This window comes from Engystomops pustulosus, chromosome 5 (assembly GCF_040894005.1).
Source record: "Engystomops pustulosus chromosome 5, aEngPut4.maternal, whole genome shotgun sequence".
Classification (NCBI taxonomy): Eukaryota; Metazoa; Chordata; class Amphibia; order Anura; family Leptodactylidae; genus Engystomops; species Engystomops pustulosus.
In genome coordinates this window covers 40,105,470-40,393,827 of record NC_092415.1, presented here as the reverse complement: position 1 = coordinate 40,393,827, position 288,358 = coordinate 40,105,470, and the positions used below count along the sequence as shown (strand labels likewise).

The 288,358-nt window shown below is 41.0% G+C and overlaps 2 protein-coding genes across 6 annotated transcripts; both read right to left on the bottom strand.

The window, feature by feature from the left end:
* Positions 1–62,762: 62,762 nt before the first annotated feature.
* Positions 62,763–229,049, bottom strand: STAU2 (staufen double-stranded RNA binding protein 2). 4 transcript variants are annotated; one of them, XM_072151706.1, is made up of 16 exons: positions 228,900–229,049; positions 210,825–211,062; positions 208,390–208,520; positions 206,716–206,875; positions 206,490–206,543; positions 200,545–200,680; positions 171,825–171,984; positions 170,453–170,557; positions 159,022–159,234; positions 147,391–147,528; positions 140,935–141,066; positions 140,268–140,328; positions 125,997–126,304; positions 109,820–109,933; positions 64,951–65,036; positions 62,763–63,892 (listed from the first exon to the last, which is right to left on the bottom strand). In XM_072151706.1, exons 2-16 carry the CDS (start codon positions 211,051–211,053, stop codon positions 63,799–63,801), a joined length of 2,121 nt encoding a protein of 706 aa, XP_072007807.1. In that variant the 5' UTR covers positions 211,054–211,062; positions 228,900–229,049; the 3' UTR covers positions 62,763–63,798. The 4 variants fall into 4 exon arrangements, with proteins under 4 accessions (XP_072007807.1, XP_072007809.1, XP_072007808.1 ...); XM_072151708.1 differs by lacking the exon at positions 109,820–109,933; XM_072151707.1 differs by lacking the exon at positions 206,490–206,543.
* A 16,894-nt stretch (positions 229,050–245,943) lies between these two features.
* UBE2W (ubiquitin conjugating enzyme E2 W) lies at positions 245,944–273,843 on the bottom strand. Of its 2 annotated transcripts, none has more exons than XM_072151704.1 (6): positions 273,690–273,843; positions 263,080–263,171; positions 256,938–257,040; positions 254,274–254,429; positions 252,229–252,304; positions 245,944–246,994 (listed from the first exon to the last, which is right to left on the bottom strand). In XM_072151704.1, exons 1-6 carry the CDS (start codon positions 273,702–273,704, stop codon positions 246,981–246,983), a joined length of 456 nt encoding a protein of 151 aa, XP_072007805.1. In that variant the 5' UTR covers positions 273,705–273,843; the 3' UTR covers positions 245,944–246,980. The 2 variants fall into 2 exon arrangements, with proteins under 2 accessions (XP_072007805.1, XP_072007804.1); XM_072151703.1 differs by lacking the exon at positions 273,690–273,843 and adding an exon at positions 273,608–273,652.
* Positions 273,844–288,358: the final 14,515 nt, after the last annotated feature.

Sequence of the window (288,358 nt, the reverse complement as noted above, 5' to 3'; positions counted from 1 at the left end):
AAGTGTCCTTTATGTTGGTCTGTGAGCACAATCTGTGGAACTTCATACCATCCTCATGGAGTCGGTTTTTAACCATTTGTGTAGACACATGCACATTTATGGGCCTCCTGGAGGTCAGTTTTCAGGGCTCGGTAGGCTCGGTGGCCTGTCTCATGGTAGCACCTCCAGCCTTTGGACACTACCAAACAGACAAAGCAAACCTTCTTGCCACAACTTGCGTTGATGTGCCATCCTGGATGAGATGCACTACCTGAGCCACTTTTGTGGGTTATAGAGTCCATCTCTTGCTACCTTGAGTATGAAATCACCGCCAACATTCAAAATTGTTTTTGGAATTTAATGGCGCTATATAAATGAAGATTATTATTCTTAAAACATTTTCTGCTCCATGGTGACCTATTTACACTTCAGCAGGGTTTGGGCGTTTATTAACATAAACTTGATTGAAAATTACTAAAATTTTTGTTGTAACCAATTTAAGTCGCTGGTACAACAGCTTTAAGATCTGGAGAATGGGTTTAACAATTACAATGAAGGGCAACATGATGACTAAGTCGGCATCAGAGTTGCCTTGCTGTACTAGGATCCTGGAGTTGAATCTGATAGTGGGTAACATCTGCGAGATTTCCAGAACACATCATAAACATACTGATAGGTCACATGGCTTCATATGAAATGAAATGATTTACAGAACACGTCTTACTGCACAGAATGCATCATTATGTTTAATCTATCACAAAAATGATTAGATTTTGGAGAAAGAAGCCACATAATCACAATTACCTTAACATCTCTAATGTTTGACATTTATAAAGAACTTGTCACATTGATTGTAAACTTGTCCTTCAAGTTAGAGGACTGGAAACTGTATAATATAAATGGTCCCTGAGAGGCTACAAGCCAGACTGATGGCAGGGCAAAAATCAATGGAGAAATCTTAGATGGTCACGTAGAGGATGAAACCGAAGCATCAGGATTGACTTCAATCACTGTAATGAATATTAGGGAAATACATATTACGTTATATTCCGATCAATACTCTCTTACTATTATATTTAACAGTGTAATAACTGCAACAAATTTTGCAGAACGTAAAGATGTGCCCTGAATCGTGGTTATTCCCTTGCAACCGCAGTGCTCAACTATTCTTAGGCCTAGTCCAGAAATACGATAACCTTTAGAAGGATAAAAGAAGGTAAATGAGCAATTCATAAATAAAGGGGTAAACAGGAAACAGTACAAATTAAAATAGGTTGGTTTAATAAATTTATGAGCATTTTTCCTATTCACTAGTGTAAAGAACCACCTAAAATCTCGCTGTTAGGGGCCATTGATAACTTTGGAATTTAACGGCAACCCTCGGATTTCAATGGAAATGTTATCAATCTTTAGACATCCCTTTAAGTTAGCAGTAAATTTAACACTGGCCCAGCAGGTCTGCAGCGAATAGTTGAGATCTACAAGTCAAAACCAGAGAAACCAAATTGACTCTGTTCTGATTTTTTTGTCATCGTATGGTAAATTAAATCAATCCTAAATCTTATCTCAAATTGGTGTGTGGTCCAGTTGGTGATTGTTTTGGAATATTTTGCCTCTGAGCCTCCAATATTCCAAATATCTTTTTCATTTGATCATTTTTAACTTTCAAAATAAAATAACAAACATCTGTAGAAAAATCCACTTTTTGGAGCCAGATTAGACATTTTTGAGTACATCAGGTGTTCAGCTTTGTAAAATGTAACCGCAGACATAGGATAACCCTTGGGGAAGGTGGTGGCTTTTTACAAGTCGGGGTAAAATCATTATTCCACCCGCCCATCCAGGAACATAAATATAAACAAAGGGCGTTTGTTGTTGTACATTACTTAGTGGCGGTAAGAACATTGTACTTCTTGCAGCGGGGGAAATTTTAGATTACTGTTTAGATGGTTTGTTTTTCCCTCTGATGTGACAAATGAAGTATTGGCTCAGTTTGAAAGGAAGCCCTGATCTGTTTTCACAGCAGTATGACTAAACTTTTTGCAGTTTAAGCAATCTGGGAAATATGTGCTAATGCTTTAATAAACATAAGATGAAAAAATATACTTTTGTATATTTTATCACCGGCCTTAGCAAGCCATTACTACAAAGCCAAAAAGAATCCCTTTTGAGATCCAACAAGGTCCCTGAGCATATGGGAAGGGAAATGTAGCTTCTGTGTCTATCAAAACCGGTAAAGGATCTACTCTGAGAACATTATCTCCGTCTCTTTATGTCTACAAATTGTGTTTCTGATTTTGATATATCCCATTACACTGGTTTAAGAGGCTTTTGTTTCTGGGGAACATCATTTGTGCATTTTTTCACCGGATAAAAAGGCATGTGGATTGTTTGAGAAATCCCTACCTGTAATTGGAAAGATCAAAAGGGAATATCAGAATATCTGTCTGTGTGCATCCCTTCTTCATCTTTCAGGAGAAGACAAAAGCCGGTGTGTGTGATGATGACATGGCAGCCGCTTTCTGCTGTGATCATAATGCTGTAAAGTATTGGTAACAATTGATGGCTTCTTCTAAAGCAGCAGCCCATGATACGCCCTATGTGCCAACGCTCAGCGTCTTCTTACAGGACTATGTGATTTATTCTGCTTCTACAAGGCATTCAGATATTGTTCTATGCTAAGATTGAAATATAGCCTTGGGATTCATCACCATCTCAATGTATAGATGAAAGTTTGTTTTTTCTGGTCAGGGGTTTTGATCCTGTATATAGAAGCACGGTGGCTTAGTGGTTAGCATTACAGCCTTGCAGAGCTGGGGACCTGTGTTCAAGTTCCAGGGTCAAAATCTTCAAAGAGTTTGTATGTTCTCTCCGTGTTTACGTGGGGGTTTCCTCCGGTCTCCTCTCACACTCCAAAACATACTGGTAGGTTGATTAGATAGTGAGCCCCATAGGGACAGGGACTCATTTAGAGGCTCTGTGCAATTTTCTCCTAAAAGATTAGTGCTTCTCGATTAGAACCTTGGCCAGTATACAGTATTTTAATAATGTATACATGATAGCTACTCTACTTACATAAAGCCACATGCATTAACCTCAAATTCGGCATTTACAGCACTATATTTATTCATAGATGTGTGTATGATGTGTAAATCCAATCTTCAGCTGGACCAAATGCATGTACACACATAATGGCTTAACATTACCCAGGTCCACACTGGTTTCAACTCTTGGACCCCTCTCACCAATAAGAAAAGGCCCGCTTAGCCAATCACTCTGCAGTAGGGACCCACAACTCACTTTGATTGACTTAGGGATGAAAATAGCATTTCCTTATGTCTAGGTGAAGCATGAAGTACAGAAGGATGCGGAAAACATCAGAATGGTAAAGGTGGGGTGATTGGTAACTCTAAGGCGAGAGACACACTACAGTGCTCAGTTTGTGATTTGAGGACCATGTACTAGCCATATTTCACAAACTGACCATAGGGTGTGCTGCTGAGCATAATAATGATATATGACGCACCCAGGCATGAAACTAAACGTTCTGCTGCCTGAGGCAAACTATAGAATAATTCCCCTCCAGCCCGTCCAGAAGTTATATATCAGATTTGTTTGGACCTGACACTGGGTGCCTGCTTTATAAAAAAAAAGTCACTGCATCTCTGATGCTGCCCTCCATCTTGCTAAAGACCATCCTACCTGAGGCCAGAGGCTCAACTCGCTTCATGTTTGGTGCACCCCTTCCTCCATCTCTATTGAACAACCCTGCTACACTGTAATCATAAATAGAGTTTGGCCCTGTTTGGATCATTTACAACTATGATGTTCGGAGTCCTGTCCTCAGCGTTGTTTGGCCTTTGAGATCAGGCTTCACAGGATTCGCAGACCAAGCACATTCAAAAACTGGTATGGATCATAAAGGGAAATAAAGTTTGGTACCACTCCTCTTTTTTCAACTCCCTCCTGGTTTTGTCTTCAAAAATAACAACAAACATCATGCATAATGTATAACCATATGTATTTTGGCTGGATCAAGCCCTTAGTTCGGGTACACGATTCAGGTTAGACTGGACTCCACAGTCTAATATGAACACAGAAACCAAATCCAGGAAGGCGGCTCTCCTGACGAATGTAATGGGGGAATAAAATTGTCACATTCTTCAGGAGGAACGCTTCTCAAGATTTTGTTACTCCATTGCAGGAGTAATACCATGGATATCTGTATTGGATTTTCAGATTACACAAGTATCCGGGCAGAAGTCTTCTCCATTTCTATCAGAATTAATGTGCTAACTACAAAACAAGAGGATTGCTGATGTTAATTGTTCAACCTAAGTACTAGCATGTGTATGGTCAGCAGACAAGAGAAGAAAGATAGCAAATGTAAAAATCCTACTTATAACATTCCTAAAATACACGGAGAACAGTGAAAGACCAGGAAATGCATCACTTTATACGTTACACGTGTTTCTCCAAATTCCAGTGCCGCGGTGGAAAGCTATTCTGGCTTTAGTCACTACTACCAAGAAACTTTGTAGAGGTAAATACCCGAAGCTTAGGGGTTTATTTGTCTATACTCGTAGCGTTTGCCTCAGAAGTGCCAGGTTTTTATGTTTTCTGTCCTTGAGTCATTACGTGTCCTGTGGAGGTGTCCTGTTCACTTCCTTCATTATATCTCCATTCTCTCTGCCATCAATGAGTGTAGTTATCTATGAGCTAGAATTAATACAGGAATCTATGCAGGACAGTACCGTGTCTGATTATAAATGCAGGTTTCAGTTCCACATGAATCTCCCCACAGTCTTGGCTTTCACATCAAAGGAAGCACGGCAAAATAAAGACACCACTTTTCCCAGAAGTTAATAAATGACAGTGCACTTGCCATGTGTATAGTTCACAATCATACGTTATTCTGATTACATTGCTGAATATCTCCATAAATGTGTAAATATGTATAAATGTGTCATGTACGCCTATGGCAAGGTAATGCTCATCCTAAACTGGACCTCTGACCTGTAACCTTTAGTAAGAACATACAGGGGTACTCACTTTCTCAAAACCTCCAAACACTTCTGTAGTGAATTACATTCAGAGGCCACAACGTGTGTTTCTTATCCTGATCTCACCTGGTAGGATGATTAGATTGTGAGCCCCATTGGGGACAGGGACTGATCTGACAGCTTTGTGCAGCGCTGCGTAATCTGTATGCGCTATATAAATAAAGGAATTATTATTATTATATTAAAGGGAATGGCTTACGGATGAGAGCTACAAAGATGGTAGCATAAATCAGGGGGCTACAGATAGGAAGACATTATAAGGAAGGGGCTGCACAAGGTGTAGTGCTCACAGGCATGTGTGAGGTTTGCAGACCTCCGGGTGACGTCATCGGCTGTCTGCAGCACTTGCGGCCGGCCTTCCTGGGGGGAATAGCAACGTGCTTAAATTATCTTCCGACGGATCCAGGAGGCGCTCAGCTAACGGAGAGATGAGCGCCTCCTGCTCATTTGCATAAAGTTATAGGGGGATATTTATCATACGCTGGCGCCCCGCCGCTGCAAATTCGCAGCCCAATACATTAAGAGGCTTCTGCCTCTTGATGTATCGGGCTGCCAGTAGCGCAGCGTTTATCCTACGCCAGGCCCTGCAGCCGGCGACTTTTCACGTATGAAAAGCCGGCAGCAGCGAGTGCGCGGGCGCGGGGACAGTAACGCCCCGCAATGGCCCACTCCCGTCCGGCCGCGTCCCCCATTCGGCTGGCCTCGCCCCCCCCCCCCTTCACGCCCCTTCACGCGGATTGGGGAAAATAATCACAAAAGCTAGCAATAAGCTAGCATTTGCGATTATTTCAGGGCCTCTGCGCCACTGGCGGTGCGCAGAGGTCCTGATAAATATGCCTCATAAACTCTATATTTAGTATTAGCAGCTGTGCCTGAACATGGCAGGAGGACTCCCCCATCACCCCTAAAATAACGAGCATGCATTTGGTGATAGTCTACCACCCCTAAATGTGGTGTTAGATGTCCTTTAAGAGGTGAGAAAAGTTTTAAGAGCCTCTTATCCAGCCATGTCTTGAGAAGTGCTCCAGCAAGCAGCAAACACTACGCTACAAGTGATTTAAATTGTGAATGAGAACAATTTCCTTTCATGCTTCCTTCTATGCCGGTCACGTCTTTTGAAGTAAATTTATGGTGCTCAGTTGATGAGTGCGCTGGATATTATAAATGACTGTGTAATTATGAATAATAACTCACAGGAAAACATGGTGAAAGTGAGGAAATTAAATCCACAAGCAATATGTAATTCTCGGGATACTAAATCATCTGGTAACATCTACAGAAGGAAAGTGACTTCAAGGTTCTTTGTGTGAACACTTGTCCGTCCCCTGTTCAACCTATTACACTTGAGTATTCTTTTTTATTAACAATTCATGTAGTTAACCTACAAAAGACTCCCATTATTGTGAGTAACGTGTATATTATTCCGAGACAATACATGCAGAGCACAAGCCATTCCGATTCAACAAATAGGAACAGAACAACCTCTGATCTATTCAGGACGTCTTGATCTATCCAACATCTTCTTAGAAATACGTTTCATAGCATGTTAAAAAATACACAAGTTTAACTTCCTTACATGTGAAATGTAGGAGAGACCCTTTTCATTCTGTAAGGGCCTTACACTGTTGTATTTGTAGATCCCCTAATTTAGGTGGCAATATAATAATGATTTATAATAATTCTGTTATTTATATAGCGCACACGGATTACGCAGCGCTGCACAGAGATTACCAAATCAGTCCCTGTCCTCAATGGGGCTCACAATCTAATCAGCCTACCAGTATGTTTTGGAATGTGGGAGGAAACTGGAGGACCCGGTGGAAATCCGTGCAAAAATGGAGAGAGCATACAAACTCTTTGCGGATGTTGACCCTGGGACTTGAACCCAAGTGCCAGGGCTTCAAGGGTGTAATGGTAACCACTAAGCCACCATGCCGTCCCTAATTTGGTGGACTACACTCATCATCCATTCACAAGCAGAATATGCTCAGACCAGTTAAAAACACATGGGAAATTGATGCAGGCACTGAATGGTAGTGGTACTGATGGATACACAGTCATATAGACATGATTGGGTAACTATGTACAGACTCAACACATGGTCAGAATAACAAGTGAAAAGGTTTTTAATTATATGAGAATATCATTGTGTTTTGTTCTTGAAATGAGCTCTTTATCAGCATAGATATAAACGTTTCACATGCAACAGTGGAAATATTATTATCCTTGGGTCTCCAGCATCTGCGTCTTGGCCTACAAGAAAAAATTAGTAGATCTATAATCAGTCTAGGATCAGTCTAGAGTTGAAGGCCCAAGGTGAAAAAGACACTTGGCCCCAAGATAATCTTGGGACAAAAAACTTATGCAATTTACCATAAATGTTTAAATCATTGGTGATCTTCTCAAAGATGGCCAGTAGGTATAATTTATGGTGGAACTGACAATGTGTTACTGGAAATCATCATTAGGATAATTGTGACTTCTCATTATGTGTTTAACGTCTGATATAAATCTTCCTCCCTATCAGTAAATCTCCTTCCCTATAAGTATGTCCACACTATGGGGCACATTTACTAAGGGTCCGTTGGACGCATTTCCATCGGGTTTCCCGACTTTTTCCGTTTTTCGCTGAATTGCCCCAGGTTTTTGGCGCACGCGATCAGATTGAGGTGCATTGGCGCCGGCTTGCATGCAACACAAATCGGGGGGCTTGGACGTCAGACAACCCGAATGATTCGGACAAACCGCAGAATTAAAAATCTAATTGTGTCTCAAGATCAGCACTTACATGCATCGGGAAGAAGAAGGTGAACTCAGCGGGGAAGCGACACATGTAGGAAATTGGACGCACGATGTTAGTGAATTGCGGCAGCTCCGAATCCTCATCGGATATTCCAGATCGGCGGCGTCAACGGGATGGGTAAGTAAATGTGCCCCAATATGTTCTGCTGTGAGTCTTGCTACAAAAAAATGCTGAGAATCTTCCATCCATTCATATCAAGTCCGTTGTTAACAGCAGTTTAGACCTATCGGGTGGCAGTAATCACTGGGGGAGATTTATAATAAGTGTCTGAGAGAGTTCAGAGCTCAGATTTATAAACAGCTGTTGCAAAATAAAAGGTAAACCCTGATTGGTTGCCATGGGCTACTACGACACTTCTGCTCTTAGACAATTAGGATAAATCTCCCCCATAATGCCTAAACACATAACACCACACGACCATGGTTGGTCCATGAATCCTTGACCGGGTGCTGGGCGTATTTCACATAATGAAATAGGTGCTATAGACTGGACTCTGACCTCCTTACAAGTTGTGTTAACCCAACCCCAAAGAGATTATTCAGATTGTAAAATTACTTAGAAAAACATATATTTTTTAAAAAATATATTCACCTCGGTGATCATCTCCCACTTTGGTTCCAGCACTTCCTGTGCCCTTTGTGGTTCCTCTTGAGGTACAGACAATCTCAGCCAGTCATTGGCTAGGGCAGGTCTCCGCAGCAGCCAGTTATAGACATTTCTTATGTGTTAAGAGGGATTAAGGAAAAAGCAGGTGAAGGACACAGGAAGTGTCGTAACAGGAGCAGTGAGGGATCTTTAAGATGAGTGTGACTTCTTTTTTTCTTTCTTTGTCTTTCCTAAATAAATTTACTGGGCTGACAATCCAGTAACAGCTGGAAGCCTTACGTTTCCAACAGTACAAGCCAGTAAAAATTTGCAATAGTAAAAAATAATAATAATTAAAAAGTCCAACAACATTAGAAGATGTAGATTCTTTTCCTAGAACAAAGCATAAAATATTGATTAGTTGAAAATTTGTAATGTAATTTCCAGAACATAAAAGTGCAGATCTATGATTAATGCTTCATGAATATTACCGTCACCAGATCTCTTGTGATTCATCCACAAAACTTATCTCTGCTCTAACATTCCAAGGAAGCATTAAGTCACTTTACCAAGGAAACCTACACCAGCACATTAAATGGGAAATCTAAGGGTCAGAGATCAGAAGATAGCTATATGAGTAAATACTTACCAGCTTTCCGTCAAATCTGTGGTGGGCCTCACACGTAGAAGGATATGTTCTGTCAAAATCACTATTATATCATAACCAGTCAAAATTATATTGTCCAGAGTATTGTGATTAACTATAAAACAATATTTTTTGAACATTGATATTAAAAAAGGGTTTTCCAGGAATTCTGGGAAGAATGGTAAAAAGAACAAAAGTGCGTACCCAACTCTAACTCCTGATTTCCATGTCTTCCTCTCGTTGGCCGAGGCGGGTCCAGTGACCCCTAGAACTTCTGGTTGGATGGACGCAGGGCTGAAAACCAGAAGTACTGGTGCAATGTGCATACCTAGGTCCGAAAGCAGGTTAAATACATTTCATTCTTTTTTTTACACCACTGTCCCCACCCTGGAATTCCTTTAGGACACCTACCATCAGTGAAACTGATGATTGATGTCCAGCACCCTTACAAAGAAAAATACTTTAAAAATATATGTAAATTAGCTGGAGGCTCTCAGGCTGACATCACCTAAACGCCCCTCTGCATCGGTAATGCCCGAGGAGCTAGGAGAGAGCTCCCGTCCCCCTCTGTCCAATCCCTGGCTCTCTGACCTCACAGGCCGGCTCCTAGCTCCTTGGGCGGGAGCAGGAGGTACAATTACAGTACCCGTCCCGTGACGACGCCGATTCAGAATGTCCGACAAGGATTCGGAGCTACCGCGATTCACTAAGATTGTGCGTCCAATTTCCTGCATAGGTCGCTTCCCCCGCTGAGGTCCGCCGGAGTTTACCTTCTTCTTCCTGGTGCGTGTGAGTGCTGATCTTGCGACACAATTTGGTTCTTAAATTCCGCGGTTTGTCTGAATCAATCAGGTTGTCCGACGTCCACACCCCCTGATTTGTGTCGCATGCAAGCCGGCGCCGATGCGCCACAATCCGATTATGTGCGCCAAAAACCTGTGGCAATTTAGGGCAAATCTGAAAAAAATTGCAAAACCCGATGGAAATGCGTCCGACAGACCCTTAGTAAATGTACCCTTGGTACAAAATTGCTCATTTTTAGCCAGAGGAACTTTTACTTAATCTATGTCCCGTTGACCAGCTAGCCAGCAAAATGGTCTATTATGAGATGTAGCCTGGCTTGTTAATTACAGGAATTTTATCAGGACAGGGTTTTTATCTTTCATAAGAAAGCCAAAAAAAGATTAAATTCAGATTAAACAATGCATATCTTTATTTCTAGAAACCTTAAAATGTACTAACAATAAATATACTGTGGGCAAACTCAAATTATATGTTTCAGGCCTTTTAAGACATAATAAATTAGTAAATCCATTTCTGGATTATGGTGTAACATTGTTGTATTCTTAAGGAACAAAGCTCTACTTTCCAAGGCACTTGTGTTTTCTCATTAGCGGTGTGTGTATATGGCAGCCAAACTTTTGCACATGATGAAAGATTACAGATTAAACCCAATCTCTTTACTCGTTTCACAAAGGATCTTGTGTAAGTGAAAATCCTAATGAGAAGTTCTAGGACGTTCTCTGATAACAAGCTCATTACAGGTGATTCACATAATAGTGTTAGCGTAGAATCCAAGAAAAATATCACTGATTGATCTGTTTTCTGGGAGGATATTCTTCTTGTTATTACTGATATTTTATTTTATGAAACAATTCTATAGTTACATGAGATATAATATCCCATAATAGCGCAATAAACCCTAATGGCAAGTTTTTGATTTATGAGTTGGGGAGAAAAATCTGGATAATCGGAGACCATACAGACTCCAGGCTCACGGTGCCCTGGCTAGACCTGAGTCCATGATTTCAGCTCTGTAAGGCAAGCATTCATCTCTCACAACCAGATCAACGTGCTTGGAGGACACTGAGCCGAACATATAGGGGTTTAGCTATGATGCCCTATGGCTACATTTTGCACAATGGTATGTGCATTATTTCTCTTGCATAACAAAGAGCTACCCTATAAGAAATTCAGCATGAAATTTAGGTTTTGGAGCTAATGAAGAAGATGATGAAATGACTTAAATTATCGCAATCTGCATACATTGTTGTGCATGGAAATAGACATGGAAAGACATTTTTGATGCAATTCAGTTTGGCTGGTTTTTCCAATGTCTGTGGTGACATCACTACAGAATATTAATAATCAAACTTTTTTGTTTAACACCAATTTGGCAAGCTTTGTGCAGCACTGCGTAATCTGTGTGCGTTGTATAAATAAAGGAATTATTATTAAAGGAATTAACACTAAATGTAAATTTTTGTTCATCTAAAAATAAGACCTAACGCATCTTTAGGAGCAACAAATAATACAAGACACTGGGGCTCATTTACTTAGGGTCGCGCTGCTCACATGTGTTAGTCTTTGCACCTCTTTCAGGGATTGGACAGGTATTTAACAGGTGTCTGCGCTGGGGCATGCCGTTGGACGCTCTGACTGATTCGGACTGAGCGCAGGATTTCACTTTTAAATTGTGTCGCAAGACAATACACTTACATGCACCTCGAAAAAGATGGTGAACGCTGTCGGACCTGATCAGGGAAGCGACACATGCAGGATATCTGGCGCACGATCTTAGTGAATCGCTGCACAGTGCATTATTGTCGGACAATGAAATTTCTGTGAACTCCAGCAGACCGGTAAGTAAATGTGCCGCTGTGTCTTATTTTAGGGGAAACAGGTATAACTTAATGTGTGACATCACTATTGCTGTGTCGGTTATACATTCACATTTCATTTATAACTGCCTTAGAACTATACATCGGGAGCATTCGCAACGTAAATTTTCAGGTTGTCTTCCGCATGATGCCTCGAAAAACAAGTGTGGGCCAGCAACCAAAAAAAGCATTTTCAATGCCTGCTTACATTTTTGCAGGTGCACTGAGCTGATGATCCAAGTTGCCAGGATCCAGGTTTATGCAGAATACAAGAAACAGCAGCAGCATTCCTTAAGTGTTCAGTGAATTGGACACTTCCTTTATTCACCAAACATGTGCAATGTTCCGACAATAGTCTTTATCATGCTCGATGCTTGATAATGGGCATTGTCAAGATGTAGCACGTTTGTTCTAGTCTTCCTTCTGAAATCTATGTACAGTTATATCGTTGGGGGACTGTTTAGTGGAAGCTAGGAGTAGATGCCATACAATGGCATTCATCTCCCATTTATGGCTATTATGGCTTATGCTATATGGATATTCCAAAAGGAATGGATTGTCTTGGCCTCCATCTAACAGTAGAAGTCTGTGGCCACGTACATATGTTATTCCGCTATGTAAAATCACTAATTCTACAATTTCTCATTTGTATTCTACATTCACAGATGCCAGACGGGCATACATCTGGGGGCGCTGGAGAGGAGAAGGGGTGACCCCTCCCCTCTACAGATGCAGAGTACAGAGCAGAAGGGTGCCTTACAAGTGCTGCACCTATTGCCATCTATGGGGACGTCCCCTGTCGTGTGAATGTAGCCTAAAGGGTTATTCATATGGGAATACATAATTGAATGTTCCGCCTTTATGGACTGGAGTCCCAGAAACAGACAAGCAGGCCAGACTATATTTTGATAACAGTAGTACACAAACAGTGTAGATTACTGCCCTTTACATATCTCTTAGTTTTCCCTTGTATCTTTTATATGCTGAGATAAAAATATCCCTTTAACTTTAGCAAGTTCATTATCCCTTTACCATGAAATCATTTTGTGCATTAGACATAGATAGATTCTCTCCAAAACCAGGTTAGGATGTCCTTGGCAGGAAGGATGAACATAGAAAAATATTTCTATCTATAATAAAGATCAAAAAAACTCTTATCTTTTTATAACTCCAAATATAATATATAATCATATATATAGGCCTTATCTTAGTAAATTATGCTCTGGAGAATAATGCATTGACGTGAAGATACAGTTTCAGCAATCTGGTACCAGTTCCTGAAAATAAAGAGAAATGCCAAATTCTCTATCATCTTTCAACTAGATGACTATGACTGCTAGATAGGAAAATAGAATAAGATTGTTCAAACCTACCTTTGGAAGCCAAGTTTGTGTTACTTAATATATCAAACATTCTTGAATGTGACCCAAAAATTATTCTTTCACGTGGGACTAACAATTTTCCGCCCAGGAAATTCTTACACTAAGCAGACTAGAGGATTAGCAGAGCTGAGAAGGGAGAGGGCCTAATAGTATAGTATGAGCCAGAGGGAGTCACATCGAGTAGGAGTTACCTCCCAGTGGAGAATCACACTTGCCCCAGATATTACAGCTGCAATTACAACAGGCTAATTCATTCCTGGATCTTTGCTTCATCATTGTCTTATAAATGTCCTCCAGCATTTCCTGAATCCTGTGTATACAATGGTCATTTACATTAGATGTGTAATTGTTTTCTTTGCTGTTTCTACAGACGAAATACAGATGGAAGATTTAAAGAAATGCTGAGACTCGCAACAGTATATTCATTGTGAAGAATCGAACTTTCTCCACCCAAAACCCCAAAAAATAACTTAGTGATTAGTTGTTCAATTATAATAACTACTCACTTCTGTTCTTCTAATTCTTCCAACCGTGGTCCCCCAGACACATCAGAGCAAGGTCAGCCGAACCTGGCAATGTCATTGAAGCCTTCCGATTATACCCAAGAGGTTGTATTGCCAAAAAAGAAATATAGGGAATAATGAATATCAACTCGCAAATACAAGCCTTCATGTCTCAAAGAGGCTTCAAATATGACAAGACCAAGACAATACTCCCTTAGGCTGGATTCACACGACCGGTGCCCACCGTACTGTAGCACGGCGGGCACACGGCAGCGCGTGGGGAGAGGACGAGGGGGAGAGCGCTGCTCACCCCCACCCCTCTCCATAGGGATACATGGCGCACGGCGCCGTATGGCGTGAAAAGATAGGACATGTCCTATTTTTTCACGGGGTACGGAGCGGTATGGTGCCACGCGTGTGCTGCACTGTACCGCTCCCGTAGGGCGCCGCACGCCCATTGCCGTCTATGGGGGACGTATATATGGGCCGTATATATGTCGGCCGTATATATGCCCCCCTTGCGGTAGTGTGAATGCAGCCTTAGACAGATATATATATTCAGTATATACAGTATAGATAGATGTATCCTCCAATGTATCCTCTCACATGATATTTTAGTGAACCCACTGTAACATCCAACTGACTTCTGTACAACTGATGGTCCCAACCTCATTTATAAGGCAAGAAATCCCACTAGACCTGACAGGACACCTGTGATGTGAAAACCATTTCAGGTGACTACCTCTTGAAGCTCATCAGGAGAAAGCCAATAGCCACTTTCTGACCAATAACGCACAATAATGCATAGCACTGTACAACTATGCTCTAACATAAGTGGCGCACCATACTGCACCTGTCACAGGAAATCATCGGTCAAGAGGTAAGTCCGATAGCTATTGGGGAGCAGGCATTGTTACATGGTTACTGAAGAGCAAGTGCTGTGATGTGACCACTGGGGAACAGGAGATGTAATATGGTTACTGAAGAGCAAGTGCTGTGATGTGACCACTGGGGAACAGGAGATGTAATATGGTTACTAATGACTAGGCACTGTGACTTGGCTAATGGGGAACAGGCACTGTGACTACTGGGGAGCAGGCACTGTGATGTGAGTACTAAGGACTATGCACTGTGATGTGGCAACTGGGGAGGAGGCGCTGTGGCAGGGCTATTAGGGAGGAGGCACTGTGACGTGGCTATTGGGGAGGAGGTGCTATGACATGGCTACTGGGGAACAGGAGCAGTGATGTGACTTCTGGGGAATAGGAGATGTGATGTGGGTACTAAGGATTATGCACTGTGATGTGGCTACTGGGGAACAGGCGCTGTGACATGGCTACTGGAGAATAGGCGCTGTGACGTGGCTACTGGGGAACAGGTGCTGTGATGTGGCTACTGGGGAACAGGCACTGCAATGTGGCTACTGGGGAGGAGGTGCTGTGAGGTGGCTACTGGGGAGGAGGCACTGTGATGTGACCTCTGGGGAACAGGCACTGTGACATGGCTACTGGGGAACAGGCGCTATGATGTGGCTACTGGGGAGGAGGCACTGTGACGTGGCTACTGGGGAACTGGTGCTGTGACGTGGCTACTGGGGAGTAGGCGCTGTGACGTGGCTACTGAGGAACAGTCGCTGTGATGTGGCTACTGGGGAGGAGGCACTGTGACGTGGCTACTGGGAAACTGGCGCTGTGACGTGGCTACTGGGGAGGAGGAGGCACTGTGACTTGACTACTGGGAAGGAGGCGCTTCGACGCGGCTACTGGGGAGGAGGCGCTGTGACTTTACTACTCGGGAGGAGCTGCTGTAATGTGGCTACTGTGGAGCATTCGATGTGACTTAAGCTTTCTGGTCACCCTACAAGGGATGATTGTAATGGTAATACTGTAGAAATGTAACTACTAAACATCTTTCTGGACTGTTAAGGGGTAGATACATTTAGAAAGTAATAAAAGGAAATTTCCCCTTTTTAAGGCAACCGCGAGGCTGATGTGACCACCAGTGAAAATGAGTTTGACATCCCTATTCTAAAGTGACACCCTTTTTTCCAATTTTCTACAAAGTAAGCGTGATCTTGTGATCCAGCTAGGTAACTCATTTAGGTGATATGTAAATTGAGATCAACTGTAGGGTTTTGGTTTTACCAATTTAGCAAGTTTTTACGGTATTTATTTCCTTTGCAAAACAATTGGACGGTGCATTTCAGGAACAGTCAACAGGGTTAATGATGGAGCAGATGCAGATGGATCCATTCAGAATCAGTGCTGGTGGCTGTTCCTCCGCAGCATTGTCCCTTCTTACCGTCACTGGTCTATTCTGAGAAGAACTAAACTTATTTCCTTGTTGCAACATAGTCTTTATGGGGTAGTCCTGTATGGGGTTTAGAGGGTGAATAACGTAGGGGACATTGGTCCAGTTAAACTCAGATCTAAAAATTACTTTGGCCCCAAAGAGAAGACATTAGGTGAACTTACAAGCTATACATAACATTTTTGGTAAATACTTTCTAAATCTAAGTAAATCCCATTAGAGCCGGGAGAACATAGAACCACAAATAGAGCATACATATGGAACTGCTACAAATATGTGAGAAATAGTATTATGTATCCTGTACAAATAAAAGGCAGCAAGTATTATTGGTTGTGGCATACAATGTAATCATGCCACGCAAATTGCCCTTATGTTTTAATGTGTATTTACTTATATCTAATTGTTGTATAAAGCTCATTTAAAGGATATTTGTCATCTTCTCTTCTTTATTAAACACTTTTTATTACTTTCTAGCATAGCCGTAATCTTGAAATATAGCATTATACTAGCTGTAGCTCCAGGCGATGGCCAGGATAGTAAAAAAAACTGCTCTTAGCTATAACAAAATAGACTGGGTTAACAAAAATATTTTGTATGTATCTATCTGTCTCTGTGTCTCTGACTGACTCTCTCTGAGTCTCTGTCTGTCTCTAACTGTCTCTGTCTGTCTCTGTGCCTATAGGTCTCTGACTGTCTCTGTCTCCAACCATCTCTGTCTCCAACCGTCTTTGTCTCTGACCAACTCTGTCAGTGATGGTCTCTGACCATTTCTGTCTTTGACCGTCTCTGTCTCTGCTTTTCTCTTTCTCTGAGTGTCTCTGAGTGTTTCTATCTGTCTCTATTACTAACTATCTGTGACATTTCTTTTCTGTTTCTGAGTGTCTCTGTCTGTCTCCGACCATTTCTGTCTCCAACTGTCACTCAGTCTCTGACTTTCTCTGTCTCTGTCTGTCTCTGACTGTCCCTGACTGTCTGTCTGTTCCTGACTATCTCTGTGTGTCGCTGACTATCTCTGTCTCTGTATGCCTCTATCTCCGACTGTCTCTGGCCATTTCTGTCTCTGAGTGTCTATGTCTCCGCCTATCTCTGTCTCTGACTCTCACTGACTCCAGTTTTCTCTGCCCGTCTCGGTTCACATATAAGATACAGTGTGAATTGGCATATCACTTTGTTGATTACATGACTCGGATAGGGACTAGACCACAGCCTAATAAAGCATATATATGAGTGTTTTAACGCCACATGCTGCATTCACACATGATTATCAGTTAGAGGGGGGTATTACAAAAATCCTTAGAAGTGCCCCTTTAATCAAGGTTGTGGTCCTGCAATCATTTAGAGCTTTCTCTGTAGGTACACTTTCTAAGAAATTCTTCTCATCTCTCTTCTAATAATCACATTTGATGTGTCCAGGCAATCCATTTGTTCTCAGTTTATGAGTCTGGGTTAAAAGCATTTGGAGTCCAGATTTCTGGAGTCTTCTTAGACACTACTATCATTCTTAACAGAATTGCAAGGTATAGTCGAAGACTTGGAAAATAGATTTATAGAGGATATGTACCTGTAGTTCTAAGAATTGAAACTAATCGAAGTATGTAATGGATTTCTGAAAACTTCTGAAGCTTTGATACATAAAAGATAATTTCAGGATTTTACCATGAGTGACTGAGAACACATGTTTATTACAGCAGAGGAATAAGTTCTGCATTGGTAAACGTCATCAATGTATTACCTTTCATATAAACCAGCAGTAAAGTTCAAGTGTAACTGTAAGTTAATGATTTTACCCCTTTACCCCTTTAAAAGCAAACAGAATGATGCCCACATTGTGTTGTTCGCCCTTTTCTTTCCAAAGTTATGGCATTTTCTGTTCTGAAAGTGTTTGACAAAGTGGGCAGAGACTTACGTCATCCTATACTTGCTCTCAAACTGAGTCCAATTCAAGTTGCCCACTGATCACATGATGCCTTGTGTTCTCTCTCAAAGTTATTTAGCATTAAATCAATTTAGTTTCCCACAAGTGAATCCACTGAACACTGCACAGTGCACATACAGGATGTATATAGTGACAGCCTGGCAGCTTCCATCACATGGAGGAACAGGGAACATGTATTAAGTGGAAGAATTCATAAGTAAACCAGTAACATGCAGTGTATAGTCTGTGCTGTCGGAGCACTAAGGGTCAATAGCTTATCTGCATAGAGCTAATAGTGCGGAGTACAATGTGGGGGAGGGGCTGCAGCATGAGGTGCAGAGAGAGACAGAGAAAGTTCTTTTGAATCACAGAATGGGATGGAGGAACTGACAGGGGAAATCTTTTACCTCACTATTCTCTATAGGAGATATCTGTATTCACAGTCCTTTGAATCACCTACTAAAATAAGTTTGTATTTGCATCACATTTAGTAAATGCAGGAGGAGTCTGTGTGTTTTGAAATGCAACGCAATCACCACATGTGAATGCAGCCTCAGGTTATTGTTATTTAACAATACGTTCAGCTTTGTGAGATGATTGTAATGGTAATTCTGTGTAAATTACAACTATACAGTAATAAAATCACGAACTCCCCATTAACATAATGAACTACACATGTGGAGAATTAAGTTAAAGAAAATCCAGTTTTCTCCATGTGTTGTCTATGGGAGACTTCATAGCATCTAGTCTCCACCAATCAGCACCAGGAGAACCAAGAACTAGACATAGAGCATACATAGGGAAAAGCTGCTACAAATACGCAAGGGTCATAGGATTGTGAGAAATAGTGTTATGTATCCTGTACAAATATATGGAAGCGAGTATTATTGGTTGTGGCATACAACATGATTATGCCAAACGCAAATTGCTTTTACTTTGTAATGTAAATTTACTTGTATATACGGTAATTATTTTATAAAACTCATGTAAAGGACATCTGCCATCAGATATACTGATTGTAGACTCCTATAACTTACCCATTTGTTGTCTTCTCTTCCTTATTAAACACTTTTCACTTTCTAGCACATCCGCATTCTTGAAATATTTTCTATGTACCTATCTATTTCTCTGACTGTTTCTCGCTGTCTTTGTGTCTCTGTTAACGTTTCTGTCTCCCAGTGTCTCTGTCTGTGTCTATCTCTGCCTTTCTCTGCCTCCTCTCCATCTCTATCTCTGATCATCTCAGTTTCTTTCTGTCTCTGTCTCTGCTGTCTCTGTCTATCTTTCACTGTCTCTCTGACTGTTTCCGTCTCTATCTCTGAGTGTCTCTGCCTGTCTCCGATTGTCTGTCTCCAACTGTCTCTCTATCTGCCTATATGTCTTTGATTTTATCTCTAACCGTCCCTGACTGTTTCTGTCTGTCTCTAACTATCTCTGTCCATCACTGACGGTCTCTGTCTCCAATTGCCTCTTTCTCTGACTGTTTCTGACCATTTCTGTCTCTGAGTGTCTCTAACTGTCACTGTCTCTGACTCCGGTATTCTCTGTCTGTCTCTGACTGTGACTGTCTCTGTATTTGTCTCTGGCTGTCTCTGAATGTCTTTGTCTCTGACTGTCACTTTGTCTGTGGGGAGATTTATCAGAAGTGTCTGAGAGCAGAACTAAGTTTTATTTTCCCACAGCTGTTTATAAAATTACAGCTGACCTCTGATTGGTTTCCATGCACAACTGGAACAGTTTTACATCAGACATTTCTAATAAACCCCCTCTATATCTGTATCCCTATCCACATTAGCTCACACATAAGCATCTTATACTCATTGCCTATATTAACCAATCACAGCTCAGAGCTCATATTAATGACCAGTGGCAGAATAGCAACCAATCACGGCTCAGCTTCCAACTGCTACAGCTCCTGTATTTGGTGGTTAATAAGCGCGGGGTGAAAATTTCAGCTCAATCAGAGTCTATGACGTTCCCTTAGTCACAGAGAGCGGTTGTGCAAAGGTACAGATTTCTTTAGCAGACATACATACACACACATACATATACACACACATACACTCAGCATTGTACATTAGATTAACTATGCTAATGAGTCGCTCAGGCTTATGGAATCTCATGGCTCCGGGGGCTGAGAATTTGTAGCTGGGTCCTGGCCGGATCAGACTCCCAGTGACATCACTGTGATGTCAGGGCTCAATAGGGAAGTTATATCACAGAGAGTAATTAAAACTGTGTGATATAACGAGTCCTGGAACTTTGTGACATCGCGTGACCAGGGAACGTTTTCTATCCACAGGAAGTAAGCAATGAAGCTTGCTATAGACTGACAGCAAGCAGAGATCTAGAAAATTGTAAGGAAATTATACAGAAAGCATACTGCAAAATTGTATAACTTTTCATTACCTAATCAAAATCAATTATTTGCTGGAAGTTGACAAACCCTTTAGGTGCTGAGTTAAGGTTTGCTGCATTATATAGATAAAAGATGTTATAAACACATAAGAACATAAGAAATCTCAGGATTAACACGGCTACACAGGTAAATTGAGGATAAACTTACAAAAATAAGGGAATTACGTCTTTTAGGTGGAGATAATTCTCTGGTGCTGATGGTGTAATCCTCTTGTGTAACTGATTTGTAGACCTTACATAAAAAGCTACAGAAGTAGAGCAAATTTTTTCCACTTTTTTTTTCTAACTGCAATTATATTTAATCCTCTAATCTTACACAACATGTAGCAAATATTAGTTATGAAAGTGTTATGATAACTGTCCAACCTCAATACCTAGGAAGTAGACACAGAGGGAAGCGGGACACAGAGGGAAGAGGGACACAGAGGTAAGCGGGTTGCCTCTGTCACCCCCCCCCCCCCCCTCCATGTATACATGACTTCTATGTATGGAAACTTATTAGGCCCAGCCCAAGGCTGCATGTAAACTGTCAGGGTATTACTGACAGATACAATACATTGCTGAACAGAAGTACTGCAGTGTATTGTAACAGAGATAATGGTATCTCAAATTAAAATAAGGTTTTAAAAATAAATAAATAATAAAAACACCACTAAAATCCCCCTTTTTCTCATAGGTAACTTATTGTGGCTTAAAAAATAGAATAAATTTTAATCCCTTTCCGACATGTGACGTAACCGTATGTCACGTATTGATTAACGATGTATGGGGCGGGCTCACAGGGTCAACCCACTCCCTACACAGCGGGCTATTTCACAAATCCAGTGAATTTACAATATACTGCAATGCTCTAGTGTTCTAGTATATTGTATAAGTGATCAGACTCCCTAGGGTTAAAGTACCCTAGGGAGTTTAGAAATACAGTAAAAAAATGTAAAAAAATTAAGAAAAAAACCCTTTCCCTGGAACTGATCTAAAAATAAACAATAAAAATCATAAACATTTTAGGCACCACCGCTTCCCAAAAAGTCAGATCAATTAATATGCAAAAACAGTTATTACCAAAGGTGAATCCTGTAACAGAAAAAGTGCCCAAATTGCCAAAATGCCACTTTTTTGTCATTTTGATACACATAAAAAATGTGATCAAAATTTCAAGCAATCCCCAAAGTGATAGCAATTAAAACATCATGATGCCCCATAAAAATGACATGTTACAAAGCTCCATACGCCAAAGTAAAAAAGTTATTAGTGTCAAAATATGGAAAAATGAAGACTTTCAATCATATAAAAGGTTTTATATTTTAAAAAACCTATTAAAACCAACTGATACCTATATAAATGTAGTATCCCCTTAATCGCACCGAATAAAGAGGAGAATTGGAGTGCACAGTGAAAGCTGTAAAAACAGATACCACAAGAAAGTACCCCTGTCTATACAATGGTAGAACCGCCTCTCCTTTAGGCATAGAGGATAGCCCGTTTCTATGGTGATGATAGAACCATCTCTCCTCTAGGCGTAGATGTTGCCCCTTGTATATGGTGATCGTAGAACTGGTGTAGAGGATGCCCCCTGTCTATAGTGATGGTAGACCCACTTCTACTCTAGGTGTAGAGGATGCCCCCTGTTTATGGCAATGCTTGTACCTCCTCTCCTCTAGGTGTCTATGGGGATGTTAGAACAGCCTCTTCTCTAGGTGTAATTGCCCCCTGTCTATGGTGATGGTAGAATCTCATCTCCTCTAGGTGTAGAGGATGTCCTCTGTCTATGGTGATGGTAGAATCGGCTCTCCTCTAGGTGTAGAGGATGCCCCATGTCTATGGTGATGGTAGCACCACCTCTCATCTAGGTGTAGAGGATGCCTCCTGTCTATGGTGATGGTAGAATCTCATCTCCTCTAGGTGTAGAGGATGTCCTCTGTCTATGGTGATGGTAGAATCGGCTCTCCTCTAGGTGTAGAGGATGCCCCATGTCTATAGTGATGGCAGAACCACCTCTCCTCTAGGTGTAGCGGAAGCCCCCTGTCTATGGTGATGGTAGAATCTCATCTCCTCTAGGTGTAGAGGATTTCCTCTGTCTATGGTGATGGTAGAATCGGCTCTCCTCTAGGTGTAGAGGATACCCCCTGTCTATGGTGATGGGAGAATCGCCTCTTCTCTAGGTGTAATTGCTGCCCCCTGTCTATGGTGATGGTAGAACCACCTCTCCTTTAGGGTAGATGATACCCTTTGTATATGGTGATCATAGAACCGCTTCTTCTTTAGGTGTAGTTGATGCTCCCCATCTATGGTGATGGTAGAACTGCCTCTCCTCTAGGTGAAGAGGGTGCCTGCTGTCTATGGTGATGCTAGAACGGCCTCTTCTCTAGGCGTAGTCGATGCCCCCTGTCTATGGTAATGGTAGAACTGCCTCTCCTCTAGCTGGAGAGGGTGCCCTACGTCTATGGTTATGGTAAATCTGCCTGTCCTCTAGGTGTAGAGGATGCCCCTTGTTTTTGGTGATTGTAGAACCGCCTCTTCTCTAGGTGGGGAGGGTGCCCTACGTCTTTGGTGATGTTAGATCTGCCTTTCTCTAGGTGTAGAGGATGCCCAGTGACTATGGCAACGGTAGAACCGCCTTTCTTCTAGGTGTAGAGGATGCCCCCTTGTCTTGTCCACAGGCCTAGGTATAAAAAGATCTTTGGAAAGATCCCTGTAGTGCCCCTTCAGATATTTGTACTTTCTAAAAGCCGCAATCTGTGCCAGATCTCTCTTCTGTTATGACAATAAGATTGATGTGTGTCCTTGGCACCAGGACATGGGTGTTGTTGTGTCCTTGCTGTGGCTCTGCTTTTCCTCCAATATTGTGAGAGGAAAGAAAGGCGAACAAGGTCAGCCACCGGGACAGAACTGTGCTTCTCCCGTGCTACAGAACTAACCACTTTTTATCTCTAAGTTTCATTTCACTTGAGAAAGGAGTCCCTGATACTCCGAAACGCGCTGTGTTCCGAGATTACCAATAAATGCTATACCTAACCATATATGACGTATCCATCTGAACCTGTGTGTGTGCCACATTAGACAGTGTCCAACCCACTGCTTCTTACTTCTTTCCTCCAATATTATAATGGACATGCATGAGACTTCCTTTCCACAAGGGCACACGAGTCAGCCAGCTCGGATATGGAATCCCAACATGAAACACCGGAAGAGGGGGGAGCAGCACAATTGTTCTCCACCTCTAGGCCAAAGCTCCATCGTAGGCTTTAAGACTATGATATTAACACTACATTAGGATTTACAGAGTTAAGTGGCTTTGAAATAGGACATTAGTTGGAGCATCAATTTCACAGAAACAAAAGTTGCAGTTTTACTACTGCATGTCATCACAGGCAGTTCAAGACAGGTTCAGGTTTAGGTTTGTTCTTTAAGAACATCTACCACCAGGATGAAGGACTGTATGCAAATCAGCCTGTGGGGATCCAGGCTCCATTAACAACTATGGAGCCTAGAGCCCCTCAGGCTCATTTGCATACAACCCTTTATCCTGGTGGTAGATGCCCTTTAAGTTGAATTTGTATGCCGGAACAGGTATATTTTATAATTGTAGCTCCAGGCATTGACAATTTTGTCCCAATGACAATTGCATTTCCAAAATGTTTTGCTCTGACAAGGGTTAACAATAACACTTTATTACAGACACCTTACAGATGATCATTGCAGCCTTGGACTAAAGTAACATCCAGAGAGCTTCACCAGAGGTCACAGTGGGCTGAGATTCTGTAACTAGGGGTCGTCTGTAAGTCGGGTGTCCTAATGTCGGGGACTGTCTGTATAGTACATATGTGGCATGTTTGCATCTGCAGAACAACATGACTGATGGGTTTGTATGTGGTCAGAGATATTCACTGCTGATTGTAGATCCCGGGACTCAGTGGCATCTAATCATGTGATTCTGCTATAATGGCTGATCACATTTTATAATGACTTATTTATCTCTTAAAATACTTTCGACAAACTGTGTAGTATATGAATAATCCGGAAAAGTGGTTCCCCACAGCAGACAGTGAGCAGAAAAGACTTAAAAGAGACTTTAATTTAGATAATAATGAATCATCTGTCTCCGGATTAGTCTTCCAGTCTGATTCCTTTATTCATTTCTTTTGTATCCGCTCAGCTTTTGTGCCGCGCATGACTCCATATATTTTTCTATCCTTATTGTTCCGTTATTAATCGCCTTTGGCCCGTTAACAAAATGTTGCTTTCATAAACTTATTAACAAGCCAGTCATTGTAGTATATATTTATGTGGTAAGATCTGGAGCATACTTCATGTAATATGTAATGCCGCGTTGGCTCCTTAACGCATTACAGACATTTTATGTGTCTAAACGTTGAGATTCCTGACACTTAATCATAAACAGAAATATTTGTGTATAATGTTGCCGCAGAGTTCGTTGCCCAATTTAAACTATATTTCTTGGACAAGTACATAATAACACCTATTTATTATTCCACATTGTTACAATTTAATGATGTAATCACCTTGTAAAAGGCCAATGAGTCCTGGCCTGCCGACTGTAATATCTTTCTAATTGTGTCTTTCCATTTACTGCTTTCACCTTTTACTAATTCTCCGTTTAAGTTATCATTGCAGATATTTACTTCTAAATATAGAAATTCGTGACGGTGCTTGACTCGTATGTCTGAGGGATTAGATACTTTACATGGTCCTAATTCCAATTTTTTCACAGCTCTACACAAAGCTTCAACTTATTACATATCTCCTCTTATTTCTTCTCTCGAAATCTTCAATTTTCCAATCATTTATTAATATCAGCTCCTGATTCCAAGATTCTCGTGGTGAAGCTCTGGACCTAAAAACATAGTTTCCGGTAATACTAGTTGTCTATTATAATCTGTTCATACAGACAGTGATACAATGAGGTTTATTTACGAAGGGTCCACGGACGCACCTTTCCGAGGTTTTCGGATTTTGTGGCTGTGACAGGTATTTAACAGGTGATTGTTTTGCATACGATCGGATTGTGGCGCAGCTGCACCGTATTTCATGCAGCAGAAATCGGAGGGCGGGCCGTCAGGCGATCCAATGGTGTCGGAGTGAGAACAGGATTTAACTTTCAAATTGTGTCGCAAGATAAAGCACTTACATGCACCGGGAAGAAGAAGGTGAACTCTGTCGGACCTGATCTTAATGAATCACGTCAGAGTGCATGATCATCGGATAATTCACTTTCTGTGAACTTCTCCGCATGGGTAAATAAATGTCCCCCAACGTTATCTTTCTAGCATGTCTTTTTCTGAAATTATACCACTATTGTACCATGTTTTCATGTTATCCTTATCCACAAGTTCGTGAGAACAGGACCCCCAGCAATCCAGTGAACGGGACCCCCAGCAATCCAGTTAATGGACCCCCAGCAATCCAGTGAATGGGACCCCCAGCAATCCAGTGAACGGGACCCCCAGCAATCCAGTTAATGGACCCCCAGCAATCCAGTGAACGGGACCCCCAGCAATCCAGTTAATGGACCCCCAGCAATCCAGTGAATGGGACCCCCAGCAATCCAGTGAATGGGTCCCCCAGCAATCCAGTTAATGGACCCCCAGCAATCTGGTGAATGGGATGTTCTGACATTCGCATTCTATTGAATAGAGCGGAAGGTGTTCTTGCCACTCCACTCATTTATGTGATCCAATGGGTCCCTTACAGTTGGACCCTCATTGATCAGGTTATTATCCCCTATCCTGTTGATGGGCCATAGCATGAAAATCTATTACAACCCATTTAAAGGGTTTGTCCACATTTAGATGATCTATCCTCAAGATATGCCTCCGATTCGTTGGACCCGGAAGCAGATGGCTCTATGCTCCGTGTAATATCTATGTGCCGTAACTACATACTTTCCACTTCAGAGGGAACCCCACCTGTAGTTACTGTACTCGGCCACTTTAATGATCAGAGCCCTCACTTCTGATGTTCCATATGACTGTTTGTACTCTGTAATGTTCTATGATATCCATCATATTTCCCTATGAAGGTCAAATTTAGTAATGTTGCCTAAAATGTAGCCAGTTTAGACAGGGAAATCAAAAGTTTTGCTGATTATATCGTATGTATGATACATTTGGTCTAACTAGGCAAGTTTTGTTACCTTTCCCACACTTTGGTTGTACAATTTTATTGCCGGTTAGTGCATTGTAATCCATGCCCCATTTTTGGTAAGACACAACTTTTTTCATGCCACATCTTTTTCTAGACATTTGTCTAATGAAGTGCTTAAATTGCAATCCCTGGTAGACATAGCAGACAAAGGCATGGGCTTTGAAATCTGTGTACACTTGTGTGTGTTGTCAGTAGCAGCAGGACTGTGAAAATGGATTTATATTCCAAGATTGTAGCTGGACTTGGTGCAGTTGGAGAGTCTTTTCAAACTTCTGTGTTCTTTGATCGCCACATTCAAACTTTCCCTCCTTTTCTTCTTCTGTAATTTGTAACCAGAGACCTGCTACAGATTTTAGAGTAATAGGAAAGGGCTCACAGAGGAGTGTTCCCAAAGTTCAGCTACAATCCTGGAATAAAAATGCTATTTTTTTTTCACAACCTTGCTGCTGCTATTTACAGCGCACAAAGTTAAGGTTACACAGGTTTTTCGAGGGACAATACCTAATACTATCTGCAGCTTTTCATGGTTAAGACTGCTGATAGATCTGCATGTAGGACAGTTTTTTTTTAACTAACGGAGCCAGAATTCAGGTGAATATAACTTCATGAATCCCTCACTCAGTACAACTAATACAAGTTTTTATATTAAGGTCCATTCTACTTCAGGCTGATGAAATATTTTGATCTAATAAAATTTCTTAACTATCTGTATTTTACTGCTTAGCTAATTGGAGACATTTCTGCTGGGGCCCCCCATTCCCTAGACAGACAGTTATTAAAAGGCACAGCTGGAAAAATTTCAACTTCTTTTTTTTTTCTTTTTAGTGTTGGTGGGGGTGATGGGGTAAATGGTTGGTAGATCTCACTTTTCCATATTCCTATCCGGTCTGCGGGATTAACTCTGCCACATAAATCTGTGTCAGTAACAACATAACCTCTGCCATCTCGTACATTAATTATGATTAATAGGAGTTTGCGTTTCATAAAACACCAATTCACACAAGGTATTTCTAGATATTTCTGATAACAAAGGGATTAAGGGTTTGCAAATAAAAACAAAATGTGATATATCAAGGCTTGCTGGTATGTTTTATAAGTTTAGGAGAAACATCTGCACTGGCTCAGACTATACATTACTCCGCTTGCTGTGGGTAACTCCCGGCAATAGATCGCAAGCAGATTTATTTGTTCTGTTCTTCATGTATCAAACATTGAGAGCCCGATAACCAGAAGTTATAATTTACTGGGCAGTAATGTGTTTTTCATGAACATTCAAGCTGTGCGCACAATGAATACATGGCTTTCAAGGTTTATTAGATATTAAAAGCTGTAGTTTCAAAGACCGCAGAACATAAAACGTACAATATGGCGGATCAGCCACGATTGTAAAATTCCAGTGGAAAATATAAAACAGGGTGTAGATACATTTACAAATGTTGGGGACCAAATGCTAAAAATAATATAAAAGTTACCATTTTATTGTACATTGTATGATCACGTGATTTTTTTTTTCAGAAATAATGTAATCTCCATTGATCCCCATTTCAAGGATTTTTTTGGTAAGGGGTATAACATGCCACCAGGACAGTGCATTACAACATAACCAAAGTATATCAACATAAAAAAAAAACTGATCATAATTACAGTGTCGGACTGGCATGTGTTGGGCCTACCAAAGGTGGTGATCTTGAGGGCCCACCCTCCAACCATAAAATACCATTAAAAAAATCATATTATCTAGGATGTATCATCAAAAAGATCTAATGATCTATAATGTCGGAATTGTTCTATATGAAATAGTTCATAATATCCAGTGATTACTCCATTCATTTCTAAATGAAGATCTTTGGGGCCTATTACAAAGTGTTAGAACCTGGGGCCCACCGAAGGATTCTCTGATGCTCTGGTGGGCCAGTCCGACACTGGCAATGACTGTAGCACAGAGAAGGAATATTATTACATTTTCAGACGTGGCAGAGGCCTTTGTTGTGAATACCTTCAGCACATCTGCGGCCACAGGACATCATTAGTCTCTCTTCTCTGCTGTGATTTTAGTTCACTCTTCTTCCAGTCTCCTTCATAGGTCTGTGACTGTTATGGGTTTCTTGGCCATAACTTTGTCACCAAGGATTTTCCAGCAACATTCTCCTTAGCAAAGGTGAGTCTAGCCTTTTGTCTATTAGGCTACTTTCACACACAAGTATGCTGAGCCAGCCATAGCCAGGCAAGCATATGGCAATGTTTACCCCTCCCCTCTCTATAGCAATGCATGCTCCATCTTTTTCCCATGCCCGGTACAGTACAGTGCCACAAGTACAATAGCTGTCTATGCGGACATATACTGGCACTGTATAATGAGACAGTGCTGAATTGGTTAGCAATTTCAGCTGCAATGTTGAAATTATTACTCATGGACATTCTCCACATTATCCTGTCCTCTCTTGCATTTGTCTCTCGAGGGTGACCAGCCTTCTTGGGGGACTTGAAGGAATTTGTGATGTTGTAAAGATGCATTATTTCAGAAATTACAGACTTAGAACGGACAACTTCTCTTGCTATGGCTGATGGGGTCACACTTTTGGGGATTTTACACATCATCTATTACAATGTGCAAATCGCCTAAAACTAGACAGCCGCGGGTCTTTGTATGACACGATGCTCTCATAATAACCAATCACTGTTCCCCGATGACTTCACACGGGGCAGCCCAAGAGTCCTCTCCTTACAGAGTAACGGGTTAAAAAATTCTAAACAAAAAAAGTACAGTTTATAGCATTAAATAATATTTTATTAAGAAGCCGACAACATTGCATGCGTATAGATGTGTGTATGTGACATGTTAATTATTGTTTAAAACGATCTGCTACAATGCAGAGGCGAAAATATGACCAAAGTAAGATAAACTAATCCCAGCCAAGCGTAGTACCTAGAAGGTCTACTCCCCCTTCAGCTAAAATAAATACTCTGCAGTTGAATAATATATTTGTGAATTTCCTTGAAATTTGTGTGATTCTTTCTTTGCATGTAGACATTATAATTATCTGATATGGATCATGGATACACTTAGTGTGGCACACAGGTTTTAGTATCCAATCCAAAACAATAGTAGTACTTGTATCTACAAATGTTAAAGGTAGAATATGTTTCAAAAGTAGAACTGTGTTGAACATGTCAAACGTCCAGCCAATGTCAATAAGAACTATCTAATGATGATATGACCCCAACCTAGTCCTGATATTAACATGAGTGAGTCGGAATGGGATTAATTCAAGAGACAAAAGCATCTGAGCAAAGCTACATCCACAGAAGATCTGTGCTTACTTCTGCAGGATTGTAAGTTTGGAACAACCTCCCTCCCGAGTTCCTTCAAATACTTTGTGCAAGTGTACCTGACGCCTCCTAATAATTCTATCACAACTAGTACGAAAACTGATGAAGACTGGTGCCAGTCTTGAAGGGGTTGGTAAAGAATTATCCTCATGAGCCATCATTAGGTCATTGAGGAGAGCAAACACAGTCAGGCCTATCATGAACAGAGCCAGAAGCATAAAAGTGATGGCCCAAAATGGGTGATAGGTAACAAGCCTTGACCATAAATTATCATTTCTGGCCAAAGCATCTTTAGTACCCAAATGGATTCTATAAAGGCAAAAATAATCCAGAGAAAGTAGTGGAGACTCACAGGATGAAATATAGGTTTCTTCAGCACCAAACTGAAATAAAGGGAGGGGGAATCTGGAGCAGCTAAATACAGAAAGCTAAGCCACAGCAGGGTGAAGACTCCAGTTCGTTTGGAAAAACTATAGTCATGCAAATACATTTTTCACAGTCCTGCTGCTACTAACAACAATGATAAGAGTTTCTGATTATAGAAGACTTTTCTCCAACCCCTATGCTTTTTATAAACTAATGGGTGCTGATTCTAGCAGCGTAGTTTTGATTTTCTCTCTAGAAGATACCAACCCCTAATAATCTTCAGTCTGCTCCAGCCCTAGACCACCCATCTGAAAGTAGAGAGAGTAGAATTAGCTGAAACTATGCTAATTAGGCCCTCTACAGACTGATGGGTGTGCCAGGGCTGGAGCGATTTCTTCTTGGTTCCGCCCATCTGATGGAAGAGCTCTGAATATAATCAGACTTATTGCTCAGGAACGGTGGAGGCTATGCAGAAAATTCCATGGAAAAAAGCTAAATAACCAGTTTGGGTTGATTTAGATGGTTAAAGGTTGTCTTTAAGCTCTCCGAGGCTTCTACCTAACACTGTATAAGTAAAATTGCAGTTGATTTATCCTTTAATTGCAATATTACTACGAAAAAATGTAATCATTTTACACCCTGATAGGATCAAGCATGTGTTAATCATGTTTAGAACCCAAGTGAAGTAATGTTTAAAGCAGAGAGGGATACAATAGCATATTTGTATGAAGGGATCAAACCCAGCATTCCCTGAGTGCTCCGACTTAAGTAGGATGATATTTTGTCAAATACATTCTTGGCAGGGATACAATGTTGCAATATCTTTGTGAAGGGGAAAAACTCAGCTCTTGAGGATTACAGTAAGCGGAGTGATAACCTTTACTGGGCAGTTACTGATTAGCATGACTTCAGCCTGGGAGAAAATAGTTTCTAGGACCTTGAACCTCGGGTAAGTGCTAATGGATTTGTTAGTAATGTTTTTCACAAAGAAGGTAGCGAAGACCAAAAGTTTCCCTTTTTGAGCAACTACTAATAATGAGAATGAAGCTGAATGTGAGCAGACGGAGGAATGGTGGTGAGGGCCTAGTCACTGCTCTTATCTCTGCACCCTGGAGCTCATTTTAGATTAGAAAAATAGTTTTTCGAAATGCAGTTCTGATATTTCATTAATGTTCCATGAGGTCAGGAAAAGAATTGATATTAATCATCAGGGTTGGAGGGTGTGTTCATCCTTACAAAACTCCATGCTTTCATCATGTTCACTGGAAAAGTCATTCAGAGAAGTAGATATAAAAAATAGTCACAATGGCCAAAATGTCATTTTTTTGTTACATTGTATCAGCATAATATAACATAGTAGTGACCCTGAATAAAGTAATTTAAGGTCCTCTATCATGGAGCATGTTACCATTATACTCTAATATACCAGGGTCAACATCTGCAAAGAGTTTGTATGTTCTCTTTGTGTTTGTGTGGGTTTCCTCCGGGTCCTCCGGTTTCCTCCCACACTCCAAAACATACTGGTAGGTTGATTAGATTGTGAGCCCCATTGGGGACAGGGACAGATTTGGCAAACGCTGTGTAGCGCTGCGTAATCTGTGTGCGCTATGTAAATAAAGGAATTATTATTATTAGAAATAGGACTATTTCTGTACAGGTTGACTGATAGGGTGGGGGTGCTTGGTGTCACATCCCACCAATATCTATGGGTAGGTCATAAATGTGTTTGCTCTGGAAAGCTACTTTACTACTAAAGTTACGGAGCTATTGCTACACTGCTCTTGTCCACCACACTTAGATTTGGGGAGCTGTACTACGTATAGTACTATGCATTATTAAACTTTGTGTATCTGGAAATCCTCATAAGATAATGGTCACTGCAGAGGGGCAGATCAATTCTCATACAGGGACTCATGCCGCTTAGCGATGAATGTGAAGGTAAGACGGGCTGTGTAAATACTCAAATACAATAGAAAATAAGGTTCATTAATACGTTATCATAAGTTTATGATGACCTGGTACCAATCTACATTGTCCCAACATTCGGGCCATAAACAGAGGACCCCTGTTCTCGAGATCCATGCAGATCCCATCACTGAGACCCCACCGATCAGCAAGTTAGCCCCTATCCACTGGGGCTATGACTGGAGAACTTCTATAAGGTCCAAGCCCAGCATGAATCCCTCTTATAAACCTTTATATAACTATACCCAACTTCTTTACTGATTCTCTCTCCTTCTGGTGTTAGAAAACACAGAGCCAAATGATTTCTCCATGTAATGGCAGCCGCCAAGACCCTTATTTCCTTGTTTTGGAAATCTACTGCCCCCTTTTCCGCCTGGATCTATATACTCAGTGATATGCGGTACATGGAGCTTCTTACTGCAGCCCTCCAGGGTAAATTGAAACAATTCACTTTAGTGTGGACCACTTGGGATATATTTAGTGATAGACTGACTTGTATAAATTAATGACCTCAGTGTTTGATTGATAGGTGATGAACGTAAGGTTTGGCATCCGCCATTCGACAGTTCCACCTAACCCAGACAACTTGCTTGATGGGATGCAGAGCAGACAATTGGGCAGGTTTATGCACCAAGCAACTAGGCATCGCTGTGATTGGTCAGGTTTGTCCACCAGGTGTTCAACCGGCCAATCACAGCCATGCCCAGTTGCAAGGACGTAAAGCTCTGCAGTCCATCAAGCAACATATTAGGTGGAGCTGGCAAAAGGAGGATGAAAACCTAAAGTTTGGGTCCGCTCATTTCTTCTCACGAGACATTTAAGTTATACTTTTTTTTTTTATGTTATTGCCACTCCACAGCTGTCAGCAGTACTTCTATTACAATCTTTTTGCTATTCTTCGGTACTTTAGTAATATACAATACTGTGCTAATGACATTGTATGCTGTATTTGTTCTCTTTTTGTATTACATTGTCCTTTTGGGCCCTGTGTGGCCCCTATTTGCACACTTTATTGCTTTGTTTTTTTCTTCTTCTGTTTTTGTATCACTTACCGTATATACTCATGTATAAGCCGAGTTTTTCAGCACAAAAAATATGCAGAAAAAACTCACCTCGGCTTATACACGAGTCAATTAAAAAAATAAAAAACGTAATACTCAACCTCCAGTGTCCAGATCCTCGGCACGGGTCCCGATCTTCAGTGCGAGGCTTCCAATCTTCGGCGCGGTTCCCGGCGACTCCTCTTCTCTCTTCTTTCTTCTCTCTTCTTTCTTCTCTAGCCGGCAGAGTCGCGTCCATACGATCTGCAGGCGGGCGCACACTATGATGCGGCTGTGTCGCCGCTGATGACATAGTGTACGCTTGGCAGGGGGCTGGCTGTATACTACATGGGGCTGGCTGTATACTACAGGGGGATGGCTGGCTGTATACTAGTGGGGGCTGGCTGTATACTACATGGGGGCTGGCAGGCTGTATACTACACCCATGGCTTATACTCGAGTCAATAGGTTTTCCCAGTAAAATTAGGGGTCTCGGCTTATACTCGGGTCGGCTTATGCTCGAGTATATACAGTAAATAAAATAAATTCAAAAATACAACGTTGGAAATACGGTAAATAAATTTAGCACAAATGAAAAATTAAGAAATGTAAGCCCCATTAACACACTGTGACCTAAACATAAAGTAATTTGTCCAATTACAGATGTGGGTTGTCTAGAAGTAGGATGTGGTAGGTGTGTGACATTATCATATGTGAACTGTAGATATACTGAACTACACATTTACATATTGGAAATTTGGAGGACTTTTAGAAGTATGTGAAATAAAGCAGATTCCATTGGGGCAGCAAAAAGGTCTAGACTGTTAGTATTTCCAATAAAAAGTGTGGCAGTCTGTATTGGGTCATTTACAGGACTTTATGTGAATAATGTCTACTTTATATAAATAAAAGACACTAAAATTTGTCTCAAAGTACAGAGAAAGTTGTGACTCAATAGTTACATCGCTCCGGAGTGAATTGGATGTATTACTCAACAGTGAGAAAGTCTCAGTCCTGAGGAATTCTCAGGAAAAACATTTCAGGGATTTTTGCCTAGTGAAGAGGAGGAGGAAAAAGTGCTCTCATTTGTGAATATTTTCTGAATGAGCTAGTATAAATTGCTGGTTCACACATTATTCCTGGAACAGGCAACACAAGGGATTTTAGGTGATCCCCGCTGCAGAATTGCAAATATTAGTCATAGATAAAATAGAGACCAGCGTCAGCGCATACGGTAGGTTCCCCCTGCACAAGCACCTGAGATGGAAATTATCTTCATTTCCTTTTTGACTCATTTCTGGTAAATGAATCTGTACAATGTGATATCTTGTAACCAGATAGTGAAAGTAATAGCACACGCTCACCACAGCTGATAACACTAATTCTCAACTTCCAGTTTCAGTATTTTTGTCACAGATTAATGGTCTCTGATACTTAAAAGGGTTGTCCAAACTTTGGAAGGAATACTTAAACAACACAACAGGATACATGGGTTGTGAGGCGCTTCTGGCCTAAGGCCCCATTCACACCAATGTTGTGGGGGCGTACACACGCGTGGCACCGTACCGCACATGGGGAAAAGATTGAGCATACTCTATCTTTGCTCGTGTGGGTGACTATGCGGCGCGGTTTACTATAAGGAGGGGGAGGTGAGCAGCTCTCATCCCTCCTCCTCTCCAGTGTGCCGCCATATACCCTTACATATGTTCGTGTGAATGTAGCTTTATGTTGGAGCCTGCAAACTCCCTCTTCTTCTGGCACTGCACACCAGGGCTGCCACAATTATAGATAGATATCTTTTTCTATACAATTACCCCTGATGAAGACTATTTTACACAATATATTTGTGTAAATGTTATGGTCTCACAATTTGCCACCAGTCTGTTTTCGACAGAACAGTCAGTCATTTATACCCCTTATTTAAATGTTTTTATATTGTCTATTACTTGTTCCATGAATTTTAAATAGTATCTCTACATTCGCAACCTTCTATCTTTTTTTCTGTGGTTTGTTTAATCAACAAGACAGAGGATAACTTCCTTATCGGAAGAATGGAACCCCAGCAATTGCTCGGCAATCTTCAGCCGCTCTTATGAAATGAATGGAGCAGCAGGACAGATGCTTAGCCTGTAGTTCCACCCAATTCTCCTAATAGCTGGGGTCTCGTTCTCATGATTGTGGAGGTCCCAGCTGTTGGACCCTCATCTGATAAGGAAGTGATAACCTATCCTATGGATTGGGTATAACTTCCAAAATTGGGACAACTTTTTTACCATGCCAAAGCAATAGCTTCACACATTGACACACCTGATTTCCAACCAGTAATTCAGGCACAGCACTTATGCCTCGAAATTTTATCTTCACGGGGCCCAACCTGGCCTAGATTCCAGCTATAACCTGCACCAGTATTCTGGCAGAGGATATAGTAAAATTTGCAGGCCAGCGTGTCTCGGCTTGTGGCCCATGTGTGGATTTCTACTTTTTTGCAAGCCAGAACAAGGCATACAAGGCAGGGTACACCCCAACCCCCACCCCGCTTACCACAAAGCCCCCAACCCCCCCCCCCCACACACGTGATCTGGAAAGACAATAATCCAGATAAATGAAAAAAAGAAAATCCAATAGAGCTAAAACATTCATACAGTATCTAGCTGAAAAAACTCACATCTCTTGTCTATGCAACAGGAAATGCACCTTGGACTTGGACTCCAGCCTAGTAAAACTTGAAAAATCTGTGGATACTGGCACTGGGGTTAAAAGTCCAAATACAAACCGCCCTTAGTCTAAGCACTAAGACTAAGGACAGCTTGTGTGCTCGAAACGCGTCAGCTGAGGCCTCTGTTTGTTGAAATTATATTGTAATGAAATTCAATAAAATATTTGGACTTTTAACTCAAGTTCTGGGAACCACTTCTTTTTCATGTAAAAAACACTGTATGAACTTGCCTAAGAGTTATAAAAGAAGGATAATATTTTCACTTTATAAAGCCTTATCCATCATAAAAAATCATGTGAAAAGAAAAAAATATTTTATGTAACTAGTTTTGAGAGAGCACATAGTAAATTTGTGTATAAGAGCAGGGACCCGCAGACTCATGTATTGACTGTAAGAAATCCTACAACGGGACATTTATCAAGTCTGTGAATTTGCATATGTAAACGTGAGATCTCCGACTGCAGATGGAGTTGTCACAATTTCAATGACCTCATTCAAGTGAAGATAAACAGTTTCAGACCTATGTAACTCCAGTCATTAATCTTCATTATTAGCATTATTATCATTAACTTATTATGCATGATTATGTTATCTTCATTGCTGCCTGTAACCCTTTGTGCCGCCAGAGATAGAGGCTGATAACTGGCAGAAAGTCCGTAAACTTCTGCTGCTCAGAAGATAGACGGCTGATAACTTGATGTTTTGTTTTCTTTGCGAGTCATTTACATGACATTTAGTGACCAAATAAAAGGAAGGTTTGGTTGTTGCTTTATGATTAGTAAGTGATTCTACAATGATGTTCACATAAAAGGGGTGCAACTAGTTTGAGGTTTCTTGGCCAACACTGGAGTAGCAGCTTATAAATCATACAACGTATCTGGGAAAGTAGGAGGAAGCCATTGCCAGACACCTCTGATGACGACTTATCTTCTTTGAGAACAAAGGATGAGGCCTGTTGAAATGTATCATTCCCATACATCTCTGACAATGTAGGCCAAATATTTGTCAAATAGTTCCACCGATGTGTTTGGCCACCTTAAGGCTGGATAATGAAAGTATGTTGGTATAATGAGAAAACGACTCCTAGATAATTTCAGCCACATGAAAAAGTTTTTGTCCATCAGCCTTTACATTTATAATTTTTATAACTTTTCACGATCGCGGTCGCAGGGTGTGAATGGATGGCTACGTGCTTGTGCTCTGTTGATGTGTTCTGTCTCAAGCCCCGCCAGTGAAGGGACTACCGGGGAGCTCCAAACCCCTTTGCCCTGGTGTTGTAGTAGAGCAAGGAGTCATTGGCAAGCTCTGTACAGCACTGCGTAATCTGTAGGTGCTATATAAATAAAGAATTCTTATTATTATTGCGTCACGGGCGTTGGGTGCTTTACTGCACGTCAGGAAGAGAGAAGGGAAGTCGCCGGGACAGCTTCACAGTAGCAGTGAAAAACAGGTGCATCGGTGTCACTCCATGTGACGCCATAAGGGAGCAACGATCCCTTATCGATCCCGAACGATTGTCATGACAGCCTGGAGTCTGTATAAGACTCCAGGATCTGTTGTTGCTGCAGATCTGTAACAGTGTGCCAGTGGCACCAAAGTCAAAATCTAGGAAATATAAAAACAGTTATCACCGGCGTTTAACCCTGTGATGGAAAATAGCGCCCAAATGTCTGAAACTCCACTTTTTTGCTACTTTCAACACATACAAAAGGTAATAAACATTAATCAAATGGTCGTTTATTCCTCAAACAATGAAAACTTCAGCTCATCTCGCAAAAATGACACCGTACACAGGTTTGTACACCAAAGTATGAAAAAGTTATTAGCGTCAGAAGATGGCGAAATGCTGAATTACTTTTGTACAGAAGGTTTTTAATTTTTTAAAATTTATTTAAACACGTTAAGATCTGTATAAATTTGTTATCCCCGTGATCGTACAGACCCAAAGAATAAAGCAGATGTGGCATTTGGAGTGTACAGTGAAAACCATAAAAACCGAGCCCAAAAAAGATGCAAAATGCAGGTTTTTTTTTACTAATTTCACCACATTTTTTTCCCGCTTCCCAGTAAGAGACATGGAATATTAAACACAGTCTCTACAAAGTAGTTTACACAGAAAACAAGCCACACAGCTGTGTTTATAAATGTATAAATTGAAAAGTTATACAATTTTCTAATATAATTTCTCTATCAATTCCTTACAGTTTTCTAGATCTCTGCTTGCTGTCATTCTACAGTAAGCTTCATTGTTACTTCCAGTGGATAAATACTGGTCCCTGGTCATGTGATGTCACACAGGTGCATGGCTCATTATAACACACAGCTCTGATTACACTCTGTGATACTAACGAGTCGTTCACCTGTGTGACATCACATGACCATGGACCAATGTTTATCCACAGGAAGTAAAGAATGAAGCTTTCTATAGAATGACAGCAAGCAGAGATCTAGAAAACCATGAGGAATTGATACACAAAGTATACTGGAAAACAATATAACTACTCATTACACAAACAATATTAATTATTTGCTGGAAGTGGACAATCGCTTCAGCCTCTTATCGCTACTTGACGTACTATTACTGCATGGTTCAAAAAAGTAAAAAAAAAGACAAATAAATTGATAAAAATGCTTCCAAAGCCCCATTACATATAAAATCTACACATAACATCAAAAGTCAAATTGAGCTTACAAATCCCACATATATAGTATCGCTAATTCTGTAAAGACCTGTAGAATAAAACTAAATTTTTATTAAATCCACACAATGATTAAAAGAGTTACTTTATCGCTGTAATCGTACTAACTCATAGAATAAAGATAAAATGTTACTTGGTTTATATGGTGAACACCATAAGAAAAGGCAAAAATCTATGATAGAATAGCCTGAATGAAATCAGACTGTTCTTAATTTCACCTACATTTTTTTTAAATTACTATAAAGATCTTTAAGGGTTAACAAAAGCGGTTTCTGATAGTTTGAGGGATACAGATTTTAAAATGGGTTGATAATTTTGTGCATGGGTGTTTATTCTGTCTATGGCACCAGTTTAATCGTCTTATATTAATTATTTGTCCATGCAAAACACATCTTTTGTTTTAGAGACATTTGAAGTTGAGTTTGCAATGTTTTCTCCTATTTATACTCTCATTTATCCCCATTCCACTAGTCCGCATGGTAATCACATACGTAAGAAATCATCAACTTCTGACGTAAGTCCCCACATTGTTCTGTTACATTTTAAAGCATCCCAATGTTTTCAGTATCTTGATGAACCGCACCCAAAACACAAATTTATTAAATTAAACAAAAACCGGAGAGATTGTCATTTGCTGTAACATCCACGGAAATGAAGTTATGGAAACATCCAGGGCCTCTCGCGAAGCCTTGTATAAGGAGGTAACATGATATCCTGTTAACGTAAACGTATCTGCTTAATGAATTTGGCGAGATTGTTGCTGTGAGCGAAATGAAACAAATGTGATAGAGGAAAAGAGAAGCAGAAGTTTGGAGATCATACAAACAGTCGGATCTGCCTCAAGAACATGTTTACCAAACTTTACTACGTCTGGAGAAATGTCCGTGACTCATTTGGTTTAATGACTTAATCCTGACGGTTCCAAGTGTTCCGGTTGTATCTGTGTTGTTATTGTATGGTGGTGTCTTACAGTCTCTTCACAGACACAAGAGATTCCAACTACTGATTAATTCCATGTCATTTTGTATGACACAGTTGTGGCTACATTATCATCCCCATCTTAGAAGAAACACAGAGAACGTTACATAACTTCAGATGTAAGATGACCACAGGTAGCTACAGAGAGGCTAAAATGATTTTGGTAGTTTAAGGAGGCCAAATACTTATGGGGACCGTTGCTAAAGCCGCACAATTTGCAGCCGCATCACAGGCCCCATACACAACTATGGCGCCCGGACACTGTGCGGTGAGCACACGCTGTCTCACCACGCCATGACACGCCGTGCACAGGAAAATGTAGGACATATTAGGACGCTAGCCGATAGAAAATGGAGGGGTGAGGAGCACTCACCCCTCCTCTCTCCTGCGTGCAGATGTATGCACGCCCAGGCCGGATGTTTGGGTGCAAGGGGCCTTACAGTTGTGTATACTGCCTATCAACTAATGTTTAGGGCTAGCTTAAGTCTCTTCAACACATCTTTAAAGCAACCTATAAAAAATAGAGGTGCCAGAGGTCACAGGATCACTGTGGTTTAAGTGGTCCAAGAAGAAGGAATAGACCTCAAGGATTTCAGTAATGGCAAGTCTACAGATTTTTTATTGATTTCAGGGAACACAAGAATCTACCATTTATAGAAAATCAAAATGCCCAAATATGCATCAGATAACTAACCTGTCCCACCTAGCCTGTCCTACCAACAAAATTAGGCATGATCAACCAGAGGCCCTTACTCATAGATCCAGGCACCATGACTGTGATAATCTGTTTATATTTGTTACATAAAAAATTTTATAAAAAGTAATCAAAATGTCACAAAGTCGCAAAAAATGAAACCTTTTTTTCTGTACACATTTGTTTAATTTTTTAAAATGTATTAAAACACAATAAAAGTTATATAAATTATATCACGGTATCACCGTGATCGTAGCAAACCAAAAAATAAAACTGAGGTGTTATTTGGAGCGCACAGCGAAAGTCGTAAAAACTGTGCCCACAAGAAAGTGACACAGATGCAGGGTTTTTTTTGCCAATTTCACCACATTTGGAATTTTTTCCTGCTTCCCTGTACATGGAATAATAAATTATGTCACTGAGATGTAACATTTGTTACGCAGAAAATAAGCCCTCACACAGCTCTGTACATGGAAAAATGAAAAAGTTTTTCAGGATTTTTGAAGGTGGAGAGTGAAAAAAAACCCTGCGTCCTTAAGGAGTTAACTAACACCCCCCCCCAGCCCCCAGATTGCTGTTATGGTGATACATTGCTCCTATTCCAAAAAGTTGACGTTTGAATATATTAATGTAAATATGGAAACAACAGCCAAAAAGCAATGAAGCACCTATCAAGAAGGTGCTGGATACATATGATCGTGAGCGCAGCTCTGCATGACACCGCTCACATTCCTGATGGTGGTGTGCTGAGGTTAGACTTACATTTCTCATTTATAATTCATTTATCACAAATATTGCGGCTGCTATGAATGTTATGAAATTCATGAGTTTTCTTTCTGTGGAGTCATCATTTTAATGGACCTGGCTGATGAATGGCTTCAGGACACCGCGGCTGATAAAATACAGTTGCTGTCTGTGTATATGTATGGGAGGACCAGCTGATGTCAGAAACTTTATAGAAATATATCTATACTTACACTAGTTCAGTGACATTAATAAATTAGTTGGAAACACTTCCATTCCGCATCTTTACACTACTGCTCAAAAAGTTTGGGGTCACCCGGACAATTTTGTGTTTTCTCCTTCAAACTTGGCTTCCATCATTGAATGTTCCATTTTCTGCAATTCCAGCATTGCAGACCTTTGGCTTCTATCTGGTAATTTGCTGAGGTAACCTGGAGTAATTTCACCCCATGTTTCCAGAAGCCCCTCCCACAAGTTGGATCGGCTTGATGGGTACTTTTTGCGTACCATATGGTCAAGCTGCTCCCACAACAGCTCAAATGTCATATGTTCTTATGTAACATTATATATATATATCATCTGCTCAGAAGATGTCTAAATAAATTAAGTACTTCCCCATCCTCTCTTATTTTGGAAATCTTGTAAAAAATTGTTAGGAAGTAAAAAAGTCAACAGACAAGTATTAGATCATGTGAACGTTGCATCCATCGTGTACCCTGCCCATGTAACAAAGACGATTTTGTAAGTTTTTTCTCCTACAAAGAATGGAGAGCATTGAAGATGGGTTGTGGCTGGGTCTTCCTCCATGACAATGACCTAGAAAACAAAACCAGGGCAAATATGGAGTGACACTGTAAGACAGGGCTGATTCTAGCCTTTTTTTCTGCCTGACAAAAAACTTGAAAATGCTGCCCCCCGCGCGCCTGGTGATGCTACATCACACACTAGTATCAGTCAGTGACACAGATATCAGTGACATCTAATACTTTACAGGTGATGATCTGCTCCATCAGGAAGAGGATATCATTCCCACTTTAATTCACAGTCAAATTCACAGCTCCACAATGCACCCCTAAAAATACCACAGTCACTTAAAGTATAATGGAGTGTGTTCCTAATACATATTATCCTCACAACATGGCTGAACACACTATTCCTCACATAAAACATCCTTTATATAGTCACCGAATAAATTATAGTATATACAGCACCCACAATTTATTAGGTTCCCTAATTTAGCCTCCCCTATATAGACACAGCCTCTAGCCTCCCTGTATACACAGCCTCCCCAGCAGTACACAGCCTCCAGCCCCCCTGTACATACACAGCCTTCCAAGCAGTAAACGGCCATGACACCCCAAGAAAAAGAAACCTTGTACTCACCTTTGGGCTCCAGCCCCGGCATTTCCCCACAGCTTCCTCCTCTTCTACCGCTGGCAGCCACGTCTAGTGTATAGTGACACAGGCCGCCACGCGTGATGATATTATCACGCACGCCGCCCTGTATCCAGCAGAGTGGTGCACACTGGTGCGCTGAGCTGCACCTCTCTGCCTATCAAATAAGTTTGTGCCTTAAAGGCACCAATGTAATGTATTTTTTAGGTACTATTGGCAGCAATCTGCCTCCTGAGGCGGGGACTTCATACTGCCATAAGAAGCATTTCAAGGGCATGGAGTAGCCCAGCCAGTCTCCAGAACCCAATTGAAAATCTTCAGGAGGAGCTGAAACTCAATGCTGCCCAGCAATAACCTGAATGATCTGCTCCTTTTACTTTCGAAATATACAAATGTAGCTGAAGTGCTTTGGGAGTGACGTAACAGTTCCCAAAGCACTTCAGCCTAATTTACATATTTCTTAAGCCTCTTTCACACGGATGTATGGTCACTTGTGCGTGGCATAAGTAGCATACAGCCGCACACTGGAGACAGAAGGGGACAGTGCTTCTCACCTCTCCACAGGGCGGAGTGCAGCATGGCCGTGCATACGGGAAATGACCATGCTCTATTTTTTTCCAGTGGATGGTACAGTACAGTGACACACACAGGAAAATTAAAAAGAAGGAATGGGTGGGATGTGTTGATATACGTAGGAGATTATCCTTACGTAGCATAGCAGACGGATTCCTTCAAAATATTTTTGTCTGATATTAGAAAAATGGTGGTCTTGGATTCAGAAATGTCATAGTTTGCTTCCACGTTGGTCACAGACATGTAATGCGTTGGACTCTGTACTGGCTGGTGCACTGTTGTCTCTATCAATAGACACAATCCCTGATCACAGGCAATAACAATCATTGGGGGTTTGTTCCTCATCATAAGGCCTGCTTATTATACACCTGTTGGATTCGGCTGATTTATCCCTTGGATTAGTATACTGATGTTATCCTCCGCTAATGACTTCTATATATCTGGTTGTTAATTACATTCACACTGACTTCTGTCCCGTCACATGACCCTATTTTGTATGACCTTCCTTTGTTTTATAGAAGATTCAAAGCCATTAAAATAACTATCTCTTTTCATTCCATCTAATCCCTTTCATCCTCCGATTAGTCACGGCTCAGTCGAATTTGCTGAACTAGAGACCAGGCTTTAGTGATGTGTTGAAGAGTAATCTCCGCGACTTAAGACCACTGAGTAAAAGTGACATATCTGTCAGTATCATGATTGAACAAAGCCCTTCTTTGTGGTGAACCATCGTCCGCGCCAATATTATCAAATCTGTTCTGCTGTTTTACAATTGAAAAGTGGTTTAGTCACGGATGATGGTGAAATACTTTGCTACATTTGGCCTTTGATTTATCCTACAATCTATCCCCAGTGTCTGTGTATGGAATTATTTAGGCAGCCACCTGAATAGCAATGAAAAGTCTTGAAACTTATTTAGAAAGCCGCATTAATTTCATGGTACTGTACATTTAATAACAGGATCACATACATTGCCGAAGAACAAGCACAAATTAGCGAAAAGACACAAAACTGCCTCACAATCTATATGCACGGACAGATGTAGACACGAGGTGAGTGCACATAACAGTGGGGTTATTTGCATGTTGTAGGCAATTTGAAATTGAAGGTTTGTTTTCAGGTTACATTGAGTGGTGGGGGTCAGTCTTACCTTTTTTTTGGTAGTTCCAGAGTAAGTGGGATATATGGGAGAAACTATGATTGTGAGAAGAGGAGATAGTTGGGGAAAACCAAGCAGAAGGTCTTGTGAGGATCGGAGATTATGGGGGACATTTTCTTACCCGTCCGGAGAAGTTCACAGAAACTGCATTGTCTGATGATCATGCACTCTGCCGCAATTTACAAAGATTGTGCGCCCGATATCACGTGTCGCTTCCCCGCTCAGGTCTGTCGGAGTTCACCTTCTTCTTCCCGGTGTATGTAAGTTCTCTTTCCTGCGACACAATCTGAAAGTTAAATCCTGAGCTCAGTCCGAATCAGTTGGATCGTCCGACAGCCGTCCTCAAATTTCTGTCGCATGAAAGCCGGCCCAGCTGCCCCAAAATCTGATTGCGTGCGACACAATCCCCTATTAAATACCTGTTACAGCCGAGCAAAACCCAAATACATCGGAAAGTCAAACGAAAGTGCGTCCGCAGACCCTTAGTAAATAAGCCTCTATGTGTGGGACAGCATTCGGTGAGGAGGGGACAGGCTGTGAATGGCTTCGCAAGTCATGGCTGGTATTTTAAATTCAATTTGTTGTGCAATGGATAACCAGTCGAGAGGAGAGGCAGATGAAAATCTAGAATGATGGCTTAGCCAGCCAGCAATGTGTAGGATGAACTGGGGGGGGGGGGGGGGGGCTTTGGAGAGTTAGCTGGGAGACCACAGAGAAGAATGTTACGATAGACCAAATTGGAGATGAAGAGGGCATGGACTAGTAATTTTGTAAAATAAGTTATTGAGGTGGATAAGGCAGATTGAAATGAGGATCTGAGTGTGGGGTTTAAACACAGGGCAGAGTCGTAGGTTACTTTAAGCCAGCAGAAATTTTCGGTAAGGTTGTGGGGAGAGATGCAATATGTTGCATCCGCTCATCATAGCTGTCCATTGCCTCCGCTAAGCACATATGTCGCTCAGACGTTGGCTGCAGAATGAAAAGACGTAGCTTCCAAGGCTTCGATGCTGTTTTTTTTTATCTGCTCCATTGACGACCCTGCTTGAACCGACGTTCTATTTGTACCTTGGACTCTGTCTGCTTGGTGCCTGCAGGCCCATCTTCAATTCTCTGCCTGTTCTGTCTGATTCCATTTACCTGACCCATGGTGCTTTACAATGGAAACTCCTGACCCACTTGGACCACCACCAGAGGTAGCAGCCTTGCAATCTTTTCACACCAAAGTCCAGATCACTGTATCGGGGTGAAAGGGTGTCTACCGGAGAGGTCCAGGCATAACGCCCTTAGTGGTGGCCCAAAGTGAAACTGTTGGGTTGGACAGTGGTCCACAACCTGGTGTTTGTTAAATGCTGTATGAAATAAATATTTTTGTATTGTAATAGAAAGGCCATTTTTAGACAAAGGGATATCAAGTGTTTTTTTTTTTGCTCTAAGGAAATGATTTGACAGATGTCTTCCAAAGTGAGTGAATGTATGTGCGAGCGCCCCTGTGTCATGTGTGCGAGTAGGTAACCTGTTCTGTTTCACATGCTCTGTGCTGTCCACAATAACCCCATTCATGAGCTCTTGTTAGGCACCTGTCTTCTCAATCCCCCATAGGATACAATACAAATTAAGGGGAAAAAAACTGTACAGAAAACAGGTGTGCAAACATTACAGAAGAACATCTGCTCCGTGCATTATTTATATATTTATTTACTTTATTGTAAAACTAACAAACATTAAATACATATGGGTTTAAAAATAGCGAGTTTGGTTAAGTTACCCCCTGGGAGGAAGGAGCAATATATTTCAGCTTCTGCTAAGTTATGTTTGGAATTTGAGGAAGAAGGTTTACATCACGGAGACTGATCCTTCCCCGTTAGAGAATACAGGTGTCTGCTCTTTCCCAATTACCCAAATCATTGCAGTTATATGCAAACATCTTCACTTTAATATGCACTGTGCATATCAGATAAGTGTCTGGCTGCTGGGACTGTCATCGATTACATAGTTACGCAAGTATGGCTTATACAGTTGTAAAAAGACACATGTCCATCTAGTTCAACCAAGGAAGGGAAGGGATTGCATGAAGAAGGGATTTATTGTATATAACATAACCATCAATGTTATTTAGGTGTAAAAAGGCATCTAGACCCTTCTTGAAGCTCTCTGCTGTCCCTGCTGTGACCAGCGCCTGAGGCAGGCTATTCCACTGTTTGACAGTTCTCATAGTAAAAAAATCCTGTTGCCTCTGGTGATTAAACCTTGTTTTCTCTTTTTAAATAATATTGGTTGGACCCCAGTGATGGGGTAATCCCAGGGGTGAACCTAGATTCTCTGCTGCCTGAGGCGAACTATAAAACGTTGCGCCCCCTCCTGCCAATCCAATAGTATTTTTTTAGTATACAAGTTTCCTATGCAGTGTATCACAAACTTGCTGTCATTATTTTCATTTGTCTGGTCTTTCTTTGTTGCAAATGACTGTGTCCCTGATGCTGCCCCCCCACCTTCCTGCAGTTGCAGTTGCTGCCTGAGGCGAAAGGCTCAACTCACCTGATGGCTGGTGCACCCTTGGGTAATCCATGTATCCTAAATGTACATTTGAGACCAGGTGCACCTCAACGGAAACCCTATTAAGACTCCAGATGAATGTAAAAGCTCATATCATCACACAACAATTCCACATGGGAATAAAACCTCCATTAATCCATCTTGCATCAGTACAATGCTCAGAGCTGTCAAGATTACACTGACTGCTATCATTCCCTTCTATAAAGGAATCTGTGACCTTGACGTGAGATAAATATGAGAAATGAACCATAAATGCTGTGATTAGGTCTCGTATTGATACATTACATTAGTATGACATTCATATCACTTCAGTAGTCAGATGGATTTTCCGTGACATTCGGCACACACCATTCATCCCGTCTTATTTGCACACCTGTATGTTGTACTTTGTGTGGAATAATGGAGTCAATATGAAGACAACCCATTTATTGTATTCATGTGACTGGTGGCATTGTCCCTGCTGCGGCCATGTGATCGGAGGAGGAAGAAAACCTATTGTAGCTCACACTGGAAGTGACCCAGCAGATAATAATAGCACCTCCAACCACCAGGAGGGAAACTTTAGGCAGGTCTCCTAACTATTTCATACGATAATAAAAAGTGAGTTGTAACTCAGTATTTTGTGGAAGGGGATTATTAATAACATAAAGGACTTCATGGGAATTCGGCAATACACACGGCAGAATGGAGTCTGTTAACATGTACTCAGGGAGCTCACAGGCAATGTGATATTCCCATGACATGTGTGCTGTAGTCTGAGATTACACTAGTAATTCCGCTAGAGGGGTTTTCCTGCAAAAATAAAATCCTTAAACCAAAGTACAAAAAATTGGGCTAAGAATAAGCTAAACAAAAAATAATAACAGTTGTGGATTATAATATACAAACCACCCACCACATTATATACTAAGAAGGACCATCACCCATTAAATCCTCATGTATTCATGCTCTCAATACACATGTACACAAGAGACAATTCAGGACCTTTGAAGGTCCTCCAAGGTTCCTGAAAAAGCAGATTGAAAGCAGTAGAAGGGACACGTCCTCCATCCCCCAAGAAGCTGATTCTAGTACCAGATGTAGGAAGTGCCTTCCAGTCTTGTAGGGGCTAAAAGATTCATATAACCCAGTCTTAAGCCGCCCCTGATCAGTAAACCTCTCACATTAGAAGAGCAAACAAATTACACACCAAAAATAATCACATTTTATTAAAAAAAAAAAAACATTTTATTTAATTTTTACAACACAATTGGCAGACAAATAAAAGACAAAGGTAAAAAACAGTGTACGCCTTAAAATGAATGGGTCATAAAATAGCCTAATATATTATATATACCGGTATATATACATAAGCCAAAGGTCATCTCCCTAGAGGAAGCAGCATCAGTGCGACGTGTGGGGCCAGTGTGTCACCTACTTTAGTCTGTATATCCTTTTTATTGAGCCAGTATATTACTTATCGTTTATATACCTGTATCTGAATTCTCTCCATTCTGACCCATAGGGATGTTACTCACCAGTTATATGACCTTTATGTCGGGGTCTCTGGCTTTATCCATATATTGTGGTATTTTATGACCTATATATTTTGTTATGTAGGCTGACAAACTTTGTTTTTACTTTTGTCTTTTCCTTGACTGTCAATTGTTAATATTGTCTTGTAAAAATTAAATAAAATATTCGTGTTTTGATTATTTTATGTGTGTAATTTGTTCTCTAATGTGAAAGGTTTGGTGGTATAGTAAAAAATACAAAAATATTTTAAAAGAACCAGTCAGGTGTATTTAAATAAAACAAAAGATATGATTACCTCTCATTGTACATAGTGGCCTTTTTGTAGACAGCATGTTATAGAGCTGGAGAAGCTGAGCAGATTATACATAGTGTCCTATCTGCAGGCAGCATGTTATAGAGCAGGAGGAGCTGAGCAGATTGTACATAGTGTCCTATCTGCAGGCAGCATGTTATAGAGCAGGAGAAACTGAGCAGATAGTACATAGTGTCCTTTCTGTAGGCAGCATGTTATAGAGCAAGAGGAGCTGAGTAGATTGTACATAGTGTCCTATCTGCAGGCAGCATGTTATAAAGCAGAGGAGCTAAGCAGATTGTACATAGTGTCCTATCTGCAGGCAGCATGTTATAGAGCAGGAGAAACTGAGCAGATTGTACATAGTGTCCTATTTGTAGGCAGCATGTTATAGAGCAGGAGGAGCTGAGCAGATTGTACATAGTGTCCTTTCTGTAGGCAGCATGTTATAGAGCAAGAGGAGCTGAGTAGATTGTACATAGTGTCCTATCTGCAGGCAGCATGTTATAAGGCAGAGGAGCTAAGCAGATTGTACATAGTGTCCTATCTGCAGGCAGCATGTTATAGAGCAGGAGAAACTGAGCAGATTGTACATAGTGTCCTTTCTGTAGGCAGCATGTTATAGAGTAGGAGAAGCTGAGCAGATTGTACATAGTGTCCTTTCTGTAGGCAGCATGTTATAGAGCAAGAGGAGCTGAGCAGATTGTACATAGTGTCCCATCTGCAGGCAGCATGTTATAAAGCAGAGGAGCTGAGCAGATTGTACACAGTGTCCTATCTGCAGGCAGCATGTTATAGAGCAGGAGGAGCTGAGCAGATTGTACATAGTGTCCTATCTCCATGCTGCATGTTATAGAACAGATCAGAAGTATGATCTGTTATAACATGTAGATAAACTTGAGATTTCTTGCAGCCTATTCCCATGCAAGAGGTTGCGGTGATGAAACTAATCGTGAACCCTCTTGTGATGAGTTTGATATTGTGAACAATCCTTGCAGTTATTTTTGCTATGGTGACTTCTGCACCCTTTACACCCCTTACGCTAATTGGACATTATCTGTAAAATCAAATGGGTTAGTGCTAAGTGTCCTGTACATGTAATATACATTACTAACACCAAAGTTTATGATAGGGTATGGAGGGTGGAATAATACATCCCTCCAACCCCCTAACCCTCCCCTAATAAAAAAAAGCAAAATCCATATTATTTTAGGAAATTAGTTCTAAATCTTTTCCAAATATAATGTGATTAATGTGAATTGCTTAAATTCAGTTGTGTACCCGGTATCCTCCATGTAGAGATTGGTTTCTGTATGAATGAGCTATGGATCAACATCTTATTGCAGACAGATTATATATATAAATAGAGAAATAAAAAATCATGTACAAGCTGAAGAGCGTCCCCCCGAGGGCTGAGCAGCTGTGCTTAGGTGGTCAGCAACAATAAATAACATCTCCTGACCACCGCTCGGAGGTCCCTTGTTGTCACTGGGAGCCCACCCACACATATATTGTGATACACACTGACTGCAGCTGAAGAATATGTGGGACTAGTGGTAAAGATACATTTACAGATTCATCACTTATCTTCTATTTCACTATTTTATCATCCTCATTAGTAGCCTTCAAAATAAGACACAATCTGATGCCATATTTTATAAGTTACAAATTCTGACGTTCATTGTGTTTAATCTCCATTCATCAAAAATGTTAAATGCAGAATTCTGCTCATAAATAATAATATATAGGAATATATAGTTGTAGATCAGGTAAGTGACCATACATATTACACTAAATGCTAGATACTGTTTAATGGATTCTTCTCACATTCAACTTCAATAGCAGATTGTTGGGGGAAAGATTAGGCCATGGCGGGGTTGAAAATGTTTTTGTTTTCACTGGCAAAAGGCTCTTCCCAAAAGGGAATTATATAACAGTAAAAATTATAGCAATAATAAAAAAAGAGATAGTTTGCCTAAAAATTTTAAGAGCACATGTGAAGTTTTGGACATTAGGTATTAGTCTGATAGTCCGGGGAAGGGCATTTCAGAGAATTGGTGCAGCTCTAGAGAAGTCCTGGAGATGTGAGTGAGAGGTTTGAATTAAGGGAGAGAATAATCTAAGTTCACTGGCAGATTGAAGAGCATGGGTTGGGTGACTGAGAGGACATCGGAGAGGCAGCGAGGTGCAGAGCTTTGTGGATATGGGTGATTATTTAAAATTGTATTTGTAAGGAAATGGGCAAGCAGTGCAGTGACTGGCACAGAGTGGAGGCATCCGTGTAGTGTTCTGGAGTGTAGGTCTGGAAAACAAGCATGGCTGCTGCATTAAGAAGAGATTGTAGAGGAGCGAGATTAGTAAGTGGACGACCGATTAGTAGGGAGTTACAGAAGTCGAGACAAGGGTTTTAGAGGTTTCGATGGTCATGAAGAGATGATAGAAAATATTTTGAGGCTCAATCGGCAGGAGCATACAATTTTATGTAAGGTGTAATTGGTTCATTGTGGGAAAACTTATGAAAAATGGACTCTAGTGGTAAGCAGTAAGTTTCAATTGGACCTTTTACATGGCCACACATTGTTCTCTGGAGCCTAGACTCTCGTGAAATATCCCTGGTTCTGTGCTGGGCCAAGGTGGACTCTGGTCTGTTGGTCCCAGGAAAATATTGTTTGGATTCTTTGTAAAAGAACAGTAACAGATCAACCCGATAGTCTTTTGAGTTTGCAGTTCCCTCAAAGCAGCCTAACATAGTGGAAACCTTCATATAACATTAGATATATGATCACAGTTCACCAAAAATAAAAATCCATCTCCCAAAGCTATCAATACATAAGAGCAGCTAACGTGATTGGTAAGACTGTTTTACATCTAGTACTATATGGATACTCTGGGGATACATTTCACCTTATACCATGTGAAATAAATTCTCCCTTTCTACAAATATTGTCCATCCAACCCAATCCATCTCAGTGGCCAATCACACCCTGAAACATACATTTTCCATTATGATTTCTCCAGCCGCCATAACCTTGTCTACTAGATCCTTTATCACTCCTGAATCATATTCCCTGTTCTCTATCTGCTCATGGGGCAAGGTTATGATCACTTTGTCTGTCAAGAGTAATCACAGCAATAATACAAGGTAGAGACTATTATCCGTAATATATTATGGGAATAAGTAATATACCAGATGTTCCTGGAAGCCATACTGCCTAGATGTCAGCCACTCCATCACCGGCATTCACCCATACGAGGCATTTCATTTAAATGAGAACTTTTGGCATGACATGACTTCATTCATTCTACCACTTAGGGATGTCTGTTGCGGCAGCAATAAAGTTTAATAAAAAACACTTAGTGTTCTCCTTTCTAATTGTTTCATCATTTAAAGCAACAGCCCTAAAGAAAGCTCAGAGGTTCTTCTTCCAAGCCTGGTAATCTAAAACATATAACAGACACTGCGTATGGCTCCTCAGAACATGGAGGATCTTGCTTAGATCACCAGAAATGGATATTTATATATTTAGACAGGTTCCACTCAATAAGGACAGTATACAAAAATATATACAGCCAAGTCATTGGGGCACAATTACCACAGTAGTCCTCTTTGGTGGTGTAACATTGTGAATCTATGGGGGCATGATCCAATGTGCTCATGATGGATGCCGTCCACCAGAGACCTTACTAGCCTTGAACATGCTTCTTCTATATTAGGTTTCTGTCAAGGAGTAAATGTTTTCCGGAGCATTCTAGACCATGGGGATTATAAACTAAATTTGAGGCATTAGGGAAGTATTGAGGTAAGCCTCCTAGTTTTGTGTTTCCACCATTGAAAGTAGTACATTTTGTATGTGAGCTTCAAAAGTAGACCAGGCGCGATGGAGGAAGGTGGGCGAGTTTGAGATGTTTTTTATTGTTTCTGTTTGTGTATCTCATACATTTAGAGAACGGATGGCCCCAGGATGCACTATGGGAAGTAAGCCCGTAGGTCTTGGCATGTGCATAACACATCAGAGTAAGGACTCATTTAGATGACCATGTTTTGTCCATGTATTCTGGCCCGTGCGCTCCTTAGCAAGGGTGTTCAGTCTATGAAATATGGCCAGAGCCTGGTACTTAATGTCCAAATATTACTACGGACCAAGTAAAACCTTCATGGAAATGGTACTGACTAAGTGCTGTACATGTATGTTATCTCGTTCAGGAGGATATTGAACCTGCCACGCTGGAACACTTGGTCAGGAATCAATTAACCTGGTCCATTGTCTTTTGAAAGCAGCGATGTATGTCTGATGCTGGAACAAAATCTTTGGGCATCACTGCAGTTCCTCTTCTGCTTCAGCAAAGATTACAGGTGGCAGGAAAGTTTATTATCAATTCTTTCCTTTTCTGTACTCACTGTATAGCGCTACGTAATGAATGGAGACAGCAGCAGGTGGCAGAGAGTTAAAGGAAATCTACCATCAAAATGAAGCAGGATAAACCAGGGGCACTTACTCATAGATCCAGGCACAGTGACAGTGTAATATAAGAAGATTACCACAGTCACGGTCCCTGATTTATTTTACTTTATTTTGCGTCATGCTTCGGCTGTGGGTGATTGGAGAGATATCTTTGGCTGAGCCCCCTCCATAGCCAGTGAGTGTTTGCTACATATTGCATTTGCGAACAAAAAAAAAAAAATTCATATCCTTTCCCTAGAACTGATATACTGTGTAATCTCATCTTCTAGACGGGATTACACAGCCTCTACCTCGTCGAAGTGGTTTATTGGATCCGCTCGAGATGTGGAGACAGGTTGGACGAGCTGCCATTGTTTCTTTCTAGGGTTATACTCATCTGGAACCAGGTGAGAGTTTTATCGTGAATATTAATGATCTTCATTTTTAACTAACGGTATTACACTAGGGTTGCGCCCTTCTTTGTGCTTGTCCCCCGGTGGTTGAACACGAGGAGAAATCCGTGTGTCACCGCTCTCCAGGATCTCTCTCTAGAACTGATATAAATAAACAGTAAAAATCTTAAACATGTTAAGTATCACTGGGTCCCAAAATGCCCGATCTATCAAAATATAATAAAGTTTTCCCGGTGTTTAACCTCCGTAATGGAAAATTGTGCCCAAAGAGCTCAGCACCAGAGCGTCAGGCAAGATGTCTGCCAACCCTAAAGTCAGAAGATTCAGGGTCGGAAACCAAGGGCAACTGAAATTGAATACAGGACTGATAAAAACAGGTTAGAATTATATTTGTGAAATGCTACATTTTTCATTGTTATTGGTTAACGACCCATCTTCAATGTTTTTACTCCAATGTTTTTATACCAAACTGTTTTCCTATTGTCCTGTAGCCCTTCCAAGCCCTGTGCAGGACTATAATTTTGTCCCTGGTGTCCTTAGACAACTCCTTGGTCTTGCCCATGGTGGAGAGGTTGGAGAGTGATTGATTCTGTGGACAGGAGTTTCTTCTACAAGTTCAATCAGATGCAATTAATACAGGTAATGAGGCGCTTCTTACATAAAACAGGTCGGAGAGAGACAGAATTCTTGCTGGTTGGCAGCTGTTCAAAAACTTATTTGTTGAAATAAAATATAATAATGAATTATTAAAAACTTATGCAATGTGATTTGTTTGATTTTATTTGATAGATTTTACCATACACGTTATAGATCTCTCCATTCATCAAATATTGATTTCCCCCACTCTATATTAGGGAGACTGCCAGGATTTGTACTGGAATGCTTTGTCCTTACTAGTTGGTTCCCTACCACTGTACTATGCAGCCTGATTGTTTTATACCAGTCTATTTGTTGCAAGTGTTTCTACCTTACCCGCTGCAGTTTTTTGGTCTCAGCTGCTCCTATCAGGAGTAGTCAGGCTCCATTTAAGGCTGGTTTTGTCATCCAGTATTGTTGTATCTGCAGCTTATCCCTGGCTCTGTTCTGTTGGAACATCAACACTCACCGGCCACTTTATTAGGTACACCTGTCGAACTGCTTGTTAACACTTAATTTCTAATCAGCCAATCACATGGCGGCAACTCAGTGCATTTAGGCATGTAGACATGGTCAAGACAATCTCCTGCAGTTCAAACCGAGCATCAGTATGGGGAAGAAAGGTGATTTGAGTGCCTTTGAACGTGGCATGGTTGTTGGTGCCAGAAGGGCTGGTCTGAGTATTTCAGAAACTGCTGATCTACTGGGATTTTCACGTACAACCATCTCTAGGGTTTACAGAGAATGGTCCGAAAAAGAAAAAACATCCAGTGAAATGCATTGTTGATGCCAGAGGTCAGAGGAGAATGGGCAGACTGGCTCGAGCTGATAGAAAGGCAACAGTGACTCAAATCGCCACCCGTTACAACCAAGGTAGGCAGAAGAGCATCTCTGAACGCACAGTACGTTGAACTTTGAGGCAGATGGGCTACAGCAGCAGAAGACCACACCAGGTGCCACTCCTTTCAGCTAAGAACAGGAAACTGAGGCTACAATTTGCACAAGCTCATCAAAATTGGACAGTAGAAGATTGGAAAAACGTTGCCTGGTCTGATGAGTCTCGATTTCTGCTGCGACATTCAGATGGTAGGGTCAGAATTTGGCATCAACAACATGAAAGCATGGATCCATCCTGCCTTGTATCAACGGTTCAGGCTGGTGGTGGTGTTGTCATGGTGTGGGGAATATTTTCTTGGCACTCTTTGGGCCAATTGAGCATCGTTGCAATGCCACAGCCTACCTGAGTATTGTTGCTGACCATGTCCATCCCTTTATGACCACAATGTACCCAACATCTGATGGCTACTTTCAGCAGGATAATGTCATAAAGCTGGAATCATCTCAGACTGGTTTCTTGAACATGACAATGAGTTCACTGTACTCAAATGACCTCCACAGTCACCAGATCTCAATCCAATAGAGCATCTTTGGGATGTGGTGGAACGGGAGATTCGCATCATGGATGTGCAGCCGACAAATCTGCGGCAACTGTGTGATGCCATCATGTCAATATAGACCAAAATCTCTGAGGAATGCTTCCAGCACCTTGTTGAATCTATGCCACGAAGAATTCAGTTCTGAAGGCAAAAGGGGTCCAACCCGTTACTAGCATGGTGTACCTAATAAAGTGGCCAGTGAGTGTATACTTTCTTGTAGCTTGTTTCTTTGACTGTGGTCAGAGATTCTGTAAAGTTTGCCTTTTTCTCTTGTATTCTCTCACCACTTTCCCGCCTGTTCCCCCTTGTCTGTGTTTATTTAATAGTGAGTGGTTTTTGGACCTGCTCTGGTTGTTGCCCTTTAGTCCTGTACTCCCTATTACCCTACTTCCTGTATTCAGTCTTGGTTGTGTGTTTGTGTGCATGCTGGGATTGCTAGTTCACCAAGTTTTTCTTGCAACAATAATTTCAGGAGCCCAAATTTTGTAGACCAGACCCTAGTATTCTTTAGTCCTTTCCTCTACTTTCTGGAAAGGTCTTCATGTTCAGAGAGAGAGAAGGTGTTGGGTGCAGCAGTAGCCTGGGTAAACTGACCATCATTCGCAGACAGGGACTAGCTTAGCCTTAGAGTAAGGGGCAGTTTTCCCTTCCCCGTTACCCTAGTTCCTGCTGCTCTTTTTATCGTTTTTTTTGCTTCCTTACAAACCGTGACAGATACACAACTGCACACTGGGCAGGGGAGATGCCAAGACAATTGTTAGATACCAGGCAAGTATGTCGTAAATACTCTTATAACAGTAAGATCCATGTACAACAGAGGGGGTTTTGCGCAGAATAGAGTTATATTTTTCAGATTGGAAACATCTTTGTTAAAAATTTCAAAAATAGACTGGAATGACACGACGACGTTGTGTCCCTCATCACTGGATGAATGGGAGGATTCTCTGATCTCCTACCTCACTGATGACACCCCCAAAATATTGAAATGTTTAATTCTCTACAAGTACATTATGACATTTTGCATATCACCCAAATGGACACTTTATTCTAAAATTCTTTTATAGCCCAATGACACAGAAATGTTTCCGATTGATTATATCATTTGCCTTTAATTGAAGCCTATGTATTCTAATGCATCACTCCGTTCTACCATTAATTGATTTCTTCAATGGCTTACAGTATTCAGCCCCTGATAGATTGTGCAGATAGTAACTATCAGCCATTAATTTATTTGTTAACTATTGATTTCTTATTACTTGATGAATTGCGTCATTGATTATACAATTTTTCCTCAGGCACCTTTAATTGAAGTCTGTACATTCTCTAATGCATCAATCCCATACATCCCATTAATTGGCCGGCCTGACATGCAGGGGGATTGGACATCACACATTTAGGACTTAGCATGTGCCTTAATGTTGTAATAATTCCTGCAACTGATCTGTGGAGTAAGCAAACCTCAAGACATATTACAAGGGATTTTTCTTCTCTAACAATCATCTTTTGCCTTTATTGTCAGACTTGTTACACCCCATGTATTAGCTGCTTCAGGAGACATATATAAAAATATGAATAGAAATTAGTTTAGTTGATTTTCTTGTTAAGGATTCAAACTTCTAAAAAAAATTTAGAATAATTTACATATGGGTATGTGAATTAACCCTAATTCTCTAATGTATCTCAAAATTTTATTCTCCTAGTAAAAGAAAATATGATAAACCTTATAACATGTAACAAGAAAACCATCTCCACCATTTATTAACCTCCTTTCCCTGTTAACCTTTTCAGCTCCATCTTCAGGAACCAGTCATCAGAAATTGGCCTTATAGTTTGTTTCATTCATGTCCCTGTGTGGTGACATCATCCAAAAAAATCAACTTTGAAGTGAGATGTAAATTGGTTGTATAAAGTCAAGGAGGCGGAGAGTTTTAAACTTAAGTCAAGGTGGGGAGCTCTCAACGCCTCCTCCTCTGTGACAGACACCATGCATCAGACTTCAGGAGATCTGGTTAGTGAGGTCTCTGGCTGCAGGACCATCAATTACAGTGAAGAGGGCTTTCTGAGAAAGAGAGCTTGACTTCAGTGATAAAATCTCCACCTCCTTGACTTTATACAACCAATTTACATCTCACTTCAAAGTTGATTTTCTGGATGATGCCACCACACTGCGGCATGAAAAAAACATTATCTGGAAGGTGTTCAGCTGCTTTGCAACATACTGGTAGGGGTTTATTAGGTCAATTTCTGCTGACAGGTTCCCTTTAATGTTTTTAAGTATTATATTTAACATCTTTAGTAAGTTGCCTTGCAGCCTCCATTACACGAGGCCAATAAAATATAAGTGATCTATTGGCATTTCAAGCAAAAAATGCATTTAATGGCAGTTTTGATCTTCTATACACTGGAACATCATTAAGAGCTGTGTCATAATGAACTAGGCGCATCTCCTGCCCTGCATGTGTTGTAAAATAATATTCAAGATTTAAGTTATTTGTAACAGTTTCTGGAGCAAATCAAGAACAATGTGCAGAACTTTACCCTAAAGATAAGGATATTAGATTGTTTAGCCTTTTAGATACACATCTACATTTCTTAGATACTCTACCATCCAGGACACCTCCTACCAGTCAGTGGCTGCCTTGCCCCTATGCCCTACAAATCTCAAATGGTAACGTGTTCTGTTATGAGTTGGCTCGTGTGAATATGGATATCAACTTCTGAATCCTGATGTGATCCCGAGTCTGTTAGAAGAGCCAAGGCCATCTGCTTCTCTCTACAAGTTTGTCTGGCTGTAAGGAGGGGAGGTTCTCCCTCCTACTAAGTCTTAGACAATTAATAAAAATATAAAAAAAGGCAATGACCAAAACTAAAATTTGGCTGCCAATGGTGGCGATTGGAATATCGTTAGTGGGGAAGTCCATATGAGACTATGGATTTGAAGACCACATTGTTCCAGCAAAAAGTAAGACTATATGAAGGGTAACCTCAATCATGCTAATCTGCAGTCGTTAAAGGGTAAAAGGATAGTTTTAAAAGATGTCCATGGCAACCTCTGACCTTGCCCCTTATTCAAACTGTGTCATCCACAGTAACGTCATTCACCTTGGAGAGGACAGCAGAACTTGACTATATACAATGCCTCATATATTATCTTATCAAGAGCTTTCTTGATTTTGGAGATGAGAGTTTTAGTTTAAGACGAAACACCCCAATTGTATTTTAAAGATGCCCTTCTGGAATAAGTATAGGGCTGGCCAACTCCATCCCCAGGTTACATACAAGATAGGGTCTGGAGGTTTGTTCTTAAGTTGAATTTGTATGTAATTGGAGTTTCAAAATTTTTGCTGTAATGGGAACAAGGATTATACATAAAGCTTCATTACAGACACTTTACAGCTGATCATTGCAGTCTGGGACTATAGTAATATCCAGAGAGATTCACCAGAGGTCACAGTGGGCAGAGGGGTCCGTCTTTAACTATGGGTTATCTGTAAATCTGGTGTCCTTAAGTAGGGGACCGCCTGTATATGAAGCATTTTTCCGATTTCCCCCAAGAAAGATGGGAAACCCCTGGATAGTATTTTTGTAGCATCTCTGGGCATAGCATGATACCGGCATCCTTTGTGGCCTTGGGAAACACTATTGATACAAAACACATCTCTTGTGTCTGGCTGAAAAAAGAATTATAACAGTAAAAAAAAGTCTAATTCTACATGGGGCCCAATTACACGTCCATGTCCATGTTTAATAAACAGAAGGAACAAGGATTATGAATACGGCCAAATAAACAATGGCTTATGCCAGCGCACAGAGGACCAGGTGCGTTCAGGGGAAATGTGCACTGATAAATAGGCGTTCAGCTTTCTCCCTGCCCCCGAAACTCCCACGTGCGCTCAGGATATAGATTTTTATCACTTCTATAAACTTAAATTACAACCACCGAGGGAGGCAACACCTTCCAGTTTATTTTTATTACATTTCTCTCTGGTGTAGAAACTCTCAGTCTATTCTTCCAGGTGAAGAAGTAAATCTGAAATTTCATGAAGTCTAACAGGTCTGTTGTAGATTTAATTCCAGAGACAGGCAAAAAAGGTCAGACCACATTGAGCTTCCTGAAATTCTGTCAGCACAGACGGTGGGAGAAAATAAACTGTTTGACACTACGCAGCTAGGGAAATCCTGCAGATTATTACACTGCACTACTGCTAGGACAATGGTATGGTCCAGCTTTCCTTTTATCATTTGTCTACCCACTGTTTTTTAAAAAAAATTTTTAATTGGGGTGCCTAGGCCAGACTTAAATACAACTTTGGGTTAAAATAATGATAGTCTACTTACCTGCAGCTCTTCTACCGAATGCCCAAGTGTGGATGACGACCTGCTCTTTAGGGCAAATAGTGGCCTGGATGTTGATCTCTACACCCAAAGCAATCACTAACTGATATGAGCAATGACAAGCTGTTTGTGTAGGGGTCAAGGTTAAGGCCACCGATTGGAAGCAGCAGTGACCATCCCCAAACACATCAGAGTACTGAAGCCTATTGGGAGCTTCAGGACCCAACAATAGATACTGATGATCTATCAATAATATAGGTTACCAATCATTTTAGGCAAGAAAACCTCTCTAAGACTAGATTTGACAAGCTATACCCTCGCCGAAGCTTCATCATTATAAGGACATCGGACATGTTACGTGAGAAACTTTCCTTCCTATGTTGACTGCTCAAAAATCTTATATTACATAAACAATATAGATGCAGGGAAGGAATGTGCTGTAGCAATAATTGAGAGGATACATGAGACCAGGATCTAAGAATGCTGGAAGAGGTCTTTTTGTGGATCTGAATATCCAAAAGCAGTGGATCGATGTGCTGAGGTGAAATGGCAGATCACACACCATTATGAGGGTGGTGTTATCTGTGGATTGCAGACTTGTAGGGCGCGGGATTGTGGTATGGGTCTGTGGATGGCACCGGTTATTAATTCTGGCAAGCAGCCCCTACTACACTTGAATCCTCATCAATTTTGGAGCAACGCCTCTCAGAAGACTTATTACTGCTGGTGATGCATGGCACATGAATTGCAGTTAGTTGCTATGCGGTACTTCCTCTCCCAATCCTGGTCATCCAGAAACTAATGTCATAACCTGTGATTTAGGAAGCTGTGGTGGTGGATGTCAGAGGAGTCCAAAAGACCAAAAAACTGTAAACAAATATTGGCAAATTTTGCTTTACGACAGTTTCCTGGTATACTGAGTTTAAAGGGGTGACATACAAGTTAGCCCCTATCAGGAGCATAAGGGCTAATTTGCTGATTGGTAGGGGTTTCAGTCATGGGACCCTCAAGGATCACAAAAGTGGGGCTCCGAAGCACTGCTCTGTAGAAATGAAGAGAGCATTCGGCTGTTCATGTTCCAGGTGCTCTATTCAGCTCTTTGCCACTGACAGAGATTGGTACGGCACTCGGCTATCTCCGTCTTGTGGATTGTGGCTAACTTCTTGGTCTCTCTAATAAACTTCATAAGGATGTACGGGTAACTACATAAAAAAAAATGTTAAATTGAAAAAAAAAATTAAAAATGTAAAAATTAAAGCTTGATTTAAACATTTTGACAATCTATTTCTTTAAAGACCACAGTGCATTTGTAGAATCTCAGCCCACACATTTTCATGGAAAGGTCTCATTATTTCAGAGCTCAGGACGATCATCTAGTTTTCATCTGGTTTCCTTCAAAGCAAATTTTTAAACAACTTTTTTCTGGATCACCTCATTTAGATCTGACTATTCCTGAGAGAACGTCCTGTTCAGCCGCTTCCCCTCATATTGTTCTTGTGTGTTACCAGCGAACTTCACATTTAACATTTTACGACTTCCTGTTACTTACAAAGTGACAACATATTCTGCAGCCCGGCACATCACATCAGTACCTGTCCACATTTTGGGTTTTGCTTTTGCATATTTATTGGATGTGCATTTTATTGAAAGTCAGTGAAATTGTCAGTATGTTTTTGGGAGGAGATGGATGCAGGTCATAGATCATAACAGAACATACACACTTGGAGCAGATGGTCCTCAAGTGGTGCCCAGTCTTACATTTTAAAAATTAGGGTTGAGAAATACTGCAGACATCGTACACATGGCAGAGCCACATGGATAGCATTTACTGATGCTTTATGCTCTGCAGGATGCCATGTGTTGCCAGGAGTTATTGTTTCTTAGAATTAATGAATTTAGGGGAGAATAACATGACAATGCCACCCCCCCCCCTCAGGTAAAGGTTATTAGCAGTTTAACTATTATCAAAGTATAAAATATTCCATGTGATTAAATTGGTGTAACCTTCATTAAAAAAAAAAAAATATTCAGAATCTTGCAATATAAATTATACCACAGTCTGATGACAGCCGGCCGTCTTACATTATGTGATCCTACAACCTTTTACCCAGATGGCATAGGAGATCAGGATTGGATACCAATTGTGTGGCACTTTTCTCATTAAATGGGTCGTAAGGAGTTTGAATCTGATCGTGATGTTCTGACTGCAGGGAAACCCCACCGATCACGAGAACAGGGGGGCCCATTGTTACTAAATGAATGATGTGACTGGTCCATATTTTGGGAGAACTCCTGTTCACGGTCCATGAGAATGCTGAAGATCGCTCAGCGATGTTCTTGAGAACGGCCAGCACGCACATATTACTGAATGGAAGGGAGGACACGTGATCCACCTGCTGCCTTATTCAATTAGTGAGAAGGGGACCTGTTCTCTTGTCCAGTGGGTTACCCAGGAGTCAGACCTCCACTGATTAGATTGCTATCCCTTTTGGATAGGGGATATCAATCAAACTTGGTAAAGTCCCTTAAAGTAGACGACCTTACCCAGGAGTGTGTCTCCTCATTCGGTACATATGCACCTGTATGTGTGCACAGAGGAAGCGCAACATAGCAGCAGTTTGACACTTATCTTAAGTTTATTCATTGTTCTGTGTTGGCGATGAAAAATTGCTCGACGATTCCCTGTCAGGACTATAGTCAGGACTATAAGCTGTTAGATCCGCGAATACACTCAATCGAAACTTGCATGGGAGGCTTTATACAATGATGACCTCAATTATTAAAACCATGACCTGCCACCATTATGGATTGTTATATTTCCTTCCATTTTGCTATCGTATGGTCCTTTGCATCAGACTTCAGAACTGGACACCGACGATGACATCACAAACAGTCTGATTAATATACAGAATATGCATATTCATAGATATGAATATTGTGTAACACTTAGAGACATGTCAGAGGATAACATTTGTTTGCTGAAAATGTCCCTTGTAGCCCAACCCTGATTTTGTGAGTAAGTCACGCATGATAAAAGAACCAGTCAGAGCCATTTTACACATGAACTGATGTGGTTTTACTGCATTTGGCCATAATACACTGTCCAGAAACAAGATGGTACAATAACAAAACCGTGTGTGACATATGACAATGTCTATCCAGCCACCTCCCCTCTCCCAGATCAGTAATACATGCTCATCTCCATCGGGCTAGCTGACGTCTCAGCGCAGAATGCAGGAATTAAAAACACTCAGTTGATGTAATTGTGAGTCATTACAACACAATGGGTGTAAATGTTTTTCACACGACAGCGTGAAGGGCAGGCTAAAGGACAAATAAAAGATTTAACTTTGAAAAGAAACTTTTTTTTCTAGTTACAGGGGGTGGGTAGCACCTAAACTGCGGACTCTGGAGTACACTGTGATTTAATGCTACAAACATCAGCTCATGTTTTTTAAGCAAATGTCCGTCATGGTTTGAATTTCATTTTTTTTTTTCTCACTGTTAGTTCGGATCTCGTCGCTAAATGCTTTAAATGTATTTCAGACTGCGCTTTGCTTTCGAAAAAAGATAAGCGGTGAATATATATGAAGACAACAACTACGACTCTCACAAGCACTAAGCACTGTCATTGGTTAAGTCTTAAAATATCAAAGCCGTTACTAAAACAAAAACAAAAAAGAATGAGTATATCGGTAAAACAGAACACTAAAACGCTAACCAATGTGGTTCTCTTAACCTTTTTTTTTTTTTCCTATATATTTTTTTTTTTACGTTTAACTGGTTAAAGTTAAGTTCACTTCTCTTAACACTTCTGCTAATAAACTCTAAGTTGAAGCACTAGATCAGATTTCGGTTGTCTCAAAGCAATTAAATTAAAGAGGTGGTCTCAAATTGCAGGGGAAGTGCTTTACGCTAATAGATCCCCTCTCTTAATATAAACAGTACTGTGTATTATCTCTTGCTTTAGGATAGTGTTGTCTTCACATAAGACTTGTTTAATGGTATTAGTGATTCGTTTCCTTGTACACGTACACCCTATTGCGTGTTGACAGGTTTATAAGGATGCAGCGGCCGCCGCGAAGCTCCTAGACGACGGCCTTTGAATCCTTGCAGTCCTGAGCGCTGGTGCCTGAGTTAGCCTGCGTATTGTCTGCTTTCTCTCCACGGTGCTTGGCTTGTCTGAAAGATTAATACATTAACAAGAGGCTTTAGGGTCCGTGGCTGTACATATCAAGACATGTTTATTAACCGATGGCACAGAAGATTCAGAGGTCAACCTAAGGGGTGACATTTTGAAAGGAAACAACAATATTTATGTTCAGATAGCATGATGATGAGATCATGTGGAGACCTCTCTGATGGAATTACCCTAGATATCCCGAGAAAACCTGTCTATCACAGACCACTAATACTTGCCTAATATAATTATTCTCAAAATTTTGGAAACAAAATAAAAATCATCATCCCTTTAGCCATCCTTTCCTATCAATTTTAACAGTCAATTCTTTGTTAAATCTATTTCTAGCAAAAGTGAGCAACAATGTGTTGACATGATGCGTAACTTAAAAACGGAAGGGACAATCTATCCGGTTTTAATTAAACGGTCTGGGAAAAATTGCAGTAATATTTCTTTGTTGAATTCAAAAACACTTTGGGGGGCAAAAATAAGGTTATAACTAGTTGTGCAACACAGTTCCCAAAGTGAAAATTGAAAATTAAAGGGTCATGTCAGTTTAGAAATAAGTTGTTAGGTTTGGGCAACCCAAGGCGGAAGTAGATAACTATTCTAGAATGGAGGAGCAAAGACTTCCAATGTAGGATGCTATTCTTGGAAAATACACACGTTCTTCTAATCTTGTGAACCCGCCTTTAAGTTTGGGAAGACTGACTTGTACATATACAGTATAGTTGTGTCTAGAGATCTTATCTAAAGTATGTTGGGTTTTTATGCTCAATTTTATAATGGCTTTTTATTCTGTCATTAAATAGAGAAGGTAACCACATCCCAGTGCCTCAAAAAACATGTCATACTGTGGAAGATCCCTACAAGTGCCAAAAGTTGTCCAAACTGAAATTAATTTTCTTAGACTTAAGAGAGTTGGAATCTAAATGACTGTTCCAGACATCTTCTAGACCTTTCATTTATACTAATTTGGGTAAATCCCATGAATTCTCCAATAAATAGTTTATATATTGTTTAGCCATTTCAATGTATTTAAAAGTACAAAAATACTCACTCAAATGGTCCGTTTTCTTTCATGAGGGAGCCTTCTACAGAATCTACTCCTTGTTCTGAGAATTGTTTCAAGGCACTTAAAGCTGCCTGGAGAGGAGACAAAAATGAGTGGAATTAGGCTTTATATGTAAGTTGGTGCAAACCAAAATGTGTGAAAACAAGAAAAATACAAATTGAAGTTAAAAAAATTGTATGTATGTAATGTTAAAATACATAGATATTATTTCCAGTGATTTCAGAGCAATAAATATTTATTATATTCACCCAAATTGTTATCCAAGTTACAAACAATTTCAGGATCGTGTATTTATGACATATTTTCAACACCCAAATCAATCCACATCCATTTACGTCATTCTCCGCCTCAATTAAGTCACCAGACAACCAGCCCTTTGCATCTTTAGTCCCTAACGGAACTGAGAAAAGTTTGAAACAAATAAAAAGTGTATTAAGATGTATGAACATCCTTGGGACAGGAAAACTGGTTATACCATCAAAATAAAGTTGGCCAGGAATGCGCAACATCGACAACATAGCCATTGGTGATATTTTTTTGCCTTTCTTCAGTATTTGATATTAAACTCTACCTACTGTAGAGCCGCATTCTTGCAATTGGAAATTGATAAATTGAGCATATTTTATACAAAAACCCAGTGGGTCATAAGTTCTACCAAGTACAACTCATGACCATATAATGCCCAATATACGTAAGCGTCAGTTACAGCCTAGTAGATGACATCAGGTGGTCTCCAAGAAGGTACCACAGAAAGGAAGCTTCGGGACAACCGTTAAAATAAGACCGACCACTTTAGTGCATAAAGTTTATGCATGTCTATAGTTAAAATTAAGTTTAAACTTATGAGAGTACAGTACAGTTTGGTTTGTACTGCAAATCCTCCATGATCAGGAAACATAGGTTGATGCATAGATCATAAAAATAAAATAAAAAACCTTGTGACTCTTCAAAAGGTGAAACATTTTATTGGAAACGGTATTCAACACTAATAAGACCTCTTCTTCAGACATGGTAAAACATTACATTTAAAAAATCTATTGATGCAAAAAAGCCATGGAAAAAGTGAGGGTAAATAGGACAGCTGAAGAACCATCATGGGTCATACATGTGAAATCAGAAGATTTGGCCACCAAGGCAACAAATACACAAACAGGCATTTGTGAAGCTGGTGTAATGTATATAAAGCTATAGCTCTAAAGCTTTGTTATGTTCTTTGTTAAATTTTATTTTATTTTTTTTAATTTTTTATGTTACGTTGCTTCAACTCTTAGGGATATGTGAGGGGCAAATAAGGTAACAACAGTCGGCAATACACAAACCCAGGGGAGTCATTAGCACAATGCTGGAGGAGTCAAAGCAATGATTACGGCCTGAAACTAAATGGAGCAAGGTGCCAAAGGCACAACGGTGTCGAAAAACACTGCAAGGGTAAGGCTTTATAATTATACTTGATACCACTTGAATGGTGTTTGAAAAGCTGTCTCCTGCTGATGAGAAATGTTCAGCCTTGAAACCTTGAAGAGCAACAGAATTCATCTGGCATTTTCCGGAGCAGAGGAAAGGTTAATAACAGATTGGCAAATGGTGGGGAACGCTAGCGCACTCCAGTTAATTAAGACACATAACTTCTCCGCCATTATTTACACAAATACATAAAGAGATTTTTTTTTCACTCTACAAACATTTTACAATTGTGAGCTAATTCCCATAGGTTCTCCAACAGATGTTGTTAAAAAAATCTTATGTATTACTTGTTTTAGACATTTGAGCGGTGCCAAAATGCAGATGCCAGCAGGACACCGTTTGTTTTGGCATCAACTTTTCTTATAAATATACAGACGTATCAGATAAAGTCCAATTTTTCCTTCAGGGAATTTTATTGCTATCTCCCCTTTTGTCAATCATGCAGTCGCTGTGTGAGTGTATATGTATGTTTGGACACAATAAACATGTCCACTTGAATTTACGTTTTTATAGGGCACGCTCCATATATTTCACAGTGTCACGCAGGGCCCCTAAATCATGTTCAAAGGAGGTTTAAAAGGACTAAATCCACACATTTCCTTAAGCAATGGAGGAATCTGGAGAAGATCTGCGGCAGTTTTTTTTCAACTGGATTTTTACTTGTCTATAGAGGAATCGGCATGGTAAGACATACACAACGCCAACTCATCACTAGAAAAATGTAGGTTAACCACATAACATTTCTGTTCAATGTTAAGGGTCCCCCCAATAAGACTTTAAATATTGGGGGAGGTTCTGGGAGACCAGGCTCAATAAAATCTGCCCCAATCGACCCAGGTGTTTTTAAATTGGCAGGAGACTGCACATAGTGGTCACCTACTTCCTCTCAGCCAGTGTCTGAGACTACTTGGAACAGTGAGCATTTAAGTCCTGTTCACATGTGCGGTATTACATGGAGTCTGCTGCTTCTGTGGTGTGGTGCTGGTAGGGACTCGGAGCCCTGGAGGCTATGGCTGCCAGTATGGGTTCTGGGGGGTATCTGGGTTTGGTCCCTGCTGGTGCAGCGTTGCAGCGGTGGTGGATGCCATGTGACACTGCACCTAATAGCATAGGGACCCACTAGAACAAGGTCACCGTAAAGTGGTTAGTGGGCTTATGCATTTTGATCAAAACATAACTAAGAGCCTTGAGTTTGTTTTGTAAATGTAGCCTAGTGACAATAGATCATAGTATGACGCGTGGATGTATGATCGAGTTCTCTTTTCTCTCCCAATGTTTGTTTCATTCAAATCAGTGCTTCATCGGATTTTAGGGTGTTAGCGCCCCATGTACAACTGTGGGTGTGACTGAATAATTAAAGTCTCTTCCAAAAAATGGCAGAAACTGCTCCTAATCTTTAGATCAAGTTTGAACAGGTCAGACCTGGCAGTGGACTGCCCTTTGGGATTTACTAGGAGGTTGAAGCCTCTCAGTAAAATGCCAGTCTTCGTAAACCCCCTCCCCCATTATTCCCATTGAATGTTTGGGGTGCTTATGGAAAGAGCCAAGCACTGCCACCATCACTCAGTCTGCGAATTGGTATGCCAAGTTGGTATTGGGTACACGTGGCCTTCGTGATCAGAAATGCTACCATCCTGTGAATAAATCATATATGTAAAACTTGAATTGAAAACACTAGTTCCCCCTCTCGCCCCATTTAAAACTATCATTTGATTGTCGCAATTTGATCAATGGTTTTAAAAATTGCCTTACAAAAACTGCCTCTTTTATTGTGCAAATATTGCTCAAGTTTAACCAAGCGGTAACTGGCCATGTGTATTTACAGGTCACTATTATTATTATTATTTTTGTTTAAAGGGGACATACATATAGTGGTTCTCTGGATGGGGTCTTGTAAGTTGGTGGGAAATATTTAATCACTTTAATGAGAACTCCTATCCGCGCAAACACAACTTTAATCTTATTTGTATAAATCTTCTGTTCCCAGCTTGGTGGTCCTTTAAGTGTGTTATCATACCGGACTTAGGGGTGAGCGTATTAATCCGGTTTTATACAAACTTGGAAATACCCAAAAATATTTCTGAAGAGGGTCAATAGTAAACAGCTTTCATTTATGAAAAAAAACAAATTCTTCTAAACAGCGGTTGCACATGATTATTTTAGAATAGTATTATCTATCGCTTATGGTTTTAGTAGACTTTGTACTAATCCAAGTAAGTCCTATTTAGACATTTATAAGAACAACTGGTACACAAAGTAAAATGACATGAAATAATTACTCTCCGCAGAGCTTCCATGTGTTTAATCAGATACGCATGGCCATGTTTATCTGTAGTACGTTAACTACATTACGTTGTACAGCCAAAAAAATAAAAAATTACTGGTTTCCATCTCATCCGAATGACAATTTATTTGTGTTATAGCCCTACAAAAAAAAGTTGTTTTACTGATAAAGGAAAGTAGGAAGTCCAAGAGTAAACCAACCATAGAGGAAAATATCAAGTGGGTGTTGTGGAACATCAGGCACGACGAATGTGCATCTCCATCGTGTGGACAGCCGTTGTTCATACAGATAAGATATGGTCCCATGTATTTCAATGGCCTATACAGTGGGGTTTTTTTACATCCATGTGTGCAAGTCGAATGCCTGATCTGCAAATCATCGTGTAGGTCCCAGTCCTGTCCGTGTTTGCGGTTTTACAATCTTTTTTTTAAATCAATTGTATTTTTTAAAAAAAATATTTTTCAAAGTTATACAAAAACACAAGAAGAGATCCAAAGTCACCATTGTACAAGTGTAGTTAATTTAAGAAGGTAGACTACCCCAAGGGTACATAAGATCATCAAATACCGGAATTATTCGGAATAAAGCATCGGTAACGGTAGATACAAAAATGGATAATAACATTACTGAGGCATAAGGTAAACACACAGACTACAAAGGGAAGATAAGAAATGGGGGGGGGGGGGCATTGTAAGGAGGGGAACGGTTTCAGCCATGCCGATTCCGCTCCTGAGCCCAGTTTATGTGCCAGAGCTCCCAAAACCTTGTTGGAGGCGGCAACTGTATTATTTAGAGTCGCATCATTTGTTCCATGTTACGGACCTCCTGCATCCTGGCCTGGAGCTCTAGCAGTGTCCGTGTGGAGCTTCCAATGGCATTAGGCATCTTGCCGCTGTGATTATTTGCAAGCCAAGTCTGCTAATGGCTTTGGCTATCTGAAGGGGAGGGATATTCAACAAGTAGAATAGCAGATGCAGCGGTATCTGCAGAGAGGAGACACATGAGATAAGATCTTGCACTTCTGTCCAAGGTTGTACTGAGTAACAGGACCAGAAAATGTGTTCTAGGGTGCCTCCCGTAGCCTGACAGTGCCAGCACACAGCAAGGGTATCTGGGAAGAGCGGCTTTACAATCTAGTCAACCTAGCAGTATGTTTTGGAGTGTGGGAGGAAACACAGAGAGAACAAACAAACTCTTTGCAAATGTTGACCTGGATGGGACTTGAACCCTAAACCCCCGGTGCTACAAGGCTGTAATGCTAACCACTGAGCCACCGTGCTGCCCTCCTTGTCAGTAGAAACCATTAAACTCAGAGAGGTCTGCTATGATTTTACATGGCTAGCTTAAGATTATCAGTCACTATATATGGTAACCTAATTTGGTTAGTGTATCAAAGGGCACACATTCAGTGTTTTTGGTGGTTTGAGACACATACTATGCCTCTGCTTTTGTTTATCCACTCTAGGTTTTAGCTTCAAAAACTGGATTAAAAAAGACATTAAATATGTGCCCATCCTTCTCTGATCAACAAGCCATTAAAAACAGTACTGACCCCAATTATAAATAATAAGTGGCCACTATTTCCAGAAGCAAATACAGGAATATGCCATCAAATTTAATCACATTTAATTAAAATGTCACCCAAATACAAGGTGTCCACTCTGGGCTTATTAACAGATGAACCTGAGGCTATGTGTTAAACCTGTACAGTGTTTCAGATCATACTGTTAAAGCCAGGATGGAAAACAAGCAATTACCATTGCGCCACAGCCAAAAGCTCCAGACACTTGAGAACTTTCACACTTTAATTAAAATTAACTTGTCATAGGACTGATTATTTCAAGGAAATAACTTTATGAAATATCAATTTACATTTACTGTTCATACACTTACAGAAGAATTTCACCATAGATTATTGTACTGCTCTTTCTTGAATGTTTTGCCATAAGTACATGTATGTAAATAGAATCTTTCCAAAAATTGCTCAGCAGTGACTTGACAATGTTCAACTTATCACAATGTGCCTTTACTGCCTTGTGGGTAATCCATGAATGTTCATCAAGTGATTCAGAAGTCTTGAGTACTTTGTACTGTGTGCAGACTCTGCATGATTCTTTGTTTACATGATATAAAAGTACTGAGCTAAAATCGGGGGAACTGGCCACCGGATCAAAAAGGAGTGTCAACGTCAGAAAAAAACAATGACTCGACTCCCAGAAATATATATTTTTTCAAATAAGTAAAATAATTAATATCATATATATATATTTTTTTTAAAGTTAAAATTACTTTCTAAGCATTGCGTTACGCCTGAAGAGCCAATACTTGTCATAAAGCAACACGTGATACCTGGAATGTTGATACTTCGTGCAGAGCAACAGGTTATACCTGGAAAGTTAACATATCTCACAGAGCAACAGGTCAGACCATGAACGTCAATACTTCTCACAGAGCACCACAAGTTACCCAGGATGTCAATACTTCTCAAAAAGTACAATGTCATAATTCATAAATGATCCAATAATAATGAAAAGCTTGTCCAAAAAAAGTTTACGGCCAACGAACAAAATTGTAATAACGTTAAACAGAATATTTGTTTTGACTCCACTGATTATCACGTGTGACCATGCCGAGAGCTGATAATCACACCCAGAGGTTTTATAACAGGCTGGAAAATCTTTCTACCATGTCAGAACAGTGTTCATGAGCTTTTATTCGCACACACAACACTGCTATTTGATTTTTGGCAACCAGATCATAAGTCATCTATTGCCCACGGTGATGTGCGTCACTAAATATTTATTAAGCATCCCTAAAACTGCACTTGCAAATGATTGAACACAAACACATACAAATATTTCTATATACAGAAGTCCCTTAGAGCCCAAAAAGGTTCTTCACAATGTAGGGGAGGAATTTTAAACTTTTAATTTCCCATAATAAAAACAATTATAACAACTTTCAACGGGTTTCTGTAAAGAAAAAAAGATGGAGATCCGTACTTGAAAAATCCAAAAACAGTCCATCCAACAGGTGGCCAACTAAATAAAAAGATGTCTAAACACTGACTTGTTCAGTGTGACAACTTTGCTTCCTATTTGTGCAAAGAGGGGAGAAAAGGTCTTGCCAAACCCTTCTCTTCTTTGAGAGCAAAATTAGATTTTAACATGATAGAACTCTTGTTTACCCACTTGGCATTCTCCTCAAAGAGGGACTGGAGCTGATCTCCACATTAATGTACAACTTTTTGTAACTTTCATACTAGAGAAATCTGGAGAAAAGTGTCAAAAATTGGCCTAGCTCAAGAAAGAAAAAGTTTCAGATGTGGCAATTTTGAGACATTTTAAAAACATAACAAAAAATTTACATAACTGCAGTTATGTACCCCCAACTGTCATGTCAACCACATATTATATTGTTGGAACAGGTGAAATATTTTCTCTGATGAAAATATCTAGCTATGGGCAGCATTCCATAAGGAAATGGATCATGATGACGGGGAACCAGAATTTTTGAGGAGCAACAGCTGGATTTGAAATGTCAATGCCCTGAGGTTGATGGCCAAAGTTTAATACTGCTCTCAGCCTACACCAATCTGTTGGCATGTTGGATGACTGTCCGTCACCAAGTTGCGACCAGATGTTCATACTAGATTAATGATCACCTGGTGAAAGGTCTGTGCAATACTGGACCTGGAAAGTAAATCGGGACTAAATTTCTAGGGTATCCTAGGGCTCCTTACCATTAGGAATACCATGGGACTGTTCATGTCAGGGCAGGAGTCAAATCTGTAGGGAGTTAGGTACACAGTAAATATAGGGATGATTAGGGGAAGTGCCGGCATCCTTTTCCTGACCTGGTGCGTTCCCACATGATCCGTCCCTCTCCTCTTGCATAGCCCTCTATGTGATTCCCGCTCTATGAAGATTGATAAGACCTAACCATTTATTTACCCTTGACATGCAATGGTGGTTAGTATCTTAGTCATATTTTCCAGTAGTTGGCGTGTTTTTACAATGTCTATAGACCTGGTATGGTTATGCAACTATATTTTATATATATAGGTTCATTAAAGTTATGTTTTAAAAGTTATGTTTTAAAAAGCTACTGTTCACCTTTTCCTATCTGTGTGCCAAAGCCTAATTTCCCTAATAGCGCACAAAAAACCAATGCAACTCCTAAATGTCTTCCATGGTGGGAAGGGGGATTTAATTGTATAAACATTAGCTTGTTTCCGAAAGATAATTACCCATATCAAATATTTCACATAAATAAGATAGCCATTTTTTTTCTTTCTGGATACCCAAGTGTTCTACCCAATTCCTTATGAAGAGTCTGCCACCTTTAAGATTTAATTGCCATCAAGCTGTTGATCTATTGTATTAAAATTCTCTTACGATTTTCCTACTATTTACTTGCCGAAATCTAAAATCCAACAACTGGTAATACGTGTAACTTGGCAAAAAGCAAGGTTTGATGCACTAAAAAAAAACAAAAAAAAAAAACAATGATTGGAATTTAACATGTCTTCTGTCGGTTTCCTGGTGGACAAGGCATGTTGGTTGTTGCCTTTCCGCCCCTTACAACCCACTATGGGTGTAAATGGAACAGAGTGGGGTGATGGACCTGAATGCCCACCGTATTTACTATAGCAGCTCTGCCGCATTAGATTTCATTCTGGTGGCGTACCACCTGCTAGATATATTAAGGGGCTGGTGCCTCTTAGTAAATCTGGCATGTAGCACGCTGTTGGGGGGATAATTAAGACCTCATAAATTTCCATCAATATGTACCGGATTCTATAGGACCCAGAGCACATTGGGAGTGCGGTTCTTTACTTTCTCTTGGATATATGGTGAGATGCCATATGTTAAACATATAACGAAGATCATATTCATAATAGAAATTCCTCACAACTGAAAAATCGAAATTCCTTTGGGGGACTAAAGAGCAAAAAACCATATCATTGGTCTATTCTAGTGTGAAATTTTCTAATGGGAGACCCCTGTATAAGACAGATATACTGCTTTCATCTACTTTGTGATAAGGATACATATTTTGACTTGCAGCACGGTTCATCAAATTCTCATTCTTTGCCCTCACAATCCTCGAGTTGTTGCGATGATTATCGATGCGTTAAGTCGATCTAATAAAGTGGGATCACGCAGCACCTGGCCGCATGAAAGCCACTCTCAACAAACATTAACAAGATATATGGAGGAGAGGTTTGCCGGACACCTAGCAACAGTTGACTATTCAGAAATGTTTTTGATCTTGCGGGGTCTGCAGAAGAGACCCTCTCGGATACAAAAAGAAAAAAAAAAAAAGACAATTTTATCACCAACCTTCATGCGAAACAATCTATTTCTTTCAAATAATCATCTATAAAGATCTTTAGCAAAATGTGCTTTTTAGTACACTTAATGTCCTCCAAATGAGGTCCAGATGTATGAGGCTGGAGGAACAGTTCTCAGGACTGAAAAAGATGACATAAATCTCGCAGCTGACTGAGATCCTGTTGAGCTCAGTTGGGGAAACTCACAAAGGACTTGTTTTGGGCCAGAAAAGCTGCTGGGTATGAAGACAGATGTGTACACTCCTATTAAAAAAAGAATGATTAAAAAGGGAACGAAAAAAAAAAAAAAAAAAAAGTCCATACCAATATTCCCAAAGTCCAGGCTGGATGAAGATTTATTCCCTTTAACTAGAGAAAAAAGCATTTCACCTCAAAATCAAATATTTATTTTAATTAAAGAGCAAATGAATCAAAGGAAATTTTACTCAACCGCGTCTCAATCTGAAGACACCAAGACAACTGTTGTCTATTGATGACTTCACTTTATGTACGGAAAATACAGAACACTCATATCCGTGTTTATCCAGATGCCAGAGGAACAGGGAGAATCTTTGTTAAAAAGATTAAACTGTGACTTAATGTGAACAGAATCACTTGGCAAAGATGGCACGGGTGCAGGCACACAACAATAATAATGCAATATTGCCAAGGCTAATATAATATACTCTAAGCATTACATTTATATCTTTAGGAGCAGTGATCACAGTCTACATCACTAGTACTATAACTCAACAGGTTTCTTTGAAAGTTTTCTTTCAGAAATGGTCCATGGGTTACTTATGGATCTGCATCTATATTCGGTCAAATGTTCTGCTAAGGTCTCCTTGATCCCGGATTTCTTGGTTGTAATATTGCTCCTCTTGTCAGCTTGTCTGTTACTTCTGGCGATCCACCACAGTGCCTGTTCTCGGCGTCTCACTTACCATTAATAATCACCACTTGCCGACTTATTCCTATCCAATGTTGATTTTTGTCTGGTGCTCTGGAGTATGGAGTCAACGTTTATAGTTCCTTACTGATTCAAGCATTACAAACAAAGATTACGCACTCCTAGAATAGCGGCCGAGGGATTCTCTATAGGAGGATTCATGCATTCTTACTCCGTTCTAGAGTATAGAATTAGAATTACTAGATACATGCTTTAACCTAAATAATAATAATATATATATTAGCGCACACTGATTACACAGCGCTGCACAGAGCTTGCCAAACCAGTCCCTGTTTCACAATCTAAACAACCTACCAGTATGTTTTAGAGTGTGGGAGGAAACCGGAGGACCTTGAGGAAACGCACGCAAACATGGAGAGAACATGTTTTCAGATGTTGACCTGGGTGGGACTAGAACCCAGAACGCCACCGCTGCAAGGCAGAAGTGCTACTCACTCAGCCACCGTGCTGCCCTAAATAATTGGACACACATCCTCACACATTTCCCATATTTTAATGTGCCCAAAAAATAAAAAGTTTCTGCTTCTAGTCCCCAAGCTGAACACAAGAAAAGCAGTGGTCTACCTTTGTATAAGAACATTGCAATGCAAAAGTCGGTGTTCCTCAGGTAGCTAATGATGCACCTCCATAGACTACTAAACCGTTTACCTTTGGCCAACAAGGCAGAATTGGATAAGGGTAAAAGTTTTTCCAAACACACTTACACCCTACTTACTGAGCTATAGGCTTTGCGTGTAATGGGCCCATTGTATGGCGGCTTGAGTGACAACAACAACTCAGTGTGCTCTGCTAGCTTTGCCTTCAAAGGGATGGAAACCACAACAGAAGTGCTAAAGGCTGAAGTACTTGCTCAAAGTGGATTTGGGCAACCAATGTCCATCTTGGAACTTACACTGCGTCCTCTGAGCTGTAGTGGAAGAACAGCTGGAAACCCACTAGTTGTTTGAGCGTGCCATAACATGCTGCAGGGAGGACAATCAGATGGAACTTGTCTATAACACTGGACGCTAATGGGGGGGGGGGGGGGGGGTGCGGACACGTTTCGCTTGCATGTGCACAGAAAATCAGATAGCCATCTTTTTACTGTAGTAGTAGAACAGCTGGGCTGTAATGTAAGCATGCTGTGAAAACACTCAACATGACTGGTCTGTGTCAAATTAAAGCTGCTTCCCCACATAGTAAACATATGAAGTCTCGCAAGTAGAACTACACTGCATTGATTTAGGAGAATGATCAAACACCATGGAGGATGGAGAAGGACGTGGATATGACATAGGAGGTCACTATACATTTCCATAAATGCAGCCATTTACTAGTTTATATAAAATGGAAAGCTGTAATACTAAAAAAAAGAAAAAAAACTAAAAGAAACATGCATTGTAGAATTAATTGGAATTTGTGTCCCTTCCAAATTCATACTGTGCCAGATGTTGGGAGTAAAACCAGACAGCGGCCTGACATTATATTTCTGGGTAGGACGCTAATGATCTTTTTGTTATTCCACCTCCAAATTTCATTCCAGATGTGGGGTACTTACCTTTTTAGAGAGAACATTTTAGTCATTTGTGTAATTTATGAATACTGATAACATGGAGCGATTGTGTGCCAACCGACTAGATTCTACTACAATTAGTTTTTGACATAAAACTTACAATAATTAAAAATCTGATATCACATTTGTATTTACAATGTATCCTGTATTGATTGTGACAGGATGGTTACAACATTCTAGACACTTAATAACTAACCCACACTAAACAAACATATCTTTGAAAACTGCTGTTTTACAGCAGTACAACTATCCCTATATTGTTATTCCCCATTAGTGAAAAAAAAAATTCCAGTAAGTTTAAAAACCATCTATGCATATTCACATTCTTACAGCTCAGCCGCACCTCCAGCATCCTGCCTGCTTTCTCTTCAGCTCACTGAACATGCTGGCTGTGTAACTCTCTGTAGAGAATTTCTGAGAAAGGGGTGAACAATTGGGTTGAGAGAAAAACTGGCTGTATGTGACTGGATGAAGAGAAAACAGCTCACCATCACTCCGGAATTCTCTTCAGTGAGAGGAATGAGCTGGAGGCGTGGTTAAGCAGGAAGAACGTTAATATGCCGGTCACACCTCAGATGGAAGACTATGATCAGACTCATTTGCATAGATGGAGTCAACTTTACAAACAGACTGTGGAATTTTTAAGGCATATGGAAGGGATAGTTGTACTGCTCTATAGTAGCAGTTTCCAAAGATATGTTAAGTTAGTATGGGTTAGTTTAAGTGACAGATTCTTTTTAAACAGGCAATGGAGTGTTTTTCTTCTTTTGTGGTAAAAACAGCATTTGTCATTTCTCCTAGAAAGGTTTTAAATTGACAATGTAACAGTGTTCTCATACTCTGTGTGATACTGTGTAACTGAGCAATGCCTGGTGATGGCACCAGACTATGAGCTGATTACCATTTGTCCATCAACCTTCAAACTCTGGAAAACTGCTTTGGACAGAGTGTCCCGAATGACAGGATATAGGAATTAATTGCCAAAACTCTGGAGGACAATACATGACAATATGCTACCACTGCTACTATTTCCAGCTGTCCTCCACTTAGGGCTTATGAACACACCTATTTGGTGTGTTAAATATGTACTCGGTGGTGGCCATATTTAATGGACCATGTTCTGTCCAAAGAGCAGGACTCTAGGGGTTTGAAAATTATCTGTTCAACACAAATGTCCTGTACTGTAATCCAGTTTCCAGTATTGGAGAGCAGCCCTGTAGAATAACAGGGATCTTTGAGTTCTGCACCTTGAGCCATGTTTGGTCCATGAAATACGTTCATAAGATCCATATTATTAACCCTCTGATAACTATAACATAAAAGGCTAAGGTAATTCTTTCATCCAAACTATATATACCGTATATACTCGAGTATAAGCCGACCAGAGTATAACCCCTAATTTTACCACCAAAAACTGGGAAAAACTATTGACTGGAGTATAAGCCGAGGGTGGGAAATGCATTGGTCACAGACCCCCCCCCCCCAGTATATAGCTAGCAAGCCCCCAGTAGTATATAGTCAGCCAGCCCCTAGTAGTATACAGCCTGCCCCTACAGCACTTAAAAAAATATAAACTTATATACTCACCCTCCGATGTCAGCGTGTCCCGCCTTATTTCTTCTCCGCGGCTCTTCTTTCTTCTCTCACGGCCATGTTTTCTTCTAGCAGGCGCGGGGAGCCGCGCTGACATCGGAGGGTGAGTATATAAGTTTATTTTTTTTTGAAGTGGGTAAATTTTTTTGTAATAGACTCGTGTATAAGCAGAGGGGACGTTTTTCAGCACATTTTTTGTGCTGCAAAAACTCGGCTTATACACGAGTATATACGGTATATGGTGTTCACGTTTGCTTCCTTCCTAAAGACGCGGTCATCTATTGTTCTTATTCCACCTTGCTCAAGGATGATCTCGAGACTCCAAGGTTTTTCTCTATTTTGTTCCTGCCCTTTCTCTTGACTTCTCCGCCCCTTTCTTTGTTGGTGCTGCATCTTACTGTTACAATTACTGCTTCGGCACAAAGGGACAACTGTGTAATCCCTCACAAATGCTTGTCATTGGCCAAGATCATCCTTGACCTTGGACTGTACTATGACGACTTCAATTGAGTACGGCTTCCTATAATTAAGCTTTACAGACGCTCTGCTGCATGCCTCCTCACTGGGGTTATATTTTTATGCATCTCTGTGACCACACACACTGTATATTTTTTGATGTTGTTTGGGTCTGTCATAATTCAACCCTAGAATCTTAGGAATATTTAAAATAATGCACTTCATAAGTATTTACTAACAGTAACGAGACAAAACTTTGTAGGGTTGACTATATAACCACCAGGTGGATCCAAGTTGGAGTTTAAGAAACTTGGCGTGGCAAAGTCATTCCCTGCTTCACCATGACAGATAGTTATTTGTAGCATATGTAATTTACTAGATTACATGATTTGGCAGTCATACAAAAATTTACATATGCGTGTATATACTTCCACTGTGAAACAAATGTGTTTTATAAGTGAAGTGGTCTGCGTAGGTTTCACCAATACACAAGGGAGGCTTCAACTCCTGATTGTCAATGCTGGAAGAACCATTTCAGCAAATTAATGCCATTGTTTTTATGATATAAAGTTATACAATCCAATATACTTTTTGTATCAATTCCTCACAGTGTTCTAGATCTCTGCTTGCTGTCATTCTATATAAAGCTTCTAATTTTTACTTCCAGTGGACAGAAATCTGACCATGGTCACACAGGTGCACAGATCGTTACGTCAGAGTAATCAGAGCTGTGTGTTATAACGAACCACGCATCTGTGCAACCACAGTCCGATTTCTGTCCACTTGAAGTAAACAAAAAATCTTTCTATAGAAGGACAGCAAGCAGAGATCTAGAAAACCACAAGGAATTGATACAGAAAGTATTGTATTACTTTTTATAGCACAAACAATAACATTGATTTTTTTGTAACAGGAAAACCCCTTTAAGGACACAGCCATAGTGGATCACTACGATTATAGGGATACCTCATATCATTTTTTTAAAATATATTTTTACAATTTTACTGAAGAAAAGCCAATATAGAAAAACTCTCGTTACAATCACCATCTTTTTAGAGAGTGTAGGGTTTATTTCTTACATGATGAGTTGTTCTTTTCAATGGTACCATTTTGGCACACAACTTATTTTTCTTTTTTTTTAAACTCTGGAACATTAAAGATTTACAGCAATACCACACACACATATATATTTATTTTTTACTTTATTGTATATGTGTGTAGGGAACTTGATCAAATCGTGTAAGGGGTTAACATATACTATCGAGATTGGAGGAATCTCCAATCGTGGAAGTTACAGGCAGGTATCAGCTATATATAGGCATTCGGCAGCCGATGCCAAAAGCAGGACGTCATAGTATTGCACATGGTGGCAAGTAACTGCCGCCCAAGCGGTTCTATTATGTCAAGTGTCGGGAAGGTGGTAAAAACAACCTGGTCAAGTATAACTTTTTGCTCCCATCACTAATTGGGATGCGATGCTGCCGGCTTCTCCTACAATGTGACCGCTGGCAGGGGCGTGCTGGGGGTGTGTCGGCCGCCCCCCTTATGAATACTGCCGACTGCCAGCACACCAGATACAGGATTCGACCTCTTATTTGGTAAGAGGTTGGATAGATTTAAATCAATTTACTGCACATAAAAAAAAAATGGCTAGGGAGAAAGTGTGGGGGGGGGGGGGAGTTTTATGGGGGGCACATTTGGTGGGTGGGTTTTCCATGGTGACAGATCCTCTTTAAATAAGGTTTAAACTAGTTACACCACATCAGTTAAAGATTCCCATGATAGGTTACTCTATAACTATAATCCAACACAGCCAATATACATCTCAAAATACTGTACAGCAGAAGACAAAATAACTATATGGCCAAAGATAAGTAGATAAATCTGTCATGAATGTTTTTAAAGACGCAAAAAGTTTGATGGTTAAAAATTGACCCAACTAAAACATCACCCCCAGAGAAAACTTCACCTCGCCTCAGCGGAGTCCTACTATTCAAAGGGTCCACTGGACAAGCATTCACTTTATCCCCTAATCCGACCCGTATCATCTCATAGCTGAAAACAAAATGATTTAGACATTCACAACTGAGTCACAAGATGTCTTCATCTTCAAACCAGATTGAAGAGATAAGCGTAAGACACTTCCATAAAAACAAATGTAAGATTTCATCCTTTTATAATCAAAGGACGTAAAATAAAATCAGAAAGTAATGCCAAAATAAAGTGGAAACTTTATGAAATCACAGCCTTGGGCTTAGAGCAGTTTCCAGACCTACAGTTTCCTAATTACTGTATCTAGTACGTATCTCATTTTCTAAGGGAAAACTGCAGTTCATAGTGAACCAAACTGGCCAGTATATGGTCATAATGGCAGGTATGACAGTGTTTGCGGGACATCTATTCCGCAGTCAGAAAATAAGCTTCAGATCCTTCTGAAAATATTCTGCAAACTCCTCAAAAGTTCCACTGGATTACTGGTGGATTTGTCAGCTGTCTAGTTTTTGCTTGTAGCATGAAGGTAAGATGCATGCAACACTTAGATGCTATTGTAATTGATGCAGGTTTCCTTCCTCAACAACTGAGGATATTACTTTTATAAGAAATATCTTGCCAATCTTTAGCTATCCTCCTCAGTTTATCCAGTAACAGCAGCAGTCTGATTTTATCCCCCGACTTTGTTTTGATTATCTCTAGGAAACCTCACAGTGTCAGGACAAGATGTACACAGAAACCAACTGCTAGGGCTGACGGGGAGCTGCACTCTACTGCTCACTACAGAGGAAGGTCTGTCTCAATTCTAGGGTAAAATAGAAAGAGGTTTTACTACCTACTCTGCTGCGGAGAAAGATTTTTCACAAGATGCTTCATAACAGAAAAAAGATGGGGAAAAAATGAATGACACAATATGGGCACCATTCTGTATTTTTTTGAAAGAGTAAATTAGATATGACAACTTGTTAAAAATGATCAAGAACCCGGAAAAATAATTTAATGTAACAGACCAGAAGCTTACATTAAAGCAGTGGTTCTCTACCTTTCTAATGCTGTAACCACACAAGACAGTTTCTCATGTGGCGGTGACCCCAAACTATGTACAAGAATATAACTACTGCACTTTAAAACTGCCCCCTATGTACAAGAATATAATTACCATACCACTGCCCCCTATGTACAAGAATATAACTACTATAATACTGCCCCCTATGTACAAGAATATAACTACTATAATACTGCCCCCTATGTACAACAATATATCTACTATAATACTGCCCCCTATGTACAACAATATAACTACTATAATACTACCCCCTATGTAAAAGAATATAACTACTATAATACTGCCCACTATGCAAAAGAATATAACTACTATACCACTGCCCCCTATGTACAACAATATATCTACTATAATACTGCCCACTATGTACAAGAATATAACTACTATAATACTGCCCCCTATGTACAGGAATATAACTACTATAATACTGCCCCCTATGTACAAGAATATAACTACTATAACACTGCCCCTATGTACAAGAATAAAACTACTATAATACTACCCCCTATGTAAAAGAATATAACTACTATAATACTGCCCTCTATGTACAAGAATACAACTACTATAATACTACCCACTATGCACAAGAATATAACTACTATAATACTGCCCACTATGCACAAGAATATAACTACTATAACACTGCCCACTATGTACAGGAATATAACTACTATAACACTGCCCACTATGCACAAGAATATAACTACTATAATACTGCACACTATATACAGGAATATAACTACTATTATACTGCCCCCTATGTACAAGAATATAACTACTATAATAATGCCACCTATGTACAAGAATATAACTACTATTACACTGCCCCCTATGTACAACAATATATCTACTATAATACTGACCCCTATGTACAGGAATATAACTACTATAATACTGCCCCCTATGTACAAGAATATAACTACTATAATACTGCCACCTATGTACAAGAATATAACTACTATAATACTGCCCCCTATGTACAAGAATATAACTACTATAATACTGCCCCCTATGTACAAGAATATAACTACTATAATACTGCCCCTATGTACAAGAATATAACTACTATAATACTACCCCCTATGTAAAAGAATATAACTACTATAATACTGCCCCACTATGTACAGGAATATAACTACTATAACACTGCCCCCTATGTACAGGAATATAACTACTATAACACTGCCCCACTATGCACAAGAATATAACTACTATAATACTGCCCCACTATGCACAAGAATATAACTACTATTATACTGCCCCACTATGCAAAAGAATATAACTACTATTATACTGCCCCCTATGTACAAGAATATAACTACTATAATAATGCCACCTATGTACAAGAATATAACTACTATTACACTGCCCCCTATGTACAAGAATATAACTACTATAATACTGCCCCTTATGTACAGGAATATAACTACTATAATACTGCCCCCTATGTACAAGAATATAACTACCATACCACTGCCCCCTATGTACAACATTACTATAACACTGCGCCCCCCCCCCCAGGCCTTATCTTCCTCCTCACCCCACTCAGGTATCCCCTCATGTCTGCCACACCCTCCTAACGCAGAACTCCCAAAAACATGGACTGCTGCTGAGAAAGATTTTTCACAAGATGCTTCATAACAGAAAAAAGATGGGGAAAAAATGAATGACAAATGACACAATATGGGCACTATTCTGTATTTTTTTGAAAGAGTAAATTAGATATGAAAACTTGTTAAAGATGATCAAGAACCCGGAAAAATAATTTAATGTAACAGACCAGAAGGTTACATTAAAGCAGTGGTTCTTTACCTTTCTAATGCTGTGACCACACAAGACAGTTCCTCATGTGGCGGTGACCCCAAACTATGTACAAGAATATAACTACTGCACTTTAAAACTGCCCCCTATGTACAAGAATATAACTACTATAATACTGCCCCCTATGTACAACAATATATCTACTATAATACTGCCCCCTATGTACAAGAATATAATTACCATACCACTGCCCCCTATGTACAAGAATATAACTACTATAATACTGCCCCCTATGTACAAGAATATAACTACTATAATACTGCCCCCTATGTACAACAATATATCTACTATAATACTGCCCCCTATGTACAAGAATATAATTACCATACCACTGCCCCCTATGTACAAGAATATAACTACTATAATACTGCCCCCTATGTACAAGAATATAACTACTATAATACTGCCCCCTATGTACAACAATATATCTACTATAATACTGCACCCTATGTACAAGAATATAATTACCATACCACTGCCCCTATGTACAAGAATTAAACTACTATAATAATGCCCACTATGCACAAGAATATAACTACCATACCACTGCCCCCTATGTACAACAATATATCTACTATAATACTGCCCCCTATGTACAAGAATATAACTACTATAATACTGCCCCCTATGTACAGGAATATAACTACTATAATACTGCCCCCTATGTACAAGAATATAACTACTATAATACTGCCCCTATGTACAAGAATATAACTACTATAATACTGCCCACTATGCACAAGACTATAACTACCATACCACTGCCCCCTATGTACAACAATTTATCTACTATAATACTGCCTCCTATGTACAAGAATATAACTACTATAATACTGCCCCCTATGTACAGGAATATAATTACTATAATACTGCCCCTATGTACAAGAATATAACTACTATAATACTACCCCCTATGTAAAAGAATATAACTACTATAATACTGCCCCACTATGTACAAGAATATAACTACCGTATATACTCGAGTATAAGCCGAGTTTTTCAGCACAAAAAATGTGCTGAAAAACACTAACTCGGCTTATACTGGAGTCAAAAAGCTAAAAAAAAAAAAAAAAAGACAAAAAAAAAAAAATCTAAACTCACCTTTTCAGCGGCCGCGCAAGTCTTCTATGCGATCCCTCTGGCTGCGGCACCAGGTCCTAGTCACTGACTTCAGCCGCCGCCGCGATCGTATTGTGTGTGCCAGCAGCCGGCACACACTGTGATGTCAGCGCTGCGGCTGACGTCAGAGCTGCGCGCCGCACGGACCTGGCGCCGCAGCCAGAGGGATCGCATAGAAGAGTCGCGCGGCCGCCGAAAAGGTGAGTTTAGATTTTTTATTTTTTTAAATTAACTGTCTGGCTCCATAACGGGCCGGGGACCCGGCTCCATAACGGGCCGGGGACCCGGCTCCATAACGGGCCGGGGACCCGGCTCCATAACGGGCCGGGGACCCGGCTCTTTAAGAGGGCACAGGGGCTGGTGGCTACATATTGGGGGCAGGGGCTGACAGGCTACATATTGGGGGCAGGGGCTGACAGGCTACATATTGGGGGCAGGGGCTGACAGGCTACATATTGGGGGCAGGGGCTGACAGGTTACATATAGGGGGCAGGGGCTGACAGGCTATATATTGGGGCAGGGGCTGGCAGGCTATATATTGGGGCAGGGGCTGGCAGGCTATGTACTACTGGGGGCTGGCTGGCAGCTATATACTACAAGGGGCTGCTGTCTATATACTACTGGGGGCTTGGTGGCTATATACTTGGGGGGGCTGTGACCAATGCATTTCCCACCCTCGGCTTATACTCGAGTCAATAGGTTTTCCCAGTTTTTTGTGGTAAAATTAGGGGCCTTGGCTTATACTCGGGTCGGCTTATACTCGAGTATATACGGTACTATAATACTGCCCCACTATGTACAAGAATATAACTACTATAACACTGCCCCCTATGTACAGGAATATAACTACTATAACACTGCCCCCTATGTACAGGAATATAACTACTATAATACTGCCCCCTATGTACAACAATATTACTATAACACTGCCCCCTATGTACAACAATATTACTATAACACTGCGCCCCCCCCCCCCAGGTCTTATCTTCCTCCTCACCCCACTCAGGTATCCCCTCATCTCTGCCACACCCTCCTAACGCAGAACTCCCAAAAACATGGACTGAACATTGGCAGAGTGGGCATCTCCAAACGTGCCCTGAGAGTGTGAAGACTCCATGCCGTGGAATGGAGTGGGGATATGGGAAGTTTGTAATTTGACCCCACATTCAGACACATAGAAATATTTTCCCACTAGAAATCTCTCTCTCCTATTTGATTACCACAAATATATAAAAAAAGGAATGATCTTCTAGGATTTTGTCCCTGTCAATGTCAGGACAGTTTCATGACATTACCACACAGGATGATCAAAACACAAGCGCTTACTGTTGATTCAACAGACGGAAACAACAATCTAAAAGAAAACCGGTCATTGTTTGAATCTGGTTAAAAGCAATTGACCATTTTCTTGACAACTTGGGAAATAAAAACCCCATCAGATATCAAAGGGACAGAAAATGTACTTTGTGAGTCATGTAATGAAGCGGCTAAGCAAAAGTGACAGCAACATTTATGGAAGAAAAATAACACAGGGATTGTTCCTGTCGTGTTACTAGTAGTCGCTGCATAAGAAATGATGTGCTTAAGTGATTCAGAAGTTCATTACAGACGTGATGCTGACATGGCCTTCACTTCTCATTCACGAGCTTCTGTCTGACAATCCCGCTTCTTTGTTATGAGTGGTGCTTTCTGGAGAGGGCTTCATTGTCTGGTTACAACATACAAAGACGAGCAACTGTAGACTGTACTATGTCCACGTACAAAGACGTGCCAGCCTTCAGCGAGTCACTCCCGAATTTAACCTAAATATTTCCAATATTTTAGTCAGTCAGTGCAGCTGGAACATGGAGAGGACACAAGTCCAAACAAATGGAAATGGAGTACCGATACTGGATCAGGGAAGAGCCAAGTGAATACTACATTTTTACATATTGACAGCCAGTTTGTGAAGCTTCACTTCCAATATGTGACAGTCAAAAACCTACCAGTAAAAATATAATCAGTCTTCCTTTGCCTTTGATGACCCTTTCTAAAACACTTGATGATTGACTATGTTTCCGTAATCGGGAAGCTTAGCAGTCACTACAAGGAGGGACATTTACATAATCTACATAAAAATAGCAGATATTCCCTTTAACATTTTCTATACGACACGTGACATGCCAGTCTAACTAGAAAGCTACCTTGGTATGTAGTAATAAAGTTCTTGGCTCTCATAGTTCAGCATGGCAGGTTTTAGATCTGGAAAATTATGAAGGTTGTGTGTCTTATTAGGAATTGGAATGGTAAATACATTGGCTGACAAACAGTTTTTCGAGAAAAGCTTCAAAGGAACTTGCTTCCAATTTTACATTTTGAGATAAAAACAAAAAATATAGATCTGTTTTGTGCATTAGGAATGACATTTTTGATCGATTTAGAACAATGTGGATACATATCGGCACAAACGACTGACGGCTATTACATAGGCAAAGGACACTGAAATATACAAGGTCCCCACCTTAGGTCTCCATGTGACCTGCAAGCAAAGGTTAAGAATGTTGTCCAATAAAGTCTCCCTAAAGATGTGACCAGGGCAAGACAAACCTATTGAAGATTATTATTCACCGGATCCAATTTAGCGAGTGACAAGCGGATAGAAGGCATTATCTGCCAGCGAGCGAGGTCCCTTGTGGGTTTCTGGAAATATATTCTCATACTGTGGTAGCTAAGCGTTTGTCACATTCATCCTTTACCCTGATGAGCTCACAATGATAGATGTTTTTAGGTTATGCAACTTTTTTTGCCTGTCCTACAATACCATACCCTCTCCTTTATTGAAGGGACCTATGATACTCCCTAAACTTCCTTACACCACGATTAAAATGTTATACTAAAGTATTACAAAATGGTACATATAAAACATAGGACTTATTACAAAGAGAGGTGTCCACTATGGTTTTTTTTTTCTGTTGCCAAGAAAATTTTCCATCATCAAACGAACAGGTTTGATGAAAAGCATTGCTTGTGAGGTTTTGTCCGACTCCCTTAAATACATACATGCTCCACATTGAGGTGCATATGGGAGAGAAGAGAAATCTTACAAAATGATAGCCCGATCCTAATCTTCAAACAACTATCATCAACAGAGAGTCAAGTGGTCTCCTTACCACCCATTGGATTGTTGGCCGGTCCCATTCATTTAATGTGGTTCAGATGATACATCTCTAATTTTGTGCTTCCTACATAACTTTGTATTATAATTACATTGGTGATTTGCCTTTTGACAATCAACCAACATACAACTAACTCAGGATCTATTTGAGAACAATACCTACTTATTAAATACCGTAATTCGTAAAGCCATGTATGAGAACTCCGATGATAGAAAACATCACACGTTTGTGCATTTAATTTGTGAACATTTGGATGCCTCTCCCCAGCCTAAATCTGGAACACTCTATTTCTATACAGGCAGTCCCCGGGTTACATACAAGATAGGTTCAGCAGGTTTGTTCTTAAGTTGAATTTGTATGTAAGTCGGAACTGTATATTTTATAATTGTAACCACAGACAGAAATTTTTTTGGACTCTGACAATTGGATTTTTAAAAATGTTGGATTGTCATAAGAACCAAGAATAACAATAAAGCTTCATTGAAGAAACCTTTTATAATAACTACAGCTGATTATTATATCCTAGGGCTAAAGTACAGTAAATTGCCAACATCCAAAGGTCCGTTTGTAACTAGGGGTCGTCTGTACGTCGGGTGTTCTTAAGTAGGGGACCGTCTGTATTTAAAAAAAAATTCCCTACATCTGCTTTCTTCCTTCCTACTGACAGCAACATAGGTGGAAGACTGACTCCTCCAAGTCTGTACTGAAATTAAACTTGAAAAGAGGATAAACTATTAGCTCATGTGGATGTCTGGCTACACATGAATGCCTATCACTTTAGACAACTCACACATTCCTGTTGGATGAACACAACAAAAGCCTTATTAAGCAACCACAAATATCCCTGGGGAAAGAAAGGAAAAAAAAAAAACCCTTAATTTAGAAAAGGCTGGTAATGCCACAATCAGGACTCCATGGGAAATATATTTACAACTTGTGGAGTGAAACCAAAGCTACGAATTAGAACAGAAAAGGCTGAATGCAATCTCTAGTAGGTTGATGGTGGCTGTGGCAGGTGTCTACTCAAGAATTGTAAGGTTTTAAGTAGTATTAAGTTCTTCATATAAAAGGTTCCTGGAAAGAGGTTTCTAGGTGGTACACATGCACTTTGTACAGGACATGGAGCTGAATTTTGGAAGAGGTTTATGATACTGTCAACGAGAACACAGATTTCCAAGATTTCAGCTAAAGGGAGCACCTATTCACATTTTACCATAACATTTGGCAGAATGGTGTCAGAAGTCTACAGGTCTTTCTCGTATATACAATGGTGGCCGGTTCTATTAAAAAATGACTTGAGAGTATCTCACCTAAACAATCAAAATCTATATGACGTAGAGGGTTGTGCCACCGCAGACACTTATCTCCTACCCACCGGATAGGAAATACACCTCAAGTCAATGGAAGTTTAACTGCTGGAATCATTAGCGTCCCCATAAAGCAATTCATTCCACATCTTTGCAGACCATCTTTACAGGTGCATAGAATCATATGTTCAAGGGTGTATTCTAGGGTGGGTAAGCGCTACAGAAAATAAGCAGCTCCCACTACATCAATGTCTCATATTCAAAAAGTTTACTGACATGATACATGTGATGTTAACGCATGGTTTAAGGACATCTACCACCAGAATCCAGGATTGTAAACCAAGGACACTGACATACTCTGTTTGGATTTACTTGTCTTTAAGCGTCTTATTGCCGTTTTTTTACAAAATGGGGGTTTTAAAATTATGAAAATTAGCCTGAAGACTCATTTGTATAAGTTGTTTTCCCTTAAATACAAGGGCATAAGAATCTTAAAGAAGAACAGATCCTGCCAGAGGGGGCACATACCAGTATGTCAGTGTGCTTGGCTTATAATCCTTCATCCTGGTGGTTGATGTCCTTTAACGCTTTGTTAACAGCCATTTAATTGGGTAAATATCTCTTCAGCTGCTCCAATGTGTTTTGAAACGGCACATGTGAATGCACCCTCAAGGTCACAGTGGTTGAACTGGCAGTGATCTAACACTTAGGCCCCTTCTCCACTGGCGTTTTTCACGCGCGAGTTCTGCGCGTGCATTTGACGCTCAGAACTCGCATTGCACTCTGTCCCATTGTATTCAATGGGTCTTTCTCCATTAGCGTTGTTTTTGACGCGCGTGCTTGCGTTCGTTTGCACGCGCGTCAAAATCGCAGCATGCTCTATTTTTGCGAGTCACGCGCAATTTTCACGCCCCATTCAAGTCTATGGAGATGCATCAAGAACGCATTGCACTCGCAATCATTGCAAGTGCAATGCGAGTGCAATGCGTTTTAAACGTAAGGGTTGCTAGGTGACCAGAATAACATTTCCCCTGCTCGCGAACGATCATTTAATTAAAAAAACACAGTGAAGAACAGTGAAGAATAGAATAAAAACAGTGAACACAGTGAACACAGGATCATTTAAGATAAAAACACAGTGCAGAACACAGTGCAGAATAGATTACAGATGTTCTGCACATCTGCTTACTTGTCGGGAGATACGCGCGGAACGGCGCGAACAAAATAGCATGTGAAGAACAATATATATGTGTGAAGAACACATTGCAGATGTATTTAAACATCTGCAATGTGTTCTTCACACACATATATATTGTTCTTCACATGCTATTTTGTTCGCGCCGTTCCGCGCGTATCTCCCGACAAGTAAGCAGATGTGCCGAACATCTGTAATCTATTCTGCACTGTGTTCTGCACTGTGTTTTTATCTTAAATGTTCCTGTGTTCACTGTGTTCACTGTGTTCACTGTTTTTATTCTATTCTTCACTGTTCTTCACATCTGCTAAATTGTCGGGAGATAATATACGCGCGGAACAGTGAAGAATAGATCGCAGATGTTTGCAAATTATCAGAAGACATTATTTGTCAATTAAATAACACATTTTAATCCCAAACCATGGTCCCTTTGAAAAATGCTCGAGTCTCCCATTGAATCGCGCGTCAAAAATGCGCCGAAAACGCAAAAAAAACGCAAATTACTCCAAGGAAAAATGGAACAAAAACGCAGCCAAAACGTCAGTTTTTCACGCATTGCACCCTGACGTGAAACGCAACGCTAGTGTGCAAGAGGCCTTATCCTCTATCCAATGTATAGGCATAACTGTTTGGCAGAGCAATCCCTGTAATACTGACATCCTTTCTCTACGAATTCAATTCACTATACTTCAAAGTGTAGCAAAACGGTGGAAGTCTTAATACATGTTCTACTCGCTTGAGATTCTTTTCAGCAATGAGGTTTGGATTACGTGAATTATTCATGTCCAAAAAAACCACCAGACTCTTGAAAAATCCTTACAAAATATGTGTTACATAGAACCTAAAATTAACCTGTTACTTATAAAGGATGAAGAGCAGTTTTCAATAAATGCCTAAAAAAAAAAAATATATATATAAAAAAACCCCACCAAAAACATTTGCCTTGTTCCTTTAGACAGAAGTCTGCATCTCTGTAAACTCTCTTATCACCCAGGTATTTTTCTATTACTTAATCCACTTACATTGAACGAGCTTTGTTTAAAACACAGAGCTGGGATATTTGCTTAGTGAAGTCTTATCTGGATGAATACGAGATAAAAAGGTTTTGTGATAGCATGAGAAATAAGCCGAAGCCAAGATCTCACCGAGACAAGAAGTCTCCCCCAAACACTGTAATTGTAAATCAATAAATCCTTCGAGGACAATAAAACTGGCACTTTAATTTGCTGTAAAATTAGATTTTATGATGGTCCTATATTTTTAAAGCTACATGACATAATAAATGTTTCATGAAAAGTTACGACCATGAAAGCTTTCAGTGGTCAGCCACTTGGTCATCCGGATTTTCATCTTGGTTGATTTGCTGGAGTTCCAATACAGAACAACTGGGATGTACGGAGCCCTGTGCCTAATGTTATGAGCCTTTAATGCCAATTCTAATTTACAGCCTATTCATTACAGCCATAACATTAGCCATAAAATGAATGGATGGTATTGTTTTAATATGGCAATGTCAGCTTTAAATTTAACTACGGCCCATACATCAAACACTACTATGACAAAATAGAAATGTTACCTCTTGTGGTAAGGGGATGCAACGGGATTCTACAATATTCTACAAACATCTTTACCATGGGGGATATAAAATCTCAAAACAGCAGTTTGCTAGTGGTTAAACCCACCACATGGCCCTCAAATCCCACATCTAGTTATTTAAGAAGGACCTGCTCCACTTTTTGCATCCTTTAATTAGGTATAGACTGTACAGATTCCATTCAGATGGAATTTTTCTCTTGTCCCTATAGTCCCCAAACATTTAGAGCTGTTAGTTTTTGCAACCAATTTGTTAATTAGGTGATGTACTATCAGGTAGGTGGTTTCGGAATGATATAGAATGTTCAAGACCTACCAATTATAATAGGGATGTTGTGTGACCAAACTATCAGCAATAATTTCTCGGGAACAGTGTAGGGTAAAAAAAAGAATCAACTGCACCAAGATCAGTGGAGCAACACTTCCAGGAAGCAGATGGTGGAGATGGTGAAAGGTCCTCTGCAAAGAAGAGGGTCCTACTTGAAGGCTTGTGAGAAAGTCAGCTGACTAGTGTGTATGTTTCTCTTCCATAAAGATGCTGGTGAACCGGTAAACTGATTGCTCAAAAGGTCAGTCAACAATAGGGATGCTCCTTAAAGGGGTATTCCGGGAATATGAACGTCTGACACAAAAACTCATGATGATATAAATAAATGAATATAACAAAACTCAATGTCATTAGTCACAAAATGGAGCTTCAATAGTTTGATTTTCTGATTTACAAAATTTATGGCCCCTCTAAAGTAGGTGGAGTTATCATTAAGATGGCCGCCACTGTAAACTACAAGTTCCATGATCCTTTAGTTCTCAGTAACTCCTCCTCCCTCTTATGCTCTGCTCCCAGTGATGATATAACAGACTTTTTTTGCTCTGTTACCATAGTAATAATGTGCAACTGCCATCACCACACCACTGGCCATCCTGGATGCACTGCAACCAACCGACTGCAACCAACCGACTACAGCCAAACATAGTGGTGATCACATGACCTGCCCAGGCAGGTGCAGGACATGTGATGTGGACATGTGACCAGCAGCCATCATCTGTCCTGTGTATGCTCTGTAACGGACTGATTAAAGGGCCAGTAGCATTTTAATTCTTCATTACAGTCTACCGTATTTTCCGGACTATAAGGCGCACATAAAAGCCTAGGATTTCCTTAGAAATCCAAAGTGCGCCTTATAGTCCGGTGCGCCCTATGTATGGCGCAGAGGGGTCCTTTCAGGGGGGAGGATGGCAGCGGACCATACTTACATAGGTCCCCGCTACCGGAGACAGCAGATCTCCAGCGGGAACTGCAGACCACGCGGCACGAACAACTTCTGCCGCGTCGGTCTGCAGTTCCCGCAGGAGATCTGCTGTCTCCGGTAGCGGGGACCCATGTAAGTATGGTCCGCTGCCATCCTCCCCCCTGAAAGGACCCCCTTCCCCGCTCACCTCTCCGGTCGCTCCGTCTCCGCTCTGCCACGCCCCCGGAACTCCGCCATGCCCCCGGCCACCCTGCGCCTTATAGTCCAATGCGCCTTATATATGGAATAATTCCATATATAAGGCACATCAGACTGATGCGCCTTATATTCCGGTGCGCCTAATGGCCCGGAAAATACGGTAATATAACCAGCATTTTCTGCTAAGGGGAGCAAAATTTTTAATTACAACTAATTACACATTAGCTTATATTTTGAGTACCCATTTGTATATAAATTATGCTTATTCCTGGAATACCCCTTTAAGTAAAATATCACTATACTTTGGAAGCCGAGTGAGTTAAAGGGAACCCGTCATCAGACAACCACTAGCAGTATGTTGTCAAGCAGCTGAGCAGTTTCTAGATCACGATTCTTTCATGGCCCAAAGTGGTGGCAACATCCAGAAAATCAGCTTTGAAAGGAGATGTAAATTGGCTTTATGAAGTCAAGGTGGGGGAGATTTTAACACTGAAGTCACGCTCTCCCCGTCTCAGACCACCCCCTCCTCTGTAATTGGTCCTGCGTTCAGGGACATAAGTGACTAGATCTACTGAAGTGCCACGCATGATTTCAATCACAGGGAAGGAGGCATTCAGAGGCAGGGAGAGCTTAACTTCAGTGTTAAAATCTCTGCCTCCCTGACTTTTAGCCACTAGTCAACATCTCACTTCAAAGTTGATTTTCTAAATGATACCACCAAGTTGGGCCATGAAAGAAACATGATCAAGAAGCTGTTCAGTCGCTGGACAACATACTGGTGCTCATTTATTTGGTCAATATCGGTTGACAGGTTCCCTTTAATGTTGTGAAACTTGCTCCGTGCATTTTGCTGGATGTGTCAGACTGAACCTCGAATCACTGAACTCAGCATGTCCATGTATCGAGGCTCAGGGCTGGAAATTCAGCAAGTTCATGAAGCAAGATCCTTCAACATCACTTGATTGAGGGCAACAGCCTTTAAAAATCATGTTAATAAAGACAATCTTGATGACAACTCATCTGTAATTGGATAGATAGATAAGATACATAGATAGGAGAGAGATCGATAGATAGATCGATAGATAGATAGATCGATAGATAGATAGATAGATAGATAGATAGATAGATAGATAGATAGATAGATAGATAGAGCGAGCATGTCCATGAATTCTTTAGGTATTGGCTGCTGTATGTCAACTAGAGATGAAGCAGGCTGGGGAAAGTAAAAATGAAAAATAAAAAAAAAAAATATCAAAATTGATCAAAATGATAAGGAAAACCAATCACAGTTAAATTTTACTGTGAAGTAACAGAAATATTTATTCATTGTTACCCTAGTGATAAAAATGCAAACACACACATACTGTACAGCTTCTATGATTGAGACCTGTGATGCAGGAAATCTCAATCGATGATCAGTAAAGATTACCAACTGGAAGCAGGTTAACGGATAAAGACTAGCTAATCATTAGGGAAGGCCAAATACGGAAGGCATAATAGGGCTTTAGTCTTGAGCACTTTCCAGAAAATACCATATCAATGTGATTAGAGTCAGGTATACATGGTTATACATCCATAATATGGAGCTTTTCCTAAAAATTCTGTAATTCCTTAATTTCCTTAAAAGAGAACCTTTCACTAGTGGTACCAACTCTTTGCACCCAGATTCTGCTACTCCCCCAATTCTAGTGCAGCTGGAATTCTGTGCGAAATCAGTGCCACAAGTATCCGACACAATATTCAAATTACACTTTTATACAGTCAACTGGGTTGTCTTGAATTGTGACAGACCATCTAGAAATTCCCACCTTTGTAGAGGCGCTGAATCCAATTTTGGGTTTTAGTACTAACAGGGGAGATGGCGGATGGATGGCTGACTATTGGCTGTCTGACTGAATGCACCTCCCACTGGTTCTGGTCTCCCTGGATTCTGCAGCCTACCGTACAGAACCGTATGCAACACATATTTAAAATGTTCTGATATACTTACAGAACGGAAATACTGGAAAAAATATGGCACAGAACGTCTCGCTCACAGCACAGAACGGTGGACAATAAGACCATGTAAATGGATGGCCATATCACCATCGAAATGAATGTGGCCGCACGCTACCTGCATGAAAACGTTACGGTACAGCTACCAACGTACAGCCATTTTCATATGTTCGCATGAAAGAGGCCTAAGACTGTGCCAAACTTTTAGACAGTTCTCATATTTTTCCCATTGTCTGTCTTGGCTTCATTGGCAGGACCAAATATAATTTAGCATTGCCAAAGCTTTATAAAATATGGGATTGTGGGAAATAATGGGTACATGGTCATGGGGAACAGGATGAAGGGGGACATGGTGTTTGGGGGTTTATTATAGTCCAGGTATCATATGTCCCTCAGATAATGCCATCATACTAAGCTTACTATAAAATCCAAGATGAAGGGGAAACTCTCATCAAGGTATTGTATCATTTCTCAGTCTAGGTCTCTATTTGCAATAAAACACGTCCGTCAACAGAGGAAATGAGGAATGTTGTGTCTTAACAAAGCTTTACAAAGCTATCAAAATCATTGATCGGAAAAATAAACAATCAAGATTGATCTATGTGGACGACCCCCCCCCTGAGCCCGGTGACATGAACGAATACCACGTCTGCAAGGAGTCTGACATAGCAAGAACAATAGTCGGGTAGATTTTCTTTTATTATTACTATTGCAAAAAGTTGTAAGGTTTTGCTTCCATTTGAATGATTATGTTAAGGGAGCATTGTGTTGGCTGTACCCTGTAAGCTGACGGCCTATTAGTCTAATATCATCAACACAGTTACAGGTTTGGAAAAGGCTCTGTACGGGGCGCCTTGATTTCTGTAATTAAATTGCACAGTGAAAGGGCTTTAATTGGTGAATAAAAAATAATTGTATTGTCAAAACTTTGTTTATGCAAGCAATTAAAAGCCTCTATACACAGATTGCCCCTCAACAATGAACGGCTTTGGGAAAACTGTACAACGGTGACACAGCCGAGAACTGATGGGGAGCAATGGGTTGATAAACAAGGAAATAGATCGCTGTACAGTCTGAGCTATTGTTCGGTAATGAAAATGGGTTGGGAAACAGCTCCGGTGGCATCTTTACTAACCCGATTATTATCGGACAAGGATTACATTGGGGGGGACTTGTAGAATTTAAAAAAAAAAAAAAAAAAAGAGGGCAAGCACCTGGTATATTTTATGCCACTTATTAATCTTCATTTTTTTTAAAATATTAATTCATTTATTCACATAGCGCACACAGATTACGCAGCGCTACACAGAGCTTCGCAAACCACTCCCTGTCACCAGTGGGGCTCACAATCTAATCAACCTACCAGTATGTTTTGGAGTGTGGGAGGAAATCGGAGGACCTGGAGGAAACCCACACAAACACGGAGAGAACATACAAACTCTTTACAGATGTAAACCTGGATGGGACTTGAACCCAGTACCCCAGTGCTGCAAGGCTGTAGTGCCAACCACTGAGCCATTGTCCTATAGTTTATGCTCCTCATAGGGATTTCATTGGAACACTATTGCTCTGTAGTCAGCACTACTAAACTATTTTTATGGTTTTAAAATTATAACCCTTTATACTAAACCTATAATAACAATTTTGGAATATTCTGATGTTTATATACTGTATAATGAAACCAGAGTTATTGTAGCTATAATTGGTGTTTGAGGTTTACATAATGTGTTTCTCTCTCTTAGGCTACAATTTTAGTAGACATTGGGTGTTCCAAAGGTGGGTCTCATGGAATCCAAGGTGTCTGGCTTTCTGGTGGTCTTAGCTGCCATCTGCAACAATGACCTTAGGACTGGGTAAAATGACGGCTGGTCACAGGTCATTGATGACTGGTTGTAGCCGATATAAATCTTTGCGAGATTAAATCTTTGCAGCCCACAGGGGGAAAATGGACTGGGATTGGAGTTAAGAGGTAATTTTTCTACAACTTTTGAGCAGTTTAATAATTTTTCACTAAATAAACCCTTAGGCTACATGCACACTGCCATGAGCCCGCCGCACCGTAGCACGGCGGACACACGGCAGCGCGGGGAGAGGAGGTGGAGGTGAGCACAGCTCACCCCCGCCCCTCTCCATAGGAAGTTTTGGCACCGTACCGCTCCCGTACAGGGCCGTGAGCCCATAGAAGTGTATGGGGGACGTATATCAGCCGTATATACGTTCCCCATACATGTGTGTGAATGCAGCCTTAAAGTAAAAAGACATGTATATCCAGTAATAGATTCAGGAATCCATGAAGATGTTGAACATTCCTGAAGCAGGTAATGCCCTACCTCCATTTCACAATGCGCTGGCGGCCTACCAAATCAGGTGATATTACTATTAATTTACAATTAGCAGCCAATTCACTGCACACATAATCTAGGTGGTGTTGAAATGTATCATATTGCATCTTTTCTCCGAGCCATATGAAAGTCTGTGAATGTGGACTGTCAACTGTTCTCGATGAAGGAAACCTCAGGTTAAACATTCTTCATCCACGGTGAAGAGTGAACCAGTGGGAAAGTAGTGCAGACCGCCACAGGCATTTCTTCCTGGATCCAGGCCAGGTTATAAAGCACAAATTGTGTGTAATTAATGGCCGTACAGGTTTTATAGTTCTCTCTGGTATGCAAATCTTTACATTTCTTTCAGAGAGAGACGACGAGTACCAAAGTATATGATCAGCATTAGGTTAGAGGAAAAAACTCTTGGGGGAACCAGTCTGTGCCTGCCAAGCTTAGCCTTTATTACATACACACAAGGTATGCCATGGTGTACTACGTACTGCTTTTTATGTGCATGTTCATCCACGCATAAATGTGGGCAATTATACATAGAAAAATACTCACACAAGTGTTATACATCTCCAAAAAGCCACATTTCTCAAGGCTACTAGAATTCTTGTGACAGAAACCCAGTCCCACCAACACATTATGGAATTTTATGGTGCGATTTTGGGTGGACCTCAAAGAGTTTCCACTGAGGCTACATCAGCATTGGAACTGCAACTCAACTGCATTGTACAAACGTTTTTGATGGGATTTCAGATGCAGTTTTTTAATTTAGTAAGTCATTTCCATTTATTCAACACGTGAGTTTTAACTGCAACAGGTGAACACGGCCCAACCTGTTCAAATGGTTAAAATGACTGTAGCCCTGCAAACATTTTACACTAACGTGTGTATTAGGGTCAGAGACTAGTGTATCAGGGTCTGTTCAAACTGCTACTATGTTTTTTTTCCTGGACCTACTACAGAGAGGACAGGACTGTTTGCGCTAGATATATCTTTTCACTGCATGCGGTTTATTTATGGTTTTATGATCTTGACCTCCTTTGAGAAATGGCTTCCATTTGCGTTGTCCTCATAGCATCACTTTGTCATATGTCTGGACCTCAAACAGCTAAGTAGATCCAGGTTATCACCATAAAACCTTATGTCTAGGAAGGAAGCATTAGAAAATTACAATAAATTATTTAAAATCTGGCTTAAAAAAAAGAAAGAGCTGTGTGTAAAACCACCCAACAAGGGTTTTGATTCCTACAAACAAGGCCCTTATGGGAGAATATGCCAGAAGTCTGGGTTCGACTCTCCCCCACCCCTGCGCCAGTAACACAAATTACGGGTATTAATGGTTTAAATGCCACCGGCACCATTTAATTGGCAGTGTACGTGCCACCTTTTACTTCGGGATCGTCACTACCCGATGATGACACAGAGAGCGTTGATGCACTGGAAAAGTTGGATGCATGAGGGCGACGAGGGTAACATCAGCATTCAGCGCCAGCCCAATCACGATTCTTAACGGTGGAGGTGATCAATCTGATCTGCTCATCCTTACTCATTATTAAAGGGTTTTGAACCCCTAAACCTCCTTAAAGATGTGTTGGGAGGACTTGCCATTTGTTAATCTCCATGTTTTCGCAGTAACCTTGGTTAAAACACCACACTTATCTTTGTAGGATCTCATATCGCTAGCACCTATATGATGGATTAACGGACCTGGACCCTCTCTCTCAAATGGCTATAGCAGATACATGGTCATAGCTCGGTAAGCCTACACACACACACAGACATATACATACATATACACATAAGAAATTAGAAGAAGTACATTTCTCACGACTCTCACACAGTACCTGGGACCTAAGTGCTAACACAACATCTTTTTATACTAATGAAATTAGTATAGATTTTTCTTTTCTGAGTAGCTTTAATCCAAAAGACAAATGTCTTTAAGCTCAGCATTATTGCAGGTTTTTAGCAATGATCCATATCTTAGAACATGCTAAAAATGTGCAGACTGCGGTATTGTGAGAGTACGGAGAGCTAGATCAGCATTAATGGGACAGAATGGAATGAAGAGACTGTGCCATCACATTAATAGATGATGAAGATGGCACTAAAAGGTAAGCAGTACTTTGTAGGTGAAATCTTCTTTAGCGCAATGACAAATTATAGTGATTAATATCAACCATGTATAATTGGCTTGAAAGGCCCATCTCACATTACATAGAGGCTGTCTGTACTGGAGCCAAAGATCTGAGTCAGCAGAAGTATGACGGAAAATAGAGAAACTTACAGTATGTACAACTAATGGCAGAGATATAGTAGTGATAGGTCAGGGATATCTTGAATGTTATTTTCATGGGTACTAGACTTGCACTAGATTGCAGACAGTCAGGACCAGTCCATCAGATACTGAATATAAAAATTTGGAATAATGGTAAAGCTGTATAAGGTTGAAGATGCAAGCAAAAGTCTTATGAAGCCTAGCATGGCCAAAAAAATGGCAACTTTTTTCAAAACTCTCATACCCCCAAATTTACTATAGCCTGGTACTGGTTAAAGATGACTTCTATGGCAGGTCTGACCTGGTGAACAGTTATTCCAGCATAATGTGCAAATCTAAATAAATTTCCACCATGGAATTTGTCTAGAAATTTTAAGTGCAGCTTCTGCTCCATATGTGGCTTCAGAATTGTATTTTTAAGTTTTGACTATAAATCTACAGCCACAGTCTTCTTTTAATACCGGTTGTGCACAAATGAATAGCTTTAAACAACCCGTTCCATATGCCTGCTGGCTTTAGCGGACCACTGAAACAGGTAATCCAGCAGACACACAGAGCGTTTGATGGACCAAACTCACTCATGTACAACCGGCTTAAAGAGAACCTGTCAGCACATATTTTCAGAAATACAGCTAGTGGCAGGTTCCCATAGAGCCCTAGTAACTGACACCCTACTTTTAGCAAAAAATTGTTTTCCTCAGATCCCCATATATTCAACTTTATAATTTTACCTGGTATCCAGTGATATCTATAGCCAATCGAGGTGGGCGTGGCCTCAGGCTTAATCGAGCAGCTCCTCTCCATGCTTTATCAGTAGAAGTAAAATGTCATGTGACATCATTGCAGGTCCTTTAGCCTCCCAACATTATCAAACTGTACACCATGCACATATCTGAGCATGGTGCATGGATAGGACTAGAAGTTTACGAATGTTAGGAGGCTAAACGACCTGAGATGTCGCCCTGGTCACTTGACATTAGGTTCACTCACCCTGACTCGCTCTAGATACACCTGGATACCAGGCAGACTCAGGGTGTCAGTAGCAACAAAAACCTTTGTGTTTTTCTACTGTATATTTTTCCCCAAAAAAATGTATTACCAATACATGAGAGCTCTGGGAGAAAACTGGAAAGCCAATAACATACAGTTCCCCAGCTGCTACTATACTACCATCTATAAAACTTACCCCATCCTGGACCTTGCAGAATGTAAACAAACTTATGCAGGGTAACTTTTATTATTGTATTGGTCAATTACTCAGTTGATTGGTGTATTATCCATTTTAACCTTTATCATATTTAGAGGACAATAAAATCAATGGTGCCCTACAAAAAAGAAGGGCAACAATAGCCTAATCATAAGCCCGAGACAAAAAAAAACAAAAAAAAAACACTTTATAGTAAAATGAAATATCGCCCCACTAACATTTCCCACTAAATTTGGCTTTATGAACTTTGTTATTAAATGGGCAGCAGCCAACAATTACTGCAAGAAATTATCTTCTGTAAAAACGATTAAAAAAATGAAGCCAAAGTCTGTAAATATTGCCGACCTTTAAAGGTAATCTGTCACCTCCATAACTGCTATGTTACATATGGCTATACCCACACATGTCACCCTCATCTCAGTTAATTTTCAGATGCTCCTTCCAGACCAAAATGTAACTATAGAAATATTCTAATTATGCGCCATTGGGGGGCATTAGTTCCTTCCATCCTTCCCCCTTCAATACCATCACTCCTGGGACCCGCAAGGTGTGAGCGGAGCACAGGGGAGCTCAGCCAAAGCACTTTAGCCTCATTTGCTTATTTCTAAAGTGAAGTTTTGGCATGGAAGGAGAATCTGAACAATAAAAACAAAATGTATGGTTGACATGTGTGGACAAAGCCTCACATAATATAGCAGTTTGGGTTTGTAAATCGAGAGGACAGATTCCCTTTAATAGGCATTCGATTTAAAAAAAAATACCCCTCGAAATACCACCCAATATGGGCACCATTATAGTATCATAGTATATAAGGCTGGAAGAAGACGCAAGTCCATCAAGTCCAACCTTTAAGAATTAAATAATAGTCTTATATTGTGGTATAAAAAATTAAAAAAGGATTTAAAAAAAAAAAAAAGGGTTTCACATAAGCCTCAGTGTGACATGAAAAACAACAAGCTCAGATCTGACTTTGGTGACATGGCAGGCCACCAACCTGGATAACATCTATACGTTCTTGACTTCTGCTAATTTCCACTAATTTTCTACTCATCCAACATAAAAGCCATTTCCTAAACAAAACCAGACAGACAACTTGAGTGAGTGATTCGACAATGGCATCAGCGTGTTTTTCTAAGGAGCCTTTCTTTACAAGACAGCAATGCGGACGGGAAAGACAGAAAGAAGAGCTTTACATTTCATATCTGTTCAAAGAAGATCTAATGCTAGTTCACCGATGTGCAATCAACTTGACAAATGGATGCAGTGCAACCCCGTGCCTCCCTCTGAAACCCGAGAACCTGATTTACACAATATTCTGCAAAGTGAAGGAAGCCCGAATTCCAGACAGACTTAGTGCTGTCGTGCTGGAAAAAAAAAAAAAAGCTGATCTGATAATTCTTCCCATATATTGAAATCTGATCGTACTGGGAAAAAAATGGACCTGCAGGGTGGGATAAACTGAGAGATGTTAAAATAATACACTTCACTGTCATAATTAAAACAACAAAAAACACAATATAAAGCATTGTTTATTTGGCCAGCCCCCACAATTAAGGAATGTCAGCCCATTAAGGAGACAGATGGAAGAAATGAGTCCTTTTTTTTTGTTTTTGTTTTCTTGGTCTGTGAATTCAAGCTGTTAATAGCTGGGCAGATCAGAAGCGTCAAATCATAAGATTACGGACTTGAAAACAACAACGCATCCATAAAGTGCTGTGCACAAGCTAAATTTGCTCAGCCTGCATTCACATGTGGCGTTTACTTTGCATTTTGAAACGCAATACAACAGCTGAGATTTGCTTAATTACATTGCAGTTAACATTTGTGTTTACACAATACAATGTTAACTCACTCTTTAAAATTGTGTTAACATAAGACAAAATGTTTCAGAGGCTAGCACGCATCCCTATGATTTGTTAAGAGCTAAATTTGGGGCTGGGTTCGGCTCAATGACCCCCAAGCTGCCCCCGGACCGCCCCGTGGTTAATGTCAATGGGCTTTTACTAGTTAATGCTGCTGGGGAAGTCACAGACATCATTTAAATGGCAGGGTGCAAAGGCTGGCCACTGGCGTTTCGGGACGGATCATCTCTGATGACATCATCAGAAATTGTGGCACGTGCATGAGAACTGTGTTTTAGATACCACTGGTGACTTTGCAAGTGCCCACATATATAAAACATACAGAAATTGTTGGAACCTCTCGTTTTATGAAAGAAAAACCCACCAAGGTGACAGAAATAACATGAATCTGACAAATGTAAAAACAAATTACATTTGTATGAAAATTAAAAAAGGGAAAGGCAGCCATTGCTTCAACCGTAAAACAAAACTCATGAAACCGACCTGGAAAGAAACGATTGTTTCCTTAAAGGAAACCTTCCACCACGGATCTACCTATTAAGGTAGATCCAGTGGTAGGTGCCTCTAGTGTATGCAAGGATAGCCCCAGATATCTTCAGCGTGCAGCTACGCATGCACAGTAGATCTGGCTTCACCAGTTGAGGATGCGCAGCTCCTCTTTGGCAGCCTCTTTGGTAAATTAGCATATTATCTCAAAAACTCGATTTCAGTCTCATCTGTCCAAAGGACATTCTCCCAGAAGCTTTGTGGTTTGTCAACATGTACTTTTGTGGTTTCCAGTCTTGATTTTTTTTAATGATTTGTTTTCAGCAATGGTGTCCTCCTTGGTCGTCTCCCATTAAGTCCACTTTGGCTCAAACAACGATGGATTGTGCAATTGTTCCTTGAGCTTAAAGTTCACCTGTAATGGCTATAGAAGTTTTTCTGGGCTTTCTTGTTACCATTCATATTATTTGTTTCTTTGATTTTTCATCCTGCAGCGGAGGTTGGCTACAGTCCCAACTTAAATTTCTAAATAATATGTGTGACTAATCACAGGAACATCAAGCTGCTTGCTTACCTTTAACATGCTTGACTAATATTTTTCTAATCTCCTGAGACAACTCTTTCCTTCACCTCCTCTGGTCCATGTTGAGTGTAGTACACACCATGTCACCAGTCAGCAGAGTGAATAGCTGTAGCCCTACAAACAGGCCCACTGACTCATTACATGATTGGAGACACATGTTATGCTAATTAGTGGACACACCTTGATTTAACGTGTCCCTTTGCTCACATTTTTTTTCCAGAGGTTCCGTCTTTTCTGTCCCGGTCTGTTTTTATTAGTTTTATATTTTTCTTTTTAATTCTGTTGAAGCCTGGCTTTCATTTGTTCATTTTCTTAGAAATTAAATTTATCTTAACTTTTGTCAGATTCAAGATATTTCTGTGACCATTGTGGGTTTTTCTTTCATTAAACAATGAGCAACACAATTTTCTCCACATGTCTAACAAAGAAGGCATAAAAAGACAATTATTAAACACAGTAATACATCTATAGCTCAACTGCCCAACTCTTGGAATAGACTTGATTTATAGGCCCAGCACATAACGTATATTTCCCTCTTGTTTTTATTTGCCTTCCAGTGATATAAATTCTATCGCATGTCAGATGGTCTTATAGTGGATTTGGTAGCTGTGATCACTACATAAACACTGTGGGCAGTAATGCTAAAATAAGAAAAATGCACAGCTAAAAAAAATAAGCACAGTTGGAATGGTCTAAAAACACTCAGTTTGCGATCCATCAAATCCTGCATATTCCAGAAAATATTCCATTAATATCCGAGAACAACTCATCCTCATATTGTTAAACTTCAGGCTGACAGATGGGGCTGATGGTCTCATGTCGGGGACTACCATGCGGTAGATTCAAAACGTGAAATTATTTATGCTCATACACCGGTAATGTATGCATGCATGATTAGAAAAGCATGGGGAATAAGCCTCATCCAGGTAAAAGAATGCAAATAGCTAGTTCTATTGCTACATATGTGTCATTGATGGCTCATTTAGGCCTGACATACTCTCTTTATTGACACAAAGGTGCTGCGTCCATGAATAGAGAACTGTATGGTGGTCGCATTTAACAGAGCGAACACTGCTCTGGAGACAGGGGTCCAAGCAACATAATACAAGGATAAAAGACGATTACAATTGTGTGGTCCTACTGGAACTTCTTGTATCCAGCATATATATGATGCTTTGACTCCAGTGTCGGTAGCAGTCTTCTCTCTGTGAAATGCGGCCACCATAAAATCCTTGTTTCACAGACCGAGCAAGTTTGTTTCAGTAAGCCCTAAATATGTGTATGGTCACCTTAAATTGGGGTCTCCAGCACCAATCTTTGTGTAGAGGCTGAGCTGTGTTACTGCAAGTCAGCGCCCAGTCACTTCAAAAGGTAACAGAGTTGCAGTTACCTGGTAAAACCACTACAAAGATAATGCCAACATTTTGGATTTGTTTTTGTGTTGATTTCACTGATCAGTGGAGCGTCACATCCTAAAAATCTGCTAGCCAATGGTTTAGATATATATATATATACATATAGCAGTGCACGCAGAAATTAAAGGCACAGGACCTGGACTCAGTCCCTCCAATGAATAACAGAGAAAAATGGCAGCACACAAACATATGTAGAGGTACAGCATAACATTGGTATGCAGCTATATAACTAGAATATATACAGGCAGTCCCCAGGTTACGTACAAGATAGATTCTGTAGGTTTGTTCTTAAGTTGAATTTGTATGTAATTTGGAACTGTAGTTCTTATAATTGTAACCCCAGCCTAATATTTTTTTGGTCTCGGACAATTGGATTTTTAAAAATGTTGGATTGTCATAAGAACCAGGATTAACAATAAAGCTTAATTACAGACACCTGTGATAACTGTTATAGCTGATCATTGTAGTGTAAGGCTAAAGTAAATTAAATTACCAACAACCAGAAGTCCATTTGTAACTAGGGGTCGTCTAAGTTGAGTGTTCTTAAGTAGGGGACCGCCTGTATAGTATCAATGATGCTTTGGAAAGATACTAGTCATCAAAAAGCTTAGTTGGAGAGGTAGTAAAATTATTGAGGAGTTAACTAAAGTAAACCCAAGATGCAGCAGGATATCAGTGAACTGTTTATTCTCCTGTTGTCACAATCTCAGAATAGGAGTCCCTGCCCAAACATGTCATGCTGGACACAATGAATAGCTACAGCTGCCGGCCTGCTATCACCGAGAGCCCCAGTGGGGATGTCCTGCTGGATTAACGTCTTGTTAATGTTAGGAAACATCAAACAGGTCTCTCTGTGTTCTCTCTGCATGGGAGATGTTGCAGAGGAGTATGGTGGTCAATTACAAATTGGCAGGTCTTGTAAATAGTTGTGTATCGGATGGGTGTCAAATCCAAACCCTGCTCCATGGACGTGTACCGACATGGCTCTCAGGAAGCAATACAGGTGAAGGCCATGTGGTAAAGAGGAAGAGGGGAAAAAGTTCAATGAGGGGATTGTACTTCAAAATTTTCAATGATTGAGCATTTGGATATCAGGATATAAAAGACCCATTATTTCACGATTTGGTAGACAGATAAAGCAAAACCAGATATAAGTTTTGGAAAGAATTTCAAATACCAATAAAAATAATAAAATTTGGGAATCAGGAGGTTTTATTTAGCCATTTTCATAGGTAAATACATAAAAAAAAAGGAAATAAAAAGTTGTTTAATTACATGATTTAACATGCATGTCACAGTGGGACTTCAATTGGAAAGCGAAGGCAGTCAAAGCATAAACTGCTTCACATATAACTTGATTCGTTTTTTTTTTTTTTTTTTTAAACAGGAAACCAACACATGTGGTCATACAGTACACGTTAAAATGCAGAGTCTTATTGTAATACAGGCGGTCCCCTTCTTAAGGACACCAGACTTACAGACAACCCATAGTTACAGACAGACCCCTCTGACCTCTGGTGAAGCTTTTTGAATGCTTTACTATAGTCCCAGGCTGCAATGATCAGCTGTAAGGTGTCTGTAATGAAGCTTTATTGATAATTATTGGTCCCATTACAGCAAAAAATGTTAAAACTCCAATTGTCACTGGGGCCAATTTTTTTTTTGTCTGGATCTACAATTATAACATATACAGTTTCGACTTACATACAAATTCAACTTAAGAACAAACCTTCAGACCCTATCTTGTATGTAACCCCGGGACTGCCTGTATGCAAAAGCATAAAAAGCAGATTTAATCCTAAATGATTCAATATTCAAATACAATTGTGGAATTTATATGGTTTACAAATCTTTTTAGATTATTATTTTTTTTAATTATTATTAATTTCATCCTGGTTATAATTACTTCCAAATGCTGAAGGGGTTACGTCATTCCTACAACACAAATATGGTCAATTTGCTCGAGACTTCATTTAAATGTCAAGATTCTTCCGCACTGTTGGCCGACTTGAAAGTGAAGTTGAAGCGCCCATCATGTGAGATTTAATATTCTTAATATACCCTGGCTGCCTCTTATCTGTAGCATCGATAAATGACAGGTTTACCACCTCATTTAAGTATCACTTCAAAAATTCTGAGACAGCTCTTCTCAAACCGAAGCTCGGATATCGTCTTAAAAGAACTTATCCACCCGAGCTGTATCATCATACTCACTATACATTTTATCTTCTTTTTAAAAATGTTTCATATTACAAGAAATTATTTTTAAATTTCGTCACTTATGTTCATCACCAAATTCAAACATCTATTCTGGGGTTGAAGATTGATTTCAACAATTTGGAAATATTTATTCCAGACATAAAAGCAGTTTTCCAATAAACATTTTAAAAATTATAAAATTCCTGAAACTTTTTGTCACCAGGGTTTGTACACAGAGCGCACATGAAGCTGATGATTCTCTGCCATGTCCATTTTTAAAAGGTATTTCCATCCACATCCATAATTCACATGGGGGAGATTTTTCAAGCTGCCTAAGGGAGGTGGCAAGCGCGGAGTTTGGAACCCATTTTTAGGCCGTTTTTTAAGCAGTCCATTAAAAACGCATTTTGAAAACGCATGAGTTTTTTTTAAAACGCAACAGTTTTTGACAGTTTTCCCCAATTATCTTAAGATAATTGGAAAACAGACAAGAACAGTCAAAAAACACACGCGTTTAACGGACTGCTTAAAAACAGCCTAAAACCGGGTTCAAAATGGCACGTGTGCCGCCTCCCTATGAGTCAGAACTTGCTTAGTTGCCCATGGCATTCAATGCAGTATAACACTATACAAACTTACACACTACTGTTTATGTATCCCCTGAAACACAGTACTTTTATCTTCTAATTGCCTTGTTTAGTGAAAATAGTCTTCTAAAATTATTCAAATAAGCTTCTGGGCCTCCTGCCTACATCACAAAAGCTCCTTATGGCTTCGTCTGCCAATTACGCGTGCCACTGTTACTGCCCGGCTACTCCCTCCAGTCAAAAAAGCCAGTGCTAGAGCCGGGTCTTCTGTGATGAAGACAGGAGCCCCTGAGGCTCATTTGCATAACTTTAAAAAACGATCGTTTCAAAGACAAGGCCAGACAAAGGAAGAACAAATCTTGTTTCAGGGAAAACACTAACATGTAAGTGTGCCTGGTCTACAAAACTGCATAAATGTGGTTTTATTTATTATTATTTTCTTTTTACTATTTTTAGGCTCCCAAGGATACTGGAACCCTAGGGGGTCTGACTGCTCATACCAATGTACTATATATAATTTACACAATAAAATCCATGATTGCTACAAGGGATAAAGCAATGTGTGTAGAATGTGGAATGTAAACAACTCATTTTACGCTTCTGGAATCAAGTACAATGGAGTACAATCCGACTTAATGAGACGAAGGAAAAAGAAAACATATTATGCAATCTACCAACACTTCCCATTGAATGAGATTCTCACAATGTTATTCTAGTGCAAACAAGGCAGAATAGAAATGAATCGTTAAAATGATGCAAAAGGCAAGTACCAAACATCATATAGTGTATACATATTGTGCAATAGGAATCCAAAAATATTCCTCATTGCCTTAAAGCCTCTATAGAGAACTTACTGTTTCCATACATGATTTTTGTGAAATCTTTAGATCTTGGCTAGATAAGTGTTCAATGTCGCACACAGGCATTGCTCAGCTCAGCCAAGTGTGCATACTTAATCAAAAATCTATTGATGGTGATCGGTTATTTGTATGTGACAGGCAAGGGGGCGACACTCAGCACCCCTGATGATCTGCTAATCGCTAACCACGACGGAGCCTGAAGCAGACAGTTTAGTTTCTAGTGCAGATATAGATGCGATTAGATTCCCTTCACTTTTCATTGTAAAAACAACCAGTAATGATTTAGACCTTTTTATACAGTTTGTATAAAATTAAAGGACTAGGTAAAAAGTATAGTAAAAGAAATGACACAGTATCTATGAAAGTTAAATAAGCTCCGCCAATTGGATATTACACTATCCATCAGAATACATAAGAATGAGCATAGTAAACTAAAACTAGTCATTTATTTTTACAAAAGAAAGGAGCCATCCACACTGTACATAATAATCTTGTTGCCTGGATTTAAGAGATCCATAGGGGTCATGACTTATGACAGCGACTGTCATAAGTTACATGAATAACAAAGCAACCTGTGTAAATAAACAGGCAAGTATAACTAAGGTGAAGGCATAGAAGCCTTCCCTTTGTAGCTTTTTTTTTTTCCAAAAAGATCACCAGGTATATCATTCTCTCTTTGGTTAAGAACATAGAATGTGGTACCTGATCATGGCTGGTTTCCATAGAGTTGCCAATGCCATGGAATGTCATCTGCACCGGCGAAAGAGTCAAGCATGTCATGAACTCATTCCCACTTTGTCGATCACTGTAATTTACCTTTGGCGTGTAAAAAAAAAAAAAAAAAAAAATGTAAAAAATAAATAAATCAAATTCTGAAAATGCATATTACACAATCTAGATAAAATCAAATAGAAAAAAAAATTGTAAATGTAAATTTATTGTCCAAATGTCATTTGGGGGGGGGGGGGTTAGCTACCTTACTAATAAATAGGACTGTGCAGATTCCTCTTTGGAACACTTAAGTCTAACTAAACCTTTGAAGCCATTTTTTTTTTACTGCAGAAATTAACAGTTCAGGTAATAATAGTAAACTTTTATAGTAATAGTAAAACCCTTTCTCCTGTAGTGAGCAACCTATTTAAAGTATACACAAGATAGACTCTTCCCATACCTAGTGGATACTGCACTTGATGATGCAGTCTGTAAAGAGTTAAGTCATTAAACACTTCATCAGCTTCTACTCATCTCTCAGTGGATGCAGGACAGAAAACTGATTTACACAAACTGGAACATATTTCTTTAAACGGGAACTGGTCATCAGATTTTCACTATTAAACCTAATAACAGATTCCCACAGCACCATTCTAGTTTGTGCCCGCAAAGTTTTTAGGTAAAAAAATCCTTTGTTACTATACCCATAGAATCAACTGTAAAACTACCTTGTACCATGCTAGCAGTCTCACTGAATCACAAGGGGTGTGCATGTTACTGTGTGACTCGGCCCACAACTCCGGCAGCTTTATCATTCCCCCCCATCCCTTTAGCCTACAGATTTAAATAGGATGACATCAGCTGAAGGGAGGGGGTTATGAGGGAGCTGCTGAGGGCTGAGTCACACAGTGATTCGGCCAAATAACAGGGAGCCTAGTGATTTTACAAAGTTGATTTTATAGGTATAGGAACAGTGGATTTTTTTTTTTAGCTAAAAACTGCGTTGGCACAATCAAGTATGGTGCTGTGGGAACCTGGCATTAGGTTTATTAGTGAAAATCTGACAATATCTTCCTTTTAACAAAATATATTACAGGGATTACGATTAGCAACTTTTTATTGATTTATGCCAATTTGACAAAAGTTGAATTACTTTCTTAGAGTAATTTAGGAGGACTATCTACATGTAACACACAAGAAACGGCCATTGTCAGTCCTGAAAGCAAGCTGTGCATGCATGTCCACCAAACTGGAAGGCAGTTACGGTCTTCAACTCCACCAGTCCCATATAGATAGGCAGGTCGAATCATGTTTATGTTCAGTATTTATCTTATTTTTATCATGTAACAACATATAATGCACATTGCCAATGTATTTTTTAACCAAACCTCTAGTGAAAGCTAAAGATATTTAACAAGTATAACATTAATAATCAAATCATGAACACTTGTGAATTACTGATGAAAACATCCAATTTTCACCAGCTAGGTCCCATTAGACGTGACCTTCCTCACACTTATCTGTCCATGCCTGGATAACAGAGCATCATGAATATAGATGTGCAGCTGTATGTACTATGAAACGCTTGATGCAAACAGATTAAAGCACGCATGGTATAGCAGGTCATATTCCGCAATATACCCTGAAATTCCTTTGGGTTCGCCTTTTCCTCCCCCATAAACTCGAAAGCCTTTGTCTGTCTGACATTTCTTCAAGCACTCGTCCCAGATGAGATCCCGGCAGTACAAAGCCATGTGGTACTATATCTAGCTTTGATTTTTAACATCAGACTTTTAATTTATTTATTTTACACTTTTCATTTATTTATACCCGTCACACTTTATTTTAGACATAAAATTGCAAATATTTTACACTCTATGCAATGGGATGAATAGAATGGAAGGACAATTCATTTTACGGAACATAGTCCATATCGGAAGTAAATCAGCTCACATTTCCCATTCCCAGGACCGAATTAGAGGGAACCCGTCATCAGGATTTCACCATCTAACCTAATAACAGGTCTTCTCACCATTTTCCATTTAATTTTGATTAGAAAAAGCCATAGCTCATATTATATCAATTACAAGAAAAAAAAACAACATTAGCTGGCACCTTAACAGGAGACTCACTGCGAGTCTCAAAGGGGATGTTTTCTCCTTTCCAACGTCTCCATCACATCCCCCATTCCCCCTCCTTCAGCTTCACTGTGTAACTCAATGTTATGGTCCGCTCCCTTATTTCCCCTCCCTCAGGCTACGTTTTTTTTTTAAAAGTAATTTTTGCTGGATCTATACTTTTGATTTTTATACAAAAAGTGTGGAGACTTCTGTGGGAACCTGTCATTAGGTTTAATGGTGAAAACAGGTTCCCTTTAAGCGATCCACAAAATTTACTGTAGACGGTGCCAATTTTACAATAGTATCCTGGAAAAGTTATCAGAAAATTATGGTCCCAAGCAATGGGTCCTCCAGTTTTCACATACAGAGAAAGGCAAGAGAATGTGCCTAACCCCTAGATAAATTAGTTTTGGTACAGAATATTTAAAGACAGTAAGTGGACTATGAGCAAAGTGTTCGTGCCTAGAGGATCTATGTGCGACAAACCGTTTCTTCAGGGTAAAATCTCCGCCCCCTTCAGGTAACGGGGGAGGAAGAATCATTAACGCTGCTAGTCCAGGGGGGTGTCTGATGCTTGTTGGAGTATTAGATTAGGTTTGAACTAAACTAAACAAGTGTCTTTTAACCTTTGCAAAACGTTTCGGCCCGGGACACAGGCTTTTGTCAGGCCGAAATGCTTTGCAAGGAATAAAAGCAACCGACCCTAATATTCCATCTAGTGCCCTTCACCCTCATCTCGTTCCCTGGGCTAGAGCCCTTTTTACAATGGGCAGTGTTCAGTAAACAGATGTTGGAAAAACTAACTATTTTATTGTCTGAACATAAAGAAACATACCCCATAGGAGTAAATTATATAATCAACTACACATGAAATGTAGATGGTATACATTAAATAACAAAACCCTACATGTTTTTGTTTCCCTGTGATGAGCCGGTCTCCCATATGGGGCAGATTTATCAAGCAGACTGAAAGTCAGAACATTCTTAGTTGCCCATGGCAACTAAACACAGGTCCCCTTCAAAATATTCATGAGCACTAGTAACAAAAGCTGAGCTGTAATTGGTTGCCATGAGCAACTAAGAATTTCCTGACGTTCTGACAGCTTGATAAATCTGCCCCTATATGTGGATATGTGGAGTGTTCTGTGTCACTCCACTTTTCTTTTTTTTTTTTTTTTTTTTTTTAAAATCAGGTTTAAAATTGTAGTTTCATTTCAACAAATAAAAGTTATTGTGTGAATAATGAAAAGTTCTACTTTCTGCATTTTTTCCTCACAATTTTCTACATCTCTGCTTGCTGTCATTCTATAGAAAGTTTCTATGTTTACTTCCAGTGGACAGAAACCTGACCATGGTCACACAGGTGCACAGCTTGTTATATCACACAGCTCTGATTACACTCTGTGATATTAACGAGCCGTGCACCTGTGTGACCATGGTCAGGTTTCTATCCACTGGAAGTAAACATAAAAGCTTTCTATAGAAGGACAGCAAGCAGAGATCTAGAAAACTGTGAGTAATTGATACAGAAAGTGCGTTGGAAAATTGTATGACTTTTCATCATTCAAACAATAACATTAACTTGTCGAAATGGGAACACAGGAAGTCCCCTACCTAAGGACACCCGACTTACGGACGACCCCTAGTTACAGATGGACCCCTCTGCCCACTGTGACCTCTGGTGAAGCTCTCTGAATGCTTTACTTTACTCCCAGGCTGCAATGATCAGCTTTAAGATGTCTGGAATGAAGTTTTATTTATAATCCAGCAAATAAATTTAAAAAATCAAAATTGTCACAAAAAAATTTTGTGTGTGGAGTTGCAATTAAAATATACAGTTCCCAGTTTAAAAAAAAAATATAGATACAGTTCAGACTTGCATACAAATTTAACAAACCTAAAGAACCTATCTTGTACGTAACCCGGGGACTGCCTGTTCCCCCCCTTAAGGCTCAGAGTTATTGGGGTCTCCCCTGCTAAAAAAATATTTACCGACACCACACTGTAGGCTGAAAGCAGGAGCGACGTTCATCTTGTACATTTTGGCACAGCCGAGCGCTCTAATCTCAACCCACAACCGAAAAAAAAAACGTTTACCCTACCCTGCTTATTTTGTGCTGTCTCCACTCACGATATACAATTTATCCAAAAAGATACAATTCATTGGGCCTCACTGTGTATTCCAGACATGTGGGATTGCCTTCCTATGCAATCATAGGAATCATATGCGTCAGCACTTGGCAAATTAAACAGCATCTGTCTAGTCTTACAAGATGAAGGCTGTGTTCCACAAACTCATTATACCTCTAAATATTACTTACGACAATGGAAATAAGGGCAAACGCTAAAGATTTTCAAAACCCTTTTCCGACTAGGAAAAAAGGTGATATAATAAAAAAAAAATATATGCAAATGGGTAAAAACACAAAACATTAGACATCTGGTAAATCCTCTGCCGTCCACAAACTCGTACTTGTCCTGCAGATGCCGTGCCATGCATGACCACTACTAGTTGGCACATAAAGGAATCAGTCCTGAGAGGTATTAACACCACAGTCGTCCCTTTAAACATGTGATAGGTGTGGGTCTCTACACTTTATCAGCTGTTCCACAGCCAAGACAAAAATCAATGGAGAGAGCCAAGTAAGTAAATGGACACCCCTTCATTTGTTCCCTGTCGGGATGAAGCACCTGGTGGTGTTGCACTAGTTGGGACAGGCTTCGGAGAACCCTCATTTTGGAATAACGTAGCCACCGTATGTAGGGGACCTAAACAAAAATATCAAAAATTGTAGCTTTTTGCTCTTTGCTTATGTAAAGACTGTAATGGTTTGTCGTGTTGTAGCCATGACACTTACTAGAAGAGCAGATAATCAAGAAAAAAAAAAAAAAAGACTAATATCACCAAAAAGCTGCAACTCTAATCATATCATCAGGAAGTCTATTGTTCATCCAGTCGTCCGAGACAACGAATCTTTACAGCATTGCTTTACGCTTTCATGCCAGCAGATTAACAGAGATAAATCAGCATAATTAAAAAGAGGGAAGAGAAAGAAAGAGGCAAGAGCTCAGGAGATTTGGGCTCACAGCGGGATAGAAGCTCTGCCTGGCAAAAGCTCTGCGCCATCCATTCTCTCACTGATGTGCATTTATTAAGCGAAAAGAAAAATGGGAACGGGGGAGAGGACTTGTAGGGTCAGGCAGCAGCAAAAACATGTCCTTCATGTTCTGTAAGACAAGAGTTTGCTCAAAGAGACGCAACGAGCAGCGGGAGTTCTCCGTGACTGGACAAAAATATATTGGGCCATAAAAACCCTGAAAGCGGCCCTCTACACAAATCTCCTGCATTAAATGGCCAAGACCTTCAAGGCTGGACAGAAGATTAAGGTTTCTTTTAATGGTTCCCGAGAATTTACACAAACCCGTAAATGCCACCGAAATAAAGAGAAGATTTGTGGAACATCCTTCCCTTGTAAATAAAAATGTGGTTGCTAATTCATTGTGATGAGGCAATTAAACTGTATTTCTTCTGAGAAGCGGTTACAGTCAAAATCATCCAACATACGTAGATATGTTCAACGCATGGACCACTATAAGCGACTCTGCAGCTACCAAATAGAGGAATCACATTAAGTTTAAAGAAAGAATGAGGGACATAAAAGGAAACATATTTAAAGGGATTTTTTAAAATATGAAATAATCCAAAAGGTGCCCAAATACAAAAATTGTAATAAAACTATGGTTAACCTTTCAATTTCTCACAGGTAGCACCCACATTACTGGCATAACTGATCGCTGGCCTCTTTGATATAATGAAGATGACTGTGTAGGGTATATAGGCACATCATTGCTGTAGCCTTAAAGGGTATCCCCATTTGGGCATTTACATTTAATTCAATTCATTTGCCATATGTAAAAATTTCTTCAATTGGATGTTATTAAAAAAAATGTTCCTGTGTGGAGATAATTTCTCTTAAATGTTGCCATGTTGTCCCTTAGAAACAAGATGGCTTCCTCGGATACGACCACCTCACATTTTTGCAGCGGTGGCCAGACATGCGCCAGACCACCTGGCTTTAGCAATCATTACCACAGGACAGCTGTGGGACATATAGTAACTCCCAGACATTTCATATACAAACACCCTTTGCGTCTTAATGCAATCACTCAAGCAGAGGGGGCCGTATCCAAGAAATCAGTATTATTTCTTAGGGACCATATGACTACATTTATGAGAAATTATCTTCACACAGGAACATTTTTTTTAATCACATCTAATTGAAGAAATGTATATATATGGCAGATTAATTTAATTGAATGTGAATGCTGAGACGAGAATACCCTTTTAATGGGAAGGTCCAGAGTGGCTGAAAAGGGTGGATATATATACACTCACCGGCCACTTTATTAGATACACCTGTCCAACTGCTCGTTAACACTTAATTTCTAATCAGCCAATCACATGGCGGCAACTGCATTTAGGCATGTAGACATGGTCAAGACAATCTCCTGCAGTTCAAACTGAGCATCAGTATGGGGAAGAAAGGTGATTTGAGTGCCTTTCAACGTGGCATGGTTGTTGGTGCCAGAAGGGCTGGTCTGAGTATTTCAGAAACTGCTGATCTACTGGGATTTTCACGCACAACCATCTCTAGGGTTTACAGAGAATGGTCCGAAAAAGAAAAAACATCCAGTGAGCGGCAGTTCTGTGGGCGGAAATGCCTTGTTGATGCCAGAGGTCAGAGGAGAATGGGCAGACTGGTTCAAGCTGATAGAAAGGCAACAGTGACTCAAATCACCACCCGTTACGACCAAGGTAGGCAGAAGAGCATCTCTGAACGCACAGTACGTCGAACTTTGAGGCAGATGGGCTACAGCAGCAGAAGACCACACCGGGTGCCACTCCTTTCAGCTAAGAACAGGAAACTGAGGCTACAATTTGCACAAGCGCATCGAAATTGGACATTGCCTGGTCTGATGAGTCTCGATTTCATTCGGATGGTAGGGTCAGAATTTGGCGTCAACAACATGAAAGCATGGATCCATCCTGCCCTGTATCAACGGTTCAGGCTGGTGGTGGTGGTGTCATGGTGTGGGGAATATTTTCTTGGCACTCTTTGGGCCCCTTGGTACCAATTGAGCATCGCTGCAACGCCACAGCCTACCTGAGTATTGTTGCTGACCAAGTCCATCCCTTTATGACCACAATGTACCCAACATCTGATGGCTACTTTCAGCAGGATAATGCGCCATGTCATAAAGCTGGAATCATCTCAGACTGGTTCCTTGAACATGACAATGAGTTCACTGTATTCAAATGGCCTCCACAGTCACCAGATCTCAATCCAATAGAGCATCTTTGGGATGTGGTGGAACGGGAGATTCACATCATGGATGTGCAGCCGACAAATCTGCGGCAACTGTGTGATGCCATCATGTCAATATGGACCAAAATCTCTGAGGAATGCTTCCAGCACCTTGTTGAATCTATGCCACGAAGAATTGAGGCAGTTCTGAAGGCAAAAGGGGGTCCAACCCGTTACTAGCATGGTGTACCTAATAAAGTGGCCGGTGAGTGTATATATATGTGTGTAAAGCTTATTTTATTATTGTTACACAATTGCTTGCTTTTGTTCTTTACATAGGTCAAAAGCCACTTCAAGCAAGGATGGTCTACCTCTTTCCATAGCAGTAACCACAACGTTGTGTGTGTTGTAAGCAGCAGCAGGACTGTGAAAAATGGATTTATATTCCAGGAATGTAGCTGGATTTGGGGCACTCTGGTGCCATGGTGTGTGTGGCCTTCCCTTTTGCTGAGTAAGAGCTGTAGCATGCATCTGGTTCGATATTACAGCAGATGGGAGGGGCTGGGGAGAAGTTTGAATGCAGAGATCAAAGAACACAACAGTGTGAGGAGAATATCCAATGCTTTAAGTCCAGCTATAGTAATGGACTATAAATGCAATTTTTTTTCAGAATATTTTAACTCAATGAGATCCGTTGAACAGAATTATGTTCAGTCATGAAAAACGTGTAAACAGAAACCAAACTGCACATGTACACAGCCTAAAATGAGCACAGATGAAGGTGACCTACTCCTGCAAAGTACATTAAAGTGGAGCCATGGTGCAAGCATAAATTTAAATTAAATATGTTTGCTCCATAGCGACCAGTGAATAGATTCTAATGCTAATCATTAATGTTATCGAAATACATGAACACCTCTAGCATACCAAAGTGGGAGAAGCCACGCACTTTACACCCTGGCTCATGGGAGGTGAACCAATTGGAATGGGGATTCACCAGTACCCGACTGTACCGTTCTATCATCCAATCTAAATGAAGGTGAGGATCAACCATCTTGTTTGTCCATGTGAACCCATTTTTTTTGTCTGGTAAAACTTTGTGATTCTTGATTATGGGAACTATAAATTCTTACGGTGGAAGCTGCAATGAATAATATTGGGGAAACTCAGGCAACCACTGGTTTAAGGAGCAGGCTGGGCCCATGGTCCACCAAGAGCTGGCAAGCTGTAGGTTGCTTTGGCAAGCAGCATATCCTTTGTGAAAGTCAACTCTTTATTAGAAGGAGTTTTAGAAAATCACGAACTTGACAATTGCAAACCTATGAATTCATTCCAGTTCGGATGCGTGAATAGTGTGAAGTGCTGCGATTTGGAACATCTGTTCGAGAAAGGGCTCACGAGTTTGACTATTCCCAAAGAGGAAAAACAAAAGCCATTACTGACTTCCAACACTGGATTACAAAGTGATGGTTCCTTCTAAGGAAACTGTGCCAGCATAGAGGATTTGGAAGTGTGTGGCAATGTGCAAGCAGTGAATATGGAGATACTCGTGTTTTCCATCTCATTCTGGTCTACATGATAACAAATTTAAACATTGTCCGAATCCCTTTTAATAAAACAGATTGAGGTTCTTTGTATACATTTTGTACTAATATAATATATATACAAGCACACAAGACGTCTTGAAAAGGTGGGTGCAGGCAACACAGGACTGGGCCTTAAGTCCTCTAAATAGGGATATGAAGAAAATGTGCAGCACTCCGTTTGTGGTGAAAAAATATAAAGTGGTCCTTTTATTCCATCACATATAACAATAGCGACGTTTCGGCTCAAGAGAGCCTTTTTCAAGCTGGGCTTGAAAAAGGCTCTCGAGCCGAAACGTCGCTATTGTTATATGTGATGGAATAAAAGGACCACTTTATATTTTTTCACCACAAACGGAGTGCTGCACGTTATATATACACATACATATATACATACATATATATATACACAATTTTCTTCCCCAGATGGGGTATAATTCATCTGCATTGTTAAACATGTATTTTCATGTCCGAAAACCGAATATTTTATACCCATAGCAAGTAATAAGTAACAAGCTCAAAGTTAGGAAAGACTCATATTGGATAAAGTTTTGGTCTTTCCTGGAGGTTTCCATCATAGTCTTCCCTTGTGCTGCTCCCTTATAGAAACATAACAATGAAGTCCAGAAAACCAAAAGAGCCCAAAAGATAAAGGCAACTATAATGGGTGCATTGGGTTTTTTGTTCCTATGTCCACCATTTCGATAGGAGGGTCCAACTCTCCACGCAAGGACATAAGAGACATCATTTACTCCTCTCAGTGGTGAATAGAATAATTTGTGAGATGGATGAAGTCTAGCCATGGTGGTCATGTTTTAAAGAACATCCATCTTATCCTTATATACAGAAGATATCTTTTTAAACTTCATAATTCTGGTGACTTTGGCCTTGACCTGTTCAACTGAGTAAAGTATACAGGCAGTCCCCGGGTTACGTACAAGATAAGTTCTGTAGGTTTGTTCTTAAGTTGAGTTTGTATGTAAGTCGGAATTGTATATTATAACATTGTAACCCCAGACAGACTTTTTTTGGTCTCTGTGACAATTGGATTTTAAAATGTTGGATTGTCATAGGAACCAGGATTAACACTAAAGCTTCATTGCCGACCCCTTTGATAACCATCTCAGCTGATCATTGCAGCCAGGGGCTAAAGTACAGTAAATGACCAATATCCAGAGGTCTGTTTGTAACTAGGGATCGTCTGTAAGTCGGGTGTAAGGGGACCCCCCTGTATTTACAATTTGTGGCTATATTTATTCTTGCTGCCATGCAAATAATTTGTTTATGTTCAGGTAGTTATTGGCTATAAGTAGGACTACATGCGGTCGTCCTAAAAGGGAGTGAGAAGCAGTCAAGGGAGAAATAATCTGTGACCAAAACTTCGACAACTTTAGGACATATTTGCCATATATTGGCTGTTGTACATAATCCTGCACATTCCCTAAAAGAAAATGGGACAGGAGTGTGACAGAACTTAGTAACCCTAGCAGGGACCATAAAAGGTTTACAGTTTTCAGTTAGGGATTGTGGTTTTAATGGTCTCAAGTGCATGACAAAATGAGCATTTTTTGGGTAAAAATCTCCACTAGATCTACTTATGGTACTTCCAACAAAATGCGGGTGGGCTGAGCACTTTCGCTGTTGTTTTGCCGCAGTCTCAAGATGCTGAGGTGCCCATTTGCTCCTCAATAAACCAGTCTGTGCATTTACAAGGAAAACAGGGTGATGAATGAGGCATGAAGTGCCATTGTGGGACACTTCCAGAGCAGAAAACAAGCACCAGCATTTCAAGACTGAACATTCAAAATCAACTAATTCAAAAGACGCTGCTGGACTATCAACGACAATGGATGTTGGCCACAGAATGAAAGAAAGTGAAGAACTGAGAATTTTCCATAGCTGCCGTGACTGACAAACTGGATTTTTTTAAAGTAATTTAAAACGCTCTAAAACGCCACAGAAAATCAAATTCTAGGTAATTATCCAAAAATGCAACCATTTTTTTTGTACATAACCAACAAACTTCTCATTTTCCACTATTTTCACCTCAAAGCGTTACATCATAATTTGTGAGGATTTTGTCACGTTATTTAACCAAGTCATCTCCAGCAGCCACGTCCAGTGTGCCTCTAGTCTCAGTGGGAATCAGGCTCGGCAATGTTTGTGAAGGTCACCCCCTGTGGTGCCCAATCAAGAGGAGCATGAAAACCCACACATGTCACAAAGCCAGGTTACTCCATCATTAGAGGGACATAAAGGCAGACATATCCAGCAATGATGTATAACACAATCATCATGTCAGGGAAACATATGTTTCATTAGTTCCTTTACCCATCATTAATCGGCGTGTCCAGCTCCCAGCAGTGGCCAAACCTGCCATTGTAAGAGTAACCAAGTAGTCGGAGAACTGCATTAAGTCTCGACAGATAAATAAGCCATTTTCTCCGGACCACAGGACAACGGCAGGTTTATCTAATGTAACAATTCAAGCATGAGAACCTGTGTAATGCCAAGGCTACACAAACAAATATAACAGAATATATACATATTCCAGATATATATGAGACATCATGGACTTAAAGGGAATCCCCTGATACAATCCCCCTACTTGAAGTAACTGCTATGTTATGTAGGCCTATGGCCACACATGGCAGCCATAGCTTTGTTTTTTACCGTCTAGCTGCTCCTTTGGTGCCAAAAGCTTGCAATATGCAAATGAAGCTGAAGTGCTTTGGGGCTCTGACTCCACTGCAATAGCACCCCCCCCCCGGACTACACCGCTACTCTGCCCAACCCAATCATTTCTCTTTCTTTGCTCATCTTACCAAAAACCACTTGGACCCCCGAGATTTCACTCATTTACAGATGCCCTGACACTCTGCTAATACCCCCAGACTCGTATAATTCTAAAGTAATATTTTGGCATGGAAAGAGGAGCTGGACAACGAAAACAAAGCTATGGATGGCACATGTAGGCCCGATCCTGCATAACAAGGCAGCTATTTCAGGTACATGGATCAGGGTGACGGATTCTCTTTAAATTTCCTTTAACTACTACAAAAGTCAAATTAAAAGGGTGTAGTGGGTGTGGAGGGGGGGGGGGGGGGAAGCTATTCATTTAATTCATTAACTGATTCATATCTGTGTTTGCTGTCTCAATACATAAGCTCACCAAGATACATAACAAGGACAATGTATGTGACTTTTCTGTATGTTCTATACACTGATATTATACACAACCGCACATTATACGCATACATGCACATACACACTCTCCTTTGAAGACACAGCGGACTCCGAAACATCACTTTCTCACGTGCACAGAACAAACAAAGCAAATGTGTGCGCTGCATTTTTTTCCCCTGTTATTCTCTAAAACACAGGCTGCTTTCTACGAGGGAGTCGTGTAATTAGAACCGCCGCTCTACTCTGCCATTTCCCACAGAGATTCAGTTCACAGGATAGAAGCTATTACCATCTGACTCGGCTTCCCAGCGCACTACTCCCCCCAATACACCCTACAGATAATATACTACTACTACTCTAATGCTAATAAAACAAAAATAAAAAAAACACTATCCGTTTTTTTAGCAGTACTATGTTATGATTACTGATCCACACTTATGGTCCCTTAATGTACATGTCTATTTTCTTCGCAGTCATGGAGCAGAAGCAGTGACGACAGTGATGACACCAATGACAATATTTGGAAAGTCAATTTTTGCTTCTTGGAAATTACAGGTAGTCCCCGGGTTACGTACAAGAAAGGTTCTCTAGGTTTGTTCTTAAGTTGAATTTGTATGCAAGTCGGACCTGTATATTTTATAAATTGTAATCCCAGCCAAATTTTTTTGGTCTCTGTGAGAAATGGATTTTAAAAATGTTGGATTGTGATAAGAAACATGATTAACAATTAAGCTTCATTGCAAACACATTTGATAACTGTTATATCTGATCATTGTACATTAAATTACCAATTATCAGAGGTCAGTTTGTAACTAGGCGTCGTCTGTAAGTCGCCTGCTCGTTCATCTTCCCCTATTATAGTTTAATATAAATATGTGTGTGAGAGAGAGAATACTGCACACACACACACACACACACATATATACATACTAATATATACATACACATACATACACATATATACATACATACATACACACACACATATACATACATACATATATATCAGCATACAGTGCACAACCTTAGGCTACATTCATACGATGTATGCACACATACACCGGTGCCAGGGAGAGAAGCAGGGGATGAACACTGCTCGCCACCGCCCCTCTCCATAGAGTAACATGGGGCCCGACGCCATATTCTGTTGAAAGATAGGACATGTCTTTTCTTTCTACGGGCTACAGATTGGTATGGTGCCGTGAGGCCATTGAAGTGTATGGGGGATGTATATACGCAGCACATATATGCAGCACATATGAAACACTTATTTTAAATCTTCTCATAGACTTCTATGAAACGTACAAAACTGAAATACTAGAGAAAATAGGACATGCTTTACATTTATTTACGTCTCGCTCACAGTACAGTACGCTGGGGAATACGGCCATTGAAATAGATGGCCGTATAGCCTATTGAAATGAATGTGACCGTATGCTGCCTATTAAAAGAGGTCCGGGTATATGACCGTTTTCATACATTTGTGTGAAAGGGGCCTTACTTGAGTTATGCCTATAGCTCCACTACTAAATGTCTCACCCTCTGTCTTACAATTTTGAGTAACGCCCAACCAAACGTTACTACCCTACAGTGTGCCACGTGTCGTTGACTTTCTTCTATTGAAAACGGCAGACTACTGGAAACAATAGACATGTCAGGTGTAAAAAGGTGCCAGAGGGGGTTGGTGACCCTCTACAATCATTTGAAGGATGAAAAAGCTAAGTAAAGAGCTCTAGAAAGATCTATTTTTTCCTAGAGAATCAGAGGGGAAACCACGAAAGGTAACCACATAGCTGAATAAACTAGAAATAATGAAAGATCATATCAGAGAAAATAAAACAGAAAAAGCAACACATAGACAAGCTTAGCTCACCCACCGCACCCATCACTCATGTGTTACCAAGACAGATCTCCCTGGGGAGCCTTTATGGTTATGAAGGACTTCTACAAACTGACCCGGCCTATGGGAAGTTAGGAATTTTGTTGCAAGGTAAATAAACAAGATGCTGCTAATAAAACAGGCAATTAACAGCCGTCTAATTATGGGGACAGCAACTTGGTTATGCATTGTCATGCTAGGATGCTTATTCAGGTGCTGTACGGTGTGAAGAGAGACCACGCAGGATCTTACTGTACGGGTGCTCCATCTCTAAACCCCTTTAAAAGACCCCTAAAGCTGGGGGGAATGTAACCCTGCCCTGAGGGAGGATATAAGAAAGTAAATACAGTCCACAGCTCTTGCACTAGGTTTAGTGTCTTCTCATAGGAAAAGACGAAAAGTCACCTGAGTGAAGGCAGGAGTCACGTCCGCAATGTATCATATCAGAAAATCACGTCTCACTCCATTAGTCAAAGCAGCAGAGAAGGACGGAGGCGTAGATGTTACCTGCAGGTAATCTAGATGTATCGCTTTCCCACAGGAATTAAGGGGAAGGCATACTAGGTGCTCAGCCAAGCAGCCATCGTATTAGAGGGAGACGGCACATGGCTGGGCTCCAGCTTTACATGAGAAGTGAAGGAAAATTCATGGCCACGCAGAGCCAAGTGTGATGGAGAGAGGTTCTCAGGCCGAGTGACATATCTGTGCCAAGGGCCAACATCTCAGCACTGGGCTGTTCTATTATCAAGTCTGATATAAAAGTTGGTTCAAAATCATATCAAACCCAGTGGAAAAATTCCGCTGTATAAAAGTGGATATGGAGATATCCTCCTACATTTTACCAGCAGATTTCAAAATGCTGTACAGAAAACCAAAACCTGTGTATTTTTATTTTTAAGTCTTAGTATATGCCAGTCGGAGCTTCAGAAACTTTTAAAAAGTTGAATTTTATCAAAGTGACAGCTTGTGTTTGCAAGGCAGGCTGTAGGTTTTTCTTGTATAATTTTAAAAGGGATTTTTTAAGAAAAAAGTTAGGCCCTACTTGCTGATTGATGGGTGACTGACCCCTCCTTCAGTTACTAAACAAGTGGTCCGATGTTTCCCAGTTGGATCCCTCGTTGCAGAGGACCGTGACGTGCATATCTGGGCTGCCCCATTCATCTCTCCAGAGCAACAGGAGATCTTGTAATCACGGACATTGACTTCTGCAGTATTCCAATAATTATAATATTATGGGTTTATGTATCAGATGTTCATATCCTCAGAATACCCCATTTAACTGTGTTTTTTATGTTTTTAATTAAAAACTTAATTCATTCAAATTAATGTAATTTTCTTTTTTGGGGCTCAACTTCATTAGTTAATTTCTTTACCACTTAATATATAATTGAAAGTTTGTTTTGGGCAGTATTACTGTCCTGAACCCAGTACAGCTGAAATTAAAGAAAATCATGCTCAGTTTTGATGGTTCCAGCAAGTAATTACTGTTGACATTGGGGGAGATTTATCAGAAGTGTCTGAGGTAAAACTGTTCTAGTTGCCCATGGAAACCAATCAGAGCTCAGGTTAAACGTTATAAACAGCTGTGGGAAAATGAAAGCTGAGCTCTGATTGGTTGCCATGGGCAACTAGAACAGTTCTGCTTCCAGACACTTTGGATAAATCTCTCCCATTGAGTTTGTCAGGCCGAATTAAGCCATAGGTCTTATTCTATCTATACAGGGGGAACCAGGCTTCCTCCTACGGTCAGTATGATGACATACATAGACGACATAGTGCTTTTACAACAAGTTAAACTTGTATGTTGTTATCCACCAAGGTGTAAGGCGGCAACTAAGTAAAAACAAGCAGAATGCAAAGACCTGATTCAAGTTAATTATGATAATCCCCACAATTACAACTCATCCATTTCCACTTGTGGTCACAGATTTCTAGCATTTAGAAAGTTAACATATTACCTGTACACAATATCACACCGTCAGCAACAATGTGTGTGCGTCAGTAGACATAACAGTGGGCAGCGGACTACAGAAACCACATATAAGATATGATGGGGCACATCTGCCTAATGTCAGATATAAGTGTTTTGCTCACCTGTAAGCCTTGAATGCCGGCCAAATACTCAAGCTGCTTGGAGGGTTGTACAGTGGAGCTGGAACATGTCAAGTTGTTGCCTGAAAATCCAGCAGACTCTGCAGTGGGGGAGCTGCCGTTGGTCAGAAGCTCTCTGGCAACAGGAGATGTGCAACTTTGGGTTACAGATGTGCTAAAATACGAGCTGGACGTCTGGCTCAATTCTTTGGGAGACAGATAGTTGATGGCAGGAGTAGAGACAGTCTTACTGCGGCTGGCTTCCATTTCTTGATAGACGTCAGGAGATAGATGGAGAATTCCTTTAGGGGCTGTGCAAATAATAGAGCAGAAATGAAAATATTAATATTTTTAATAAATACAGAAAATTTAAACATATGACAATTAGTTGCCACTGTACAAAGTAGCCGTGGAAGGGGTGGGGGCACTTTCCCGAAGAGGAGAACTAATCCTAGGATTATAGAACATGGATCAGTCAATAATGGCAAAAATACAGGAACACTTTAATCAGAACTATGCTCAAATATGAAGATTTGGGGGAGATTTATAAGAAGTGTCAGAGCAAAACTGTTCTAATTGTTCATGGTAACCAAATCAGATCTCATCTTTCATTATTTAAACTCTTGTGGAAAAATTAAAGATGAGCTCTGATTGGATGTTATGAGCAACTACCACAGTATTACCTCAGACAATTCTATTTTCCTATCCCACTACCCCTGTGACATGTGGTCATCTAGTGTCAGTAGTGATGTAATGATGGGTCAGTGTTATCTATATAGAGAATGTTGTACAGGGAGGAGGAGGAGATAAGCTGTGACATCATCTATTGTCAGTAGTGATGTAATGATGGGTCAGTGTTATCTATATAGAGAATGTTGTACAGGGAGGAGGAGGAGATAAGCTGTGACATCATCTATTGTCAGTAGTGATGTAATGATGGGTCAGTGTTATCTATATAGAGGTCATTGTACAGGGAGGAATGAGATAAGCTGTGACATCATCTATTGTCCGTAGTGATGTAATGATGGGTCAGTGTTATCTATATAGAGGTCATTGTACAGGGAGGGGAGGAGATAAGCTGTGACATCATCTATTGTCAGTAGTGATGTAATGATGGGTCAGTGTTATCTATATAGAGGTCATTGTACAGGGAGGGGAGGAGATAAGCTGTGACATCATCTATTGTCAGTAGTGATGTAATGATGGGTCAGTGTTATCTATATAGAGGTCATTGTACAGGGAAGAGATAAGGTGTGACATCTATTGTCAGTAGTGATGTAATGATGGGTCAGTGTTATCTATATAGAGGTCATTGTACAGGGAGGGGAGGAGATAAGCTGTGACATCATCTATTGTCAGTAGTGATGTAATGATGGGTCAGTGTTATCTATATAGAGGTCATTGTACAGGGAGGGGGAGGAGATAAGCTGTGACATCTATTGTCAGTAGTGATGTAATGATGGGTCAGTGTTATCTATATAGAGGCCATTGTACAGGGAGGAGGAGGAGATAAGCTGTGACATCTATTGTCAGTAGTGATGTAATGATGTGTCATTGTTATCTATGTAGAGGTCATTGTACAGGGAGGAGGAGGAGATAAGCAGTGACATCATCTATTGTCAGTAGTGATGTAATGATGTGTCATTGTTATCTATGTAGAGGTCATTGTACAGGGAGGAGGAGGAGATAAGCAGTGACATCATCTATTGTCAGTAATGATGTAATGATGGGTCAGTGTTATCTATATAGAGGTCATTGTACAGGGAGGAGGAGATAAGCTGTGACATCATCTATTGTCAGTAGTGATGTAATGATGTGTCATTGTTATCTATGTAGAGGTCATTGTACAGGGAGGAGGAGGAGATAAGCTGTGACATCATCTATTGTCAGTAGTTATGTAATGATGGGTCAGTGTTATCTATATAGAGGACATTGTACAGGGAGGAGGAGATAAGCTGTGACATCTATTGTCAGTAGTTATGTAATGATGGGTCAGTGTTATCTATATAGAGGTCATTGTACAGGGAGGGGGAGATAAACATAATACATCCTGTGGCTTTTCCTAACAATAAAAGTAGAAAGTGAAAGAAAGGACAATCTATGAAAAGCATCAGCGCATATAATGATGCGTGACCTAATTATAGACCTTTGTACCAGTCTGTGCTCTTGAATTTGCATTTACACCATAGACCTGTACAGAATACAAAAAATCTAAAGGTTTGTCAGTAATATACGTATCACTTCCTGGGTAACTTCATTTATGCACATGTGTCTTTCTGCACAGATGCTCGGTTAGTTTTTACCACTAGCTGGTTTATATGGCACGGTTCAGAAGAGTGTACGCAGTGCTCGCTCCGTGTCATTTACTGTGGAGCAGTGCCAGCGCTGAGCCGAGAGACTGAGTCTGAATGAAAGTTCTCCATCTGAGCAAATGTGATTGATTGTACACACTGTCGAGTGTTTTATAAAACCAATACCAGGCAGCAGATGTGTGTCCGTTTGATGTATTAATAACGAAAAACAAACACACGGCGTTGGCCTTCAAGCACTTTCCGTGGTTTTGTGTGATCCGCCCAAGCATCAAATTGATGTCTAAGACATGGACTTGGATACAATTCACATAGATTAAACAAATAAAAAAAAAGAAAGGAGAAAAAAATATATATCCTGTCGACTGCATTAGCTGATTATACGGATAATTAAAAGCACGCCATGTTTAGAAAAGTGAAATTTCATTTTCCAAACTTATTTTAGAAATTTTGACTTTGCTGCCCGCTGTAAAATAAAGTTCCAAATAAAGGCGGGTATATTTTTGTTTGGACTTGGGATAAAAGCATGGAGACCACCAACATAGGAGAGTCCAAGAGTATACTGGGCAGTGCCCCATAAGCCAGCAATTGCCAGCTATAAAACTACGACTATGAGCAGCCAAACCCTGTGTGCTAATAAAAGATCAAGATTCGTTCGTAGAATCAAACTCGCACACAACGTGTGCCGATGCCTTAAGCATAACTACTACACACCATTGAGAAGTTTGTACCAAGTTTCCATCTTATCCCCTATACACACAATAGAGCAGGGGTAGGGAGCCTATGGCTCGGGAGCCAGATGTGGCTCTTCTGTGGCTTTCAGACAAATTATTGATAAATAGCGATCAGCACAGTGAGCAGCGATGATCACTGGATGCAGGCAGGGATGTTACCACTGCCTGCATACTTTGTGTGACCCAGACACCATCGCCACTCCATTGCTTAGGTGACAGCGCCTGTGTCAAAGAGTAAAGCGCCATCCACTCCTTTCTTTGACCCAGGCGTCATTGCCTAAGCAACATTGGCAGCAGGGCCTGGGTCATAGAGACATAGGGAGTGATGACAAGACGCTGCAGGTAGGCGAGTATTCCCTTTTTTATTTTGCTGTGACTATCTACTGGAGGCATGTGCTGTGGCTACCTATCTACTGGGGGCATGTGCCATGACTACCTATCTACCTTGGGCATATGCTGTGGCTACCTATCTATTGGGGGGCATGTGCTGTGGCTACCTATCTACTTTGGCCTGGGGATATGTGATCGGGCTGCCTGTCTACTGGGAGGTATTTGCTGTGGCTACCTATCTAGTGGGGGCATGTGCTGTGGCTACCTATCTATTGGGGGGTATGTGCTGTGACTACCTATATACTGGGGAGCATGTGCTGTGGCCACCTATCTACTGAGGGCATGTGCTGAGGCTAACTATCTAATTGGTGGCATGTGCTGTGGCTACCTATCTAATGGGGGGCATGTGCTGTGGCTATCTATTTACTAGCAGGCATGTGATGGTCCTACCTATTTACTGGGGGGGCCGCATGTGCTGTGGCTAACCATCTACTTGGGGCCATGTACTGGGACTACCAATTTACTGGGGGGCATGTGATGTGGCTACCTATCTACTGTGGGCATGTGCATATTGTATGGTTCTCACAGAATTACATTTTAAAATATGTGGTGTTCATGTCTCTCAGCCAAAAAAGTCCCCGACCCTTGCAATAGAGTATAAGAAGCCAATAAGTGATGGTCCGATTTCTGTGCCCCCAACGATCACAAGAACGGAACCCCCAGTGATCCGGAGAAAGGGGCTCCCATTATTACTAACGGCAGGAGTGTTAACTAAAGCACTAAAGTATCCCTTCCACCCCCATGCAGGGTCTATGAACGTGCTTGATATAATTGAGCGCTGTACAAGGCAATTTCTGATACTCCCATACTATTTAATGGAGTCTCAGGAGCTGTGGTCCTGACGCTCAACCCACTAGTGAGAATGGGATTCATGTTCTCAAGCTCGCTGGGGGTCCTACTTTTGTACCATGAATAACAATCTAATCATGGGGATCCAGCAACAGCTAAGGGGTACAGATTTCACTAACTGAATGAACTGTGAGATCCAGCAGGTGTCCTGGACATTCAGTACTATGGGACAGCACTCTGATCTCCAGCACTCCCAGAGATCGTCCACCATGCCAGACAGCTATCCTGTGGATAGGCAATAATAATAGTGACACAATGTAATGTTACTTCTTCATCCAAGGTTTTACCCCAACTTTTTTTTTTTAAAGATTTAATACTGATGCACTGCGCAAGAGTGGAATAACTTCTTCTGTGGGTCCACCATGGAAAATCTGTACCAGGTGGTACCTGACTGTAATGTATATGATGTACTAGTTAAAAAACATTGTTAAAGGGACCCAAAGACCCAGTCATGGGTACAACTCTCACCATCTGCACCCTTCAGGTTATAGCCCTATAGCCCTTTCCCAATGTAGCGTGGGCTTCAAATCAACAAGAACACCTCATGTTGATGAATCTAGTGTGGGCTAGAAAAATTACCATATCAAATCCAAGACCTTCTAAAAAAAGTTACCCACGGTGGCCATATTACAAAAAAATTGGAGCAGAAGCTTCAGAAATATTGGTTACTTTACAAACCTGATGCTCTGGAATTTCCAAAGCCCCTTTCTTTACCCAATACCTGTACGCACTACATGTATGCTTATGCAGCACGGTGGCTGAGTGAGTAGCACTTCTGCCTTGCAGCACTGGAGTCCTGGGTTCTAGTACCACCCAGGTCAACATCTGCAAAGAGTTTGTATGCTCTCTCCGTGTTTGCTTTGGTTTCCTCCGGGTCCGCCGGTTTCTTCTCACACTCCAAAAACATATTGGTAGGTTGTTTAGATTGTGAGCCCCATGGGGTCAGGGACCCATTTGTCATGCTTTGCGCTATATAAAGAATTCTTATTATTAATTTTATGCAAAGGGTCACTATAGACTGGTGTAAAACTCAAAGACCACAAGAACATCGGCCTAATAAATTCATTGTCCTTTGTAAATGATGAGTGGAAGTCCAACTCCCAAAATCTCCATGTCATTTATCCATATATAGCACAATACTTCCACATGAAAGGAATGGAGATGCTGTGCGCTGCAGTACCAGGCATAGCCACTACCTTACCGATAGTGCTGTTCCTACATACATAAGATAATGATGCTTGCTGGAGCACCTCGACTCCTCATTTATCTAATCAGTCTGGGGTGCAAGAAGATGGACACTAATCAGAGGCCGTTTATCTAGGCAAAAAGAATACCGGAACATATTTTTCAAGCTTTAAAGAGGAGGCAATTTCTACAGACAACAAACATCCTGTCTAGAAATCCAATTATCACGCACAAAGAACAAGCAGCCTCTCCCAGTCTGAAATAGCTGTTAACATTGGACAGAGTTATGTAACAAAAATGAACTATTTATTCCTGGTGGCAGCGACAGACAACAGTACGGACTCCGGACAAACCCTATGCACTGCAGCTTCACTTCTATCAGGATGTGATCTACCAAAAGGTGTAGCCCGGTGGTTCAGGGATAAAAACAAAATCTAATAGAAGACCTAAGCAGAGGTGAAGTCTATAGATACAGATCTGTGTATATCGTTTTATAATGGAGATGAGGAAGAGAGCAATCTGATGGGGTTAGCCAAATAAAGTTTGTACTACATCCACTACATCAGGGACTTCTGCAGCTTCATGTCCTGGCCATGAGATACACGCTCGGTTTTACGAACTCTTACAAACTCTTCACCTGTGGCGTAACTAGAATCTGATGGGCCCCAGTGCAAAGTCTGTGCCAGGCCCCCGACTATAATGTAGGGTTTATAGTACTAGTCTTCTCATATGGGAAAGTGACAATATAAGGGCCACCTAAACCTCCTGGGTCCAGGTGCAATAGCAACCTCTGCACCCCCTCAAGTTACAGCCCTGTTCTTCACATAAGCAGGAATTAGGGGGGGGGGGGGGGAGAACACTACCTAAATAATCATTTTATCTAGACCACTGAGGAGCCCTGGCACAGGCAGTTCAGGAATGATGAAGAATATAAAAAAGATGTGCATTAACGTTATGTTTTTACAATGTATAAGATATGGTAAAGTGTTTTGGAAATAAAATACCTTTAGTTTAACCAAGGAAAAAGTTGACATAAATCATCCAAAACAAAAATGTAGATTTTAAATAAATATGCCACACAGGGCAACCCATTTGTTGGCCAACAAATCACATTTTTTAAAGACTTGTTGGTTGAAACGTAACATAATGTGTACGGAATTGGTTCCCTGGTTTAAAGAAGTGTTTGACTCTTAGGCTTCATGTACAGGAACATTAGGGGAGATTGATCAGAAGTGTTTAGGAGCAAAGCTGATTAAATTGCTCTTGGCAACCAATCAGCTTTCAGTTTATAACCTGCAGAGGGACGGTGTAAGTGAATCGTGGCATTGTGCATCGTCGGACAATGCACTTTCAGGATCTCCTCCAGACTAGGTAAGTATATATGCCGCAAAGTGCACACTGCACTGCACCGGGTGCCATAGTACTCTATAGGGACCACAAATTGCATCACCAGCACCAAATTGGTCCTGTGCATGGGCCCGAATGTGCAATAAGGCTAAAAGTTTACTCTGTCTCGAGTTGGGATTTTGAGGTTGGCTAACTTGCTTTTATTGTATGAAGTAGATCAGAGGAAAATTGAGAACTTCAGCAGACCCAAACACAGTGGTAGGTTATGGCTCTGACATTACAATTCTGTTTGATATGTGCAATGTACGGGGGGGGGGGGGGGATATTTTGGACCACATAGAGGCTCTATTTATAACTGGGCACCTACTAAAAGGAGTCTGACAAAAGCTTCTTTCAAAGAACATTTAATTCTGATTCTCATGAAAGTTTTAGGAAACACCTTCACAAACACACACAGATCAATGCAGCAGATATTCAGCTGATAAAACATTGGAAAGCCTATCAAAGAGTAAGAAACAAAATCTCCCCTCCTGTGGGTACAAATACACATCTTCACTCAGGGAGGGGATTCTAAATCAAAGGGTGTGAACACAATTTGGTGTCCATTATGCAACCAATGCACCCTGCAATGCAAGTGACTACGTGTAATCTCAGAGAAAAGGGATTAGCTGGCAATCTACTCTGTTTACATGGCATATCAAAGACAAAGCAGATAGCATCCTGTAATGAAGATTCATCACTAGAGTTACCCACATGCAACAAGAAGTCAGCAAATTTTGAAGCTGAATATTTCAAGGAGAGGCAAAAACACCTCAATTTCTCTTGCACAGATACACAGACTTATTCACAATAATTGGCACCATGCGAGAAATCATTAGGATAACTACAAGGAAAAAATTGGGATATAAAAATATATTTTTTTTTGTAAATGTTTTGATGTCTACAAAAAAAAAGTTTGAAGGCGGCAACCATGGTGCCACCTTGTTGGTTTGGCTGTAGCGCTTTCCGGATACCTTTTTCCACATTTGGCCTTTATCCCCTATACATTAAATTGGATTATAACGCTAGAGGCAACAACCACTAGTACAGGGCGGGAACTAAAGAAGTTGGAAAACACAAAGTGTGCATGGCAGAGGATGGTCAAGAGGGCAGCATGTTGGCTCAGTGGTTAGCACTACAGCCTTGTAGCGGGGAGGTCCTGGGTTCAAGTCCCAGGGTCAACATCTGCAAAGAATTTGTATGTTCTCTCTGTGTTTGTGTGGGTTTCCTCCGGGTCATCCCGTTTCCTCCCACACTCCAAAAAAAACATACTGGTAGGTTGATTAAATTGTGAGACCCATGGGTACAGGGACTGATTTGTCAAACTCTGTGCAGCGCTACGTAATATGTGTGCGCTATATAAATAAAAGGAATTGTTATTAAGCCAAGGTCAGGGCAGGCAGAGTTTTAAGGTGCATATACTACAAGTCAGGGCAGCACAGAATCTCACACGAGCAGGTGAGGAGCAAGAAGAAATAGGGATGCCCTTGTCAAACATAAGTGGAGTATGAACCTTAATACTCCATCCATCCTATATCCATCCTATACCGTTTAATACCAGGGACTATGCACGGCATTGGCAATTGACTCTTCCATAGTAACATTGGTTGACCCTTTTTTAAAAAAAAAAAAATGGGTTAACAGGTTACCAACATTTATTTTCCTATATAAATTATATTGAGGTGTTGTAATTTTTGTTTGAAGAGTCCCTGACATTAAAGGGAATCTGTCAGCAGTTTTGAATGTACAAAGCTGCAGACTGTAGTAGGTAACAGCAGGACTGTGGAAAGAGAGTAATATTTCAGGATTGCAGTTAGATATGGAGGGCACCAGTGTGCGAGATGTCTTAACTGAATACAGGGCAGACTCTCTCCTTTGCTCCTCTGAGTCAGTGCTTATGTTTGAATACAATAGCAGTTACTCAGGGGAGTGCAGCTGTGTAGCAGAACATCAAATAGTTCACACACCCAAGTGCTCAGAATCCAGTCCAGTGCTCATTTTCACAGTCCTACTGCTACTTACAACATATACAAAGCTATGATTACACAGAACTGCATCTACACCTTCAAGGGATCATCTTTAAAGGGAACATGTCACTAGGGACCTCATTTTCACAAAAGACAGGTTGCAGAAGCTTATTACAACTGCAGTGCAAAAGTGCCACTCTGCCTTTTATAAGCATTTGCATTACAATATACACTCACTGGCCACTTTATTAGGTACACCATGCTAGTAATGGGTTGGACCCCCCTTTGCCTTCAGAACTGCCTCAATTCTTCGTGGCATAGATTCAACAAGGTGCTGGAAGCATTCCTCAGAGATTTTGGTCCATATTGACATGATAGCATCACACAGTTGTCGCAGATTTGTCGGCTGCATATCCATGGATGCGAATCTCCCGTTCCACCACATCCCAAAGATGCTCTATTGGATTGAGATGTGGTGACTGTGGAGGCCATTTGAGTCCAGTGACCTCATTGTCATGTTCAAGAAACCAGTCTGAGATGATTCCAGCTTTATGGCATGGCGCATTATCCTGCTGAAAGTAGCCATCAGATGTTGGGTACATTGTGGTCATAAAGGGATGGACATGGTCAGCAACAATACTCAGGTAGGCTGTGGCGTTGCATCGATGCTCAATTGGTACCAAAGGGCCCAAAGAATGCCAAGAAAATATTCCCCACACCATGACACCACCACCTACAGCCTGAACCGTTGACACAAGGCAGGATGGATCCATGCTTCCATGTTGTTGACGCCAAATTCTGACCCTACCATCCGAATGTCGCAGCAGAAATCGAGACTCATCAGACCAGGCAACGTTTTTTCCAATCTTCTACTGTCCAATTTCGATGAGCTTGTGCAAATTGGAGCCTCAGTTTCCTGTTCTTAGCTGAAAGGAGTGGCACCCGGTGTGGTCTTCTGCTGCTGTAGCCCATCTGCCTCGACGTACTGTGCGTTCAGAGATGCTCTTCTGCCTACCTTGGTTGTAACGGGTGGCGATTTGAGTCACTGTTGCCTTTCTATCAGCTCGAACCAGTCTGCCCATTCTCCTCTGACCTCTGGCATCAACAAGGCATTTCCGCCCACAGAACTGCCGCTCACTGGATGTTTTTTCTTTTTCAGACCATTCTCTGTAAACCCTAGAGATGGTTGTGCGTGAAAATCCCAGTAGATCAGCAGTTTCTGAAATACTCAGACCAGCCCTTCTGGCACCAACAACCATGCCACGTTCAAAGGCACTCAAATCACCTTTCTTCCCCATACTGATGCTCGGTTTGAACTGCAGGAGATTGTCTTGACCATGTCTACATGCACTGAGTTGCCGCCATGTGATTGGCTGATTAGAAATTAAATGTTAACGAGCAGTTGGACAGGTGTACCTAATAAAGTGGCCGGTGAGTGTAATTGTGTGTTACAACTTACCTTGCACCCTGACAAAATCCTCGGGTAGTCACAGGGGTTGGGTTTTGGTTTGGTTGCATTTAAAAACAACAACATGTGACTTGTCTGTGTTACACACTCCTCAGATCTTAGCCCCCACCTTTGTGCTCTTGTACAGTTCCTTCCTCCTGCTCCTTCACAGAGGTCACATCCTGGTGAGCCGAAATCAGTGGGAGAGGGAGGAGCTGTACAGGAGCTCAAAGGTGGGGGCAGCCTGCAGTATCCACAAGTCACATGTTTTTTGAAATGCATCCAAATCAAAGCCCAACCCCTGTGACTACCCCAGGATTTTGTCAGGGTGCAAGGTAAGTTATAACACACAATTATATTGTAATGCAAATGCTTATAAAAGGTAGAGAGGTATTTTTGCACTGCAGCTGTAATGGGCTTCTGCAACCTGTCTTAGCTCCCTGGTGACAGGTTCTCTTTAATCCTAAAAAGATTTACATTTTCCTGCAGCCCCATCACAGAAGTAACAGAGTATTATATAGTTCTCATTAAAGTACCTGGAAAAATGCACGGATATGCCTAGTCCTACAAATACAGAGATTTAGTAGCTGTCCTTTGCTAATGATATTAGATGAAGGCAGTCCTCAAATAAGATGTTAAATTAGTAATTGTATACATTGTATACTCCTTGGGGGGGGGGGGATAAAAAAAACGGTTTAGAATTCATACTACTGTTTTGTGCACAGTAACACTTTTACTGGGTTCTTTTAATAGGATTAAAAGGAAGAAACAAGGCCTTTTTATGTTTAGTCTCAGTTTTGCATAAGTAAACAGGACTGTCCCCATTACGTTAACCCCATCATGTGCGATCAACTGTGTCTGGCATATTCTAGGGTGAGCCTAGAATTACTGTAGGTGCAACTTAGTCTTGTAACTATCTGCTCTGAAAATATTCACCCACACACGTACTCTAAGCTTGGAAGAGTGTGCACATGTTCTCATTGCAGAAAAGGGATTGGTCCCTTACAGTTGTCAAGCCCAGAAGAAGAATATATCAGGTATGTTGAGTTATATGCATGTTTTATCCGCCCCCGATGTTGCCATAGGATGTGAGAGCCATGATGCCCCCTTCCATACACTAAATGATGGTCCAGCTTTTTAATTTTCAGAAATGACACGTTAAAATTGATAAACTATATGTGCAGGGACACATATATTTATTTTGTTAATCTATTTATTGGCCAGATAAACTATCCCATCAAGATAGGATCTCTCAATAGTCCAATGTACTGGAAAACTCTTGCCCGAGGCCGGACTGTATTATGCTATGAAGAGTCTGGACCTTACACCCATCAGCTTGTCCAAACATACACTCACTTGTATCTATCATTTTGTAACGTTAAACACATCCTATCAGATTTTACTGCTCTGACATGTCAAAAAACATTTCCTAAGAATTGAATGTGTCGGACATATTACAAAAAGTTAAAAATTTAAAATGGACAATAGCAGTTCTCACTTCCTGCCCTATAACATACTGATAGGACACTATGTATAATCTGCTCACCTCCTTCTGCTCTATAACATGCGGCCTGCAGATAGAACACTAGGTAAAATCTTCTCAGCTCCTCCTGCTCTATAACATGCTTCCTGCACATAGGACACTTTGTTCAATCTGCTTACCTCCTCCTGCTCTATAACATGCTGCCTGCAGATAGGACACTTTGTTCAATCTGCTCAGCTCCTCCTGCACTATAACATGCTGTCTGCAGATGTATCCGTTTAACCGTTTTGCAGCATATTAGAAATTTACTGGATTTGCAGCGGACTTCCAGGAAGGGTGTTGACTGCCATTGGCACCCTCCATCATGACGTCATGTGGTGTGCCGCATGGATCCAAGATGCATTAAAGTGCATTGGTTGTCTTACACTGCGCCACTTGAACTGCTAACACCATTGAGCCGGTTATAGTGACAATTATTTTCTGCATAATGCAGCAAACACCTGCCACATGTGGAGGCCTCAGCATGCCGTTACCCATGCCATGACATAGATGCATCACGGTTTGTGGTAAGGGGTTAAAACTTTACAATAGAGGTAGATATAATGCATCTCTACATTGTATAACACTTTCTTATTCTGTCTCATTATTTAGGAATGCAAGAACATTAAGGCCATCTGGTATGCACAGAGGCCAAAGTCAATGTGGGTAATGAGAACTTGAGGGCCTACAGTGAATAAAGCTCATAAAATAACATATTACTGGCAGAATATGAACCAGAGGAGCTCACCATCAGCTACAGAATACAGATAAAAGCCAACTACACACGTAGAATTCATTATTTAGTGAGCCAGCAGTTTATAGTCAAGATTATAACGTACGTCTAAACTAAACCCACCAGTTACCGTAGGCTACCTCATGCCACGTAAGAGTATACTACATAGAAAACTATTTTTTTACTAACAGATACTGAAGTTTTGTGAAAATCTAGACAATACGTGGAGATAACTGCGGCACATTGATAGTATAAAGTTCTACGCGGTTGATCTGATCCTATTGGAAAAATCAAAGCATGCACCCCTCTGATCCGAGGCATACGTGAAACTCGCCCATTAAAGTTAATGTTTGTGTGGAAAAAAAAAAAAAAAAAAAACGGACAGTACCGGGATGTCAGATTTTCATTTATGTGTTAGGGTCCTTTTACATGAGTGTTTTATCAATTTAGTCAGTAACAATTTCCATCAGTTTTCAGTCATATTTTGTCCAGCGCATCATTTTTTCACATAATAAAAATGGGGGAAAAAAGAATGTGGTCTATGTTTTCCATATCAATGGATCAGTGAAAACTACAGTGCCCTTGTATGTATGTCAGAGTGCAATGCATTTTTAATGTGTGCCCATAAACCTGTCTTGGGGCGCTTTTCATGCGCATAAAAAATATAAAAAAAAAATAATGTGCTAGCATGCATTCTAGAAAGAAAACCGCACATCACAAACATGCGCAGAACATACTAGAAAAATGTTCATATGAAAGGGCAGTTTGAGCATACTGAAACCAAAGAGATGTGGTAGCTCAGATCTGCGAAAATCTCACAACTCAGATGAGGAACTACAAAAAGATAGCACTAGGACTGAAATTGCATCAAAGTTGGAAGATTTTTCACTGCATTGACCAAAAATGTCTAATGTCCAGGTCGTGGAAAAAACTAGGAGTTTTGATGGCTGTTTTTTTTTCTTTTTTTCAATTGTTATAGAGGCAAACATCAAGTACTTATTTTTTCCAACCACTTATGTACTTTAAGGACTAGTATAGTTTTGGTAGCTTGCTAGACAAGGGCATGTTAAAGCAAACCTGTCCCCATGAATGTAATTTAATTCAAATTACCTGGCTCCCTGCCAGGAGGATGTAGTGAGTACCAGGGTGGGAAGCTACAGCCTGTGGTAGTCTCCTCTCTTCCATACAAACATCCAGCTCCCGCCCCACTTCCTATCATGTGCATTGAGCAGGCAAGGGAGGGTGATGTTTAGGAGTAGAGGAAAAAGACATGAGGAGACACAGGAAATCACAGGTCGCAGATCCCCCTCCTCTGGGACTCACCACACCCTGCTGGCAGGGAGCCAGGTAATGTGAATTAAACTACTGAAATTATTCAGAATGCCAACAAAGGCAACTTGTCACCAATACACTATTTTATGGTTATCACATGTTCCAAAAGCCATAACATGACAAAACCAATATGTGCTTTTATCACGTTGGTGGAATGTGTAGATCAGATAATTTAGGCATTATACTTAAGTACCTGGCTACAGTGTCATTAGAAATTATATAAGAGAAGACATTTCTTAATCTGGGATCCATCATTTTTTAGTGAGAAGGGTTATTATTATATGAGAAGGAATGGACCCCCAAATTCACCCCAAGGTCAGACCCTACACCTCATATCAGCACAAACATTAAAAACATAAAAAATAAACCTTTAAATTGTAAAAATTGTGTAATAATTTTGATTCAGTTGTAAACACTTACTGCCCGATTGATCAGGTGCCCCAGCAGGACCTTGTTCTGTCCAGGCCTGCACTTCACCTTGCTGTAAAGAAAAAAAGAAATAAGATGATATTTACAATATCTGATATAAAAATAGCCACTAGAAAAAGAATATACAAGGACTTCTTCACACATCCAATTTGTGTATCAACTTTATAAATATTATTAACTCACCCACAGAACAAATAAAAAAATAGTCAACTTATGAGTCTATAAAAATACAAAAAATAATTAAATGGAAAATAAAGGGAATATTTTTTTTAAATCTTTTGCAGATATAAAAAAAAAAAAAAAAAAAAGAAGAAGATGGCAAACGCCAAAAATAAGAGCAAAACAAGGTCCACAAACGAAAGGTCAGGAGAAACCAGCCAATAGGTGTTGTCCATTCAACATTATTTCAAATTTTGAATGGTAAAATAGATTTTATTTTTTACACAGGATTAGTGGATGACAGCTGTAGTAAAGGTTCACACGTGGCAGGTATCGAGATGTGTATTGGTTTTTGTGACCGATTAGTGAAATTGATTTTTGATCATCATGGTAATATTTGGGGGGAAAAAAAAAATCTGCCTTGTATGGATATGCAGAGAAGATAAAAAACCGCAAACCATGGCAGAGGGTTAGTGGCCTCTATAGCAGATGCTGTTACCTTCGCAGTACTCTCTGCAACAGGAGTTGAAGCTTTGTAGCCGAGCTGTAGCAACATGGCCTCCGCAGCGTTTCTCTTTGCCGTCTTTTTGTTGGGTCCTGTTCCTGTTGCCGTTTCTTCCCCAACTTTTACCTATCAAAAAAAGAAAATGAATAAAATGTCCAGAAGTAAAAAAAAAAAACACAAGGGTTTGATTCCTTCATTTCATTAGCTGATGTTTAGAACTTGGGGCGGCGGCACACGGATAACAGACTATACACCGGCCAGTTTTCATGGACTGACAATAGCCCTAAGGCGGACTCTGTGAGGGAGATTTATCACAGGCGTCTATGTCAGTTTTCTGGCATAGAAGCAGTGAAGTAATTGCAAATTCTTGCATGTTGCAGAAGGTAGTGAATACGCCACGCTACGTGGGCATGGAGGATGTGTATGGGGGAGCAGCAGTCAGTCTTCATTCTTTTGAGACTTGGAATAGCTTTGCCTAATCCCCTTGATGTATCCGGCCCAATAAGGAGGGGCATGCATAAAACTCCCCCTGTGTGTGCATCATAGTAATATATGATGCAAGGCGTTCCTTCTTTACTAACAAATAGCAGCACCGAACATTGCAGTTCTTTTACAGTTTGGCGCTGCTGTTTTGCGGGAAAGAAAGGACTCCGTGTATCATAGTTTACCTCTGCACTCTGACCGGTCCATGAGATAGTGGGCTAATCTACCTGTCATGACATTCACCAAATGATGAACAAGTTAATATCTGGCATATTATTGATTTCCAGATCTGCAACTTATTTTCTGAGAAATCTAGCTCATACTACACCGATGGTCTAAAGCAGTGATGGCGAACCTTTTAGAGGCCGAGTACCCAAACTACAACAAAGACCCGCTTATTTATCGCAAAGTGCCAACACAGAAATGTAATTTGTGATTTATACTCCCTTCTCTGTCACAGTTTTCATTGATACCAGCACCTGAGGACACCAATAAAGCAGAAAATAGCCCCAGGTACAGCTGTCACTTTAAAATACATCTGTGCACAGCAAGTCCTGGGCTGTCTGGGACTGCAGGAAGATACCTGGAGTCATCTCTGGTGATGGCCTGAGTGCCCACAGAAAGGGCTCTGAGTGCCACCTCTGCCACCAGTGCCATAGGTTAGCCATCACTGGTCTAAAGGATGAATGTGCACAATGGAGAATAGGGTTATGGTTCTCACTCCATAGCAAACAAAATACTTTATTTCACAAGACCCATATTAAAAGGGAACCTGTCATCAGGAGGCCTTTTTCTGTCTCTCCCATGTCCCCATAGAGAAAAGTGTACACATTGCTAAAGAGTAGTTGTTTGTTTTTTGTTTTTTTAAAGTAAAACTGACTTTTTCCCGAAAAAAAAGTTAGATTAAAGTCTACCCTTCTGTATCTAGAGCTGTATTCCTAGTCCCTTGATAGTGGGGCAGACGTGTATGCTGTCATGTGGGAGTTTTTTTTTTTTTTTAATTTGAAATCGATGCATGACGGAGCAGTATCCCGAGGGGACCACTCGTCATTGGCCACTTCCATGGGACTAGGGACACAGCTCTGCATACAGAAAATTACCAAGCACAGCGCTTGGGTATCATTGGCACTCAGAGTGAACTTCCTACACTAATGAATAGAGCAGCAGGACATATGCGTGATCTGCAACTCCACCCATTGGTGAGAACAGGAACCCCTTTTCTCCGGATTGCTGGAGAAAGGGGACACTTCGTAAAATTGTTACAACCTCTTTAAAGCCCATGAGACTTTTTCTCGGCCTCCATTCTGCTAATACGACAAATGAGAATTAGTCATTTTATTGTCACTTTGATTGAACAGTTATAGAAGATGTACATTGCTCTTGGGTTCCAAATGTTATATCAAACAGTTCTAACAAACAAAATCTGCAGCACTTTGAATTATGCAGTTTTTACACAATGTAACTTGCTTTTATTCAAAGTTTAATAAAAGAAAAAAAAAATTAGACCAACACATCCATCAAGTTGTGGGTGTGAGTCCACCACATGACTGCAGGCGGCTCTGGTGTGGGCTCCAACAATGACAGTACATGTGGCCTGATTCAACCGCAGCTTTAACTAAGTGCTGGGTAAGACCCAGGAATCCGACAGCTGAATCAACCATTCCGGGAGTCTATATAGAGCGGTGCTGAATCTTAGCCGACATACTGCGAGAAACTCACAAGAACACAAAATAATCATTTCAAAAACTTTCTTTATAAGGTCCTCAAAACATTGTAATTGCATCACCGCTGTTGGATTGACAAACTGTAGTAGATTTGGTATGTGTGTGGCAATTGTTTGTAAGGTTCAATCCCCCCTTTTCCATCATTTTATAGTTTATATCCACAAAAAAAAAAAATTGCATATGATGTTATGGATGATTTACTGTTTTAGTACAAATTTGGGACAGATTTATGAAATATTGTAAAACGGGGGAATCTGCACTGTGTAGAAAAGCTCAGCGCAGGCTCATTTTGCAAATGAACTTAAAGATATGGGGGAGATATATTGTGTGACAGATACGATGGAAACCCCGCCCCTCTGCCCGGTTGCCGAAAACGAATCCAGCTACTCGCTACTAGTTTTGTGCAAAACAAAAATAAGCAAAAAAAAAAGCCTTGTGAATCCAAGGCATTGTGATCATTTCAGGGCTGGGTAGAAGTCCTTAAAAAATTCCCACAATAAGTGTGTAATCCCTAATGAGTACGGAATGTGAAAAAAATAAATAAATGCCAATTACATAAATAAATGCCAATTTATATTTCAAAAATGGCACACGTGCATCAACAACGGGTGTAAATCCCTTGAACAACATTTATTATGTGTTTAAGACACTTTTTCGTTCTGCCAAAAGAAAAGAAGGGCTCCATATAAAAAGGGTGTGGCCTATATAAAAGGGGTGTGGCCCCTTGACTAGATACACCAGACATGTACCAGATTTATCATCCAGGTTTAGCTATGGTGACATATCTGGATCAATTTTAGATGCAAATCAGTACGTTCAAATTTAAATTTTAGCAAGCTGCAAACAATAGAAGGTGGTTGATAGGAAAACAACTACATTTTTTCTTCTGAAAAACAAAAACTTTTTATAATTTTTTTTTAAGTAATAAAGTAACTAAAAAGAGAACCTGTCTCCAGGGACCACCCCACACACAAAACATTTTAGATGTTTTTATACATGTTCCACTGATGCCTCCATTTGTGGGATTTGAGCCACCGTTCTTCTATAAAAGACTTATTGATGTCCTTTGTTCTAGTCAAGAAGGCGGGGAGCTGCAGCATACAGTCTGTATGACCCACCTCCTCACTAACGCTGACACTGCTAACTCAGCCGCCTCTCCCATGAATGAGAGAGACTATCGATAGAAGATTCCTGAAGCTGGAGGTTAATTTCTCTTCACATAGGGAGGTCTCTTTCAGCCCCCACTTTTCTGAAGGAGTGGTTAATAATGTAGAAGTGCTTAGTCACACAACCACCATGGGTGTCTCTCGCTCTCTCTCTCTCAAAACGTTCTAACAAGGAATTGTGTACAACTTCCTACTGCCCCTGAAGCTGAAGGTAAATGGAGCTGTATGAGTCTTTAGTAGAATATTGGGAGATGGTCCCCAAATACTAGTTCCATACCAGCAGCATGTTTGCATGGGCGAGACCTGTCAATCAGGAACAAGGAGCCAGAGCAGTTCAGGATCATATGCAGGACCCCATTACTATCATTGGACTCACATCAAGCTAATAAAATAAGTTTACAAACTTAACATTTTTAACATTACAGCCGTGGATTTACGGATGAGGGCAATGCTTTTCCATCATATTTTTAGCGTTAGCATATATTAAGCATTTGTTGTGGGTTGGTTACTTTGCATGGCAAGTTCTCTTTAAGTAATAAAGAGGAGTAAACTGTTGAATCTTGTTGTTGCAACACAATAAGGACTATTACACTGAGGTTCTTTGTGTTCTCTTGATAATGTTTGATAAAAAAAAAAAAATTACAATTAGGTCTTCATGTTCCCTTGGCAAACTATGCAGAAGTTGTCTTCTAGGTTTTTAATGTCCCTCTACTGAACTATGAGACAGCTGTATGCTGGGTTTAAGGTATATAAGGGTCACATCAAATCACAAATGGGAATCACATTCCCCATACACAGAAATAATTTAGTCCTAAAGTGTTTAGTAAAACTAATTTGACTAGTATACAATTAAGATCTAATCTCCACATTGAAGGAGATGACGGATTGGTGTTCGGAGTCAGGGCTGGCATGCATCATGCATGGAGTGGGCAGAGCATACAGCAGTCAGAGGGTGGGGTTGCCTGACTGCCTGGACAAGCAGCCGCACCTCCTTGACTCAGTTTTACATGAGAATAAAACAATTTTTCAGAAGTGCTGGCACAGGGACCTCCGAGGCACATACATTACACATTACAGGATACTGTTGGTGGGCTTAGGGGGAATAAGGGGATGACAGACTTTCTTTAAAAATGAATCAACCTTTAAAAAACAAAGATCGACAAATTTTCTAACCTATTAAACTATTAAACCATTTAAAAATGAATCAACCTTTAAAAAACAAAAATACAGATCAATTGTATAAACTATTAAAAAATGAAAGTAATTATCACGAGGTTTGTACCCCATATACGTACATAAAGTGTCTAAATAAAAAATATAAAAACTACATTAAGTGTCCTAAACTATATGTTAGACTTTGCCTGAGCACCTCCTTCTCCCTCCTTGGCTTGCTGTAATCTCACACAGACGGTGGGGGATGTGCTCCTGCACAGTATAACAGCATGTGAAGCTACAACATGGATGGGCTCTGGTAACACCCCCAGGGCCCTTCAGACTCATTAACATAATTTTAAAAGCTGATTTCAGGAGGAAGGAGGCCATGGAAAACAAATAGAAGAATAACACAGTCATAATGCTTAGATCTAGAAAGTGCCCCTGGTTTATCATGCTTGATTTTGATGTTAGATTTACTTTAAAGGGAACCTGTCACCAGAGGGCCATTTTTAGGTGGGGACAGGTTCCTACAGAAACAGTTCTCTGCATGCCACACATTTTTTTTTAAACAAATGCTGTGATTTATATGGTTATTGAAGTAAACTATATGAAACATCACCTTTTTAATAAAACATGCAGAATATACTGTTTCTCTTAATTATTTTCTATATTTGCATTCCTGACGATGTAGCAGGATGAGAGCTTAATGTAAAAAATTTATACAACTGTGGCAAATATTGCAAAAACAATAAACGAGTAGAAAGGTTTAAATATTATAGAAAAGAGCCTTACAGGAAAGGGAAAACCTGCACCATAGCTTCTTCATAAAAAAATGTTCACTCAAATTACATCTCCAGGAGACACCGTTTAGATGGATAGCACAATGTTCATAGAATATACACACAAAGCAATGATATATATGTGTTTATACAGAAGGCAAAAATCCAAGCTATTCCTTCCATTATTTAACTCAAACAGCAAAATATGTAAAGTGATGTTCTATTTATGTGAAAGGAGATCAACCCCTCTCGCAAACCCCTCAAACTCACAACCTATGATATTTTGGGTCCTAGAGCACCTAGAACTTCGCCCTCATATTAAAATATGAGAATCTCAGCTATAAAAATATACCAACATAAAATTACGTATTCTGCGGTGTGGATTGGATACTGGCAGAAAAAAATGACTTAATAAACCACTACCAGTATGTTGTCCAGCAGGTTAAAAAGATCTCATCTATAGAAAACGGAGGGAGCCACAGCACCGAAAAAGTTGAAGTCATTATTTACACATCATCCAGGCATAAAAAAATGTGATGTTTTGATTCCCATTGAATCTTGATCTTTATCAGTAGCAGCAGTACCTATATATATTCTGAAAAACATGTTGACCCCTTGAAACGAGATGGCTGTCCTTGGATATGACCACTCTTGCACCCTGGAAGCAGTGGCCAGACACGTGCTATTGAGGCAACTGACCACCGGAGACTTTCATTCATAAAATAACACCATAGGCAGGTTTCTAGGTGCTACAGAGCCCAAGACAGCAGTTTCTGAAATAATGCATTCACTATAGCACATGCTCAATTGCATAATGACTTTGGAGACAATTCTTAACATAAAAGAGGGAATTCTAAAAATAATATTTCATACCCAACCTATGAATGCTGTCTATTTACAGGGGAAAATGCTGGAGACGTGATAAAACATGAACAATTCTTCTCTAACTGCATTTACCTGTAGAGTATTCAACAATAAAGGCCCTTGCTATGTACCATACACCAGTCATTACTAAAAGACTTATTTCAGTGAAAAAGAGAGAACAGAACCAGGAGACCGTGTGATATTACATTCCTAATTCTATATTGGCGCAATATGTTCACAAGTGAAAAGGCAGAAAGAAAGGTAAATTTGATACATTACCTGCATAATGAATTCTCTTCTGCGTTGAATTCCTCTTTCTGACAGCAAAACGTACTCGGGTTCCTTCTCCTTCTTTGCCTGCTGGATTTGAGCCAAACGACTGATTGGATTCATTCCTTGGCCATATTCCGGGGAAGCCTATAGGAAGACATCAAGTTAATTAAAATATATAGACGCCAACATGGTGGGAAAAAGCAGTACTGTACGGAATTATTGTTAAAGAGTGAATTTCACTGATAGAACTTGGTCATAAGCAACTGGCTTTAGTTTTAGCTAAAAAGGCTCTCTCCTGTAAGGTGGGCGGTCCCAGGTTGACTGTCAGTTAGGAGGTATTTAGTTTAGCGACAAATTAGCATATCACATGCTAAAACAAGCGGCATCTATTCCTCAGTCAAGACCGATCTACTAGTAGACAGACAAGTGAAAATCCACAAAAACAAACATCAATTGATTTTGTGGTGTCCACCGATTTAAAGCTTTGCCCCTAAAAAGGACCACATCTTCGAGAAGACCAGATTTTAGTTCCGTCATATATTAAGCCTAATGACCATCTTCTTTGAAAAAAAAAACAACCCCCAATAAAAAAAAAAAAAAAAACACTTTCAGTCTCAAAAAGAATTCATTGGGGAAAAAATATTGTGGAAAAATTTACTTAAAAAAATAAAAGTTAGTCTATTGGGTAAAATGTTGGAATTTTAGTAGCCGAAAATGAATCTTTGCACTATAGAGAAAGCAACATGCAACTAGGATATCTGGATATAATGGTCAGACACCCATGCATCTGCTCTACTTGCAATGTACCTCATGAAAGTTTCTTTGCGTAATTGTTACAGATATACTGAATGATACCAAGACGTATAACGGCTGCATGCATGTAGGAGGACGATTATTCCTTCACTGTTGACACTTCCAATGAAGTTTTTGGGTAGATAACTACATAATAAATTTCGTAAGAAGCCAATTATACCACCTGTTTGGTTTCAGAGAAAAGATCCCCCTCCCCTACTGCAAAGTCAGCTGGCTTGAATTTGAAGGGCTGTAAAGAAATGTCTGGTCAGTGTCCATCACCACCATAGTAGTATGAAGTCACACGGCAGGATAAACCTAGAAAACAAGACCACCCGCTCTACTGTCTGCATCTCCTGCTCTAAGTATTGAACTTTCTAGTGGGTGATGTGACACTTGTGGTTTAAAGCAGGGGTAAATGAAGGTTGATGAAAGCCTCCTCAGAAACCTCATCGCCTCATGTAGCTAAACATAGGTGAGGTGACCATGCATGTGAATAACCCTGTGCAGTTTTTGGAAATGAGGGAGCCAGACGAGCCAGCATCTCAATCAGACCCTAGACGCTTTGCTGAAGAGTATTCTCAAGCGAACAACACAAAACTCTTCTTAATAGACAAACTCAGAGACCTGGGAGAAGAAGCTCTTGGTCGAAATGTCAACAAGGCCTAATAATGTCATTGTTCTAAACCATTCACATTCGTACATGTGCTTGCACAAGAGTGCTTTGGTTCCTGGGAAAATTAGAGGGAATTAACAAATGGGCCAACATTAAAAACGCTGCCACAACTTATCTAGGTTGACTATACAGACAATATGTGACAACCGGCAACAAAATTTACCAATTCCGCAATGACTTCCATAGTAGTTATTGAGTATTTTTTGACTTTGGTCCAAGCTGTAGTAACTGCATGTGAACACAAGTTATTTCTTCAAAACTATTCTTGAGAACAATCTTATTCTTCTACTATCTTAGTCATACGTAAGGGGATAAGGGGGATGTGTAAGTATGGGTCATAAACAAGTCCAAAGCTCTAAGCATTTATTCCCGATACCTCATTAAAATATTTCTTGGTGATAAGGGGGCAAACACGACAGTGGAAACAGCTTATAATCCTGGTGGAAGGAGACAGACACTTTAAAGAGGTGACAGAGAAATGGAGAATGTGGTCAGGGGAAGCATATTGAGTCACACAGGAAAGGCCACGAGAGGTGAGCTGCATTAGCAGGAATAAGAGAAGAGAAATTATTCTGCTCTTGGGTGTCGGGAGCATTTTTAAACAAAAAAAAAACAAGGAATTTCTATCAAAATCAAGTCAAGTCAGACAAAAGCCATTTAGATGTGTTCTCGTATTGGACACTTTCCAAGATTCAAGTAAAGCTCTGTCCAGGGAATAGATCATTGACTTTTAAATGGCGTTGTAAATCCTTTATTTTCTGATGACAGGCCCCTATAACAGCTTGAATGTAGCAGTCTGTAAGCCGTGCTTGTATTTCAATGTAACTGACCAGGAAGACTTCAGTGAATGTGCTAATGTCTGTTTTATGGACTTTTTTATGGGTTTGTTAGTGGGCTGTATATCTCATAAGGACACACCATTACCAGCCAGCATTGGCAACATGCTTTGTAGGCCCATTACAAAAATGATTCCTTTAGGGGCAAGTTGCGGCAGAAGACGCACTGTAATAAATATACGACATTAAGAAGGCAGTCTCGTTAAAATGAAAAACTGGAGACTGCTTGAGCTTAAGCGCTGACCCAACCTGATGGCACCTTCTTGTTAAATCATGTCTAGCTTGGCTTTAATGGCAGAAAATTAGCTATTGCACGTGGGCTGAAAGAGACATTGAGTTCTCAGAGTCTGGTACTCTAATAGCATCAGTAATACTGCAATAATTACCTCACATGAGAAGAAACATGGATCTTGGTGTAATTGCCAAGATACAGACTATAATCTTGTTGATGCGCGGCAAGTAAAAGAAAATTCTTTACAGACTAGTCATAAAGGCTAAAGTTCTCTTTTTGGAAGCTCATGAAGATAAAAGGGGAAAAAAAAAAGATCTGAGAGATAAAACAACCCCATTAAAGTAGGCATTTTGTGCTGATTAGTTCAGAACAGTTAAAGCTGACCATGGACATCCAATAACAAGGTATCCTGGCCAGTAATAACCAAAGCTTCCAGCCCATTTACTGTAGCCAAACAACAGGCGTAATTCAGCTACAAACCTAAGAGTCCTTTCATACATAGAGGTAATGGAGGTCAGAAAAACCAATTACCACACCACAAAAATACCACACCTTAAAAGTATACATACATACACGGTCAGTGCTGGTATTATTCTCAAGTGTAAATGAATTTTTATCATGAAGAGAAGGGGAGATTAACAGATTTCAAATACCAATAACCCATTTTTAACACAAGATGGAAATACACTGCATTGATTAGTTTACAGAAACATGAAAGAAGTACAGCTCATTTCTCAGTAAAGTGGCTGAAGAGAGTTACTACAGCTCCCATTCATGCAAAAGCTGCAAAACCTACAGAAGGGGATGTCCCAAATTATCCTCTGTCCACAATAGGAGATAACAAGGTGAGATGAGGGTCCAACTGCAGGGACCCCCAGCAATCCGGGGGAACCTGGGTCCCATTATAAATTTTATAGGGTTAGTTCTAGAATGCGTCTATTGTGAGAGATAGTCAGGTACTGTGTGCCAAAACGCGTGGGTCTTCTATGCTGTATTCTAGATTTAGTGCACCCTTTAATATGAATAAAGAAGGTTTTACCTTTTGAAATTGGCCTGCTGGATGCTCTAGTACACACGGTACCCCGGTCACACAATGCAGGTTGTCAGCAATCCTCCAAGTGAGAGTTTTGTATATTCTGTATGTAACGCTTGGACTCCTGTTACTTACTTAAGTTCGTTTGTTCTCTTAGGTACTATGCTTAAAGGGTGTAGACGGATTTGCATGGGTACAAATACACCCTTCAGAATAAGCAGTTGGGACATGTAGCATATGTTACTGTCATTGCTCTAAACAGCGTATCTATGGGCAGTGTAAGGTCTAGGGTACCACCTGTATCCCTGGATTGTACATCTGCATGGACACTAAAGAAACAAGTCATGGTAAGGTATCTAGTAGTAGTAAGAGTTAATGATCCGGGCATGCATCCGTCCTTGAGAAACTTGATCTCGCTCATGCGCTTTGTTGCTTTTATCTAGGCAGCACAATGGCCAATCACATAGACCATGTAACACTCAGCTTCACTAGACATCAAAACACCGGGTCACCCTCAACGCAAAAGAAATATGTGTACACGTCTGCCCTTCCTACAGTACATTTGTTGCATATTATTTGGTAAAGAATAGTCCTTCAAGGTCATCGGGGACTACACAGATCAAAGCAGCATCTCATCTGTCCAGATACTTAACAGAAAGTTCAGGCAAAGACTTCACAATGCTATGCAACAACACAAACAAGCCACAATATTGTATTGTACTTTTCCCAGCACAGCAAAAGCACTAATTATTGCCCCACTTTACACACCCATTTTCTATACGGGAAGCCTGTAAAGTCTATGAAGAAACTTACATTAAATTAAAAATTTCAATTTTTTACTATGATGGGAAACAAGAGATTTAAAGCTCTAGGAAAAACAATCAAAATGCAATTTAAAGAAAAAAATAAAAAAAAATTGCAAGGATTAAACTTAAAAGGGGTTGACTAGGCTTATAAAAATCATATCCAGCCTGATGGGTTGTAAAAACACTAAAAAACCCCCATATCCTTACCTTCTCTGTTGCTTCCGCTGTCCCACGCCATCAGTGCGGTGCGCCTGTTTGTTTACAGGGTGTCAGATTTTTATCTGGGGCTCAAACCCCCCCCCCATTGCAAGGTGACTTTCAAATTAACTCTTTCATGGCTGGCCGGTACCGGGATGAGAGTACAAACCCAAGACACTTGTCTCTTAGTGAATATAGAATCTTCCTACAGTTTATTAGTGCCAGGTTGCATATATCAAACAGATCATCATCATCAAAGGGGCGTGAACAGAAGATAGAATACTGCAATGCTATTGGCCATAATGAATTTACCAGGACATTCTCCGAAAAGGTTAACTATTTCTCCTCAGTGGCCTTGTTTATACTAATTTCCCTGAGAAGAAGACTCGGGCAAGGCAAAACATGAGAAAAGCAGGTGCTAGAACAAAAATATAGGACAAGAGTGAAGGAAAGACTTGCTTCACATTAAATGTCAGGGGGAATTAGCCGGCAGGCCAGCAAGCAGGTTACATAAAAATGAAGTTCGAATCATGACATTAGATGGACAGTGCTTGACCCCGGCATGACCCCCGGCTCATACCAAAATGGCTGCCGTTTAGTTCTCTTGGTCCAAGATGGCCGCTGTAGACGAATATATCACTAACACAGAGGCAGGAGCCCCCGTCCGACTACTGCGTGACAATAGACAGATGGGCGTGCCTCTGCAAACAACGGAAGCAATGGAGGAGGTAAAGATAAGCTATTTATAGTTTTTAGAGTCCAATCAGAAGCTCTAGGAGGTAACGGGACCATGAACAAGAAGGGAATTAAGTCCCCTGGAAAATTTATGTGATGTCGTGTGTCTAAGGAGTACATTGGAAGCAGGTCCTGTGACCCCAAATACTTCTGGTCAGACGCAGAGCCTGAAACTGGATGTAGTATAAGGATGCAGCAGGAAATGGGAGCTGGAGCAGGCGAGTATTTGTTTTTTGTTTTTTTTTTACCATATATCTATCCACGGTGGCTCTCGGTCTTCAGTGCAGAGTCCCATCAGACAGTAAGTGATGACATCACATTGTGCATATGGCAGCTGAGCCAAACCCTCACATACTAGCAACTGATCAGTCGTCATGTGTCCAATAAACATCACATCAGCATTCGTGCAGCGATTCATTAAGGTGGTGACTGATCGCTTTAACCGAAATGTGAATGCATACCAGTACTTTTACCTCCTGGGTTATCCCCTTTACCTCATAGATTGTAAGCTCTTGCGAGCAGAGCCCACATTCCTATTGTGTCATCTGTCTATTTTACTCCTCTGTAATGTCTGGTCTTACTTGCATATGGACCCCATGATCTGTTAAGCGCTGAGAAATATGATGGCGCTCTATAAAGTTTGTGGTTTTTTAACCACCTTTTTTTAAATCATAACTTCATCTACATGGAAAGTTATTTTTCATTGAATGTACACATTGCATTGAAATCTGCACAGAAATTTCCATGAAAAAAGTGGAACCTGTGACACCACTAGCATCTGGCTAATCCTATTGCTGTAATGGCCTCTTTGCTTCTTTCAACATGTCAGTGGTTTTGATGGAAAAAAAAATAGTGTTGAATTTCTGAACAGGCCTACTATTGCTAAAATATAAAAAACTATACAGGCAGTCCCCGGGTTACATACAAGATAGGGTCTGTAGGTTTGTTCTTAAGTTGAGTTTGTATGTAAGTCGGAACTGTATATTTTATCATTGTAATCCCAGACAAAACTTTTTTGGTCTCTGTGACAATTGGATTTTAAAAATGTTGGGTTGTCATAAGAATCAATATTAACACTAAAGCTTCATTACAGACACCTGTGATAACTGTTATAGCTGATTATTGTAGCCTAGGACTAAAGTACAATAAATTACCAACATCCAGAGGTCCGTTTGTAACTAGGGGTCGTATGCAAGTCGAGTGTTCTTAAGTAGGGGACCGCCTGTAGATTATAAATACAATATAAATTGGAATAAAAAACTATTACCAGATCAAGCAACTTTCAATAAATAACACAAAGATCTGGTTACTAGTCACTGTATGGAGAGGCCTTCTAACCACTATCCCGTAAGACTCAATATTACATCCGTGTAAAGACCAGACATTATAAATGTTACGGTTTAGGATCCCATAAAGCACAGAAACCTCACACAGTTAGTATGAAATTTCCTTTGTGAAGTTTCCATGGGTAAAACTTGAAATACACGGAAAGGCTTAAATGAAATTTATTTGGAACGGAGAATATCTTCAGCCATGCAATGGAAAACCTAAGAGGCTGCCATTAACAGCTGGGAGCAAGTAAATGGCTATTGGTTATTTGCACAAGTTTCTAAAGAAAATAAAAAGTGAGGTGCAATGGAGAAATAGCGTGCCCACCAATGTGTTACCCAACCACAACTGCTGTGTATGGCAATCAAATATCAACCGAGCACCAGAACAGCTTTCTAAGTAATGGAAGGCTCTTCTAAGAAATAATTGTCATAGGGAAAGTTAGGAAAAATGGTGCTGGCTATACAACTGGAGGGTCTTGAGGCAATTTCAAAAGTCCATATGCACGGGATAGTAGAGTGCACTGGGTAAGAACTAGCATGGATTTATAAATTCTGGCACACTATTCTATGTGTCGAATGTGCCAATGACTTCGGCCCCCAATGTGCCCTGGCTTAAAAGGGTCGTCTGAGGAGGACAATAGCCTATCCATAAGGCTACATGCACATTGTTTTTGGCTGTGTAATAGCGGTTTCAACATCTAGTACATGTGCACATGTATTTCAATGAGCTCATACAGCAGTGTCTTCCAAGGCCTGGTGCGGAAGAACCGCAGACCAAAAACGACCGGTAAAAATTTTGGGCGATCCGACCCTCGGTGCGTTTCGGGCCAGAGAAAAAAAGTCAAAAAAGTACCGGTAAAAGAATGGAGATTTTGGTCGATTTTGGCCGTTTCGCACCAAGTTTTGTCTTGTCCAGAGCCACAAATTAAGGTCCTAGTTTTGTCCTTGTTTGCGGCTTGAAGTCTTTTTCTATTGTAAATGGTGCTTGACAGATCCTCATATGACACAAGGGCTGCAAACAATGGACCACTGCTTCATTGTGTGTGATATTGTTTTCATCTGTGACCATATAAACTTATGGAATACTAAACACAATTATTTTAATGGACTAATACACACATGAACATGTTTCTCATGGACCCTCAGAGCAGGCCCTATTCCTGTCTGGGTTTGCATCTCGGGCCTTCGCCTAGAAGTCATCACATAAGTATGTGACCCTTCGAGGCTTGGGACAAACTAGTGACATCATTTGTCATTCTTCCCAATGTAGACTGAAAAAAATAATCCAAGGATCTGTTGTATGCAGCCAGAGAACAGCACAGGTTCATGTCCGTGTAGCCAAAAGAGAGGCAAGAAACTGAAGATTGGTTCATCCACCAGCTCATGCACTGCTCAGATATTTTCTGCAAAGTATATGTAGCCGATGGCTCTGTAACACTGTGTAGTGTCCCTATGGGTTGTACTACTGTTGAGATGAATAAGGGTCAGAGAGTAAGAGCTCTCCTTACAGCGACTTTGCCAATTAAGGCCACCATGCAGGCATGAAAAGTCTTATAGCCATTGATGTACCACTAGGGGACACTGGGAAATATGCAAATACGTTTTCTAGGATGTGACATGGAAAACCAGGCCTCTTTTGCTACCCCGTAAGGCAGCCCACTTCAAGCAAGACTTTCAAGAAGCCCAATGACATGATGCAGGATTAAAGCCAGTATATCTATTCCAGAAGGGACAGATTTCCAACTGTAGACAGCACTGTTTTGCCGTGGTTGCATCTCTTCAGTACAGTGTAGGGAACTGGTTAAGCTAAGAGAGAGGCTTTTGACTGGATTAGGGAAGTAAGAGTCCTCCTTATAGAGACTTAGCAAATTAAGGCTGCCTTGCAGGCGTGTGGAGACTTCTAGCCATCGATGCTCAACTAGGGGATCATGGAAAATATGCAAAGACGTTTTCCCGGATGGGACAAGAAAAACCAAACCAAGAAAAACCATGGAAAACTTAATTGAATATTTTCTTTCAGATGAGCGCAAGATTAATTGTAATGCTACAGTCCATCAACTGTAAGGTCTAGGGAGCCAACTGCTTCAGCCTCTGTACACTATGCAGAACACTGTTGGTAGGTTAATTGTGTGTCAGGTCTCCCATCAAAAACCTATACACTTTATAGTTCCAGAAAACCAAACTCAAAACAAGTTGAAATCGACAAGACTTGGCCATTCCTGTATAGAGCTGTAATAGGTTCTCATACTTCACATCTAGTCCTCACGGTATAAGCCCTGTCGCACTAGCAATCTTGCTTGCAGAATGTTGGCCTTCTAATAGTCTCAAGCTTTTCATGTCAGTGGAAACCACAGACAGGATACTTCCCTCACAGATGGCACCGCACGCAAAATATTGAAACCATGTGTGGTTAATAAACTTTAAGACATACATGGAAAACAAAACAAAATGTCACATGTCAAGACTGACGATGGCTTTCAGCCAGGGCCCACCTTTGTGCCGGAAAATCCTCAAGTGCATTCTGAAAATTGATATAAGTCCAGGAACTTAGTTGCTAGCTTTAATTATACCCTTCATCCCACAGAGCTGTTAACTAGACCAGCTCTGCCAGCAGGCTTCATCTTTGTAGACTAAATGTACGGGCCATTACACATAAAAAAAACAACAATATCTGAAAAATGTATTACTGCATATTCTACACACATGTGGTTCATTATTGCAGGGATTAGACCACTGGCAGTCATGTGCAGTTTTCTGGTTGACACAAGCATGTTCCCGGGGCAACTGAGAAAAACAAAAAGTTGCAGTCATATCAGTGACATAACAAAATCTAGAACAGCAGGAGGCAACGTTTCTTAGATCTCGAACTCAGCCATATTCGGACTTGTTGGGTCAGACTAGTGATGGAGATGGGGAACATGACATGGACATACAAACGCTGTGAAGTGGTGGACCTTGGTCGAATTCAAAGCACTGCTATTTGGTCACTTCTAACAGGTTTAAAATGATTAGGATCCCCTATACAATGTCTGATGATTGGGGGTCTGGCTGCCTAGCCCCTTGTAATCAAAAGAACAAGGGATCGCAAGTCCCACTTATTTGCTTATTATTGCCAACTTCCGGCATTGCCTTGACCAGTTAACCAGCCAGAAATGCTATAGAATTCAATGGATCACCAGAAGAGTTATGTCCCATTGATTGCTGTTGTATTTTCGCCATTAGACAATGCAGAGCTCACATGGTGCCGGAGACGTGGACGTACGGGTAAGCGAGAATGCAGTGGCGACTGGAGAAGTGGAGTAGCCTTCGCCCCCGAAACTGTGTAAGGCTACTCCACGCCCCCAGTAGTCTCTGAAATAAATTTGCATATACACGGATTAAAGTTTATTTTTGCTGCAGCCCCGAATTAGGGAAAAACGGGATGTTGCCTGTACTGGCATGCTGCCGGCATTGGGAACCCTAATAATAATAATTTCTTTATTTATATAGTGCACACAGATTACGCAGCGCTACACAGAGCTCTCCAAATCCTACCATGGTGGATTTCCTTTAATATCATCTGCACTGTCACTTTATGAAATTTTGTTTCGTTACGCTTTAAGGATTATTATTGTGTTATTTTGTTCCTACATTCCCAATAAAAGAGTATAAGAAGACAACGCTACAGCTTCAAGTCACAGGCAATGGAAAGAAAAGTATTTTCCCAACACTAGAATTTTTACTATTCCGGCGGTAGTTACTATGAAATTCCTACAATTACAAATAAGGAAAATAAGACTGGAAAGACAATGACAAACATGTGTGAACCACAGCCCAATACAAAAAAATAAATGCTGGTTACTCATTACTGGGTGCACTGACATTGTGCAGCCAGCAGATAACCACAGGAAACGATCAAATAGCAAACAGCATGGAAAGTGTTTCTAGTGCTACTCCCAAACAATAGCCAATAACACGAATGCCACCGCCCGGGAGTACTACAATATAAAGGAGTTTATATGCTTGAAAAAATTCCAAACGAATATGATTCGTTATATACTATACTATTTCTGATTTCAAGTCTGGATCGGAAGACCATGGGCTTGCGGTCACCATAGACCTACCTGACATTAGGGCAATCCTCCCAAGCTATTCCTTCTTTACTCTTTATAGAGTAAAATCCAACTTATTGTTAACATTTACATGCTAAAAAAATTTACGTTTTGCTTCCACCAACATTCACCGAAGAGGCAGAGGATCCTTAAATATAGGTGTGAAAAATCTGTTGCATCATTCTAAAGTAGACTCATGACTGTACTAGCTCAAAAGCTGCTTAAACTCAAAACTGAGCAAAGGCTCTGTATACTTATAGCCACGTGATACTTAAAAATGTGTCTGGTTTAATAAATTAGCAAAATATCTACAATTTCAGGTTTTTTTTCTGCCAAGATGGGGTGCATAGAGTTTCATTGAAGCCAATTGGTAATATCAAGAAAACCACCATTCAATAAAGAAATTTCTGCAAGAAAAAAAAAAAAAAAGTACCATATTTTTCTAAAAATTTTGCTTAAAAGTTCCTGCGTCTTATAGTCTGAAGGTCAGCAGGATCCAGCAGTGTCAGACCGCTATTTTGGAGATCAAGTGATGCACTCATAAAGCATTTCACCCGATTGCTAGAGAGAGCAGAGCCTCTGCACCGTTCTCCTCCCCCTACCGTTGTCATTCGAGAAATATTAAAGAATCTGGACTGATGTCAGGAGAATGTGACCAATCATGGTCCTGTAACCGTTTCATGCCGGTCAGAGAACAAGATGGGACTGGGTATGAAGTAGTAGCTAGGACTGGGGATGTAGCAGGTATGAGTGCATGCAGTAAGCTGGTTGAGAGTGTATAGATGTAACAGAGCTGGCATCATAGTCAGAAAAATATGCTATCTTCCTTATAAACCCAAAAAACTGTAGACTTTTTCAAGGGTCTTTGTCACATATTTTGAAATGTATGTCAATGAATTCTAAATACCTTGATTATGGTTTTGGGGCGTCTTTTGATGTAAAGCCTTGGTTTTTCGATCACAGGGAGAGGTGGGAGTTTTTTCAATTCTTGCAGTACAGCGGCAGCTGCGCGTCTCTTTGCCAACTTCTTACTGTTCCCCTCACCTTCCGCAGTGAACTCGCCAACAGTCACCTTTGTAACAAAACTCTTCATGTGTGGAGGGCCGCTTTCCTTGGTCACCTACAGCAAGCAAAAAGTCATGAGATTGTTAGGAAGTTTACAGAGATAACTTACCGCTGTTCTCCTATTTGCCACCCTCGATCTATTCACAATATATTAACAACAAAAGACATGCCATTCAATACTGAAAGAAACGGATTTAACAACTATTCTAACTTTAAGAAATCCATTCTCTGAAAAACTGAAATAAAACAAAATAATTTAAAAAAGTAATAAATAAGGTAAGGCAATGAGGTTACCCATCACCGCTTCAATTTATTGAAGTGGAAATCTTTATTTAGAATGTTAAAAACGTCATGTTCTTAGTCAGAGAAAAATATCATAGGTTGCAGGGGTCGTTCAGACATTCTTGTCATATACTAGACTCGTGATATTTTGCCAAGTGTTTAGTCGGTATTCTGATTTGTAAGTGGGTGAAAACTCCAGGTAGGCTGCACAGTAAAACTAAAGTAGATTGAGAAAATTGGTGGATTTTAAAAACGATGAACAATCATATCCATCTCCACAAAAGGAAGTAAATGACAAACAGAAGGAGGATTTTGGGAAAGAGCTATAATCCTATTCATGTCAAAATGTATTACAGTATTTTAGTGGCTTAGTGGTTAGCATTACAGCCTTGCAGCGCTGGGCACCAGGGTTCAAGTCCCAGGGTCAACATCTACAAAGAGTTCGTATGTTCTCTCCGTGTTTGCGTGGGTTTCCTCTGGGTCCTCCGGTTTCCTCCCATACTCCAAAATATAGTGGTAGGTTGATTAGTTTGTGAGCCCCATTGGGGACAGGGACTCATTTGGCAAGCTCTGTGCAGCGCTGCATAATCTGTATTGACACTATATAAATAAAAAAATATTAGTAGTGACATATAAATTGATTATTTTTCACATGCAGCTCCCTGTATACATCAGGAGGTAAACTGGTAGAAATCAGCAGCCGGGGGTGTAAGAATTGGCATAAATTAGGCCGGATTATACATAAGAAATGCAGTCGCTATGTTGGAATGTACCTCCATGAATCTCCACATGTGGTCCAATAACAGTGCAGGTAACAGCAGAGCATTACTCCCTGCCTACTGTTCTTAGAAAATGTCACACTGTTACGTCAGTGAAGTCAAGAAAATGTAGATAGATTATAGTCTTATTCTTATAGAAAAGACAGAAAAAGATTCCAGGAAACTGATAAGTACATTATACCCCCAAGGCCACAACTGCACGAGAAAGTGAGCGAGTGACAAAAATTAAAAAACTTTCATAGAACTCTATAGACTGTAACCATAAAAGTATAAACATGCAGCACAAGAGAGAAACAAAATATGTTGTCTGCTCATATTTCAGGCAAAAATAAAACAAAATAAAGACCACCATAAAATTAAAGTGAATCCATCATCAGAAACTGACCTTATAAACCACTACCAGCAAATTGCTAAGCAGCTTAACACCTTCTAGTTTTTGTTTCTTTCTTGGTCCAGTGTGGTGGCATCATCTAGAAAATTAACTCTGAACTGAGGTGTAAATTGGTTGTATACAGTATACAAGTAGTTGGAGAGTTTAACACTGAAGTCAAGCTCTCTTCCTCAGAAATCCTCCTTCACTGCAATTGATGGTCCTGCATCCAGAGACATCACTAACCAGATCTCCTGAAGTGCAATACATGATGTCAATCACAGGGGAGGAGGTATTCAGAGGGGGGAGAGCTTGACTTCAGTGTTAAACTCTCCGCCTCCTTAACTTTGTACAACCAATTCATTTCTCACTTCATTTTCTGGATGATAACAATAGTTTATTGGGCCAATTTCTGATGACAGGTGCCCTTTAAAAGACAAACTCTAGAAAGATACATTCCTTACCACTCATGTGTCTGTACGGGAACCAGTAGCTCTGCTGTACATTAGAGGTTGCCTTTTTATTTGTTTACAGGTAGATGACAAACATATTGATTCACATCAAGTTTTAAAGGAAACCGACGTCAAAGGGGTTGGCTATTTTTCGTAAATAATTGATATTTGTGTAATGAAAAGTTATACAATTTTTCAATATACTTTCTGTATCAATTCCCCATCGTTTTCTAGATCTCTGCTTGCTGTCCTTCTATAGAAAGCTTCTCTGTTTTCAGTTGCAGAAACTATTCCCTAAGGATCACACAGTTTTTGGTATCCTCCTCCATTTTTCACGTGGATCTTGACACAGATAAACCAAAAAAAATTTTTTTAAAACCCGGTGAAACTGCCCTTTAAAAAAATTTTACACGACAAACCCAATCTCCTGCTTCAAAGTTAGAATAGAAGACTCTAGATGAAACTCTTCTTGAGACAAAATGATGTCATCTCCATAGGTGTCATCTATGACGATGCCGCTGATTAACTGCGGCCTTAATACAGAAATGGACCTTGGCCTGAAAGACAAATCTTGGCAGGTTTCTGCCTAAATACATAATGCGAGTTGGTTTAAGACATGATGTCATTAGTGGCCCTATTAATACTGTCTGATTTACTGAAATATGTCATCGTTAATCAAACAAAGTGCTGGCCAGCTTGGTTGCTTCCTTTTTGCTTGAACCCTTAATAACCTAATTAATCTCTTGATTTCATTTCACATTAAAGCCCAACTCCACTTCAGGGATGAACTCTGGGTGTTGTAGAGCCATTGCATTGCTGTGCCATGGTGCCAGCACTTCTCAAATTTCATCCATGTGGTTTTAGTGACCAGGAAAAGGCATAATATAGTCCACCAAGTAGGTCCTAGTCCCACAAACCACCTCTTAACATGAAAGACAATGGTGCACATCCATATTCTGAGGTTTTCATCATTCTGAAAAATCTTAAAATTCTGTATTCCATCAATTGACTTGTAATGGGGCGTCAGGGGTGATGGGAGTAACCCTGGCATCTCTTCTCCTGGTCTGAAAGGCTAGGTGCATTATCACAGACCAACTACTGGGTGGCAGCTGGAGAACGGTAGCTTATAGGAAGACATACAAGTCCTGTGTGAAATTATTCAACCCTGGGAGAAGAAATCCCAATGTGACACTTCTCAGCCCCTGTGACTACTGAAAGAAGATTTGAATACAGCAGTCAATGACCAATTTCTGAATAAGTCCGAATCTCCTGGAGTATAAAAGGGCATCAATGTGATCCTGTCACGGTCCTGGATTACCAGTTGTTTTGGGGCCTAAATCTACATGACCAGTTTCTTTTAAAAATGGAGATAAAGAAATCAAACAACCACAACAACTAAAATAAGTGATCAAAATATTTAAGGTGTGACCAACACAAAACACAATCACGGTATGTAGCCTCAGGTATTCTGAATGCTGAAGTCTTCTCAAGTATGTAACAAAGAAAGAAGCAAAAAGCAGAGAACCACATTCTCCCTGTCCTCTGGCATTACCCGGCAGCTTCCCAAAGTCTGTACCGAGAACCTGGATTCTTGTAACTTTGTCAGAAGTAAATAACATGTCAGTCAATACTGGCAGAGAGCTCTCTGCTATGCACAGGCCAACCAGTGTGGCAACGGCTTATGGGAACACTACACTTTATGTAACACGTAAAAAAAAAAACTTCACAAAACGTAGCACCAAATATAATAGGGGGTTTAGACCATTTATTGTGGACAGAACACGGCCATGGATAACAAATATAAGAAGATTACCACAGTCACGGTGCCTGGATCTATGGGTAACTGTCCCTGGTTTATCATGATTCATTTTGATGGTAGATTCCCTGAATTTTACAAAGCCGACTGGTTTGTAGAGGTAAACCATAAGTTATTTAATCCAGAACATTTGGGGGGATTTAATTTTCAAAACATTTCTCCAGTTACATACAATATATAAAATGTATAACAATAACACAATCATTTCTAAAAAAATAAAATTATATATATATATATCCATCCTACCCTTTTACTGCTACCAAAAACCCCACCAGAGGTTAAAAAAAAGTTGATTTCTCAACTTCAGTTCCTCAAACGAACCCAAATTCTTGTCCTGATGGAACTGTGAAATGTATATAAATCCTGCTTTTCTTTCCCAAAAAGAGAGCATCTCCTATTGGTCCAAACTCAGTGAATCCCACATGACCCCATATTGTTATAAAATTGGTTTCCCTTTGCTTTACAAGTTAATTTACATTTTATGTAAATGAGGCATTTAGACTTTGTGGGGGCATTACCAGAGCACCTCCTGGCTCTGGCTTCACTGGTTAATACACACCTCCGCTAACACGTCTGCCACGCCCTCTGCCTTCTACAGCCCCACCTCCTATTGCCTGCTACTCACTGACGCTTTCTACATCCACAGTCACAGTGAGTGGCAGCAGACGGCAGTGCAGTGGAGAGCGCATGAACCAGAACTCCAGTGATCTCAGTGATCCGGGAACTACCTGTATACTCCTGTAGAAGTCGACCCGACAATAAGCTGAGGTAGCTAATTTGAACTCAAAAATACTGGGAAAACTTATTGATTTGAGTATAAGCCAAGGCTGGAAAATGTATTGATCACAGCCTACACCAAGTACATAGCCAGCAGCCCCCTAGTGTATATAGCCAGCAGCCCCCTAGTGTATATAGCCAGCAGCCCCCTAGTGTATATAGCCAGCAGCCCCCTAGTGTATATAGCCAGCAGCCCCCTAGTGTATATAGCCAGCAGCCCCCTGGTGTATATAGCCAGCAGCCCCCTAGTGTATATAGCCAGCTGCCTCCTAGTATATAGACAGCAGCCCTCTAGTATATAGACAGCAGCCCCCTACCCCCGGCATGTGCGACGCAGCACGGACCGAAAGACGGAGCTGGAGCTTCAGAAGACCGAAGAGGACTTGTGGGGGAGCATCGGAAAGGTAAGTACAGTGGGGGGTTTTCTCATAGACTTCAGTATATGCCGAGTAAGGCACATTTTTTGCGCTGAAAAACTTGGCTTATACTGAATGAGTACGGGTCCTTAAGCGGTCTTTTTCATAGAGACCTAATAATAAATAGATTTAAACACATTGCTCCTAGAGACCTACAACCAAATAGTTTCACATTCAAGGTCAGAAAAGCTTGCCCTCATTTTTTCCAAATTCCATCATTTCCATGAAGAGTAGGATCATAGCTGTAGGGTCCGGAATAATATTCTTTATTCTGCCACATTAAATATCGGATTATACTTATACTATTATTCCCTATCCCATGTATCCTCTTTAGGTTGTTTTTATAAATATAATTATGTTTTTAACTTACCGCGTCTGTTCTCCTGTGGTGAGGTGGGTCTGTCCCGGTCATGTGCCTGGTCATGTGGCCGCTTGGTCTGGTCACGTGATTCGGACACGTGATCGTGACGTCACACGCGGCAGAGGAAGCGCGGAGTTTAAATGGAGGTAAGATTCCACTGTGTTTGTATCCATGATTAAGCTCACTTGAGCGAAACGCGTCGGATTTTCCTGTGTTACCATTGTGTTGTGCACTCTGCCACCTTATATGCTTTTAAAGAGGTAAATAAAGAATAATATTTTTCAACGCTACGTTCCTCTGAAGCGCTGGTTCTTTCTATATATGTGCTACTGCCCCGAGTCCATGGGGGATCTCCTTATGCCCGTGCGCTGGAAGAAGCCGTCTGACTGGTGAGCCGGATTTTGCTTTTTTTTTGTCTTTATGTGCTTGTGCCAAAGTTACATGGACTATTATCCGTTGCTCCCATTCTCAGAAAATTCCTCTTTATTGTCTGGCAGTGTTTGTAGATAAACTCTACACCTTTCAATTATACGAGATATTTGTTTTTTGTGCATACAACAACACAATGGAACCAGGTGTGAATGATGCCACAGCCACCAGCGACATCCACACAAATAGTTATGATGATCGCAAAAAGAAAGCAGCAATGCCATTTAATACTGAAGGTAGTGCTGGCATACAGACACAAGAACACATCATCCTAAAAGGTCGTTGGGAAAGACTTCTAGGCAAGGAGGTCAAAATATGGTGGGATGCAGAAACCCTGACATCGTATTTAAACAGAAAAATGATCCCACGTGGCCTGCGCATTAAGAAAATGCCCACAACAATCTATTCTGACCTATTCTTAGAAACCTGGAACCAAACCCTAAGCGAATGCTCTGAGAAACTTATGACTTTGATTGTCCAGGAGGAACTAAATTCACTGAAAAACATTAAGGTGGAAATTGAGGATATTAAGAACCAATTGCGTGAGTTGTCATCGGCTGAGGACTTATTAAAGGTGGAGCAGGAGATAAAATCCAGCATGACCGAAATGGAGAACAACATCATGGAAATGAAAAAGAAAAAGTTCGATAGGGACCTATTGGACTACAAGTATAATGAGGTATATACTTGGAGATCTTTCCGTGCAGACCAAAAAAACACGCCTAAATCTATCTTAAAAAAGAAACAGAGCAGGAGATATAGAAAAAGCAAAAATCCACCGCATGTAAGCTTCTCCGAAACAGAGGAGTCATTTAACAGCTCTTCCTCTTGTCCCTCTGATGATGCCTCCGACCAAACAACTAACCGTAACAACTCAGCCTCAAAAAACGGGGCAGGAGGGCTGGTAGAAAACACAGGGCAAGAAAAGGAGAAAGAAAGAATGAAGACGAGAAGAGGAGCCCCAACACAAACGAAGAAACGGACTTAAGACCCTCAGTCCTGAATCTCTCAAGCTACATTATTCCGGAAGAAAATATCAAGGTTTTAAGTAAAGGCCTCAACTTTTCTCCCTCAAAAGACTTTGATCTCTATAGGACATTGCTAGATGTAAATAAATTCGTGCGGAACTTGACGGTGAAAAATCACTTTATGAATAAAACAACCATACAGCAGGGGGAAGATCATATGGGAGAGGCGGACATGTCACTAGCCACTTCTGCATTAGAAGACACACTTAGCTTTAAGTCAGAAACCAACAACGAAATGGTGGATTTTAGAGATCAAACGGTTATTTTTGATCTCAAAATCTTATCTAACGAATCGTCAGTAACAAATGATCTCATAGATAAACCATTTAAAACCAACAATCCCACTTTCTACCCTCTCATGTCCAGGTCTGAATACATGGATAAATTTCAGGATCTCGTGGAGAGAGAGCTGACCGATCTCAAATCTAAATGCAATGGTTTACCAAGAAGACAAAATTTGACATATTCGGAAAGAATCTCCCTACGAGATCTTCGAAATAATAAAGATCTAATAATAAAGAATGCGGACAAGGGGGGCTCGATAGTCCTCATGAACGCATCCCTGTATAAAAAGATCAATGAAGATATGCTAAATGACCCTACAACATACCGCAAACTTCCCTCTGATCCAACTAGAAGCTGTCAAACCAGCCTATCAAAACATTTGGAGGAAGGTATTGCTTTAGGGATATTGGATGACAGACTAAGAGATTATTTGTTTGTGGAGTTCCCCGTCATGCCGATCTTCCACTCTCTCCCCAAGGTCCACAAAGGGGTGTTTCCCCCGCCTTGCCGACCTATTGTCGCGGGCATTGGGGGCCTTGGGGAGAGACTGGGGGACTGGCTGGACCACTATTTGCAACCGCTAACTTGGGTTACACCCAGCTATCTACGTGATACTAAGCACCTACTCCAAAAAATTGAGGCTATTAAGTGGGACAGTTCACTTAGTTGGACATCGTGTGATGTCTGTGCCCTGTATTCGTCTATTCCCCACAACAAAGCTCTGATATATTTGGCTAAACATTTGGAGGAGTTCAGTACTTACTCCCCAGAATTAAGGGAGTACATTCTGATGACAACAGAATTCCTTCTTGAAAATAATTTTTTTATGTTCAATTCCCATTATTATTTGCAAGTGGAGGGGGCTCCTATGGGAGCGAAGTTCTCCCCCTCCCTTGCTAATATTTACATGATACAATGGGAGAAACAATATATTTTTGGGGATAGGAACACACACAGGTCATCTATAGGTTGGTTTGGTCGCTATATAGATTACCTGTTGTGGGTTTGGAATGACACTCCCTCAGAATTTGAGAGTTTTGTTTCTTTTTTGAACTCAAACGACATGAATTTAAGATTCACACATCAGTTTGGGGGCAACAGCATAGACTTCTTGGATGTCACCATAAAAGGCCAGGGTGATGCAGTCGTAGTATCCCCCTTCCGTAAACAAGCATCAGGCAACACAATATTGCTGTCCACGTCGTGTCATCCCAGACACGTCGTGGACAACATTCCTTTTGGTGAGATAATCCGCATCCGTAGGAACAGTTCTACGGATGACGTATTTAATCAACATTTGATAGATTGGGAGCAGAGACTTAGAGAAAGGGGATACAAGCCTAAAAGCTTGTCCTCGGCTAAAAGAAGAATTAATAAAACACAGAGGTCCACCCTATTGAAGGATAAACAGTATGACAACACACAAGAGAGGGACAAAAATCCAATATCTTTTGTCACCACTTATAGTAATCAGTTCCACCAAGTTAAAAAAGTGGTAGCCAAATATCTGCCCATCTTGGAACAGGATAACAATTTAAAGATGTGTCTCAAACAGGGAGTAAGGTTCATCTCTAGGAAAGCACCTACTATCGGGTCCATGGTGTCACCGAGCCTTTTCAGTTATAACGAAACAAATACAACCAAGTATTCTTGGTTGCACCATCTGGGGAACCACAAATGTGGACATACACGTTGTTTAACATGCAGTTACATTCTTATAGCTAAAACTTTTACATCATGTGTGACTAATACTATTTATGACATTCAATCATTCATTAATTGTAATACCTCCTATGTGGTGTATCTCATTACATGCATCTCCTGTAGCAAACAATATATAGGATGTACAACAAACCCACTTAAAGTAAGAATTAGAAAACATCTTTCAGACATTAAGAATGTAAACCTAACCAACATTTCTGCAGCCTCCAGACATTTTCGGGAGTACCATCAGGGGGACACGAGCCACTTTAAATGGATGGGTATAGAAAAAGTAAAAAAACCCACTAGAGGTGGGGATTTCAAAAAGAAATTAATGAGTAGGGAAACCTATTGGATGTTTGTGTTAAAAACCACACAACCTCTGGGATTGAACTTAAGACAAGATCTAATTCTATGTTATTGAGGGTATATGCGATAAGGTTATTTTTCTTTGCGCTTTGTATACAAGACATACTATTTTCCATTCCGTATCACCAAGAGATTAGTATGTGTATCTTTTTGGGTATAAATATTGTATTGTAGAGATTTTTTCAAGCGCCTCGTATATAAGACATGCCATATTCTATTTATCACTAAGTGATTACCACGTATGCCTTTTTGGGTAAGAATACCGTATTGTACTATCGGATTTCATATAGTCATGAATGAGTACGGGTCCTTAAGCGGTCTTTTTCATAGAGACCTAATAATAAATAGATTTAAACACATTGCTCCTAGAGACCTACAACCAAATAGTTTCACATTCAAGGTCAGAAAAGCTTGCCCTCATTTTTTCCAAATTCCATCATTTCCATGAAGAGTAGGATCATAGCTGTAGGGTCCGGAATAATATTCTTTATTCTGCCACATTAAATATCGGATTATACTTATACTATTATTCCCTATCCCATGTATCCTCTTTAGGTTGTTTTTATAAATATAATTATGTTTTTAACTTACCGCGTCTGTTCTCCTGTGGTGAGGTGGGTCTGTCCCGGTCATGTGCCTGGTCATGTGGCCGCTTGGTCTGGTCACGTGATTCGGACACGTGATCGTGACGTCACACGCGGCAGAGGAAGCGCGGAGTTTAAATGGAGGTAAGATTCCACTGTGTTTGTATCCATGATTAAGCTCACTTGAGCGAAACGCGTCGGATTTTCCTGTGTTACCATTGTGTTGTGCACTCTGCCACCTTATATGCTTTTAAAGAGGTAAATAAAGAATAATATTTTTCAACGCTACGTTCCTCTGAAGCGCTGGTTCTTTCTATATATGTGCTACTGCCCCGAGTCCATGGGGGATCTCCTTATGCCCGTGCGCTGGAAGAAGCCGTCTGACTGGTGAGCCGGATTTTGCTTTTTTTTTGTCTTTAGGGCTGGAAAATGTATTGATCACAGCCTACACCAAGTACATAGCCAGTAGCCCCCTAGTGTATACAGCCAGCAGCCCCCTAGTGTATATAGCCAGCAGCCCCCTAGTGTATATAGCCAGCAGCCCCCTAGTGTATATAGCCAGCAGCCCCCTAGTGTATATAGCCAGCTGCCTCCTAGTATATAGACAGCAGCCCTCTAGTATATAGACAGCAGCCCCCTACCCCCGGCATGTGCGACGCAGCACGGACCGAAAGACGGAGCTGGAGCTTCAGAAGACCGAAGAGGACTTGTGGGGGAGCATCGGAAAGGTAAGTACAGTGGGGGGTTTTCTCATAGACTTCAGTATATGCCGAGTAAGGCACATTTTTTGCGCTGAAAAACTTGGCTTATACTGGAGTATATGCTGTATATGAAGGAAAATTACCATTCTCAATCATATATTTTATTTTTGCACACTAGACCCAAGGTATCCATTCTAAAACCTAATTATTTAAGCTATTAGGCCACAGACAAGTCACTGTGCTCTGTCTGTGAATACCAGACCAGGAACTGGCCGGATTCCATGGACCAAAGACAGTCCCAGGGACGGGACTCGTAGTTACATATGATGGAAGGAGTCGTTTCTTCCCCACAAAACAGTGCTGAACTGTAATCATGATTTCAGAAAGGGCTCCTTGCATTAAATATGATGCTTGGAGTCCCATTCTCAGTACTGTGTTTGGACAGTGAAATCCAGCCAGCTTACGGACTCGGATTTAAAAATTCTCAGTCCGGAAGATAAAACAACAGCTGTAGTAGGATAATGTTGCCTTGGCTGTCCATTCAGTATATTTAAGACAGTGTTTTCCCTCAGGAATAGTTTATGGGCGGCTGCTGATTACACATACTGAATCATTACCTCATAACAGGGCAACTTCCATTGACGATTGCATCATGGTATATGCATACAACTGCAAAATCAATGTGTCTTGACAGAAAGCCATAGACATTTAATGTACTTATAAATTCCAACACATTACCATCCTTCACTTTATAGCTAAAAGGTAATGGCTACATAGAGGTTTACGGCACTATCCTATGCAGGGTTAATATATTTCAGAAAGTAGGTTAGGGAATTTCTTTCTCACCAAGGGATATAAAGCATTTCTATGGATGGTAAAGAGAGGACAGACATGAGGGTCTCGTGTGTAGCCGGGGGTCTTACCTCAAAGCTGAGAGGCAGGTTCCGCTTCAATGAAATTTCAAACACCAAGCTGATTTCGGACTTGTTGGCGTCTTTATCTTGGTCGGGGGTTTTGGTCTCGCCATTCTGCGTTTGTACAAAAAAAAAAACACCAAGTTTTACAAAAAAAATTGGATCTGTGCTAAAATATTCACTGAAAAAAATGCTTCATTGATAGTAAGCGTGAGTAACCAGGGATCGGATGAAGGTAGTCACACATTATAATATGCCATCAAGAGGCCTGGTATGGACCTTCAAAAGCAACACCGTATATCCCAAAAAATATGAAACATCAGATGTCCTCATACTTGAGAATTTTCTTGTCCTAAACCATGTAGTGTATTTATTAAACTGGTGGAACATTTTCGCTAATAGACCAATAAACTAAGTTAGTGATCACAACAGATCTTCAGTCAAAATGTTGAGCAAGGACTTTGTACATATTTCATTAAAACCTAAAAAGTCACAGGTCTTCTAGCAGCTCGTTCTAGCTTAGAGGAGTATAGGAGCAGCCATGAAATGCCAATATAACCAAAAGGGTGAAAACTTTTTTTTGTTTTTTTTTAAACCATGGAGGAGGTTCTCTCTTAGATGACAGTAAAAAAACGAATTCATATATTAAAGGACATCTTTCACCACTAGGGGTGTTAGACTGTCCTATAACTCGTGCTCGTAACCAGAATGGTGATAGATGTCCTTTAAATGTCTAGAGACCTCATGCTTGGATGGGCCAATTTTTGGGCTGTTTGGTAAAAACAAAAAAAATACACTTTTTAGTTTTACCCCACTAAATTACTAGCACCCTCAAGTAGGGTATGAAATGTCCTTTCTACAGTTCCCTCTTCTATGCAAAATCTCCCCCGAAGTCTGCCAAATATAACTCATTTCACCCCATTTGCACATGAGACAAGTCAAGTTGAGTGGTTGCAGGGGATGTATGACTTTAGGTGGCCATACCTTCTGGTACCTAGAAATATGCTACAGAACCGGAGATAAAGGAAAATTCTAGATAGGACAATTCATACCATACCTGAGGGGACTAGTAATTTAGTGAAGTAAAACCTGGTGACAGGTTCCCTTTAGAGAAATACACCACTTCAAGTTACTGAAACAGAATAGGGCGGTGTCTTTACTACGGTGACTCCATCAACACTTATTACTTTAGTAATTAATCTACATATGTAAAATGCAAACGTACTTAAAACTGTAATTCACTTTACTAACACATAAATTGCAGGAAAAGAAAGTTCTTAGAAGGACAAGGGCAAGATGTCTATTTCAATGTGCTTGATCCCTTAGCAAAAAAAGCTTCCATGGAAGTATCTGAAGACCACAGGCACCACCCGGTACTTACCACTGAGGACCTCTCTGGTATGGGCTCGTTCTTCAGTGCATGCAAAGCTTTCAGTGCTGCATTGTGTCTTGCTGCCTGCCGAGTTCTTCCTTCTCCATAAAACTCACTGCTTCCCACAGTTAGCTGAACGTAAAAAGTCTTAAGCATTGGGCAAAGATACCTAGAATACATACAAACATCCATTTTACTTGATGCAGAACATAAGAGTTGCCAGCAGCAGATTTTAGCACTAGTTTGAGGTAATAAGTGGTGGTCAGACAAGACCTGCAAACACAAGTAGATTTAATTATTACTTTTAATCTAACATTAGACTTCTTATGCAAAAGTTCTACTTTACATAAAATTATTAACTGCCAATTATTAAATAAAGAGTAGATATTCAGTGTTGCAAACCTTCAAACGTAATCTACAATCAGTGGCGTAACTTGAAGTTGCTGGGCCCCAGGGAAAAATGCGTGCCAGGCCGCCCAACTATAATGTATTATTTATAGTACTACACTTCTCATATAGGAAAGATACACTAAATGGGCCCTCTAGGCCTCATGGGCCCGTTGTGACCGCACCCTCTGCACCCCCTCAAGTTACGCCCCTGTCTACAATACACAATAACTGCACTGCTCTGCTCCCTCACCACTTCTCTCCATCTACCTTCCCGTATAGATTGTGGGTCCTCCTTCCAGTTGTCTCCTGATCACTGCAGTTTTGTACTTGCATTTGTTCTGGTCTTAATGTAATGTATGTGAATCTCTTATTGATTGAGCAGCACCAAGGAATCAATGGTGCTCTATGAATAAAGAAAATAATAAAAAAAATAAATAATAATAAAATTATTATTAGTACATACTTCATAATAGCTTCAATTTCTCATTTCAGAATATTGAAGACAGACTACCCTTTACATGCCCTGGGCATCAACAACCTTTAGTCAGAACTAAGCTACAGAGGTTTGGGAATGTAAGGATTAGATTTTTCTCAAAGTTTTCTAGGACACCTCTTTTCGTGGGCTCTCAACAATCTGTCCCTTAGTTTTCCTAGACTTATCACAAAAATAAAGTTAAAAGGTTTGGCCTTTGAAAAACTTCCAACACATTAGAAACCAAAATCCTACAAATAAGGATCCTGAAAACGGAGGAAGTGAACAAAACACCAATTATCCAGTGAGTATAGAAAAGCTAAAAGCAATTCACAAATGGTCACCAATACTCCCCAAACACACCTCCTACATACATGGACTCTGGGTTGTATGAATATTATAGCCTCTACGAGTCTGGAATCACTTCCTACATATGGTACTAGAATCAGCTTCTTGGGGATTGGAGGATGAGTCCCTTCTGCTGCTTTGAATCTCCGGTTTCATGGTCGGAAGAGCAGGAAAATATTTAATGAGTAGAGTAGTATAAAACTTGGTGGTTGGTTTGGGTGGGTCCCCTAGAAGGTTTGGGCCCAGTGTTACCACCAAACTGTCTATATTGTAATTACATCTATCGGTTCCCCCACTACAACTACTGGTGATGTCCAAAGGAGCTCCCAATGCTAATGAGCATATTAGTCTGTGAAAAAAGGGCAACCAGGAAGTGTATTTAGTTTTATTTGTGTCTACCCCATTGGTAGATTTCTTTTAATCGATCCAGGTTATGGTCAAATTCTTCTGTTTCCGGATGAATATCAGTATTGCACTGGTTGTCCTGATCACATGACCAGGAAGGACATCGAGAACAAAAGTGTGGATACCACAGAGAACGATTTTCATCAAAAATCCTGGTCGTGTGGAACTGTATCCCCTTTCCTCTAACATTTATTTCTATTCATCCCTATGAATTTTAACTGGGGTAAAATCACCTCTAAATGAAGAGAATTTAGAATTTCGTTTGAGTGGAATGAATTGTGGCTGAGTGATACGAGTTATTAATCAGAGATGAAGTTCAGGCAAATATTATCCACTCATGGATGTGGTTTTCTCTCATTGCTGTTAATTTTATAGAGGATATGACTTATAATCCTATGTTCTTTAATTTTCTTTACATACTGTAATTATGATAATCCACCACAGGACAGAAACCCAAAAGGATTTTTTCAAATTCTTCCGAACCCCTTCTGTATATAATGAAACTCTAATATCCTACAGCATTTCATTACAAAGATAAGTCTACACATGTGGTCTTGTCCGACTGACATTAAGAAAACCATTTACCTCCCTCCCACATCTGCTAGCATTATTACAAGAATCCAAAACTCTCCAGCTATAAAATAAATCAAACCCAAATCAGAGGCGCTCAATATAAACCAAACAATGCAGACAATGAAAGTAATGGGTAGAAACGTCTCCTGTGGACTTCGAGCAAGATGACTCCAATCAATCAATATGAGGCGGCTGCATTTTTAAACACACTCCCTTGTATGCGGTAATTTAACTGTTGTGTAATGTCCTGTTGTAGTATTTATTGTGGATTATCTTTTACAATTAAGAAGAAATATAAATGTAGTTTAAATAAATTACTACCCTATTCATATACATTTTCCTCCTTATATGCTTGATGAAGAGGCCCTAAAGCTTGTAATTCTCTTGACTCTTTAAAAGTATCCGTAACTTAAGTGTTTCAGGGTTACATACAAGATAGGTTCTTTAGGTTTTTACTTAAGATGAATTTGTATGTAAGTCGAAACTGTATATTTTATAATTGTAGATCCAGTCAAAATAGTTTTTTGCCCCAGTGATTTTAGTTTCAAAATTTTTTGCTGTAATTGCACCAAGGATTATCAATAAAGCGTATTTAAAGACACTTTACAAATGATTATTGCAGTCTGGGAGTATAGTAAAGCAAGGGTTAAAGAAAAAAAAAACTCTTGACTCCATTTATTTCAATTACGAGGATATCCCTGTAAACTGCATAAAACATATGAAGACCCCCTTGGCTTAAGAGTTGTACACAAGAACATGTGACTCCTGGAAATTGGCAAATGCAGATACAATGGTGAACCAGAAATACAGTACATTAAATGTCATAACAAAATATTAACCAAGAACCACACCAGAAACAAGAATACAAGAATTTTTTTTGGAATATCTTCAAACAAGAAAATAGAAATAAAAGTTTGAACAACTAGAATTTTGCCCCATAAAAGAATGTGGCATATGGAAAATTACCGGTGCGCTGATCCTACAGAAAGAACTTCCAGAAAGGGCAAATCTATGGAATATCTCAAATAAAAATGATCTATAGGACTTGCCATAGCAGGATAACTTCTGCTTCATCCCAGCTTAACCAACATCCTATAAATTAGCAGCTCTCAGAGAACATATGGCCTTGATTTATTGAACAGGGATTATGGCTTAATAGTAGCCATCTACGAGAATATATTACATGGTTGAACCCACGTGTAACATCATGTGCAAAATCATCAAGTACTAAAAGTAAAAACACCCCAGTGTCAAAAAAAAGAAAAAGAAACACTTATACTGGCATGTGTGGGTACATTTCCACTCTAATGGGGGTTCTGTTTGGGGAATCTACAAAATCTTCTTACCACCACCACGGATCTACCTATTAAGGTAGATCGGGTGGTAGGTGCCTCTATTGTGAGGATAGCCCTTTTAATGGTTAATCCCCACTTCCCCTGTATCTGTTTCTACATTTTAACTTTTAAAAGGACCATCCTCACGTACAATAGACACCTACTACCCGATCTACCTTAATAGGTAGATACATGGTGGTAGGTTTCCTTCAAAAATAAATCCAGAAAAATAAACGGAAATAAATTATCGCAGTGTGAACATTGCCTGAACCAGAAATGGTTTAACCCCTAAGCAAATGCTTCTGATCATACCCACCCCATAAGCAGATCTATCAAGAATACCACTGGAGGGTCCCAATGCCCAATGGGATTTAGATTGGTTCATTCTATCTATCCAAATGACTTAACAGCAGAACACATTTGGATTCAGCCACCCCAAAAAACACACAATTTTTTACAAGGGATTACTACAACCGTTTTGCATTTTATCTTAATTAACCATATAAGAAAATAAGCATTTTTGTTTTTAATTTACCCTATATACTTTTTGTGCTCAAAAACCCTAACTCGGCTTATACTCGAGTCAACTAAAAAAATAAAGTCAAAACTCACCTTTCTGACATCACCTGTAGGTCCTCTTCTGTCTGAGACAGTCTGAGACAGAAGAGGACCTATGGGGGACGTCGGAAAGATGAGTACAGGGTTATTTTTTTTCCTACTACAGGGGCTGGGCAGGCTGTATGCTACAGGGGCTGGGCAGGCTGTATGCTACAGGGGCTGACAGACTATATACTGGGAGGCCGTAACCAATGCATTTCCCACCCTCGGCTTATACTCGAGTCAATAGGTTTTCCCAGTTTTTGTGTTGAAATTAGGGGTTTCGGCTTATACTCAGGTCGACTTATACTCGAGTATATACGGTAGCTTTTGGATTGCAATAGTTGCCTGAAAAAAGTTGCACATTTTCCCTGTCCAATAGTATTTTGACTTTCAAAATGTATGTCCAAAATAGGACACGTGCATTAAAAGGGTGTTTCCACGATGACAAGTTTCTTCTATGTACTCAGGAGAACAAATTAAGACATTCTCTAATTCACTGTTATTAACAAAAATACAGCATTTCACAGATATAAGTCCAACCTATCTCTATCGATCCTGGTGTACACAATTTCAGTTGCTCCTAGACACGACCCTGTAACTGCTCACTTAGGGTCGGGCCGCCATCTTGGATTTCTGTGTGAGATCAAGCAGCTGAGATTTCTGGGTCTTTCTGCTTCGTGTACTGTAGCCACGCCCCCTGCACGGAGCTCAGACACACTCACATCCTGCCAGGAGATGGTAAGCAGAGTGAGAGGCTGAAAACTACAAGGAGATAAGTGATCCGGGGGCAGGCACATATCTGTGAGATGCAGCAGAGCTCACAGTGTAACAGTGTAATGGTCTATCAGCCTCTGTATAATCTCATGCATCTCTGATCTGTCTCATCTCTCTTTCTATGTGTCAGTGTGTTAGTACAATGTCAGTAGCCAGATAAAAGTGTATATACACCTGTACCCTGATAATGTAACCACACTGTCACCCCACAGAACTAGATGGGTCATAATGTGTCTGCTTAGAGAGGCCCCGCCCACACTGTGGGCTTGTAAAGTAAGGGGTTAAAATGATCTTTATTGTGTTAAAATCACTAGGGGATAGAAATGTGAGAAAACCCCTTTAACACATTGTGAAAAAACACACTTTATAGGTTTTTGTGTCCCCCAACCTCTCTCCTCTTGTGTCATGGGATAGGGTTGGCTGAAGTATTATGTTTGCCCTTTTGAGGTTTTAAATTTGATTTGTAAGATTGTATGCGGGGGAAAAAAGGATAGCCCTGATAATAGATTAAAGCTGTTCATGTATAATAGTGGTTAACTTTGATGTGATTAGTGCAGAGGTGTCTTACTGGATAAGGCGTCTGCACACAACTCTGGATGGTTAGTGAAAAATGGACCAGTCGCTGGTGGGATGTCACAGAATATCCACTGTGCAGAGAACAATACTTGAAGCAGCATAATGATACAGTATGCAAGGAGTCCCTTCTTCCTCTCTAAAAAGAAGCAACGATTACAGCAGGGAAGAAGGGACTCCTTGAGTCACTTATCACCATGATGACAGGAGTTCTGTTCTCTGCACTGTAGTTAATGAAACCTGTAGCACAACCAAAATGAATGATGAGTGATGAGCACGTCAAAACCTGGATTATTGGCGAATTTCAGGTGCAGCTTTTTTTTTTTAAGAGAAATCTAAATCATAATACATCAATAGTCTAAAGGATGAATGTGCATAATCGGGAATTGGGGATAGTTTCCCTCCACAATATATTCTCAATTTCAAAAGACCCATATTAAAGTCATCTAGCACCTGCCATCACAGGTTCCCCCAGTTTTGTGTAGCCTTCTTACAGCCTATAAAACATCCAAAGGAAGAAATTTGCTCCGGCCATGAGTAAGGGCAACATGTAAAGGCCTTAAACGCGTAGGTTTGCCTACTTTTTACGCTATGGTTGGATTTTATCTTTGTACCAGTATGGATTAAATAAAGGAATCAAGATTTTTTTTACCATATTTTTTGTGCGCTGGAAGAGCAAATTTCTTCCTTTAGATTATATTCACACCATTGGCCGATGCGGTTTCCTCCCTTCCTCTCCTTCGTGCACCAGTTTGAAGGACCTCTTAGGTGGTTTTCAGTGCATCATAAGGTGAGCTGACCATATTTGTATTGATTTTTGTGTGAATACATTCAATTTTTTTGTAAGCCTATAAACATGCCTGGGCTAATTTATCTGAAATTCCCTTAAGAAAGTGGTTGCCTGAGGACAAGGACTTACGAAAGAGAATTCTGTTGACATACTAGGAAAAAAAAAATATCATGAACCATCTGGATGAAGAAGTCCAGTTGATAATCTTCCATAAAAAGAAAACAAGAAAAAAAATCCTTCTCATTTATGGACCGAAACTAAAAAAAAAAATGAAACCCAAAATAAACAAAAATTAAGATTTTGGATGATATTGGAGTTCCCCAAAGAATATTTTACACTACTGTACAGCATCAAATCCTGATGTAAAGTAATTTATCATATTAAACACAAGATAACTGTCCAAGTCTCACACAACCAAATGTAGAAGGTGGGGGGGAAGTTGCATTCCTCACGTAGTTCTGAGTGACGGCTCGATCAGTCTTATCACGTAAACACTCTTCACACCAGTATATGATTTCAAGTCATGTATTTATCTTTTCAGATCTGGATTTAGACACGATGCTAGTTGGCGAAAGGGGCCCTCTGGAGTATTTTTTTTTCATGTGTGCAATTAATATACTTTGCCAAAAAAGCAACAGATTGTTTCAGTGTGCTCTTTAGTATGACATCATGTTCCAGTAAAAACATAATGAACAACAATTTTCCCTGTCACTATGGCAAACCCAGATTAGTTCCGCAAAAGCTTTTGTGATTTATCTTAAATATGTGCAAGAATGTCTGGCATGGCCTCTCAAACCAACTTTTTCCCTTTTTTTTTTGTCATCTTCGACATATGTGTATAGCGCCATGCAGTTTATATACACCACCTAACACAAGAGGAAGGGGAAACTTGCTGGTGCCAACATCTAAATATATATCTATCTATGGTGGAGCTGGTTCCAATTCTACATTCAGTTTGCTTATTCCACAACACAGGTCGTGATAATGTGCATCTCAGATGTGGTCCCTTTGCTTTCCTTACAGATGCAGTTCTGTCTGTAGAGAGATCTGAGTCTACAGCTATAATACATGAAGACCACCCTGGGGTCTATGAGATGCATTGAGACATCAGTACAAAGACAGACTAGGGGAAAAAGAAGGTCTAACTAGTGTAGAACAAGAAGAACTAAAGAGCAATTTCTCAAACTCTATCAACATTAGGCCGGGGTAGTGTAGAGTTTTTTCTGCTTTTTCGTTACCTTGGAAAGAGAATGAAACCTGCTCATGAACATATTTTTCCCCCAGTAGGGGCCTAGGTGAAGAACATAGCCGATGGAGAAGGGGATAATGTGAACGCTTTCCCTTCGTCATAGGAAGCTGAGCAGCCATGCTTCAAATCTGCCCAAAAATAGGACCTGCTGCATTATTAGTGGCACGGCCTTCCAGCTTGGTCATGGTGCGGCGAGACACCGTCTTCTCACCACACAGTGTCCGGGCTTAATAGACCTCTATAGAACCGTGATCTTGCCGCAAATTGTGTGGCCGGATCACAGCCCGCGTGCATGGGGCCCCCTGTGATGCTTTCGGGTCACAAATACATACATGGTCTGAGCCAGATGTTTGCAAAAACAATCCAATGTCCTCCATATGTCAACCATATTTGCAGATAAGCATAAATAAAATAAAGGGAGGGTTAGCAAATTAGGTCTTCAGCTTGTCCCAACCTCATGAAGGGTCACACAATTGTTACCTAGCATGTGATCCACAAATATAGGCAGCACATGGATGATCAGGTGGCATCTATAGATTTCAGGATGTATGGGAATGACAGAGCTGCAAACATGGGAAGAAATACGCCCAGCCCTGAATTTTCTAAACGGATAGCACCCATATGCTAATAATGTCCTATAATACAAAATGCTGAAAAAAGAATGGAACTAAACGCTGGTGCTAGTTTAGCATTGCAGCCTTTCCCTTGCAAAAGCAGATCTGCCAAAAATATATGACGTTTTCTCTGCAGATTTCCAGCTAGAACATTGCATACATTTACCTCCAGATAAGAAAAGCACAGTTTCAGTCCTGTCTACTTAAAAAAAAAAAAAGTGAATTTAAAAAAATAATAATAATCCCCCTCCCCCAAAATAGTACTTGTGAAACAATAGTGGAAGGGAAAGGGCGCTCCTATGGCGTAGTATCCTCTGGTAGTACTTAACATTTGCTCTGGACCCATAAAGCCAATAATGTATCATAAGGCCAACAAATGGGTGTCCACATGCTGTCCATCAGTATGCAAAAAACAGAGTATGTTCTGAACTCTGAGCCGCCACTACTGTTTTCGATTTGGGGGGGGGGGGGGGGGAGTGTTTTATTGTATTTTTTTCAAAAGAGATTATATATATAATTTCATTTGATGTCTTACAACTATGAGCAGACACACTGTTTTGGCGTTCCTGTTCAGCCATGAAACCTGTGAGTATTGCCAAATCGCCAGCCAAACAGCCAATCTGGCAAATGGACCCCCCCTTGCTATTAGCAGAGGCTATGATTGGCCTGGTGGACACCCCATAATTTTGCTAGGTTGGCTGTTCAGCCAACAAGTCCAGGTCGAGCAGCCAAAGTCAAACTAAAACTATGGGGTCGGTTCATCTCGAATTTAGTAAATCTTATCTAAATAAGTTTTCCAGGATGGGACAAGGAAACCCATATATTACTTCCTGATCCTCGCTAAAAGTTGATAATACTACATCCCCATGAAGACCACAACATTCTGTTTCGTAACTTATAAGGTATCCTATACAGCAGCTGCTATTGTTGCTGTACACCACCTTCACAAAAACAACTAAAGTGCATTGGGACAAAATCAAATGGCACTAAACACACAGGGGGGCACAAAAGGCTTCTTGTAAGGATATTCTATGAGGCAGGGCACCCCATGTGGTGAATACAACACTTATAAATCAATGTGGAAATTCCTGAGATTGTGACAGATGTGTATTGGCCATCAAATTCTGTGTGTGTGAAGCCCCTGGGTTTCATTAAGGGGTCACAAGGCTGTCCAAAAATAACACATATATTGTTGTAAGATGGCAGATATTTCGGTTTTGAGTGAAAAGTATGCATGGTTATGATTTTTGGATGTCACAATTTAGAAATGTGCCAATAGTGGAACGTGAGCTCTGACGGTGAAGAGCCGGAACACTTCTATGGCCATCACTGCAATCGGAAACAAGAGATTGAACTTGTTGAACCAACGTTTGCTTTTATTCACTTTCTCATTTTTGTTTTATTTGACTTAAACCATTTTACAGAATTGGTCTCTATTAAAAAAACACAACTTTTCATAACCTCATGTCCTTTTGTGATGAGTAACGATGATTATACCTAAAATGGCTGTTGGTCGAATTATCTAATCCAAAGAAAACCTCACAATATTATACCAGCGAAACCTCAAACCACTGCCACGTACACGTGATATTAAAGAGGCTAGTGTGAGGAGAAACTTATGACAGTGGCATAGATCTCCTTCAGGATCCTGACAACCCTAGACACAATTTGTAGGTCTTACTCGGTTTGAATGAGAGGGCCAAGCCCTTGAGCCCTCTCCAAACACCCACAGAAGACATGTTGGATGTACAGATACGTCACCGGTTGGTAAGCGGTTAAAGGAAATCCCATCATCAGTTTTGACCACAATAAATCGCAGACAGTGCCTGGAGACCCTGGAGATCTGTGCAACTATACCTTTGTATAGGACTGTGAAAAATTTACTTTTAATCCAGGTTTGCATCTTATGCAAGTGCTCTGGGCAGGTCTTTCAACTGTAAGAGCTTTCTGTTCTTTGCAATGCACAATTCCACAGTCCCTCCCCTCCATTCCCAGTTCCTGTTGTTAGTATCCAATCCAAATCCTGGTACAGCTCCCAGGCCGAAAAAAATACCTGCCCAGAGCCATTACAAGAGCTGCATCATAACTTTATTTTTCCCAGTCCTGTCACTGCTACCTAACACGGTCTCAAGCTTTGTATAGTCAAAACAGATTCCCTTTAAAGGGGTTTTCCCACAAACAAAAAGTTAGGGCCTAATTTGCTGATCAGTGAGGGTCTCATTGTTGAGACCCCCACAGATCACGAAAACGATCACGAAATCTCACGTACCTCTGTCGGACCCCTCGTCGGTCCATCAGACTATTGGAGCAGACAGCGCACATGACCGCTCTGCGCCTTTAATCCCTTTATGGCCTCATTGACATGACTGCCTGGGGGGACGTATATGAGGCCGCATATACGCCGCCATAGACGGCAACGGTGGCCCCGTAGTGGTACAGTAGGACATGCACTGTACAAGGGGAAAAGATAGTGCTTCACAATAGAACGCATAAAGCAAATATTAGAGGTCTTATATCATCATAAATATAATTGTCAAGCCTATGAAATGACTACTATTTGTGCGACCATTTAGTGCATATTAGACAAGTTCCATAATTACAAACATTTCCTATAAAAAATATTCCACATGGTAAAATCCATCAGGTAGACATATACAGGACCCAATGTCCAATTAAAAAAAAACAACATGCAAAAACGGAATAGAACAATTTTCAGGCCCATTCCACACACCACAGACGAGCACTGAAGGCATATGGCAATATTTTTTTTCTATATAAGAGACAGTCCTTAGTCATTTCCTGCCTTGTCTTTTCTGATTTTATCTAGCTTGATCCCTTCATTGACTTGGCAACTAAGCTTATCTTTTACTTTTAATATAATTCTCATGTTTTAGCAACCCCCCCCCCTTTCCATTTTGTACTAGCGATGTGTGTTACACATTGGCTTTTTTAAAGCAGACATAGCAGCATATTGAACGTTTTAGTAAGGAAGTTGTATGTCAGATAAAACGATTTTATGTATAGTGAGAACTTTATAAACTGGATCTATGGCAGAATTTTTTTGTTTGAAATAGCAACCAGGTCTATAAGTCAACCAGACTACACACAGTGAGATCACAATTTTACAAATCTGACAATGGTAACCTGTCCTTATAACATTATCTCAGATGGATTAAAATCAGTCACTATTGTAGACAAATGCTAACAAGCTATTGGTAGAAAGTTGATTATTATAATGATGGTCCAGTGGTGAACAGTGTTGGAACCAGACATCAAATCAAACCAGGGTTTGGAGTTACTTGGAGTTTGTACAGGCAGTCCCCTACTTAAGAACACTCGACTTACAGTCAACCCCTAGTTATAAATGGACCTCTGGATGTTGGTAAATTACTGTACTTTATCCTTAGGCTACAATAATCAGCTATAATAGTTATCATAGGTGTCTAATGAAGCTTTATTGTTAATCCTGTTTCTTATGACAACTCAAAATTTTTTAAATCCAACTGTCACATACACCAAAAGAAATTTTGCTGGGGTTACAATTATAAACTATACAGTTCCGACTTACATGCAAATTCAACTTAAGAACAAACCTACAGAACCTATCCTGTACGTAACCCAGGGACCGCCTGTATGTTGTACTTGGGTATGTTCTGGTTTTCTTCTGATTTGCAGGATCAGTAGAACTTCCTTCCTATGAAAGATCAGTATGGGCGCATGAATCACTACGGACGCATGAATGTGTCCATATAATGGATGAGTCTTCTAGTACATAGGAATTAATGGAGCGGTCAATTGTGGTCAGTAAATCTGTGATTATGTTGAAACTTGTACGAGGGTGGTTCAATAAGTACCCGTGTTTGACGACAGAGGGCGTTCCTGAGGGAAGTTGGTGTTATCATTGTGTGCTGCCATCTATCAAACAATGGCAACACAAATTGCAGACTGATTGATTGGCTAGTTTGGATTTGGCAGCCATTTGAGTAAGATGTGTTTTGTGATTTTCGCTAAAATGGAAAAAGAACAGTATCGTTCAGTAATTCGCTTTTTGTTTTTGGATGGGAAAATATGTGAGGAGATAAAAGCAAAGTTGGATGCAGTTTATTTATCGCCATCTATGACCACAGTTAGATGGTTCAACAAATTTATACATGGGAGAATATCCGTTTTTGATGTGGAGCGACCAGGACGCCCGGCAGACGTGGTTACAGATGAAATCGTTCAAAAAAGTCCACAACATGATACTCGCTGATAGACGAACGAAAGTGTGTGAAGTAGGAGAGGCCGTAGGTGTGTCAACCGGAACGGAAAATAATATTTTACATGATAAGTTGGCGATGAAAAAATTGTTGGCCCGATGGGTGCCGCGATTGCTCACGGTGGACAACAAGCGGATGCGCCTGTTAACTTCGAAGCAGTGTTTGGAGCAATTTAAGCGAGATCCAAAAGGAGTTTTTGCGTCGAGTTGTCACCGTTGATGAAACCTGGATTTATCATTTCACACCAGAAACTAAGCAACAATCAAAACAATGGATTTCTCCCGGTGAATCTGCTCCAAAGAAGGCAAAGACCCATTTGCCCGGAAAGGTCATGGCGACGATTTTTTGGGAAGTGAACGGTGTCATCCACATGGATTTTTTTAGAAAAAGGAAGAACGATCACTGGACAATACAATAGTGATTTATTGGACCACTTAGACAAAAAATTGGAGACGTGGCCGCATTTGGCGAAAAAGAAGGTGCACATAAGGCTGCATTCTCACAAGACCGTAGGGGGACGTATATACAACTGCAAGCTTGCAGCCGTACATACATCCCCCATTGGTCGGCAATGGGCGTACGTGCGGCACCGAACAAGTGGAAACATAGGACATGTCCTAACGTTCCCCGTGTTACGGCACCGTACATCCCTATGGAGAGGGGAGGGGACACCACTCCTCTCCATTCCGGCGAACGTATGCCCGCCGGGCCGGTGTGAATGCAGCCTTTAAGAGACAGTGCTGATGATTTCCACATGATTTTGATAATGAAACTATATATGCAAAAAATAAATAAAATTAGAACCTAATGAATTAAAAGTACTAGGGACTGAATATTTTACTTATGGTGGCTCTTTGATTGTCCTTTCCCTGATCAACCATGAGTCGCTCCATTGGGACTTCTACTCATTTCCTTCAAAGAAGACAGTGGACTAGAACATAGACCAAAATGAGTAGAGTTTTAATGTATGTAGAAGAAAAAACCTCAACAAATATTAAAAAAAAAAAAAAAAAAAAAAAAAAGGTACATGTCTATTTTTCAGGGACTACCTCCTTAAAGAGAATATCCAGCCACAAACAAATTTTCCACTAAAAGACAAAGCCCCTACACATCATGCCCTTATACGACCAAAGTATCAAGGTTTTATGGTTTGTTTATTTGGGTTTTAAACAAAAATAGCACATATGTCTTCTCTTTAGAAAACTGAAAATTAGTTTTCCAGATGAGCGAAATTATGTTTCACATAGGAGCACCGACATCCCCCCCCCCCCCCCCCCCCCCAACTACTTGAGACTTACAAATTTACCAACATGACAAGCGGAACAAAATGTTACAAGGAAAGCGGCTCTAATCTGTCGTGCAATTTCCTACCCACAAACTGTATTGTATGGCCTTTTTACGTAAGCAAACTGAGTCAGCGGCTCAAGCATTATAAAGCATGAGCGAAAATGCCAGGTAAAAAAACAGCAGCAATTTACAATAAATCATTTAACTGCCTCCAGCAATTGCAGTACAGTTGAAAGGAAAGCGTTGAGCTAAGTGCATATTTTTAGGAGTAGCTTCCTGCGCTTTCAAACACACAATTGCATCAGTCAAATATGGCTCACCGAAACTGTGATATGGTTATCGAGCCTAAATACCTTGGGCTTCCCAACGAGTAATAATAATAATTCCTTTATTTATATCAGTCCCTGTCCCCAATGGGACTCACAAACTAATCAATCTATAGGTAAATCTTGGAGTGTGGGAGGAAACCGGAGGACCCGGAGGAAACTCGCGCAAACACGGAGAGAACATACAAGACGCTTTGCAGATGTTGACCCTGAACCTCAGTGCTGCAAGGCTGTAATGCTAACCCACTAAGCCAGTGTGCTGTAGGTCACCAATTCTAGTCTAGTTAACCCTTAAGGCCACCAAGTCATCATATTAACGTTAAACGGCACGCAATAAAACAGTGCCCCTCCCCTCACTTCAACGGCCACGCAAGTGAGTAAAGCAAGTGACAAAGGGGTTAGAAGAGCAGTAAATATCCATCCGTGCAACGTAAAAAAAATGGATGCCAAAATAAACTTTCATGGAATGTTATCGGGTTAAGTGACTAAATCTATATTAGGGGTGTTTAACCTGATAAATATTTGTCAGCTGTAGGTTTACACAACACTTACGGTACCTTACAGAACCGGGATAAAGTGGGCCAGTTCTTTTCCACATATTCTGGAGGTGTTAATAACAAGTCGGAAGTGTCCATTTGTGGCCATTCCCAAACATTTTGAAGGACAAATCCTTATTTCAGCATCAATATACAATCCGCCTCCTTTCTGCTTCATGAATAAAAGGATTACATTATTTATTATCCTTATAGTCCAGTGCGCCTTATATATGAACCGTACTTACAGACAACAGCTGCCTTGAACTGTGCACAGGTCTGCCACCTGCTGGTCATTCATCCTTATAATCAGGTGCGCCTTATAATCCAGTGTGCCTTATATATGAACATATATGTTTTAGCAGGCATTTATTGATGGTGCGCCTTATAATTCGGTGTGCCTAATAGTCCGAAAAATACTGTAAGTGCGTTCTGACTACGTCACGCGTGGCGTGCATATCTCATCACACAGCGGAGACAAGAGAGGAGCACCAGTGGCGCAGCCGGCGTTCCTCCAGCTTATTTCCATATATTTATTAAGTGTTTTTGAAAAGTATATAAGCATTTCATTACACAGAGACTTTCCAAAGCATGTACATTTAGAGTCTACCATGAGGAAATCTGATGGTAAATGTCCTTTAATACATTTATAGGAAAGGGTGCAGGAGTGATTGCAGCAGATAGTCATTGCATTCTGTGAAAGGGGGAGCTGAGGAGCTTGGTCGTTGAATGGGCCTAGAAGACCACTAACATCCCACCAGGAGGAGCATGCGTGCCAGAAAATTCTGTATTCTCAAAAGTAACATAGAAAAGAATATAAAAGAAGCCCCCAAAACTGTGGCAGCCTCAAAAGTGAACTGGCTTGTTTATGCAATGCTTTTCCTAAACTCTCTGGTTAGATACGGACACATGGCCTTAATAATAATACTAAGAACTGTAGTAAAACTTAATGCAAAAGCAATGACTAAGAAACATTAAAACCCGGCCGTGAACATGGTAACGTTGTGTCTGAGCCAGTGGACTTCTACATTCACTTGAGCCCAATTACCACTTCCATCTGTTGTCGACCATAAATTAAATATGAAACAGTCGGGTTGTTGCTAATTTTCTGGTAATGAAATCCAATACAATAGTAAAACCATAAAAAACTATTAAGCAGCGTAGTCCAATTCCAGCTATTCTACATATAGTCCCCAAACATTGCCAGCTGAACGCAACTCAATCAATCATTATGGCACGGGAAGGTGGAAGCGTAAATCCTTTTGACATACTTCATCTGCACAGACAATAACAAGCCTCAGAACTGGCAAGCCGCTCGCCTTTTAATTTCCCAAAGTACATGAAAATGTTCATGAAGTTCTGCTGAGAGATAAAAATAGACGCAAGAAAAAAAAATCTTACAAGTAGCCACGAAGCCCAATGGGCCTTTGAAATGTTCCCACAGTCATTTTAATTCTCTAATTAAATGAACGCTTAGCTAATGAAAGACGATATTCACGTCCTACACTTGTCTCTGAAAACATTTTGCAAGTTCCTATTTGGCAAAGGCGGCAGCAGATCGAGGGAAGGTAAAGGTATAAAAGAGCCCGATAATTGAGGTAAACTCCTAACAAGGAAGAAAAGGGGCTAATTATTTTCCAGACAGTCATAAAAAGAAACCTCAACTACGCTATTGTGATTTATCCAAGTGGAATAAAATCTCTCTATACATATTTATATTCAATACACAGACCATTTAAAGGGAACCTGTCATCAGCAATTGGCCTAATAAACCACTACCGCTATATTGTCAAATAGCATAATACCTTATAGTTTGTTTCTTTCATGCTCCAGTGTGGTGGCATCATCTAGAGCAGTGATGGCTAACCTATGGCACTGGTGGCAGAGGTGGCACTCAGAGCCCTTTCTGTGGGCACACAGGCCATCACCAGAGATGACTCCAGGTATCCTCCTGCAGTCCCAGACAGCCCAGGACTTGCTGTGCACAGAGCTATTTTAAAGTGATAGCTCTACCTGGGACTATTTTCTGCTTCATTGGTGTCCTCAGTGAAAACTGTGACAGAGAAGGAAGTATAAATCACACATTACATTTCTGTGTTGGCACTTTGCGATAAATAAGCGGGTCTTTGTTGTAGTTTGGGCACTCTGTCTCTAAAAGGTTAGCCATCACTGATCTAGATAATGAACTTTGAAGTGAGAAGTTAATTGGCTGTATAAAGTCAGGGAGGAGAGTTTAACACTGAAGTCAAGGTGGGGAGCTCTGGACGCCTCCTCCTCTGTGACTGATATCATGCATCAGACTTCAGGAGATCTGGTTAGTGATGTCTCTGGATGCAGGACCATCAATTACAATGAAAAGGGCTTTATGAGGAAAAGAGAGCTTGACTTCAGTGTTAGAATCTCCGCCTCCTTGACTTTATACAACCAATTAACATCTCACATCAAAGTTGATTTTCTGAATAATGGCACCACACTGGAGCATAGAAGAAACATCATCTGGAATGTGTTTGGCTGCTTGACAACATACTGGTAGTGGATTATTAGGTCCATTTTCTGATGACAGGTTCCCTTTAACCAGTTCCAAGATCCGACCGTGGTTAGAGGAAATCACATTTGGAACTATATAGTCAATAAAATCTCACTCATAAATATAAAGATTTATGATGAAGATTTAGCAGTAGTAGAATGGATTTTAAAGTTATGAATGAAAACATATTCAATGTCCTTTATAGAGGATAAACATTTGAACACCAGCACATAGGTCCCACAGGTCACAGGTCCCAGGAGGTGGGGGTGGGGGGTAATTACCAGAGCCCCTCCGGGTTCTGGCTACTTGCCCCCGCAGCACTTCTAACCCACCCACTGCCTCCTGTCGTCTGATGCAATTAGGAAGGCAGGGCCAGAGAAGGCAGAGGGTGGGTTAGTAGCGCCAATGTTGGCATCTAACCGGAGCCAAGAGGGGCTAACACCCCTCAGAGACTTTCAAGTTAATTAAGCTAAAAAAGACTTTATATTTTATGAAAACTAGCCCAAAGGGCTGGGGGGGCATTACCAGAGCCGCTCTGGGCTGAAGTTAGATGTCCTCCACAGCACTTCTAATTGACCCATTGCCTCCTCTACCCCTCCTCTCACGATGACGTAATGGAGATTGGGGGATGCACTCCAGGAGAACCAAATCTCCTAGAAAGGAGAGCCTCCACACTACCTCTCCTCACTCCTGGGCGTCCCATCATAGATATCACATCCAGGACCTGTAGTGATGTCAGAAGCCTGTGACTGATCACATGGTTAATACATCACTAAAGATCCTGGCTGCCGGGATGGGGAAGAGTGAGTGAGTGAGTGAGTGAGTGAGTGAGTGAGTGTGTGTGTGTGTGTGTGTGTAAATGTACAGATGTATCATAGCTATTAGTGTAAGTTTATGGATGTATCATTGTCGTGTGTGTGACCAATAGAGATAATTGGTATTATAGTCCGAAAAATAGGGTAATAGATTACCAAATGGATTACGATTTGCATATATGTTTAATCATGATTATCATAGTGTCTAGGCTGGCCACCTCTCTTAGTTGTCTGAAAGAGGGCCAGAGCAATACACCACCACTCCTTCATACTCAGCAGACCCTCATGAATACTGTATCCCAGGCAGTTATTGTTAATAGGAAAAGCAGGACATTGCTCCATTAGATGCAATTATGAATGGAGTGATTCTATCTTCTAGTGGAGAATGTATACTAAAGGTGGGTGTACAGAAGTGGGGTAGGTATGCATACAATGGCACAATCTCTATTACATGTGCACGAGTCCTTACATACAGGAATACAGGCTTGGTAACACTAGCTAGAAAGGTCACTTGCAACAGGTTATTTTGCCATCAAGCAATCGGAGAACAAACATTTAATGACAAACAGATGTTTAGTCTTTCACCATGTACATTGTTCACGCTTCATTTTTTTGGTCATAAATCTAAAAAGGTAGTGGCAACGAGCCATGGTGAAATACTGCTGCAATAATAGAGTATTCACCATGAAAGAAAAATGGATTACCATTGATGTCCAGATGAAACAAAAATAAATATAGAAATAACGAAGACAAAATAAGAGTGAGCACTAAAAAAAAAAAAAAAAAAATTTACATAGTTTGGCTTTGTAGTGCCGAGGTTTAGTTCATCTTGTTTGTACTTTGTGTAAAAGGTCTACGTCAAGTGCATTCCCTTGCGTACACCTCCATTCAAAAGTTTAGAACGTTTCTACTGAAGAGCATCTACCACCAGGATGAAGGATTGTACACCAAGCAAAGTGACATACTGGTGTGCGCCCCCTCTGGCAGGATCTGCTCTTCTTTTAGCTTCTTATGCCCTGGATTTTACAAAAAAAGGCTTTTAGAATTATGCAAATGAGCCAGAAGGGCTCTGTCTTCCATAGAAGAGTCTTCCATAAAAGAAGAGTGGATCGTGCCAGAGGGGCGGCACACTCATATGTCAGTGTGCTTACAATCCTTCATCCTGGTGGTAGATGTCCTTTATAACTCTTCTACCTACGGGTGAGGTGCTCCTTTCTGTAACCTACTGCATGATATAGTTTAAGAATATCTCGTACCCTGACTATTGTAAGATTCATGGCAATCCTTCAATAAAGCCACAGGAGATGATCCTTAGATAAGACTCATCATTCCATTAAGTCAACATTTTTTTATTGCAGCAAAGACTTACCGGTAACACCCGCGATCGGTGCTAGCACCGATCTCAAGTGTTATCACAGCGATGGCTGCCAGCAAAGCTGCCGACAGCTTCAAAAAGATAGCGGCGCGTGACGTCATCGGGGAGCGGCGATCCGTCTCCATGGTAGCCTCGGGTCTTCCGAAGACCCGAGGCTATTTCGTTTTAACCCCTTCATTATAATGTGCTGATAGCTGAATGAGGAGGAAAATCCCCATATACTGCCATACTGTAGTATGGCAGTATATGATGGGATCGATCAGACAACCTAGGGTTAAAGTACCCTAGGGAGTCTGAAAAATAGTAAAAATTAAAAAAGAAGTTTAAAAAAAATTATATTAAAAAAAACCTAAAAATTCAAATCACCCCCCTTTCCCTAGAACTGACGTAAATATAAAGAAACAGTAAAAATCATAAACACATTAGGTATCGACGCTTCCGAAAATACCCGATCAATCAAAATATATTAACGGTTTTTCAATGCGTTTAACCCCGTAACGTAAAATAGCGCCCAAAATCGAAAATGGCACTTTTTTGCCATTTTGAAAAATATTTAAAAAATCTATAAAAAGTGATCAAAAGGTTGTACAGTACTAAAAAAATGCTATCATTGAAAATATTATCAAATTTCGCAAAAAATGACACCACCCACAGCTCCGTACACCAAAGTATAAAAAAGTTATTAGCGCCAGAATTTGGCAAAATCAAAAAAAAATTTTTTGTACAGGAGGTTTTAATTATTGTAAATGTATGAAAACATTATAAAACCTACACAAATTTGGTATCCCCTTAATTGTACCAACCCAAAGAATAAAGTAGACATGTTATTTGGGGCGCACAGTGAAAGCCGTAATATCCAAGCCCACAAGAAAATGGCGCAAATGGGTTTTTTCACCATTTTCACTGCATTTGGAATTTTTTTCCAGCTTCCCAGTACATGGAATATTTAATACCATCTCTATGAAGTGCATTTTGTTATGCAGAAAACAAGCCAGCACACAGCTCTTTATGTGTAAAAATAAAAAAGTTATAGATTTTTGAAGGTGGGAAGTGAAAAATGGACATGAAAAAACAGGAAAGGGCCCGGTCCTTAACCGGTTAATTGGCCACAAGTGCATTTCCACCCTCCCATGGTGTGAGATTACAACAGGCAAGGGGAGGGGGGTGAGTGCTGAGGGTGTAGGTGGAAGGGAGGAGACATGCTCCATAGTGTAACAGCCTTTGAAAACAAAGCATAGAAAATACGATGCCTGGATCCATGAGTAAGTGTCCCTGGTCTATCATGATGGATTTCGATAGTAGATTTCCTTTAAAACGGCAAGCACACCGCCCGACTACAGCCAAGTCCCAGAAGACTGAATAGAACTAAGCCAAAACTTATTCTCCCAAGTATAGACTGTATAAGAGCAGTGCCTGGTAAGAAGAGACTGCAGAACTTGTCTAAGCCTTATGGTCTCTACAAACAGCTGATCCCCCCTCCCCCAATCTCATATAGATGAGGAATCCTACAGATAGAACACCAATGAGTGAGTCCTGAAAAAAATCCTTTTAACATCCTTTAGAAAAAAGTATTACTAGATAATAGTCAGAATGAAGGGGCCATTGCCTATACATTCCCTAACAATCATCTAGGGCATAGTCTACCCACTGGAGCATGAACAAGTGGTAGCACAGGAAGGCCGGCTCAAAAATGCTCATTACGGCCATACAATATAGGATCTCATATCCCACACTCACCAAAGTTACTTCAAAGACTTTAAATTATTAAATTAGCTTGCCAATTCCCCCCCCCCCCCTTTTACTTAAGATAAACCAGGTATAAAATTGAAGAGATAAGATCTCTGGAATGCGCTCTATAAACATTCTCAATGCATCAACCTTTCACTGGGGATTTTTTTTTCCTGCCGACAATACGACTTAAATCCGGTAAAGACTGTTAAAATGTTTGACAGCTCAGTGCATGTGTTCAGTGTTGGAAGCAATCAACCTTCCGCCCTGCTCTACAACCACCTCAGTTGCCAAGCTGCATTATTCGCCTTGCTTTGTTTTGTTCTTTAGGTTCCAAAAAGTCCAAATTACGACACACATACCCACAGAATGTTCATTCAAACATTAAGGAATAACTTTCTGGCTTGATGTATACATACAAAATAATAATTCCTATAATAAATTCCTTTATTTATATAGCGCACACATATTATGTGGCGCTACACACAGTTTGCCAAATCGGTTATTGTCCACAATGGGGCTCACAATATACGGTAATCAACCTACCAATATGTTTTGGAGTGTGGGAGGAAACCAGAGGACCCGGAGGAAACCCAAACACGGAGAGAACATACAAACGCTTTGCAGAAGTTGACCCTGGGATTTGAACCCAGGTCCCCAGCGCCGCTAAGTACAAAAACTTTATCACTTTAGAGACCAAAACAATAAGCATGGCACAGAAAGGAAACTACTCAACTTGTAAGGTTCAGTCATCAGCTTTTAACCCTTAAGATACTAGCACCATCCAATAGGGTGCTTTATAGAACTTCTTCTTTATGGCTACCCGGGAGATGGTCATTGCCAACTTGGGTGAAAAACAGGAACTGTCGTTCCCTACATTGTTCCGATGAGCACCAGAGAGTCAGGAACCTCACTAAAGTCCCAACCAGGTTCTCTCCCTTGGACAGGAAACTACTGAGATATGGAAGGAGGAGTCGTCGTCAATCTTATTGACCGGCTTTCCTGTGCCTGGCAGCAGACCCTCTCTCTGGTGAGGCTGTCGTTGTGAAGTAGGGGGTGGAATTACCTTCAAAGTCAATTGATATAGATCGGAGAAGAAAGTTGTTTATTTTCCTGTGATGAGTCCCTTTTAAAGGCTGGATTGGAATCAACACTCGTAGCGTTGTACTATAGCACCTAGACCCAAGCTTCTTATTTACCATTTAACGGCAAAACATTTTTTTTCCAATTTTGCATTTGTTTCTCACTCCCCACTTTCTATAAGCCATAATTATTTTTTTCATTTTTTAATTTACTGAATTATATAGGGCTGTGACCGCACGTCACTATAGCTTTGTCCAGCTGCCTATCCATACCAAAGCTTCACTTTAGAAAAATAAAGGAAAAAAAACTGTAGAGAAAAAAGGTAAACATCTTCTGGGCATTGGGTCCATAATCAATATTTAATTATTAACATGTAGTAAATTCTAAGTGGGAAATTGATTAAAATGAGCAAAAAGTTAGTTGTAGTTTCCAGTGTCAACCAAATTCCAGCTGCATTTATCAGCATCTTTGGAAAATGGAAATGACAGCAGGACTTATTTTTTGTAATTTTATTCAGAAAATTTGTTCATTTATTTACAACTCTTGACAAGAGTTAACAAAACCAAACTGTTCTCTAGATACAAATCTTAAAAGGGAATGTTTCCGTATATGTACCGCAAACTATACAAACATTTTTAGATGCCTCTTCTAGAAGAATGTGTTGAAGTAGTAAATCAGAAGCCACCCGAAATGCAATGGTACTTAGAGGGGCTGTCCACTAAAATTTAGTTTAGTACAAATGGAAAATCTCTTCAAATATTCCATTTTAAATGTAATATTGTAAATTATCTGCTGGAATCCAATCAGAATTGGCCAAAGTTTATCATCGCTAAGAGGCATGGGATAATTACAGAACAGTATGGGGCCCCCCATTTCATGTGCATGCAGCCTACGGCCGGGTTCACATCACATTTTTTTGCATCCGCCTGACGTATGCTGAAACGCACAAGTTTAAAAATGGACAAAATCTGATGCATTTTACGTTAATTTGAGTTATACGTCATATGCGTCACCACCGTTTGCATCAGTTTTAACACTTAAAAATCATATACATTTTTAATCTCATTTTTCCGCTTCCTGCACCTTCTGAAGCCAATCCCATGGGTCCTTACCAAGAAGAAGAATTTTAAGTTCAGTTGTGACGGATTGATGCATACAATGCGGATTGATGTATAAAGTATATATGTTTTCTGTACGTTTATTAAAAACGACATGGAAAACACAGCACAAGTTTTTTTTTAACCAAAAAAAGGCTACAGACACACAGGACAACAAACATACACTATTTGGGTATCAGTCATGTCCATAAACATTAAAGACTACGCCGTAGCACACGTTTAGATGCTTTTTGCCATCAAAAAGGTGTCCGTCAGGCGGATGCAAAAAACGTGATTTGAACCTGAACAAGTTGTTGCTAATGTCATATCTGCAGTGAGGTGGAAGAAAACCTAAGCGCTGTGTGCAGTAGCAGAATCTCCAGCTCAGCCAGTGCTACATCACAGAGGAGAATGGACGCTATTGGCACGGTCTACTCTAAACCACGCTGGAAAACATCCAGACAAAAAGCTGCTGAAGGCATCAAGATGAGCAAAGACAGGATTACAGTCCTCCGGTGCCAATCCGGATAAAGCCATAACTGAAGCTGTTTGTCATTAACAAAGCCAAGGTCTTTCAGGAATACCCACCATCTGTCTGATCTATGGCAGGCGGGGGAACGGCTGAATGACGGCAGGCCCCTTCAAGGACTGCTTATTTAAACAGTCCTGTCGTTGAAATAACACTAAAGAAGTAGGGGGGAGGACGGACAGCAGAAATCCCTTCTAAAACGTGGCTGCAATGCAGAAATAGATATGAATAATACAGCGGCTTCTTAGGCAAAACTAGTGAGGCAAAAGGTCTTTGCCAGAACGTCTATAATACATTATAAGATGTTTTCTCTTTAGGTAGACCCTTTACATATGTCTTCTATGGCATAGGGACATCATAGGTCAGTGATGGTGAACCTTTTAGAGACAGAGTGCCCAAACTACAAGCTAAATCAACTTATTTACCATGAAGTGCCAACATGGCTTTTTAAGAAGTAACTTATTGCTGCCTGTTCTTCCACATCTTTCATACGTATCGGCCACCTGAGGCCACCAATACAGTTGACAGAAGGAAGGCAAATTCAGACTCTCATTATAGCTTCTTTCCAGGGTCTCTTTGTACAGAAAGAACGGTGGGTCCAGCAGGAGGACCTCCAAAGATAATGCAGCCCTGTCCACACCTTCTCACTTTTCCAGCATTTCCATACAGACAATGAAGTGTCGCTTTAAAATAGCACTCAGAGCAGCATCTCTAAAGTTGCCTGGGACTGCAGGAAGGTTTGGTGGATTTGGTCATTTTTGGTGTACTCTGTCCTGGGGCAATGGTCTGAGTGCCAACAGAAATGGCTCCGAGTGCCTCGTCTGGCACCCATGCCATAGGTTCACCACCACTGTCTTTACTACCTTCATGGTAAACACTTGAAATTGCCCATATCTGCACAACATTGTCAGCCTCTTACATTGTTCTGTAGGAGTCTTGGTCAACTATTTTTTATATTGCAGCATTGCTTCAAGTTATTGAGATTTTTGAGCATGTGATCATACATAGATCTCTTGAAGGAAATCTACCACCAAAATAAATCAAGATAAACCGGGGACACTTACTCATAGATTCGGGCGCTTATATTTGTTATCTATAGCCTTCTTCCTTTCTCCCGTTGCTCACTCAACACTTTACCCCTCCCTCTGCCTGAAATCTAAGGGCAGCAGAGGAAGTTTGAGCACACACTGGGAGGGAGGGGGAGGGGAGTGTTCTTGCACAGTGTAACAGCCTGTGAATCTGCAGCCCAATGGGGTCTTGTAACACCCCCAGAAACCTTTCAGGTTCATAAGCAATAATCTTAAAGTTTATTTTTAGAAGGAAGGATAACAAAAAATAAGAACATTACTACAGTTACGGTACCAGGATCTATGAGTAATTGTCCTTGGTGGTTATGATGATAGAATTACATGAGTTGAAATCGGGATTTAGACTGGACCCATTGTAGTTTTACTTCTGTGTCTGAGATCATTTACCTGTTGTCAACTGTTTAGATACTAGTGCAAATCTATGCCAGGCAGATCTTAAAATTCAACCTTACCACCAAGAGGAACAACATCCGCGTGTCATTATTGAACACAAACTAGCCCAATATGCAGAAGAAGTGTAAAAAGTAATAAAGTAGTATAAATACTACATTATTACCTCTAAGTCCTGCAAATTATATACCCTCGCTTAAAGGTAACTCCTTTTAAACTACTAGCCCTCTAGCAATAATTTCCCGGAGAAATGTAAAGTTTAAAGGCTGCAGGCGGAATATCACTTCAGTCGTACCCATCTTCAGTTCTGTTGTCATATTAAAGATAAGAATCTCATAAGGATTGGGATTCTGTGAGCTACAGAACCAGAGATAAAGGCAGTTAAAGACATAGTTGGAATTGAAAACTGCTGATAAAACATCCAGTTTCCACTTCTAACTTTAACTTAATATACCTCTGCTTGTGTGTTTCAGATGCATTTAGATGCATGGCATTACGCCGATTTCAGGGCTTCTACAAAATCCCCTCCAAAGAGTGTATACTAGTATTAATGGGAAGATGTAGTACCATAAACCCACTATAGGCTTATGAAACTGCATACAGATAGTGTAGCCTTATGAAGAAGCGTTACTTGCAGATTTTTATGGAATCTATGAATAAAATATACCATGTGCATGTCACCTAAATGTCTAAAATTGTTGTGCTTGTGTTACATGTAAGTTTTAAAACCAGATCTATAAAATCTATAAAAGAGGTTTACATAAGATTCTAAGCAGTTTCAATGCATAGTGTCTACTGCCACCAAGTGGCACATTTTAAGAATGCAGGAAGTGCTTGATAGTATGAAGAAATGACTGTGTGGATGTGACTGTGTCAAGGTGACTATGTGCAGCTAGTTTTATAGAAAATAGTTCATTCAAAAGGAAAAAAAAAACCTTATACAGGTTTTCACTGGCTTCAACTGAAATAAACATATTAAAGTAGAAGAGATCCAAACATGGCTTATAGAAATCAAGTGCTGCAAAAACAACCTCATGCTAATGTAAGGGGAAAAGGTCTTTTTTTTTTTAATTTGAAACATGAAAACTTTTGAAAGACAACAAAATGGCATCAAAAACAATACATGTTGTCCAGGGTGTAGTTTGTATTTGCTGCAACCCAACCATAAACCTTGAGCAATGATCATGATTTGTTCAAAAATTAGAAAAACACATGAAACGCGCCTCAAAAGGTCACTGCTGCTGGCCTAGGTCACTAGGGTCCTGGATTCAAAAGAGTCTTTGATGGCTGCTTGTGCGACTTAAAACCTAAGCTAAAAGCATACCGATTGGTTAACTGGCCTCCTATAAAATTGGCTTTAGGGTGTATAAGAGAGTTTAGAGTGGACGTGACTCTTGTATATTTTTCTGTATGTATTCACATATACTGTTAGTGACAGGTTCCTATAGAGTCCTATTAACTGACTGACACCCTTCTTTTAGGTAAAATTTGTTTCCCTTACATCCCCATAAATCTACTTTATGTTATATTCCCTGGCATTAGAGACAGCTAATTCTCCTGTGCCTACGGCAGATACGCAGAAGCAGGAGGCCAAGTAGTCAAGCAGTGCGTGTGCCATAGGCATATGTGTTATAATTCAGCCGACAGCCGGATGATGTAGAGCAAGGAGGTGTGAGTAAGCCGCGGGACTCTCACGTATGGATCCGCCCACCTCGACTCGCTAGACTCTCTTCCTGGTTACCTGGCAGAGAATAAAATGGTAATTTTCCCCTTTTGGGAGCAGCGATTTTATTAGCTGAAGAAAGGTTGCCCCGATGCTATAAGGACTCTATGGGAACCTGCCCGCAACTTAATTTTTTCAAACAAACAGTGGTGACAGGTTCCCTTTAAGGATAAGGGAAATGCTTTTTAATAATAGTTTTTAATGAAGCCTTTATTTAAGTTGGGTTAATTAGCATGACAGATTCTCTTTAAGATGAGGGGGGGATGAAGGACTATGAGCTTCACTGGGAAAAGGACAGAGATGGTTATCAATGGTCAGTCTTCAGTATTTGCATATTTTATATGCGTAAAAAAAATAAAATCATAAATCCACTATTTCTGATAATGCCCCTCAATGTGTCCCCTTCAGTATTGTTAGACCAAGATCAACCACATACTGGTAAAGATAAAAAAAATAGTGAAAAAAAAAATAGATAAAGATAATAAACACTAGCAAAAAAATATGTTAAAACATCAACAATGTATTCAGAAAACCATTAAAAAAGTGACAATACCTCCACGACAAGAGGCAATTGATAACGTGTTTCAGGTATGAATTAGGACTAAGTTACACCTGAAATTCCAGATTAATTCCCGTACCTCTGGTCATTGATGTATTTTCACTTTTTTTTTAAATGTTTTTCTGAATACATTTTTTATATTTTTATCATATTGGATCTAAGGCCATGCAGGTGAGCAATAACCCTTCTTATAGTTAGAGTGCCACAAGGAGCAACACGATTATAACAATATACACAAGGACTGATCAGAAAATTTACTAGTAATCACATAGATGTTACCAATAGCATGTGAATACAATGGTTACAATGAGGCTGGACCAAGAGACAGCCGTATAATGTGAAATATACAAGCAAAGTGCAACCCCTAATGGCAGACGTTGGAATTGCACACAAAAATAACATTTCATCAGACTATTCCCTGAATTCGATGGGAAGTGCACTATATTTGGGCAAAGAGGGGCTCTACTTACACAGCAGTCCAGCAATTATTAGGAGGACCTTTTTTTTTTACACAGACCCATTCAGCTCAATAGTTAAATCAGCCAAATGGTCCGAAATGTGAAAAAGTAGGGTGCACATGTCAGGTGAATAAGCCCTTAAAGGAAATCTACCATCAAAATCCAGCCTGACAAACCAGGGACACTTACTCATAGATCCAGGCACCATGACTGTGGTAATCTTCTTATATATCCATGGTCTCCATCCTTCTAAAAATCCATTTTTATAGTTCGGCTAATGAGCCTCAAAGGATTCTGGGTGTTATCAGAGACCCTGTGTGCTGCAGCTTTACAGGCTGTTACACTGTCTCCCCATGCCCCTGCTCAACACTTCCTCCTCCATCTGCCTGCTGTAATCTCAGTTGCAGCACAGAGTGTGGGGGGGGGGGGGTAATGCTCCTAAACAGTGTAACAGCCTGTAGGGACTCTGGCAACAATTTTAAAAGTTGATTTAGAGGGATGGGAGCCACGGATAACAAATATAAGATTACCACAGTCACAGTGCCTAGATCATGCTTGATTTTGACGGTAGATTTCCTTTAAGTAATGGTATTTCTCATACAGATTATTCACTAACTCAATTTTGTATTAAAACACCAGGATACAAGGAAATTAAAATACTTTATATGAAAAGTGTTTTCTGTGCAGCCTCTATGGATGGCTACAGGAACAGTTAGGGGCACAGGTACCGGGTTTGGAAATTCTACAGCAGGACTTTTATATTTTTCATTAACTTCTTTTGAAACAGGATCAACATCTCAATACTGGAATAGGACATGGCTGACCCCTACCTCTGGTTGTACATCCCCCTGTAGTTGTAGTTAGTTCGGTGGTTTGGTAGTGGTTTTGGATCTAAGGGCCTGTAGATAGCCGGCTCACCACGCTTCATTGCAAGTCCATTCAGCTCAACCGTCGGTGTTATACTACCTGAAAGGACAAAACACTGTGACGTAAATACTTGGTATAGGAGGAAAAACTAAAAATATAAATGAAGTCATCCATTTAAAAGAACATATACAGTACTTCCGACATATCCAGTGAAGAGCTGCAGAGGTGGCATAGATATACATAAATCTGTACATACATTTTGTTTCAGGTCATAGAGAATTACAGTAAAGGCCTTGTACAGGCCCTGATTATAAAGGTATAATAGAGGTATGGCCACCATGAGAAACTGGCCTATTTATGGACTATAATAAGTGGGACTGAACAAAAGAAACATCAGAACCTGCTCTGGGGAGATCACAAATACAATAATTAAAAAGAGACTATCATTTAAATTAACTGACACTAACTAAACACATCTTTAAAAATCTGCTAATATAAAGGAGGTCCAACTATCCCTATATTGTTCCTCTTCATGCCTGTGAAATTCTGCAGTCCGTTCATTCTATGCAAATGAACCCATAAGAGTCTGATTATTGTCTTTCCAGCACATTCATGTTCTTCGATCTGAGCCACACCTTCAGATTCCCAATAGAGACGATGGATGAGTGATTCACCAAGTCAGGTCTATCACTGCCCCTCCATCACAAATTCTCTTTGACTAGTCACGCAGCCAGCAGAGCAGAGCCGAGATGGCTCAGCTGCAGAGAAAGCACACTCCTTTTCCATCAGGAAGCTGGTGCCGTAGCTAGAAAAACCTGAATGTGCGTAGGTGGGGAGTCAATTTTACAAATGGACTGTGTGTAATTTTACTCAATTTTGGAGGAACAATATGGGGATAGTTGTACTGCAGTACTGAACTTTTCAAAGATGTGTTTAGTAAGTGTGGGTTAGTTTAACTGACAAGAATATGACAAAGGGAAATCATCATATACATTTTTCATTACTTTGGCCCATTGAGCCCTCAGATGTGTGTGTGAGGAATACATACCAGGAGACTTTTCTGGCATACATACCAGACACAGACTGAACCAACCATAGGTACTACCATGATTCTTCAAAAATAAAACAGGTATTGTATTATGTTTTGCTCCGAACATCAGTTAGGGCTTATTTTCAGAGGAAGTCTTGTTTTTTCCCCATGAATAAAAATAAACATTTATTTTAGAACAAAAACCACTTCTTAAAATATATTATCATTATGGCTTCGCCACAATTTAAGTGCTCCCTGCAGCTTTGCCAGGGGCATTTAAATTGATAATACCCGCGATCAGCGCCAACACCTATCATGGGTGTTAGCGGCAGGTATTTATTGCATTATGCAGCAAACACCTTGTGTGTGTAAGAGAAGGGGTTTAACCCATTAGCCCTTTTTATAAACCTATACCCACACCACAATGTTGGGGACCCTCATGGTGGGGCAAGGGGTTCAACAGTAGATTTCTCTAAAAATCTCTTCTAAAAAGAATAAATAGAGCCCAGATGACAATTCGAGATCCTATCCTGACATTGCATAGAATCCCGATGACACACCTACGCTACTGCAAGAAGAAGTGTTTTAGTGATCTAGGGGAAATCACATACCCTAAAGAGGACCTTTCAATACTCCCACCATCCTCAACAGTCTACACTTTACCGGTTCCTATACAGATGGAATTATTTCTCAAGTTCCAACTGTTCCAAAACATTTTGTGAAGTTTGTTTTGGAACCCAATATGGTAATTAGGCTGTCAGGTTGGTGGTTCCGAACAGAGCGGACAGCCGGTAACCACCCACCTGACAGATAAAGAGCCGAGTAAGTTTTTTTCAGTGCTCTGACATCAATGACTGCTCTTGACTGGTGAGCCTAGAGAATTAAAACCAACCCCGTCGGAGTCAGTGGAGCAGAACCCACCAAAGATGCAATGAGTTGAGGTTGCCGACAATGGTGAAAGATCCATTAAGAAAAAAATTTCTCTTATTACCCCTTATATCCTTTAACAGTCACCTACATGTAGTTAAAAAAATTTTTATGTGAATTCCAGAAAATACGGTCTGAAGCCTAATGAACTTGAGTATTCAGTATCAGTATTAAGCAATAGGGCAAAAACATGCCTGCAAAATAGACAATGTGGAAGCCCTCCGCAGCCAGCACATATGGGCACCACTCATGTCACAAACATTTTGCAGGATGTGGCAGATGTCTCAGTCTTCTTCTAAAATACGCAACAGATCTGCAGGAGAATTAGCTCTACTGTCAGTCAATGGAGCCAATCTTTGGCCAAACAAGTGGTCTGCTGCTTATTTTTCATTGTATCTTTTATGCCTTTTGTGGTTTTAACAAAATACATGTAAATGGAATAAAGAAGAAAATTGCATTGATGTGCATGGGAAGAGGATTGTGGTTGCAAAGTAAAAAAAAAAAAAAAAATACCGAAAAAGTAATGACAACTAAGGGAAGATCTTTACCAACTTAAAAGTTAGAATATAATGCAATATAGGGTATGGACAAGTGTTTGCCGTACTGTTGTACACCTTATTACCTGTTGTACGTTTTTACAACGCAAAACTACTATTCCCCCTCAGAAACCTCCAAGATAAATCAAACAAGTCGAATACCCAGAAAAAGGGAAGAAATACACAAATGTCCTGACTTATAATAAATTACCTCCACTGTGTCCCATCTGAATCTGCATATTATAGAACAGTAGGAGCTGCATAGGTTGTACTTAGTGTCCTATCTACAGGCAGCATGTTATAGAGGAGGAGGAGCTGAGTATATTGTACACAATGTTAAAGTAATTTAGTTAACCTCGTTAGTAAGGACCCTGGTAAAGACTTAATTTTGTCAAATCAGCAGGCAGAATGTTATAGAGAAGGAGGGGATGAGCAGACTGTACATAGTGTCCTATCAGCAGGCAGCATGTTATAGAGAAGGAGGGGATGAGCAGATTGTACATAGTGTCCTATCAGCAGGGAGCATGTTATAGAGCAGGAGGGGATGAGCAGACTGTACATAGTGTCCTATCTGCAGGCAGCATGTTATAGAGAAGGAGGAGCTGAGCAGACTGTACATAGTGTCCTATCAGCAGGCAGCATGTTATAGAGAAGGAGGGGATGAGCAGATTGTACATAGTATCCTATCAGCAGGGAGCATGTTATAGAGCAGGAGGGGATGAGCAGACTGTACATAGTGTCCTATCTGCAGGCAGCATGTTATAGAGAAGGAGGAGCTGAGCAGACTGTACATAGTGTCCTATCTGCAGACAGCATGTTATAGAGAAGGAGGAGCTGAGCAGACTGTACATAGTGTCCTATCTGCAGACAGCATGTTATAGAGAAGGAGGAGCTGAGCAGACTGTACATAGTGTCCTATCTGCAGGCAGCATGTTATAGAGAAGGAGGAGCTGAGCAGACTGTACATAGTGTCCAATCTGCAGACAGCATGTTATAGAGCAGGAGGAGCTGAGCAGATTGTAAATATTATCCTATTAGCAGACAGTATGTTATAGAGCAGGGGATGATTAGAAGACACTTTTTTCCAATGGTACAGCCACAAACTTGAAACAAAAATTATTGTATTTATATTTTATGTCATAGAGCAACACAAAGTATCAAGTATGAGTGAAATATAAAGAGAATGATTGCTGCCATTTCAAATCACAGTAAAAAAAAGTTTGCATTGATATGTTTTCAGTAACCCCAGTCAATATCTTGTATGAACACGCTTTGATGTAAACCCTTCCATTGTAGCTTTGGCTGTATGTTTAGGGTCATTGCCCTGCCGGAAGGGAAACCTACACCCAAGACCTGTGTCTTTTGGAGCCTCTAACAGGTTTTCCTCATGGATTGTCCTGTACCAAGCTCTAGCCATCTTCCCATCAAATCTTCCCAGTCCCTGCTGAAGCTTTTCCTCCTCGCAGCATGCTTAATGGCGTGTTCATCGGTGTTGTCTTTTTTTCACACATATTCTTTGCCATTTGTTTTTTGCAATGTTTTTTTGCAATGCCACAACATTTTGTCTAAGCTGTCTGTTATGTACAGTATTTTTCGTACTATAAGGCGCACCATCAATAAATGCCTGCTAAACCGTCTAGGTTCATATACAAGGTGCACCGGAGTATAAGGCGCACCTGATTATAAGGATGAATGACCAGCAGGTGGCAGACCTGTGCACAGTTCAAGGCAGCTGTTATCTGTAAGTATGGTTCATATATAAGTGCGAAAAATACGGTACCTTGGTTTTCATGATACAGTTTGTTCACTTATGTTCTCTAGCAAACCTCTGAGGCCTTAACAAAACAGCTGTAGTTATGAGAATAAATGACATAAAAATGTACTTAAAAAGGTGACCTCTAGAGGTAATTGGTCAGACTGCATTTTATTTAGGGTTATGAAGAGTACGGGGTGCTGAAAATTTTTGGCAAAACACGTATCATTTTCCTCACACATCGCAAGTACTGGATATCATGTGCTGTGCCATCACATAAAATATCAATAAAATACATAAAAGTTTTTGGTTGTAAAATGTAAAATCAGGAAAAGTTCTAAGGGTATAAATAAAAGGGTTTGCAACCCACTGAATACATCTGTGGGAAAACAATATTTCTTGGATTACAAGATGCTCTTTTTAAGCAAGAAAAATTCTAGCTAAAAATGCCTGCATTTGGATGGATGTTACGGTCCTGCGGATGGATGTCTCAGAGTTAAGTGTGAGTTTGTGGATGTAGCAGAGCTGTGCTTGTGAGTGTCCAACAGGGAATTTTTAATTGTTGTAAAAATCAATTTTCCCATTTTATTTTTTTTATGACTAAATCCGGGGTGCGTCTTCTATTCCAAAAAGATACGGTAGTACAAGTTGTCATTTTTCCACTTTAAGATAATCTACCACCAGGATCAAGGATTGTAAACCAAGCACACTGACATACTGGTGTGGATCGGCTCTTCTTTTAGGTGCTGACGCCCTGTTTTTTTCAAAAAGAAATATATCTATGGAGCCCCTCAGGTTTTAAAGAAAACTTTTTTTGTTAAAAGTTTTTTGTAAAGATAAGGGCATCAGAAGGTAAAAGAGTAGATCCTGCCAGAGGGGGCACACAACAGTATGTCAGGGTGCTTGGTTTACAATCTATGATCCTGGTGGTAGATTTCCTTTAAAGGCAACCTACCACCACATATCTACCTATAAAAGGTAGATAGGTGGACTTATAGGACTTTTAGCCCTTTTAAGGGCTAATCCTCACGTCCCTGCAATCTTTAGCAAACTTTTATTCAGTATATATGTAAATTTCCGTGTGCCACACGTCACGGCTACTCCACGCCCCGATAGCCTTTTTGTTCCGCCTACCAAAATCTTCGTCCGATGATCCTGCCGTCTGCAAGATCAATGACCGCGCAGCCGCTGGCCCGCTGTTCTGCACAAGCGCATACGGAAGACTCTCCGGACGAGGGCGCGCAGCTACGACGAACTGCGCGCCGAAGATTTACATATATACTGAATAAAAGTTTGCTAAAGATTGCAAAGACGTGAGGATTAGCCCTTAAAAGGGCTTTCCTCAAGTCCTATAGGTCCACCTACCACCCTATCTACCTTTATAGCTAGATATGTGGTGGTAGGTTCCCTTTAAATCTCTGCTTCTATGTTGAGACATCATGGAGGCATTCCCATCAATGACAGGCAGCCATCACCAAGTGAGGGGAGGGCCGTTTATAACATAGGACCACCTCCTTGACATCTAAATCTTTTCCCAAAAAAACATTCTGCCGCTCGGCTGTAAATGGAGTGCTGGACATCCAAGCGCACAATTTGTGTTCTGTAAGACAATATGTGTTAGCATATACTATAGCATCCCATAGCAAGCCAAGTTCTATTTACCTTTAGCAGAGAGTCTTGCTGAAGAATATTTAATTCGATGCAGATGAGCAGCTTCTGTGTAGCGGCAGATAAAAACAATTACCATCGATCCTTACTAAATGATAGAATAAGCTTAATATTCGTAAAATGCGTATTGGTCAGGTCCCACTTACTCTAAGCCCCATCATTAACCTGATTAAAGTACGGATGGCCGGGAAGGTCTACAAACAAGTCAAGACATACTCACTCGGGTTATTGTTGATCAGATTTTTTGTCTGTCTTGCGGCCGGTTTAGGGAGTGTGGTCTCGGATAATGCTAGACTCGCCGCGGCATGTTGTGCCTTCTTAATGCTAGTGCTCTCGGCCCCCCATGATTGATCGCCAAGTGTCAGCTGAACGGTGAATAACTAAGAAGAAAAAGTAAAATCCATCTCATCATTCACATATGGAAATAACAGGAAATGGAAAATTAAAGGCAAGGGGAGAGATATTAAAGGGGTTGTCAGAGTTCTTTAAAAAAAGCTAAAAGTGGCCGGGACAGGGCTGCTTAAAAAAAATAAAGATGTACTTACCTCCCGGTGCCCTCCCGTATCCAGCGCTGCTGTCGCTCTGGTCCGGGCGCCATGTAAACTAACATGGCCGCCGGAGCAGCGCTGGACTCGGTTCCGGCCGGACCCGACAACCTTCCGGCCCCCATACACAATGCTGTGTATAGGGACGGATAGGCGTGCCCGGCCACGGCCGGCCGGAAGCTGAATCCAGCGCTGCTCCGGCGGCCATGTTTGTTTACATGGCGCCCGGACCGGAGTGACAGCAGCGCTGGATATGGGAGGGCATCGGGAGGTAAGTACATCTTTATTTTTTTTAAGCAGCCCTGTCCCGGCCACTTTTAGCTTTTTTTAAAGAACTCGGACAATTCCATTTACTAAACACAGGATACAATTTATCAGGGGAAGTTTCAGAAGCTATCACTAGACAGTGGGTCCTGTGTGCCTTAAAGGGGCTGTCCACTTTCAGCAAACAATTGACACGACTTAATGAAAAGTCATACAATTTTCCAATATACTTTCTGCACCATTTCCTCACGGTTTCAAGATCTCTGCTTGCTGTAATTTTACAGGAAGTTTGATCGTTTACTTCCTCTGGATAAAAACCAGTCCCTGGTCATGTGAGGTCACACCGGTGCACGGCTCGTAATATCACAGAAAGTAACGAGAGAGGTACACCTATGGTGGCATCACATGACCAGGAATCTGTTTTTGTCAGGCTATTCACCTCTGAGGCTGTAAAAAGAACCAAGATTGGTTGACTTGTAATAACTGTTGCATATATTATACTGCATATCAATTTTAAAAGGGGCTGCACTAGGTTTGCAAGCTATTCCTATGCACAGGATATGGGTTATAAGCCGATTGGTGAGGGTCCAACTGCTGGGACCCCTACTGATGAAGAGAATGGGCTCCTTAGCAATCCAATCCAGAGAATGGGGTCATGTTCTCACTAGTGGGTGAAGTAGCAGGACCACCTGACATCCCGCCACCCCTTTCAACAGTATAGGAGTGTTGGAAATTGCAGAGCACAGCACTCCACTATTTTTGGCAATCTCATTTATCTATGGGAGTGCTGCTGATAGCGGAGAGCGATCTACTGCAGTTTCTAACACTCCTAAATTATTGAATGGAGCAACGCTTGCTAATCCAGAAGCTCCACAAATTTGTGAGACTGTAAGATTGCAAGGGGGTTATGCTCTTTTGAGGTAGTGGGAACCTCATTGATCAGCTTCTTCTCTCCAATCCGGTGGTTTTGGCATAATTTACAAACATAGCAAAACCCCTTTGAGCTCCAAATACATGCAATGTGCAAATAGGAAAAGCTACAAAATTATATAAATGCAAATATGAATCAGATGCAGCAACTCTACCTTGCAATGCGCAGGTCCTCTTTCATCTAGAAGTTTATATTGTGGCTGAATCCTATTAAAGCGGGCTAACTCATTCACCAAACACATTGGCGTTTTCTCTTTGGGGTTTGTCATGTTTTCATGGAGAGGCACTGAGCAAAAACAGAGAACATTCGATTAAAAAAAGTCTCATTTTCATTATATGTCAAACGCAGTTTCAAAAAAATCTGGAAGTCCCAAATGTGTGAGTTTTACCTGCAAAACTCGTCATGACCAAAAAATAAAAGACTGGCTACATGCACAGGATTATTGCAGATTTTTTTGCAGAAAATCTGCTGCATAGTACAGTACTAATTACTGCCACAAGATTTTATCCATTAAACTACTAGTCCTCTCAGATAGGGCATGAAATATCCTGTGTAGAATCCCCTTTCTTAAAGGGGGTTGCCCATGAAATAAAATTATTTTCAATCCACTAGTGATGTTTACTTCATAAAGATAATTTGTATCCCTTTACTTTACAATTCCTATCACAACTCCTATCACTCAGTTATGATGAGTGTAAGATTCCAGGGTGTGGGTGGGGTCTCTCTAAGCAGACACATTATTATCCATCTAGTTCTGTGAGATGCTGTGTGCTGACAATGTGCGTAGATTATCAGGGTCCAGGTTTATATACACTTTCATTTAGCTTCTGAACACTGTACTAGTATCTGACACATAGAAAGAGGTGATAGATCCATGAGATGGATATTACACAAAATTACACTTTCAGCTCTGCTAACTCACCTATAAACACACACCGCTCTGCTATATACCTCCCCCCTCCCCCAGCTAAAGATCTTATCCATCTGTAGCTTGCAGATCTCCTCTTCTCACATGCCAGCAGTGAGTGTGTGTGTTCGTCCTGGAATGCAAGGGTGGGGGCTGGAGGCAGAGGGAGGCTCAGCTCAGCATCAGACAGAAGAACAAGTGGTCTGCCGACCCTAAACTCAGAAGATCCAGGGTTAGGTTTAAGGGTAACCAAAAAATGCGTACACCAGGACTGATAGAGACAGGTTGGCATTTTATCTGAAAAATTGTTTGTTTTTTTTTGTTTGTTTTTTTTGCTAACAACAGTGAATAAGAGAATGTGTTATTTTGTTACACCTGAGTACATTTAAGAAACTTGTCTTAGTGGGAATACCCTTTAAGTGTAATCTTGCCGTTTTACATATAAATAAAAATCCTACAAAGTTGTGTGAAAAAAAGCATAGTCATAGGAGTCAAGTTTATAGACTGAAGGGGAACCTCAGTTCCCCATCTACAGTTCTATGGCATCTCGAAACATGCCTTTTTTTAAAATTAATGAGAACAATCTCATTTTGTGCTTGTTGTTCTGTGCCATACAGAACCGGCAATACATTAGAAAGGATGAAAGGATATAGTAATTTAATAGGGTAAAATGAGGTGACCAGTTCCATTATATAATATATTTTTGTATACTATTAGGACCTTCATTCAACACTCAGGTGACATTAACTCCTTCACCGCTACATATGTCCTATAATTGTAGCTCCTTACAAAAATTATTTTTGTCCCATGGACAATTGGATTTTCAATATTTTTCGCTGTAATGGGATCAAGGATTATCAATAAAAGCTTTGTTACAGATACCTTACAGATTATCACTGACTTGTCTGCAAGTCAGATGACCTTGGGTATGGGACCGCCTGTACAGGCGTTTGAAGTGTGCCCCCCAGGACAGCTGAAGGCAGAATATAGAAGAAGCTGCAGGACACTTGCATTTTGCAGAAGTACATGCACCCTCTGCATCTGTAGCTGAACATTGGAAAGGGTGATGGAATAATGCTGTACATATTTATTACATATTTTAGTAAAAGTTTATTCAGTTTTACTACTTATCTTAAAAAAACTGTCAAATTGTAAAACTGCAAAAAAAATGCTTATTATCCCTAATTAAACACAGAAAAAGTATATATAATTAAAACGGTTGTCCAAGACCAACAAAAAATAGTGAGCTAGACAGGGAGGACATAAAACAATAAATATGTACTTCCCTCCTCAGTCCCTCCCGGTGTTCTGCACGGAAGCTCTGCTCTTGCAGTTTCCGGGTGGCCGGACACCTTTCCCAGTGCTGTATCAGGTGCAGGGACATGGTGAGGGGTTGGCGCAGCGGGCCGGCCGGAAGCTACAAGATCAGACACCGGGAGGGACCAAGGAGTTAAGTAAATGTTTATTTCTTTTATGCAGTCCCCCCACGGCAACCTCACTATTTTTTGTTAATCTCAAACAGCCCCTTTAATAAAACTATACTATCAAGTTAAAGTCTCACATTTCATGAAAAAAGTTTTTCCAAAGATAAAAAAGCAGAATGTCAAAAATTGACCTGGACATTCAGGCACCAACGAACCTCCTTCACAAATGAGTTAAGTAGTGATTATATGTTGCAGTACCTTCCAATATTTTGGCTGGCCCTTCTTCAGTGGCCACTCCTGGCGAGCTAACAGAGGATGATGAGTCCACAAGACTTTCGGTGGGGCTATCTGTGGTGGTTTCTGTAGCGGATCCATTCAGGGAGCTTTGCACACTCATCTGACTGGTATTTGTGGCAGGAGCGGGTAGCACAGAAGAAAAAGAAGAGTCACACATGGGTGCAGATGACGGTGCCTTGATGTGTGCCATTCTCTAGCTCTGGGACATGGAAAAACAGAAAGCAATTCGTTAAATACAACAGACGGCCCAGGTCATGCTATATAGTGTCAAGAACATATCCCGGTACCCTACATATCTTATACTATCGGAGATATAGATATATACATTCACCGGCCACTTTATTAGGTACACCTGTCCAACTGCTCGTTAACACTTAATTTCTAATCAGCCCATCACATGGCGGCAACTCAGTGCATGTAGACATGGTCAAGACAATCTCCTGGAGTTCAACCTGAGCATCAGTATGGGGAAGAAAGGTGATTTGAGTGCCTTTGAACGTGGCATGGTTGTTGGTGCCAGAAGGGCTGGTCTGAGTATTTCAGAAACTGCTGATCTACTGGGATTTTCACGCACAACCATCTCTAGGGTTTACAGAGAATGGTCCGAAAAAGAAAAAATATCCAGTGAGCGGCAGTTCTGTGGGCGGAAATGCCTTGTTGATGCCAGAGGTCAGAGGAGAATGGGCAGACTGGTTCGAGCTGATAGAAAGGCAACAGTGACTCAAATCGCCACCCGTTACAACCAAGGTAGGCAGAAGAGCATCTCTGAACGCACAGTACATCGAACTTTGAGGCAGATGGGCTACAGCAGCAGAAGACCACACCGGGTGCCACTCCTTTCAGCTAAGAACAGGAAACTGAGGCTACAATTTGCACAAGCTCATCGAAATTGGACAGTAGAAGATTGGAAAAACGTTGCCTGGTCTGATGAGTCTCGATTTCTGCTGCGACATTCGGATGGTAGGGTCAGAATTTGGCGTCAACAACATGAAAGCATGGATCCATCCTGCCTTGTATCAACGGTTCAGGCTGGTGGTGGTGGTGTCATGGTGTGGGGAATATTTTCTTGGCACTCTTTGGGCCCCTTGGTACCAATTGAGCATCGTTGCAACGCCACTGCCTACCTGAGTATTGTTGCTGACCATGTCCATCCCTATGCCACGAAGAATTGAGGCAGTTCTGAAGGCAAAAGGGGGTCCAACCCGTTACTAACATGGTGTACCTAATAAAGTGGCCGGTGAGTGTATATATCATGTCTAGACGTGGAAAAGATTTCTCCCAATTTCTTGCATCTAACACACGGCTGCGGTAATTTTAACCTCAAAATTGATAATTAGAAAGACTAAACTTGTTTCCTGGAAGAAGAATGAACACGGCTTAGTGCAAGGCTATAAAGATGGCAGAGCTCTATGCCCCCTTTATAAAAGCCAGACCTCCAGTAATAAAAGTCTAGCAACAAGAAAAGACAATGCATTGCTCTGTATTGTATCAATTTCTGCAGAAACAGTGGCTTCACTACAGCCCATGCAGGAGATATTACAATACGAGGTCCTACATTAGAAGCATCTGTGACTAGCAAGGAAATAGAAACAATAATATTGGATAAAATACTGCAGAATTTCTGGTAATTTATTATTGCCATACAATCCCCTGGCAGGTACATGTGCACTAATCGTGCCATCATAGACAGCTGCGGTCCAGAATGCTGCAGTATAAGGCCCCATTCACACTGCACATATGGAGACGTATATCCAGCCACAAAATATACGTCCTCATAGACAGCTATTGCGACCCGGTGACACTATACAGTACACGGGGAAAAGATAGAGCCTGCTCCGCCTTTCCCCGTACACACGGCCAGGAAGGTGGTTCCCCTTTGAAATGGGAGGGGTGAGCACGCGTCCTTGTAAATGCAAGTTTAATGTTGGCTTTTGCAAATTTAAACCAAAAAGTTGACTTGGTTAAAACCAGAAAAATGTGTAAAACTTTTGGGACATTTGCATTTTGTATTTGATGCACGGTGTCAAAAAGTTAAACCGCTTTGGTGTGACTCCACACTCCTTCAATGAAAGCTTTTTACAAACGTGACGAAATCCTGATGAACGCTGCTGTTTGGGGTGTTTGCTGCATTATGCAGAAGCATGAACCTAGACATTTTAGCAGGCATTTATTGATGCTGCGCCTTACAGTACCAAAAACACGGTATATTGCGCCATCAAATTCCGTAGCGCTTAACAAATCAACACACAGATGTGATTACTCTCTAGGACACTAATGAGCCGTGTACTGGTGTGACCATGGTCAGATTTCTGTCCACCGGAAGTAAACAATGAAGCTTACTAAATTTGTTCGATTTTTACATCTTTCAAAAGGACAATTATAGGGACTCTTATAAGATGACGCCAACACAAAGCCCAGATATGGGGAATGTTAATTAGTAACTAATTTGGGTAGTTTGGAAAACAGAACATTTAGAATATTAAAAATAGCTTTTTTTTTCAAAATTTTTGTCAAATTCACCTTTTTTCATAAAGAAATGCAAAATATATCAACCATTTCCATTTTGAAGTATAACAAAAAAAGGGACATCAAGGCACAAATTAACTTGGTCAGTAAGGGGTTAAAGTGCAATTGTCACACAACCATTGACAAATGCACAGCTTTATCAGTGCAGTCGAGCCGCATGCAAAAATTATTATATGCAGTATCACCATGGCAACTATGTATAATAAATCACTCCAGCAAGACCGTCCTGATGCTTTGACAGGTAAAATACATGTATAAAGCTTTACTGACAAGAAAGAAATAACGCAGTAGTGCATCGTTTCTCAGTTCGGGTCTTGGAAATGTAGTCTACTGCCCGGGGTAAGAGGCTCAGAGCCCACTATAGCCCTTGTGTACAGGGGCCAGTCATGATAGCTAGTGTAGCACTGTATCAGAGGGAGGCGAGTATATAGGGTTTGTTATGTTCATACCCCCATAGAATAGAAAACAAATTTAATTAAAGGGGTATTCCCATCTGGGCATTCACATTTAATTTAATTCATTTGCCATATGTAAACATTTCTTCAATTGGATCTTATGAGAAATTCTCGTCACACAACATTTTGTTTTTTTAATAAATGTAGTCATGTCGTCTCTTAGAAACTAAATGGCTTCCTTGGATACGACAACCTCACATTTTTGGCAGCAGTGGCCAGACATGCACTATTGAGCCCTGCCATGGTTTCAGCGTTCATTATTACAGGACGGCTGTGGAACCTGTAGTAACTCCTCGCACATTTAATATTCAGAAACTTTTCAGTGCAATCCCTCCAGCAGAGGTGGCCGTAACCAAGGACACACAGGGGCAGATTTATCAAGTGTCTGAAAGTCAGAATATTTCTAGTTGCCCATGGCAACCAATCACAGCTCCCCTTTAAAATATTCATGAGCACTGGTAAAATGAAAGCTGAGTTGTGATTGGTTGCAATAGGGCAACTGGAAATATTCTGACTTTCAGGCACTAGACTAGATTTATGAGAAATTATCTTCACACAGGTAAAAAAATTTTAACAACATCTAATTGAATAAATGTTTATATATGGCAGATTAATGAAACTGAATGTGACTGCCAAGACGAGAATACCCCTTTAAATCCGGGGATTTAATGCAATTCATATTTCAATGCATTTGAATACAGCAATGTGTAACCCGTTTCAGCTGATCAGAGGAGTACACATTGGTATCAGTGGAGAACCCCTTCAAGCATTTTGGAAGCATTTCTCATGATCTGTGGTATAATAAACTTGTGAAGTTTCAGTAATGAAAGTTTGCAGGCTATAGAGAGTGCGCATGCGCGGTGCTTCCCCCTTCACACCCATTTGGAGTAGAGATGATATGACGGGGGAATTATAGCAATTACTTCCAGTTTCCTAGTAATTGCAATTATTTCAGGGTTTGATAAATCCCCCTCTTTGTTTAACGGAAAACTAAACTAGACCTCATAGTAAGTTATTAGAGCACCGCTGTCCGGCATTGCCCATACACAGAGATCATCTTGTATAGACTCTGGTCAGTCCGGTAGAGTCTAGGAATAGTACAATGCAAATTTCCTTCCCTGCAGTGTCATAAGACTGAGTCATCAGCCAAAGCAGGCACATGCGGGCACCGAGGACCAGCTGCTCCCACTGCACAGCCCTGGACCTGCAGGAAAACTGCTGAATCACTGGGGGGGGGGGGGGGGGGGGATGCTTTCCATGAAAATGACGAGTTTATTGTAAAGGAGCAGCTGACGACAGATAAGAGGATGATATACAATGTTTAAAGGGGTTGTCCAGTTTTCAGGATATGTATTTTATCATCCACAGTGCAGGAAAGAGTTTCCTTCCATTACTAGGTAAGGGGCTTTAGGCACACAAAAGTTACCGAAAACATCTGTAAAAAAAACAGAACTATTTTTCCATGGTCGATTCGCATCAGTTTTTTTACACCTCCTCAATAACTAGAGTGATGCATGAAAATGGTTCAGACTGGTGACAGACTATCTTTTGCGCTCGGTGTGTCACAATTCATTAACAGGAAAAAAACTAGCACTGTTCATAATTCTGTAATAGCTCTAATAACAAAAAGTTCTCTTCCCCCAGTATGGCTTAGCGGTAACTGTGGTGGGTACACTGGTAGCAGGCTGTGATTTGTGTGGATAAATCACACAGGTACAACACGGCTCAGTCTTGGGCAACTAGTCCAAGTGCACATTTACACGAATGTATGTCCGCCGCGCCGTAGCCGGTTGGACATACGTCCACGTGTATGTGGTGGTATGGGGCCGCACAGTACTGCTCCGTGCGCCCATTGCCAGCCTATGGGCTCAATCACATGGCCGTCTGCGGGGACGTACATGCGCCGTATCGCCGCACCGTGCCGCTTAGCCGTCTGTGGGGATGTACATGCGGCCGCATGTACGTCCCCATAGACCACTAAGCAGCACGGCGGCGATACGGTGCCACACACCGTAAAATGATAGAGCATGCTCTATCTTTCTGTAAGTGTGCGGCCGTGCGCCGCGGTTTTCAATGGAGGGAGGAGGGGCCACCACCTCCTCCTCTACAGCACACGGCGTGTGAATGCACCCTATGGGTGATGTATATACGGCCACAAGCTTGCATCCGTATACAAGTCCCCCAACAGTTGTGTGAATGCAGCCTAATGTGAAGCGGTTAGTCCCCTTCAACAGTGGAACTATTGATGTCCAGACACGGTAGTAATATGTGAAGATTGTGGCACTATGGAAAATGGTCAGCTACCCAAAACTTCAGCTTTTTTGAGTGCAAAGAAGTCTTTATTTTTTATTAATATGCAATTGAGCATTTCAGCGCACCATGAGGTCCCTCTCTAGCATGGTCGCAGAGTCGCTCTGTCAAAAGCAAAGTTGGAAATGGACAAGAAGAGCTCCACCTTGAAAAGTTGGGACAACCCCTACAATCACATCCATTTGCACAAAAGATTTTCCTTGAAGTTAATTTTGAAAACGTTTTACCTGAGGGCTTCTTTCTAGTGGGAAGGTGGATGTATTTTATTAAACTGATATAATTACTTTGAAGAAATGTAATTCAGTCAATCATTTTTAACTATTAGGTTAAAGTTGTTCAATTATTCCACGTGCTGCTACCCCTGCAGACAGAGGTCAAGCTTATTTTTTTTTCTTACACTCCATAGCGCGATGTCTATTTAGACAATAGATGACACCGGGTGCCGGTTACCGCTTGCGTGCAATTCCATAGAAACACATATACAATCATGCTGTGGTACGCCCCCTTGCGCTGTGATTCCGTTTCTAAATGGAGCCAAAGCGCTACATGCGACAGCGACCTTAATACCCCTCTGCATTTTTGAGAGGTAGTCCTAAGGTAGTCCTGAGGAGGAGTATGACATTTCTAGTAAAGGAAATGAATAGCATGTAGGTGAAGGTTGCTATTCTATGTAAGTAAACCATGGCTTGAACCTTTTTCCATGCAGAAATGGCAAATTTAGGCAATTCTACATTTAATTGACATAACCATCAAGGGCAAAAGTTCACCTTTGAATTGGGCATAGAGAATTTAGAGCAATAAGTAACATGCAATGAATTCTAAACCTGCAACATGTGGCAGAATTACTGTGCATCTTCTACCTTCTTTTACATGGACAAGACACAAAAAAAATGTTTATAAAGAACCTGCAGCTGAGAAATTTTACACTGGTTGAAATAGGTGTGCCATAAGCGTACATAGCTGCTGGTGAGCCACCAACGCTGCCAACCTGATAAGACCATCTTATAGTTCACCAGTCTAAGAAACAATTAAAAAAATATATACAGGCGGTCCCCTACTTACAGGGAACCTGTCACCAGTAGACCCATTTTTAGCACCCCCCAGTCCCCACATAGCATAGTACATACACTGCCAAAGTGTTTTTGTATATAATAAAAAAAAAAAAATCTTTTTTTCTGTAAAACCTATGTTATATTGTACCTTTCATTAGTATCTGCTGTGTGACTAGGCAATCGTCAACTGGGAGGGGCTGGAAAGGAGCAGTTCCCTACCACCCTTGGGAAACAGCTCCTCCATGTGTCCTTTTCAAATATATGAATAACTCCCCACACTCGGGATTGGCTGTAGAGGAGCAGGGGGCGTCGCTAAGCCCAGTGTTTTCATATATTTGAAAAGGACACATGGAGGAGCTGTTTCCCCAAGGGTGGGGGGTAATAGCTCCTTTCGAGCGCCTCCCTGTGGGCAACTGCCTAGTCACACAGCAGATACTAATGAAAGGTACAATATAACATTTTTTTTCTGTAAAACTTATTTTTAATACGAAAACACTTTGGCAGAGTATGTACTATGCTCTGTGGGGACTGGGGGAGTGCTAAAAAATGGGTCTCCTGGTGACAGGTTCCCTTTAAGAACACCCGACTTACAGATGACACCTAGTTACAAACGGACCTCTGAATGTTGGTAATTTACGCTACTTTAGCCCTAGACTACAATAAACAGCTATAACAGTTATTAAAGGGGTCTGCAATTAAGCCTTATTGTTATTCCTGGTTCTTGTGACAAACCCAAATTTTTATAATCCAATTGTCACAGAGACCAAAAATAATTTGTCTGGGGTTACAATTATCAAGTATATGGTTCTGACCTACATATAAATTCAACTTAAGAGCAAACCTACGAAACCCATCTTGTACGTAACACGGGGACTGCCTGTATAACCAGTCCACGGGTTACATACAAGATTGGTTCTTTAGGTTGGTGCTCAAGTTGAATTTCTATGGAAGTCAGAACTGATATATTTTATAATTGTAGCTCCAGACAATTTTTTTTTTTTTTTTTGTCCCAGTGACAATTGGATTTTCAAAATTTTGTGCTGCCATGGCTGATCAATAACAATTCATTACAGACACCTTACAGCTGATCATTGCAGCCTGAGAATTAAGGTGCTGTCACATGGTGCGCTCTTGGACCGCTTTTAAATGGACTGAAAACCGTACCAAGCGTTTGGCTGGTTTGAATCTGTTGTTCTTCATTTTTAAAGTATCCAAGAACGCACCGTGTGACAGAACTCTAAGGGTGGTTTCACATTGGCGTTTTTCATTGATGCCTTACTTAATCATTCCTTCCTGGGCTTTGCCTGTGAACTAAAAAAAGAACAGGTTCTAAACTGATCACTGAAAAAAGGCGAAGTGTGAAAGGCCCATTGAAAAGAACGGTTCAGTAAGACATCTGTATGTGTCCATTAGCCAAAATGGGTTCAGTGAAAAATCACTAACCGGTGAAAAAACACCAATGTGAAAGAGCCCTAAAGTAAAGAATGCAGAGAGCTTCACCAGGGGTCACAGTGGGCGGAGATGTCTATCTGTAAATAGGGGTCGTCATTAAGTTGGAGCATGTTGGGGCACAGGACAGGCAAAGGTCGTACCTGGAACAGACCACTGAGTAAGCCCTACTACAATCATGGGCCGCAAACAAGACAAGCCTTTGGTGGTGGTAGTGTCACCGTGAGGGCCCTAGAATAACATAATAAATCCAGTCCTTGTGCATCCGCATGCACAGCATAGGCCTAATTCCATCTTCATGGACCATATATTTATGCCATTTAGTGCATGTGTAATCACCCTGAAAAAACATATCCGAATTTGGAGCATTTTAAACAAATGCCAAGTTTGAACTACAATGCGCCTCACGATTGGTAATTGTTGAGAGAATTCTCTACAAGAAAGAAAAAAGTAAAACAAAAAATTACAAGACTCAAGTACTCCACCCCCCCACCCCCCCCCAAAAAAAAAGTAAAATAAAAATCACAATAAAGCATACGACTGGACTGGATCAGCAGCTAAAGTGCCACCCTGACAATACCCAAAAGTTGCCCTATCCAGTGACTTCTCAGGATGCATGACAGACAAGAGTATCCAGCACCAGCCCATTCCCCCTCTATATAGCCAGCACAGGACATGTGGACCTCACACAGCGGCCAGTGCAGAAGACATGAGCGAGGAGTATTACATGTGTGGTAAGAGAGAACACCAGGCAGTTTATGGGTCAGTCTAAGCACATTAATGTGCAGGACCCCAATGATGTAATAATGGAGAAGGAAGCTTAGCAATGGTATTACAAATCCATTTGTTGTCTAACCACAAACATTCATGCCCAAATGCCCAAACTGAGGACTAAATTCTCATTATCTAAAAGCTGGGGGTTCGGCATCTATGGGAACTTATTTGCATGGCTGTGGAGTGGGAGTCATGATAAAATGGACGGACTCCAACTCCACAATCATATAATAAATTATTCATTTTAAAAGTCTTAAATTCCTGAACTTAGGATTTAGGATGAGCAATATGTCTTGGTCCAACGGCCATATTGTTATACTTCTCAACTTTAAGGCGCCAGATCAGTAACCTGGACCCTACATTCACCAACAACCACAGTACAGCACAAAATGTCACCCAAGAAATTATAAATACCACAGTACAGCAATAAATATCACCCCAGCAGCCAAATACTGAACTCAGGGAACACAATAATAGTACTGGGGACCCCAAGAGCAAACAGATAAAGGAGACTCCATAGAATACCTCCATACCTGTACAATGACCATTATATAGATAACACTGAGCCATCATTACATCACTACTGACAATAGATCAGTGATGGCGAACCTTTTAGAGGCCGAGTGCCCAAACTACAACAAAGACCCGCTTATTTATCGCAAAGTGCCAACACAGAAATGTAATTTGTCATTTATACTCGCTTCTCTGTCAGTTTTCATTGATACAAACACCCTGAGGACACCGATAAAGCAGAAAATAGTCCCAGGTACAGCTGTCACTTTAAAATAGCTCTGTGCACAGCAAGTCCTAGGCTGTCTGGGACTGCAGGAAGATCCCGGGAGTACTCTCTGGTGATGGCCTGAGTGCCCACAGAAAGGGCTCTGAGTGCCACCTCTGGCACCAGTGCCATAGGTTAGCCATCACTGCAATAGATGATGTCACAGCTTATCTCCTCCTCCTCCCTGTACAATGACCTCTATATAGATAACACTGACCCATCATTACTTCACTACTGACACTAGATGTCACAGCTTATCTCCTCCCCTCCCTGTACAATGACCTCTATATAGATAATACTGACCCATCATTACATCACTACTGACAATAGATGATGTCACAGCTTATCTCCTCCTCCTCCCTGTACAATGATCTCTATATAGATAATACTGACCCATCATTACATCACTACTGACAATAGATGATGTCACAACTTATCTCCTCCTCCTCCCTGTACAATGACCTCTATATAGATAACACTGACCCATCATTACATCACTACTGACAATAGATGATGTCACAGCTTATCTCCTCCTCCTCCCTGTACAATGACCATTATATAGATAACACTGAGCCATCATTACATCACTACTGAAAATAGATCAGTGATGGCGAACCTTTTAGAGGCCGAGTGCCCAAACTACAACAAAGATCCGCTTATTTATCGCAAAGTGCCAACACAGAAATGTAATTTGTCATTTATACTCGCTTCTCTGTCAGTTTTCATTGATACAAACACCCTGAGGACACCGATAAAGCAGAAAATAGTCCCAGGTACAGCTGTCACTTTAAAATACATCTGTGCACAGCAAGTCCTGGGCTGTCTGGGACTGCAGGAAGATACCTGGAGTCATCTCTGGTGATGGCCTGAGTGCCCACAGAAAGGGCTCTGAGTGCCACCTCTGCCACCAGTGCCATAGGTTAGCCATCACTGCAATAGATGATGTCACAGCATAGTTACAGACAGACCCCTCTGACCTCTGGTGAAGCTCTCTGAATGCTTTACTATAGTCCCAGACTGCAATAATCACCTGTAAAGTGTCTGTAATGAAGCTTTATTGATAATCCTTGGTCCCATTACAGCAAAAAATGTTCAAACTCCAATTGTCACTGGGGCCAAACATTTTTTTGTCTGGATCTACAATTATAAAATATACAGTTTCGACTTACATACAAATTTAACTTAAGAACAAACCTCCGGACCCTATCTTGTATGTAACCCGGGTATTGCAGCAAAACAGACTCCAAAATCTGCCCTAAAGATAAATTTTCCCAATTTTTTTTTCATTCATTACAAGAAGCGCGACCATGCGCGCGGCTCTCCTTAACTTCCTACGTAGGCGCGTGCACGGTCGTGCGCATGGTGCGCCAAAGCAGCTTCGGCTATAAAGTTTAAAAGTGTTTTAAACCGCGATCCAGCGGTTTAAAACACTAACAAAAATAAGCTCCGGCACCAGCTCACCCTGAGCTGGTGCTCGGTATTCCCATCTAACACCTACCACTTCAAGTGGTAGGTTTCCTTAAAGGGGCAATTATTGGATAGTTAGTAAAAGTTGTCATGAAAATCCCAATCCACATACATGGAGAGAGAGGATACACATGTATTATGCATTCACGCGGTACAGCCGATACTGCATGAAAACTGGATAAAGTTTTTGTTTTCCAATCAACAACTGTTTTTGAGTGGATCCGCTAACTAACGTGAATGGGGCTATACTGACATTACCCAAAAGTTGACGTACCCAAGAGGACACCCAGTCCAGTACCCTCTCAGGATACCGGTCACTGCCATAGGTATAAGGCAGCGACCTCTATAGTCAGCCGTGCTTTATGCAGACATTTGGTCTTCACAGCGGCCACTGCAGCCGACGTAAGGAGCATTAGATATGTGGTCAGATACCAGGCAGTCTTTGGTATTACAAATCCACTTGTCTGGCCACAAGCATTTCTGCATTTCTCCTGGCCTCATGCTTTCTGGCATTTCAGGGCTGGCACTTATTTATCATGAAATCTGCTAAGTTGTGAATGTCCCCTGATATAGATAGTAATGAACTCTACCTAGAAAAGATAGTCGATAGAAAAAAAATCAGTGGGGATCCAAAACTCCATAAAGTAGACCCCCCTGACTAGCAATGCCTGCTGATACAAGTCCTCCCCATGTCACCTAAAATTACACGTTGCCTTGTGTTAAATACATGTCATGTGACCAGAGTGACATAATTGCAGGTCCTTTAGCCTCCTACTAACAGCAAACTGTACACCATGTATGTGATCACATGAAATCAGAGCATGTCTCCATGGAGAATGAGGAGGAGTAAAAAGTTCATGGAGGCTGCCTCGACTTTATGTGGTGAGATACATGCATGGTGTACAGTTTGCTATTGTTAAGAGGCTAAAGGACCTGAGATGATGTCACTCTGGTCACATGACATGTACTGCTGAATAGAGATGAGGCATAAGTCGTGGGGAGTATGGGGCATGGGTAATATACAATAAAAGTTGATTTATATGGATTTAAGGATAACAATTTTAGCTAAAAGAAGGGTGTCAGTTAATAGGGCTCTATTGGAACAGTCAATGGTTGTGTATGCGAAAATGTGGGGACAAGTTCCCTTTAAAGGAAATATACCACTAAAATCAAGCATGGTAAACCAGGGACACTTTAGTCATTTATCCAGGCACAAAGGCTGTGGTAATCATCTTACATTTGTTATGGATGGCCTTCTTCGTTCTAAAAAGCAACTTTTTAAATTATGCTAATGAAGTAGCTGATTCATAGGTGGCTACTGTGCAGGAGCACTCCCTCTTTACTTTTTAGTTTACATGGGAAATATGGAGGGGGAAGTGCTGAGGGATCAGGCACAGCCTGTGAAGCTACAAAACGTAGGGGCTCTGGTCACACTCCCCAGAGCGCTTCTGACTCATCAGCATAATTATAAAAGTTGATTTTAGAGGGAAGGATGCTATGAAAAACAAAATCAGATTTCCATTAATCTGCATACTGGCCAGACACAGTTACAGTATCTCAAATCCGATTCACCTGTTACATACTTCTCAGAATGGCCAAGATGTTGGTTATCCCATGGCTCTCTCCAGTTTTGAGAAGCAGGCCAGCTATTTGTCTCATCGAACAGAAAAATTTAATTATTAATTGCCCCCTGGTATAATGATTATCTGTCAACAACAGCCACAAAGGCCGTACACATAACATATGTATTGAACAAACCCAGGACCAATCACGGTTGATTGGTGAAGGCCTAAAAATGAAAACTTACAAGAAATGATGCTCAAGAAAAGTTACTTCATGACAAATTAAACACTTTACAAAAAAAAAAAAAAAACATACATATCAATAGAAGAGGCGTCACACAACAAGGTTAAAGCTAAGTTCACACTGTGGCTTGTGGTGTCCATTAGCCTATTCAGTTATGGAATAAAACAGGACACCTAGAACCGAAAGTTAAAGGGGTTTTCCACAAGTTAGGCCCTGTCCACAGGATAGTAATGAGACCCCCACAGATTATGAGAACAGTTGGTACGATTTACCTCCCTCAGACCCCTTGTCGCTCCCAAAGATGAGCGTAGGAGGAGGTCGCACATGGCCAGGCTGCCCCATTCATCTCTATGGAGCTGACAGATTGGCGAGCACTTACTCTATAGAGAAGAGCAGGGCAGCCAGGCCACACGCAACCGTCTGCTTCGTTCATCTCTGGAAGCAAAGAGGGGTCCAACAGAGGCACATCAGACCACTTTGGACCCCACCGTTCTCATGATCTGTGGCGATCTCATCACTGAGGGTAGGGACTAACTCGTTGCGTGGGGAAACCCATTAAATGCCGTGCCATTTGCCATGCATTTCCAATGACTTGCATGCACGTATGCAAAATTATCTTATAAATGATAATAATTCCTTTATTTATATAGTGCACACAGATTACACAGAGCTGCACAGAACCTGCCAGATCAGTCCCTGTGCCCATTGGGGCTCCCAATCTCATCAACCTGTTCCTAAGGGGAACAGTATGTTTTGGAGTGTGGGAGGAAACCAGAGGATCCGGAGGAAACCCACACAAACATGGAGAGAACATAAAAACTCTTTGCAGATGTTTACTTGGTTGGGACTTGAACCCAGGACCCCAGCACTGCAAGGCTGTAATGCTAACCACTAAGCCCTCCCATATCTTATATCACACATCCATTATTTGTAACAGCAAAATAGCAGTGAAGTCCCTGTTTATGGAAATAATGGAAAAGTAGCATAGGGAACCACTAACAGTGATGTGAACTGAGCCTAACTTGTGTTTAAAGCAGGAGCTATGTAGACTTGCAAATCAGGCTGACCCTACAATTTCTGATTTAAACTTTTTCCTGTAAAAACTGAAGTGAAGTGTCAGTAAATTCTACGCTACTTTCATATGTAAATATTTAAAATAACAGACACTGCACTTTTTGCTTGTTTCAGTTAGTATCACTTTCATCATCTATTTCTTTTGTTAATATTTCTATTATTCTCCACAAATATTGAGAATGGAATTTGAAACGTGAATGTGAACAGTTCCCATTCCACCAGCACGAATTCTGTAAGAATTGTATAAAACCAATGGATGCACCGACTCCTTGTCTTCTATAGGCTGGAAACGCACTGGCCCACATTTATCAAAAACAGTACAATGTGTACTATGTGCAGTTTGACTGTGTAGGGTGAAGGGGGCGCCACATTCAGGTTTTCTGGTGCACGTTCTTCATGTATCTGGCGCCCCCTGCACTGCACCAGCAGAGCGCACCAACTACATAGGGCGTGCGACATTGGGCGTCGGACACTGCATGATAAATGTGGCGCATGGTCACGTACACTTCTTACATACACGTGCTAGGAGTTTGCACTCAAAAGAACGTGCAAAGTCCTACAGAAAACTGACCAGAGGCTTTAAAAAATCTAGGCCACAAAACTTTGACTTGATTTTTTTGGTACAGATTTCGTAGCGGTTTAATCCAGTGTAGGATTTAGTCAGTAGGTATAGAGTCCTCACTTTATAGTTTCCATTACTAGTGACTACATTCAAGGCTTTGGCTAACAAAAACTACATCCACATATTTAACAAAAAAAAGCACCAAAACTCCATATATATCGAGCCTTGGTTATTTTGTTTCCCAGTAGCTTCACTATAAGCTGTGCCGCCATCTATCATGTTTAGAAAAAGTGCCGACGCTGCGCTATGCATGAGGTATAGGGGACAGCAAGGAAAGTAAAAATAGCAGCTGCTATAGGACCCCTGGAGACATAGGGTGCACACTGATGACTACAGAGGAATCACCATAGTACATCCTCATCACCCATTCTATGTGCGTTACCCTATCATTCATAATTCTCTTCCAATGTCACATTTCATTTTCTCTGAACTTTAAAAACCTTCTTGCTGGTTTTTTATCCCTGTCCAGTGACGTCGCCGTCCAAAGGAGCCCTGTCCAGTGACGTCGCCGTCCAAAGCAGCCCTGTCCAGTGACGTCGCCGTCCAAAGGAGCCCTGTCCAGTGACGTCGCCGTCCAAAGGAGCCCTGTCCAGTGACGTCGCCGTCCAAAGGAGCCCTGTCCAGTGACGTCGCCGTCCAAAGGAGCCCTGTCCAGTGACGTCGCCGTCCAAAGGAGCCCTGTCCAGTGACGTCGCCGTCCAAAGGAGCCCTGTCCAGTGACGTCGCCGTCCAAAGGAGCCCTGTCCAGTGACGTCGCCGTCCAAAGGAGCCCTGTCCAGTGACGTCGCCGTCCAAAGGAGCCCTGTCCAGTGACGTCGCCGTCCAAAGGAGCCCTGTCCAGTGACGTCGCCGTCCAAAGGAGCCCTGTCCAGTGACGTCGCCGTCCAAAGGAGCCCTGTCCAGTGACGTCGCCGTCCAAAGGAGCCCTGTCCAGTGACGTCGCCGTCCAAAGGAGCCCTGTCCAGTGACGTCGCCGTCCAAAGGAGCCCTGTCCAGTGACGTCGCCGTCCAAAGGAGCCCTGTCCAGTGACGTCGCCGTCCAAAGGAGCCCTGTCCAGTGACGTCGCCGTCCAAAGGAGCCCTGTCCAGTGACGTCGCCGTCCAAAGGAGCCCTGTCCAGTGACGTCGCCGTCCAAAGGAGCCCTGTCCAGTGACGTCGCCGTCCAAAGGAGCCCTGTCCAGTGACGTCGCCGTCCAAAGGAGCCCTGTCCAGTGACGTCGCCGTCCAAAGGAGCCCTGTCCAGTGACGTCGCCGTCCAAAGGAGCCCTGTCCAGTGACGTCACCGTCCAAAGGAGCCCTGTCCAGTGACGTCACCGTCCAAAGGAGCCCTGTCCAGTGACGTCACCGTCCAAAGGAGCCCTGTCCACTGACGTCACCGTCCAAAGGAGCCCTGTCCAGTGACATCACTGTGTGCACACTATCCCTGTACAGTAGCATCACTGTCCTTAAGAGCTCTGTACAGTGACATCACCATCCTTAGGAGTCCTGTACAGTGACATCACTGTGTGCACACTATCCCTGTAAAGTAGCATCATTGTCCTTAAGAGCACCTGTCCATTATACCTGCAAGACACCTTTCAGGCTTTACTCCTGCTATAGGTGTCCATGTTTGACTTGATGAGGCCCTGTCACAGGTTTTGCTATAGCTCCCCATAGTTCATGGTTGCCACCCTGGACCTATACAACTATTTTGTGCCATATTTACAGTATTTGTGGTATACAGTGCAACCATCAAAATGGTGGGAACAACTGGTTGCAACTGAATGCATCCATATGGCATGCAGACCCTCACTGACTATATTGTCTATGACCCTTCAGCCATTTCCCCTTCAATTCTTTGGTATAACCATATAAGGAGGGCCCATATGTACCCACAAGCCTCTATAGGATGTATGACAGATGTTTTGTTCTATAAAGCAGTACAATATATGATGCATGATTGTGCACATACAGCCACAGTCCATGTATGTATGTGTGTGCTAAGATTGTGATACTTTTAAATGGCAATGTGTATGATGCATGCGTGTGTGTGAGTACATGTAATCACTATACATCCTGCATGTTTGTAAATATGTACAATTGTACACAGGTATCTAATATACATCCTGCATGTATGTATAATGTATGATTATGTGTGTGTATATACAAACACACTATATATGTATGATTGTGCCTTTATGGTCCCTATACATCCTGCATGTATGTATGTATGTATGTATGTATATATGACTGTGCACATGTAGTCACTGAACATCATGTCTGTATGTAAGATTGCATACATGTAGCCACTATACAGCATCCCATGTGCATTATATATGTATGATTGTACACATTTAACTACTATTTATCCTCCATGTATGGGTGATGTATGATTGAGCACATGTAGTCATTGTACATTCTGTACATGTATGTATGATTGTACGCATGTAGCCACTATACACCTTGTACATATGTATGACTTTACATCCTGCATGAATGTATGACTGTACACATGTAGTCACTATACACCCTGCATATATGTATGATTGTACACATGTAGCCACTGTACGCCCTGCATGCATGCATGATTGTACATATGTAGTCACCATACACACTGCATACACCCTGTATATCCAGTATGCATGATTGTACACATGTAGTACACCCTGTATATCCAGTATGCATGATTGTACACATGTAGTACACCCTGTATATCCAGTATGCATGATTGTACACATGTAGTACACCCTATATATCCAGTATGCATGATTGTACACATGTAGTACACCCTGTATATCCAGTATGCATGATTGTACACATGTAGTACACCCTGTATATCCAGTATGCATGATTGTACACATGTAGTACACCCTATATATCCAGTATGCATGATTGTACACATGTAGTACACCCTGTATATCCAGTATGCATGATTGTACACATGTAGTACACCCTGTATATCCAGTATGCATGATTGTACACATGTAGTACACCCTGTATATCCAGTATGCATGATTGTACACATGTAGTACACCCTGTATATCCAGTATGCATGATTGTACACATGTAGTACACCCTGTATATCCAGTATGCATGATTGTACACATGTAGTACACCCTGTATATCCAGTATGCATGATTGTACACATGTAGTACACCCTGTATATATGTATATATGATTGTACACATATAGTACACCCTGTATATATGATTGTACACATGTAGTACACCCTGTATATATGTATATATGATTGTACACATGTAGTACACCCTGTATATACAGTATGCATGATTGTACACATGTAGTACACCATGTATATACAGTATGCATGATTGTACACCCTGTATATATGTATATATGATTGTACTCATGTAGTCACCATGCACATTGTACATATATATATGATTGTACACATGTAGTACACCCTGTATATAGAGTATGTATGATTGTACACATGTAGTCGCTGTACACCCTGTATATACAGTATGTATGATGGCTCATTGTACACATACTATACACCGCATATGATGGATGATGCACCGGCCACACACAGGATGTAATGATGCAGTGTACATGTAGGCAGTGCAGGGATCAGCCTCGCACACATGACATTACGGAGGAGGATGGCACTGCCCTGCCTCTATGCATGTGCCTTATGATGCCCTGGATGGTGCAGTGCTACACCCACTAATGGCACACGTATGTCACGACTATCGCCAGCCTGTATGCGGCCGCACAGTTACCTGGCTGTCCCGGGCCGGGCTGCTCACACCTCCAACATTGACAAACACTAAAGAGAATGAGCGGCCTCGCACCGCCCCCTCCCCTGACAGCGGCCGCCTGCACCAAGTGACGGGAAAGGGGCGATCCTGCCGGAACTGCTCTGTACACCTCAATAAGACTGGTAAAAAACAAATCTCAGTAAGGCCTGGCTATCTCCACAATGTTTTATATAGCCTAATCCTTGTGTTATTCTCTTCCCCAGAGTATTTTCTACGCATTTCACATCATATAATAGAAGTGTCCCCCCTGTCTGTGAGGTGGTTCAATCCACCGCCCTCACGCTCGTCGGCACTGAAAAGCAGCCATTATTCACATCGCTAGCGACACCCAATGGTCAGGCTTGGAAGCGCAGTAGAATAATTGCTTAGTGGAGAGCTAGGAAGCAGAGCACAGAAGCAGTGGGATAAAGGGAAGAGGAGGAGGAGGGGAAGAAGTTGCTGGAAGCACAGAAAGCAGTCACAGCATTGAACAATAGTGGAATAAATAAACCCAACAACTTCATTCATTCAGATCTATGGCAGTGAGGACATGAGGAGGACACAGAGTCAGCATTTCTGTCCTTTATAGCTGCAAGGATTTGGTGTCAAAGGTCCTGACAGGTTGAGGTGAAGGATAAGTGAGGTGTGAGGACATCAGGGGTGGCATTCTAGAATGTGGAGTGAATAAATGAATGAACTACTATTCCCAGCACCATTGTTTATTTCTTGAATAACGCCACCATACACAGTAGCGTTGTACACAGATTGTAACTACACATCAGCCCAATGAGGTGGTAATATCAGTAGGAATGAGAGAGAAATAAAAGGTATTCTGAGGAAATAAAATTTGTGCAAATACAGATAGATAGGGGTGATAACAGTGGGAATAATAAGGGGAACATCACTATACCTTACCATATACAGGCGGTCCCCTACTTAAGAACACCTGACTTACAGACGACCCCTAATAACAAACGGCCCTCTGAATGTTGGTAATTACTGTACTTTAGCCTTAGGTTACAACAAACAGCTATAACAGTTATCACCGGTGTCTGTCATGAAGCTTTATTGTTAATCCTGGTTCTTAGGACAATCCCACATTTTTAAAATCCAATTGTCACAGAGACAGAAAAAAAATTGGCTGGAGTTCCAACTTGCATACAAATTCATACTTAAAGGAAACCTACCACTTCTGAAGGTAGGTATGAGATACAAACACCGGGCACCAGCTCAGGGTGAGCTGGTGCCGGTGCTTAGTCTCGTTAGTGTTAAAACCGCGGTATCGCGGTTTTAACACTTTTGAAACTTTCTAGCAGAAACTGCTTCGGCGCTGCGCGCGACCGTGCGCGCGCAACGCCTGCGGCGTTTCCAATGTAGGCGCGCGCACGATCGTGTGCACGAAGCGCCGAAGCAGTTTCTGCTAGAAAGTTTCAAAAGTGTTAAAACCGCGATACCGCGGTTTTAACACTAACGAGACTAAGCACCGGCACCAGCTCACCCTGAGCTGGTGCCCGGTGTTTGTATCTCATACCTACCTTCAGAAGTGGTAGGTTTCCTTTAAGAACAAACCTACAGAACCCATCCTGTACATAACCCAGGGACTGCCTGTATATAATAACAGGGGCCTACAAATGTATTAAGACTGATTTGGTCCTTATTAGCCTTAGATTTTGAGAAAAAAAGAAGAATCTCACATCAACAGTAGTTTCAGACAAAAAAAAAGGACCAAAATTGTAGCTTAAAATGAAATATAATGTGTGAGAAGTCCCCTTCACATTGTCCCTCTCTTCTTTACAACCTTGCTCCAGGTCACTCGGGATTGTGAGATTGAGGTCTGAACTTTGACCGGTTCATTGCAACACCCTGATTCTTTCCTCTCTGTAGTTTTGCTGCTTTGGATCTATAATATTGCATGAACTAGGTTACACCGAGCTGAATAGACGGCCTCATGTTCGGCCTGGTTTATTATGGCCAAACATCTTCATTTTGTCAAAAATGAACAATGCTCCTGACATCAGAAAGAAGAGACTCCTTGCAACCCTCCTCTACCAGTCTTACTCATTTTCCTCTCATGAACTTGAACACTTACTATGCCAAGGCCCAGTGGTGTAACTAGGAGAGACAGGGCCCCCCTAGCAGGCTACTGCATGGGGCCCACCTTCCCACTTAGAAAATATACATATTATTATACTCACACATGCGAGTTACAATCACATATAAATACACTCATGTGCATATACACATACATACAGTGCCATATGCAACATACTCACACACAGTGTATACAGACACCATATACACATCACAGATACTGCATTTATACATCACAGTATATGTTATATACATATTATGCTGAACATGTGCAGTACAATCAGGGGCGTAACTATAGTGGTAGCAGGCATGGGGCCCGCAGTGTCAGGGGGCCCCGGCATCTGACTTGATACTAAAGAATGAAGGATGTTCATCATTATATACATATTATGCTGCATGTTATACAGTATGATATGTATATATGCTATATGTGTGTATCTGTGATGTGTATATGCTGTATCTGTCTATGGTGTATGATGTGTATATATTGGATGTATATATGCTATACATCAGTGTATGGCACTTTATATGTGTGTATGTGATGTGTATATGCTCTATATGTGTGTAAGAGTGTAAATGTGTGTGTATATATTTGAGTGTAATATGTATATTTTTAAGTGGGAAGGGGGCCCCATTAAGAAGTCTGCTATGGGGCCCTGCCTCTCCTAGTTATGCCCCTGAGTACAATGTAGATATAACGGTGCACATCCTCCATTCTTTATTGTGTCAGGTCGAATGAGGGGGTCCCTGACAATGCGGGCCCCATAACAGCTGCTATGGCTGCTACCGCTGTAGTTATGCCCCCGCAGAAGCCGCTAGAGACAGATTGTTGTCTGAGCATGGGGTAAGTTGGGGATTTTGTTTATTTAATGCCTGAATGTAAAGGCTGTTTTGTTTTGCTGCTGCAATAAACGCAGGCGAGACCTGTTTTGGACTGTACCTTGGTGTCACTGTCTTGAACTGCATCACAGCACCCGCTACCACGGTCTCTACTGGGCCAAATCTCCCACAAGTTATATTCTTGTACATAGGGGGCAGTATTATAGTAGATATATTGTTGTACATAGTGGGGCAGTATTATAGTAGTTATATTCTTGTACATAGGGGGCAGTATTATAGTAGTTATATTCCTGTACATAGGGGAAGTATTATAGTAGTTATATTCCTGTACATAGGAGGCAGTATTATAGTAGTTATATTCTTGTACATAGGGGGCAGTATTATAGTAGTTATATTCTTGTACATAGGGGGCAGTATTATAGTAGTTATATTCCTGTACATAGGAGGCAGTATTATAGTAGTTATATTCTTGTACATAGGGGGAAGTATTATAGTAGTTATATTCTTGTACATAGGGGGCAGTATTATAGTAGTTATATTCTTGTACATAGGAGGCAGTATTATAGTAGTTATATTCTTGTACATAGGGGGAAGTATTATAGTAGTTATATTCTTGTACATAAGGGGCAGTATAATAGTAGATATATCCTTGTACATAAGGGGCAGTATAATAGTAGTTATATTCTTGTACATAGTGGGCAGTATTATAGTAGATTTATTCTTGCACATAGGGAGCAGTATTATGGCAGTATTATTCTTGTATATAGGAGCAGTATTGCAGTAGATGTATTCTTTCACATAGGGGGCAGGATTATAGTAGCTATTCTTTATTACTTTGAAGGCAGTATACATTTTTTACGGTTGCATTGTATACATGTTTAGGGAATATTCAGGCTTGCCTACTATCATTTTGCTTTGTGTTCTTTGCCATTTCTTGTTTACATACACATTAGCCATACCCAGCAATGTACAGTAGCTGAAATGAATGTTTTGCTAATACTGCCTAATGTTTTTGACCCCCCCCTTAAAAAGTGGGGCCATCCTTAATTATTTTTCCAGGGCTAATTTTATTTCCCAGTCTGCCCATTGCTGGTGGATGATAAATTGAGCCTCAAGTTGTTTGTAAGCAGCTTTCTAACACTTTCCAGATTATTAGACAGCAGGATATTATCCTCTATTATCATTACAAGGGCATGCAATTAGCAGAAACCTGCTGTTACTTACCCTCTAAATTCCCATGAAAGTATTTTCCAGATTTTGAGGTAACTATATAATGACATGGTACAATTTGCCACTTTCCAAGTATTATATATTTTTTTATAGATAAAACCATATCATTTTCTCATGACTGTACATAAGTATACCCATCAACAGGGTCGACTCCAAGTTTCAGAAGGCCCCTGGGCGACAGAGCCTCAGTAGGCCCCTTTGCAGTGATCTTTTATGGCAGCATTAAAAATTCTGCATCTAAACCAGTCTCCTGTTACCTAAAATCTTCCCTAGTTTATCATCTCAAACAGCCCCCTCATGATTATTTTATATAAAGCCCACCGTCAGCCCCATGGATTCCTTATGTACAACCTTATGTGGGGCCCCCCCTGCAGCTGTGGACCCTGGCACTTGCCCAGGTATGCCCAGTGCTGATTCCAGCCCTGCCCATCAACATTTTTGAAATGTGAGACAAAGAGTGGATCTCCCTGACTGGCAAATGCAGGTATCCTGTATATTTAAACTCATCCCATGACAAGCAATACTACCAACACCAGAAAAAAGGGAGGTATGGTGGGAAGGGTAGCAGCTGAGAATGCAACATTTTAAACTAAAATCCAAGCACCAAGACAAACAACTAATATGTTGTGTGATGGGCCATTGTTTTCCAATTGCAAGAAATGTATTCATTTTTTGAACCCATTCACCCAGGGGTGAATGGAGGCTTATTATGGATAAAGATCTGTTACTGCTCACACACTTATTGGTGAACAACTTGCACTAAAATACCGTATATGGACACAGCAACGAATCAAAAGGTTTCCATACGTGTGTGCAAAACGCCCATCGCGTTTATAGTTTGCCCCTATGTACAGTATATGTTGGGTAAGCAAAGTGCGACAAAAGGGCATACACTAAACATTTTTTCAACTGTGTTAGTATGTACACATGAAGCCCACTGAAGCCCTGTGCTATGAATAAGCCCCATACCATAATTGTATATTGGATCCTCAATGCATGGCAGGAAATCACCCCAATACTACAGTGCCGGGCAAAATATTGTGAAATGCAGCCAATTTATGGCCCTTTGAGGGGAAATCCACAGACTGCACAAAGTGTGACAATAATTTGGCAGAAACACATGCACGTGTCATGGAATTTTTTTAATAATTTTTCAGAATGGGAATGGAATGAGTTTAAAGGAAATCTACCATCAAAACCTATTCTGATAAACCGGAGACGCTTACTCATACATACAGGCACCGTGACTGTGGCAATCTTCTTATATCTGTTATCCATGACCTTCCAAAAAAAACTACTTTTAAAATTATGCAAATGAATCAGAAAGGCTTTGATTGTGTTAGAGGAGCCCCTCTGTGTTGCAGATTCACAGCGTGTTCACATTTTGTAGGAGCACTTCCCCCTCCCAAAGTGTGCTCACTGCTGCAGAGAAGGGTGTTGCCGCGATGTAACAATGGCTGGTGAAAAACGCCCACAGCCCAGCAAGCTCGTTAGCATAATTTTAAAAGTTAATTATAAAAGAAAGAAGGCCATGAATAACAAGTTTAAGATGACCACAGTCACTGCTTGAGTTGTGTAGCCGATTGCGAACCCCTTGATGTCATTGGAGGGCACCGAGTCTCAGAGACTAGTAGGCCTGCCATGTAAAATTGATCTCTAATTCCCTTGCTGATGGCAGACTATGAGAGATTGACAGTAAAATGACAATATTGCTGCAATACAATAGTATATAAGTTGTGTGTGTGTGGGGCGTGCATGTGCCTGGCATATATCTTGTTTGATCAGCCACTTGTGCAAGTTCTCCCAATGACATCAGGCCTGTAATAGACATCATAGGTGAAAAAAAAATAATAATTTCAAGGTCCTGGAGTGGCCTTGCCTATCTAGTAGATCTCAACTCCATAGAAAACCTTTGGAGGGAGTTGAAAGTCCCCAAAGCCAACTTTGTGAAGACTTACAAAAAACGGTTGATCTCTGTCATTGCAGACAAAGAATACATAACAAAGTACTGGGATGAACTTTTGTTATTGACCAAATACTTATTTTCTACCATAATTTGCAAATATATTCTTTAAAATATTATTCTGGATTTGTTTGCACCTCTCAGCTTTTAAAAAGTGGGAGAACTCAGGGGATGAGTAATTACTTTCCCCCCACTGTATGTATTTCTGCATGTAATTGTGTATGTAATGTATGTATATTTATAAAGGGGTGTGTGATTATATGTCTGTATAATCATGTAACCAACGAAAGTGGCAGCACTCCAAATTAGTGAAAAAAACTTCGTGTTTATTCCACCTCCCGCAACGTTTCGGCTGTTGTTCAGCCTATGTCAAGCGAGGTGTGTCTAATTACATACAGATATTTATAGTCGCAGTGCAATGACATCATGAACAATTGTAAACATTACATGTGTATAAAAGATCGTGTTTTCATTTCATACAATAATATAAAGACCAGTAGATCAATAAGTGCAACAGTGAAATGACAATCCTAGTATGGTACAATATCCAAACTTGCAAATTGTGACTTAGATCAGTGAACATAACTCACCCATGTGGAGCCTCCTTTACAGAAAAAATCAAAATATCCGCAAGTCGCGTCAGTCGCGTCTCAGCAGCGCTACTGCGCATGCTCGTGACCCGTAGTGGGGAGCAGATCAGAAGTGCGCATGTCACGCATGCGCAGAACTATTAGAGTAACCGCGGACGCCATCTTGGAAGAGGGTATCTCCGCTTAATGCAAGATTGAAAGGTAACGTATTACTAATCATTGGCGGCGCAGGCGCGGACCTCGTCATAGAATCCGTAAGCGCCATATTAAGGAAGGGAAAAGGTCTGCAGCAAATAGTGCGATTAAAGAAGACACTGTCTATATTAACGGTACCCTTTAGTTCAGGTCAAAAAGGGTACCATGATAAGTACCACACCGGCCCCAAACATATGGGCGATTTGGGAGTAATCACAGATACTCTAAAGTACAGTGTCACAAATAATGTGGGTAACAACGAGTGCATAGGACTGCACAACGTGTAAAAGGAGAACTACAGCCTGTAGCAACGGAAATGTGTCCATCTCCATAACAAACATTCTGCAGTCATCCCCCACTAGTGACCATTAGGAGCATTGCCCTGGTGGTCGGTGTAAACTGTTGGGAAACGCATCAAGCGTATAAATGCAAGACCTTAGAAGAATGGATGGTATAAAAAAATCAAATTGTCAAATGATCTGCTACCCCAATACATTTGTCACGTATGGAAAGCAAAGAAAATATAATAATATAAGAGAAAAATATAAAATTATTTATTACATAAATAAGACAAGAACAGAATTCAAAAAAATATTAATAAAAAATAAAAAGAAAAAAAGTTAAAGGAGGAATCCACAGATGGTGTCCAGCATAATATGGTAGTGGGCAAGTGAAATGGTGCAAAACGTGATCTAGGGAAAAAAAAGAAAATCAAAGTTAGTATCATATGGTAAAGACACCATAACCAACAAGAAGGACGGCAAGGCATATGGATGTGTGCGGTACAGTAAGGCAAACCAGTCATTCAAACAATTCCACTAGTTTTGAAGTCAACATTAAGTCCGTTGGGCTTTAATGTATTCAGTTTAAAAATCCATTCCAATTCACGTTTCTTGAGCAGCTTCATTCTATCCCCACCTCTCCTCAGAGGCGGAATCCTATCAATTAAACGGAATCTAAGTTGTCCCTCTCTATGCTTGCACTCGTGAAAGTGCTTGGGGACTGGGAGGTCCTTCCTGCCCACCCTGATCGTATACCGATGCTGGTTGATCCTAGTTTTGAAATCCAGGGTGGTTTCGCCAATGTACCAAAGATTGCACGGGCATTGCAACAAGTACACAACATGGTCCGAGTCACATGTGAGATAATGTTTAATCTCGTATGTAATGTTAGTCACAGGGTGAGTGAATCTGTTGCCTTTGATCATCATGCTGCAGTTCACACACTGTCTACAGGGGAAGCTACCCTTTTTCTGAGGGGCAAGGAACGTCTGTGCTTCTTTTTTCTTGGAACCTATGTCGGCCCTCACCAATGTGTCCTTGAGACTGGGTGTACGCCTATAGGAAAAAAATGGTGGAATACTGAATTCAGGGATCCTAGGGATGGCATCAGAAAGTATGTGCCAATTTTTCAAAATAATTTTACCTATTTCACTGCTGATTTGGGTATAGGTTGAAACAAACGGTATGCGGTCAGATTTAGTCTGCTTAATTTTCGGTTGTAAGAGTTCTTTCCTCTGCATGTCAAGGACCCTATTGCTATGTTCGGTTATCAGTGGTTTGGGATAACCCTGGTCCCTGAATTTCGTCGTTAGTCCGTCAAAGTTTCTTTGTAGATTGGAGTCAAGGGAGACTATGCGTCGGACCATAAGGAACTGGCTATAGGGGAGAGATCTAATCATTTTTTTAGGGTGGTTGCTACTAAAATGTAACAAATTATTCTTGTCCGTAGGTTTAAAGTAAAGGTCTGTATATAGCTCCTTGTCCTTCAACACGACCTGCACATCTAGAAACTGTATCAGTTCTTTTGACCACACTAAAGTAAATTGCACATTCGCATCAACCCCATTTAGGAAATTTTGAAAGAGAAATAGTTCGTCAGATGTCCCCTTCCATATCAGGAAGAAATCGTCTATGTATCGCCACCACTTCAATACGTTATCGAAGTGGTGGGATACATAGACCGAATCCTCCTCAAAAACACTCATAAAGATATTGGCATACGTGGGGGCTACATTAGCCCCCTTTGCCGTACCCCTTAATTGCACGAAGAACGTGTCCTGGAAAAGAAAATAGTTGCACGTTAGTACCAATTCAAGCAGTTCCATGACCAAATTAATGACATCAATACCATAATCCGATTTAGCAAGTTTACTCTTTACTGCTGCTAAACCTCTTTCGTGACTAATAGACGTGTACAGGCTTAGTACATCAAAAGATGTATAATCATGTAGTTATATAGAGCAGGTCATTTATTTGTGTATAGGCCAGTATTTATTAGAGATGTATAGAATGGTATTTATATGTATGGCCCAGGTCTTCTCTCTATCCTTGTCCCCCCATACATGTAACACAATGGAGAATGGAGAGAGACCTTCTGTACAGTTTCCGTTATTCTCTTTTACAACAAAAGGAGATAATGGAAAATATTAGGCACATTGTGAACTGACGCTTTATGACTGGTCAGGATGTGACATCTACGAGAACAAGGTCTATACCTTGTATAAAGCAGCATGTTACAGCATTTAAATGTAATGTATGTAAATGTATGTAATGTAATGGCTGAGGTCCTGTATCTACTGACAGCTGAAATGTGTATTGTGGTGTTCTGCAGCATCTAAAGTGTGTATTATGAAATTCTACAGCATCTGATGTGTTTATTGTGATGTTCTGCAGCAGCAGAGGTGTATGTTGTGATGTACTGCAGCAGCAGAGGCGTGTATTGTGATGTTCTACAGCAGCTGAGGTGTGTATTTTGATGTTTCTCCGCAAATGAGGTGTGTATAATGAGGTTCTGCAGCAGCTTAAGTGGGCACTATGAGGTTTTGAAGCAGATGTGGTGTGTATAAGGTTCTGCTGCAGCTGTCAAAATAACTTTGGGGGTTTGGAAGTGGGAGGAGGGGGGGGGGGGAGGATGCATAAAATTTGGGCCCAGAAATTCCTTGTGGCGGTCCTGATCTACAGACTGATTTTTGGGTCACTACATTTAGAATATAATATGAGTAGATCTTATACTATTCCTGTATAAAACCATTCCTGCTCAGATTTCCACCGTCTCCCATCACAAGCTATATCATCATATGCAGCGATATCGGCCCCAAGAACATCCCCATATATGTTACAAAGTAGAAGTGACAAACGCAACATCATCCAATTGTATATAGTGACTTCACACAAGACCAGGAAAATCTTCCCATGTTATGAATATTCCCTATAATGATTTTTAGCTCATTATCACGGATAATCGCTGTAGCATGTAAATCCATGACTCAACAACTGATATGACAAAGGAGATAGACAAAAATATCACTAGCTAAAGGGATAATTATAGAGTGCGAGTGACGGGGAAGCACAAGGACATGGCCCAGAAATCACAAGAGAGAAAAGCAACAGGTGCTACGTGGGGTCATCACTTCTGAAGACAATATAGAAGGTACAGGATTATATTCCAGACACCTTCTACATACGAAGGGCCCATTAACTCTAGTGTAGCAGTGCGGGGTCTGATGAAAGGTCTTTGCTCACACCAGGTGCCCAAACTAAGTCCGGGGGTGCCACAAACTAGCCAGGTTTTGAGTTGCACTACATTACCAAGTCAATTCTTAAAGGGGTTTTCCAATTTCAAATATTACGTTCTATCGGCAATCTCATAGACTCTCATGGTTTGCAACTCAGCTGCATAGAGATGAATGAAACAGAGTTACAATGCCGACACAAACCATGGTCTGGTGTGGTACGGTCTTTGGGTAAAAAAAAACCCAAAGCCATGTTTTTTAACCTCCAAACAACCCCTCAAACAAGGGTCACAACCTATCAGTTCAAGGCCCCTTTCACAGGAACGTATGCTTTTTTTTTTTCCTAGTCATGTTTTTCAGTGCTGTATATGGCCTTATATACAGTGGGTACAGAAAGTATTCAGACCCCTTAATTGTAGCCAATTGGTAGAATAAAAAAAAAAAATCTTCTTTTGGTCACTTATGTACACTCTGGCACATATCTTGAAAGATAAAAAAAAATTAAATGTAGATATTTTTGCTAATTTATTAATAAAAGAAAAACTGAAATATCACATGGTCACCAGTAATCAGCCCCTTTGTTCAGTATTGAGTAGAAGCAGCTTCTGAACTAGTACTGCCATTAGCTCTTCTTTGGAAGATGCTACAAGTTTTTCAGACCTGATCTGATGATCCTCTGCCATTACTCTTATTTTAGCTGTGTGCTTAGGGTCATTATCTTGTTGGAAGGTGGACCTTTGGCCCAGTCTGAGGTCCAGGGCACTCTGGAAGAGGTTTTCATCCAGGATATTCATCTTTTCTTCAATAGCAAGCAGTCGTCCTGTCCCTAAAGCAGACAAACTCGGCCATAGCCTGATGCTGCCCCCACCATGTGTCACTGTTGGGATTGTATTTGGCAGGTGATGAGAAGAGTCTTCTCTCGGCAGACTCTGCCATAAAGCCCCGACTGGTGGAGGGCTGCAGTGATAGTCGACTTTTTGGAACTTCCTCCCATCTCCCTACTGCATCTCTGGAGCTCAGCCACAGTGATCTTGGGGTTCCTCTCTTACCAAGGCACTTCTCCCACCATTGCTTAGTTTGGCTGGTCAAGGAAGGCCAGGTCGAGGAAGAGTTGTGGTCATCCCAAACTTCTTCCATTTAAGGATTATGAAGGTCACTGTGCTCTTAGGAACCATGACTGCTTCAGAAATTCTTGTCATCTTGGCCAGATCTTTCCACAATTCTCTCAGTCTCTGAGCTCCTTGGGCAGTTCCTTAGACCTCAGGATTCTCATGTGCTCATGCACTGTGAACTGTGATCATATAACTGCTCTTATATAGACAGGTGTGGGCCTTTTCTTAATCAAGTCCAATCAGTTAAATTAAACACAGTTGGACTCCAATGAAGACGTAGAACCATCTCAAGGAGGATCACAAGGAAATGGACAACATACAAGTTAAATATGAGTGTCACATTAAAGGGGCTGAATACTTATGAGCGTGTGATATTAATTTTTTTTTGTTTAATAAAATAGCAATATTACAATTTTTGTTTTTTTTCTGTCAAGATGGGTGGGGGCAGAGTGTACATTAATGAGCAAAAAAAAAAAAAAAACTTTTTTTGATCTTGCCAATTGGCTGCAATGAAACAAAGATTGAAATGTGTAGGGGTCAAAATGCTTTCCGTACCAACTGTACCTGATATTTTTTAACCATATGTGCAGTGGGTTGGCAAATGGTGTCACTAGCTCACTCATCCCCAAAGTCTCAGGATACTACGTGCACAACCGTATGCAACACATTTTTTAACCGTTTCCTTAGACTTCTATGGGGTCTACGATACAGAAATACTGTAGAAAATAGGCCACACTATTTTTTTATGTCTTGCTCACTGTACGGATGACCGCATTTCCCATTGTTGTGAATGTGGCCATGTGCTACCCGTATGAAAACAGTACGGTACAGTTACATTTATCGAAGAATAGCACTCCTGAACCCTCCTAATACTAAGAGAACCGCAGGCATTTTCCTGTTTACTCCAGTCTCTTTTCTACTCACTTTCTACAGGAAATTATTTGTTTTCTTGCCCTTTTCAGGTTACTGCCCATCATCTTTTTGGTGCTATTTTGCTCTACTCACTTGCACCCAGCGTAGGTTCCCATATGTTTCACACTTGGTGGGATCTCTTGCACCATCGTTGGGGTAGGCTTAACATAGTCCAAGACTTACGTTATACATTACAACGTTAGATCATAGTTATATAATATACTTAGTTATTCTCAGTTTGTGACTTTGATATATACTCTTGGGAGTCTTTTGGATACAAGCGGTCCATGTTGCTGACCATGTCCATCCCTTTGTGACCACAATGTACCCAACATCCGATGGCTACTTTCAGCAGGATAATGCGCCATGTCATAAAGCTGGAATCATCTCAGACTGGTTTCTTGAACATGACAATGAGGTCACTGGACTCAAATGGCCTCCACAGTCACCAGATCGCAATCCAATAGAGCATCTTTGGGATGTGGTGGAACGGGAGATTCGCATCATGGATGTGCAGCCGACAAATCTGCGGCAACTGTGTGATGCCATCATGTCAATATGGACCAAAATCTCTGAGGAATGCCAGCACCTTGTTGAATCTATGCCACGAAGAATTGAGGCAGTTCTGAAGGCAAAAGGGGGTCCAACCCGTTACTAGCATGGTGTACCTAATAAAGTGGCCGGTGAGTGTAGGCAGAAAGTGACAGGGGACAATAATCTTATAAGCGGGGGTCCGAATTATGCAAATAGGGGTTCCATCCCAACTTTCAGAAAGTCAAGTGTGTGTTCTTCACTGAATACTAAGGGAAATTTGGACAGCATTTCTATATCCCCAGGATTCTGATAGGTCTGCCAAACCATCAATTATTGAGAATGGGACTTCCATTCTTGTGGGGGGGGGGGGGGTACTAACAGTTTGACACCCAACTATCCAACTATTGTTATCCCCTATTCACAGGACAACCTAACAACAACATAATAAACCTAGAACAATCCTTTTAATACAAGATTACCTCATTCCTTGTCTTCTGATGTCTGGACAGGGTCTTCAGGCTTCTTTTTAAGATCACTTGCCCCTACACACACTACGGCATCCGCATTGCAAGTATAGACAGTCCCCGGGTTACATACAGGATAGGTTCTGGAGGTTTGTTCTTAAGTTGAATTTGTATGCAAGTCGGATTTGTATATTTTATAATTGTAACCCTGTCCAAAACTTCTTTGGTTGCTGTGACAATTGTATTTTACAAATGTTGGATTGTCATAAGAACCAGGATTAACAATAAATCTTAATTGCAGACACCTGTGATAACTGTTATAGCTGATTATTGTAGTCTAAGGCTAAAGTACAGTAAATGACCAACATCCAGAGGTCTGTTTATAACTAGGGGTCGTTTGTAAGTTGGGTGTTCTTAAGTAGGGGACCGCCTGTACACACTGGGAAGATCTCCAGAAAGTGTGTCTATGGAAAATTCCAAGTCCGACTAATGGTTCAGAAAGTCCAAAATCCCAACAATTACTTCTACAAATTGATGCTATTTTAATTATGGTTCTGTAGTTCTTTATGGATAAACCTCATCACAACAAAAGATCCCCAAATTAAAAATGTAATTGATGTGTCTCTATAGCTAATGGATGAGATAATGAACATAATGACACAAACACTAATAGATAAGGAAAAAAAAAAGATTTATTTGACCAAGAATAATCCATTATACCCAGCTACAGAATCAATGAGTTTGTAAAGAAAAAATGTTTTGTCTGTTGCCAACGTTCAAAGTTTCTGCCTCCGCTCCGTATCCTTCATGCAGAAGTGCAATGCCGCTCCCTAAATGGAAAGATCACCTGGTCACAGTGTTAAAACCTCAACGTAAATGCATAAAAGTGTTCTTTTTTTTTTTTTACAATATAACATAACTTATTATATATGCAACATTCTGGAGTCCATAAAGTATGTTCTTCTCAGTTTTATGTAAACACAATAAATTGTATTACACCCCACCATTTAATCTTAAAGGGGTTATCAAAGGGCATCCCTTTGCTGGGGGTCTGGTGGGATCAACGAAAAGGACCATCATTCTATAGCAACTGATCACAGGGGTCATAGCAGCAGGACCACCCTCCCCATCACATATCTATTTATATAAAATGTATATAAAACCAGTACAACCCCTCTGATCGCCAAATGCAAAAAAAAAAAATAAAAAATTTAAATTACACTCATTTCCGCCACCAGTAAATAGCCCAGCCATTGACCTATTGTATGTAAATGAAGAAGACCTCTCAGCAGCATAGATGTTGTTAACCTGATATACGTCAAACTGGGCTATGCTGACACTCCTTGAACAGCAAAGATGCGTACCAACCACTAAAACAATGGCCAGGCAAACTCAGCTCTGTACCCCTCTGCCAGTGTATGGACTGATATACTTCTACGGTTTCTCTGAAAATAAGCCCTAGTTACAAACGGCTATATATTCTGAATAGTGGTACCTACAAGCAGTCCTGGTGCCATTATAAAGATTAGAATCTCAACTTTAATATCTAGGTGCCACATCCATTGTTAGATTGCAGTCAGAAGTGTGAATTTCATATAAAGCTCTCACTCCCAATTCTAAATTAACTAGTGGATCTATGTGTCTGTAGCACCTAGAAACACAATCCTAATGCAATATTAAAGGAGAGATTCAATCCTATCAGTATGGAGAAGGAGGAGGGGGTTGCAGTGGGAAAAAAAAGCTGACAGATACAAGCATAACCTGGCTCCCCTACCAGCAGTGTGTGGCGAGTCCCCTGGGATGGGCCACCTGCAGCCTGTGTCAGACTCCTCCTTACTCATGCAGCTCCTTCCCCCTCTCCACTTCCGATCATGTGCATTGAGCAGGCAGGGGAGGGGGATGGTGAGGAGGAGGGAAAGAATACATGGGGAGACACAGGCACAAACAGGCTGCAGCTGCCCCTCCCAAGGACTCACTACACGCTGCTGGAAGGGAGCCAAATAATGTAAAATAACCTACTATAAAGTACTGAAATGATTCAGAATGCTGACAAAGGCAATTTAAAAAACAGCCTGGCATAGACTATAGGAAACTATGAGCTAAAAATGACATTCCTGGTGATAGGTTTGCTTTAAAGGTGCTTAAAGGGCACCTACCACCACGAATCTACCTATAAAGGTAGATCGGGTGGTAGGTGGATGTATGGGACGTGAGGATAGCCCTTTTTAGAGCTAATCCTCACGTCCCCGCTAGCGTAGTATAAACTTTATTGCCCTAATATGTTAATTTAATTAAGCGGCTACCGGGGCGTGGAGTAGCCGGACACGAGGCTACACGGCGCGGCTACTCCACGCCCCAGTAGCTGCTTTCCCCCGCCTACCCTGTGATCTTCGGCGCGCAGCTCCTGGCAGCTGCGCGGCCTCGTCCGAGAAGCCGGAGTTCTGCGCATGCGCAGTAACTCCGGTCAAGATGCGCGATCTCGGGAACGAGGCCGGAGTTACTGCGCATGCGCAGAACTCCGGCTTCTTGGACGAAGATCACAGGGTAGGCGGGGGAAAGCAGCTACTGGGGCGTGGAGTAGCCGCGCCGTGTAGCCTCGTGTCCGGCTACTCCACGCCCCGGTAGCCGCTTAATTAAATTAACATATTAGGGCAATAAAGTTTATACTACGCTAGCGGGGACGTGAGGATTAGCTCTAAAAAGGGCTGTCCTCACGTCCCATACATCCACCTACCACCCGATCTACCTTTATAGGTAGATTCGTGGTGGTAGGTTCCCTTTAAAGGTGCTTTTAAGGAATAAATGGTGATTTATTTTCAAGAATAAATGTGGATTTTTGTTCATAGAAAAAAATAAAACATCCCCAGAAAATAAGTCCTAACCCATTTTTTGCGCCCCAAAAAATAATAAAAAAAAAGGACAACTACCACCAGGATTACAGGTTGTAATCTAAGCACTCTTACATCCTGGTGTGTGCCCCCTATGGCAGTATCTGCACTTTTTAGCTTCTTGTGCTCTTGTTTTTATGCAAAAAATGCTTTAAAAATTATGCAAATGAGCCTAAGGGGCTTCAGGCTCCATAGCTGTTAATTGAGCCTCTGTAGTCCCTAAGACTCATTTGCATAATTTGTAAAGCCTTTTCTGCATAAAAACAAGAGCACAAGAAGCTAAAGAGTGCAGATCCTGGCATAGGGGGAACACACCAGCATGCAAGTGTGCTTGGATTACAATGCTTGACCCTGGTGGTAGATTTCCTTTACGACCCTGTCTTGTTTTCAGAGAAACAATGTACAGTATATGTCTGAGCTAATACTCTACAATAAGGAGAAGGTAATTTGCGCAGATCGGGTGTAAGCACCCAGCAGAGAGCTTTTATGCTTTGGTTTCAGTGGTCAGTAGAAGTCTTTCAAAAGCAAGAACATGTAAAAAGAAGTGTAACATGAACTTGTCAGCCTGGACTAAGAAAATAGAACATTTTTTATCTCGCTGCTCAGCACAGTTTAACCAATGTATGGATTCTACTTATGATTTCAGGCATGGAGAGCTATATAAAAGAAAATATATGACAAACATTCTTGGTCTAAAGTAACGTTTTTTTGTATTAATTAAACATAACGTACAACACAACAACAACAAAAAAAAAAGTGACAAAATGTGTTTCGCTTCAAACATAAATACATGAGGCTGAGCGGGGCCCATTCCAATGGTGAGAAAAAAAAGAACTGGAAAAAAAATAATAATCTAGGCTCAGACCTATGTAAAGATTGCAGCGCATACAGATCACCAACCCTCCTGACACCAAGCCATGATTAAAGTGTATCCACCGCTTACCTGGTTGGGGCGGCCATTTTGTAGGCGTTCCCGACTACGCTTCAGTAGTCAAGCTTGTAAATTGCAAAATGAACTAAGGAACCGTAAATTGAAATGTCCACCTGGGTAGACAGCGGGCACACTTTGTCTAAAGCCTAGCATATCACACACTCATCTCTATACTATCAACAGCTATATACAACATCATGTATGTTACCTCCTGGGGGAAAAGGGAGGGGGGACTGAGATTTTTGTACCTGTCCATTGCACTCATCAGAAGACATTCAGAAATAACCTGACATTAAGGAAACAAGATAATAAATATACACAGTTCCCGTTTCGCAGTCCTTCGGATCAAGCATGTGGAGCCATGCTGCCATATTTTTTTGAGTGCACAGTGCATAGTATCCTGATGTCATGGATGGCAAGGTCATGGAAGTGTTCCTTCTTATCACCAAAGCATACGGAAAACACATCCAGTAGGCCCTATCATGCATCTAGAACTGTTATTGCACAATACATGAGGACCTGGGAAATCTTGGAAAGCATAAGAGAGAAGTAAGATGGAATTTCGTCCCGACGCCTGCATTTCTCCAGTATGACTAACAAAGCATGTCAGCTGCATGTGCTCAGACAGCCGTCAACATGCGCCAATGTACACTAGTAAAAATGCAGTAAAAAGGAAGTAGTCTTCTTTTCATTCAGTCACCTCTTGTCAAAAAGGTAAAAGTTCAAAGACTTGAAGGATCAAAGTGCTTGTTTTTTTTCAGCAGGATTCATCTTCTTCTAGAGGGGCTCGAGGCTGGCATCAACATGTATCATCTTTAAGAAAAATCAGAGAAGACAGGAATATGAACAGTGAATATATAACATGGAAGCAGCTCTCCTTTGAATACTATGCTCTTAAAGGGGTTGGCCACATTTCAATATATCTATTCTATTAGACATGTCTCTACTTTTATATGTTCCTCTACCTTTGCCTCTTTTGAGTTTCATCAGCCTTACCCTGTTTTCACTGTGCTACACACACATACATATCTATATCTATATATATATTGACCAAAGGGTAAGCAGCACTCCAAGACATCAAATGTCAGGTGATGAAGAAAGGAGCCTTTTTCAAGCCATCCCCTTTTTCAAGGCACCCACCGCTACATTTCCCTTGTGTGGTTTTGCATTTCTTCAAATGTGTATATATGACAGACACAGGGAAACAGGAGGAGGGGGGGGGGGGCAGGATGAGACATAACACTGCTGACCCAGCTCCTCCTATTCATCACTGCGCACGCATATAAGAGGCACCAATCCGGGCCGCACTCGAGAAAAGATAGAGCATGCTCTAGCTTTCTGTGAGTGTGCGGCCGTGCGCCGCTGTTTTCTATGGAGGGAGGAGGGGCCACCTCATCCTCCTCTCCAGCACACCCTAAACAAAGAATCATGGAGAGTCTGCAGACAAGACTAAAGTTAATACCAGGACTGCTGAATAACTTGAACAACATTCAAGGATTATTATTAAGGCAGAAAAGGCACATGGGCAACTTATGTAAAAGAGTGGCCAAGCCCTTTAAATGAAATCTACCTTCAAAATCAAGCATGAAAAAACGGGGGTACTTACTCATAGATCCAGCCGTGGATGGCATAGATCCTCCATGTTAGGCTATATTCACACTAACGTATGGAGGACGTATATACGGCCGACTTATATACGTCCTCCATAGACGGCAATGGGAGCACGGCGCCCTACGGGAGCGGTACGGTGCAGCACACGTGCGGCACCGTACCGCTCCGTGCCCGGGAAAAAGATAGGACCTGTCCTATCTTTTACCGTAATACGGCGCCGTGCGCCATTACTTCCTATGGAGAGGGGCGAGGGTGAGCTGCGCTCACCTCCTCCTCCTCTCCCCGTGCGCTGCCGTTGCCCGCTACGGTACGGTAGAGCAACGGCAGTGTGAATATAGCCTAACAGATTCACAGGCTGTCACTGTCTTATCCATCCCCCTGCTCCCTTAGCACTCTCTCTCCCTTTGCCTGCTGTTATCGCATTGCAGAAGAGGAAGTTTCAGCACACAGTGAAAGGAGGAAGTGCTCCGGCACCTTGTAACAGTTGATTTTTGCAGGAAGAAGTATAAAAATCTAAGGACATTACCACAGTCACGGTGGCCCTTGTTTATAATGCTTGAGTTTGATGATAGATTTCCCTAGTGACATCTACACTTTTTAAAATACTTTAGATGGCTAGCGCTGGAGCAGGACCCGGTCTCTGAGTGTCAGAGACAACCAGAAACCCTAGGGAGAAGAGACAACTGGAAATCCTAGGGAGAAGAGAGATGTGGTTCGTTACTGCTTCTCCCTTCTCCGCTCATTCAGCGCAATGACCACCGGGTCTAAGGGGGTTAACTAGAACTGCTGGCTCTAGGCCCAGTCCAGCTCTGATCAGACTCCCCAGTGACAGGTGGTCATTTCCCCTGTAACTGGGGCTCTTATAGATGCCTCAGTTACAGAGGAAACTTGCAAAAGAAAATAAAGTAAATTTAAAAAAAAAAAAAAAAAAGTGAAAATGTCCCCCAGGGGTCTTTTATGACTTCATGGGGGATGTATAACGTAAAAAAAAAAAAATCATAAATATTCATAAAAATAAAATGACAGTTCCCCATAAAAAATGTTTTTAAAAATCCCCCAGTACACGACATAATTCATCACCATAGTTGCCTCGTTTGCCCAAGACTATGCATATTACATATCAAAAGAAACAACCAAAAGAAAATGGGGAACTCATTAATATTGTTCATTTTGAAAATGTGAAAAACAAAAAAAAAACCCTTAACCCCAAGTAAAAATGAAAAAAAACTTATTACCTTTGAAACTAGCTCTATGTGCCCCAAAACTAACATGGGAAATAATTTTAACCTCTTAACGACCCGTGACGTAATAGCATGCTGCGGGTGCATGGAGAGGGCTCATGGGCTGATTGGTGCTAGCATGGGTTCCGCCATCTTGTTGGATGGTCTTGTTTTAACCCGTACATTACAATGTGCAGTTTGCACATTTTAATGAATGAGGTGGAATACTGTAGTATGGCAGTATATGGTAGGATCCATAAGACAACCTAGGGTCAAAGTACCCTAGGGGGTCTGAAAAATAGTAAAAGTAAAAAAAAAACAATTATAATAAAAAACCTAAAAATTCAAATCAACCCCCCCTTCAGAACCGATATAAATATAAAATCCCAAAGACATTAGGTATCACCGCATCCAAAAATGCCCGATCAAAGCGGTTTCTCAATGCGTTTAACCCCGTAACGGAAAATAGCATCCTGATTTGAAAATGCCAGAAGATGGAAAAATCTAAAAAAAAAAAAACATTGTGTACAGGAGGTTTGAAATTTATGAAAACATTATAAGGCTGGATTGACACTACCGTTGCCCGCCGTACCGTAGAACGGCAGGCACATGGCAGCGCGGGGAGAGGAGGAGGGGGAGAGCGCTGCTCACCCCCACCCCTTTCCATAGGAACATATGGCGAAAGGCGCGTAATACGGGAAAAGATAGGACATGTCACTGCCCACTGCCTTCTATGGGGGACGTATGGGGACCAGGTCTTTAAAGGGTTAAGGTAGCACGCAAAATAAAAAAAAAAAGATATGGCCTTTAAACCGGCGATTACAAAAATTCTCTAAAAATGCCCGGTTACTACAGCCTTTTCAGGCCGCGCCGGAATGGGGTTAACCATGTTGCGTGTTCGCTTGTAGGATTTAACAGAATGACCAAGTTCAGTTTTATGATTCATGTTCCGGTCTGGTAAATCACACAAGTGCACAGATCGAGTGTGGTGGCCCAACCTCTCCGGAGGGCAAGCACATAATGGGTGTCAGGCAGCGGCGTAGTCTCCACATTCATAACACACATTGGGGGACATTTACTACTGCGTTTCCGCCAGTTTTGTGGTGCTTTCACCGCATTTTAATATGTGTCACAGCCATTTTTGGACGCTGTAAACTGGCGCAAAGTAGACCAAAAGAGATTTGGTCTAGCAGGGACACAAATCAGTGCTATTGCACTGTTGCCTGTTCTCCGACATTTCTGGTGCTCGGGACAGATTTTGGTCCCGGGGACAGAAAATGGTCTCGGCGCCAGAAATTTATCTGCACAGCTACACAATATTAAATGTGTGTCTTCTTACCGAGAGCAGGTCGGTAACAAAGCCAATGCAGACACCAACACTTTATGTAAATGTCCCCCATTGCGCTTTGTAAATGCAAATGTGAACAGCAATGTAATTAGGCAGATCTCCTCCCCTCAGCTGTTGTATTGCGTTTCATAACATGTTAACGTAACCTCACCTAAATAAGTGTTCATTTAGAAGCTAATAAAGGAGCGTGGGCACTTTTAGATAAACCAGGAAAAAATTGGCTGGAATAATGGATAATATTGTAAATTTTTCAAAGGAGATTTACATCAGTCTGGCATCTGGCAGTCCATGACTGATCTGTAAAAAATAGATCCCAGAAATGCATACATTTTTACATGTTACCACGCACTTGGCTGATTTGAAAGCTTTTTTCTGCATCCAAAAAATGCCACCTGGGACCACATCCTCAGGCCATATTTCACTGTGCTGCTGGCCTTAGGGTGATGTCACACGTTGCGTCTTTGGATTGTTTTAAAGCATGCGTTTTCAGCCCATTTAAAAATGTTTTTGTATGTTTACCATGCGTTTGGCTGGTTTTTATCTGCTTCACAGCTGCCTACACTTCTAGAAATGATGATTAAGAGGTTCAAAGCAGCCAAACGCATGGTAAACATTCAAAAACACACGCTTTCTTAAATGGACTGAAAACGTATGCTTTAAAACGGTACAAAATCGTGGTGCTGCCACACACTGCGTTCTTGGACCATTTTAAAGCATACATTTGCAGTCCGTTTAAAATGCATGCATTTTACCAATGGTTTACCATGCCTTTGGCTGGTTTGAATCCATTTTTATTTAATTTTGGAAGTGTAAGCAGCTGTAAAAACATTAATACAGCTGCTTAGGGTGATGCCACACATTAGCGCTTTGATTTCGTTTTGTAAAGGAATCAAAGTGCACTGGGGCTGCATATGCGATCGGCCGCAGCTCCCCCAGTGCACTTTGATTCCATTACAAAATGAAATCAAAGCGCTAATGTGTGGCATCACCCTTACACTTCCAGAAATTAAGAAAAACAGGTTCAAACCAGCATGGTAAACATGCAGAAATGCATGGGTTTTCAGAACGAACCAAGAACGCAACGTGTGACCGCAGCCTAAGGGTGAAGACACACGTGACGTTTTTAGGCTGTTTTTACTAAGTACGGTTTCAGATGGTAAAAAACGCATGCGCTAAAAAACGCATCCGTTTTTTAAAAACGCATGTGGTTTTTTGAAAATGCATGCGGTTTTGTCCGGTTTCAATTGCGCAAATTCGGAAAAGTGGACAAAAAATGCATGCGGTTTTTACGATCTGAAAACGCACTTAGTAAAAATGCCCCAAAAACTGCCTAAAAACGGCACGTGTGTCTTCACCCTAAGGGTCAGCAAAAACTCCATTCATAGTAGCAGTATTGTCCCATTTCAGCCGCATTGTAAGGTGTTCTCTCTTCACATTATTGGCTAATCACGACGGATTCATCTCCATGTGAACGCGTTCCTAATACTCCAGTGGCGTTCTCTATAACGTAGTCCCAGCCGCTGCCTGACATCAGGCTTTCTCATCCATGGAAACCACTCAGCGAAGCCCCAGAGGCACAGACCTTGTGCTCCCACAGGACAAAATGTTACATGCTCCATTACTCAATGGCCTCATTCAGTAAATCTGTGCGGCTGCGACTAGTCACCGCACAGAGGGCAGCTGCCAGGAGGTACATGTGCAATATCGTATAGCTGATCCCCCCATCTAGAAGGTACATGCATCGCTCGCTCGTGTTATAGTAATGTGTGTATTTTTGGATATTCCCAGAACCAGACAAAAATGAAAACCTATGTATATTGATAATAAACTAGACCCCTATCTACCTACCTTTCGCTTTGTGCACTTACCATGATACCACCATTTTGTTTTCTTTGGATTTTTGTTGCATGTTCTTACATAAAATGAGTTATCTGGAGGTCGTCTCTGTGAAATAAAACAATGAAAAGGGGGGAAAAAAACAATATAAAAAAGCTGAAACAATTCCGGCCCAGTACAGCTGTGTTTTCAGGGAGTGCTACACATAATTCGTGTGTGAAACGTATTCCCAGAGATTTCCTAACACATTACTCAGGGTGTGGTTCTGTAGTAGGAAAACATGGCGGCTGTCGTAGTAAACAGTCTCACGTCCGTCTATGGGCTGGCAGAGCGCACGGGGCCGAGCTGCTGTAAAATACAACCTTTGAACTTGTTTTGACACAGCCGTTTTGAAATAACTAGTCACTTTTTTATATCCTTACAACTATTTTACCTCCGGGATCACTGCAGGGGAGATGTACAGTAGCTGTATAGCGGCTGCGACTTGGAACAATGCAAAGAGATTGCAACTAAAAGCCTGACCGGTATCTCTCCAGTGATGATACATAGATCCGATCACACAGGATCGGGGATAGTAGTCCAACAGCTCGAAACCCCCCACAAGCACATGAACAATGCAAGTGGCCTTTATCAATGGAGCACCTGGGAGCATGTCCAAACTATCCCCAGAGGGGCAGTGATATCACTAGGGGCCTCCCCGTCTCATTGAGAACCTTATATGCTGCTGCAGTACTGCTGCACCCCCCCCCCCCATAGACTCCAATGGCCTCCGCTGAGCATACCGCCATTTGCCCATACATACAACGTATATGTGTCAGACGGGGTTAAAAACATGCCAGTATAAGTCTATGTATAGACTTCCTGGCATATCCCCCTCAGAGTATGTGAAAACAGCTTTAATTACATACACTTAAAGGGAACCTGTCAGCAGAAATCAACCTAATAAACCACTAGCAGTATGATGTCATGCAGCTGACACATTACACATCATGTTGCTTTCATGACTCAGTGCGGTGGTCTCAACCAGAAAATATATTTTGAAGTGAGATGTAATAAAGTCAAGGAGGCGGAGATTCTAACACTGAAGTCAAGCTCTCTCTGCCCCAGAAAGCCCTCTTCACTGTAATTGATGGTCCTACATCCAGACACATCACTAACCAGATCTCCTGAAGTCCGTTGCATGATATCAGTCACAGAGGAGGAGGCGTCCAGAGCTCCTTACCTTGTGATCAGTGTTAAACTCTCCTCCTCGACTTTATACAACCAATTGGCATCTCACTTCAAAGTAGGTTTTCTGGATGATGTCACCACACTGGACCATTAAAGAACCAAAAACTAGATGGTGTTACGCTGCTTGACAATATTTTGGTAATTGCTTATTGGGCCTATTGCTGTTGACAAGTTCGCTTTAAAAGGCACAAAAAGATGTGATGTGACCGGTCTGTGGCATGAATGTGTGGCAAAAATTTCAAAAAGATTAAAAAAAAAAAAAAAAAAATCCTGAAGAAGCCTTTTATTTATAACGGGGCCAGTGGGCAATTCTATTACATTGAATACAGGGAAATAGAAGGCAGAGCCCACCCTGCATGTTTTATGTAATGGGCTAATATTTCATGATTGGGTTTCTACTACAATATCATAAGACTGTAGGCAAAGCAGTCACAGAAAAAAAATCCTGAAACCGTTCTGTGTTTAGTCACTTATTAATATAACCCTAGAAATAATTCATGTTATGCGGTCGATGGAATGGTATGATCTCAGACAGGACTGACCCTGGTGATGCGGGCAGAGTACAAAGGGATTACTCATGGAGTGGCACAGGTGGCATGCTGAGAACCATCATAGGGTGAAAACTAGGTTACATTCCTGTGCTATAAATGAAATGACCTCATTTAGTCTCCATACAGATGAAACACATTACCCACGCTCCAGACAAGGCTCCCGCGACAGTGCAGGATGCAATACCACATTCATAGGTGGGATGTAATAAAGAAAGGATTGGATTGTCCCTGCTAGGAAACCAAGGAATTTCCCCCCATGCTTTTTACCAGTACCATGTGATGCCGCGGCTCCGTACCTTTTCTTTGCAGCTGGACAGCATGCTGATTATACTAAGACACACGGACTGGACCGACAGCGCAGGAGACCAATCCTCCGTTAAAATAGATAAACAGATATGGCCATTGCTATAGACATGAGGATGGACAGGGATATTGTCACCAGTGAACATGACCTGCAATGAGAATAAAGCAACACGTTTAGGATATTGACTTTTCACTTACAGCTTCATTGCCGTCCTGGTGCAGGGGACATGGTAACACACACTGGGGACTAAAGGAATTTATTTTTTGGAGGTAAAAGTTAAAATGTGATCATTTCTTGCCGATTCAACCACATGTTTTCACTTTAAAGGGGTATTCTCGTCTGGGCATTCACATTCATTTTAATTAATCTGCCATATATAAACATTTCTTCAATTGGATGTTATTAAAAAAAAATTTCCCTGTATGAATATAATTTCTCATAAAAGTAATTCATATGGTCCCTTAGAAACAAGACTGGCTCCATGGATACGGCCACCTCTGCTGGAGGGATTTCACAAAAAAACAAAAAAGGTTTTTGTATATGAAATGTCTGGGAGATACTACATGTCACACAGCCACCCGGTGGTAATGATTGCTGAACCCAGGTGGTCCGGCAGGACTCAATAGCCCATGTCTGGCCACCGCTGCCAAAACGTGAGGTGGTCGTATCCGAGCGAAGCTATCTTGTTTCTAAGGGAGCATATGACTACATTTATAAGTAATTATCTTTACATAGGAATGTGCTGAAAAACCCTTAGACTCCGCTTATACTCGAGTCTATTTAAAAAAAAAAAAACGGGTGGTCCTCTTCTGTCCAGCGATGCTCCCTCTCTCCTTGCGGTACCGTCGCTCTAGTTGTGACGTCAGCATCTCACTGACATCACAGTGTGTGCCGAAGGCGGCACACACACCAGAACATCAGTGAGCCGCTGGCATCACTACTAGAGCGAAGGCACAGCAAGGAGAGAGGGAGCATCGCTGGACAGAAGAGGACCTGCCAAGGTGGCGTCAGAAGGGGAGTACACTTTTTTCCTTATAAATGGGAAGGGGCTGTATACTGGGGCCGCTGGCTGCATACTGGGGGACAGGGGGCCGCTGGCTGCATACTGGGGGACAGGGGGCCGCTGGCTGCATACTGGGGGACAGGGGGCCGCTGGCTGCATACTGGGGGACAGGGGGCTGCAGGCTGTATACTAGGGACCGGGGACTGCTGGCTGTATACTGGGGGGGAGGAGCTGCAGGCTGTATACTGGGGGGGAGGAGCTGCAGGCTGTATACTGGGGGGGAGGAGCTGCAGGCTGTATACTGGGAACAGGGGTCCAAGGCTCAAACTAAAGATGGAAGTTACTGGGATAAAATCTTGCTGGGATTACCAGTATATCCACTTGTACTATTGAGGCAATTTTCTCCTGATCGGTGTAAACATTTGTGGGAATTTATCATTTTTTTTTTTCCATTTTAGTTTCTTTCATAAGATGTATGCGGAAAAGCAGAGCTTTCTTTTCTTTCAAAAGTTACATAACTTTTGGAGCACTTTTATTAAAAAGTATTTTTGTGAGTTGTGGTTCTTGGGCATTGGGTGGGAGTGGGTGGTAACAATTGCACACAGCAGCAATAATAACGAGCTAAGCGTTTTTTTGTCCATGTTTCTTTTTACAGCAATAGCAGCCTATGAAATTGAAGCTACTGTGCATGCGCAGATGAGGAACTGCAGCTACAGTGATCTGCACGCTGAAGATAAGATGGTAGGAGGGATAGAATGAGGCTACAAGGGTGTGAAATAGCGGTGCTGTGGAGTGGGTGCTACGGCTACTCCATGCCCCAGTAGCCTCCAGAGAAAATTAGCATAATGTTATAAAGCAACCTACCATCGGATCTACCCTATAGATACCAGATGGTAGTTTTTTTTTTTAAAAAGGGGTATTCCCACAAAGACAAGATTCTTAAATATACTCAGGATAAAAATTGAACACATTCTCTAATTAATTGTTATCAACAAAAATACAGCATTACACAGACATAATTGCAACCCGTCTATCAGTCTTAGTGCATACAATTATGGCTGTATACCATTACTGGAAACGACCGGAAATCTTCTGACTATGGTCGGATTCTTTTCATGAATAGCTCCTTTTGTCAGCGCACTGGAGTGCTCTCTACCTCCTGCCCTTGCACTACAAGACCAGCTCAGACACAGGCACTTCCTGTCGGCAAGCAGCAGCGTGCAGAGACTTACTTTACAAGCTATAGACAGATAAGATCTTTGTAGCAGAGCTGACTGCGTGTTTTATTGATTAGGTGAGAAGAGCTAAGTGTCATAGTATGCAATATCCATCTCATGGATCTCACCATATCTGATCTGTCTTGTCTCTTTTTCTATATGTGAGATGCCAGTAGAATGTTCCAAAGCTAAATAAAAGTGTAGATAAACCCTGTACCCTGATAATCTAAGCACATTGTCAGCACACAGCATCTCATAGCACAGATCATGAAGTGACGGCTGAGAGAGTCTTACACTGACATTATTGGAGTGATAGGAGCTAAAACAGCAATAAAATTGAAAAGGGGGTAAAATGATCTTTATTGTGTAATCATCACTTGGGGATTAAAATCTGAGAACTATAGTAAAACCATCCATGTCCAAGAGTCCATCTTACCTGAGGAGAATCAAAAGGGTATCGACTGCTGAACTTAAATAAAAGTTGAAACTTTTCTCCTTCATACAGTGTTCCTGGAGCCCCTTCCATGTCTACAATCCACCTGAAGATGTAAAGGAAAAGGAGTTACAGGAGTCCCTGCACCGTAATGAACTGGTGTGAACGCTGATAAAGAATCCTTTATTTGTCGGTGGTGTTATCCCAATTTTACCCCTGGCTGAATGCACACACATATCGGTCAATGGGGAACATTTACTTACCCGGTCCATTGGCGATCTAGCAGTAGGTTCTCCGACGCTGATTCGGGTCTTCCGGTGATTCACTAAGGTAGTGCGCCCGATGTCCACCAGGTGTCGCTGCTGCGCTGAAGTCCGTCAGAGTTCACCAAGCTATGCTGGGTGCAGGTAAGAGCGTGTCGAGCGGCACATTTTTTAAAAAAAAAATACGGCGGTTTTTCCGAATCAGTCGGGTTTTCCGACGGCCACGCCCCCCCCCCGATTTCCGTTGCATGCATGCCAGCGCCGCTGCGCCACAATCCGATCGCGTGCATCAAAAACACAGGGCAATTCGCCGTAAATCAGAAAAATTCAGGTAACCCAACGAAAATGTGCGATTCGGGCCCTTAGTAAATGACCCCCAATGTGTTTTACCTGCAGTTTTACCCCCTACGTAATGTTATGTGAGTGCTGGAGGATCTCCCCCGGGACCATGTCTGTTTTGGAGAAAGCTTGCATTGCTGGATTCTGGCCTGACTATAAAATAGCAAAGGGAAACTCGCAGAGATGCTTAAAGGGTATTCCGAAGACAAGTTTCTTATATGTACTCAGGATAACAAAATAACACAATTTCTTATTCACTGTTATTAACAAAAATGCAGCATTTCACAGATGTAAGTCCAACCTGTCTATATGACCGATAGGAATTATTATTGTCATCAGTTCTGCTGTACACAATTTCAGTTGCCCTTAGACACGACCCTGTAACTTCTGACTTTAGGGTCGGCCCCCATCTTGGATTTCTGTGCAAAAACCATGCTGCTGAGTTTGGGTCTTTCTAGTCTGAGCCTGTAGCCACGCCCCCTGCATGGAGTTCAGAGACACCGATTCACTTCCCGCCAGCACATCGTGAGCAAAGAGGTGCAGCAAACTACAAAGAGGTAAGTGATCCGGGGCAAGGGGGAGGCAGGCACATATCTGTGAGATCACAGATGTAGTAGTGATGGCACTGTAGCAGTGTAAAAGTCTGTCAGCTCCTGTCTGTCATGCCTCTGTGTAATAGGTATCTCATGCATCTCTGATCTGTCTCATCACTCCTATGTGTCAGTACAATGTCAGAAGCCAGAAACCTGTACCCTGATGTAACCACATGGTCACCCCACAGAACTAGAGGAACCATAATGTGTCTGCTTAGAGAGTCCCCGCCCACACTGACAGGAGTTAAAACAGCAATAAAACGGAGTAACATTGTAAAGTAAGGGGTTAGATTTATCTTTATTGTGTTAACATCACTAGGGTGTTGAGATGTGTGATTTTCGTGGGAAACCCCCTTAAAAGGAAATCTATCACCACTTTTTGAAATGATAAACCATCCTCACTCATTGGTCCTCTGAAACACCATATTTCCGAATCTTCTTGATTTCTGGCCTCTTTTGTCCAAAAATCAAGTTTTAAAATATGTAAATGAGGCAAAAGTGCTTCAGGGGGCATCACCACTGCTCCTCTGGGGTGGACTCGCCGTTATTTTGTTCATCTTGGACACGGCCCCTGCAAAACTTAGTACACACCTCCTTCCTCTTCTGAAGTTTCCCCCACAGCCTCTTTTCTTAAAATCCTGCACATGTACTATGGGTTCTCCATAACACCTTTGGCACTGACCATCAGCGCCATAGAGATGGATAGTGAAGCTGGGTGCGTGTGGGACTAGCTGCTCTTTTCATTTAAGGTACAACAGGCTCTAATTCTCGTGATCCCTGTGGGTCCTGTCATTAGGACCCTCAATCAATCAATCAAGTTGTTCCCTATCCTGTGAATAGGCAAATACTTGAACGCCTGGGGCAACCCCTTTAAGACTGGCGCATAATTACTGCCTAATGATAAATGTCCCCCGAAATGTAAAACGACCCCCCCCCCCTTTTTCTTAGTAGTATTTTTAGGAATAGGCAGAGAACGTTACACCAACCATCACATATCCCTACATGTGCCAAGATACATAACCATCAGCGTTTCCCGCACACATTTCCTATGGAGCCTCCATTAATGAATGAATGTACAATATGTCGCCATGTAAGGAGCAGAGCAGAACATTCCTGTTTCCCATCCTCCAGGAGACAACGGCTATAATTATGTGCAAGGAGCAAACAAGCACAAGATGTCATTGTGGAGTTACTGGCAGGCCGTAATTATGGCCGCACAGTCACTAATACAGGCCCCGCTGCTTCCCTCCGCTCTTTATGGAGAGACAAGCTGTTTCATTGTCAACCTGGCGTTTACATAGGCAACCGGCTAATTACTGCAAATACCGGCTGACACACTGTGACGAACGTGTGTGATGCTGCTCTGACGTGGCCAGCAGGAGATGATAAGCCTGTATATTAATGGCTACATGGTCAGTTACTATTAAAAGGGGATGACCAGGTTTAGGAAGACGTCCAACACAAACCCCATTGACAGGCCATCACGGGGCCATCTCTAGCGGCCATGTTTTCCTAACCCTTTACACTTCTAAAGCTTCTTTATAGTAAAAGGACGGATTCACACAAAAACCGGATGTCAAATAATTACTTCTTTCCTTTATATTTCTCATTACCGTTATTTCTGAAATGAACATTTAACCATTTCACCCCACTAACCTACTTGACCCCAGGCAGGGTATGAAACGTCCTTTGCAGAATTCCCTCATTTATGTCAAATCTCACCCATTTACCTTAAAAAAAAATCTCCAAAATCATAAATAATATGATTCGCCACACCCCATTTTTGCATGAGATGAGCCAAGTTTAGTGGTTGCAGGGGTAGAGCCACTCTAGTAGCCCTGGTCTTTGGTTACATAGAGCGCGTGTTTTGTGTCATATTAAAAATTAGAGTCTCATCTTGCAGATCACATGGTCCTATGATCGATAGTTACTAGGACTCTATAGGAACCTGCCACTAGCTGTATTTGTAGAAAAAAATGTAGTGACAGGTTCCCGTTAAGGTGATTTTAACTTTTAAGAGTTTTTTAATTTTTTTTTACACATTTTTTTTTTTTGTCGTTTAAAGGAAATAAACCATTAGAAAAAAAACCTAAACATTCTCAGTTCCTGGGAAAGGAAGGAGACATCATGCGAGGGGCCTGAATTCACAATTTTCGCATGACATCACCTCGCTCTCCCATGCTCCCAGCACAACTAGCAGCCCAAAGTGCCGGACATCTTGTCCCCGCACTCTGTGCTGCTAATTTTACGTTTCTTTTCTAGGTGATCCCAGCGCGGTCTCTAGAGTATCTTTAGGGTTTTTTGTTTTTTCTAATAATTGTTTATCTAATAATAAATTTCCTTTAACCTGGAAGACTAACAGTGCAATGAGACACGGTACATGCGCCGCACCGTAGAGTCAGTGTGAGCAGCTTGTCGCCATTGTACATGCCATTGATTAGCCACACATGAGACTCAAGGCGTTCAAGTTTAGTTATGCTGTAATGAAGGGCTTCCAGCAATGTATAGTATTAATCCCATGTCATTCTAGAATAAATGAACTCATACACCATAACCAAGCCCTACAACAAGAGAGCTCAGCTCAGGTTCATCTATCAGTCCTGACAATGACACACAAGCCGCCTCTCTCACTAATGGAATAGGCTCCGGAACAGCGCATTACATTTCATCGTTGTCATTACCATTATACTACTATGTAGAAGTAACGCAACATCCCAGCTCCTGTACTGTTCTGATCGGAGAACTGACCGGACCAACTGATCAAAGGCTGGAAATGTTAAATATAACAGGTGCAAAACAAAATACCATAGGAGCAAAGAAATCCATCCAACACTCCAAGGGGTGGAGGTGCTTGTTGGGAGGCCTCTGCCTACATCTATATGGGTGCAGTCTAGTAAGTACAAGATTTATTCATTAGGGAGTGGAAATGACTAATGAATGATCAAAATGAGAAACTAAAGCTTTCCTATAGGGATGCATTCACACAAGCATTTAGAAAAAAATTGTCTTATTATTCTTGTTAGTTTTTTTATTATTCTTTTAGTGTGTGAATGTGTTAGTCCATATAATCACTAAAAGTCATTTATTTTCCAACAATGGGAGAGAAAAAAAAAAAGAACTGGACGTCACATCCACGCGTCATCTATTGTCGCTAGGCACATTTACAACACAAACTCAAGGTTCTTAGTTACATTTTGATCAAAATGCATAAGCCCACTATCCACTTCACAGTGACTTCATTCTAGTGGCCCCTAGGCTATTAGGTGCAGTGTCACATGGCATCCACCACCGCTGCACCAGCAGGGACCAAGACGCAGTTGCCCCGCAGCAATGCCCATTGTGGCCGGCATTGTCCCATGGCTCCGCGCCCTGGGTCCTTATCAATACCGCAGCAGACGCCATGCAATATCGCACCGTGTGAACAGTTGTTAAATGCCTAGCGGCAATAGATCATTGTATGATTGTGAGCGTTCTGTCCAGTTCTTTATTCTCTCCCAATGTTGGTTTAATTTCTTTTCCATAAAGTCCCCAATGTGCGAATTGTATAATGCAACATTATGGGTCTAGGTGCTGTTCATTGTACCAACTATGCCAATCTATGATGAAAGGATTCCCCTGCCTTCTCACTAAACAGCAGCAGCACAGACCCTGCAATTGATTAAAGCGGGAAGCATGAAGTCCTTGTATCAGAGTGATTTGATGCAAGGAATCCTGTGTGGACAGCCTGTGATCAGACAGTAGGTGCTCTCCTTATGGAGAGATTGGCAATTAAGGCCACCTTAAAGGCATGCAGAGAATTAAAGACATAGATGCTCCACTAGGGAATTCTGGGAAGAATGCAAATACGTTTTCCAAGGTGTTAAATGGAAAACAATGCCTTCTTTTGCTACCTTGAAAGGCAGCCCCCTTAACAGCAAGTATGACCTACAAGACGTCTAAAGATATGGTGTGGGATTAAGCCAAAACCAGTATATCCAGAAGGAACAGACGTCCAACTGTAGACAGCACTGTTTCTACCTGATTGGGTCTCCTCAGTACAGTGTAGGGAACTGGTTTGGCTGCGTGAGAGGCTATTGACTTGGGTCAGACGGTAGGTGATCTCCTTATGGTGAGTTTACCAATTAAGGCTGTATAGTGGTACTGAGGAGACCCAACCAGGTCGAAACAGCGCTGTCTACAATTGGGAGTTTGTTCCTTATGGAATAGATATACTGGTTTGGCTTAATCCCACATCATGTTTTTAGACTTCTTGTAGGTCATACTTGGTGTTAAGGGAGCTGCCTTTCAAGGTAGCAAAAGAAGGCATTGTTTACACAGGGTTAGTTATCAAAGGATGTTCATGGGGCGTATGGAACAGACCTAAGCTAGAGAACACAGATACATTTGGACACTGATGAATTATAATAAGGATGTGTTAAGCTGTGAAATCAATGGGGTTCAACAACTTGCTCCCCAAATGTTAATCTGATATCAGCAACAGCTGATCCAGAAGTACAAAGTGAATAGAGCTAGAAACAGGTGAAGCGGCCGAACACAAGTGACTGCGACTTACCTTCCCTACCCAAAGGCAGGCCATCACTAATTATCACCTTCACAACCTCTTAAACATGCAGCAGTTTTACAATTTTGCACAACACAACATAAATGCCATATAATGCTAGTAGGAACCTCCAGGACATCCGATACTTACCCGGGATACATGCATTGTTTATGGAGTTTACCAAAGACAAAAATTTTCTTCCTACATTAATTTTCCAAAATACCAAAATATAGAAAATACATTTTACCATTGTACCCCCCCCCCCCAATGTTCATTCTGCTTGCATATTCACAGATTTGACACTTCCCCACCTCGTTCATGTGTGTAATGAAAAGACCATTAAACGCAGGCTATTTATGGCAGTTGTGCATTTAGACGACACAGTTACAGATCCTTTTCATTTCACTTACTGGGTAATGGAGTTCTGAACGCTCTTTTCATTTAAGGTCATCCCCGGTGGAGGCTCGTTCTGCAAAGCCAACAGTTCTTTCTGCAGCCGCTTCTGCAATGCATGACAGTACAAGTCACACTACAGGATTACATTTTATCATCCATGCAAACATACAGAGTATACAGAGGAGAACGTGCAACGTTATAAATAGATTTCTCCATAAAAACCTACAAACAACCCACAAACAGCGTAGAAAAATGTACATGGTGACAATTCCCATTGCTAACCAACAAAGGATCTGTAACGTGATTGTAAGCAAAGTAAATATCACAGCGGAGAGAAATGTCAGTAAAACCGGCCAAAGACTTTCCAGAGAGCTGTCAGCCAAATGCTTGTTCTCACCAATCGTCACATGCACCCTCCTGTTGGCCAAACTGGGGGAGGGGAGGAAGTCCCCGTCATCCTTATCTGGCAGCGGCTTATGGCAGGTGAAATCCATCTACCAGATCCTGATCTTCCCTAACATCTGCCATTAGGGGAAGAGTAAGGAGGATCTGTACACATTTAATGTGAGTTTATGTTTTAAATAGGAAGAAGGAGAAAGCACGGGTAACAGAGAACAAAAGGATCGGTCATATTAAAGTCCCACTGCCCAATACCTCACACCCCATGACATCAGTCACAGAGACTGAAGGTTTTTTTGAACCATTGTGAGGCAAAATCATGAGTGATCAAACACACAGAACACGTGCAAACCTCTCCATTGTACCTTCCCTCTGTATAGTAGTGGTTTGGGGTCACAACTAAGGTTTGATCAGGCCCTCATTTGCTGCGGAAATTGACAAGTTTGGTTGGTGTTAATTTAACTTTATAAAGTGAGAACAAATATAGGATGTGTGTTTTTTTGAAAGAGTCTAAAATAGCATAATGTATAAAATAAAGGGGTACACAACATGGGAAGAGAAAAAGAACTGGACCAAACAGCACACAATGATCTAATGCCGCTAGGCTACATATTATAACGAACTCGAGGTTCTTAGTTACCCACTTAGTAAGCCCACTAACCACTTCACGGTGACCTCATTGTAGTCCCTATGTATGTGGCATCCACCGCCGCTGCAGCCCCGAACTGTCAGGTACCAGGACCCGGTTGCCCCCCAGCACCCATTCTGGTAGACAGTTTCTATTTATTTTGTTTTTTGCCTGGTACCAGCACTCTGCCCCATTCGACCCAATTGTTTTTAAATTAGCAGGAGACTGCATATAGGGGCCGCCAACCTCCTCTCACCCCGTGTCTGAGACCACATGGAGCAGTGAGTTTGCAACATCTGTTCACACATGGTATACATTTTTTCCTGCTCACATGGTGCGGTATTACATGGCGTCCACTGCTTCTGTCATACGGTGCCGCTGGGGACCCAGGACCCAGAGCCATGGGGGTCTATGTCTGCCAGTATGGGTTCTGGGGGGCAACCGGGTCTTGGTACCTGCCGGTTCTGTGCTGCAGCGGCGGTGTATGCCAGGTGATGCCGCACACAATAGTGTAGTGACCCACTACAACGAGGTCACCGTGAAGTGGTTAGTGGGCTTACACAACTTGATCAAATTGATGTGTGGATGTGCAGTCCAGTTCTTTTTCTTTCCCCATGTTGCTTTATAATGTCTTCTTTGGCTGCCGACCTCCCCAGAACAGGCCACGGCATAGGCCGCCGACCTCCCCAGAACATGACACAGCATGGGCCGCCGACCTCTCCAGAACATGACACAGAATGGGCCGCCGACCTCCCCAGAACATGACACAGAATGGGCCGCCGACCTCTCCAGAACATGACACAGAATGGGCCGCCGACCTCCCCAGAACATGACACAGCATGGGCCGCCAACCTCCCCATAACATGACACAGCATGGGCCGCCGACCACCCCATAACATGACACAGAATGGGCCGCCGACCTCTCCAGAACATGACACAGAATGGGCCACCGACCTCCCCAGAACATGACACAGCATGGGCCGCCAACCTCCCCATAACATGACACAGCATGGGCCGCCGACCTCCCCATAACATGACACAGAATGGGCCGCCGACCTCTCCAGAACAAGACACAGAATGGGCCGCCGACCTCTCCAGAACAAGACACAGAATGGGCCGCCGACCTCTCCAGAACATGACACAGAATGGGCCGCCGACCTCTCCAGAACATGACACAGAATGGGCCGCCGACCTCTCCAGAACATGACACAGAATGGGCCGCCGACCTCTCCAGAACATGACACAGAATGGGCCGCCGACCTCTCCAGAACATGACACAGAATGGGCCGCCGACCTCTCCAGAACATGACACAGAATGGGCCGCCGACCTCTCCAGAACATGACACAGAATGGGCCGCCGACCTCTCCAGAACATGACACAGAATGGGCCGCCGACCTCTCCAGAACATGACACAGAATGGGCCGCCGACCTCTCCAGAACATGACACAGAATGGGCCGCCGACCTCTCCAGAACATGACACAGAATGGGCCGCCGACCTCTCCAGAACATGCCACAGAATGGGCCGCCGACCTCCCCAGAACATGACACAGCATGGGCCGCCGACCTCCCCATAACATGACACAGAATGGGCCGCCGACCTCTCCAGAACATGACACAGAATGGGCCGCCGACCTCCCCAGAACAGGACAGCAATTCACAGCCATGACAGAGAGGAAAAAACTCTCAGGCAAATCTAAAGAGTAACTAACTACAAAGGGATTTTTTTTTTCACAAATCAATAGCTCTTGCGATGTTAAATAACTTTGCCTATTATCTTTGTTACCTATATCCAGTAGTTTCTTTGCTATCCCCCTCAGCTTACCTCAGTGCTGCAACAGCTGCTTTCTCTCTGTGTTGATAAGCCCTATGAGTTAGTGATGTGCCGTTCACGAATAAATGGCTTTAAGAGCCGGCTCTGTTATGTGAACGATGCACAAGATTAGCAGACAGCCATATGACGTCACCGACTGTCTGCAGTGCTTTCCGCCGGTAACGAGCATACGTTTGGGGACAGTCTACCACCCCTAAATGTGGTGGTAGATGTCCTTTTATGCTAAATTGCTTTGATAGAGAACACAATGCATCATGGGATCTGTGGGCAAGCCAACTGGCCTCAGCTTGTAGGCATTGGCTGACAGATATTAGTCTCCACCCACTTCACCACTGGAAAGAAAGATTTTTGTCAAACACTTTCAGAAGAGGGAATGCCATAACTTTGGAAAAAAAAGGGTGAGCAGCACAATATGGGCATCATTCTGTTTGTTTTCTAAGGGGAAATCACATAATAATTTGGTAAAATCACTATAGCTTTACAATTACGCTTTTATAACCCAACAGTTTTTTTTTTAGGGGTAAAACTGCCTGTACACGTGTCAGACGTTAATGCAACCTGTGAGAGTGACATTTATCAATGGCGTTGAAGCTTAGATTTGGTTTCAATATCCAACACTCACTTAAATTCACCTCTCAATGTCATGGACTTCGCAAGAATACACGTGTACACTGGGTGCGACAACAATCAATAAAGGTCACATATCCTTGTAAAGAGAAATTTATTGGTTTTACATTCTGTAAATGTGTTTGCCGCGTTGTTATTGCAACTGAGCAATAGGGAGTGCAGCACGTGGACGTCAGATGGACATATGCTGAGGCGGACTGACATCTAGGACGTGAGGGATTATATATAGGATTGTGAGAAGTATATAACCAAAAGCCTAAAACACACAACGGTATTGTGCTGCACTGCGGTTTATACTAAATGGTACAACGTACTTCGGGGCAACAGTAGGGACACATCCTTATAGCTTTCCGAAGCAACATCAAGCATAATGCATATAAACGTACAGAACAGGAGCATATATGTTAAGCGTTAGTGCTCTGGAGTTGTGCCATACTGCTATAGTTGTGGCCCCCAGTCATCAGGGTCTATGTGGATCAGTACACACGGGCTGATGTAGTGACACCTGCCGATATAAACACTAAAAACTTATCAATGTGCAGCCATGACCCCCTACATATAGAATAGCATCAAATGAGGACATAAAAGGCAAATGTTTCATCAGGCCGTGAAATGGATCCTCCTCAGATGCTAGAATGAATTGGCCGCCTTGGGATTTGTCATCGTAATTAACCTGTTCACTCCATGCACAGCGCTGGTCACCACATACCAGCAGTCATAAGCGAATAGATTACCCCACCAGCTCATAGCCTACAAGAGGGGTGGCAGAAGGCTGATCACATGATCCTCCCAGCCACGAGGGACATGGCGGCAGAGTTACCAACGTAATGCCAGGCACCATGACAATATATAAACCAGGGGTAACAGTGCCACAAACTAGCTAAGCTATGACCCTACGTACAAGTGGACATAGTCAAAATCTTTTGTAATAAATCATGGGCCTGACAAAAAAGGTGCACTGCCCAGATGCATTATTAGTAGAACATCTTACAGTATATAATATGTGCTATAAACTTTACCTCTCCCCCACCATAAAAGCCCGGGGTGGGAGGCAATGTGCCATTCACTACAAGCAATAGTCCTCATTAATATAGCTGTATGACTGCTCTGCCTGATCTTCAAGCTATTGTTCCTGACAACCTGCCAGGGTGTGCTTCCGTCATTAAGGAATGGCTACCAGCAGAATCTACCATGCGTCACACTGGAAGAGAGCCTCAAGGTTACTGGAAGGAGGAGAATGTTACACTCCACATGACATAAGGGCTAAACCACACAAATGTGCCCAGTCTGTGAACACCGGACCATGCGGACGCCACATAATAAGGACCACTGTGCCCAGGTCTATTACAATCATAGTTGTATAACGGAGTCCTGCTGTAATCATGATCTCAGTACATTGCAGGGAAGAAGGGACTCCTTGCATCATGTGTAAGTCTACAATCACACCATGTTTTATATATACATTCAGCCTATACACCAAAATATCTCAAGGCATATATGCTGAACGTCTTCACAGACATATACTGGCAGGTGGGAGCATCCTTTTTGCCTCCATCTACACAGAATATGTTGGATCCTGTAGGAAACACAGGCTGGAAAGATGCTATGTCTTTCCATCCTGCTGAAAAAGCACATGGGGGGTGGGTGCAAACGTAATGCATCAATTCCCCCACTGAGGGTGCAGTCACACGTGGCATTTGATGCATGCATTTCAAAACGCATTGCAACAGCTGAAGAGTTACCAGCTGTTAACATTTGTGTTTACAAAACATTAATGCAATGTTTACATGTATGTTGAAAAACACAATGAACATCGGCAGCAGCCAGTCGATGGCTGATGTTAAGTACTATTCACGCTTACAGGGGGTGAGACAGGATAATGTACCACACTGTATCACTGTATACATGGGATACGCTTTAGCCCTTTGGAATCTGTCCTGAGGGCCAAACATGAGGTCTGAACGTAGTCCAGACTGGAGGAGAGTCCATGGGACAGTGTTCAGACTGTAAAATGTGGTCACTACATAGTCTGATTCACTGACAGAGGATGGTCAAGTGTTTTATTCCTATTCCCAAGAGTACACAAGTTCTGAATGGAGTCAAAGACACAAGTCCCTCCCAAACAACTCTGGGGATGGATTATCTTTGCTCAAAACAAAGGAATTGGGAATGAAGAAACCGGATCTCTCTTTGGGTCTTTACAACGTCTGTTCGAAGAAATACAGAGACATAAGGTCGTCTGAAAGCATCAATAACCGATCTCCGGTAGAACACTTAAAATCTGTCAATGAATAACATCCGTTTTACAGCTTTCCCTGGAAACATTTTTTCGACAACAGAGAGCCTTGTTCTCCCTGTGGATGGGTGGTGGACAGTCACTTGTCTCTCGCTGTCTTCACCATTGCTGCTATACCCAGATATCAGGATTTCTTACATCTCACAGCAATATACATTGCCAGCCCACATCACTATTGTAAGAAGAATAATCATTTGTATATTGCATAGAACTTTACAGATTGTGGGGGATATACGCAAATAAGATAAGACGTTACAGAATAACATGGTCATATGAAACACTAGGAGTGTATAAAACACGGTGGGCTGGCAATGATGGATGGCGACTAGAAAGCACCTCCCGCTGGTTCAGGATACTGCACGTATATACGGCAGCATACCGTGCACAGCCGCATACGTTACCATTGACTTCTATGGGCTGTACGGAGCCGAAACACAGCGGAAAATAGGACATGCGCAATCATTTTTTTACACCCCTCTTATGAACAATACAGTGGACAATATGGCCACGTACATGGATGGCCGTATTGCTTATTGGACTGCATGGGGCTATTTTCCGGCCGTATATAAGGCCATGTCCATGAGGCTTATGAGCGAGAATTTATATACAAGCAAAGCTCAGTCTGGTTTTAACTTCTGCATTCACTAAATGACCACAATTTAACTTTAGTGTTAATCCTGGTTCTTATGACAACCCAACATTTTTAAAGTTCAATTGTCACAAGAGACCAATAGAATCTTTCTGGGGTTCAGAGAGAGGGCATGGCCATGGTCACTCAACAATCGCAGTCCTCAGCATAGAAGTCGTACCATCAAATTTGACCATGGATGATCAGGGATTCACAGACCAACCACACTCATCTGAAACTGCCCTCAAAGAAATTAAAAACTGAATAACGGAGCAAAGTAGAAACATGACCTAATCAAGGGTATCATGATTCCTGTTCCCCCATGGGAGTGGAAGGTCAGAATTTCACATACATTATATAAAACAATTCACAATCACAGTAAGGAGCCAACAGTTGATGCTGGTGGTGGTGGATACACTGGGGCAGATTTACTTACCTTGTCCTGTCGCCATCCCGACAAGGATTCGGGTCCGGCGCGACTCACTAAGATCGTGCGCCCGAGTTCCTGAAGATGTCGCTGCTGCGCTGAGGTCCGCCGGAGTTCACCTTCATCTTCCTGGTGCATGTGAGTGCTGATCTTGCGACACAATTCCTTTTTTAAATTCCGTGGCTTGTCTGAATCCTTCAGGTTGTCTGACGGCCACACCCCCCGATTATTGTCGCATGCAAGCCGGGACCGATGCGCCACAATCCGGGACAATTCAAAAATAATTGTGAAACCTGATGAAAGTGCGGCTTTCGGACCGTTAGTAAATGTGCCCCATTGTGAAGGGAAGGCTTACTTCCACATCCCCGGCTCCTCTAATACTTGGGATGGACATATAGACAGTGGGACTTCTCTAAACATCATGGCAGCAGATTGGTATCGCACCCTTCCATCAGTGATGTAGTTTGCTTTCAGAAACAGGAGTTCTTAGTCCCGTGAAGCGTTTCTGGGATGCAGTAGAACAGGCTGCAGATTGGGAATGATCTAAGTCTCTGCTAGAATCATTATCACTTTTCACGTTCCCACATTATTCATGTTTACTTTACTATCCAGTGAAAACCTAATTTGCACCATCCTACACCACACACATCTCTATTTCCAATTACAAAAATAAAGGGGTATACGGGGGATAAATATACAGGGCAGGGGTATGCAGGGCTGGAGATATACGGGGCAAGGGGATACAGGGGACAAATATATGGGGCATGGGTAGACAGGGGGCTGAGGCATGTGGGACCAGATATATACACAGAGCAGAGGGATACAGGATTAAATATACAAGGCAGGGTTATGGGGGTTAGATAAAAGTTGCAGGGGGATACAGGGGCTGGATATATATATTTATATATGTACACACGCAGAGCAGGGGGATGCCGGAGCTGGATATACAGGGCAGGGGTAGGGGGATATATATACACAGAGCAGGGGGTCACGAGGGGGGGGGGGGATATATATACACAGAGCTGGGCAGGTGGATACGGGGTCTGGATATATATACATACAGAGCAGGTGGATACGGGGGCTGGATATATAGATATACATACAGAGCAGGGGATACAGAGGCGGGATATATATATATACACAGAGCAGGGGGATATATACATACAGAGCAGGTGGATACGGGGGGTGGATATAGATATATATATACACAGAGCAGGGGGTTACGGGGGGCGGATATATATATATACACAGAGCAGGGGGATACAGAGGCTGGATATATATATATACAGAGCAGGGGGATATGGAGGGTGGATATATATATATATATATATATATATACTGTATATTTATACAGAGATGGGGGTTACGGGAGGCGGAGATATATATATACACAGAGCAGGGGGATACAGAGGCTGGATATATATATACAGAGCAGGGGGATACGGAGGGTGTATATATATATATATATATATATATATATATATATACACACACAGAGCAGGGGATACGGAGGCTGGATATATATACATACAGATGGATACGGAGGCTGGATATATATATATATACTATATATATACATGCATACAGAGCAGGGGGATACGGAGGCTGGATATATATATATACATACAGAGCAGGGGGATACGGAGGCTGGATATATATATATATATATATACATACCGAGCAGGGGGATACGGAGGCTGGATATATATATATATATACATACCGAGCAGGGGGATACGGAGGCTGGATATATATATATACAGAGCAGTGGGATACGGAGGCTGGATAAATATATACAAAGCAGGAGGATACGGAGGCTGGAAATATATATATACAGAGCAGGGCAGGTGGATACGGGGTCTGGATATATATACACATAGAGCAGGGGACACGGGGGCTGGATATATATACACAGAGTAGGGGGATACGGAGGCTGGATATATAATATATATATACACATACATAGCAGGGGATACGGGGGTGGATATATATACAAATAGAGCAGGGGGATACGGAGGCTGGATATATATATACAGAGCAGGGCAGGTGGATACGGGGTCTGGATATATATACACATAGAGCAGGGGGATACGGAGGCTGGAGGCTTTTTAAAATCCATTTGTCACAGAGACCAAAAAAGTTCTGGCTGGGATTAAAATGATAAAATATACAGTTCCGACTTCCATACAAATTCAACTTAAGAACAAACCTACAGACCCTATCTTGTATGTAACCCGGGGACTGCCTGTGTATATATATATATATATATATATATATATATATATATATATATATATATATATATATATACAGAGCAGGGGGTTACGGGAGGCGGAGATATATATACACAGAGCAGGGGGATACAGAGGCTGGATATATATATACATACATACAGAGCAGGGGGATACGGAGGCTGGATATATATATATATATATATATATATATATATATATATATACATACAGAGCAGTGGGATACGGAGGCTGGATATATATATACAGAGTAGGGGGATACGGAGGCTGGATAAATATATACAGAGCAGTGGGATACGGAGGCTGGATAAATATATACAGAGCAGGGGGTTACGGGAGGCGGAGATATATATACACAGAGCAGGGGGATACAGAGGCTGGATATATATATACATACATACAGAGCAGGGGGATACGGAGGCTGGATATATATATATATATATATATACATACAGAGCAGTGGGATACGGAGGCTGGATATATATATACAGAGTAGGGGGATACGGAGGCTGGATAAATATATACAGAGCAGTGGGATACGGAGGCTGGATAAATATATTCAGAGCAGGGGGATACGGAGGCTGGAAATATATATATATATATACAGAGCAGTGGGATACGGAGGCTGGATAAATATATACAGAGCAGTGGGATACGGAGGCTGGATAAATATATACAAAGCAGGAGGATACGGAGGCTGGAAATATATATATATACAGAGCAGGGCAGGTGGATACGGGGTCTGGATATATATACACATAGAGCAGGGGACACGGGGGCTGGATATATATACACAGAGTAGGGGAATACGGAGGCTGGATATATATACACAGAGTAGGGTGATACAGAGGCTGGATATATATACGCAGAGTAGGGTGATACAGAGGCTGGATATATATACACAGAGTAGGGGAATACGGAGGCTGGATATATATACACAGAGTAGGGGGATACGGAGGCTGGATATATATACAGAGTAGGGGGATACGGAGGCTGGATATATATATATATATATATATATATATATATATATATATATACAGAGCAGGGGATACGGGGGTGGATATATATACACATAGAGCAGGGGGATACGGAGGCTGGATATATATATATATATATATACAGAGCAGGGCAGGTGGATACGGGGTCTGGATATATACACACAGAGCAGGTGGATACGGGGTCTGGATATATACACACAGGGCAGGGGGATACGTGGGTAGGGGGTTTAGATACACGTTGCAGAGGTATAAGGAAGGATCACAAGTGTGGAGGTCACAACCCCGAGCAGTAACAAGTGTGAGAAGTGACTCTGTACATAATGACAGGGTGCAGGGACACCATTAGGTCACAAGTCACAGCACGCACTTCCACACTGACAACACGGAAGGGACACGGATCGGGCAGGAAACTAATAACAGCCACCCATCCCGGCGCCCTGAGGACCCGCACCCATAATCCAGCCCTCACAGCGTACGGCATGGGACGGGTGCGGATCCGGGTCAGCCGGGTGTTACATTCGCGCAGCACTCACCTGCATTGACGCCATGATGGGAACCCGCCCCCTCCCGCCTGCGGTGACGTCACACCTCACATGACCAGCACGTCGAAACTCTTTCGCCGCATGCGCATAGTCATTGCAGTTGAGAGCGCCTGCGTTTCAGGCTGTAGGGAATAGGTTAACGTGCGCATGCGTGCTGCAGTGCAGAGCTGCTCGTTGTAGCGGCATCGGTAGCGCCAGCAGTGCATGAGCCCTTATCCTTCCTGACATCGCTAGACTGTATGGGCAGATGGTAGAGCCTACAAGGGGCCCACACATTCTAGGGTAAACCCCAGCCATCCTGTACTAACCATAAGACCTCTTTCACATTTGCGTTGCAGATCAGGTCAGATTGCAACACGTCAAGGACGGACAATTAGGAATCATATGCGTTTTTCCGCTCATTTCTCGCTTTCCAACTTCAAAAATCCATAACTTCTTCATTTTTACGTGTACAGACCTGTGTGAGGGCTTATTTTGTGCGTAACAAATTTTACTTTCCCGTAATGTTATTTATTTTAACATGCCGTGTACTGCGAAGCTGAAAAAAAATTTCAAATGTGGAAAAATTGAAAAAAAAACGCACGTGTGTCACGTTCTTGTGGGCTCAGTTTTTTCGACTTTGACTGTGCACTCAAAATAACCTCAGCACTCAAAATAACACCTCAGCTTTATTCTTTGGTTCGGTGCGATCGCGGTGATACCAAATTTATATAGGTTTTATTGTGTTTTAATACATTTTCAAAAATTAAACGAATGTGTACAAAAAAGAAAACATTTTTTTGCCATCTTCTGACGCTAATAACTTTTTCATACTTTGGCGCACGGAGATGTGTGAGGTGTCATTTTTTGGGAAATGAGGCGACGTTTTCATTGCTACCATTTTGAGGTCTGTGCGACATTTAGATAATTTTTTATTTCATTTTTTATGTGATGTAAAAAGGTGTAAAAGTCGCATTTCGGACATTTGGGCGCCATTTCCCGTCTCGGTGGTCACCGCCGGCCGTAACAGTTTTTATATTTTGATAGATCGGGCATTTTGGGACGCGGCGATACCTAATATGTTTGTGATTTTTACTGTTTATTATGTTTTATATCAGTTCTAGGAAAAGGGGGGTGATTTGAATTTTTAATATTTTATACATTTTTTTTATTTTTTAAACTTTTTTTTTTCTTTTTTTTTCCCACTATTTCTTAGACCATCTAGGGTACATTAACCCTAGATGTCAGATCGCTCCTACCATATACTGCAATACTTCTGTATTGCAATATATGGCATTTTTGCAGGTCATTCATTACAATGAGCCACTGGCTCATTGTAACGAATCTCCAGAAACCATGTAGCCTCGTGTCAAAAGAAGACCCGAGGCTACCATGGCAACCGATCGCCGCCCCCGATGACATTCGGGGGCTCGGCGATCGTAAAAAAGATGGCGGCGTTATTAGCGGTGGGGGTTTTCTGCAAAATGCAAAAACCCCCACCTTTGTATGAAGAGGACTCAGCCCGTGAGCCCTCTTCATACACTCCTTATACCTCTGCGCCGTAGAGCGTTAAGGGGTTAATGCATTTTACACATGCTTTTTTATGTATTCAATGCACAACGTGCTTGAAAAAGACTGATGACTTTTATCTTTCTATGGCTCAGAGTGCAATGGGTGGGTGTTGTCAGGGTGCACTCACACAAGGGGGCAGATTTACTTAGCCGGCCCATTCGCGATCCAGCGGCGCGTTCTCTGCGGTGGATTCGGGTCCGGCCGGATTTACTAAGGTAGTTCCTCCGACGTCCACCAGGTGGCGCTGCTGCGCTGAAGTCCACTGAAATGCACTCAAGTACACCGGCCTATTCCTGGTGAAGGTAAGTGCAAGCTCCGCAACACTTTTTGTTTTTTAACTGCTGCGTTTTTTCCGAATCTGTCGGGTTTTGTTCAGCCACGACCCCCGATTTCCGTCGCGTGCATGCCAGCGCCGATGCGCCACAATCCGATCGCGTGCGCCAAAATCCCGGGGCAATTCAGGGGAAATCGGCGCAAATCGGAAATATTCGGGTAACATGTCGGGAAAACGCGAATCGGGCCCTTAGTAAATGACCCCCAAGGTGTTTAGTATGCAAGCGGTTTTATGTTAGGCCGGCACACGTGGCGTTTTGAATCCGTTTTTGGGTTTTAAGCATTCTGTTAAAAAACGCATGCGTTTTTGGAAAACGCATCCATTTTTGACCCGTTTTAATTAAGATAATTGGTAAAACGTGCGTGCATGCCTTTTTTAACGGACTACTTAAAAACAACCCAAATACAGGTTCAAAATACCAAGTGTGCCACCGGCCTTAGGGTGGTAGCACACATGGCATTTTGAACCCGTTTTTAGTCCGTAATCAGTTGTGCGTTTTTATATTGGTTTATAATTGGGATCATTGGGAAAACCGGGCAAAACGGATGCATTTTTTAACGATCTGAAAACCCACAACTAAAAACAAGTTCAAAACATCACATGTGCCACCACCCTTTATTTATTAACTTCCAGTTTTCGATGTCCAAACCAGGAGTGGAATGAAAATGTAAAATACCGGGTGAGCTGGTGCCGGAGCTTATTTTGATTAGTGTTTTAAACCGCGGTATCGCGGTTTAAAACACTTTTTAAACTTTATAGCCGGCGCAGGGAGGTACGCGCTCGGGGCTTACCATGCGCACGGCTCTCCTTCACTTCCTATGTAGCCGCGCGCACGGTCGTGCGCATGGTAAGAGCCGAGTGCGTACCTCCCTGCGCCGGCTATAAAGTTTAAAAAGTGTTTTAAACCGCGATACCGCGGTTTAAAACACTAACAAAAATAAGCTCCGGCACCAGCTCACTCTGAGCTGGTGCTCGGTATTTCCATCTGAAACCTGCCACTACAAGTGGTAGGTTTTCCTTTAAAACGCATTTGTTTTTGGCAGTTATTAAGATAATTGGGAAAACTGGACAAAAACTGATGGGTTTTCAAAAAAACACATGCGATTTTTACTATCTGAAAATGCACTACTAAAAACGGCCTAAAAAAGGGTTCAAAACACCACGTGTGCCCCCCCCCCCCCCCCCCCATCAGGCAGCACCCTTATGCTTTGGCCAGATGGAAACTTTTGATGTGATGCCTGTCACACAGCCAAATATCACACTTAGTCAAATAGTAAAGTCAAATTTAGTAAGGTGACTTGAAAGTTTTCATGACCCAATGATTCTGTCTCAGAGGGCACAAAACTGGTTAGGCTATGGATACAATCAGGAGGGGACATTTGTCTCTTTGAGGAGACCACTTTTGCAGGAGTGGAGACTTACAGGTTATACTTGCCACACTTGATCTTCCCGTCTTGCCACACATTCTGCCCTGGGGCAGGACATGTTGGAACTATACAGATTTGCCCCAGGTTATGGGGGGGGAGTGGGAATAACAAACACTGGCACATGGTGCGCAAGCACATGATGTAAACCCCACAAATGCTGGATACATCAAGAGGCTCCGGGCTCCTGGAATTACGACTATTGCATTTTGTTGTGTCTTTTAATGTATCCAAAATGCATAAGCATGATGCCACACGTGGCGTTTTTGGCCCGTTTTTAAGCAGTCCGTCAAAAAAACGCATGTGTTAAAAAACGCATTTCTGACAGGTTTTTGACAGGTTTGACCAATTATCTTAATTCAAACTGGTCAAAAACGCCACTTGTGACCGCAGACAAAATGTTTTAACCAAACCCCTTCCTACTTGCTTTTTAGATGTGTTTAACCCCTTCATGCAGAGGTGGAGTTGGCTGCGTCGGTGCTATCAGCCATCTTTATTCCGATCGTCGCTCCACGGAACGTCATCAGGGAGCGGCGATAAGTTGCCATGACAGCCTCAGGTCTTCGTCAGGGGCTCATTGTAATGAATACTTTGTAAAATGCCTTATACTGCAATACAGTAGAATAGCAGTATATGGTAGGAACTATCAGACCATATAGGGTTAAAGTACCCTAGAGGGTCTAAAAAATAGTACAAAAAAGGTTTAAAAAAAATAATTTAAAAAAACCCTAAAAATTCTAATCATTGCCCTTTCCCTAGAACTGATATATATCTCAGTAAATAGTAAAAATCACAAACACATTAGGTATTACGGCTTCTCAAAATCTAAAAACGGTTAATGCCGGCGGTGAACCCCATAACAGAAAATAGTGCCCACATGTCTGAAACTCTACTTTTACACAATTTTACATCACATAAAAAATAGAATAAAAAGTGATGTAAAGGTTGCACATTCATTGGTAGCAATGAAAACGCATCTCATTTTGCAAAAAATGACCCCTCCCCCAGCTCCGTGCACCATAGTATGAAAAAGTTATTAGCGTCAGAAGATGTCGAATTTTTTTTTTTGTACACATTTGTTTAATTTTTGAAAATGTATTAAAACACAATAAAACCTGTATAAACTTGGTATCCCTGTGACTGCACCGAACCAAAGAATAAAGCAGACATGTTATTCTGAGGGCACAGTGAAAGTCGTAAAAACTGAGCCCACAAGAAAGTGACACAAATGCTATTTTTTGCCAATTTCACCACATTTGGAATTTTTTTCCAGCTTCCCAGTACGTGGCATGGAATAATAAATAACTTCTGAGACGTGAAATTTGTTAGGCCAAAAATAAGCCCTCACACAGCTCTGACAGCACAATTTGGCTTCAAAAACTGCATCTGAAAAACTGCGTTTTTGACGCATTGCAAAGGCTTCATTGTGTTTTAGCAAATGCAGCGGTAGGTGTTCGCACGTGTCTTCCGATAAGTTCGGAGATGTGTGTGCACATCTGCAAAGTGAAGAATAGAATAAAAACAGTGAACACAGGAGCATTTAAGTGCAGAACACATTGAAAGAACACTATTCTTCACATTCCAGATGTTCCGAACATCTCCGAACCTAGCGGGAGACACGCGCGAACACCTGGAAAGTGAAGAATAGTGTTATTTCAATGTGTTCTTACAAGGAAAACATCTGTAAACATGTGTTATGTGTTATTCTGCACTTTAACCCCTTAATGACCGCCGTATCGGCTTTTTACGGCGGTCATTAAGGGTACTTCTTCTGACGCGTACGCTTTTCTACGGCGGCGCGTCAGAAGAAGATTTCGGGACATTGGGTCCTGCAAGTGCCGGTGTCTGGCTGTGATATCAAGCATGACCGCGGCGTGCAAGTGTGTCCCCCGATGATCGGACCACCCCCCCCGGTGTGCTTACCGGGGGATCCGATCCCTTCTGCTCCGGGTTCCGTCGAGTGTATATAAAACACAAAAAAACTTACATATTTGGTATCACCGCGTCCCTATTAATCTGTACAATAAATCTAAATCAATATTTAGATAACCCGCTCGGTGAACGACGTAAAAAAAAACTCGAAAAGATTCCCGTAATATACAATTTTTCATCAAACACTATAAACACTAAAAATGTTCTAAAAAGTGATCAAAAAAAGTTTCGTTCCCTAATATGATACGACTGAAAAGAACAACTCTTTTCGCAAAAAATAAGCCCTCAACCAGATCTGACAACAGAAAAATACACAAGTTATGGCAATAAAAAGTTGTCAATAGTAAAAACAATGCGATTTCCTCCAATATTGGTTTTGCTCAGGAAAATTGAGCAAAAATAAGAAAAACTATATAAATGAGGTAACACCGCAATCGTAGTGAACCAGAGAATAAAGATAAAATATTATTTTTACATTACGGTGAGCGGGGGAAAAAAATGCTAAAAATCCAAAATAAAAATTGATGATTTTGTTTGTGTCCCCCTTGAAATAGTTAATAAAATCTCATGAATAAGCTTTAGACCCCCTAAATGAATAATGAATAAGCCCTCACATGTTTGCATTACCTAAAAAAATAAAAATGTATAGGTTGTACAATGTGACAATACAAATCTGCTGTGAATGGCGCCTCCATTCATTCTATGCCTGGCCGTGCGCCTGTACAGCAGTCACCATCACATATGGGGTATCAGTACTCGGGAGGAATTGGGCATCAAATGTTGCCGTGCGTTCCATCATTTAATTTATTCTGAAAATGTCAGTTTTGGCCTAAATGAATGTATTTTTCAAAAAAGGAAGGACCGACCTGTGTATAATAGAACATTTGGAATTCCAATCTGTGTATAACAACACATGGGCAAGCAACCTGTGTATTACAACCTCTTCTCCCTACAAAAGGGGCGTGGTCTAAGAAAAGGGGCGTCACGCCAAAAAAAAAAAGGTCCGTGTGCCAGAAATACTGCTGACCCGACAGAATTGTGTGTAAAGGAAGCCAACTGCTACTCAAAAAAAATAATAAAACATACATTTGCTCCAGTACTTTAATTAATCAGTTAAAAAAAAAAAACATGTAATCTTGTAGAAAATAACAGATACTCCAGTAAAATTTGTAAACCCCAGTGAAAAAAAACAGATGGTACGGCAGGTATACATCGTGTGAATGTAGCCTTAAACAGTACAAAAAGCTATTAAAAAAAACAGGTACTCAGAAAAACGAGTAAAAATAAATTACACTAGTTAAAAAACTCATGTGCTTAAATTAACCAGTAAAAAAAATCCTATAGAAAAAAACAGATACTCCAGTAGAAACCTGTAAAAAAAAACCTGGGAACGCCAGTAAAAAATATTTCGTCCTATAAACCAGTAAAAAAAAAAAAAAGTGTACTACTGTCATTTCCCCAAAATGTTCTACACAGGTCGTCACCCCGAATGTTGTTATAGATATGTCAGTCCTCTCAAGAGGTTGTTATACACAGGTCACCTCCCCAAGTATTGTTATACACAGGATGGTACCTGGAATGGTGCAGTACACAGTTTAGAACTCCCAAGAGGTTATTATACAAAGGTAGGTCACCCAAATAATGTTATACACAAGTCAGTTGCCCAAGTGTTATTATATACAGGTTGTCAAACTCTCAAGAGTTTGTTATACACAGGTCATTCGCCCAATTGTTGTTATACTTAGGACCCCCCCCCCCCAAGAGGTTGTTATACACAGGGAGGTCACTCAAATGTTGTTATCCACAGGTCGCACCAAGAATCTTTTTATACAGAGGTCAGTCCTTTTAAGAATTTTTTATAAGAAGGTCAGTCTCACAAATGTTTGTTATACACAGGTCGGTCGCCCAAGTGTTGTTATACACTCCACTCCCCCCTCCCTTGCACGTTTCTATGCGAGTCTGTCATGTTTCTCACGCAAGGCACTGTATCTGAATGTATGCCCATGTGGCGCACTTGAAGTGACACTAGGTGTCCTTAGGTGACACTTGCCGTTGCTACCTTTTTGATGTTGTTATACACAGGTCATCAGCACGAATGTTGTTATACAGCACGTCGTTTAAAGAAGTTGTTATACACAGGTCGGTCACCCCGAATGTTGTTATACAGCAGTTGTCCTTTAAAGAGGTTGTTATACACAGGTAGGTGGCCCATATGTTGTTATACACAGGTCAGGCCTCCCAAGAGGTTTTAATGCACATGTTGTTCCCCCGAGTGTTGTTATATACAGGTTGGTTGCCCAAGTGTTGTTATATAGAGGTAGTCACCCCGTCTGTTGTTATACAGAGATCGTCCTCTCAAGAGGTTGTTATACACAGGTTGGCACAGGGCGGCACATTTGAGCTGCTGAGCTGTGTGTAATAACACTTGGGGAGAAGAACTGTATATAACAACATTCAAGTTGGTGACCTGTGTATAACAACAGATGGGGCAACCTACCTGTGTATAACAACATTTGGGCAAACAACCTGTATAAAACAACATTCGGGCAAACTGCCTGTGTATAACATCATTGAGGTGACCGTCCTGTGTATAGAAACATGTTAGGAGAAATATCTTGTGTATAACAACATTCAGGTTGCCAACCTGTATATAGCAACCTCTTGGAGGATATAACCACATTCGGGCTGAACTACAGTGTATTACAACAGTTGGGGAGACCTATCTGTGTCTAACAATATTCAGGCGACTAACCTGTGTATAACAACAGTCAGTAGACCGACCTATGTATAACTTCCTCTTGGAAGGACTGACCTCTGATTAACAACATTTAGAATGACAAATTGTGTAAAACCTACCTGTGCATAAAAACATTTGGGCGACCGAAGGGTGTATCACAGCATTTGAGTGACGAACCTTTGTCTTTTAACCTCTTGGGAGGACCGACCTCTGTATAACAACATTAAGGGTGATGACCAATGTAAAACAACAGTTGGAGCGACCTACATGTCTATTAAAACATTCTGGCAACCGACCTTTATATAACAGTCTTTTGGGAGGACCGACCTCTGTTTAACAACATTCGGGATGACGACTTGTGTAAAACAACGGTTGGGGTGACCTACCTGTGTATAACAACATTTAGGTGACCAACCTGTGTATAACAACATCATGGAAGGACCAACCTGTGTATAACAACATCATGGAAGGACGACCTGTGTATAACAACATCATGGAAGGACGACCTGTGTATAACAACATTCTGGCGACTGACCTGTGTATAGCAACATTTGGGGTCCCGAACCTGTGTATAACAACATCATGGAAGGACCGACTTCTGTATAACAACATTTGGGGTGCTGACCTTTGTTCTCTAGTAAACCATTAAAAAACACCATGCAATGTATTAAAAAAAAACCTCATGTACTCCAGGAATCTAGTTATAAAACACACGTAGTCCTGTAATAGTGACGCTCCCCAGTAACCAGAGGAAAATTATCTGTAAACCAGTAAAAAACAACATAAACTCCAGTAAAAAAAAAAACATGTAAATGAGTGAGGAAAAATTTTTTTTACTCCAGTTAACCAGAAAAATAAAAGATACTCAAATAATATTAAAATCCTTAGACCAGTAAAAAAAAAACATTAACTCACTTAAACCAGTAAAAAAACAATGGAAAAAAACTGGTACTTAAAAAAATAAATAAATAATACATTTACTGAAGTAAAAAAAAAAAACTCATGTATTAACCAATTAACCAGTAAAAAACATGTAATCTTGTAGAATAGTAAACTCCTGTAAAAACCTGTCAACCCCAGTGAAAAAAAACAATGTACTGTACCACTAAACCACTAAAATAACTTGTAATCCAATAAACAAGTAAAAAGAAAATCATTTTCTCCAGTAAATCAGAAAAAAACACTTTCTCTGGTTAAAGTAAAGTACTCCAATAAAACGGTAAAAAAATATGGACTTCTGTAAGGCTGATGCCACACGTGGAGTTTCCAGTCCGTTTATTATGCGTTTGGTCGCTTAGAACTGATTTATTTACTAAGATAAGAGGGAAATACGGTCACACACGTACGCCAGTAACACCAGGAAGAAAGCCATAAACTCACCTACACCAGTAAAAAAAGCAATGAAAAAAATCTGCTACTCAAAAATCTAATAAAAACAAAATTTATAGTAAAAAAAATGTAATCCTGTAGGAAAAAAACAGAAACTCCAGTGAAAAAAAAAACTATTTAAAAGATAAAGGAATAAAAAAAACCACACTCTCTGCTTAAAAAAAACAACAAAAAAAACTTATTTAAACCGGCAAAAAAAAAAGTACTGCAGTAAACCAGTATAAAAACAGATACTCTAATAAACCCCATGTACTTCAATAAACCAGTAAAAAACATATCATCCTAGAGAAAAAAACAGATACTTCAGTAAACACACAGGTCGTCACCCTCAATGTTGTAATACAGAGGTCGTCCTCTCAAGAGGCTGTTATACACAGGTAGGTGGCCCGAATGTTGTTATACACAGGTTGGTCCTCCCAAGAGGCTTTAATTCACACATTGCCCCCTCGAGAGTTGTTATACACAGGTCGCTCGCCCGAGTGCTGTTAAATACAGCTCATCAGCACGAATGTTGTTATACAGAAGTATGCCCTCAAGAGGTTGTTATACACAGTTCATCTGTGTTGTTATACAAAGGTCGGTACCCTGAATAATGCAATACACAGTTTAGACTTCCCAAGAGGTTGTTATACACATGTAGGTGGCCCAAATGTTGTTATGCACAGGTTGGTCCTCCCAAGAGGTTGAAATACATAGGTAGGTCGCCCCAAATGTTGATATACACAGGTGGGTCACCCAAGTATTGTTATACACAGGTTGAAACCTAGAATGTTGTTATACATAGAATGGTCCTCCCAAGAGGTTGATAAACAGAGGTAGGTGGCCCAAGTATTGTTATACACAGGTCGGCATTCTGAATGTTGTTATACACAGGTCGTAACTCCCAAGAGGTTGTTATACGCAGGCAGGTAAATTCAACAGTTAAACACAGTTTGTCTCCCAGAATGTTGTTATACAGAAGTATATACACAGGTTGCCAGCTCAAGTGTTTTTATACACAGGGCGGCACCCTGAATGTTGTTATACACAGGGCGGCACATTTGGGCTGCTGACCTGTGTGTAACAACACTTGGGGGGATGACCTGTTTATAACAATATTCGAGTTGGCGACTTGTGTTGGGGCAGCCTACCTGTGTATAACAACATTTGGGCGAACAACATTTGTAAAACAATATTCGGGCAAACTGTCTGTGAATAACAACATTTAGGTGACCGTCCTGTGTATAGCAACGTGTTAGGATAAATGTCTTGTGTATAACAACATTCAGGTTGCCGACCTGTGTATAACAACATTTGTGGTCCCAATCTGTGTATAACAACCTCATGGAAGGACCAACCTGTGTACAACAACATTCGGGGTGCTGACCTGTGTTCTCTAGTAGACCGTTAAAAAACCTCATGTACTCCAGGAATCTAGTTATAAAACACACGTAGTCCTGTAATAGTGACGCTCCCCAGTAACCAGAGGAAGATTATCTGTAAACCAGTAAAAAAAAAATTATGTAAAAGAGTAACAAAATAATAGTAATGAAAAAAACCTGCTACTCAAAAACGAATAAAAACGAAATTTATAGTAAAAAAATGTAATCCTGTAGAAAAAAAACAGAAACTCCAGTGAAAAAAACCATGTACACACTATAATGTTTTTTTTTACATTATACTATAGTGTAGAACACTTACAAAAAAATCTTTTTTAAAAAATAAAGGAGTAAAAAAAAACAAAAAAAAACAACTTCTTTAAAATCGGCAAAAAAATATTCACTTCAGTAAAAAAAAACATGCACTCCAGTAAAAAGACAAGTTCTCCAGGAAACCCTCAATGTTGTGATACAGAGGTCGTCCTCTCAAGAGGTTCTTATACACAGGTAGGTGGCCCGAATGTTGTTATACACAAGTAACTCCCAAAAGGTTGTTATACAGAGGCAGGTAAATTCAACAGTAACAGGGTTTGTGTCCCAGAATGTTGTTATACAGAAGTATATACACAGGTTGGCACCCTGAGTGTTGTTATACACAGGGCGGCACATAAGTTAACCACGAAAAAAAGATTGTACTTCAATCAAATCATTTTCTCCAGTAAACGAGTAAATAAATTATGAACATCTATAAACCAGTAAAAATACACATTTGTACTACAATGTTTTTTTTTTTACATTTTAATATACAGTAATAACATTTTTTAACACTAAAAAAAAGTTGTTTAAAAAATAAAGGAGTACAATGGTTAAAAAAAAAACTTTTTTAACAAACTTTTTTAATTGTTAAAAGTAAAAAACTTTTTTAAACCGGCAAAAAAAACCATGTACTCCAGTGAACCAGTAAAAAAACCATGAACTACAGTAAAAAGACACATTCTCCAGGAAACCAAGAAAAAAAAAACATTAATCCCAGTAAATAAGTAAAAAAATCCATAAACTACCAATGAAAAAAAACAGGTACGAGTAAAAAAAAATTACTCAAGTAAAAAAAACTCATGTACTTCTATAAACCAGTAAAAAAAAACATATAATCTTATAGAAAAAAACAGATTGTTGTAATACAGAGGTCGTCCTCTCAAGAGGTTGTTATATACAGGTAGGTGGCCCGAATGTTGTTATACACACGTCGGTCCTCCAAGAGGTTTTAATGCACACATTGTCCCCTCGAGTGTTGTTATACACAGGTCGCTCGCCCAAGTGCTGTCATATACAGGTCATCAGCCCGAATGTTGCTATTCCGAGGTCGTCCTCTCAAGAGGTTGTTATACACAGGTCATCCGCCCAAGTGTTGTTATACACAGATCGTCTCCCCAAGTGTTGTAATACACAGGTCGGTACCCAGAATGGTGCAATACACAGTTCAGTTCTCCCAATATGTTGTCATACATAGGTAGGTCACCCAAATGTTGTTATACACAGCTTGGTTGCTCAAGGGCTGGCACCCGATTGTTGGTATACACAGGGCGGCACAATTTGGCTGCTGACCTGTGTGTAACAACACTTGGGGGATGACTGGTTTATAACAACATTGAAGTTGGTGACTTGTGTTGGGGCAACCTAACTGTGTATAACAACATATGGGCGAACAACCTGTGGAAAACAATATTCGGGCAAACTGTCTGAGAATAACAACATTTAGGTGACCGTCCTGTGTATAGCAACGTGCTAGGAGAAATGTCTTGTATATAACAAAATTTAAGTTGCCGACCTGTGTATAACAACATTTGGGGTCCCAATCTGTGTATAACAACCTCTTGGGTGGACCAACCTATGTTTAACAACATTCAGGTTGACGAATTGTGTACAACAGTTGGAGCCACCTACCTGTGCATAAAAACATTTGGGCAACTGAACTGTGTATAACAACATTTAGCGATCGACCTTTGTATCACAGCATTCATTCAGGGTGACGACCTGTGTATAACAACAGTAGGAGCGACCTACATGTGGATTAAAACATTCTGGCATCCAACCTGTGTATAACAACAATCAGACGACCGACCTGTATATAACAGTCTTTTGGGAGGATCGACCTCTGTTTAACAACATTCGCGGTGACGACTTGTGTAAATCAATGGTTGGGGTGACCTACCTGTGTATTAAAACATATGTGCGAGCAAACTGTGTATAACAACGTTTAGTTGACCGACCTCTGTATAGCAACATTTGGGGTCTCAACCTGTGTATAACAACATCATGGAAGGACTAACCTGTGTATAACAACATCATGGAAGGACTAACCTGTGTATAACAACATTCGGGGTGCTGTTCTAGTTATAAAACACACGTAGTCCTGTAATAGTGACGCTCCCCAGTAACCAGAGGAAAATTATGAACATCTGTAAACCAGTAAAAAAAATAACATAAACTCCAGTAAAACAAACATTATGTGAAAGAGTAAAAATATAAATTTACTCCGGTAAAAAAACAAACTCTCAAAAAAAAATAATTCAGGAAACCAGCAAAAGAGCAATGAAAAAAAAAACATGTGCTCAGAAAACATTTACTCCTGTAGAAAAAAAACAGATACTCCAGTAAACCTGTAGGAAAAACCAATGTAGTCAAGTAAACCAGTAAAAAAAACTTCAGCGAGTAAAAAACTAGTAAAAAAGTAATTTTCTACAGTAAATCAGAAAAAAGACATGCACTCCATTATTTATTTATTTAAACCAGAAAAAAAACATTTACTTCAGTAAAAAAAAAACCATGTACTCCATTAAATAAGTAAAACTCCCTTAAGCCAGTAAAAAAAAAAGCATTGAAAAAACAGGTACTCAAAAAAAAAAAACCTGTAAAAAATAGATTTACTCCACTGGGGAAAAAAAACCCATTAACCGGTTAAAAACAGATGCTGAAAAAAAAAGTGTAAAAAATCTATGAAGTCTAGTAATAAAAAAAAAAAAAAGTAAACCACTAAAAAAAAAAAAGCTTGTACTCCATTTAACCAGTAAAATAAAAAAAAAAATGTATCCTGTAAACAAGTAAAAAAACCAGTAACATCTATAACATCTATAAACCAGTAAAAATACACATTTCTACTCCAGTAATACAAAAAACTATTTACTTCTTTAAAATAAGTCTCCAGTAACCAGTAAAAAAATCTGAAATGGAAAAAAACAGGTACTCAGAAAAACAAGAAAAAAAAAATTACTCTATTAAAAAAAAAAACCCCATGTACTTCAATAAACCAGTAAAAAAAACATATAATCCTATAGAAAAAAAAGAGACTCCAGTAAAAACCTGTAAAACAAACCAATAAAAAAACATTTAGTCCTATTAAAAAAGTGTACTACTGTCATTTGCCTGAAATGTTGTTATACACAGGTCGTCACCCCAAATGTTGTTATAAAGAGGTCGTCCTCTCAAAAGGTTGTTATACACAGATCATCTTTCCAAGTGTTGTTATAGACAAGTCGGTACGCCGAATGGTGCAATACACAGTTCGATTCTACCAAGAAGTTGTTATACAAAGATAGGTCGACACAGCTCGGCCCCCTTAATGTTGTTATACAGATATCAGTCTTCTCAAGAGGTTGTTATAAAAAAGGTCGGCCGCAAATGTGTTATACACAGGTCGGTATCCGAAATGGTGCAATACACAGTTCGGTTCTCCAAAGAGGTTGGTATATAAAGGTAGGACGTCCAAATGTTGTTATGCAGCATCATCCGTTAAAGAGGTTGTTATACACAGGTAGGTGGCCCGTATGCTGTTATTCACAGGTTGGTCCTCCCAAGAGGTTTTAATACACATGTTGTCCCCACCAAATGTTGTTATACACAGGTCGGAATCCCGATTGTTGTTAAATACAGATTGG

Excerpts from the sequence above, each read along its gene's own strand:
- UBE2W (XM_072151703.1), bottom strand. The coding sequence starts at position 273,637 with ATGCCGTACGCTGTGAGGGCTGGATTATGG. Across the intron at positions 254,430-256,937 it reads ACCCTTTTGATTCTCCTCAG|GTCATGTTCACTGGTGACAA; the intron begins GTAAGATGGACT and ends TTCTCATTGCAG. Across the intron at positions 252,305-254,273 it reads TGTCCAGCTGCAAAGAAAAG|AGACGACCTCCAGATAACTC; the intron begins GTACGGAGCCGC and ends TTTATTTCACAG.
- STAU2 (XM_072151706.1), bottom strand. The coding sequence starts at position 211,053 with ATGGCACACATCAAGGCACCGTCATCTGCACCCATGTGTGACTCTTCT. Across the intron at positions 171,985-200,544 it reads AGGGGGATGTACAACCAGAG|GTATCTTTGCCCAATGCTTA; the intron begins GTAGGGGTCAGC and ends TATGTATTCTAG. Across the intron at positions 147,529-159,021 it reads GCCCCAAAACCATAATCAAG|GCTTCCCCGGAATATGGCCA; the intron begins GTATTTAGAATT and ends GTCTTCCTATAG.